This window comes from Onychostruthus taczanowskii, unplaced genomic scaffold (assembly GCF_017590055.1).
Source record: "Onychostruthus taczanowskii isolate IOZ18803 unplaced genomic scaffold, ASM1759005v1 scaffold27, whole genome shotgun sequence".
Taxonomy (NCBI): domain Eukaryota; kingdom Metazoa; phylum Chordata; class Aves; order Passeriformes; family Passeridae; genus Onychostruthus; species Onychostruthus taczanowskii.
The window spans coordinates 8033770-8322127 of NW_024500017.1; the positions used below are offsets into that span (position 1 = coordinate 8033770).

At 39.7% G+C, this 288358-nt stretch overlaps 1 protein-coding gene across 1 annotated transcript; it reads right to left on the minus strand.

The window, feature by feature from the left end:
- Positions 1 to 104816: 104816 nt before the first annotated feature.
- On the minus strand, positions 104817 to 221588 carry ADCY8 (adenylate cyclase 8). The gene is given in 18 exon segments (XM_041407573.1): positions 104817 to 105304; positions 106788 to 106902; positions 109057 to 109149; positions 114570 to 114716; positions 118321 to 118479; positions 122986 to 123067; positions 125880 to 126058; positions 127390 to 127479; positions 129899 to 130100; positions 134092 to 134192; positions 140365 to 140562; positions 146283 to 146553; positions 150540 to 150698; positions 159762 to 159889; positions 170699 to 170810; positions 173259 to 173389; positions 191193 to 191342; positions 220668 to 221588. Coding segments are annotated over 18 exon segments (3726 nt in total).
- Between the last annotated feature and the right edge of the window lie 66770 nt (positions 221589 to 288358).

Sequence of the window (288358 nt, forward strand, 5' to 3'; positions counted from 1 at the left end):
TTATATGAGATAAAAAACCAGTAAAGTGAAACCAAAGTTGTATGAAACTAAAGTAAAATAAATGAGACAAAAATGAGTGCCATTTGTTTACTGTTTTCATACCTACTGTGTTTTTGTGATGCTGTTATGTGAAATAATTCAATGAGTATCTTATAGCCAACTAAGTAGCATTTGATGGAAAAAAAAAATCTTTCTTAGCTGTAATGAACCAAATTCCTTTAATACCAAGACCACTCTTCTGTGTCTGAAAGCTTTTGGATATTTTGCTAGTTACAGAAAGACCTTCTGTCTCTTCAACAGCTGAGTTCTGAAGTCAGGCCCATAAAGTAAGTAGAACTGCATGGAGAGATGAAAAATGAAATTAAAGAGAAGTAAAACATGACTCTTGGACTATTGGACTCATGTGGATATTTACCCTTCATGTACACAGCTGTGTTCATACATAATTGGAGCTCAAGAGAAAGTTAAGATAAATGGTTCCTATGAGAGCAACATGTCCAGTAGTTTTTTTTCAATTTTGAAGCATCTCTCTCCTCCAAAGAAATTATTTTTATTTTCCCTTCAATTCTCTAGAGGTCTGTTTCCTTCAAGAATTCAGAATAAAATATGCCATTGCTAGTGACATAAATAGTGTTTTGTTTCTGCTAACTGTGCAGAACAGCACTTTAGGGAGAGAGAATCGAGATTCTGCCCTTCCTTTTGCCTCAAGGAGAGAATATCTGACTACCAAGATTTCACTTGGTATAACTATAAAAATGGTGGAATCACAGTTGTGTCTCAGATAATACTTTGAAGCTTTGCACAGCTCCAAGTCAGGCCATGCCCTCTGACAGCTCGAAGGGAGATGAGTAAGAGCTGGCACACACCTGAAAGTCTGAGGTGTCCTGCCCATGAAAACAACAGCAGAAGGTGAAAACAACTGAAAGAAGGCTGTGTGCTCATCAGTGAGTCTGCCTCCTCTTCACCCATTATTCTGATTGATTTAATAAAGAACATGCCTATGAAACTCTCAGTATCACTTGTCATTATGTTAGATACACACAGGTTAACCTTTTCTTCCTCATGAGGTATTACAATTTTACCATCTGACATATTGATAATTTTTTCTTGGTATGTTCTGTTGTTCCTTATTGATTGCAAGATTTGGGGCCTTTTAGTTGGAGGCTTGTTGGAGTTTTTTGCTATGTTCCTGTCTCAAAAGCAAGTGCAATGTTTGCCTGTTTGTCTTATGGTGCCCCAGTACTTCAGTTGTCACTGCTTGATGCTCACTGATAAATATATATATATCTATATATATATGCCTGACTCTGTGGGTGATACCTCTTTGTGCTAATTGCTTCTCCCCTGACTGAAAGGAGAGCATTAGGTAAAAATTGCTACCTCAGAGATGCAAACATCAGGAGCTGAGGTAATTAGATTTTTAAGATATCATTGCTCTGAATTTGTGCATTGAAATAGAGAAGTCTGAAGATGAAGCTCTGAGCGGACTGATGACAGTGGGAATTTTGACATGGGTGTTGAAGACTCCTTCTCTGAGAATTCAGGATAGTCCTTGCTGGATTTCAGGTATTTACCCAAAGAGGCCTTGTTTAAATACAGATCTTTTCCTCTAAGTACAATTTCTTACAGCCAGGCACACCTTACAGCACACACCTCCCTCCTGCCCTGCAGAAGCCCCCCGGGGTGGGCATATGGTGAGAGATTGCCTTCTCCAGTGGAGCTGATTCACCTAATTCTGCCCTGCAGAAGCCCCCCGGGGTCTGGGTGGGCATATGGTGAGAGATTGCCTTCTCCAGTGGAGCTGATTCACCTAATGCTTAAGTGAAATAACACCACACAGAGCAGGCTTGTTTAAGCTGCATATTTGTTTTTCACTTTGCAGCTTACAATTATAGTGGAGCATATGGCAATGCAGAGGAGCAGTCAAGGTCCAGACCCCTGGGATGAGTGTAGCTGCAGTCCTACATCAGTGAAACCAAATTACTTATGGCAGAGATGGCTCTGGTCCCAGGAGACATCTGCTGCCTTGCTGGGGAAAGCTGTGGTGACTGCACAGAGCTGGCTGATCAGAGCAGCAGAGCCCAGCTCAGACCTGTAGCCAAAAGTGTGCTTGGAAATGCAGAGTAGCATCAACAGGCACACCTTTTGAGTGACTGCAGTAGTGTCTAGGAGCAGCTGAACCCAGGATATGTATCAGTAGTTTTCTGCACTATCCTGGGGCAATGGAATAAAGGAAAGCAAGACTGTTGCCAGAATGGCCGGATTTCCTTGCACTTCTACTAAGAGATCTTTCCCTGTTACTCAATGTGTTGCCATCCTATTCAGTCCAGGAGTAACATGACGACAACAATAACAATATCAGTATCAACAACAATAATAAATAATAACAATAATAAATATTATCTCAGATATATGCTCTCTCTGGGGACATTTGCACAGAAAATTTGCATTTCATAAGGATACTTGCTCTAATACTTACCTTCCAGGTATCTGCCTTTGGAAAGATTAATACCATAAAACTCCCACCAGGTGAAAAAACCTGGCATGCTTTGTTGGCCTGTTTTTCTGCCTGAAAGAAGTGTCTGTTAGCTCATTTTCTAAGGACAACTCCCAAGACTGCCATGGTTTTGATCACCAGCGCCGTTTCTTTGTCCTCTGTTCACTCTTGCTACAAATATCACTGTCCTACCAATATTTAATTCTCCTGCTGTCCTTGGACCACATCTTGCCCCCAGTGTGTGTCAGGGGACACCAGCTGTGGTTTGTCTGTTGTCCAGGACAACTCCACACTCCTGGTCTGAGAGTCTGATTTTCCCCACCACACCTGAGGACCCTCAGGTGTTTCATTGCACTCTGAATGGTTTTACCACTGCTTTCCTTGGTGCAAGTGGATGGTGAGATGAACAACAGTTACAGCAGCTGCTTTGTGAAGGGCCACTGAAATGTGGAATTTATCCTGTGTCTATCTAAATGGCAGCAACTGCTCAATGTTACTAAAGGAACAGAGAGCAGCATTTTCAAAGGAGAAGGATGGTATGACTACAAATCCAATGGAATAATGGGATTTGTATGGGGGAAGTGTTCAATCCCTTTCATAATAAACAGGTTTATGAATGACAGATGTGGATAAATAATGAATGCTTCCAATTCACGATCAAGGATTGAGTGAGCAGAAGATAATGCATTTGCAGCTCTGACTGAATTTTAAACACCACTTGAAATCTCAGAGTTCAGTGTGAAGAAGGCCTGTTCAATCATTCACTTCTGTTTATGCTCTTTACTTCATTAGTTTTAAGTACTTATAATTCTGCAGACACAACTAAAAGCAGAGGTGGGCTGAGAACAAAGAAATGTAAACAACTAATAAGATTTCATGTTTTATCCAAAGTGTTCCTTGAAGCTGTTTCACTGTGAACACTCGAGCACAAACAGTGAGTGTTAATTGAGTGGAATTGGGTGTGAATGCACATTCAGTTTTGTCAGCAGCAGCAAGGCCAAAGAGACAACAGTGAGGAATACTATACCCAGAGAAAAATTAGTTTGAGAGGCACCCAGAGCTGGAGGAGTACTTCAAAGCATGTGATGTGCTTGGGATTTGAGCACATCTGGTCAAGCCTTAAAACAGAAATTAGAAAAGGGACTAAATTTTTCTTATTAGGTCATCTACTCAATCTCCTTGTCAGTGCAGCATCCTTCTCTGAGATATTCCCTTCAGGGTTAACTTTCCAGCATTTTATTAATTCTAATTTGGGCATTTTATCTGTACTGACACAGTGAATAATTAACTCAAGGAACTCCTTGCTGAAGGTTAGCCTTGGAGCAAAGCACTCAGCAGTGTTTTAAAAAGGCGTGGATGCATTTGTTAATAGCATCTGCACCTGCGCTGCTGGCAAATGGAACAGGGACTATCAATCTGGCACTACCTGGTCTCAAGACAATTATCCTAATGGTATGCTGTAGCTGGATTATGAGACATCTGTATCAGCATCTAGAGCATCTCTCAGTTCACTTAGAGGCAGGAAATCAGGTTTCTAACTGAGCTAATGTATGAGGGTATCCATCAGCAGAGTAGCTGAACTGTCTGTGTCAGTGCGGCAATAAATAAGAATACAATCATGTTAAAGGTTGCACAGTGTGATTAAACCTGCTGCACGCTCAGCACAAAGGATGTTCTCGGACCAGTGTCACTGTAGATGGGTCACAGCTGCCACATGCTGTGGCAGGGAAACACAGGGAATGATTCTGGCTGGGGTGAGCTGCTCCTGACCACATGCCTCACTGTGGCTGGGGCAAGGTGAAGGGCTGTGTTCATACCAGTAATTTAAATGGTGTCAGGAAACAGGAAATGGAACCTGATTATTTGTGCTGTGAAAATCCCAGACCCAGTCACCGTTATGGCCTGGCTTGAACGGTCTGTCTCTTAAACCTCCCCTGGGCATGGTCTGGGGAACAGCAGGGGACAAGGGCCCTTCCTCACAGGCGATTTGAATGTGGCCACCCTGCTTTACAGAGCAGACCCAGGTTGTTCTCCAAAAGCTGAGAAATCACTCTAGTGCATGAGATGTGCAGTTACAGGAGTGGTTTAGGGTGTCCTGCCTCCAAAGCCTTAAGTGGAGACCTCTGGGCTTGGATCCAACCCTTGCATGGTCACAGCACCCTTGAGCATCCATGAGCAGAGCGTGCGAGCAGCAAAGCTTTTGAGAGTCCATGGGAGGATTTTTGGATGTGCTTGCTGTCAGGACAATGTTGCCACCCTCCCACACAAGGTCCCATGTGGCCAGATCCTGCATCTTTGTCTTTTCACAAAGCTTTTCACACTCACTTGCCTGCCACAACCATCCTCATCACCCTTTTGAGTATCTGGGCTTGTACCCATGCAGATCCCTATACCAAGGAAAACTAAAGCTTTGTTCTTTTCCATGGCCATGCCTGAAATATGCAGTTTCCAAAAAGGCCTATGCAGCACAGTTCCTACACAGAAGAGGGTAACTCGATAGTCAATCACATGAAAATGACTAATTATAAAACATAAGGTATGTGTATTTATCTATGGATATGAATATATGTGTATGGACCTCCACTTCTCTCTCTCTCTCTCTCTCTTTGTAGATAGGGGGATAAATGTAAGTCAAAAGAGAAAAATTAACAAAATATTTGAGATACTTTTATGGTCTTCCTCTCTTGTAACCACTGAAGTCCTGAGAAATTTCTTTTCCTTATCCTAACGATACTTCTGTGGCAAAGGAAGAGGCAAAAATCAGGAAGAAATAAAAACTGGTGGAGGAATCAGAGTAAATCTAGATTGTTCACCAGAACACTGTAAGTAGTTATGCTTGACCAACATACTCCTGGACATTGCAACCAAATAAGCAATTATAATTAAAAAAAATAAAAAAGGCAAAAGCATGCATTCAGTAGATAATATTTTATAGTTCATTCCAGGAGATTATATTTGAGATATCTATTTGATAAAATCCCATCAAACATAATGTTATGCAGACTGATGTGTAGGACTAGCAGAAATAGTTGCCACTGAAGTGATTTAGGGTGAGTAACCCAGACCACCTACAATTATTGGACTCAAAAATGTACAAGTTCAGTTTTCAAAATGCTTCTCTAAGAGTAGCCTGCATGCCATGTGTCTGCAAATGTTGCCTTCTACAGTACATACAAGGAAATCCAACAGCCTTGGAAGGCTCATATTTCATTTGATGCTGCTGCTGTGTTTATAAGAAACAGAAGAAAAATAATGATCTGATGGCAGAATATGATTTATGGCTTTGTGCGTAGGAGTGGGATACAAGCCCTGCCTCCTGGCAGACAGTCCCTGGCCCTGCATCGTTCCAGTCGATTTCAACTCGGCGACAAACATCTAAAAGGAGTGGAGCTAGGGTTGACTGAGTTTTCCATTTAGGAAAGGCTGGGAAGTGGCCAGGTAACCTAAAAATGATTTTTGACTGAATAATCCAGGAGCAGACAGAAGCATTTCCTTTAGCCTTCTGCACAGCATTTCACTTTTAACTACATTCTGGGTTTGGTTTAGGATGCAACTGCTGACTTTCTACAGAGCTGACAGATCTGCAAAGGCAAACCAGCACCCTGGAGTGGATATTTTGCATTTGAGACAAACTTGAAAAGGAAAAAAAAAAGAAAAAAAAAAGAAGAAAAAAAAGTAATAATGGAGAATCAAGTCTCTAGAACTCACTGAGGTGTCCAGTCTGGGACCTCTGTCCAGTCTGAGACCAGCTCACATCAGCTATGATATGAACATGAAACTGCATAGAAGGTAGTCTAAGCATCTTCACTGTAAATAAAACAGTCAGAGGGGCTTTATTTTCAGTTTTCCAATGGAAAAAATATGAAACACATAATTTTATATCAAATATCCACTCTTGTTCACAGCAGGATGATGCCAGTTAAATGGTTTCAGACAGGACAAGTCACATACAAGCCAAATTTTTGACTTTGCATAAGATGTAAGATATAATGTCTTTGAAGTTCAGAGTTTTTAAATAGTTAAGACATTCAGAACCCAACTGCCTTCAAATTACTTCAGTGGGAGTTGCATACTTCCCTGCATTTGAAGATCAGGCTGAAGTGGTATACAAAAATGGGACTTCAGTACAGAAAATTCTTCAAATTTTTTAGACCTATTTCTTTTTCAGATTGTGAACTCTGTAAATGTGGTTTGGCAAAACTGTGTAATAAAATGAAATCCAAGGATAAATTTGGATTTTATTTTTTTTTTCATATTTTCCAGCATCAGTGGTAACTTGGTAAATGGATATGGTTTGGCCCTATTCCTAATTCTGACACAGACCAGAAGATACAAATCTGTGAACTATATTTAGACAGTATAAAAGAAACCAACTACACCAGTGTCTGCTGTGCAGCAGAGTGCACTGAAGGGTCTCTTACAAAAATATGTCAGGTCTGGATGAGAGAGCCATATTTTAGTGACTATAATCCTAGTTACTGCAAGGTGAGCATTTCCTTTACATTTCTTACTCAGGCCCTCAGTCAGTGGCTCTCACATGACTGAGGACATGAGCAACTATCAGCAGATGAGCAGGATGATTCCTCAGTATCAGCTGAACTGATTTTTCCGTAGGCTGTGGTGTAGTCACTGCTTCCTCAAAGTCCAAGCATGAGTAATTCCCTTCTGCAAGTAGTACCCCAAACTGATCCAGGGACACTAAAAGCCCTTCACAGTATTGTCAAAACACAAGATAAATTAACTGTTCAACCATACAAGATGCTGTTTTTCTTTGCTATTGGTGCTCCTGGTGCTTTGAGCCCCAGTTCAGCTGTGTGTAAGATGCAAAGCACAAGGCCCTGTCCTATGCTCACACAATGAAACTTATCAACGTTTCAAGGTCATCCCTAACTAGAAATCTCCATTCTCAACTAAATCACATCTGCCTCACAGCTGATATCATCATCAGCTGTCCAGTGACTTCTGGTGGCTGATCCCTGGTAAACCTCTCCCTAAACCACAGATGTACTTAAGCTCGGTGGTGTAAGCCACAAGACCAAAGATGTAAATGGCCTAAAGACAGAATTCCTATTTTCCTGTACTGTGGCATTTTCTGAAGGTCAGGTTGAGGGCATATCAACATGGACACCATGGATCAACCTCAAGCTCACTAAGAGGCAGTTTATGCTGGAACAAAACCCATTTACAAGGTTGACTGGTGCAGAGTATCCGGAGGCGTTTCCACAAAATGTTGAAAACCCTGTTCCCACCTATCCAAAATACTCCTACACAGAAGCCTTCAAAATGCAAGCAAGCAAAACAGGAGCAAAATAAAAGTAACAAATGAATGTTCAACATTTCATCTATTTTTTATTCTTTTGGAAATAAATATTGTGACAACACTGCAACAAACTTTCTGTGAATATTTTTCTTTGTATGCTTTTCATTTTGTTTTGAAGTGAACAATACATCCATTAATTAACAAGGGTGGGAAACATTCTTCTGAGGTCAGAGAAGTGATAAAAAGTGCACAGCTCTGTACTCTGTGATGAGACACAGGTCCTCCTCCATTTGCCAAAATCCTATGTGTGATACTTGGCAAATCACTTTGCAACTCCCTTGTATCTATGGTAATTTTTCTTCTTCACTTTTGTACAAATACTTGCATCAGAATGAATGAATTAAAAGTACAGTCTCATGTTTAAATAGTCACAAAATGATTAATTCCTGGTATTTGACCCATCATCAAAAGTCAGACAGGTCCAGATTTTCAGCATTTTATAGAGAACATTTGCAAAACAGAACATTATTTTTAAGAAGCAGATTTTCTGCAGATGAACTACAATTGATGTCTGCAGGCCTTGGGCTTGTTGAACTTCTGGAAGCGTCTTCAATAAATGCCAAAGGTAAAACACAAAAAACACAGCTGAGGAAACATTGTCACCATTAAAATGACAATATCTGATTATATGACTCAGTGGTTCAACTGACAGGTACTTTAAAGCAACTCAGATAAATGAGCAAGAATGGCCTGAAAATGAAATAAATAAATAATGATAAAAGCAAGGAAGAAAGAAAAATATTTCATTTTTTTTTAAATTTTGTCACATGATGTTTCATCTTTTTGCCTTAAAACAAGACCTCTCTGCCCCTGGCAGACTCCAACATCACCCGCTTGGATTGCTGAAGTGAAGGTCATGCCTGCCTTTCCATCAAAAACCCCTCTCTTCCTCCCTTCTCTGTTTCCCAGCCTTTTTCTGCCCAGAGTTTTATAACTCAGCTGTAAGAAATTGCTTCTGGGCTGAAACTTGGCAGCAAAAGTCTGACTTCAGGCCAGGAATGATCCCCCTCCCCTTCTGGTTTTCAAAACCCTTTTCTTTTGGTCAGATTTGAGGGGCAGAAGAGCAGAGGGGAGGGGGAAGGCAGCGTGGGATGTTCAGCACAGGAGCTGGCTGGCTCTGGCTGCTTTCATCATGCTCCAGTGGCTCTTTATTTTTCCAGCTGAAACAAGGGTGATTTCTGCATAATGTGGCAGGGATATTTTTGTGTATGTGTTTGGATTTAAGCAGAAAACGGCTGAGTCATTTCTTCTCAAAAGCAATTTTACTGTGTGAGCCACTTACTTCCTTTCTGCTTCTCCCTCATTTTAGTTTGTGTTCATGTTCAAAAGGGAGGTCCAAAATTACATACTCCTTTCTGGGTCAGCAAAAAACAGCTTCACAAATACTTGTATGTGCATCCAAAATTCTCCTTTAGTGCTGGATGATGCAGAAATATTGAAATGATTGTACTGATACCATTGTAAGAGCAGTGACACAGTAAAGACCCAGGAGTACTTTAGATGGTTTTCTTTAGATTATAAGAGTGAAATGAAAAGTGGTTGAAAAACCAGACTAAAATAATGTTTCATATTGTGAAAGGGCAGTGAGTATAAGTTCTGAATTGAAAGCCACCAGTATGAAAAGAAAGGGAGATGAAATACGAGGAGAGGAGGTGCAGGGGCTCAGGATAATGACCTCTGTAAGGTCACCCAGTGGCTCTTGGCTCTTTAGGTAAAGTGGCAGCAGCAGCATGGGGAGCAGTGTAATTAGCCTGCCCTGTATTTGGTGCTAAAGTTCTATTCATGATGAGTATTACAGGAATGTGGCCACGGCTGGGGTGCTCACACAAGGAAAGGAGATGTTGATGTTGAAGGCAGAAGTGAATCCTCTTCTCAGACATCTCTGTGTGCTGACTGTGTGCTGATCCCCAGCAGCTTTTATGTCTGCTCTGAGCAGTTTGTGACCTTGGTACTAAACATGCACATCCAGCTTTCATGTCACTTCAAGATACTTCTTTCCTCTGGTGCTTCTGTGAGGGTTTACTAGAAGGACATAATAGTCCAAAGCCTGCAGTGACACAGAAAAGGGTGCTTGACACCAGCCCCATGTGTCAGGTTGCTCCATGGAGAAGCACCCTCTGGTTTCATGTGTGAGTGTTCCTCTCTAGAGCTGTAAGTGCTAGTCATGGGATCATAGAATGCTTTGGATTGGCAGAAACATTAAAGATCCTCCTTCAAACCCTCCTGCCATGGGCAGGGATGCCACCCAATAGATCAGGATGCTCAGGACCCCAACCAAGCTGGCTTTGGACAATTTCAGTGAGCCACATATCCAAAGCAATCCCCAAATAATGACCTGCTGTGAAAATACAGGAATCAGTGATTTCCTACATGATATCAGAAGCAAGGGACCAGCCCTGCTGTGCTGGATCTGTGGCTGTGCTTCCTACTACTGTGAAAGCACCTTTGCTGCTGCTCACCCAGCTCTGTTCTGTTGTCCACCCTGATGATGGGTGGAACTGCTGGAGCATCAGTCTTTGTGCCCAGCACCACACCCAGTCCCAGCACTGGAAATGATCTTTAGGTCCTGGGGAAAAAAACCAGTTTGTGGTTATCTAATTAAAGCTTATACACAGTGGGGACAATTATGGTTGCCCTAGCAACTTTAATTCTGGTATTTCCAAACTTCAGGCTTTGGGAAGCCTTTTGCTTCTGTTCAGCATCTTGGGTTGTGTTTGTTTGCATCTCTGTATTTCCCTCTGCCTGTGATCACACCACCCTCCTCTTCCTAGTTATCCCCGTGGCTTCCGAAACCTCTTTTCCTCCCAACTCCCACACCTTCTCCTCCCTGACACTTGGGCATGGAGAGATGTGTGGGTCTTGTTTCCAGTCTTTGGAACCATAAATATCTGGGGTGAAACTGGAGATTATGGTTTGGTCAACCTCTGCATCTGCCGCCCAGGGCTCAGCCTTTGTGGAAGGACTCATTGCTAAACCCAGCTGACTCAGCAGCTCTCCTGTCTGAGAGGAGGGTGTGCAAAAGGAGAAATCTTAGAGATTTTCATGGAGAGCAGCAGAAAGTATATTCCTGCTATCTTAGTGCACCCTGAGTCAAAGACCCTGCTTCTTGCTGTGAGGGGTGCTTCTTATCCCTCAAACCACCAGCTCGTGGCTTGAAGTGCCCAAAAAAAGGGACTGTTTTTTAAAAGCACTTTTGTAACCCCTGTAAATGCATTTGTTAATGCACACCTGGAGAAATCTATTGACTATTTTTTTTCTTCATAACACCAAAATGTCCTGCAGGTGTAAGGCATGAATTTTAATCCATATGACATACTTTGAAAAATGAGATATGTATGAGTGACAGTGCATTATCTACACTCTCCTGTGAGTAGGCCCAGGTGGCCATTTAGAGCTTTCTCTTAGTTGCAGAATTACTTCATGATTGCAGTAAAAATCTCTCTTGGAAGAGGAAACTGTTGAAGACACAAGGATTTAGCCTGGTTTTATCCAGCTTGAGTTTAGACTCTTAATTAGTATGCCAAGATTAGGGTCATGGCCATCAGAAGGTTTCCTCTGCAGACAATGGAAATATCTCCAGACAGTCCCTGGATTTACATCCTGAAGAGAGCTCTGCCTTGACTTTAATGATTGTGTATCTTCAGCTCCTGACTTAGCTCCACATTTGTTAAATATTTACAGTCTTCCTGCCTAGCTCATGCAGTTGGACAATTAAGGGGAAGGCAGTCTGGAGCCTTGAGCAGACAGAGCCTGACAATTCGTTCCAAAGCATGGAGAGTCATCCCAGTGGACTGATGTTCTGCACAGCTCAGGGGTGATGCTTTGTTCATTTTGCCTCTCAGTCAGAGCTGTTGGGCTTCTCACTGGCAAACTTTCCTGTCTTGGGGAGCTGGGCTGCCAACCTTGGGCACTCAGAAATCATGAGTCAGGTATCAGAAGAATTTTAGAACAGCTTTAAAAGCAAGGGGGTGTTAAAAACAACAACAACAACAACAACAACCAAACAAAAAAAAAACCACAACAAAAAAACCCCCAAAACACCCCAAAAAAAAAAAAAAAGTAAAAATAGGCAGAGAGATGGTTGCATGCTTCTGAGTTTCCATCTGGTTTTTGAGGCTTTTATGTTTGACTTAAGATTCATGTTTTCCGAGCCTTGTCCTGCAGCAGTGCAGTCTGGAAACTTCATTTTCTTCAAGAGAAAGCTGACATTCTTGTGTAATGCATGTTTTCAGGAGCATGGTCTTTAAGAAAAAATGCAATAATGTGAGATGTAATAAAACATTGAGGTTGGCAGAGGAGAGATGTCAGGCTGTGGCTCTGAGAGAACAGAAATGATGAGCAAAGCGCAGAGTGTTGGCCTGAACTTGAACTCTTGTGCTTATACATGTGTATATGTGTGTGTGTCATGCCAGACTGGGTCCATAAGAGTGTTGAATTTCCTCTTTTTCTCTGAATTTAAACCCATGAGTTTTCCTTCACATCCCATCCAGAAATATCGACACTAATTTTGATTATTTAAAGAAGAAAAAAATTGTCACTAATCCAGTGCAGTCCTATGTGGACAACTAAAAACTATCCATTTGCCCTTATTAATTGGCACTGGCATTTTATTTATTGTATGTGGTTTCAATATTGTTTTCCTCTTTCTTTTTTCCAATAGAAGTGTCCAAATCAGCTACCCTTATTGAGCTCCTGTCTCACTTGTGGGTGGAAATTTACAACTTCTGAGGCTGAGAGAAAGAGAAGGAGTCAGGATGTCACTGGGAGATCACGTCCTTGTAAGAATTGCTCTGAGTCTCAGCACAAAACCAGAGCTGCCCCACATGTGAACCCTGTGTCATATTTTGGTCCAAGCCTGCTGCTGGAGAAATTCCTGGTGAAGGGGGAACAATAAGAAGAAAATGTGGCAGTTTAATGGGATTTAATCTTTCCATCAGCAGTGATAAGTGCAGTGCTCAGCCAGACAGGAGAGACAGTGATTCTGCACAGCCCCCATGAAGTTTGTGTCTGAATCCACCTCTACAGTGCAGAGAATATCTATAAACATCTCTTCCCATTGCTTCTCTCAAGCTGTAATTGGTAAAGAGCACTTTAAACATGCTCCAACTGGCAGTAAAATTCTACTTTTGAAACATTTGATTTGTATGTTTTGAACAATAGTGCACGAGCAACTGTAGATGCTTTTGAGAAAAATGACATTGTGAAAAAGCCCCAGAGAACCTCTTCATGACCATTAGTATTTAATTGTGGAAGGCAGAAGAGAAAAAAAAGCAAAAGGCAGCAAGTAATGGATTGTTATATTGTTATGACTCATATTGCCTCAGAGGTTTTGTTTTCAACTGGTGCTGTGTATATTGTTATTAAGTTATTTTATTATTAAATTTGGATTGAATTATTGTGTTAAATTTGGGCCTAAAAATTACTGTCCTGGTACCCATGAGATGTGTGTAAAACATGAAAAATATTGATAAAAGGATCCAGCAATGAGATTAGAAATGTTAAAGTAATGTAAATGTAGTTTTACACCTGCTCAGCCTAGAGACAGAGAAAATCTTGTGAATTTATTGCAAAAAAAATTTCATTACCTAAAAGGCAAAATATCCTCCCCAAAGAGAAGTAAAATTTAAAAAGGAACAGATCTGCAGCTTCTATGCAAAAAAGAGAACAAACCGAAACCACAAAGAACACTTACACAAAATCAAAATTACCCCACCCCAACAAAAAAAAAAACCTTCCAAAAAAAAAAAAAAAACCAAAAAAAAACCAAAAAAAAAAAGAAAACCAAAAAAAAAAAACCAAAATACACAAAATCAAAAATACCCCACCCCAACAAAAAAAAAAAAAACCTTCCAAAAAAAAACCCTAAAAAAAAGCAACAAACAAAAGCAAACCCAAGAAACTCCAAGAAAAAAATGTGCTCTGAAAATTAGGAATACTAAAATGTGAAGTCTTAAATCAGTCTACATCTATACTAAATGCTTTGCTTTCTTGCCACTGTTTACCCTCTCTGCCTCATTTTTAATCTTAAAGCAAAGTTTTCTCTCCATCAAATAAATTAATTTTTTGTCCTTCTTCATTATTTCCCAGCATGTATTTCCCATTCTTTGGTCTTCTCTCTGGAACTTTGCCTGTAAATTTTTTTTGAGGAAAGGGACTGTCTCTCATTATGTGCTATACAGACTTGAACGCCATCGATCAACAAAGGGCCTAATTCTGCCAAATTCTTTGCTGGTGGCCCACTTTTGATTAAATTTTTCAGCTTAGAACTTCATTCCTTGTTGCACATCCAAGTTTCTAAACTGTCCTCAGGCTCCCCAGGAGTTTTGCAAGCCCCTGAGATGGTGAGCAGTGGTCAGGCTACAGAAAAATTGGGTTGAGAGAAGGCAAAAAAACTGGAACAGAGCCATGAGAGAGGTTGGAAAAGCTGTACAAAGTGGATGGAAGGAATGAAAAATGGTAAATCTTCCTCCTGGGACATGATGTTCTTGTCCATCCTGCTCTCTGCTTAGTAGAAACTATCATCTGTAGCACGTCCCAGATCCTTCTTGAATGCAGCAAGCAATAACAGTAATAGTAGTAGCTGCAGTAACACCAGTAGTAGCAACAATAATAATTATTAATATAAACTATTTGTCTTATTTCCTCCTTGGGTGCACCCAAATGACTCTCACTGTGGTGCCTTCAAGGGACCTTCTATGCAGTGTCATCATAATAAGTCATTGTAGCCTATCTTGTCTGTCAGTCTGTCACACTGAGGCTGTATCAGTGGGAAGAACAAGGTTAAAAGTGAAGAGGGGAGCAATAGCTCAATTATCATTCCAGGCACGTGGTGTAATTGTGCTGCTGGCTGCCGGCCATGTGGCTCTTGTGGTAGCAAACAGTGCTTCCCCTCAGCAGCCCCAGCCACCCTGTTTTCATATGGGCTGGGAAGGTCAGAAAAATCAATTAGCAATGTGGGACATTAACGAAAGCCAAGTCCAAATACAACTTCAGAAACGCTTTGCTGAAAGATTAATGTATCTTTAAAAAACAAGTGGACATCTGTGTCATTTTTCAGAGCTGCTCGTGGTTGCTGCTCCTACTAGAAAAAGCCAATGTTCTCACTCTGTGCAGCAGCACTGTCTCTTAGCTGCCACAGAGTCATCTATCAGACAGGGACTGTTGAACTTGATGTTGTCCATGCAAAATCCACAAAAATTAGCTCATCTCCAGCTGAGATGGTGTTTAAGAAGCAAGAGACACACCAAACTGTCTGAAGCAGCAAAAAGGAGTGATGACCCCCATAGAAACCACTGCCAGCACTGCCAGACCCCCGGGTGAGGGACCAGGCTTACATAGTTCAGGGTTTATAATTACACCAGAGAATAAAACACAGAATTCTGAGCTTTATGAGTTACGAATTCAATGTAGTACTACCTTGGGCAAGCCACCTTCCTTGTAGTGGTCTCTAACAGCAATATCTGGCAGGGGCATTGTAAATTTTAATAAAATCCTTCACTATCCTACTGTTACAGATGCTGAAAACTATAAAGAGTTGTTAAATTCATTGTCATCTGGCATATCAGTTTTCAAATGCTTTAATCTAAATTACACCTGTACTTTCTAATATAAATGTTTTATTTCTCTCATGCAGGAATGTACAAAGCAAAATATGATCTTGCTGCCCACAAGCCTTATTTAAAGTAATATATATTTGTTAGATATTTATACTCTTTTCCTCACTATTTCCTTTTCTTATTTTAAGGGAAATTATTTAGAACTGCAGAAGCTACTCATTTGAGTAGCTGGGCTCATCCAATTTTACCCACTGAGTTGTATCATTCAGTTAGCTTTGCTCCTTAACTGGTGGTTTATATTTTAATGTCATAAACGCTGACAAAACCACACTGGGCAAGATGGCAAGTTGTGATGACTCTCTGAGAAAACAGCGCTACATTTCCTAGGCTGGGTCCATGGAGGGTGCATAAACCATATCCACTCCAATGGTATCTGCACCACTTGCAGATCACGTTATGTAATGAAGGCAAGAACAGTTACCACCCAGCTGATGTGCTTCTTTTTCCTGATCCCCCTGCAAAGACAAGGGAAAAAACCCCCAAAAATGCTTCAGTAATTTATGCAATTAATTGAATCAGGTGGGGATATGATTTCTAGGAAAAAGGAGAAGGGAAAGAACAAGTAGGTCAGTCATGGATCTTTGAGGACCCAACCACAAACCACAACTTTTTGGGTTCTATCAAGCTGAGCAATGATTGGAAGTGCCCATATGAAAAGGACCCTTTTTCTCAAATGTGGGGTCACCAACCACCCTGGAATTTTCTAGAAGAAAGTTGCTTAAGGGAGAGTTCATAGGAAAATCATTTACTGTTACCATTAAGTGGAAACTATGAGTGTCTTCTTGGAAATCTTCTTTTTGAAAAGCATTCTTTCCCCTCATATCTTTATCAGGGAAGTATGGGAAAAAAAAAAAAATGGTTTTCCACATCTTTGAACCACTTGATTACTGGTATTTAAATAGATCACTCAAAATACTCAAAAAGTGCAAAGCCATTTTCTATCTCAAAGGCTGGATGATCGTTAGGAGCACAGATAATTTCTGTAATGTAGGGCCAGCCATGAAAATTTGTTAAAAATGACATTACCCTGGCTGATGAATAAGTAAAACTGTATGTGACAGCTAATTATCTTAACAGAATTTGAAGTTAAATATTTTTTTTTCTTACCAGTCATGCACCTACAAGGAAAGAGCATCAGAGTAGGGAAGGAAATGGAGCAAAAACTAATGGAGGGAAAAAAAGAGAAAAATAATTATCCCATTTTTGCCCAGTAGAGTATAGATTGTCAGTATTCTTTGGCATCCCTGGTGTAATTTGGTTTTGGTCAGTCCAGTAAAACAATTGTTCCTTTAACTATAACAAAGACCAATTTACCGATTATCTGTTTCCTAAAAGCATTGAATGCTGAGTATCCTGTTCCATTTCCTGTCAGATATTCACATGCAATTAGATACAGGCAGTGGGAATGTAATGTAAAAAGAGTATTCTGTTCTGAAACATGGCACTGTGCCTGTGCTCTTCCCCATCTCCTTGAGCAAAGTTCAAGTGCCAAAATGAAAGGCATGTTTAATGCCAAAGGTGATTCAAGTTCAGGCCAAAAATAATTCCAGACAACTCAATTTTGAATTATTTTCCTTCTAAACTTTGTTTTGGGGGGAAATGGAAACATTGTCGTGTGTTTGAGGCTGAGATGCTAAAAGCAAAACCTCATGCAAGCTATTCAAATATCACCTGCTATTGTGTACAAAGTCCTCCTATCACTTTGGAATTTGTAAGAGGAAGCCAGATTTACATTATACTTGTAGAATTTTCCATAAGGTTTAGTTTTCTTTATATAAAAAATTAAACCACTGTGAGGATGTACTTTTCTTCTAATATTTTTGCCTGAATTCCAGGAAACAGGTTGTGCACATGAAATGTATTTACTGACATTTGATTTTGTATAATTGTACTTCAAGAGGACAGACTTGGTAGCTTAAACTTGAAGTTAAGAAATTGTAAGTTAAATACTTGTGTGAAATAATCAACATAGAAAAATCCATATTTATATATTGGAAGAGTCTTGCTTTTCTTGCATAAAAATTACATTTCATCGCAGAACATCCCTAGACCTTTTCTCTTTTCTTTTTTCTTGTTAGATAGCATCCAGCCATTTCAAATGTCTTCAGAGGCAGAGCACTTACTAAGATAATATTTTGAGTGCCACATCCAGTAGAAATGAAACATGAAGCCATTTAGTATCCCAACCAATTCAATATGGATTCTTGGATAAGTCCTTCTATTTGAATAGGCTCTAAAGACAGAATGGCTTTGGAGACAGGGATGTGATATGTGATATAAGCTAACCATGGTCCATGGAGGGCCCCAAAAATTAGATTTGATAGTACTTTGTTGGAGAAATGGAGTGACATACCAGTGTTTTTGGACTTAGCTGCTAAAGAAAGGTCCTGATGAAGGTGATACATTTGAAGTTTTCTGACCAATTTATTTCAGCTCTGTGCAATGGAATATTTCAGTTCAAAGTGGCAAGGCAAGAAGACAAAGAAAAGGCTTTTTTATGAGGTTCTTCTCTGGCAGCGAAAAGTGAAGTCTTTCTTTCATCCAAAAAGACTGATACCTATTTTGTCAGAAATATCCAGAATCCCAAAACTGTGCACCTTCTTGATTGCAGTCAAAAGGGAATTGAAATGTCACAGAATTGTAGTGGAGAAACGACTTCTCCCAAGGACTTTGAAAACAAATGCACTTGCAGGCTTCTTGGGAAAGGATAAACCAAGGAGACAGAGGTGCAAATGCAAAATACTGAATGAACAAAAACTAGGCCTGAATGGAAGGTATAAGCATGCACAGCATGTTCTTCTAACCACACCTGACAGGGGCAGAAAAGTGGACAAGGTTACAGTCTATGCAATGCTGCTTGGAAAAATGCTGCAGGAGGAATGGCTGGACAGCCATTCCCTAGAGGCAGCTGTCTTGGGGAGGAATGCCATGGGGTGGAGTAAATGATGGCACAGAAAAGCTCACTCTGGTTCTTCTGAGCCAGCTGCACCTGAGCTTCCTGCAGTAAGGAGCTGTGGAGCTCTGTTTCACGATGTGCTGGACCTGGGTGAAGATGCAGCTCCGAGCACCTGGGCTCCCTGCTAGCCCTGTGGAACCAGCTGAGCTGTGCACTGGATCCAGCTTGTCTCTGCCTGGCTGATGTGAGTCTTTCTATTTCTCTGAGACTTACTGTTAGAGAGTCTCAGCAGGGAGACCTGCGAGGAAGCTCTATAAAAAATTATACATGAAAGAAAGATAGAAATCTATTAAAAAAGAATGGAATAGTGAGCGTGAAACAAAAATTCATTAAAAATGTATGACCGGAGTAATAAGACTAGCTTTGTTTTGGCATTGGCAGCCTGCAGAAAAAAAGATGGGAGAGAGTCATATTGCAGAGATGAAAAGGAAGGAAGGCAGAAAACTGGATTAAATAGATAGCTATACATTTTAGTTTTAAGGATTATCGTTGAAAACCATATAAAGTTAAGACCACTAAAAATCAGGAATGCCAAAAGGGGCAGTTGGATGATGCAGAATTAATTAAGGAGAGAGAAAGACAAAGGCAGAAACCACTTCACAGGAAACAGAAAAATGACTGTGAAATCTGCAGACTTCTGTGAAATCAGCATCTGGATCTCCTTGCCAAGAGGACAGAGTGAAGAGATACAAGCAATTATATGGAGAGTCTACACAGAATATATTGCATTTTTATTTTCAAATTATTGCATAGTGGTGAGATCTGTTTTCCAGGCTTTTGAGACCTGAGGCTCCCTTCAGGAAGATGCTGCCACCCACATCCTTACCTTGTAGCTCTGCCAGGTGTTGAGACAGATGTTTTCCTGTTGACATCTGCCCTGCCCACCCTTTCCTTCCTGCTGCAGGGAGGGACAGTGAACTGGTGAAAGTATTTTCAGATTGTGACACTTGCTGTGATATATTTTGCATGAGTAAACAATTTTTTTTGGTTGTTGTTTGTTTGTTAGGAAATTGTAGAATAGTAATCCATATTTCCTAGATGGGAAGGTCTTTAAGATCATCTAACCTGACCTGGGGCCTGCTAAATACCATGAAACAGCATTTCCATACTAAGCACATCACTTGTCTCAGTGCTGACTAGCATTTCCCACTTGTTTTCTGTCTCCCATTGCTTCTCCCTATCAGTGCAGCAGAGCAGGCAGAATCATTTTACATGATGAAAAATCAGCTCAGAAGGAATTGGCCAGTAAACCTGGATTATAGCTACTGCTGAAAACTGCCAGCTGGTGGCTTCTGGAGAACTTCTTTAGCCACAGTCACTATCAGTTTGTCATGGTCCCTGGTCCTTTGAATACAGCAGAGGATTAGAGGATGGCATCTGTGAAGAGCTGGAGGCACCCAGTTACATTAATCCCTCAGAGTGTGGGACTGAGCAGCCTCCTCTCCCCGTGGGCTAACTCTGCTTTCCAAACTGAAAGCACCCCAAGGTGGGTTAAGCACTCAGCACCAAGGGCAGAAGTGATCAGACACTCTTGGTAAGAGGCACAGCCTCCACTCACTCAAGTAAACCCCTGACACATGAACCTGTCTGAAAAATAGTGTTCATCCTTCTGGTTTTTGCCTCAGCAGAATATAGCACCCTGTGTCCTTTGCTGTCCTCTCCTTCACACAGCTTCATTCACTTCTGAGTTTCGTAAGGATGGTAGATGATTATTTTTTAAGCCAAAGCCAAAACTTAACTTTGTTCCCATGGACAGAGAAGATTAAAACAGAACAATTGAGGTTAATAACACATTACCTCAGTGTGAACTTCAGAAATGAGTTAGCTTGATTCCAAAATACCTCAGTAATACTTTGAATGGATTACAGCTTCTTTTTAGGAGAGAAAACAAAACCAAATCCTCCTTGGCTGGGTTTAACTGTCTGTGTCACATTCTGCAAGTTCGTGTTGAGTCAAAACCCCCAGGTTTGCTATAGACAGATTATAGAAACTCATTAAATTTGGAGCTGGGAGCTGAAGTCACTAAAGTAGTGACTCCCCAGCTGAAGGCTGGGGAGTTGAAAGAAGGCAAGATTTAAAACTGCAGCAGATGTGAGTTGTGAATCCAAGAATAACAGCACCTGTCCCCAGATCCCCTCCTCCTATGTTTGCCCCGCTGCATGCAAGGCCAAAGTCAGTTATCTGCCAAAGCATTCTCAGTGAAAGATTTTCAGCCTGGCATGGACTGCTTGGAGGTTGATAAAAACACTGCATATGATTTTTCTGCAATAAAAGATCCCAGAGTCCATGTCTAGACAGAGAAAATCAGGAACAGGCTGGGGCTTAGGCATCTAAATACCTAGAGACTACCACGGTAATTCCAGCATAGCCAACACCCATCCTAATATTATAGGCTCAGAATGTTTTAAGAAGAGCAAATTCCTCAGGGTCAGCTCCAGTCTTCATCTCCATCCTTGAAAGAGACAAGTCACATCCTTAGTCTTTTCTTGCAGTGAGTCCTTGTGATGAAATGGCACCTGCAGCTTTCTCTGGCTGGGGGATGTTCCCAGTCCCTGCTCCAGGGTGACTCCCACAGCAACAGAGTCACTCAGTCTCTGCATTGAGCTCCTCATGCACAAAGTGTCCAGAGGGATGGCTGGCAGCAGCTAGAAATAAACAAAGAGGTGATTGTTTATAAAATAACACAGGTCAGAAACCCCCAAAGCTGGCTCCTCTTTTGTCCAAAATGCAAGGATAGACAAGATTTTTATTTTATAAAGCTCAATAATGAAATAAATAAGGCAGGAAAATGCTGGGGAAACAAGGTTTGGTTTTATCCTATAAGTTAAGAAGGACAGAACCTGCTGGTTACCACATTTATTCCAAACCATTACCCCAGATATAAGGCTTCAGAAAAAGACAGTGACTGCTTTTGTTCCACTTTTGCCCACATAAATGTTCCAAAGTCTGTCCAGAAAACAAATCAGCAGGCTTCCTTGCTAAGTTTACATTTTGATGAAATTACATTTTTCAACAATGAAAAAACAACAACAAAAAAAAAGCAGCATAACTCCTCATCACATCTGGCTGAAGTTCACTCTGCACTACAAGCTTGACTTAGAAATGTTTCCTTGAACTCCTCCATTCCTGCTCTGCTCTCTGGTGCATGGACTCCTGGGAAAAGCACGTTTGTTCTCTCTAAAATTTTAGGAAGTTTTAGCTAAATCAGAGTAAGCATTTTTGAGGCAGGAGTGGAAAATGAGAGGGTTTAATTGTCTTTGTCATTTTAGTGTCAGGAGGAAAAAAATATATCTGGACCTCAGGAATAGCACAAACTAGCAAAAATATTATTAATATTTATATACATACCTATGCATATATATGCATATATACATACACATACATATATATATAAGTATATATATAGGCGTGTGTATATATAGGGGTGTGTGTGTGTGTGTGTGTGTATATATATATATATATATATGTATATATATAATATTTTGTTAATTCCTGCCTAAAAACTGCTTATTTACCCAAAGGCTGATTGATTCATTTTGATGCAATCTGCACCAAATACTTGAACATCTGAGAACTTCTTAAAAACTTAGTGGTATTTCCAAATTTGTCATTGCTCAGTTCTTTTGGAGTTTGCAATTGCTGCTGGATTCTCTGGAGGAATTTTTGTGTTCAGGCAGATAAGCTGCTCTGAAGATCAAAGTTCCTCAAAGCTTAAACTTACATAGAATTTGACTATAATGTATATAAAATCCAGTGCTGATGCCACCACATATGTAAATTTTATAGCCATGTTTTAAACCAATGGAATTAATCCTGATTTATTTTCATACCTTTAAGATAATAGCCAGGCATTTAGCTGTACAATCTTTGCAACAATTATTTATTTCATCAGACCTTGCTATAATCAAGTAGGAAAAGGACCATATTTCATTTCTGTTATACTTGCAAACGCAGCCATTAGTAGAGACAGAGGCTTGTGAATAAATAAAAATTTACTGCTGACCTCTATATATATGGATATTTTAGACCCTTTTAGGATTTGAAGCAAGCAGTTGATTTAGACCTAAGTTAGAATTTGTGTTTTGACCATATCTGAAATATCTGCAATCAACCTTGAGTTCTACTCCAATGTGCAAAGTGAATAACCACAATTTAAATTCTGTATTGGCTTAATTCCAAAGACTTAGCTACATGTCAACAGGCGCATCTAAACAAACACTTTTTCCTTTTTTTTTTATGGCTTCTCAGAGAAAGAGAAGGAGAAAGACTCAATTTTCTGAAGAAAAGCTGTCTGTGGATGTTTGGAACTTCCTTTTGATGATAGTCTAGGCTGCTGCCCTTCCACTGAGCTGTCATATTCCCAGGTGGGATTCTGGTACTCCAGGTGTGACTGCAGCATGCTGGGGAGAGATGAAAATGCTTTTTGAGACCAGGCCAGATGGCAGAGGGACATATGGGTCAGGTGTGATGTGTCAGGTAATGGTGCCTTGCAGCACCTTAACCTGGCTCAGCTGCTGGGGTAGGGAGGGGCTTGAGGACATACTGAACTTTTTGCTGTTAAAAATGAAACTTAAGCTTGTCCTTAAGTGTTCTGTTAATCAGGATTGGATTTCATCACAAGTTTTGTTAAGCTATTGTCTTAGAACTTTTGTGGTTGTTAAGACATTGTCTGTAAGCTATGCAATGGAGGTCTGGTCCTTTGAAACTCTTGCCATATTCCCTTCAAAATGACTAAAGGAAGGAATAAATGTCCAGGCTTCTTTGGAAATGGGATTTTAAAAATCATTGTTTTAAACTTTATATGTGTATTTTATTAAATATATGCAAGTGTATGTAAATGTATTAAAACATGGGACTGTAAAATAATGATCAAATATAAATACTTAGGATGTTCATACTGTAGATGACAATCCTCATGGTGATGGAATTGCAGTCAAGTTTTATTTCAGTAAAGGTTGACTAGAAACTGATGGCAAATTGAGGATAGAGGTTCACCTCACACTCCATAGCTTGCCCCAAACCAATGCCTTAAAGTGAGCTGTTTGCTAGATAAATCTTCTTCATCATCTGTTTGTTTTGACAATGTTACTTCAATGCTCCATCTGTCTGTCCTCTACTACATTTACCGATGGGGAAAAAAATCGATAAACTATTGCTCTCCTGAAGACCCTGTTGTTGCATTAGGAGGAAAAGCATATTTGCTCGAGTACATAAGGGGTGAGGGTGTGAACTTGAGATTTCAAGACTGCCAAGTTTTGACTGCAGCTTGTGCCACGTGTGGAACCTTTAAGGAAAGATCAAAATACCAGTGGCACTGCGAAAAAGAGATGACAGTGGCAATAACCACTTGGTTTGTCTTCACCTGCAGGGCCATGATGAGTCTCTGGCAGGCAGAGACTTTCCCTTCAGTTGTTTTCTATCCTTTACTTTTATCAGTACCCTTTGTTCCCACAACATCCGCTCTGCCCAAGCAAACCCCAAGGCTGCAGTGGGGCAGGGGCAGCCACTGTTCAGCTTCTGTCTTGCTCTGTCATCTCGTGACTGGGAGCACGTCAAGTGGTGTAACTGGAATCAGACTGCCAAAACAACTGTTCCAGTCTTTGCACTTCCCCTTCCTGGCCTGCTAAAACTACTCTTTCTGACTCAGCAACAGCCAGAACCATCCTCATAACTGAATATATAAATATATTTTTCTGCCTCAGTTCAGCACATGAGGCAGTGAGAAATAAAATGAAAAGTTTCAGATGAAGTAAGCTTTCTATGTACCCTTTCCTACATAATCCACAGCACTGGGTCTGTAGATAAGAAAAAAGCTTGCTGGGATCACGATAAAAACCATTCTGTTTATGCTGCTGATCACTATGACACCTCAGAGAACCCTGACAGATGATGTACTTGCAAATAATGTTTATTCCATGGAGAAAACTTTAAAAAATTCTCACAGATTATTGACCACAGTGTGGTTCATTCAGGCACTCTGGGTATAATGAAATGGTTCGTAGTTAAAAAAAAAAAAAAAAAACAAAACCAAAAAAGATGTGCGGTCTTTGTCCGCTCAGATGACATTAAGAATGTAAAACTATGGAAATTTACCAGCAAAAAAAGTCAGAAGTTCTCTCAGCTGGAGATACCATAGACACGCCAAACTCAAAAGCTGACATCTAGCACCCCTCACTGAATTTAAAGAAATAAGACTATTCCTAATTTCTACTAATTCATTTAAGTAAGTGGATACACACAACCCTAGCAGCTGTCATCCACTGGGATCCATGTCTTTAACTCCTCTTGAGGTCACTGTCTGCATTTGCTGTATTTGCTGAGATTGCCCTCAGCCTGCATCTCAGACCAGACCCACGACTGGACCTTCACCAGGGTCCTCTACTGGATTTAGGTGGAGCTGGGATGTGCCCGACAGAACATGTGTAAACTTTTTGGCTCAGCACTTTTTAATCAACATGCAAGCTGCAGTGTGTCTAGCAGGCTGCTGTGTGGAGGGAAGGCAAACTAGACATGGCTGTAAATGTGGACACGTGCAAATTTTGGTGTTGCATAGCCACAGCTGTTGAGCTTTGGGTGCACACACTAAAGCTAAGTGAGGAATAGCTACTCCTTCCAATGACTACATTCCTAATGAATAAATAATATTTGGCCAGGAAAGGAGAAGGAGCTTGGCTGAGTCTGAAGCCTTGTTTGGATGAGGGTTCATATTCCTACACCAACAGTTATTTGGGGAATGCAGAGTAGCTCTTATAGAGGATGCTGAAGTCAGATGAGAACAGCAAATGGACTGCTCCGGTACCCAATCAGATAGCTGGGTAGTTCAAAGAAGTGGTCTGGGTATGGATTTGGGTCTGTCCTGACCTCACCAGGTGCCCTAACAATAACCTACTGGTTTTCCTAGAGGAGCAAAAACATATATCTCTCTCTCTCTCTGTCTCTGGCATTTCAACCAGAAATCCTATCCTACCATGGAAACATTTCTTAAGAAAATTTCATCAAAACTGGCATGTTCCCAAGAGAAATCTCCATTTCAACAAAGTGGCATTTCCCAATGATCAACTATGTTTCTGGAAAATGCCCAAATAACTCTATCGCTTGGCACCTGTTTAAGTTGCTAAATATTGGATCAAGTGATTCACATTACCATGGAGTACCAAAGATTTTTTCATTATATGATACTTGGAAAAAAGGCTCTCTTTTGCAGTGCCAAAAAGCACTCGGGGCAGGGTGGGAGCTCAGAGGTGATCAGGCCATTAAATATGTGAGACTCTCATGCATAATCAAAACCCTCATGCTTTACCCAAGGTGAAGCACTGGCACACAATGCCTCCCCAAGGTGTATCTGTCCATTTCTGCTCTCCCTCTGACATGTTTCTGCACACACAGGTTTAGGGAACTTAAACTGGTTTTTGAAAAGCAAGCCAATGTGTTTCTGTGGAAGTGGTCTTGATCCACCCCCCACCACGGATTCACAGCTGAGAAACTCCAGCAACAGCTCCAGGTCAAATGCAGGTGGGTAAAGGGGCAAAGAACTGTGGGGGTCTTGTTGCTGGTGGCAAACAGCCAGTCTGGGGAACAGAAGACCAAAGCTAAAAAGTGTGACATTGCTTCTATCTCAAGCAGGTATTTGATGTAAAGATGTGATTCTTTCAGGCTTGAGTCAAAACTTACCAAGGCTCACAGAAATCACTTTTACTGACTTCAGGAGTTCTGGTCTCCAAAGTTATTCTCTGTTCTAATTTATGTGCAAGAGCCAAACCAAATAATGTTTGCTTTTGGTAGGACAAAAATAGTAAATCCACGAGGATATTTTCTTTTCTTCAGAGATTATGAAGCTTTCTTACTCAGATGGAAACCTCAGTGGTAAAATTAACCCTAATTTTATGCATCTAATGTCTTTACATAACCAATGATCAGGAATGATTCATCCTACCTACCTGAGATGTCTGCTTTGGCATGGGATAAATGGGCCCCAGGCAACACTGATTCTCTTAAATACCTCCCATCTGACCATTACAGATGAATCCTCTTCCAATTGTTGGAAATAGAAAACAACATCTCTTCAGAGGCATGTTAACATTTGTGTCACAATGTTTGTACCAAGCTTCTTGATGACTCAGATGCCTCTGAAGGGCTGATGCACGGCCAGTCTGAAGCTCTTATTTTCTCTCTGTTTATGCACAAATATACACAAAGAGCTACTTTAAATACATAAATACTGAAAGCCCATTTTCTTCCATAATTGGTAGATTCTCAACTACAAACTCCTTGAGCCTGGTACCCTGTGGGGTCACGTACGTGACTGCAAAGTGGATGCTCACTCCTGTTGTGAGCTTTACATCTGCTTAGCACAGCTGTGAATGGCCAAATTTAGTACAGGATGGCAGAGAACTGAGTCCTTAGGAGTTTTATTCTCTTTGAATGCAGATTTTTTATCCCCTTGGTGCACAGTTTAAGCAAGGAGTTTCCAACAAACAATCAAAACATGCACTTAACCCAGTGAAACTCTGAGGAGAAAAACATTCTCTTTGACAGCAAAACTGATGACTAATTGACAGCAGCACTGAGAAAATAATCAGGAAATCATGAGATAAATAAATACAGGTGCATTTCCTTCCTCTCCTCTCCCATTTCAATAGACACAAATGAAATGTAAATGGTTATTAGAAAAAAGATTCCGTGTGGCATTTAGTGGCTTTAAAGGCCATTGGAGGCTAATTTTTTTTATATTTATTCCCACACCATATGGAAGATAAGTGACAGCACAGCAGGATATGGTGCTGTGGAAAGAAACCCTGCCATTTCCAGCTGGTACCCTGAATCAATGTAAATTCATTGATTTCTCTGCTATGGCCATGGATGTGACTCCTTGTGACATGAGCTCCTGTTCACTGGACCCTTCTTTTCAGGGTGGCATAGTCTGCAGTGTTAGGACATCCCAGGGAGCAAGAGATACATGAGTGACTCTTCCACAATTTTTTCTCAGCTTCCCTGTTGGTGGGATAATTATAGTTTTAAATTACTGTTATTAACTTAATGACCTGTTGCTCCTTGAGGAGAATTCTGTGAAGAGATTTATCCTAGGCCTGGTAAACAGTAATTGTCTGGTCTAGTTCAGATTCTGGAGGCTGCAGAGACTTGGCCTGGCCTTGTCAAAAGTCCTCATACTGGTGGACTTATTGGTGAGTGAGTTTACCATTCTCTCACTTTTCAGGACCATCCCAAAATGCAGAACTTGGGTACTTGTGGAGAATTTTAGGCCTTGTTAGGCCTTTAGGTTTTTCTGCTCAAACAGGATGAATACTGAACAACTCAGTTCCTATTTTGGAATGTTACCACAGAAACCAATATTTTTTGGGGTTGTTGGTAGGATGGAGACTCTAAAAGATTTTTTTTCAACACTTTGTCACTCTGTTTAAATTTAGGCCAATAAAGTGAGTCCGGAGCAGCGTGTCTGCAGAGAGCTGTGAGGCTGAGAAGAACCCTGGGCTCTTCTGTTCCAAGGAAACCTCATGAGAAGACAAAATGCATTGCAAAAGGTCGTTGAAGAGAAGGCAAGGTTCTATGTTATCAGAGTATGAATGTAGCACTTTACACCACCCAGAGGTCGACATCTGGGTTAGTTTTTGTGTCTTGACAGATTTGCTTTTCAGATTTGACACCTATTCCCAGATGGAATGAACTTCCCTGTGGAAATTCTTTTTTCTCTCCACTGACTACAGAGAGAATCTAGACAGTTCAGCTGCAGACATCTACGCTGAAGCCCTGACAGTAGCCGAGGCAACATTTAATGCACCAAGTGAACCAGCAGAAGCAGCAGCTTATGGAGATCAGAACAGGATCCAAATTAACAGTGTGAACACCAACCCCTTGACAAAACTGTGCTGCCACATCATTTTTCACTGCAAGAACTTGATGCAGAAAAATGCAGCACTCTAGGTGCTGAAATAGTGCAGCAGCTCCCTGCAATGATGTCTGGATCAATACATAAATGTAGGAAAGGCTGAACTCTGTTAGGGTCCCAGAGTCAAGTGCAGAGTTACTTTCTGTCCATCACTTTCTGCAAAGACTCCAAACTAGGTTAATTATTGGCTTGTTTCTAGTTAGGAATTAGTAGCTGTTGAGTCATCGCTGCTAGGGCTAAGTCTCAACCAGAGGAAAGTATTTCTGGGAAGAAAATCCTTGTTAGTAACTACTGGAAAACCTGTCTCATAAAAAATAAATCTAATTCCTGTGGGGAAAGTAAGGGTTAAACACATGTGTGGCCACTGTGGATATTCCTTTGCCAGACTGCTTTCTTTGGGGCTCTAGTTTGTTCTGCCCTCCCAAGGCTCTCCCAGGGAATGACTGGATGCCTTTTCCTTGGAAGTCAAGGCAGAAATATGAAAGTATGAGCATAAATAAAAAGCTCTTCTTGAACTAATCAAAGGATTAGTTCAAGAAGATAGTGAAAGGAGTGTGTTGTGATAAGACACGAAATGATGACACAGACACTGCTGCTCTCAAAAGAAACAAAAGAAAAAAAAACTTTATTTTCTAACTCCAACATTTATAGTTTTCTAAAAGTAACAGTGGATTGGAGGGTGACAGTGCCACCTCTCCAATGCCACTGGACAGACCAAAGGTCCATTAATTCTCTCCACTTCTATAAAAAAATACAAAACATAAGTTATTTACAAAACTGTGTGTGAGAAAATTTGTTAAAAAAATACAAACATCAAAAAGCTTAACAAAGTCTTACAAAATCAGGTCGACAGGAGTGTGTCTCAAACATATCAATATCAATGAGACCACTCTAATATGCCTTGATATACAGTTGTACAGACCTATCAAAGGTGTTAAAGAGACAGGTGAAGTGAGAAGAAGAATCCTAAAGTTCAGTAAAGTAAAAGTCACAGATCAAAACTTATTAACACCTGTCGTTTACAACACCCACGTCATAAAAAATTAGCACCTCTTGCCACAAATCCCACGTGTACACAAAGCAAGTAATGCACAAAAGGCAAAAAAAGGGATGAATAAAGCAATCACTCAAAGGAAGGATTCATCTCCTGATCCTAGCTGCACATGAAGTAAAAAATAAAATGTCTATAGAGAAATTTTATAGGCAGAAAAACAGCTGGGTACACCAGGGACCAGAGTCAAAGCGTGGAAGCTGTGAAGAGCAGATGAAGAACTCTGTTTGATCAAATGGGGATGAATAAACGTCAGTGAACTGAGAAATAATGAATACTTAGATGAGTAATGGGGCTAAACACTGATTAAAACTAAACACCTGTTTAGAGTGAAAACCAATCATTTTAAAGTACCAAAAAAAAGAAAGGTTGAAGTCAGAGCAGTGACAAATATTGCTGTGACAGAAAGCCCCTACAGTACTCTGGCTGAATAGAGATAACAGAGGTAAATAACTTAAAAGTCATGAATTCAAGGAATGCGTGTGTTTGATTTTCTCTCTCCTTCAGTACAGGTCAAAAGGACTGGAGTTTGCAATCATGGTGGTGGAAATGAAAAGACCAGAGGAGAGCTAGGGAAAAGGAGAATTGTTCTGTGTCTAATTTACCGTGAGATGAGGGAACACATAGTGATGAACCACACAGTCATCTTTCACTGTTTTGCTGCTCTGTACAATGCAGTGGCAATACTATGTCTGTCATCCATTAACTTTTGGTGTCTATAAATGTACAATTGCTCCTTGCTGGCAGCAGTGATCAAGTATCTGAAATTCTCCTAATCTCTAAAAAGACTACTGCCGGCACACCCCACCTCTGCTGATCACTCTGACTGGCTTTATGGCCCCCACTATAAGCACAAATCAAATATTTTCTATCGAGTTTGGGGACACAACAGCCTCTGGGAATCTGCCTTTCCAGCTTGTTGTGTCTTTTCTTTGCTGGCCATCCTCCTCATCAAACCCAACAGGTTTCATTTTCTCCTGGCCATGTGAGGCCGAGTATGAGACTGTGTGTGCATGTAGACATGTCTCTATAAAGGGAAGGCACTGCACTTTTTATAGAGGGAGGTACAGATGCTGCAGCCCACTTACTCTCTCTTCTCTCTTGGACTCCTACACTCAGCAGCTAGAAATACCCCAGAGACTGCACTAACCTAGCTGGCTGGGAATGATGCCAAAGTGGCTGTTGGCTGAGAGTTGCTGAAATCTGCTTTAGTGTGGCCTTTCATACCCTCTGTTCGACCCTCCTATACCCTGGGGGATTAGTAGCCCTCTGAGCCTCATTATACCATCCATCAAAGAGTCCCTACATGAGGGTAAATCTCAGCTGGCCAAGGAGAGCTGGAGGTTGGGCAACACAAAGACCTTCATTCACTCTCCAGCAGAGGCTCTTAATTTTTAGGCTTGCTAACTGCTTATATACAGTTTGAAATGCTCAAAGCGACTGCTTCCTGGGATAAGGAATTAGAACAAACAAGTAAACAGAGAAGCAATGTTAGCATGTTTCTGCCCTACTATTAAAAACAGTTTTATGACCTGAAAAGGATACGCCGACTGATTTTGGCAACGATCACTCATCTAATCGACTCTGCACATACATGCATCTGTCTTCCTACTTACAGCATTAGCTGACACCATGGGACTCTGTCTTTATTTTCTTCAACAGATTTGTAGTGGGTTCTCTAGAACTAAAAATAAACAAGCTCTCCTGGGGAATATGTTTTTCTCCTCAACCCCCATGTGCAGGTTGCAGCATGATTCCTGCTGGCTGTTTGGAGGTTTATATTCCAGAGCTCTGCACAGACCTGCCAAGTGGCAGGATGGGAGTGGAAACCAACAGATGAATTATAGAAGTTGCTGGGTGTTTGCAGCAAAAGGAACACTGACTTCCACAGAAACATGGGGGCTGATCTTGTTTATCCTTTGGCATTTGATACTGAAATTGTCATTGTGGACTACAAGAACTTCTACAATGGGATTCCCCTATTGGCCAGGCATCTCCACACCAGCTGTGCTGCAAAATATGGTGAACTATAAACTGATCTTAATTACTTTGTGCATAGCTATCTCAAATATGGAAACTCATTCCTTTTTGCATGCACCTTCAGGTCCCTCAGAATGAAAACCTTTGTGCTTACCCAACTTGGTCTTTAGAACAGAGGCTATGAGCTCTACTTCACTATTTGAGTCCATTTGATGTAGTTAGGGGATTTTATTTTTTAATTATTCCACTTGGAGGGTTGTTCTACATGAAGCACTCTGAATCACAGAATGATAAAAAAGTCTAGGCTGAAAGAGACCTCTAGAGATCACTTAGTCCAACCTTTTGCTGAAAGCAGACTTTAGATTGGGTTATCTGGGCCATGCCAAGTCAAGGCTTTAACATTTCCATTGAGGAAGACTCTTCTGCTTTTTTTGGCAACTGGTTCCAATGTTTAATTGTTTTCACAGTGAAGCATATAGTTTATATCCAGGTGGAATTTCTGTTAAATCCAGTTGTGCCCATTGCTTTCTGTCTTCTCAGTGTTCATCCTTGTGAAGAAAGTTCCTTCTTCCTTACAACTACCATTAAGTATTGGAAGATTATGGTTAGATTCCCACTAACCTCCTCTCCTCAAGGCTTAACAAACTCAGTTCCTTCAGCCTTTATTCATATCAAGTTCTTCAACTGTCTTGTCATGCTGAGATTTTCTCAGATTTTTAGCAGCTCCAGGTTTGATCTTGGCACTTATTGGTCATGATGAGTCAGGAACAAAACACAACTATGCAAAAAAAATGACCTGTCTCCTGCTTTATATAGCCCAAGGCAGCTTTGCAACAGTGGTGTGAGAATGTCTTGGGCTGTAGAGCTGGCTCTGAGTCCTGCACTCAGTTTTTGAGGCTGCCAGCCTGAGACAGCTCAGCTCTGCTAAGCACACACAGCACACACAAAGTCCCTCTCTTGGAAAGCTGGTTTAACTGATCTCTTTAGAATGCTTAGGCCATATGGTTCTGATTATTTATGAAGATAAAAGTGTGTATTTTTCTCTGTCTAAAAATAACCAGACTTAGGGAAGGAAGATGATTTTTTGTAAATTATTTAAAAATAGGAAAGCTGCTAATCTCTGGAGAAAACCCTAGCTAGTGTTGGATGTGGTTTCAGGAAGCCTCTGAGAGGACAGGACAAGGGGCCTACCTGCTCAACCATGCTTCAACAAGGTCCTTTTACACCCTCTGTGTGACCACCCTGACTGCTCCCTCTTGAGCTAGTGCACATTTCTGCAGAACAGCTGATGAAAGGCAGCTGCAGGGCAAATATAGCACATGGCATTCTCTGTGATGGCTTCTTTCCTCCCCCTGTGCTCTGAGATTTTAACAATGTCCCTTAAACACTCACAGAATGGGGCTCTAATGAGGATGGAAGGCTGAAGGGTGACCATCTGTGACTGCTCAAACTCTTTTTATTCATGGTTTTGGGGTCTAAGCTGTCATGGTGGAGGTTGCTCTAAGCTGCCCAGCAACTGTGGGCAAGATAGACAATTTGGATATACATGGTAAGGAAATTCAGATGGATGTGTCCATCTAAGGTCTACACTGGGTTGGATGAGGGGCCCCCTGGTATGGTTGAAGAACATGAACCATCCCTCTCTTCTGCTCCTCCTTTTCTTCTTTCATGACGTCATAAGCAGGGCAAAGTATGGCCTGTGGCTCCTTGCAGCCAGCATGTGTCCCCTCCATCTCTGCCACCCTTAGCTGGCTGTGCTGCACTTGGCACAAGCACAGAAGGCAGCCAGGCCATGGTTACCTTTCCATTGGTGGTGTTTGGCAGTTGGCTGTCCTCCCACTGTACCTACCCTGCCAAAGGATTTCAGAGGTTAAACACAGCAACACTTAGCAAGATCTCAGATACCAGTGTGAGCATAGTGGAAAATGTGACTGCTGTTCATTCTGGTTCAAATAAACAAAGAATTAAATTTTGAATTTCTTCTTTTGAATTTCTATGACACCTTTCCTTGTGACTTTCTCTGTCTTTTTTTGATGCTGAGCTAGAAAACCTACTTATAAGATTTATAGTTACATAGAGTTCTCTCTTACAAGGACTTTCTATGGCATGATTCATAGCCTTCCTCCACTCACTTTCATTCCCAGTCTCATGCTGTAGGAAAGTGCTTCTTCAGGGTGAAATTGTGAGGGGACCAGATATTTCTTTCTCCCTGACATTTCTCATTATAATCTTCTTCATTCCCCTAAATGGTTTGTTTCTGACTGTCAGCCTTGCACAAACTCTTTTATGACAGTGGAGGAGATCTGACATTTAGCTGAGCTTTGCATTGGTTATTTGGGTGCAACAGAGCCTTGAATGGCTTTTATTGATACTATTGTCATATTCTGAAATTGCCCTGGGAACGCAAGAAGCCATTATTCTGCATCTCAGTTTCTCTCCTATGGTAATTCCTGGCCTGGCAGTCCACTCGCTCATTCTGGCTTCCTCCAGTTTCACAGAAAACCCACACTTGTACCCCATTCGGATCCTATACGTTTCATGCACTATGGCAGCACCTCTCCATTTCACCCTCCCAGCATTTCCATGAAGTGAAAATACAATTGCACCCATGCTGTACATGGGCACCAGGAACATAAGTAGAGGCTATAATTTGTCTTTGCATGCTGGAAGTCTGTGGGAGGTCAGGAGCTTAGCTCAAATCACCCCCTTGGAAGCAAGCATTCTCACTGCTGGATGACCTCTTCATCTTTAAAAACACCTCCTTCCAGCCCTCTGGGACCTCATCTTTTGCTTCTGTTTCTCAATCGGTGCTTTCACAGCAGAGCTCAGGCTCAGAGCCTTGCTCTGGGCTGCAGGACAGAGCTCTGAACTGGCACAGGGTCAGGGAGAGGACTGCCAAGGAGTGTGGTGGATGACAGCCAACCCCAGCCACATGGCATCATCTTCCTGTGCTTTGGGAGCAGGGACAGGGGATTAGTCTTTCCCTCCTTGTCTTCAAGTGCCCAGCAATACAGAAATTATCTCAGTCATGTCTCATGGGAGATCCCTTCCCTTATGCATTCCTTCAGAACTCCCTGGATTCAGGTCCAGCTGAAGTCTGTACCATATCACGTGTAATAATGATTACTATGGAGCACAGAGTTTTTGAGATAAAATTCTTAGATTTTGACTTGACCTATGATAGAAGACATGAAAATCTCTTGAGTCAGGATTTCCTGCTCATTCAAAACAGGCCGATGAAGAAACTGCTCTATTTGCCACCTTTTCTTCCTCAGAAGGACCCTGTGATTACTTACTGACAGGTAGTCAGGAAAAGAGATTTCTTCTCTGCTGAACAACAGGTACATTCTGTTTTCAAGCTGGTGCTATTGTTTCAAATCCTCACAGGATGTGCATTAATTAGTAGCAAGAGTGAGTTCCACAGATCCAGTGCTTATCCCTGACTCATTTCTCCAACATAAAGTCTGCCAGAGGAATTTCTCCTTGGAGAGTTTAAAAAGCCCCAGACAAAGCAAGCCTTCAAAGCAACGTGTTGCAGAGATATGTTGCATGTCATAAGGGAGAAGCATTATTTCTGTGTGGGTCAGAGAGTCCTTTTGGGGCTGAAAGAGCGTCTCAAACATCATTAAAGATATTGCTAAGGTGACCTCCTGACTACTATTTTCCATCACAAGCAATTCCTAATTATCAGAAGACATCCTTTGTGTTGTTGTTGCAGTTGATTTCAATGAGTAAGAAGAGTAAGGAATTTTCCTCCAGGCAAAGAAAGGTAACTGGAGATTTACACACATTTTCAGCTGAAGTACACTAAATCCGAATGTCTACATTTGGAAGCACTCTCTGTTGGTTTTGGACATGGAAATAATGAAGTTGAGATTTCTGTTTTGCAAAAAAATAAATTCTAATGGATGGAAATCAGTCCACAGAACTAATTTTGGATTTTGTCCTACATTTTTTTTGGATTTAAAGGACTTTGAAAGGTAGGTTAATTCCAGCCCAGAGGAGATAAAAAACCTGAAAAATTCGTATTCTACTTCCAACTAACTAGCAGAAAAGAGGACTGCTTGTTTCAGGTTTGTTTCCAATACATTTCCCAAATTCTTGTTTGCTCATATATTTTGGGGTTTTTTTCTTGCTTGAATTTTTTTATTTGTAGAAGTTTTAAAGCCTATCACTAAGCTCAGAAATAACATGGGGTCCTGCTCTCATCAGATAAACCTCAGTCATTTTACTTAAAATTTTCCCTTTAAGTATTAGTCAACTTTAGGATCTGCATGCTGGGAAGAGAATATATGGATTTTTCAGAAATTGTACCAACACATCAGGTTAGAGCTGAATTTAAGTTCTGTGAAATGAAGATTCAAACCAATAGAAATATTTCCATATTTAAGCATTCCAATGAAAACAATTTTAATTGGAGCTATTCCCTTGCTGGGTTTATAAGCCAAACACTGCATCATTTTGTTAGAAAAGAAGAGCCAGATTTCTTAGCTTCCAGTAAATTTCACAGTCTATTTTCATTCTTTATGTGGAATGAAATACAAGTAAGTATGGAATGACAAAAATTGAAATGCAAATTAAGTTTTTAAAATTATTTGCTGTGAGAGATACAGAAATGCAAATGCACTGAAGAATACGATCTCAGGGTTGAACATTTCCCCTGCTTAACTTCAAATCAGAGAGGAATTTCTGTACTTTTGAAGTGCATCTTATGGCTGGTGTCTGCAATGCTATCCCTGGTGTGCAATACAAAGGGGTGTTAATTATTTAATGATGTGGACAGGCAGTCCATGGGAATGGAGAGAGTGGGAAATAACAAAGATGAGCAGAAGGAAACAAAGACAGCAATGGAATATAAACAATGAACTTTTAAAGCGCTGTCCTGAAAAAAAACTTCTGGATTACCATAGCAACAAAAGCCAGGAGCAGGCATGGGCAGCACCTCCATCACCCTCAAAGGCTGCAGCTGATGGAGGGAAGTGTCTGGGATGTGCTTTGCAGAGGGTTTTTTTGGGATCCTTTGCCTAGAAGTTTGGAATCTGTTTCCTTAGCTGCAGATGCCTTCCCCAAGATGCATAAATGTCCCTTCTGGCACCTACCTTTTTACTTTGGCAGAGCCTGGACCCTTCACAAACTGCTTCCCAGAAGAGTACTGCCTATGCCAGTCCTGAGGAATGATCTGACATACCTAACCCAGGCTTGAAGCCAAAACAGGCCTTCACAGCATGTTGTTTCTCCATTCAGACAATAAATACCATACCAGTGCCCTCTCTCAGACCCCAGACCATAGGCAAGACAGAGTTTGGGAGACCAAACCAGAGGACCACAGAAGGGGAGGTTCCAGTAATTCTGTAAGATCTTTCAGTGTCAGGAATTTATTTTAGGAGTTGAAACTGGATGTTATCTTTGTGTCTACATGAGTCTTGAAGCCAGCTTCATAGATAACACTGTAAATCACTTTGGTAATGAAGCAATTTTCATCTAAACAATTCTATAAGTTTGTAAGCTTCCAACAAAATTGCCAGGGGCTGGGTTTTTGTCTTTGGTAGAAGCATGTCTAGACCTACATTGTTTCATAGCATTTTTTCCTACATGTTAGAGCTTGGGAGAATAAAATAATTAATATACTAAGTTATAAATAATAACTCTGCTAAGTTATAATAAATTAGCAGAGAAGGGGGTTTAAAATTCACTGTACATAAGAAAAGATGGATCATTATAACTTATTATGAGGTTCACTTACTGCCAAGCTTTGAGGTTCAATGCCAGAACATAATAAAGCCAGTGAAGCTCAGTGATTAAACTCTGCTTCCCTCAAACCCTTTAAATTCAGATGGGAAAAATGCAGGGAGGGGATATGACTTAAATGGTGATGGGAGGGAATGGTAATAATGCAGAGTCAAAGGGAAGTCATTCTGAAACACCTTGGGGACAGCAGGTGTGGTAATAAATTAACTGTATGTACTCCAAGGCAGGGCCAGAAAGACACAGAGGAATTCCAGCAAAGAGTAACTTGCACATGGCAGAACCTGCCAAGCAATAACCTGCTGATTTTAGAATCCATTCTTGGAGAAGCTCCATGCTCAAAACACCCACAGACGATTGAACAAACAGGGCCAGACTTGTTCTTGCACTGCAGCCCCTTTGCAACACTGGTGCTTTTCCAGCATGGTACATTGATCTGTCAGTGAATGATGTGGTGCATCCTGGCTGGTGGAAGGCATTGAGACACAAAGTGCCCTTGGAGGAGTTTTGGGTCCATCTATCCTTCCATACCTATGCTGAAATAATCACAGTGCCACCTTACCTGTTTAGTGGCCCATGGCTGTGGATCTGACACCCACTGACAGAAAATGGTACCTGGGGAGCTGCAGCAGCCTGCCCTCCACAGCTAATCCAGGCAGGAGGGGATTTAATCCCTTTTCTTCCCTCATACAGTGGAGGGTAACTCAAGGAAGGAGTAAAGGTTTTCAAGTACAGTAAAGTTCATGCTGCCCCGCTGTGTGCCCTCATCCTGAGAACAAAACAGCATAAAAATCTGGTGGTGTAGCTACTTTAAAAGACCTCAGAATTCAGTATCCTGATGTTTTCACCCTCGGATTCAATGATGCACACAAATAGTCTCATTACTCCTCATTTCATGCTCCTCCAATGTTTTATAAACCAGGTACTGAAAATCAATGCAGGAATTTTGAAAATTGTGTCCAGAACCAATCAGGAAAAACCCAATCCAGCATCAACAATTGCTGGACAGTTTTATGGTTACATCTTTAGGGCTGTGGAACAACAACAAAAAAAGATTTTTGTAGCAGTTGCTGCAGTTGAATGTTAATCACCTCAGGCTATGAAGTTTTGTTGACATTTGTGGACCCTGAAATTACATGCATCTCCTTTTGCTCATTTCAGAAGTCCAGATTTAAGATGCAGATCTAAGTTTGTGGCATTTTAATGATCTGCAATTTACACAAAGAATGGGACACTCAACTGACAGCTTTCAATATTGCATTTTTTGGTAGGAAGTTTTACTGTGCAATCCCTCTTTTCATCCTGCATCCCTGTGCTGAAAGTGTAAGAAGTTCCATGTATTCAAGAGTGATAAGATTGAACCTTAAATGGAAATCAGAGTGCATTTCCATCTCTCCTTCCCTAGTATGCATTGTTTATAAAGGTGTCATGGTGTACTCAAATATAGCCTTCTACTTGTTAACACTTACAAAAAACATCTCAGCTCAATTGAGGAAAAGTGGGCAATTTGCCTGTCTAGAATTATGAAAATAAAGCATTTTAAAGTGAAAAAAACTCAGATGAACTTCCCAAAAAGCTACATTTTGCTTTAGGTCTGAAATATCAGTATATTTGTTTCAATTTTCTTTGTGAGAAACTGAATATGAAACATATTTTTCTAGTCTCTCTCAGCTGAAGGATGCAAGATCTCTTTAGTTATTGGATTTTACATGGGAATTAATGGGAGAAAGGTTGGTGGTCTTGCTTTCTAGGGGCATGTTTAATTCTAAATACTATCAAGTATTACAAAGAAATCAGTGGTCACGACACACATCAGAAAATCCTTCCTGAAGAGAGAGTCTTTTCTTATAAGGTATAGAAAAAAATTATGTTCTTAAGGAATAGCTGATCATATATGTCAGGAGCAGACATGACTTCCTTGACATCCAGATGCACAAAACAAACCAGCATGTTCTGTCTCAGAAATGGAGGCTCTATCACCAGGGCATGGAACAAGAAACAGCTTGGAAAAGGAGAGGAAAGGAAATGATATCTCCATGTGGTTAGGGAGAGGACAACAATATGAGAGAACTAACAGGTTCAAAAAATGGGAAAGAAAATAAGCTCTGTGCAACTCAAAACTGACAACTCAGAAAGCAGCTAGGATTGGCCAAAAGAGGTGACGCTCTTAGCAAAATTAGGCAGGTCACCTACAAAAAAAAGGAAAAAAAAAAAAATAAGGAGTAGAACAGTGCAGCACCTTTCTAGGAGAAGGGAGGAAGCTTTTAACTACAGACATGATCCTGAGGTATGGAGGGACAGTCCCCTGGTCCCCTGGCAGTGACCTGACCTGTAACTGGTGACATCATAAGAAGCTTCATTACACAGAACTGGGAGACATTGCAAATGGGACAAACATCCCTCTTGGTTGTAAAGAGGAAAGGTCCTGGGGAAGAGTGGGGAATCCTTTTGGCTCTATAAATTTGGGAGGGAATGGAAAAAGAGAAGACCCTCTTCATCTCAGCTCAAGAAACCATGATTTGTTCATATATGATTCCAGGTCAGAAAGACTGCTGGAATACACCTTTGGAATATTGAAGTGTAAAATGTTTAGCAGATACAACTTTTGCCTGTCTTTCACTGGACAAGACAACTGTCTTCTCCTTAAACCTCTGTTTGCAATGTGGGAACACAAGTGGCAAAGATTAATGAACTCTGTAAGTTCATTATCTGAATACTCCTGAAGGTCCATAAAATCATTATCTGCCAAACTCAAAACAAGAAAACTGGGTTGCTTGGTTGGTTGCTTTGTTGGTGGGTGGGTTGTTTTTTTAAAGACATCCTGTAGGGAAAAAACACCTATGAAAGAAGCATTTCCCTAATGTAAAGAACAGGAAAGAATTGGGAGATAAAATCTGCAAATGAAAGTTACAAGTTTTAAAATATAATAAGTAATTGATAGGAAAAGCTAAAGTCAATAGAATAGCAACAATTGCCAGGACTACAAACAATAAGAAGAAATATTTTAGAGCAGAAAAGAAAAGGTCAAGTATAAGATTAGTTGAGGTGTTAGGACATGGGTTGGATTTGATGATCTTGAAGGTCTCTTCCAACTTAGCCATTCTGTGAATTCTGTGAATAAGTTATCTACTGGATTCAGATATAAAATAATACAGTAAGTATTATAAGATCAAAAATTGTAAAGAAAAAATTATCTGCAGATATTTTTGTTCTATATGTGAAAGATACCAAACAAAAAGGTCTAAGCCCAAGTAATGTTGTGGATTAAAAAAGATAAAATTACTATCCATATAAAAGGAAGATATGAAGCACTATTTGATACCAGATTTCTTCAAATAAACAAATCAAGAAAATAATTTACATTTTACATTACAAGAAGGGATGAAGCAAGAATTTCCCAGATCTGCTGTGGTTAGTTGATAATTCATCCTGGTAAATAAGGCAGTCTGTATCTTCATATAATTTTATTTTTATTCCTGTATAAGAGAGAAGGAGAAACCAGAGACCATCAGTCAGTCTGATGTTTCTTATGGGCCAGGCAGTGGGGCAGAAAGTTCAGGACTCTGTCAGTGAAGAGTTAGACCTTAAGAAGGTAATTGATGCCAGGCAAAATGGTTTTAATGGAACGTACATCTTGTTAAACAAGTCTGTTATCTCTTTTTGATAAGATTATAGGTTTGGATGATTAAGACAGCTGTACTGAGGAGGTACCTTTGGATTTCTCCAAAGCGCTTCCCTTAATACTGCCTGACACACTGATTAAAATCTTGAATTAAAGGGAATCAACAGGGCAAAAAATAGATGGATGAAAAACTGTCTCACTGACACAACTGGAAATGGAGTTATTAACATAGCTACTGCTGGATGAGGCCATTAGTAGGGGACTTGTCTGGTCACCAGCTCTTGGTCAGATAACATATGATGCTTTCACTTCTGATACAGCAGGTGATATATATTTGCTTTTTAACACATGTTATGAGAGGAATGATTAGAAAGGTGTGGTTTTTTAATTTTCACCTAGAAAATTAAGGTTCATAATGTCCAATCAAGGTGCAAGGACACAAGAACAGGAAAGAAAGAGCACAAATGTCTCTGCAGGAGATATATATATATATTTAAAAAAAAAAAATTTTGTAGGAGAGTCATACTTTCTTCAGACACAACACTGGATGGTTCATGAACTAAATATTTCATCCAACTGAGCTGACATCCTTCCAAACAGATATGGAAATAAAGGAAGTCCAGAAGAGGACCAGACCCAAACACTAATTGAGAAATAATGAAATAAACCTTTCTTTAGAAGATATAAAGAACACAATCTATTCAGGTTATTCGTGAGAAAGTGGGAATGGGGGATTTGGTCTTATCTGTGTCCCTGCAGATTGCTAAGAATCAACATCATATACAATAGCATGTTAAGTAAAACTGATCCCTACCTGAAAAAAAAGTTTAATCAAGAGGCCTCTCAGGGTCTTTCCCAGCCTTGTATTCTCTTATATTGTGACATGATGTGTTTTAAGTTAAAAAAAAATGGCAATGTCCTAGCTGTGAGATTAATTTGATATTTAAGAAGCTACAAGTAAAGGTGCTGAATTCTCCCTTACTTGAAGTCCTTTCAAGGAGATTAGTTATCCTCATTAAACACAAGCTTAGTCCAGATTTTAGGGAAGATTGCAGTGGCTTGTGCCAACCTGCAGGATCCATCTTTTAATCCACAGAATGGGAGCATTTCTGTAAACATGTCTTTGCTATTTGCACCTCCATCCATCTTTTCTGATTCTTTGAGCAGTACCTGAGCATTTCTCTGTCCTCCATTTTTTTTTTTTGTTTTTGTGTGTGTATGTATATATATTTACATACACACACATATATATACATATGTGAACATACACACAAAATTACAAAATGACACTCCTGGGGTTAAATTTCTTGATTTCTTCCTAGTGCTTCTTTAAAATACAGCACTAGCATCACGAAGTTACCTCTGGAACTACAAATCTGGACTTTTCTGGGGGCTGAGTTATTTTAAAAAAGCCTGAGAAATGGGAAAAATCTTTCAGCCGTATCTTCAGGCTGCTCTGTAAGTCTCCTGAAGTCTCCTGGGACACGTTTACTTTGCCAGCCTTTGTGTCTGGCTTGGGTTTTCTCATAGGGAACTATTTCTGTTTTCTTCCAAAAAGCTTTTGTCAGGGAAATCTCATTGCAGCTTGATGATATGAAGCATTTTGGACCTTTACTAAGAGAAGCTGTGTTGGAATTGAGTCCTGTCATTTACCTGAGAGGTGAATTGGTGGGTGTTTTTGTGCAGACCTAGGGCTCAGTGCTCTGCTCTGCTCCTGCCCCTGCATGAGCTGCAGGGAAGCACCCAGAGGTGCTGGTTACCCCTTTCTTGCACCCATTTCTGCAACAATGGCTTATCTCTGATGAATGAAGAAATGCCAGTCATCCTGGGTAGATTTCCAAGAAAAAAATTGCCTTAGAAGAAAACTGACATGCCTTTGCTTCTAAGCTGTCATGTAATTATTATAATGCAATCTTTTCTCATATTTTACTACATCATTTCATGTTTATAAAGAAGGTTGGAAATGAAGCACACACACTTTGATTACTTTGCAGAACCCAGTGATTAGCAATATTCTTACAGTCTAGGTTTTCCAACAAATAATTGTCTGGTTTTGGCTTGTTTGGAGTTACACATTCTTAAATTATTGTGATTTTGCCATCAAAGACTTTTGTCTTCTTGTGTCCTATTTTTTCAAGCAATATCCCAAGCAGTACCATCCTGTAATAATTTAGCAATTTGGCAAGGCTAGACTGTAGCACTAAGAAAAACATATGGAAATTTTGGAAAATGTCAGAAATAGCAATGTGGAGAATTCAATAATCAAAGATCACTCTCTCTGAAGTCACTGTCTTTCAAGATTCACTCACAGGAGGTCTTGAAACTGAAAATTCCTGGGAGTACCAACAGTAATTTACGGGACCAGAAGGTTAGGAGGGACACTTTTCTTTTCAATGAAGCTCCACTTGGCCCTTCTGACTCAGGGATTAAAACTAGGATTGTTACATTATTATCATTATTAATAGTAGTTTGCCGTTTTTGACTTAGTATTAACAATTTTTCCCTTACCAAATAAAGCTTCTCAGTTAGTATAGTTCTTTTTTTCTTTTCTTTTTTTTTTTTTTTTTTTTTTTTTTTTAAAGAATGCATGCTTTCAAATCAATGTGCAGTTTTGTTTTCTGAATTTGTTACTAGGTCTTTAAAAGCACCTTCTGGTTTATTACTCTTGAAATAATTATTAGAAATTTGAAGGTTCATGGTGTCTGGTCTCCTGCTGATAATGTTTCTATTATGAGCATCTTAGAGAAAAGCTGATAACTTAGTCTACTCTATACTACAAAACCAAATTCCCACTGATTTCAGTGGGAGGAGGGTAGCATCAGTTGATTCCTACTGATTTCAGTGGGATGTTAGGAGCTGTCTAAATAGGAATTAGAAACCTAAACACTTTGTTGTAGCAGGGATTTAGGGAGTAATAAGATGGATTTCTGCAATAAGCTGGGAGCTCATCAGCAGGAGGCAACCAAGGAGAAGAAAGACATGTAATAGTCAGATAAAAGCTGAACATGAGCCACAGAAATGGTGCAGGTGTGAGGAAGGCAAAGGCACTCCTGGAGTGTCTCAGGGGAAGCATCTCCAGCAGGGAAATGTTAAGTTGTGCTGCAATACTGCATCCTTCTCCTCACCCTGGAAAAGAAAAATGAGTTTATACTGCAGCAGTCAGAGAGAGTGGCCATGGTGGTGACTTGGGAGAGTTCACCACTTGGAAAGGGTCTGAGCAAGTTGGGAGCTTGTCTCATCCTGCAGAAGGACACGTGAGAAGAGGTGAGGCTGTCAGCTACAAACACACCAGTGGGTCAGCACCAGGGAAATATCAGAATGAGTTAATTTGAGGAATACAGATATAAGGAAAATTAGGTACTAACTGCTTATGGTGCAATGTCTGAAAGTTAGAAAAATGCCCCAATTGTTGAGATTCTGGAAGAACCTCCAGTAGTGTTAATAAGGACAAAAATGTTTTTATTGATTTGGGGAGTTTTATTTGTTTTTTTTTGGTGGTTGTTTTGTTTTGTTTTTTTTTTGGTTTTTTTTTTTTTTTTTTTTTTTTTTTTTTTTTTTTTTTTTTTTTTTTTTTAGAAGCATGATCAGCTTTTAGGTTTTTAGATGGAACTTGATGACTTGATGATATGTGACAGCTGGAGATGAGATTTGTCCCAGAAGATCCTTCCAGTATCCTCTTCCTAGGGATTGTTAAGGATTGTTTAAACACAGGATTGTTCTCTGTCTCAAGCAGGCAGGGGTTTCCAGTGGAGACTAATTCCTGTCAACATTTTGTATGTGACAAGAAAAGCCTGGGTCACAACAAAGCCTGCCACTGTCTCCAGTGTGAGCAGTCCAGGGAGCCCTCCCATTTTTCTGGGGTAAAGAACCATTCCTGAGGAAAACTCAGAAGTGTAAATAATGATCTGTGCCATTTTTTAAAGTCTTAACAAAGATGCTGCTGCAAGAAGTAGGACAAAAGAACAAAGAACGAGTATGAAGCCAGTTCTTTTGCAAGAGATGGGAAAAAAAAGAATACTCTGTCCTGTATGTGCCCTTGGGACTATTTATCTTGTGAAAATCTGGTGGTTTCTCTCATTATTTATTACTCCTTTCTCCTGAAATAAGCAATACTGAATCTGGAGCCCAAGGTGAAATAAAACTTTTTTTGGTGAATTGAAACAGTCTAATGGCCATCATTCTGATCTGCTGGCTTTTGTTCTGTCATTCTGAGAGCATGTCACAGAGTGGCCAAGTCAACCCTGGCTCCGGGGCTAGCTTGCTCAGCTTGAGAGACCTGAGTGTGCCCAGAGGGTGTCTGCTTACATCTCAGCAAGCTGAATATAGCTTGTGAAATCTCATCATTTCCACTGAGCCTTACAGTGCTTAGACTGGAGCAACTTCAGTGCCTGTCAAATGAGGCTTCAGGCAGAATTGCTAATGACCTTGAGAGATGGACAGTACTGGAGCAGCACTAAATGAACAATATTTTCAATTTGAACATCTTCCACCTTGCAGAGCACTGCTCTGTCATGATCTCTTAGTTAAAGTGAGGGAAACTGAGGCAAAATGGCAGCTTACGAGAGCCTATTTTAATTAAAAATAAAGCACCTCTATGAATGTATTGTGCTGCTTGTTTTGTTGAACACATCTCCCCACTCCCTTCAGTCATTCTTCTCATCCTGAGAAGTAGCTCAGGCTGTTCAGCTTCTAGAAGCTGCAATTTGCTTTTAAAACTAACAGCAAACTAAAATCTGTGGTATTTATTGCAGAAAAGATATTTACAGAAGGTGTTAATGGTTGATCATATGATCCAAGTATCCACTAGCAGCAATGTGCCTGGCCACTTGAACTATATTTAGAGAAAACGAAAATCCTATTTTAGTCTAGTATTATTTCTCAAGTCACACCCAGGGGGTCCTTAGGCAAAATGGGCTTGTTGTGCAGGAGTCTGTACATATGTAATGTGGGAGTCAGGAGTCTGGCTCAAAGGCTCCCATGATCAAAGCTATAAAACTGTGAAAGTGGGACAGAGAGGCTGGTAATTAGCTTATTTTGAGAGCTGTGCTTAGGTGGGGTAGAAATTCCCTACTGTCTGTGCAGATCCTAGGAAATTAGTCCTGATCAAACTCACTTATCACCCCCCTCAGTTTCTGATGCCAAACTAGCTGCTATAGCTGAAATCAGGAACCTACTGCAGCTGTACATGTCTCGGGATGGGGCTGTAAATTAAGAGAAATAAAAGAGGATTCATCTCACCCTGAATTAGACACCTACAGAGCAGAGTCCTGCCCCACTTACTCAGTGAAGAGACACAGCATCTTTAAGGTGTGTCCTGCCAAGGTGAATGCCTAAAGCAGACCAGACAAAACCCTCCCTGAAAGTGCCTCTGTCTCTCTGTTCCCTCTGAAGAGTGCCCAGTCAACACCCATGTGTCAACACACCCTGGTTTGGGCTGAAATAGAGTTAACTTTCTTCTCAGTAGCTGGTGCAGTGCTTTATTTTTAATTTAGTCCAATGATAACTGCTAACACACTCCAGCTGGGGCTGAGCAGGGCTTTCCCTGAGTCAAGGACTTTTCAGTGTCCTGTGCTCTGCTCTCAGCAGGTACACAGGAGTTGTGAGGAAACATGGGCAGAACAGGTGACCTGAACTGGCCTAAGGGATCTTCCACACCATAAACCATCTTAATAAATAAACAGTCCCAAAAACCTGCCAAGGCAAGAACCATGTTCTTACAAAGGTGAAAAAAACCACTGGATGGCTGGAAACATAACCTGTGCCCTATGCCACCACTTGGAACACTGCACTAGGCCTTGAAAAGAAAATTTCAAATAAATAAATGACTCAGACAATGGTATTCATTTGGGAAACAGCCTCATAGACACTTGGCACTGAAGGGGTGTACCAAATCCCACATCATGCCCCAGCCTCTGGGAAGACTGAGTGATGCAAAAGATTGTTATAGACTACACTGAGAGCAGGGGGTGGTAGGACCTTCAAATATTAGACATACACATTTTGCAAAAGTCACCTGGTTGGCCAACACTTGAGGATCTGCCAATCAGGCAGTCCCTGCCCAATAAAAACTTTTATGTTCTGTAGAAGGGGAGAGAATTTCTGTAGTGCCCATCAAAAATATTCTGGGGTTAAATCACAAGAGAGATGTTGTCCTTCTTTTCTCCAGGCGAACTCTGTGCTGTCTCAGCATTGCATTCAGATTGTTTGTTCCTTTATGGCAGACATATTTTGCCTTAATTCCTTGTAACTGACAGATTTTTGTTACAAGGTGATCACCCATTGTGAGCAGATGAATACAGCTCTTAAATGGGCTAGAGCTTCTGTGCATGCTAATGAAATCACAGGAATAAGACACTGAGAAATAGGCTAGAAATACAGAACAAAAAGTAACACAATGTATGTCAGAAAAATACTAGTTGCTCTATATGGAAAATAGCTTGAGCACATTCATTACCATAATGGGGGTATATAATTTGTCATTTTGATATTATCAGCAAATAAAACAAAACATTTTGCAGTTAAAGACCAAAGAGATAACTGAAGTCCTTTTTAGCTCCTAGAGGCTTTGCTGTAACTGCACTGGGCATATTGAATTAAGCCCTAACTACTGGAAACTAGAATGCATTCAAGAGAACCATAAAAATGATTAGGGGCCTGAAATTACTGACCTAGGAAAAAGAAATGAAGTATGTCATAGCATACCCTTGGAAAGATGAAATGATGAGCTAATTGCTCCACAAAAGGCCCCACACGTGATTTTCCACACCACACAGAGCTTCAAAGAGCCACAGTGTAGGTGAATACCAATTTTCTGATATGTTAGTTAGCAATGTAAAAGTCCAGTTTAATCCAGAAACACAAGCTATATTCTGTGCTGAATCTTCAGACCCCAAAATGTTGTTTTTATAACCACAAACCAAAAGACTGGAAAATCCATTTGAATTTTTTCCTTCAGAAATTTATTTCTGAGCGCTTGGTGCCTTTTTCTTAGGACAGAAAGTCAGATTAGGTTGGTGAAACACAATGCTTTTAGAATCCTTATGCAATACCGGCAAAATGTTTCATCTTTCTTCAAGGGCCCTTGGGCAAATTTCCTGTACATGTCAATAGAAATTCAGTGAATAGATTGAAGTGAAAATATTGTCCTGAGCAAAGAAATTTTTTCACAACTCTGAATTTGTCACTGCTCTATTTTGAGTTTTAATTGCCACCTAGAGCATTTGGATGACATCGAAAGTCAAAGAATTCATCTGTAAATATTTCACCAATGCCAGTGGCAAGAGTCTCTAAAAATATACAGCAGAGGACAAAAGGCTCAAACTGAACATCAAAATTATGTCTGAAAATGTTGGCAATCCAGTGAATTAGTTTACTGATTGATGGCATTGTCCTGAGCTTTGCCCAGCCGGAATCAAACTGGAGGCATTGTCCCTGTGCGCACTCCCCCACGGGTGGCAGGGAAGTGCCCTGATGACCAGACTGCTCTTCTGGAGTGGGAGCAGCGTGGGGCCAAGAACTTGAAGCTGACTATGAACTCTTTGAAGCAGGAATTATTATTCACAAGGGCTTGCTGTTATAAATAAACTGAACCACATCAAAGCTGAGGAGTTATGTAAGCATCCAAACATTGTCTTTCCAGAACCCACAGGATCTGGACTGGACAGACCTGAGCCAAAGTTACAAGTGCAAACTTAGGCTGCTCTTAATGATCACATCATCTTTAAAGATGATGCAGGAAAAAGACATAAATTAGGAGCGCTTCTACTGGCATGGTGAATTCCAACTTTAATGTAAATCAAATTCAGATGAACTGTTTTGCATGTACTTGTGTCACTGAGGAGTTCGCAGGATTTAAGCAAGTCATTTTGCTGAGTGAGCATATGGCTAAATGCTCTCTGAAACAGAGATGTTTTCCTGGAATATGATTGAAATCAGAAAAAGAAAATATTAAGACTGAAAAACAACACTGAGATTAAATAATGCAATCTTCTCTCTACCAGATTCCATAAGAGGTTGCCAAATGGATCTTGCATTGCATAAATACTTCTAGGGAGCCCTGGATTTCTTCTTGATTTATAGATCTGCTGTGACAGCGCTCTGGCCTTGAGTTAGTTATGCCAGTGATTAATGCTGTCAGAGCACTAAAAAGCACCTTATTTCACCAGTTGTTCATCACTCTGATTATTAAAAAATGGAACTGTTGCAAAATCCCAATGCATTTTAGGGACAAAAATGTAGGTCAAGAGGAATTGCTCAAACAGAGCCCATTAACTCACCCTTCCTTCCTTCCTTCCTTCCTTCCTTCCTTCCTTCCTTCCTTCCTTCCTTCTTTGAAATCATTAACTCCTTAGACCTGGGCCTGTCCCTTTTGCCTTGGATCTAAATCACCCAATTTGCTCAGGCCATTATAGCAGTCATAGTTGATATCCAAGTGTAAGGCTCAGAGTCTTAGCTTAAAATTGGACAAGCACCCTAGGGAAAAATTATATCAAAGAAAATTAATTAATGGAACAGGCTGAGCTCCTACTTACCAGCTACCAAATATTTGAAAGCTTTACTCAAAATATGATCTGCATTGGACATGTTCTCTATGTCTGCTGTGAGGAAAGAATGTACTGCAAGGTTTCTCCGATGTACCTAAAATTCAATACTGTAGTACAACTTTGAAATGTCAAGTCAGTTTAAAGATCTGAAGCCATTCAAGGAGTGCTACCATGTGCATGCTTAGGTACCATCACATTTTCACTGCCTGGCAGCCAGACAGCTTTTACCTGTGCACACAAGTAAGACAGGGAACCCTTAAGGAGGCAGGTGGAAGGATAACTCTCTACCAGGTTATTCATCCATTCATTCCCCAGGGGTAACAAACTTGCTGGTAGTATCAGGTCTCCTCTGCAGTGTCCAGGGTCAGGCTACTGACAGTGGTCAAAAACCAGCATGTCACTGTTGTCCAGCATCTTTGAGGTGACACCTACTACACAGTACCAACACTATGGATAACAACTCATTCCCACGCAGGGGAAAAGACAGAGTCCTTTTATTAATGGCAGCCCTGAGCTGCCTCTCTGCACTGTGTGTGCTCAATGGACCTGCTCCTGTTCCTTCCTTGCAGGCAGCAGCAGAGAACCTGCTTCTTTTCCCTTTGGAAGAGGACATGGTGACAGCCTGGCACCGGTGAAGTCAGTGGTGTTGTTGCCAGGTTATCCTCCAAGGCTTCAGGACTGGGTGAAACAATGACCCAATTCCATCAGGTGTAGGTGATCTTTGTAGGTGATGATCTGAGAGAGACTGGCTTAGACAGGTGTGTTGGGTATCAGAAGGCCACTGCCAGCCCTCAAGTCTATTTGAAAAGTGACCTTTACTGCTACATCAGCTGAGTGAGCTGAAAATGGCCTGGGTGGCTTGTGGTGGTACTCTGGGAAAGCACAACTAATTTTTAAGATGACAGAATGATTCAGATTCGCAGATTTTCTCACCCTTCATGTGTCCCCAGAAATTCAAATGATTTAAAACACCACTATGGTTTCCCTAAATTAATATTTTTTATCTACACATGCAGAATAAATCTTTAAACTGAGTACAATAAAATATGACTGCATTTACAGAGAAGTTATTTTATTTAATTCTGTGTTCCAACTCTGTTCCTTTCCTGCCATGCTCTTGCTTTTTACTTCAGTTTCTCTTTGGATTTCTCCTTTGATTCTTTCCCTGTTCCTCTTTAAATCTTTCCCAAAGTAAAGACTGAACACAAAAGGTCCAAGTTCTAATCCAGCACTTAAAATCACCAAGCTGATAAGAAAATGTTCTGTGAATACATGAGAAATATAAAGAAGGAAAAGAGAGTGTGTAGCACCCCACCATTAATGGGAAGAACAAGAAAAAGGGGAGAAGACTGCAGAGAAGACTGAAAATAATTGTATCTTTGCTTCAGTCTTCTCCCCCAAAAATATTACTTATACCTAAATACATGACAAAATTAATTTTAACAAAGAGATTGAAATGCAAATGAGATCAGGGAGGGAACCCAAAGTGAATGATTATTTATATAAAATAGATGCTGTCAGCTCAGCAGGACCTGATAAAATTGAGCAGATTTAAGGACAGCTCTGAGTTATCCGTGATTATCTTTGGGAACTCAGCAAGGGCACTGTGGTCCCAGAGGACTGAAGGGAAGCGTACATTGGATCAGGGATTTCAAGATCAGCTACTTTAACTTTGTTACCTAGGTAGACACGAAAAAAGATTACTAAATAATCAGTTTCTTCAGGTTTGTAGAAAAATGAAATATTCTTAAAGGTGCTTCCTTCCACTTAAGGCTGAGCCATGAAAAGCCATGAGTGCAGCCATGTCAATAGCAAATTGGGTCAAACAAATTTAATTTTCTTTTGAAAGAGAATTGGAAAATTATGTAGACAAAGATGAGGTCTGTTTCGAAATAATAGATCCAGCTTTAGTGATGCTGTTGATGATCTCCCAGTTGACTCTAGCATGTATGCTAAGAGAATAGAATTTGGGTGCCTGAGAGCCAAAGTTCACTGGCTCAGGAGCTCAGCAGGACAAATGTTGGGTTGTGTCAGTCATTCCTCCTTTATTTCCACCTCTCTTAAGAAGGTCCTAGGTTAGACCTGGGGTCTAAATGAAGGCAGTGGATGTAAATATGTGCTGAAGACCCACAGGGAAAGAGGAAATTTTTACAGTGAAAGAGGGGGGTTCAGAGGGGCCGAGTCTGTCTGCTGAGCTGGACATTATTTTGTGAGTGATTTTAATGATGAAGAGGCAACATGCTCAGCACAACTGAAGAGACCCCTGGATAGAATTGGATTGTGAAGTCTTGGTAGGAGATCAGCTTTGAAACTAGATTTGAATTGCAGAGAATGTCTGAAAGTGGTCAGATGAGATTCCATGAAAGCCAAGTGCTATAATTTAGAAAGATGAACAAATACAAGGTGATTAATGTTTGCTCTAGTACAACTGCCAAAAAGAGAATGGTGAATATTGGGAATCACAAGCTGAAATTGCATTATAATGGGGTGTTGTTGCAGACATTTTCTTCTGAGAGGTATTGTGCAAGGGTTTGGATGTAAGAGCAGAGAAGTATAACTTTAAAAATGAGCAGAGTAATTTTAAAATAAAGATATAGGCAAAAAGAAATAATCCAAATGAAACAGACAGAAAAAAAAATTGACAAGGCTGTCAAAAGAGTGTTAATCTAAAGAACAGATTAAATCATATTTAGTCTACAAAATGGTGAGATGAGGGTAATGAGAATGTCACCATTTGTACTTCTTGTAAAATAGGAAAAAATCAGTTCACATTAATCAATCATCAAGAAAAATGTAAATTACACATTAGGAAAATATTTAAAAATATGAAAGATGCATAGCACAAATAGTATGCAGATTTTACAGGATCTTCTTCACTGACAAATTTTAAAAGGATTAGGACACAAATTTTTCACAGATGATGTAAGTATAAATACTGTTCATTAGGGTAAAAAGGTCCTTCTGGTCTTCTACTTCCATGAATGCCTGATCAAGTGATGAAATTAATTCATCCATCCATGCTGTCTGCATGAATGTAAAACATTATCAGGATGTCCTCTGAAAAGGGAGGAATGACTTGGGGCAACACCAAGGAAGGAACTGACTCTGGTCCATAGGGAAAAAAAACTGCAGAGCCCCATTTCTTGAGGCTTTTTTATCAATATGATTTTCATAATGCAACTTCTTCTGTCTCTGTAAACACCTTAGTGAAGCTGTTGGGTTGAAGCAAAGAAAAAGCAGCTATGGAAGAAGTCAAGCTGAAAGTTTAAGAGAACAGCAAAAACCTACAAATCCAAGTAATAATTTGCATAAACCTTGATAGAATGAAAGGAATGGGCTAGAAGAGATGATTAAAACTGTGGGTTTGTAACCATGAGCTGGCAATTAGGAAGGATCCAAAGGGGCCACATGTGATGTCAGGGTTTCCCCATGACAGTCAATCAGAGGTTAATAATCTTTGTCTAATGGTATAAAGTGCACCCACTCTTTCCTCAGAGACGCACTGTGTCCCCTGGTGCACAGCACTGCCCAGCACCCACACCTAACCTGAGTCCTTGATCCTCTCCACGTCTTGACTATCTGGAGCTCATTCGAGAGCAAGTCCAAAGTAACATTAGAAGAAGAAGTTCAAATACGTGTCTATGCTGAAACCAAACAGAAATTTGGTAGTCATTTTTTGAGTTCAGTAATACAGGCTAAACAGCTTCAGTGGTCACACTCTTCTGAGAGACAAGAACCCATTTAAACACCAACATTCACCTTCTCTGATATCATCCTAGATCTTGAGGTGAAGGGTCATAAGAAGCTATACAGAGATACGGTTTTAAGCAATTTGTCCCATTACAGTCTAGATCAGAATTTGGATCTTCTGACTCTGAGGTCTAGCTCTGGGTTTCAATTTTTATCTGTTGTAAAATTGAACACATCTAGATTTTTATAATGACTTTCCATGCCAGCACAGCATGAATGAAAATCCTTCATGACTGGGCACTATTTATATAAACTTGTTAAAATGTTATTTCCATTTTATGAACTCAGAAGACCCTTGTAAGCTTTTATTTCAAGAAAAGTTTTGAAAGCAATTTTTAATCCACTCTCTCCCATTCTTGCATATTTTTCCCTTTCTCTAACTATTGCTAATGCTGGAAAAATACACAAGGTTTGACCCAGAAATAAATTTATGTAAAACTAAGTTGTACACTCTTGCTTCTGTAAGGGGACAGTAGTCAAAGTCACACCACTTTTGTTCCCTCGATGCAGATTAATTAATTTGTGCTCACAAAGCACCCTTAAATTTTGGCTGGTGGTGCATAAGTTCATATTGTGAAGAATTTTATTCCTAGCTTGTTTCAATAGACAACAGTGTCAGAAAGGAAATCCAGTGATATTAGTGGCCATCTTGCTGGTATTCTGAGATAGATGATTATTACTGGAGAGGACAGAAAGTCAGATGAAGTTTTGCTGAAAACTTTCTTTCTTTTGTCATAGTTGACACCTGGCTGGCAGCCATAACAAAGATCTGAGAGGGAGTGGCATATTTAGGTGGCCTCTGCAGTACAATGTCTCACACAGGGAGTGTTTGGGGTAGAGGTATTGATCTTCACCTACCATTCTGAGGTGTGGTGAAATAATTCAGTTTTCTTATCATAACCATCTTTTCCTATCAATAAACATTTTGCAAAGGGTCAAGCAATGTTTTCATTAATCCCAGAACACTGGAATTCAGGTTAATTATGGATCAAAGCAGAAAGGATGTCCCAACAGGATGCCTTCCATAGGGAGAGAATGATGGAGCAGCTGAGTTGTTCCTAATGCCTCTCTTTACTTAAGGAAATCCCTGTATCTTTCTCTAAGCCACGAATCATTTCAATGGCTAATACAGTCTATGTCTAATTAGAGCTGTATTGGCTAGCAGTGGTGAGCTCCAAAGACCACCAAGTGGTGAAGAACAGATCTCCTTGGTCTCTCAGTACTGCAGCTCTGATTCCAGCAACTTTGGTAAAAATAAACCCCCAAAAGCTTCAATGTGCAACATAGCTGAGGACAACTAGAGATGCTTTATACACAGGCATAACACATTTATCATACCTCACAATTATCCAAATCTTATCCCAAAGTGCACCAGGTGTTGTGCACTGTACCATGGGACTTGGACTACGTGATGGGTTACATGATGCTTGGCCTGGGCCTTCCTCTAGTGGTGTGTGTTCTGCCAGCCTCCATGGTGTTCTTCAGCCAGGGGCTTTGACCCTTCTCACTGTGATTGTCTGTGCTGTTATGATGCCTCTGTTTTATTTATTCCATGTGACAAGCAATACAGAACTTGCATGCAGATGGTCAGAAACGACCCATAAGACAAGATGACAAAGCACAAAGGCTGTCAGCTCTTACCTCTCTTACTCATTGCCTACTTTGGTGTGTTGTGGTAGCAATTAGCTGATTGGTGTTATAGGTTGTTCTTATAATTAACCATGAAAATCACATTTCTCCTGTATGTCCACACATACAAGGGCCCTTACAGTTGTTTTAAAAGGACGTTGGAAGCTCAGTTAAATTACAGGTAATTTTTTTTGGCCCTAAATTTTGATTTTAGTCCAGGCAATGCTGGACATCTCAAAGTTTAATACTACACACAAGATCTGTGTAACCCACTCCCCTACTGAGGAGTTCTCCCAATGACTGATCATTGCCAGGTTTTCACAGCCAGGACTTCTCTAAACACAGCTTTCCATTTTCATGGCATGTCAGCAGCTGTGACAGATGCTTGTGCCCCTGTCCCACACTGGTGAAGCTGAGCATTCTGCATGGTCCTGTTCCCTGGGAGACATGGATGTGGAAAGTCTGATGAAGAGAGTGGCTGGGACATCCTGGCTGTGGTGGTACCTGTGTCCTACCTGGGGGGTAATGTGAGCCAGGAGCCAGTTGTGAGCCTTGTGTCAGCATGTAAATTCTGTTGGTTTGTTTCAAATATGAAGTTCTGCAGGTCTGTTTTCAGGCCTACCAAGGTCTGTGCCTTGGTAGTAGCAAATAATATTTGCCACCTGATCTAAGCAAGATGATGAAGCTCATCTCTTCTTGGACCTTATCAGCTGTTCTAAGATATAGCCTCTTCCCCAAACTTTGCTTCCCCCTTTATACTTATACAAACAGCTACTCTCCTATTTGTAAACCTAAGTGCTGCACTGCTAAAGAGCCTCACAGACAATTCTGGCTTATATTTTCCTTGGACGTAAGTGTGGTCTCCCTCATGTAGTGCCTCCAGGAAGCTCTTTCATGTGCAATATGGAACACAAAGAAAGATCACATTGCCATTACTATTTATAACCAAGATATTGACTTTAAAAAGGATTTAAAAGATCAGTTTTAAACTGGCCCAGCAATTATTGTATTGCTCTAAACTAGCAATGGGATACTAGGGTCAGAAAGGAAGGAAAACATTAGGAAAAATAATAGAATAACTCTGTAGTGCTTTATACAAAGAAAAATGGACTCAGGCTTGTCAGTGTGCCATTTATTAAACATTGTCTTACATTTGCTTTGCTATTTACTTCAAATGCCAGAGAACCTCTGAATTGGCGACGATGAATGGAAGTTTTCTGGCGTGCAGCACTACCGAGTTCAAAAGGAATAAATGTGATCAGACCCAGTCATGAATACTCCCTGTTTCATTCTATGCAGTCTTTCTTGTGTGTTTATTTAACTTCCCTTTTGCTGCACAAGGCAGAAATTATGAGATGAGAGGTTACCTGGTAGCCCTCTTGAAAAAACATGGCTATTTTGACCCATTCAGCAACAATATTGTCTTCAAAAGAGGTCCTTGGCTTAATATAATTCTACAAGGTAAACCAAGGTCATAGCAATGGTTGAGTATTGTATGGTGAATTGTCTCCAGACTTGAAAGCACTTTGAAAAATAAAGATTCTTAAAATTACTTAACCTGTTTTCAGATGGGGACAATGAAGAAAAGGTGAAATAGAGTTCTTTGATAAACAAGTCAGTGACAGATTCAAGAATAAAATTGATTAGCATTATAATGTAAGGATTCTTAAACAATATTAGACCATAAGTCTTCTGAAAGGGTGGTTGAAATATAATTTCAGTAGAGCTATGAGGTTTCACAGTAGCTGAAGAGTGCAGAGCTTCTGCAGAAGCATTACCTTGGACTATGCAATTGGGAACAGCTGGTTAAATGAGATTTTTGTTGCTCATGTATGTTGAGTCATTGCAGACTTGTTAAAGTTCACCTATGTTGTGGTGCAGGATTCATTTGGTGTGTTCTGTTACCCCCAGAGAAACTCGGACAGCAGCACGGCACACCTGTCCCTGAATCTCAGCAAACTAATTAAGAGATATCCTGGAGTAGCTTGGCCAAGATGTGCTGGGCATGGGCTGCCCTCAGGCAGAACAGACAGTCATAAAGCTCTTGGCTGCTGCTAGAAACAGCAAACAAGATGTTCTGTGTATTTATTTGTGGCTTAGTTGTGAAAGCAATGCTGTTAGAATAGCAGCGCTTGTCCAAGAGAGTCTTCTGGAAACGTGTGGGTATCATGTAATTACACCCCAAATGTATGTGCTCATACTGTGTTGGTGAGAAAGGACTGAAGATTTCACCTGAAAACACTGAAGTAGTGGCCTTTTTTATGGGATTGGCATCTGGGCAGTGTAGGCTACAGATAAATGAGAGCTTTTGCTGTAAAGGTAAGCATTTTCTAGACAAGGAGCTAGTACTGAGAGCCTTCAGCTCTGGGAATAGCTTATTCTTTCTTGCTGAACTGTCTGAAATGGAAAGCATTATGATCCTGACTGTTTAAAGCTACAATTACTTGACAACTGATTGATAGCACCCTTCTTGCCCCATACTTCCAGCCAAGAAATTAGGGGAAATACTGAGTGACTCGCTTAAGACTAGTCCCCATGAGCCTGTGGCATGGAGTGTGAAAAGAACCAGGTTGGGTTGTCCTCATGCAAAGCCAGTAAGTTTTGGGCTCCAGGCTAAACAAGCATTTACTGAAAGGGAGCAGAAATGGCTGTAAATGACTGTAGCAGGCAGGTGGGTGTGAGAGGAAGCCTGACTGTGATGGGGACTGACTGCCAGAGAAAAAGTCTTCCAGGGGCCTATCTTGATATGCCCTCTCCCACTTAATTTTTCCCATTCTTCCAAGTGGTGTGGCAGGAATATAGGGCGCAATTTCTTGATGGGTGTTGGAGATAAAAAAGAACTCTTATTTCTGAATGTTTGTCCTGGTAAAACAATGGGATAACTCCTGTAAATAGAGTGCAGGCACCAAGCTCCACCAATTTTTGTTTAAACCCTGCCACTGCTATGTCATCTGACACATATCCCAGGAGGAAAGTGGCTACACAGCAAGCCATAGGCCTGCACAATAGTCAAGGCTGAAGCTATGTCATCCAGCCTCTGTGTCAGTCCATGTTACATCCCATGAGGCTGCCACAATAGTTTGACAAATTGTATCAGAAGCTGGCAAATGTGGTTCAGTCCATTTAGTCGATCTTTCACAAAACTGCTTAAAATGCTAGCTGTTTCTTAAAAGGGCCATTTTGGATGTTTCAGAGGAATTTTTAGGTTCCAAGCAGTCACCTGATAATCCCTGTCCCTGGTAGCTCTGACAGAAAAATATTTTAAAATACTTTAACAGATGTTAATTGGCTCTTCCAAGTTCTTAAATCAGTTTAGGGCAACTTGGGCATCAAGACTCTGGCCAGCAATTGCTTGTGCACTTAACCTTAAGAACTAGCTGCATTGCAGGGAAATAGCTTTCCACATAGACCACACTGCATGTGGTCTATGAAAACCTTACTGCTTGAACTTTCAGTTTCCAGTTTTGATAAGTGCCTCCTTTTTCTTGAATGGGAACTGGAAGAACAAGCACCTGCAAACTTCTTTGGCTGGTGCATTATTTCTGCTTCTTGCCAGGGATGACCTTACTGAGGACACGGGGATTGAAGGGCATCCTGCTCCTTTTTTGACAGCGGCAGCTGCACTGTGGCCAGAGGCTGCTGATATCACTCCTAGTGTGGCCATACAGATTCCATCCCACCCCTCCTGGGTCCCTTCAGGTTATCAGTCCCCGATTCTTTAGCATCTCTTCAGACTAAGTTTTGACAAAAGCAGACTGCAGCTGAAGGTTGAAATGATCTTTGCTAGCAACAAAAGGAAGATATAGGAGAATTCATGGCTGCCTTTCATCACAGGGGGAGGGAAAAAATAATTATTTTTAGGATCCTCAGCTGGCTAACTATGTTCTAACTATGAAGTCTGTCTTTTGGGGTTTTTTTTCCATTCCTTAGGAAAACAGAATGACTGTCACCATAGATGTTCTAAAAATATCCAGGCAGATCACTGGACTGCTCCAGGGAGGCAGTAAGGTCACTGCAGGAGATGACAAACCAGGCTCATACCACAGCAGATCCGAGGTCAGGGCTGCCAAGAGCTGCCTCTCTCATTGCTTGCAGAATGCTCACAATTTACAGGTGCTAATCTAAACTTTCAGAAAGGAACTTGTTCTTCAACTACATAGGAGGAGATACAAGGAGTGAAAAAATGACCCAGTCTGTTGCTTTCATTTAGGTAACCTTCGATATTATGTTTATCTTCCAAAAAGGTCACCTGAAAAAAAGTCACTTGTGGTCATTATGGCTTTGTGTTGTGCTTTTTTCCCCTTTCTCTGCCCTTGTCATTCTTCCTTTCCTTGCATAAATTGGAAAAGCAGGCTTGTCCTCAAATGAACTCCAATGTCAGCTTGTAACTCTAGTTCTTGTCAACTACATCTTTGCATTGATTCATAGCAGCTGGTAAATTGAGATACTTTTATAATTCCTAGGTCTACATGCTATATATGAAACTGGTTTGTAATGACATTTTCATGTATTATTATCTCTGTTGGGAGAAGAGTTGCTTTCCATATTGTCAGTTCTACTTTTTAACAAAGATAGATTTATGCATGCAGAAAAACACTTGAAAATTATCCTAAAACCTGTGAAGGGAGAGATGAAGAAGACAAGAAGGACTTACAGCTTTTGTATTTGCCCAGAAAATGTTTTGGGTTTTGTTTTGTATGCAATGAGTGATGGGGAGGGTCCCCATTTATACATTTTGAGTGATGTGTCAAGTCATGGGCAGCCTGACCGATGTATTAAGTGGAGATGTTGCTCTGAGTGTGTCCAACATGAACAAACTGCCTCAACAGAATCAGAAGGAAGATGGTGCAATCCCACGTGGACTCCCAGTGATCCTATGTTCTATTTTGCTGCACTGGTGGGCAGCAAGGTTTGTATGTGGGACCGTCAACCCCCCGAAGGAGCTCCCATGGAGTTCTGCGTGGTGAGACATTTGCATTTGTTAACCAGGCTGGGAAGATCAGAGCTGTAGGATTCCATTGATGGCCTTTGGAGAGCTTGAAAATGTGAAACTCCCTCTGGAGGCAGTGGAGAAGAGCATGTCTGGGCAGGAATCATGGAAGAAAGTTTTCACTGTGATGCTTGGCTCCCCTTTCCCCGTAATTGAAGGGAACGTAATGGATGAAGATGGGAGTGGGAGCTGACTCTCACTTTTGTTATTCAGGTTGCAAGAATCTTTGTCTTCATGCTCTGACCCAGCCTTCTGCTTGGGAAGGCAAGTCCCCAGTGCTCCAGGGCTGACAGATCCTTAGTCAATGCGCTGAACCTTGCCTGTCCCCAGAAGCAGCTACACCTGCCCTCAACTGTTGGCATAAGCAAAGTTCAGCAACCATACATAACCCAAAAAAAGCACCACATTCTTCACCATGGATTCAGGCTCGCTTTGCTTTGTGGGGGTTACTTTGTCATGACCCTATCTTGTCACTCTGCAACCCCAGATTTCATGTAGCATCTTCAGACACTGAAAGGGCTGCAGTAAGGATTTCCTGGAGCTTTCTCTTTTACAGACTGAACATCAGCTTACCTTATTGTTGAAGGGAATAATAGTGCATGTATATTTAGAGGGATGGCACCTTGGCAGATTTCACCAAAGTGACTAATTGCTTCTGGTAGAAGACTGTGAGACATTGGCACCAGTGGTTTTTGAAACTCTGCTGGTACCTGGTGTTGACAGCTAATGAATGAGGATGGTGCTGAGCAGGGATGTAAACATGAAAAGATGGCTAGTTAAACTTCATCATGGTTTAAAACCAGGAGAGAAAACAGAGCAGTGCTTCAGAAATGTCAAAGGACAAAAATGTGCAGAGAAACATTACCGTCTAATGTCCAGGATTGCAATAAATCAAGTGATAAAATGCACAGATACCATGTCATTAATATGAGGCTCCAAGTGCTTTATATTATTTTAATTACTAGCTCAAATAATTGTTGTAAGACAGAAAAGTGACATCAGCCTTTCATAGTCCAAGTAGACTGGAGAATTTAAACTGCTTTTTGTCACTGTAAGGAGGAGAGAGAGATGATAGACATAGATTTTCGACTTACTTTTTTTAAAGAAGTTGTAGATTCCCCATCCCTGGAAGTGTCCAAGACCAGTTTGGATGGGACTCTGAACAATGTGGTCTAAGGAAAGATGTCCCTGTCCATGGAAGGGACTATTAAGTCCTTTCCAAGCCAAATAAGTCTATGATTATATGATTATACAAAATCCCATTTTCCTGAAAGCAGGAGAAATGAAATGAGCAAAAACATCCATACTTTCTGCCCAAGATTCACCCCAGTTCTTAACATGAACCTCCTAATACTGCCTCGAGGATGAGCTCTTGGGCTCATCAGCATGGTCCTTCACATTTTTATGCTCCTAGATTTTTTCCCTTGACCCCTTGTTTTGCCTCTTACTGGAACACTCATAGAGTCAAAGAATTGTAGAATGGTTTGGGTTGGAAGGGACCTTTAAAGGTCATCTAGTCCAATCCCCTTGCCATGAGCAGAGACATTTTCAAATAAGTCCAGTTGCTCAGAGCCCTGTCTGGCCTGACATTGAATGTTTCCAGGGATGGGCACCTAACACCTCTCTGGCAACCTGATAGAAAAACCTAGTTTTTCATTAACCTCTTGTAAAAACTTCTTCTTAATATCCAATTGAAACCCACCTTCTTTCAGTTTAAAGCAATGCCCCCCCACGACATATCACGACACACCCATGTAACACATTCTTCTCCAGCTTTCCTGTAGGCTGCTTTTGATGCTAAAAGGACACAATAAGAGCTCCCTAGAGATTTCTCTTGTGCAGACTGAATAGCCCCAACTCTCTCAGCCCATCCTCACAGGAAAGGTGCCCCAGCCCCCTGCTACTCTTTGTGGCCCTCCTTTGGACTAACTGGTATGAACAGCCTGTGATGAGAGTCACTCCAAAACCACTTCAATGTACCTTTCTTCTGTTTCATAAAATGATATATATAGGGTAGAACTGTTACTGCTTTATTTTATTTTTTTTTTATTTCTATAAGTAACTTAGCTGTTCCTACCAGTAACCTACAAATGGAAAGCTGACCAAGTCCCTAAATTTCTCATCTGGTCAGTTGGTTTACTAAATGTACAGATTACTTGAAAACTTCTTGGGTTTTGAGTGGCTTGGACAGGCACCTCAGAAGCCAGGATGTCAGTCCTTGGAAGACCCTTATTCCCCAGCAATCCATTTTTCCATTCTTCACATTTCAGCACACAGCTAGCTGCAGGGATTCCTGGATACTGCTGGAAGATTTCTGTCTCTCCACATCTCTTCCAGATCACTCCTTTTTTTTTTTTTTTCTTCCAGATGTGCTGTCAGATACAGCACTCCTAACTTCTTCCTGTGCTCTTTACCTCTAAAAAATGAGGTCAAGAGGCACTCCAAACACCACCCAACAGGTTCAGAAAGCCCAAAGTGCTCTTACACATTCCTGCAATCACTCAGAAGACCAGTACAAGACAGCTAAAATGGAGCCCAAGAAGATCCTGGTGCTGCAAAACCTTGGTGTAAAGGCTTTGACATCAGCAGGAGATTTACTTTCTACAGGCCTGAAGGGATATTGCTTTGCCCCCTTCTTTAAGGCAGTGTTGAGGTCCAGCTGACTTTATACTAGTGAATCATCGGTGTACTCCCAAAGCGCAATTTCAAGTAAATCAAATGTGATGAACAATTTTTAGTAATGACAAAAATCTGTATTTCCTCGGGACAATGTCCTTATCTGAATGACAGTCACAAGGGGGCCAAGTCTTAAGACAGGGATAAACTCTGTTAGGTTACTTTTCCACCAAACATCGTCAGACACTCACCTTGCGCAAGGGAAGGCACTTTAGGATTCAGTACAGGGGGATAAATCATGTATTAAATAATGTATTTTCCTTTCTGAAGCCCCTGCTATGCCCATTAAACCACAAAAGCTCCCAGCACATGGGTCTCAGTCTGGCCAGTTATTTGATTTAGCACAGCCTGTGGGCACACAATGGACAAGGTGGAATCTTTACCAAAATGCTGTTTTTGGGGTCTCCCATATCTCAGAGCTGCACATTTTTTAAGTGCAGCTGAGCAGCTGCATAATCAAATGCAAATGAGATGCTAATTAAGCAGGAATAGGAGAACTTGTCTGTTTTCTTTCTTCAAGTTTAGAAGCAGGTGATCTGCTTTACCTTGGTGATGCCCTGGCACTTTCTTAATTCTTTGTACCCTACCCTGTAACAAAATGACTGGGATTACAAGCTCAGCACCTGTGAAAATATGGACCAATTATTTTTAAAATCCATCAGCAAGTGCCTATCAAGGAGCTTTCTGACAGCAGCCGTGTTGTTTAGGAAAGGGTTTATGTGCCACAATAATTATGTCAAGTTGTCCCAGCTCTGTGGAGACACAGCATACAGAAATGGCTTTGAATGTGCTTCAGAAATGCAGCTTGTCATGTTTCCCTTCCCAGCAGCACTTTCCAAGGGTGCTGGAATGGGAGGGAGGTGACAGTGAAATACTGGTGCTGGTGTCAGAGCACAACCCACACTGAGTTGATGCCAGTGGTGGTGTCATCCACAGTGCCAGGAGAAGCCATATGATTAATTATGAAGTAATGACAGGGCATTTCACTGTTCAGAGGTGTTTGTTTGGATGTAACAGCATGGTGGTTTTTAAAAAAAAAAACAACTTTTCTCACTCTGTCAGGGCTTGCATGAGAATGAGACTTAGGAAGAAGATGTCACACCATTGTTTGCCTGCTGAGAGCTCATAAACAGGCAAGAACAGGGGCAGCACAACAAATGGAGGGCAGCAAGCAGCAGAAACCTGTGCAGGGTCTGAAGGATCCACTTCCACAGACACACCTGCAGAGCCTGGTTCTTTTGGGTAGCGGGGCATCCCTCTCTATTTTGTGGCCGGGGCTGTAAGACTCCCTGCTGTGCAGATTGCCCTCCCAAGATTTTCATCGATTCCTGGCAGCAGGCAGGCACAGGCAGCTGCATTATTACAGCCAGGCTTAGCAGAGGAGCAGCGGCTCCTGCAGCGAGCCAAGGCTGCTCCTGCAGCTCTCTTGCGAGCCCTAGTGATGGTAGGACCTGCCTGCAGACAGACGGGTCTGAAAACCAGTCCTGCTCTCACAGGCAGCCCTTGCTAGGAAAACCAGGTTTCATTCCTAAGCCAAGCAAGTTTCTCTTTCCATCCTTCCTTTCTGCTCCTCTTCCCTGAGAAGACTGAATCACAAGTGAACATTACCATCCTCCACGATGGTTTGCAGAGTGGAAGACTTGTGTGGTGTTTGTGCCTTAGAGATAAGAGGGGGCCAAGAGAGAAATAAAAAAGGGAAGGAAAAGCTAGTTGAAAGAAGAATGAATAGCTCTTCCTCTGACATCCAAAATCCCAAGACACTTGCATTCTGGAGTTGTGGTCCTTGTAGCAGAGCCCTTTCGTCCTCCTTCCACCAAGAGCCCTTGCTTTCATCCCACGGTGAATGGCTGTGTGGAGCAAGGACAGGCTCCCAGCTGCTGTCTGGAATGGGTCTGCAGCCCCCAGCTGGAAACCTGACTTTCTACTAGACCTCAGAGTGGAAGCAATGTGTTATGAGGTTGGTTTGTTCTGTACAGTTTTTTTCCTGCTTTTAATCACGTGTTCACTTTGGCTGTTTGAAATTGGATGCTGAATATTAATACACACACACAGGTAGCCCAGGTGACTTTTTTCTCAAGTAATGTTTTTATAAGTGAAATTTTGCTTTACAGAAAAGTCAGGTTTAATGGAAAAAACAAACAACTAGAGTTTCATATCCAAGTCCATATCTACAGGTAGATGGTGAGAGGGAAAGCAGAACATGTGACATGTTTCTTAACTCAGCAGCTATCTGAAGTATTGTATCTGGATTAGAACAGAATTATTTTTTGATGAGATCCACAGTGAATGACTGGCAGACAATGTTAAGGAGTACATCTGTCTGATTTGTGCTTTTAGTGAAGGTGCCTCTGTCCTAAACACTTCAAATCAAAAGACAGTTTGTTTAGCTTTACAAATCCAGCAGCTGTCTCTCATTAAGTGAATTGCTGAGAGCTGTCAGGATATTGTTTCTGGACTTTCTGAACAGCTGACATTTAATTCAGACTTTTTCTCTCCCATCTGATGAAACTAGAATGAGTATGACAGATGAGGAGCAGAAACCAGAATCAGACAAAGTTGTGAAAACATGTGTGTACATACAAACATATCCTGCTACTTTTTATATTCATCTTTGGGAATTATTTTACATTTTCCATATTTTGCTTGACATGAAACGGGTCCATTTAGAAACAAAATTTGCACCTGATGGTGAATTTTGGTCTTGTGTAGTATTGCCTTTTATATTTATGTTTATCATAGGATCATGGAATAATTTAAGTAGGAAAAGCCCTCCAAGACCATCAAATCCAAATGTCAACCCAGCACTGCTAAGTCTGCCACTAAACCATGTCCTTAAGCACCACACTCAGAAATCTTTTAAATACTCCATGGATGCTGAGTGAGTCACTTCCTTGGGCAGCTTGATCCAATGCTTGAGAGCCCTTAGGGGAAAAAAAATTGTCCTAATATCCAAATTAAGGCTATTTCCTCTTATCCTGTCACTTGTTACCTGGCAGAAGAGACTGACCCCCACCTGAGTAAAGCCTCCTTTCAGGCAGTTATAGAGAATTATAAGGTCCCTCATGAGCCTCCTTTTCTCCAGGGTGAACAGCCCCAGCTCCCTCAGCTGCTCCTCACACTTATGCTCCAATCCCTTCCCCAATTCCATTGTCCTTCTCTGGACACATTCCAGCCCCTCAATGCCTTTCCTGCATTAAGGAGCCCAAAACTGGACACAGGATTTGAGGTGTGGCCTCACCAGTGCCCAGTTCAGGGGGACAATCACTGCCCTGGCCCTGCTGGTCACACTACTGCACACAGGTGCCATTGACCTTCTCGGCTACCTTGGCACACACTGACTCATGTTCAGCTGCTCTCGACCAGCACCTCCAGGTCATTTTCTTCTGAGCAGCTTTCCAGCCTCCTTTCCCCAGCCTGGAGCACTGCATGGAGTTGTTGAAACCAAAGGACAGGACCTGGCACTTGGCTTGTAGAACCTCCTACAGTCGATCCTGCCCATTGATCCAGCCTGTCCAGATCCCTCTGCAGAGCCTTCCCACCCTCCAGCAGATCATCACTCCCACTCAGCTTGGTGTCATCTACAAACTGAATGAGAGTGCCCTTGATCCTCTCATCCAGATCATTGATAAAGACATGAAATAGAATTATCCACAATACTGAGCCCTGGGGAACACCACTGGTGACTGACCACCAGCTGGATTTAACTCACTCACCACCACTCTCTGAGGCTGACCATCCAGTAAGCAGGGCAGCAGTCCAGCCCATGGGAAGCCAGTTTCATCAGGAGAATACTGTGGAAAACCATGTCAAAGGCCTCACTAAAGCCAGGGTAGGCAACATTCACAACTTACCTACTTGGAGGGTCACTTTGAAACAGAGAAGCTTCAGTTAGCTATTATCACAATAAGACAAAACCCCTCAAACATTTCTATATATTTCTACAGTAATAAGTGAGATCAACATTTGAAAAAAAATAAAGTACTCTAAATATGATAAAGCAAACCTCTGAGTCTTTAAAGATATAAAAATTTTCCCTCTGGCTATTACTGAGTCTGAAAAGGCAGATTTTCGTGAGGAACTTTCAGAACTGATAAATCTGAAAGTTCAGAATTTCCACCTTGTTCTGAGCCAGCTTCTTTTTACATTGCCAGTGCTGGCCTAGCTGTAGAAATAGAGCAGCAAATCTGTTCTTCCTGGATTTTGAATTGCCACAGTCTTCTAAAAAGCTGTCTGGCAAGGGTGCTGGATTTATCTTCAGGAGTGAAATATGAGTAGTTTGGAGACAAAACAGTTGAACAAAGGCCTCATTTCTTATTTTAATACAGGCAGCAAGAGGTTTCCCACCTTTCTAAATAAAAAGAAGAAAAGCTGGATCTATATAAAGCTGTGGCTATGTTTCATCTAGGCTTAGACACAAGTGTCCAGACAGACAGTTTATCATTCCAGGAAAAATCACCCAGTTTACTTTAAAATGAATGTGAAAAGAGAATCAAAGAGGCAAAAATATCAACTTCACCATCTGTCAAGATGATCCATTTTGTTGCCATGACCATACTGTGCCTTACCCAATGAAAATCCAGCTCCTGGTTCAAATCACTCATTTGAGGTGCTCAAAATAATTTATAGACATTCATTTTGTCTTTCAAAACCTGTATGTGGAGAGCATAAGATGACAGAGAAAACAAGAGCAGAGAAATGCTAAGTTCTCAAAGGTGTTTGCCTTCTCATCCCTTAAATCCGTGGAGTGAATGCTTGGTCTTGGATCCCAGATGTGTTTTCCAGATGATCACCTTCTCCTTATAGGGGGATGCTCTCTTTCAGCTCATGTGAGTTGTGTTCAGCCCACAGTATCCCAGCTAAAAATCTCCTCAGGTTCTCAATCTTACCTCTTATAGTCAGAAATTAAAGGGCAGTTCAAACAGTCCAGGAGATTCTGGGTGAGGCACCCCTTTGTCGTGCCTGGTCCCACAGGGATGACAGACCATGCAACAGCTTAGGGACTGAGTTAGGCCTCTGTCAGCCCTTGGAGAACCAGCTGCAGGTTTATTTTAATAGAAGAAAAATAAATACAATGAAAATTTCCCCCCTCCCACCAAAAATTTTATCTTTGGGTAAAATATTTCCATGAAATGATACATAATATGAGTGAAACCACCCAACAGCCAGTGCTATTTAACGTCTACCAAAATCTTAAACATATAAATAATAATACAAATAATACTTAAGATCTAATGAGGCATTTTTGCTTTCCTGGTACTTTCATAAAATCAACTCAAAAGTCCTCATAACTGCCAAAAATTGTTTTAGAGATGAGAAAACTCATGAATTATATCAGTTTAAAAGCCCAGTTTAAGGAAATCTGGTGAATTTTAGCTTTTTCTGTAGATTATTGAATACTTGAGTTGTCATAGCAAAATCTGCAGTTATACCATAAATAAAAAACCTGTATATACAAATGCAAATGTTCGTTTGCATATCTGTAGAGAAGAGAGAGGATGAACACAACAACACTGACTGATTTGTAAATGTCCTACAGATATGTGCAGGGCGCTGCTACCTGCCTGGTGGCTGATTTGAAGGTGAGAGGCACAAGTCCTTGTTCTTTATTCCTTGCTGCAAACCAAACCTAGAAAATGCTGAAAAAGAGCAACAAAATGGATATTAGCAGGTAGCATGAAGGTCTGCTTGTAAAACCAGCCTACAGTTTAAAATAATTGTTGGCTCTGTTCCATGCTGGGATTTATCTTCTACTAAATTTAAGTCTGTCAGGAGCAGTTTGATATGCTAAATAACAGTTTATTGTAAAAATCCCAGAGTTTCTTTCAAAATATGAAGCCTTGTCTCAACTACTCCTGTTATCATCCATTATTTTGGCTATCCATTGGCACAAGGTTTTATATGTTCATAATAAGCTGTTTCATGAATTTCCAAGATGTTCTGCTATGCAGCATTAGGCCTGGATAAATTTTTAACTTTTTCAAATTTCACCCAGCAGTTTTGGGTGGGTTCTTAGATTGCTAACCCAGAACTCTTTTTTTCCCCCTCAAATGTGAACTATTCTGAAGTTCTGCATTTTTCCTACTTTCCCTCTGAGCCAGGTTTTCTCTAACAACCAGATGGCTGCTAAAAAACAGGGAGACCTTTAGGTGGTCTTTATGACTAATATTTTAGTAGAATGGTACAGTTTCTTATTAGATGATCAAATAGAGATTATGTCAGGATACAGAAAACATGCAATTAACTAATAAACAGTGACTGAAAATATAACCTTGCATTTTAAAAATTTGTTTTCATTTCAGTTGGCTGCTTATAGCTGGAACAAGAACAAAGGACTTTATAACACATGTTTTTAAATCTTTATCTTGTTCATAAAATATGGTCTTTTACAGTTTCACTCAACAAGTACATTGAACCAAGCTAGTCTTCTGAAGCCATATTTGTGAATTAATCAGAAATAACATGCAGTGATCCCATATAAGATATGAGAACTACTGTGTAAATCCAGTGACTGAAACAGCAAAATAATGCTTATTCTGCTAGTAGATATTCACAGCTTCATGTGAAGGCTGCAAATCAGTTTAATAACCCTCCCTGGCATAGGTACTCCCTCAGTGGAGCATCTAGCATCTGCCTAAATTGGATCTGTGGCCAGCTGGTCAGTCCTATAAGTGGGCAAAGTAATACAGAAAATACTAAAATGCTACAAGGATAGAAGTGTAAAATGAAACAGATGGGATATAGTCATTCCACCTCAGTGGAAGATTCAAGACAAAAACAAAACAGTAAACTAAACAAAATTGCTCTTTGGAGTTCTAAATTAATCATATTCTGCCAGATTGCTGAACATAAACACCATACTCCTGTAACATACCTGTTAAAAAAAAGAAAAAAAAAAACAAACAAACCAAAACAAACACGAACCAAAGGTAAGATTTTGAGAACTGGTAATTTTAATCTGCATGGTTAAGATTAATGGATATGTAATTTGTTCATATAACACCCCATATTTGTAGTTTAACATTCCAAATATTTTATTAGAATATTTACAAGGAAAAATAAAGTATAATTAACATTTGTGATTGTGGTGGGTGACATCAAGTGCCCACCAAAGTTGCTCTGTTGCTCCCCTCCTCAACTGGACAGGGGAGAGAAAAGAGAACAAAAGGCTCACCAGTTCCATCATGGACAAAGAGGCTTGACTTGGGGGAATTAGTTTAATTTATTACCAATCAAATCAGATCAGGATAATGAGAAATAAAACCAAATTTCAAAACACATTCCCCCCACTTATAGAGATGACTCACCACATGAAATTTTGGCATGGGTTTCCTGTTATTTTTTAGACACAAACACACACAAACACACACACTAACACACACACACACTAACACACACACACCTCCCTCTTTCCTGCTCTGAAAAAGTAAATTGTGGGGTAAGGTATTGCTCTGTTGTGCCATTGCACTTTCATATGATTCAAATCCACAACAAGGCTACTGACTGAATGCAGAACTGTAGGGAAATTTAGGTGTTCTTGGGATACCAAGGGCCAGCAAACAAGGATTTAGATATATCCTCAACAGTGCATGGAGAATGTCTCCAGTCATTCCCAAAGGATGGCAGCCCCAGCCCTTTCTGAGGCAGCCACATGGGAACAGAGCACTCCTTAGAGATATAAAAATACTGATCATAGGGTCATTAAGGTTGGAAAAGGCCTTTGAGGTGGTCAAGTCTGACATTTGACCAAACACCACCATACCAGCTAGACCATGTGCCACATCAAATCAAAGGGACAAAGGGACAATCACTTCCCTGATCCTGCTGACCAAATTATCCCTGATACATAGACCAGGGTGCCACTGACCTGCTGCTGACATGGGCACATGCTGACCTGTCTTCAGCTGCTGTCAACCAACATCCAAGTCCTTTTCAGCTTTCCAGCCACTCTGCCCCAGCCTGGAGCACTGCAGGGGTTGTTGTGACCCAAGGGCAGGACCTGGTACTTAGCCTTGTTGAATATCACACAGGTGACCTCAAATCATCAGTCTAGCCTGCCGAGATCCCACTGCAGAGCCTTCCTACTTTCCAGCAGATCAATACTCTCACCCAACTTGGGTCATCTGCCAGCTGACTGAGTGTACCCTTGACCCTCCCACCCAGATCATCAGACAAGATATTAAACAGAACTTTCCCCACTCAGAACTTTGCTGAGCCCTGGGGAACACCACTGGTTGCTGTCTGCCAGCTGGGTCTAACTCCATTCAGCACCCCTTTCTGGGCCTGGCCATCCAGCCAGTTTTCAACCCAAGCCAAGAGTGCAGCAGCCCAAGCCATGGGCTGTCAGCTTCTCCAGGAGAATGCCATGGGAAACAGTATAAAAGGATTTCCTGGAGTCCAGGTAGGTTAATCCACAGCTTTCCCCTCATCTATGTGGTCCCCTGATCATAGAAGGACATCAAGAAGGACCTGATTTTTGTTAAACTCATGTATTTTGGTCCTGATTCCCTGGCTATCCTCTATGACCTCACCCAAGATGATCTGCTCCATAAGCCTCCTGGGCACTAAGCTCAGGCTGACAGGACTGTAGTTCCCCAGATCCTCCTTCCAGCTGTTCTCATCACATCTGCTGACCTCCAGCCAATTGGAACCTCCCCAGTGAGCCAGGACTGCTGATAAATGATGGAAAGTGGCTTAGTCAGCTCTTCCACCAGCTCCCCCAGTACCCTTGGGTGGATTCCAGCCAGTCTCATAGACTTGTGAGTGTTTAAGTGGCTCAGCAGGTCACTAACTACTTCCTCCTGGAGTAAAGAGGGTCCAGCCTTCTCCCCTTCCCTGTCTACCAGCTCAGAGGACAGCTTGTCCTGAGGATATCAGTCTTACTGTTGAAGACTGAGGCAAAGAAGGCATTAAATACTTCAGCCTTGTCGTTCTGCTCAGTGACAATAAGGTATAGAGATAGTCCTTAGCCCTCCTGTTGTTGATGATGTATGTATAAAACACTATCTTTCACAGCAGTGCTTAGACTGAGTTCTAGCTGAGCTTTCACCTTTGTAATTTTCTCTCTACATGACCTAGCATCTTTGAAATCTTTCTGAGTTGCATGCCTCTTCTTCTGAAGGTCATAAACCCATAAGATCTCTTCCACATACTCTAGGAAGCTCCTAGACTGCCTCCTCTCTGCTCTGTTGATTTTCCAGCAGACATCTGACAAGCTAAAGTTTCCCACAAGAACAGGGACCAGAGATCATGAAATGTCAGCCTTGATTGCACCTTCACTGGGATCAAATCTGGGGAATAAACTTACCCACTGATACCCCACTTTCCCTGCACAGCTGGGTTATGGCAGAAAACTCAAGGAACCACTGAATCAGAGCCCTCCAAGTGGCTGCTCTATGAGCTGGAAGTAACAATTGTATATGACAACATGGATTTCACTCTGAAACCCATTTATTTTTTTAAGCAATGACTGCTTCAGTTCAAAGCAAACCATCAGCTTTCCTGGAGGAGTCCCTTTCTTGGATGCTTTTTATCTTATCATTTTTCATGACATGTGTTGTACTGTAATAGTACAAGTGTTATCTTGAGAAGAGTTTTCCAGTGTTCTGTGGGTGCTCTCCTGCAAACTGAATTTTCCTCATCCTCAGTTCTACTGTCACTTAGCAACCAAGAGGATTATCAGTGAATTTCTAAATATTATCTTGTCAAGGATGTCAAAACACAAAATACATAATTAAATTGCTGGGGAAAACACCACCTTTTCTTTTGGTTTTTATTTGTTTGTTTTGTTTGCCTTGCTACATCACGTAGAATTTGTGCAAAAAATTGCTTGTATGGTGAATTTATACTGCAGTCTGGAAGGTATCTCCAGAAATGGATGCATTTTTGACTCTTTTAAGTCAAAAATAGTCCAAAAAGGCAGGTGGATCTAATGGAGACAGATCTATGGCTTAGTGTAATATCACCAGTAATATCCTTCTGATATTGTGGTTTAATCAAATATTTTGTGCAGATGTCAGGGACACTTCACCTACTGGAAAAGTTATGTAGTTACTGAAAAGTTACTGAAAGATTAGGGCTGTGCAAGAATTTTAGAGGGCATAATAGCACACAAGGAGTTTGGACAAGGACTTGGAAGAATTGTGTGCTACTCTCTCAACCCATCATTATTGCCTTGTGATTTGACTTTCTGGATCACTCAGGCCACAGATTATCACTCAGCAATTCTGTGTAATGCCCTTAACTGAGTTAAAAAATATATTTTCAGAGAGGTAGTATCACAGAGGATGCATTTAAAGGGAGATAGCTATTTAATCAGGTTATAAATAAAGGTTTTCAGTGCTTGATTATCCATTAAATGTTGCTTTACTTCCAGTCAGAATTTGCCTAGTTTTAAAAAATACTGAATTCTGTCCTTTTCTGTTAAACATTTTTTATAGAGGTCATAATTTCCTCATGGATGTATTTATATTCTGTCATCAATTTGTCTTCTCAGTGTGATTTTTATTAAGCTTCTCTATCAATCTTCCTTAGTCTTTCTCCCTAGTGCTATCTCCAGCCTCTCCCTACACTGTTTTTGAACTTTTGTTTCTTGGAAACTAAAGAAAAGGAACAAGAAAAATCCCACAAACTTTGCAGTGGGTAGAAGCCATTTTTCTTCAAATGGAAACCTTAGCACTGAGCTCAGTATCCTAGCACTGAGTTCCTCAGGCAGAGGTAAATACTTTAGACTTTTTCCTAATTAGCATTTCCTTTCCACAATTAGGAATGGAGCTTGGTCTCTTCAGTGATTTATTGTAAAAAGAGTCAGTGTTCATCTGGTTACCCTCAGGGAACTCTGAGCTGCCTTTTTTAAACACACAGTTCTTTATTATGACAGTGCAGCTCAGACACTGCGATGAACCCTATTGTGCCTGCATTAAATAACATCTTGCAGGAGTTCAGCTTGCATATGTTCTAGATCACACTATATGACTAATGGTTGCTTTGAGAAACTTATCAGGTTTTGGGTCATTCTACAACTTTACTCCTTACCATTTTATCATTTCTCCTGGCTAATTTAATGATCATGGACTATAAATATAGAATGGACTTCAGTAGGTCATCTGAACCATCCTGCTGACCACAGGCAAAGAAAAGCCCAAGCAAGTGAGGTTCAGTGGGTGCTCTGTCTTCTGACTGAAGCCAGTCCAGCTTCTCAGTTAGCAGCACACAAGGGCAGGGGAAGCTGTGACCAGCACTTCCCTTTGTCCATCTTGAATTCTTGAAACAGGTACTTGCTTGCACTTGGAGATGGCTTCAGTGCCTGTCTCCAGCAAGGTCTCAGCTCCTGCTTTTGAAGCTGGAGACATTCAGTAATCTAATGGCAGCACAGTTGTCCCTGGGACTCTGTTGGGATGGAAGACAAAATTTAGGACAGACAAGCATCTCCCTCAAGATACAACTCCTGTATCTCAAAATCTAGCAGCTCAAGCAGACAAAGCTTTCCATGAGAGGAGGTAGTTGATATCACAGTTGTTGACATCACAGCAGAGAGCTGGGCAGGGGCACTGCAGCCCTACACCACACCACCAAAATTGATCCTAATGTTTCCTACAGAAATCCATGTGATGAAGGGTAATGGGTTCTGATAGAGTTGTTTCTTATTAAATAAGGAAAAATGAACAGTCAACATCATTTTGGAGCATATCTGTAGTTCAGGATAATATTAAATAAAGGAAAAAAGCAAAAGAATGCTTTTATCTCCATTTTCAATTACATTAATAGTAGTTAAGCTGCCTTCAGAGGCCCTGAGACCTCTGAGAAGAAAATGTTGCTGTCTCCTTTCTGCAGGCTGGGATCCAAAAGGCACAGAGATAAACTGACTTGGGGGTGTCGCACAGTTGTCATTAAGGGTGAGTTGTGAAAAACCCTCAGGTGTCTGATTTTCATTTCTCTGCTCTGCTCAGGTCTGACTTTCATTTTTCTGCATTGCTGAATAGATAATTCCTTAATTTACTCAGAAAATGCACAGAGTTGCTGTCACCAGCAAATGATTTATTTCATCTCCTATTCGTAGCCACATACATGATAAAATTACTCTGTATACAAGAACTCATGGGACAATGTCTACTCATGTGTACAATGATATCATAGTAGCAACAGGTTTCCAACATATTTTCGTGATTTCTTGCCACTAAAGGCTTGGCTGTCACCTATTTTCTCTACTTGCTTCCTTGTTTCCTGCTGCCTGACTCTGAGATTCTTGTCCCACTAATCAGGAAAGAAGACCATGCTGACAAATTTCCAGGATCTCTGGCTAAAATGTTGGTGGATTACCCTGAGCTAGATCATGTGTCAATCTGGATTCTTCTTGAGATGCAGTTGGTATAAAAGGGACATGCAGCATTAAGCAATATTTGAAGCTTACCAACTGCATACCTCTTTGCTTTCGTCTGATCTTCTCACTTTTGGGTTTTTGTGCCTTCAGAAGCCTAGGAGCTATTCTGAACTCTCTTCCTTCTGCTCTGGAGTTTTTTTAATGTGATGAATTATTCCTGGGTGGACAGCAGGTGCCCACCAAAGCAGTTCAGTCACTCCCCGCTCCGATGGACAAAATAGAGAAAAATACGGCAAAAATTCTCATGGCTGCAGATAAGGGCAGGAAGAGACAACTGCCAGTTGCTGTCATGGGCAAAACAGACCTGACTTGGGGCAATTAGTCTAAATTATTACCAGCCAAAGCAGGATAATGAAAAATAGAGCCAAATCTTAAAACACTTTCTCCCCAGCCCTTCCTTATTCCTCGGGGTCAGTTTCACTGTGATTTTCTCTACCTCCTCCCTGCCAGCAGCACTCAGGGACATGGAGTGGGGATTGAGGACAGTTCATCACATATTGTCTCTGCTGCTCCTTCCTTCTCTGGAGGACTCTTCGCACTCCTTCCCTGCTCCAGTGTGGGGTTTCTCCCAGGGGCCACTCCTGCAGTTCCTCACAAAGTGCTCCAGTGTGGATCCCTTCCATGGGGTGCAGTCCTTCAGGAACAGGCTGCTCCAGCCAGGGTCCCCCGCAGGGTCACAAGTCTCACCAGCAAACCTGCTTCAGCATGGGCTCCTCTCTCCACAGGGCCCCAGAAGAAGGATCAGTAGTGAAACACACCTGAGCATTACAAGCTAGCAACAGAGCTACATTAACCCTTTGTCCATTTACGTCTTTCCACTATTTGCTGATTCTGATGGGTTTATGTCCGTTGTGTGAAGTTGTATTTCCTCATCCTCTTAGTAACTTTTGGGAGCTCCTAAGATCTTCATAAGTCTGCAAGTCCAGGAAGACCATGATTAGCTGTCAGGTACTAAATACTTATCACATAAAAACCAACTCAAATAATGTTTGTGCCATCTTACTGATTGCCTAAATTAACTCCTGCAATGAAAAGAGAAGACAAAATTCTGCGACTGTTGTTCTTCCCACAGCATGACGAATACACAGTGAAATAGCAGCACAGGGGCAGATATCAATAATATTACAGACAAAGGGACACAGCAAATGGTGAGGGGTCCACATGCAGGGGTCATCCTTATTCCTGTTTATATGGCAGCTGCATTTTCCCCAGGATGGCCCATGCTGCCTCTAACCAAGACTTCCAAAACTTGGTGGGAGGTAAAAATTTTCTTCCTGGCATGACAATTTGGTACTTTTTTCTTCCTTTTCGATCCGTGTTCCTGTACTGTTTGTGATGTTGAAAGCCGGAGTGGGCATTTTAATGTTCTCTCTATATGTATTTATGAAACATGAAATAAATTAAACTTGTCCCTTCTGTGCCATTGGGTGAGGCCCACAAATTGACTGAATGTTGCCCTCATTTTCAGCAGCATCAGTCAAAGGAGGTAACATGACAGTTCATAAACTGTTTCCATCCCTTTTTGGTAGTGGTTGAACAACAGAGAAAGAGCAACTGCTGTTCTCACATTAAACATTTTGTTCAGTATTTAAACAACAAGGCCTAAATTTTTAACATGGTGCAGAAATTTTCAGCTGTGTTCCTCCTGTGAAAAGTAATAGGAGGCATGGAGCTAAATCCCACCACGCCACATTTAATATTTATCCCTAAAGGGTCCTTGTGCTGCTGAAGAGATTTGAGCACACAGCACTTGCTCAGGCTTTTGAATACACTTCAATATCACCTAGCTGATTATGCAGTTTGCAAAGCACTGTGCCTTGCAGTACATATGGAGGGGAGGGGGAAGAAAAATAGTTGTGCCAGGCTGCAGGCAACAAAAGACGTTTGTAGGATTTAAAAGATAATCAGAGTTAATCAATCCAGCCTAAATAATTTAATACACTAATCTGCCAGGGCTAGATAAAAGATCAAGGAAATAACTGAGCCCATTTATTTACCATCCTGTATTTTTGTGTCTTGGCCACAAAACATGTTTCTATTTATGTTATCTTTAATTTAAGTTCCTCTTTGTGCCTATGCTACCTCTGTCCTCAGGTTTTCATCAAATCTCTGAAGAGGCGATGGCACACACTTGTTCCATGCTAAAATGTTTGAGTCAGTTGCAAAATGGTCCCTGAGTCGCTCTTTTATCTGGGGAAAGCTGTTTTTTTGTGTTCCACAGTGTACTTTCTCCTCTGCACTTCCTGAGCAGTGCAAATCTCCTGGGGGAGGAAAACCTACAGCCATTTCTGTCCCCCAGACTGCTGGGATGAAGAGACAGAAGGCTGATGCCTTCAGGGTGACTCTGCACCCTGTGCTGCAGTGTTGGGACTGCAGCAGTGGATTGAGGACACAGGAGTGCCCGTGGCCAGGGCCAGGATTGCCCCAGAGGCATTGGGGCTCAGGGGGAGGTCAGGTGAGGCCGTTTGCTGCTGTCCCACCATGCAGGCTGTGGGTTCTCCCACTCGTTCCTTTGTCCTACAGATAAACGGTGTGAGAAGGGTTTCCACCACATATTTCCTATCCTGGAAAGGCCTCAATACTATAATAGAAGCCAGTGAACATCCTGTGCTTTCTTTCCCCAAACTGCTGGGTGAAAAACCCTCATGGTGATGGGATGCTCCCCTGGGCACACCTCAGGAGTATGGATTATTTACAAGTCTGGTCTTAAAGCTGTATTCAGCAGGGCAGGCACTGCCCACTGCCTCCTGTTGTGAAAGATCCCATGGGAAGCTTTGCCCAGCTTTCTCTCCTTGGAAGGAATCTTGTTTTCAAACTATTATTGGACTGTGCTATCAAGCCCCAACCCAGAAGGAATCAGATGACACTTGCAGACTTGTGAAATAAGTTTTACAGGGCTACAGCTGATTAATGAGATAAAATAATTAAGACAGTATAAGGACTATGCCTAGTAACTAGCTGAGCTAGTGATTTATCAGTTAAGAAATTCAAGAATTAAAAATTTCCGTAATCTTATTAGGATTATCTGTGGATTGTTAAGTGATATTTAATGGAAACTCTGAGACAGACTTTATAATTATGATTAATTTTCAGTAAAAAAATATAAAAGTAACAAACATTGAGGCATATGGCAAAGTGGGAGGGGGCATTTAGTGGCTCCACTTACCACAGACTATCTAACCAGAATATTTCAGGGTGTGGATACTTCATAATTATGTCTATAATATTTTAAGACATATGACATAGTGAAGATATTATTCCTATGTGGCCCTCAAAATAAACAATTTTAAAAAATTTTTCATGAATAAATATACAAGTTAGTTGTCTCATGGAGGTGTCCAATCCAAAATGCCAAGAAAGTACTACACTTGTAATGTCAGATACTGGATGATTTTCCCCTACAAGGGAGCCTTTTGGGCTTGTCCCTCAGTGCAGGGTACTGCACATGAGGATAAGGTGGCAAGGGGAGCGCTGATCCCACATTGAGGGTCTAGAAGACTTTCTTCCTTCCTCCTGACTTATCTCCATAGGCTGGCTATGCCTGCAAGCCAGGTCAGCCTCTCCATCTTGAGGTGGAGCCAAGAGAGTTCCAAGACATATCACTAATCTTTCAGTCTGACTCTACTACAGAGCTGATAAAAATCTGATAAAATAATATTATCATTATTTTCAGTGGCAATGCTTGCAGCAATTAATAAAAAGGAATATGAGCTGTAGCCTGCTGCTATGGTAGAGGCCTGATATGGAATCTGTCAAATAATGAATAAAAAGCAGTGGGAATCAGATTTAATCTCTGCAGCTGCAATTTTTTAATTAGTGCTCATAACTGTGTAACATGCTTTATTTCATTTTGCATATGGTGTTCCTTATATGCTCCCCTTAGCAACAGGCAGTAGGAATGGTCCTGTATATCCAATTGTGTTAGAGCTTTACTGAGCATTTGGGGGTACATTTGTGATTTGTGAGGACACCACTTTGCTTTGGGGCAGCACAAGGGAATAGGGCATGGTCCTGTATATCCAACTGTGTTAGAGCTTTACTGAGCATTTGGGGGTACATTTGTGATTTGTGAGTGCTGCGGTGCGTTTAGAGGTGGGGCACCCCGGGGATGTCCCTGGAGGGCCCCCTAAGCACAATGAGCAGCACCCCTGCAAAACTCTACAGGAACGTGCATGAAGGCAACAAAGGCTGGGCTGCTGTGGAGGATGGGCTGGCTAAAGCTGGAATCCTTTTATGGAGGATATTGCCAAACTTTCATTGTTCTACAGTCACCTCTCTGCAATGACGAAAGGCTAAGGAAAAATAACGGAGTGAAAGAAAAAATAAACAATGCAAAACTACCTCTGGGGGAAAAAAAGCGTGTGTGAAACTGGAGAGCAAAATCCTCCATTAAGTTAACTTCTGAATTATTTATTTGAATTTTCATTGCTGTGGTTGAATTGAGTCTTTTGGCTCAGCCATATGCACTGAAAGTTGCTTGCTGAATGCCCTCAAAAGTGCTCTGAAGAAGTGATCATGATACATTGCAAATCCTCCTTTGCTCCTGTCTCTCCTGTCTGATTCTGCACAGGAAATAAGCTGCTGCATTGTTTCTGGCATGTGGCATTTTACAGGGGTGGGTGGAAAATAAGTCAGAATGAAAAGTAATTTTAAAAGATCTTATATAGTGGTATGTAGCTAAAAAGTTATGTTTTACATTAATTACCACTTGTTACTTTTAGCTAAAATCAACCACATAATCAATCTGTTGAGAATAATATTGTGATTTCCTCTGCAAGTCGAAAAAGTGTGACCTGAGGAAGTTCTCTGAAAGTCACCAGAAACTGAAAACACAGCAGAAATTTAGATAGGTGGTCACTCTCAAGCCAACTTTTAATTTGTAAGGTGGTGTTTTCTGCAAAGGAGATGTGAATGTTGTGCCAGACAGGTAGGCCATTAAACACAAGGGAGGAAGCAGCCCTGACATGTGATGAAGGTTTGTTGACCAAAAGTAGAACATCAGTCAGAGCTGGCAGCAAAAATTAGGAAAACTTCTACTTGCAATATCTTCTCTTAGGATTGCTGGTTGGAGATGTGTAAAATTGTTAGGGACACAATGAAAAATTCAACCCTTAAGGGAATAAGGAAACTGCAAATTTAAAAGCTATTTTGGTCAAAGCTCTAGTGAAATCATGTTTCTTGGGCTCTGTAACTATCTAACAAAATTTAATGCCCATTTTAAACCAAATTAATTTATTTTTGTTTTACGTGAGTTTTTAACAATAAATCATCATAACTTTCATCCAAAACAGTGAAAGTTTTACTCCTGCAGTCACCTGCTAGAATTGCCATCCAGTTTTAATTTCTTATTTTGTTAAAGGTGTTTACATCGATTGTAAAAACTTGTTATTGACACAAGTGTAAATACTTTAGGATACTTGTCTGCTTCGATGTCACTGGAGAAAAATCACAAAAGTATTTAGCTGGAAGACCTCAATACTAAAATAGAGGCAAGTGAGCACAGACTCTGCCTGGCAAGCACTAGCATAGGAGCAAACACAGAACGTGATCAAATTGTGATGGATGTAATGACAGATGATAAGATGTTGCTCTGATGAGGGGTTAAACTTTGACCATCTCATGTGAAACACATTTTTATCTCTATATAGCTGGAAAAAGTGTAAGTTCTTTGCTAACTCCAGCACTTATCCCCCTCCAGTCAATCACAATGAACACCTGGCAGGTTCATATCTTATGAAAATGCAAAAATTTTTCTTGAAATGTTTTATTTCTCATTGTTTCCCAGCTTGTACAAAATGATTTTGCTCAGTAGTTATATTTGCATGTGTTTTTATTGCATTTGAGGCATCATTAACCAAGTTGAGGTAGTGAGTTAAAGGGCTTGTTACGAAAATTTAATATCCTGAATTTCACTTTGCATAAAACATGAATTTACATGAAGTTTTCAAGGTGCAAGTCTTCTGGATAAAACTACCATTCCTTCCCAAGAAAATACATCAGTGTACTACCTGTGTGTGGTGTGTGAGGAGAGTTTCTGCGATGTTGCATAAGGCATTGCCTTCATAAAATAATGAGAGGAAAACTGACCCTGTTTCTTCTAAAGATGCAGGAAAGTCAATCACAGCTATCTTGATTAGATGGCAAGAAGTATAATTACTGTTGGAATGTAACATCTTCACTGATTGCTGACTATGTAAATGTGAGGGGTTGATAAAACATCCTGGCAGCATAGTGATCCTTAACTCTGCAGCTTTTCTGGAATTTTAAAGAAAATATATGGATGTGATTGGTAAATAAAGATATTGAAGCAAATTATTAAGTTGTCATGATGCTCTTCTAACACTTTGAACAAGCTAACCAAAACATTATTAAAAGACAGATTTGTGAATCCCACCCTGTGCAGGCTGAGGGAGCAGCCCACACTCATTGATTTGTAAGGATTGGACCCTGGATCTTTCTTCTCTGGCTGGGTCAAAACTGACATTGCAAAAGGTCAGAGAGAGCTGTCCAAGGCACAGAGCTGTAGAATGAATGCACATTAGAGGCTGGTCCTGTGAGCAAGGCAGCAAACACATCAGGTCACTTGTGACTTTCAACAAATCCCCTGTGATCTTTCTCAAATGAAGCTTTTGGTACTTTAGCACTCCTAAAGTGATACAGCCGTACCACTAGTCTTCTGTTTTCAGTAGCACTGATGCTTGGCCTCAGAAGGACGAAAGTTAAAGGTGATTAAATTTCATCTGAGGGTTCATATCTTGTTGATGAAGAACTGCCCTGCTTGGTTTTGCAGGCTGAAGTCTCAAGTCTCCCTTCAACACACCTGTACAGATTATTTTCCTTTGTTGATTGTTTGACAGATGTCACAAACTAAAAATCTTCCCATCCCCGGGCATGACTTGATTAACTTTAGTCTGAGGTTATTTTTAAACCTCATTTTACACTGCTTCTTGTCAGTGGTGACAATTCATTATGATAATGAAGGTTAATAGAGAGGAACTTTTTTTCCATCGGCCATGAGATATGATCTTTAATTTTCTGTATAGAACCCTCATAAAATTTTTCATTTTCCTTGAATGGCAGACATCATATTAATAACTATTATAGAAAGGGAGTTTCTGAAGACAAGTACATTAATATCAACATCAATATTATCCAGAAGATTAAACAAAAAATTTAGTCAGTGAAAAGCAAAGCAGGAAGATAATGAATGGTTATGCCTTGAAAAATAAAAATGTAGTACAATTATATCAGTCCTTTTATAGAGGCCATTAAAGAATAAGAGAAGGTAGAATGAATTTTAAATATCTTGTGTATGAACACTAATGCCCAGCTCTCTGCAAAGGATGGAGCTAGAGATTCCGCCTTGCAGTTGTCCTTGCACAGAGCTGATCTCCCATTCAGGATTCAAGTTCTGATTTGCATTTACATTTCCAACAACTTCATATGACACCTACTGCCCCCAAAATCCAAGAAGGGATTCCTGTGGTGGAACTTACCTCCCTGAGATCTGGGTGTTTGTAATACAGACCCCTGCATGGGACCATGGGATCCCTTTGAATTCAGCAGAGATCCGTTTGGTAGAGTTAAAGGAGTGTGGGATGTGATTGTCTGACTGCAGGGCAGGTGCCCACATTTCACCAGCTGGGTCACAACCCAGACTCCACTGACTCACCACTGGCTACAAAAGCGCTTCAGCTGGTCAAGACAATTCTTCACTGTGCTCTCCCCTCTCTCAGCTTTCTGCACCCACTTATCTCATGATTCTGGGGTTTGGTGTTTGGACAGAGCAGACCTGCATCATGACAAGCAAGACTGACATAAAATCCAGAAGTCCTCAAGTAGAATTGATTTTAACTGGTTGCTTGTGGGATTAAAAGCTCTCAGAGTCAATTACTACCAATACTGGCATTTGTATTAAATTTACCAATGTTAAACATTAATCACAATTGCTTTGTATCTTGTTGGGGCCTATTCAAGAGACAGAAAGGCTCAAGCTGGTTTTAATGAGATAGGACAGAAGCCTAAGATAGGCATTAAATGTGGGATTCTTTGCTGTGTTCTGATGGGAGAATCGTGGTTTATATGTCTGCCATGGGAAGTCTTCTGTTGAAATAAAATTGGGTCCTCTTCAGTGACAGTCAGTTACTGATGTATCTCTCCAGAAAATGTCTGTTGTACCAGTCCTGTGAAACACAGATCCTTGGTGGGCTAGTTCAGATCTTATTAGAAAGTATTCTTAAACCTGAGGTGCACAAATGGGCATTTGTGTGTTCTAAAGATGCCTAAGGAAGTATATCCAAATTTATGCAGAAACCCCCTCACCATAAAGAGGAGACCTATAGACTTTGTGCAGGGCTGGATGAGCTCCCTGTGAATGTCTGCTGAGGGCTGGTCCTGAGCTGATGACAATGGGATGACTTCTAGGAAAGCATTATTTTTGCTTATGTTTCCTGTGCAACAACATAAGAATAAAATGTAATTAGTCAAGAGTTTGGGAAGTTACTGGTTAGTAGTTTGGAAGCACCTCCTGGATGTAAAATGGACATTTAGATATCCTTACCTTTTTAATTTGACCAGTGGTTCATTCTTGCAGTAAACCTATGTCTCAAGACAGTGATTTCAATGTTAATTACATTTTTCCTAATTAAAACAGGTGGCTGAATTACAGGTCTATTACACATATAATTTCCTGTTCTAAGAGTAGTAGATGTATAACTGTGCTGGTGTTCTTCAAGCACCTAACCACAGGTTTTGGATATTTTTCCCCTCTCACAGAGTTGGGCAAAGATTTCTGCAGACTCCTATTCCTGTGAATAAATAGTTTCTCTGCTATCTGAAAATCTAAATATCCAACAGCCATATCTAAGTCTGTCACATCCTAAATTTTTTTAAGCATAAAGTCAATTAAAAGCATAGAAGAATATCTCCCAAAACTAATTATGCCTTCTTAGCTGAGCTTTTAAACCCTCCAGATTGGAGCAGACCTTGAGGCAGAGGCATCTGCCAGGTCTGTGCAGCTGTTGGTGTGCAGCCCTGTGGCCCAGGTGATGCAGACATAGCTGGGAAGCAATAGCCTGGAATCTGTACTCACTTTTTCATGATGGGCTGACACTGAGGTGTCGTGGCACGATGCAACAGTGAGTGAAGGTCTCTGGAGAACCACATCCCAGAGGCACCCCAGGGAATGCTGAGAGGCTCAGGTCCTCAGGTGTGCCACACTTCTGAGATCTACAGATCACCACCAAAATGTTAAGGAGTCTTCTAGAGCATCTCAGCATCAGAAAAGGAGCCATTGTGCTATTTTGCTGAACGCTGTATGAGAGCCATGTGCAGGGTCCAGCTGCCTCATCAGGTATTGTCAAAAATGCTATATTTTTTCCTCACTTCCCTTGAGCTCAGACAAGTCCAAATGACAAAGAAATACATTCATTTAGGTGAATAACACTCTAATTTGGAAAGCATCAGACAACTGATAGCTCTGAAAAATCCAAAGAATAGTGACCAGAAGATGAAAAGAAAATGACTCTGGAAATTGTTGTCCCTTAAACTGCAAATAAAGTGACAAGGGTGTTCTTGAATAAGAAAATACTGTGTGCAGAAAAGCATAGGACATGTTTTGAAAATCTGATTTTTGACAGAATTACACTGCAAAGGCTTGTCCCCTGCAGCTCTCCTTAAAGCCAAAACAGCTTTTGATTTAAAAGAGATATTGAGAATTGTGTGTGAATGGATTTCTACTCAAAACACAAATTCAAAATGTCTTTGCAGGTAAGTGGGCTAAAAATGACTGAAATTGCATCATTTTTGAAGTCATAACTAATGGTTACAGTTAGAATCAATCTTTTTCAACACCCATGTTAGTGGTTTAAGAGGGGTGAGTAGGTTGATTGTTAATGGGGTTCTTAGACCTTTGAATTAAAGAGAAATGTGAACACCAGTAACAACCAGATAAAAGCACAAAAGCTACTAGCAAATAAAATAGTAAGTTTGGTTTAGAGGAAAGTAAACAAAAAAGAGTGGTGCTAGCTAAAATGTAGATACAGAAATATATTTGGAAATGTTATGGATAGAGGTGACAGGGTTTGGCCCAGATGCTATCTTTCTTTCTATCCAGGTTTCTAGGACTCTGCAACTTTCCAACAAACTACTACTGTAACCTTTGGCCACCAGAAACAAACTGGGCAAAGCAAAGTAACTTACCTGAAGAATGTCAGTATCTGCATTCTGAGCATCACTGTACACAGGATAGTGCAGTCAACACAATGAAAATTCAAAGAAAGAAAATTGAGATATTTAGGAAAATGGAGGAATTATAAATAAATAAATAAATAAATAAATAAATGTATGTTAGAAATTAGATAGAGATAGATATAAGAGGAAAATATTAGATGCCAGATTGATAAAGCTAAATAAGGTGTTGCAAGAAGGACTGGGCAGAGTTCCAGAGCAGAGGGAAAGTGGCTCAGCTGTGGCATTTCTGACATGGCAGTTCACTGCTGTGGCAGGTCTCCCAAACAGGGTGAGCAGCAGAGAGGGTGGGAGGGGGACCCTGCACCTTTCCTGAACAGCAGCTGATACCTAGAAGACCAACACCATCCTGGCTCCTGTCAGTGAGGAGTGACCAGCAGGACTGTACTCGGCACTGGTGAGGCCACACCTGGAATTCTGGTTCAGTTTTGGGTCTCTTGTGAAAATATAGTTCTGGATAAAGATAAAAGTTCTGGAGCATGTCCAGAGAAGTGCAAAGGAGCTGGTGAAGGGTCTGGAGCACAAGTCTGAGGAGCAGCTGAGGGAGCTGGGGATGCTCAGCCTGGAGAAAAAGGAGCACAAGGGAGATGTTATCACTCTCTACAACTACCTGAAAGGAGGTTGTAGCCAGGTTGGGGTTTGTCTCTCAGAAAAAATAATGTGCCAAATTCACAGTGTGAATAAGCAGGGTTGTCACTACAGTTTGGGAGTCGGAAATTGCTGCAGAACTGAATGTGGTGCTCATTGCTGAAAATCAATAGGTGAGATACTAATTGACATCACTTCCTTCTCTCATAATTTATCTTGTGTTTTCTGGGTGTAAAATATTATTGTGGGTCCAGTGAGTGGAAAACTGTGATTTGACATTGTGTTTGCTCATTTTGCCACATTCTGTATGAGGACATAAGAAAAATGATTGCAGAAAATTAGGACCTGAAGGTGTTGGTTTGCTTTTAATACTCTGCGCACAAGATTGGTTAAGCTGTTCCTTAAATTGAACAGAAGGAAAATGATACCTTATGGGCTACAATTTCTGCAGGTGGTAATTAATGTAGCATCAGTCAATGCAACAGAGCTACACCCATTTGCACTGAGCAGTGATTTACAGAAATTTGCATTGGCTTGGAGCAGTGTCTTGATTTCCATTTCACACCTTCCTCACATCTCAAAGCAATATATATTTTTGCTCTTTATGTTTGGGCTGTTTGTTAATGAGGTACGTGACAGGCAGTGCATGAGTTTACAAGAGTCAGTGATTTAAACAAAACAGTGGTTACTGTAGCAAATTACTGATGATAACACTCGCCTGGTTCCATCACAAGGTAGTGCTGTCTCCAGCTGTGTGGTCAGAGGAGATAAAAAAAAGCTTGGGATTGACATGAGTGGAGAGCATTAGTGAATTGCCAGACTATTTTACACACTGGATAGCATTCATCAGCCATAGAAAGGCACTCACAGTTATGTCAGGCATTACATGAACAAATAGAGCATTTTTGGCCTGAGAGAATGCAAACATTATGCAGTTTGGTCAAGTGGGCAGAGTGAGGGTGTCCAATTCAAAGAATAGAATATGCTTGTTTGCTGTGTGACCTTGAATAAATTGATTTGCCTCTTAGTTTTTTAGTTATCTCATGTGTAGAATTGTGGCTGTGTTACAGATCTCCACTGAAAAATATTTTGGGATACTTTGCTAGAAAAAAATCCCAGCGATGCCTACTTCATTATCTCTAGCAGAGCCCAGTGAGAGCACTTTAAATTTCAGTGCCAAGCTCATAGTAGATGAATCCCTTCCATTACAGTGATTCACCCTCTTGAACCGAGGTTCTGGCTCACAACACTTACCACTTTTCACAAGATATGTTCTATTGCTTCCTGAAAAATTAATGGGGATGTAGCTGTTCTGCACTGTTCCAACGTCATGAATTAATTGCTTGCTGACGAACTTTCCCACTCCAAATAGCAGATGTCCTCTTCTAGGATTTGTGGTCTCCCCCTTTAAACACTTTTAAAGTAATTCACCAAATTGACACAAAGAATTTCCTTTGTTTCTCCAAATGATCACAGAACCATTAACACAGAACATTTGTAGTTGTTCTGGATTTGGGAAGTCACATACATCAAAAACTGAGATATAGCACAGTCCAACAGGAAGACCTGCTTCTCTGAAAATAGGAAGGGTCTGATGGGAATCATTGAAAACATCCCCTCAGGTGAACTCATTATGTTTCAGAATAGCAGGATTTTACATAAAACCTGATGTTTGGTCTTACTTTGGAAGTAGCTGTGAAGTACTGCAAAGAATGCACTGGTTTAATGAATTAATTGTTTTTTGGGGAGGGCGAAGTGACATAATCTCTCAAATCCATTTCTTTTAGGGCTGACATTTTGTTCCCTAAGCACCCTCAAACAGCTAACTTGGCCAATTTGTACAAGCTAGCAACACCCAAAGTGGCATCTGAAAGGGGTTTGTGGTGGATTTCTGTAGGTTTGCTCTTTTATCTACTTCAGTTAATGGTGACTCCAAAGTCTTTTGCATGCCCAAGGAAAGAGAGACTTGGGGCATCTTCTTGAAAACCCATGGGAAGGCTTTGTGGTGGTATAAACTGCCAGGGTTTGGAAATGTCAGCCACTTCTTAAAGATGTGAATATCTGCCTGCTGATTATGGAATTCAGCCTGTGCCATCCAAAAGAGATAATTTTTAACTGGAGAAGAAAAAAGAGGCAGAAATAATCTCAAGGTAACATATTTAAAGTGTCTGATGCTGTTTTCAGTGCCCTAGTGAGAGACCAGGTTTAGTTGCAATGCAGCACTTACAGAGCCCTGCAGGCCCCCAGGCTTTTACAGCACTGTCTCACTGGGATGGCAGAAAGACCTTCAGGCCTCTCAGGTTTATGTCACACATTCTGTGGATATTTTCTTTGACAGTGGAGCAAGCTGGAGGCAGCCTTTGCTGCAGCTCATCTAGAGATTATTACATTATCTGCTCTGGGCCACCCTGTATTGGATAATAACATTTGGCTACTCATAAATAAACATCACGTGGAACCATTAGTCAGAAATTAAAGATGTTAATAAACTGGTTCTGTGAAAGGGAACCTGCCAGGGCTATAAAATACTCAGGTAAATTGTTATGATTTACCACCGTAAAGTTACACTCTGTGTTCATGATGCCACAGGACATCCTTAAATTGCTGTTGGGTTTTGTAATTTCTCTCTTCCCTATTTTGTATAAAATGACTGTCTGCATGGAGAAGTGTACATTTTATTGTCATAATAACAAATAAAAAAGTATTTACCTGATAATAAACAAGGACTTGCATGATCTTCATCATTCATCATCTCAAGCAGTTCCACAAACATAAAAACCTCAAAATTACCTTTCTTCACCTTCATTTTAGAGATAAAACTGTATTACCCTGAAGAATAGATATCTTCTTGGAAATTATTGGATAACAATATACTTGCAAAAGTGAAAATCATCTGTAATGTGAGACGAATGTGGAGTGCAAGGGAGTCTGAGAACCTCAGAACTGAGGTCAAAAGTCCAGGTTTCTTATAGACCCTTGTAGGTACTGGAAGGAGATATCAGTTTTTCCTGTAGCTTTCTCTTCTCCACACTGAACAACTCCTCTGATAGGAGAGGTGCTTCATCCCTGTGGTCAGCTTCATGGGTGTCCTCTGGACTGGCTCCCACAGGTCCCTCCCGGGCTGGAGACCCCAGAGCTGGATGCAGCACTCAAGGTGGAGTCTCAGCAGAGCAGGGTGGAGGGGCAGAATCATCGCACACAACCAGCTGTCCACGTTTATTTTGATGCAATCCAGGGCACATTTGGCTTTCTGGGCTGTAAGTGCACATTGCTGAATCACAATAAGCTTTTTGTCCACAAAGTGAATTTCTCTCCTGTGCTAATCTTGACTCATTCCCCATCCAGCCTATACTTGTGCTTAAATGTATATTTACATAATACCTGTGCATGCAGTAGAGATAGATATATATTATATGTATAGCTGTAGATATATATATATATATATATGTCTATTTTGCCCCTGTTCATTAAAGAAAAAACTGTTCCAGGCTGGCTTCACCTGTCCTGGGTGATGCCGTGTTACACACAGATATTTGACATTGAGCTGCTGTGCCATACAGAGACTGGCACCAACAGAAAACCTCCTCTTGTGAAAAAACTGTATGAAATAAAAAAGGCTCCTTTCACAAAGAACTATCTCCAGTCTAGGTGAATTTAGGTCAGGATATATTTTGGTGAATGAAAGCTTTTATTTTCGCTCTGAATGGGATTGTTTCTGCTCTTCTCACACAAGAGGGCAGCAAAGGAAAATGGTTGCTAAAAGCCAAGACAAAAACATTCAAGGACGTTTAAGCATTTAAGTTTCCCACTGTGTTTAACAAGATTCTGAAAATATCATTGTGTGGGAACTAGGAGAGCTTGTGGAAGCCACCTGGTGAGAGAAAGTGATTTTTATTTTTTTTTTCAAAAGCTCTCCAAGCTTCTCAATCTATTGATAGCTTAATGAAGTTATTTGCTATTACCTTCAAATGTACTCCCCGATCATGTGATAACAGCACAGCAGCTGAGCAAGGTCTCCTGGGCTTCAGCATCCTCATCTCTGGTGTTAATTGCTCTATTAACTCAGAATTTAAGTGCTTTATCTCAAATCCCTCCTTCCCTTTCTAAACACTCTTCGCCTGCAGAAGCGCTGACACAAACGGAAAGAGCTACACTTGAAGGGTGACCTGGTGGCAACAAAACTATCTCACTCTGGAATATTTGATCCCAAAATCCAGCCTAAGTAATAAAGGAATTCCAGTTGGGTATGTGGGGGTGGGTGGGGTGGAGGTTTGGGGGGTGATGTTTGGCAGCTTTACCCAGAGTTATTCAAGCAGGAGTCAGGGTGCTGTGGCTGGTTCGAGTTGCTGGGGGAGTGTCTGTGAGGCACAGTGGCTGTGCTGAATGCAAATACAGCTTTAATCAAAGTGGTTCTGTGCACTAAGCTGCGTTTTCATTCGTGTGTTCTGTAGTCCTTGCAGGCAACATGTTAATTACCTATAAAATATACTGGATAATTTTGCCCATTTTAAATGTTTCAGCTACTAGATAAATGACAGAAAATAGAGGGGAAAAAAGAAAAACCAACAAAAAATAGCATAGGAAACTGAAGGCATCTTTCCAAGGGGTGTGTCAGAGCTTGGATTTGGACCCAAATCTCAGTTGTTTTGTAGCCTCAGGATAGTGGTGTTTTCTGCTACCCCTGCTGCCATATTGTACCTAACAGAAAGTGTGCACTGGGTGGTACTGGAGCCACAAATGAGAGCGACAGGGACAAAGAACAGGTTTGTTCATTCCAAGCAGGATCTCCTTCCATGCTGGTGTGTTCCAGTAAATGCAGTAGAATGAGAGGTGAATTACTGCAAGCCACAAGTGCAGCCAAAAGCATGACAGTTTACCTGAGGCTGAGGATGCAGAGGATGCAGAGAAACCACCCCTTTTAAAACGATGTCCTAGGGCTACTGAGGCTGGGTGCAAGACCTGGTCATCCCCCACCATCTGCCTGGCTGTCTGAAAACAAGCCCTGAGCATCTGCTCCAAGGGAGGCACCAAGATACTCCAACCTGCTGCTCAGGTCCTCACTGCCATCTGGGGTGGATGTGGCCACACAGAGCTGCTGAATTAACTGAGACAAACCTGGCTGCCTGGATCATTTCTCTTAAAAAAGGTTGTTATCTCTGTGTGCCTCTGCCCCTGCCTTTTACTTTTTTACTGCAAACTGACCTATTCCTTTTCTCCTAGTGGAGATGTCACTTCAGATTCAAACTAAAAGTGATAACTGAGCAGTGTACATTGTCTGCTGCTGCTCATAGACTGAGACAGCCCAGCGCTCACTGCAGAGCATCCCACGTTGTGCAGCTCTGTGGAGCAGCAGGCTGGGTCTTGTCTGGGACCTGCCTGCAGCTGTGCAAGCTTCCCCAGCTCATCTGCCTGACACCAGGGCACCACGTGTCTCTGTGGTCTTTGGGTTGTGCTTCTGCTGGGCCTTTTTATGGTGAGGAACATGGTCCATCCCTTCAGGGTTGGAAGAATCAACCCTAGATCTGTTCCAGGGAAGGTTCTGGCTCAGCCCTGGTTAAGACCAAAACTGAAACCCATGTGGGATACAATTATGAACACAGTGTAACACTTTAAAGCAAGGGGAGATGAAATCTTTTTTGTGTTAGACTGAACATCTGAAATTGTAAGTATCATTCAGCTCTCCAGAACTCTAGCAGATGGATGAACTGGGAGTGTTTTTTTAAGCCAATGCACATCTCTCCAAGTAAAATGCCACTCTCCATTATTTTGAGTTGGAAGAATAATGAAAGAATCAATCAAATCCTCTAACACTGACAGAAAACAGACAAAAATCCATGAGTCCCTTTGAGACTCTAAGAGGATTAAACTCCTCAGGCAGGAACTCTTCTATAAGGGTTTGTTTATGGTAAGAAAAAAAGTTTGATAGATGTTCAAAAGGTCAGTTCAAAACAGCAGCCTGAAAAACCTTGTATGTTATCTGACATGAAACAATCCCATTCTTTAGATCTGTGTTAGGATCAACAACCTGAAATGCAATTTTGACTCTGTTACAAGCAAACCAAGAAGCATCAGTCAAATCCCTTTGGTGCTTAGATTTCTTCACTTCCTTCCATATTCAACCCATTTGTCTCTTTGGTAGGAAACTCCTCAAGGCTGGCGTTGTAGGCACACTTACAGAAGCAGCTAATAAGTGATTAATGCAACCTGAGTCCACTCAGGGAGCCTTGTGTGGTCCCACTGTGCTGGGTCTGTGTGCAGTGATGGAGTTGAGGAGAACCAGGAAGATCCCCTTCCATCAGCAATGCCTTCTGAGGTGCCAGCACCCCACAGGAGTCTGTACCAGTGCAAAAGCGCTGCTGAATTCTGCCCTTCATCTGCAGCACAACTGCACTGGACCAGCATCTGATAACATTCCAGGAGCACTGAAGAGATAACTAACTCCTTTTACACAGTGTGGAGTGGGTTCCAAGTTTGGCTAGAGAGGATAACATTGAGGAGCATCTGGTGTAATATAAAAGTGAGTGTAGCATGAATGAGTCATTTCCTTGTATTTTGCTCAGGTGAGCAAATGTTTTGGAGAATATAAGGCAGAGTTTTCAGGATTTTCAGGGCTGGGTCTCAGGTTATGTTCTCCTGATCAGGCACAAAAGAAGTCCCAGAACTTCGTGGGTTGCAATGTATTGTTAAGGTTGTTTTAAGCATTGTGGAGAGCAAAGATTTGTCTGTGCAGCTGGAACATGGTGGTGTTAGCTACTGCAGCATCTGTGTGACATTGACAGGGAATTTCACACTGGATACCCATAATGCTCTAAAGCCCAGAGCTTATGGACATCCATCAGGGAGATGTCCTGGCTGTTATTCTCAGCATTAATTCCATTTAGGTCTTCCTAGCACATCTGGCTGCTGTACAGGACAAAGATTAAAAAAAAAAGAAAAAAAAAAAAAAAAAATTGGTCTGGTTTGAAGGAAAACACAGGAAGTGCTGGGGATTGCCAGAAGAAATCAGGTTCGAAAAGTTCACCTGTTTTCTGCTACCCTGCTTCTCATTTTAATTGCTTTCCCATTCACAGCATTGAGTCACAGACTGGTTTTGGTTGGAAGGGACCCTTAAAGATCATCTCATCCAGCCTCACTGCCAAACCTCAAGGTTAGTTTGGGTCTTACAGCTGGCCTGAATACCTCAGATGTTATGTGTCCTTCTTGGAAACTGATGTGATCTTTGAGTAAGGTCAGATGATTTCCATGCACTTTAATTTGCATTCTAATTTTTTTTTCTCTGCTGTAAATACAATAGCATTATATTTTTGGATATATCTGCATTCCTTGTTCAAGGCAGAGGGTACTGAGCATGAGCAGAGCATCTGATAGCTGTTTATTAGAGGCCCACATGATCTCCTTTTAAAAATGATGCACTGTAGAGGAATGAAAACGGCAGATCTTCCTGCACATTAGCATTCTGTGCTGCTAAAAGACTGAGTACTATTTAAGGGTGTCACAGCAAAGCAAGAAAGAGAGAAAGTGTTCATAGCTACCTAAACAATGATTACACAGTAAATGGATCCCTCAGAAAATACTGGAATGATTTCTAATGCTTGTGGTTTTCCTCTGTGTGCAGCATGACAGATTTGCAGATGAATTGGACTGCAACAGTCAGCAGATGTGATTGTTTTCCAGAGCCATTTTTTAAGAAAACCCTACTGAATTCCTCTGATTTTTTTCAAGCACCCCAACTCCAGAAGGAGTGTATTTTGTTTCTTTTTTCCTCCACCACCCACAACATGTTACAGATTTTGGTGTTTATTACCTTATAAATGAAGTGAGATTTAAGAGCACGTTGATTTCATGACAGCTTGTTTCAGATAAGCAGGACTGAGCCTGTGTTTGCCCATGGGTATGTTCTGCATGCAGTTTTGCATCCTGTTCCTGTACTTGTGACTCTTTATATCTTCCATCATTTTCATAATAGAATTATAGAATATAGTGAGTTGGAAGGGACCCATCAGGATCATCAAGTCCTGGCCCTGCCCAGGATACCCCAGGAGTCACCCCATGTGCCTGGGAGCTTTGTCCAAACCCTTTTCAAGCTCTGTAAGACTTGGTGCTGTGACCACTGCCCTGGGAAGCCTGTGCCCAACCACCCCCTGGGTGAAGAACCTTTTCCTGGTATCCAGGCTAAACCTCCCCTGGCACAGTTTGAGGCCATTCTCTTGGGTCCTGTCCCTGGTCACCAGAGAGAAGAGGTCAGTGTCTGCTCCTCCTTTTCCCCTCACAAGGAAGGTGTAACTGCAATGAGGTCTCCCCTCAGTGTCCTGTCCTCCAGGCTGAACAATCCCAGTGACCTCAGCTGCTCCTCATGGTACCAGCTGTCTTACAAAAAAAAAAAAAAAAAAAAAATTGCACCTGACTCTAACAAGGGTTCAGGTAATGCCAAGTGTGGGAAGATTCACATGTTAAAATAATTTCATATAAGTGTGCATATGAGTGTTTCAGCACCAAACTTGGTATGATCCAGCCAATGCTATAGCATAACTCAGGAGAGGTATCTGTTATGATCTGCTCTGGAAACAGAGCTCACAGTCCCTAATGTGCTTTGGCAACCACAGCTCGGGGGCTACAGTCCAGCAGAGTACAAGATTCAACATGAAGAATGCCAAGATTAGTCCCTGGAATGGCCTGTCCATACTGGCAGGATGATGATCATGAGGGAAAGTCAACAGCAAAGATCAGATTAGAAGGAGAATTCACAGGGGTGTCTGAGACACCAGTAGCCACTTTATGCTGTTTGTTTTGGAAAACAAAGTCTTAGTAGAGCTGGTTGGTGCTCCAATAAAACTTTGGGCTCGTTCATTCCCCCACTTCACATGTCTGTGTCTGAGATTTTCATCAGGAGAGTGGAGACCTGAAGTGATTAAGGAGTCTTCAGACACAGCTGGAAGGAGATGAGTTTCCATTAATGCTTGAAGAAATGCAATATATGTACTCCTGAGGAAAGGATTAGCTGTCCCCAAGATGGGAGAGAAATTTCAGGACTTGATAGAGTGACAGGGTTCAAGTCATAGATTAAAATCAAGTGAGGTCAGAAATTAATGCTAATTTTTGGTTGGGTCATAAAATTAATTTGTTTTAATTATCCAGTCTTAGATGTTTTCCGTGTAAGACAATAAAAATGGGGGCATAACATGCAGAAGAACTGTGCCCACAGACAATGCCCACAGCTCTGAACACATGATCCCTGCCTTTCCTTGTGGTGGCATTGTGAAAAGGCTATATACAACAGCAACTTTTGTCTGGATTTATCCTGAGCCTGGTTACTTGCTGCTGTGGGAATCAAAATTAGTAACTCGGTCAGTTGTGTCTGCTTCATCTTTTCCGTCTCTCTGGCCAATAATTCATCCCGCCTGCAGGTGAAAAAACCAGGAATTGCTGTGTCATTTATACTTTTTCATATTTTCAGTGTTTCTGCAAAGGAAGAAAAAGTGAGCTTCTGCAGCAGAAATACAATCTTATGTTTTCTAGGTAAATTAATCTAAAAAAAAGAGGCTCATGGTTCACCTTGAATTTTTTCAATTATCCAAGATGGAGGAGATAGAAAAAGTTAAAAATAAAAGTTAAAAATAAAAAAGTTAAAAATAAAAGATGTTTCTGAAGAAAGGACTTTTTACATAGTTCAAAAACAATCATAGAAGGGCACAATGGACACAACTTACTCTACCATGCTGCAGCTTAAACTTCAAGCTTTTTAGAAAGTAATGTCATTATATTCCAGAACATTTATGTGGACACAGCAAAAACATGACTGAAAAACCCCTGAGTTGTGCTTGCTGGCATTTCCCATGAGTCATAATGATTTCAGGACACCTATGACAGGCATCCAGCAAAGTGCTTTCCTGTTGTCTTGAAGAAGCTGCTTCTCTGCCTCAAAAGAACCAATTAAAATGGTGTAAGATATATTAGGAAAATACTGAACATCAGAATCTATGGGGCAAACTACATAAAGGCAACCAATACAAAGGAATCAAGGCAGGTGACATTTCAGATGCAATTGTTTGCCTACATAATTTTAAAAAATACTTTTTTTTAACAGCATCTATGGGGCATGATGACACTAAACTGTTCTCCCTCCACTTAGATGCAATTGAAAATGTCTTCCCAAAATCAAACCTTGTGAAATTCTCATTTCATGCCCGTGAGCAGATGTTAAGTCTTTAAGAAGTCTGCCCTGCCTTGACACTACCCCTGGTGTGAAAGACCTGTGTAGGCTCCAAGCACTGTTCAAAGGCACTGAACCTGTGCCCCCTTCTCCTGAGACCCCCACAAGAGAGCAGGGTGACTGGGCTGTGCTCTGAGGTGAGGCACTACTCATAATTCAGAGCAGCAGAGACTTATTCTGCCTTGCCATTGTGACTTTTCAGTACAAATCTCTCATCTCTGTCACTTGTTGGGAGCTGCTAATCCAAGTGAAATATTAGGAGTTATTCTCATCTTGGTGTCAGAATTAGGTAACTGCATTTTGTGTGGGGAAAGGGAGAAATTCTTCTTGTCAGCCTTTGTGAGAATTTGAAAAATACATCATGCACTGCAGGTTGTAAGTAGGTAATTGGGTTATTTGTAAGGTATTTTACGAGCATTTAATGTGTCTCTTTTTCTTCTTTCCAGACAAGTTCAGAGGTAGCTTTTGCTTTCATTCTTCTTTTAGTGCATCCTGTGTTTTCTGTTCCCAAGAGGCTTTTCTGCATGTAGAATAAAAATGTACAGAAGCCTTGTCAAACTGAGTATCTTACATATGTAATATCATATGTTTATACAAAAATGATAGGGACACATCATTATAATAATCTACTCTTGCAGAAAATCCTCATTTATTGAAGCCAGGGCCACGTTTCTCGTTATAAGGGAAAGTACGAACACCCTCAGCTGGACAAGGTCACACAACACCATAAACACTTCCTGACACCTTACTGAACCCTGTGGGAAAAAACTCTTGTTAAGAAACAAATGCTCATCCCCAGTGGGTCTCACAGCCTTGCTTAGAACAACTGCAATGGGGAATGATTGCTCTGAGCACTGGGGTAAGGAAGGAAACATGGCAGAGTGAGCAGAAAAGGGGTGGGAATGGTGGAATGCAATTGTGGGAGTAATTCAGTTTCTTTCTTGATGCTTGACCACAGAGTTTTTTGGTAAAATCAATGAAGCAGTTATATAAGTGATTGGGAAGCTAAATAGCTTGGTGGAGTGTCTGCCAGTGAGCTGAGCCACTGGTTTGCAATGCCTCCAGTGCATTCACAAAGGGAGACATATAACAAATTATGTTTTTTCCAGCCTCTGAATCAATGCATGAAATTGTAAAGGTTTTCCGTCCTCATCTTCAGTCAGTTCTTCATCTTCAGTACCAGCAAGAGCTGTGAAACATTCTCAGGACTGAAGATTTTGCCTCATTCTCTTTTGATTGTTTATCTCAGTGGTGAAGAGATAATGCCAAATTCATTGATATAGAAAACTGAAAGCTTGAAATATCCAGCCTGTCTGTTGGAATTTCACAGATTGTAAAAAACACATTGTTTCCCATCAGTGGACGCAGGCACTTGTATTTGAATAAAGCATAATTTTCACAAAGGTCTCCATGATCTCATTTTGAACTCTTCAGGAGATAACAGATCCTTTGTTTTTCATTGTGTCCTGTTCCAGTGGTTAGGCATATTTGCTGTCAGATGTATGTGCTTTATTTCTTATTTGACCTTGTGTAGCATCCTATCATAATTTTTGTTCTGCTTTTCTTCACTAGATTAAAGAGGTCTCCAAAAACTACTATTTTTGGCCCATTAATGCATTCATACATTGGATTTGAATCAATTAGCTCCAGTGAAGCCTTCATTTACATAAGATACACAACTTGACTTAGTTTTGTCGCTGACCTACAACAGAATTTTTACGAACACATTTTTGACTGTCTTAGGTATCACATGATCATAGAATCATAGGATCATTTAGGTTGGAAAAGACTGTTGCAGTGCAGGATTCATTTGGTGTGTTCTGTTACCCCCTAAAGCTATAATGGTTCGGTCCTGGGATCCCCCTCTCCCCCTCCCCTGGAACCTCTCTCTCTGAGAGTGTCAATTCTTTCTCTCCTCCCTTGTTTCCCTGGTTACCTTCTGTCAATCCCTCCCCAAGTTCTGTCCCCTGGAGTAATAAAAGGCTCTGGATTTTACCCCCGGGAAGGGTCCCTCTCTTCTTTCTTCTACTTCGCCTGCCTGCTGCTCCCTGCTGCCCCTTGCTGAGGCGCTCCCGGGACGCCCCGGCGCATCTAGGGAGTGCCCCCCCCGGCTGTCGGCTGCCGTGCCTTCAGCTCAGCCGGCGAGACCTCCTCCCTGCCCGAGGGAGTAGAGAAACTCGGACAGCAGCACAGCAAAAGACCTCTAAGATCAACAAGTCCAACCATTTACCCACCACTGCCAACTCCACCATTAAATAATACCCTAAGTTCCACACCTACACCTCTTTTAAATGCCCCCAGGGAAGGTCATTCTACCACTTCCCTGGACAGCTTGTTCTAATGCCTGGCTATGCTTTAGGAGAACAATTTTTTTTCCCAGTATCTAATCTAAACCTCTCCTGGAGCACGTTGAGGCCATTTCCTCTTGTTCTGTCTCTTGTTACCCACCCCCACCTGGCTGCAGCCTCCTGTCAGGGAGTTGTAGAGAGTGATAAGGTCTGAACCTCATTTTCTCCTGGCTCAGCCAGATCTCCTGGAACAGCCCCAGCTCCTTCAGCTGCTCCTCATCAGACTTGTGCTCCAGACTTTTCACCAGCTCCATTGTCCTTCTCTGGACTCTGTCCAAGACCTCAAAGTCTTTCTTTTTATGAGGGACTCAGGGCTCATAAAATGGACTTGTGCAGAAGACAGGTGCCGAAATTTGAAGCTATGGCCTTGAGCAAAGGCAATGATGGCTGTTGTTTAGATATAGTGGCTTCTACCTTAAAGAAGAAACTCTGGTTGGATACCAGTCTCAGCTTCAAAGACAGATTAAGAAAGATTTTTGCTATTGTTTTGCTGGCAATTTCTTAACCTTTGGAACAAGGAGTAAAAACAACTTCTTCCTAGTGTATTGATCCTAAGATGAAATACCTTCTGACATCTACAAGATATATTCCAACATGGGTTTAAAAAAAGAGATGAATAATTATTTGGAGATATAAGGATGGTTTTTGAACTCTTAATGAAAGAACCCATATAAGGATGTGGCAAAATGTCTGAAAGGGGAAGTCCCCATTGCAGCAGTTACTACCAGAGTTTTATTTTTTGGGTGTTTGACAGGAGATGCTCCAAAGAGACAATCCAAAGTCTTGAGTTGCTGTGCCTAGCTGAGACTGGTCAATGTCAGTATGCTCTGCATGGGAATACAGACTAGATATGAAGACAGCATCAAACATGAAAATGAAACCTGTGAAACAGTGTTCTAGGGACAGTGGGTGATACTGGTGTTCTCTGTGCTCACCATGACCTTAAAGCTGAAAATAAAATATTGACTTTTGTCCATAAAGCTTGAAATAGCCTGGAACTTTTTTCATGGAGTTTCTTTTTTTCTTTTTTTTTTTTTTTTTTTTAATATAATTCTCAGGTTCATAGAGGCCCTTCTGCTCTAGTCCTCTAGCTCTGAAATTGATGTGAGCAGAAAGATGGGGTGAATTGGTGTCTGACATTGCCTTGCAAACATGCTGTATAGGAAACTTTCAGTCCACAGAGGTGAGGACAGCATAACTCTGGGAGGGAGATATGGTGTAGATCCACAAGCTGCAATGGGCAGGTGACCTACCTTGTCTGAGAGAGTAAGAGGAGGAAATGTTTTGCTTAAATTAGGTTTTAAGTATTGGTGAGTTTTTTGTTTCTGAATAAACTTGGAATGGATAAACAAAATGGAAATGATGAGTACTTGGATTTCTCTTTGTTTTGCAGGAAGCAATAAAAAAACCCCAAATGAAACCAGGAATAGAAAAGGATGCTGCTGGAGATGGTTCCATGAAAATTTGCCTGCTAACATCCTTATGGTGGTTTCTGAGAGGTAATGGGTCTTGCCAAGTTAATTGCCAGGAAAAGGGGAGTCCCATGGGGGAGCAGGTGACTGCACACTGCAGTGTCAGCTGTGGCATGTGGGATGTATTCCCTGTGCCCTGATTATCCTGTGAACAGGTCTGGGACTACCAAGCAGCCAAGCATAACAACTTACAGATTATTAGACTGTTAATGAAAAACGAGCTGTAAAGGCAGAGTGTTTATTCACCTTGTGCTATAGACCCTGTAGGTTCTTCTTCCCAGCATCATTCAGATGGGAAAAGCACTGAAGAACACCTCCTAGCTTGTTCAAGCTTCTGGTCTTGCCTTTCTTGGGAACAGGGACACAGGGAATGAATTGGTTCCACTGCAAAACTTGGTCTTATCCATACAGAATCAGCTGACTGAGACAGGGCTGTAACTCCTGACTCCTGGATGGAGCTTTAGAGCATCGATCTGGGCACATCCAAAAGAGGCAATCACTCATCTGAAGCAAATTACTTAGTGATTTATAGAAACTTACAGAACTAAGAGCCTGTCAAAATAGTCTCTGTGTTCAATGATGAATAGGATGAGGCTATTATTTTTTTTTATTATTTTTTTTATTATTTTAAGTAACTGATGAGTTAATAAAAAATATACTTAATGTCCTATAGCTGTAATAATATCCTTTGGAGTAACCTATGTCACTACTGTTGGGAGTGGGTCTTGCAAGCAAAAGTCATTTCACACATATTTGTTTTAGAACCTTAGATTTTCAGCAAACCAGCTGAGATTGCTTCTTCTTTGTCTCTATGTGGCAACAGTGGTGCATTTTTGTTTTCAGTTAATATTGCAAAGCTGAAGGAGGCACTGATTTCAGGAACCTCAAAAAGTACATGGACTGTGAAAGAGATGTTCAGCATATAAATATTAACATAATATTCTGTGATTCTGTGATCTGGAAATATTTCACAACCAGAAAAAACAGAACACCTTTGAGGTGAGGGAGATCTGGGTCAGGAGAAGTAGCATGAGATGGCATTTTACAGGAGATTAACCAGCCCTGCATATAGCTGTTGTTTTCACATGAAAGAGCTGAATGAATCAGTCTCTGGTTGGCTCAGTAACTCTGACAGCTATCACACATAGAACAGCTTAGGGGTAAATAGACAGAAAAGAAGATAATTTTCAGAAAAAAATTGGGTCTTATCTACTAAAGTTATGCAAACAACGGTAATTTTTTGTTCTTCTGGAAGAGCTAATGAGAGCATTCCTTAAAAACTGCTGTAAGCCTCAAGTGCCTGGAGATATGCATATTGAGTTTTTACCCCTTCCCTCCCATCTGCCAGCTGCTCTGCCGTCATTTTTTTTCCCCTCCTCCAGTAAAGCACAGAGCTGGGGAAACCACAAACCCTGAATGTGTCACTGCACAGAAGAAGAATGATGGGGAGGTTAATAAGTTGACTGTGCAATTATAACACTCACCATGTACCACTGATAATGGTTAATGTGGTTATTTCCCACTCCTCTGATTATTTTTCTGCCTGTTTTTCAAGTCAGCTGGGGAGCCAGGCTGCTCCCTGCCTTGCTGCTCCACTGTGAGCAGCCCCAGGACACTTGGCTATCAGGCACTTTGCTGTGCTGGGTGTTTGTATAAACTCCTTGACTCCCAGTGCACTCAGAAAAGGCAACTGAAGTTCTGCTAATGAGAAAAGGATTAGATTAGATTTTTTTTTTTAATTGCTGTGCTTTTTCAAATGTGAAAACAACTGTGAAATTATCAGGAACTGATTAAAGCTGAGGACAGTGAATGATTTTTCCCTTTGTGTTTTAAAGCTATTTTTTGGAATTTTTTTTTTTTTTTTTAGCACACAGTTCTAAATGATACACACCTGTCACATTGTTCTCAGTAGAGTTAAACTCAGTGGTTTGAATCTTAATGTGAGCCTAGAGTAGATACCTTGACTGGTATCGGTACCTAACTGTGAATTTTTAAATATACATGATAAAAATTGGTGAATGGCATAAATTAATTAGCACAAAATCTCCTTCACTGCCCTTCAAACAAACTCTTGCTACAGGTATAACTTTTTTTCTAGAAAATAGGCGTGATGTTTACAAAAATACACTTGTAGCACTACAAAGTAATGATTTTGGTACAGAACTGTTGTCCATTGTCAATATTCCATCTACTTTAATGATTGAGTACTTCAAAGCTGCCCTTGATGCAGTTGATTGTATGTTGCTTTTCAGAGAACAAAGCTGTGGTTTTCAGACTGTTTGTTTAGAAATCATTTAAGAGCTCCTGACATGGAGCTTGTGAAAGGAACTGAGGTACAAATTGCTGAGGAATCAGCCTGCTACTCTTTCTGTGTAGATCACATTTGTAGAAAGGAATAAGGTGACATCAAAGAGTATAGTCAAAGTTTGCCAAGGCCTTCTTCTCCTAATAGGGAAAATCTATGAAAGCCCTCAATATTTGCTAGCCTCTTTGGCTGAAGAGTTATGATATCAAGGCAATTTGCTTTTATTAACCCAGGCATCCCTGTTTCAAGGGGTAATTACTTGATGTTTGGTTTATAGGTCCTTGTATGACCAATTCTATCCTTTATGAACAAGAAACCCTGAAGATGGTTGTGAGGGAAAGCTGAATGCACTAACAGTACCATAAAGTCTTGGAGTACAACAAGCTGACTGAGACCATAAATAATAGGTGTGCTCCAGAGAAAACAGATGCTACAATGAGAAATAACATTGCTGAACCTATAAGGTCACCACATTTGAAAAGGAACAAACAGTGCAATTGCTGGGGTGACAAATAGCCAGCAAGTGTAGAAAAATAGTCTCATGAAGAGATCCACCTGCTACAGTAACAAGTGAAATTCCTCACTAAATAATTGCTCATGGCAATGAGCTGATTTAACAGCAATGAGCTGATTTAGCAAACTTTTTATCTGGTCAACATGGACTCGGGCTTCAGTAGCCAGTGATTTTTCTTGGGAATGCAGTTATGCTAATGGGGATTTTGAGGGGGATTACAGAGAAAGACATCCATGTCTCTGATAAGAAGCAGGAAATTTGGGACTGTGCTACGAAGCAGTGAAGTTGCCCTCATAACTCCAGTCTACAACCCTGTTATCCAGTTAGCATCTTCCACTCACTGTGAATTGTCATTATAGAGGTGGTGAGAATTAGAAATCAGTTCAGCTGAGCTATTAGCATGAATTAAGTATTTAGAGGACCAGGAGAAGTGAACCCATCCAGCACAGAAAAAAAAAAAAAAACCCAATAAAACCCCCAAAAAAACCTGTTAAGAAGAGGGCAGCTGTTAATGAACTATTTAAAACAGCCAAAGCTTCCTTATTTTATGCCTGAAATACTACTGTAGATAGATGTCATAAATTCCATGTCTTCATCTCCTACAGTATCAGCACTTGCCTAGGTGAGCTGAAGGGTTTGACATTCCATGCATGGCATAAAAGTGATATTTGTGAGGACTAAAAGGAGAAATACATTTGGAATAAGAGCTCAGTTACTGGTAGAAATATTACTGGGTATAACATTTCAGACCACTCATTGCTTTCTCTCTTCAGACCCACTATTCAGTGTACAACTTTCTGTGGAATTTACTTGTCTATCTTTCTTATTTTCTAGTTCAGAATATGGCACTTCATTGATAAAACATTGCCCTAAAACCCATTAATTGGGTCACTTTATAATGAAATGTATTGATTTTTATCTCGTTACAATGAAGCACTTTCATGTTTTGGTATTTTTTGCTAGTAAACATCTTTTAAAATGTGTTAGTCAGGATGTTCTAGCCAAATTAGCCATCTTCTAAAAATGAGGCTAATCCAGCAGCAGCAGTCCTAAGAATCCCCAGTTTTTATTAAGGGCCAGGTAACAGCAGCCTGCAAAAAGCAAGACTGTGTTTACAAAGAATCTGTATGTTGCACTGAACTATTTGACTGTGATTCATCTGGGGATTGCTGTGTGATTATAGGTTCTGCTCTTCCATCTGAGATTTACTTTAAAGATAGTATTTACTGAAACAAACCCAGCTCCTTTGAGAACAAACTTGATGAGTGGTTTCACGCACTTTACAGCCTGGTGTGAATCATGGCATGGGTGCATAAACCTGGGCAATATATTTACTCTTTCCAAATTGAAGTTGATTAGCCAGTTCCCAAAAAGTTAACCTCCTTTTGATGCAGGGCTTGTAGCACTGAGATGTGCTCTTGTAGGACTGTCTGTGCGGGCACACAAATAATTTAGAGTATTCTCAGTCTTGGCTTCCCCTCATCTTGGGGAAGCTGAGTGGGAGCTTAGCAGTGAGTTTTGTCTCCTGCTGTACTTCAACATGCACTCATTTTACAGCCTCAGAAAACCCTTGTTTTGGTGACAGCTCAGACTAGTGACAGGGTTAAGAGAAAGGCTCTGGAAAACAACATCAGAGAATCTGATTCGTTTCTTGGCTGTACAATTGATTCAGCAGCAGGCTCCAGACATGTCACTCAAGGTGTATCTCTGTTGTCTGTCTGTGTCACAGTCAAGACACCACAGTGTGTTTGAGCCCTCCAAACAGGACTGATGGCTGTGACATATTGCCCACAGGAGAGCCTTGATCCCCTGCCTTGGGTGCAAGAGGTCGGGTGGACACCAATACACAGTTTATCTACAGTGCAGTCACCCAACTGTCAGGAGGATGCCTTAGTCCATTTTAAGAGTGAAATTAATGGAATCACTGAGTTTAGGACAAGATTCATCCCTTCTGCCTTCCAGATCCTCATACCTGGGAGGATGACACACCTTGAAATCCTTCAGCTGTATTGTCAATATTTTTCCTGTAGTTATGGGAATGAAGGAATGACCTTAGATTGTATAAATCTACTTGAAGGCAAGTAAAGGTGAGAAGAACCTACTCACTTTTGTTTTGCTTTCATCTGAAAAATGTGGACAGTATTTCCTCCTTTTGCCATTGTTAACTCCCTGCACAATTCATGTTCTAAATCCCTCCAGTCAGGGGTTTATTTTTTGCCCCTTTCTGCAGGTAGATAATACAGTTGAGTGGTGGTCTACACCTACTGTGTCTGGATGTTCAGAGGTTAACCACAGCTGGTTGGGGAGAGATGCTGGCACTATTTGTTAAAATATAGGAATTTGAATCTCATCAAAATGCCACACCAGTAAAAAAAAGAAAATCACACTCCTTCTAAAAAAAATTAAACCCTTTTTATTTGTATATTTATTTTTATATATAAAAGAAATACAAAAACAACCCCACAAACAATGCTGATTATGGCAATTCAGTTTTGTCAGCCCCCTCTGCTTGGGCTGCTGCCTCAGATCCACCGGGAGTGAGCAAAGTCCTCCGGTTGTAATGTCCTTTTATGATTCCAGAGTTATTGTTCTCATTAAGAATTTGTTTCTGTTTTTGCCTGTTAAGAGACTGTACAAGTCCTAATACAACAGCTGCTAATGAATACTGTCCAGTCAGTTTTCTTGGTTGTAAGATTAGAGGATTTGGTTGAACTCTTCCTAGAAGAAAATATGTTTTGATTTTTCCTTCCTGTTCACTGATACCTTTGACATAAATTTCTCCGCGGTAGTCGAAGGCAAATCCCCGGTCCTTCAGGATCAGATACGTTTCTTCAGGCACTTGTATTCTGTCACTAACACCTGTGCTGTCCATTCGACTTGCCAAATTCACTGTTTTGCCCCAGATATCGTACTGGGGTTTCTTAGCACCGATAACTCCTGCCACGACAGAGCCATGGCTAATCCCTAATTTAAAAAAAAAAAAAAAAAAAGAAAGAAAAAAAAGAGAAGATAAACTGTATACAATAATGACTAAAACCCATATTTGCACTTAAGAACCAGATGAAGCCTGGTTGAGATACAGTTATGTCCAGGCTTAAGAAAGAGGTGCATATTTAAAGAAATTAAACAAAAAAAAAAAAATCCAGAAAAGCTAGAAAACTTGAAAACGGATATCAAAAATTTTATTTTATGGAAGACCCTTGTCAGCAGAATCACAATACTTTTGTGTCATCTGTATTCTGCACATTGTTGCCAAAGCTCCTGAAAACTTATTCTCAGACAATAGGAAAGATTTTTGGAACTACGCTTGTTGAGGGTGACCTTGTTAGTGCTATAGTCAAGAAATTGCATTCTTATGTTCTGTGAAGTGAAAATATTAAAGCAATCTGTGAAGCTATTGAAAGACTGAATTTTGTAAGATTGTTGCATAAAAAGACAAGCAATATTTGTTGTTTTGGTTTTTTTTAGAATAGTGATTTAAGAATAATTTTAGTAGCGTGCAAAATATCTTTTGGAAAAAGATTTTAGTTTCTTAGCGGTTTTTAAAAAATATTTTTAAAATGGTGATAGAAATATTATCAAACAGTCTTGCATTCAGGCTCTATGAAATCTTTACATGTGATCCACACTTACTGAATGTGGATGCCTGTTCCTTGAGAAATCTTGGGAACTATGAGTTTTGCATTCAAAACTGTTAGGAAGTGCAGGTCAGATAGAGATGCTCTGACCTTCTGTGCTGTGATTAATGAATATTCCTCAGTTTTTCTATGGAAGGGTTATCTATAAAGACACGTCCCTTCCAGGTGATTTTTTTTTTTTTTGGCCAGTGATCAGGTCAGCAGGAGAAGTCATTAAATTTACTCCTGCTATGTGCCATATATTCAGGCCTCTTTTTTATGTCCTATCCCACTAGCCAAGTGGGGATGTTCCATCCAGAGCAATTGCTTACTCATCCCAGAAATTCAGAACTGCTGCCACTGGGCAGGTCAGAGACGGAATTAAATTTTTATGCAAAACAGAAGTACTTCTCCCAGGCTTTAGGAGAAACTTCTTTTTTTACTGAAGAAGAATATTATGCAGGGAGATTAATTAGAGACTGTGTGAATATCAGTCTTGCGGCTGGATCTAGGTTGTCCTGTTCACTTCCTGTGTTATATCTATGGATTCTTAGTACCAGGCTTACTAAAGACTGTAAATTTACTGTGTTCCCCATTCACAATTCACTGAAATGTTGAACTCCTGCAATCCCTAAATCAGGGCCTATATTCTGCAAATGGAGTATTTTATATTTCTGACTTTGCCTGGGATGAAGTCAATTTGAAAACAGAGGATACAGTATTTGGACTCTTCTAAGTTGTGCATGTCCTTGCAATGTTACTGCACTCAGTGGAGTCACATCCTTGCAGACAAAACCCCATTTTAACTCTGGTGTTTGAACCACGCTTACCAATCCGGAGTTCAAAGTTGTTGAAGGAATGTTTGTTGATCTCCTGTATGCTTTCATTCAGAGCTATGGAGAAGTCAGCCAGGGCACACAAGTGTCCCCATTTGTCTTCACATTGCTGAGGAAAAAGTTATACACCAATGTGTTAGTGAAGTTTTTCATTTGCCCAGAGGCTACCCATCCCTACAAGTACCAAGGGTTTGCATTTGGAATCTAGCCTCAATATTCTAGATGAAAGAGAAGTACACTGCTGTTAATGGTAGCGCTTCCCGTTATGTTGTACTTGTACAACTGGATAAAGAGCAGCTTAAAGGGCCAGAGAAAGTAACTTTCTGTCAGCAATCTGACAGGCAATGATCAGAATTAACAAGGCATGTGAAACATGTCTAAGGCTGAGAAAGAAAGTATAGAGAGGATTGAGTTTGCTCAGACTCAAGGGTCGAAATTTAGTGAGAACAAGGGATGACCCACATAAGCGCGAAGTAGCATGAAAGAAGTGAAGGATGTGTAATTCTCCTTTGCTGAAACTGTCACCCAGGAAAAGTGTCAATTCAAGTGTTCTCAGAGGTGTAATGACGACAGGAACAACAGGGCAAACCAAGCAATCTGGGGTTGGTTAAGGGAGAGAGAAAAGACTCTTCTGTAGCTCATTAATTGCCTTTGCTTAGGGCAGGCAAGTCACTCCCTGCTCCTTCCCTTCCATTTCTATGCCTACAAAGCTGTCAATATAGAGATGGGGAGCAGCAGTAGGTTTTAGTCTTCCCAGAACACCAACAGAACAGGTGACTGTGGCTTTGGCCCAATGATTGTATGATGTCTTCTCATCTGTTCTGAAGCAAGGCAATTCCTTCTTCAAATTTCCAGTTCAGAGTACTAAGTCTCTCCCTGGGTGATGCAGTCCAGCCCTTTGCAGTTTTCATCATCCTATGTGTTTAATACTGAACATGAATATCTCCTTGGCATCACTCTGCTCTGTTCACACCATGCTTGGTCCTTATCCTTAACTGGCTCTGTTCTCAGCATGCCAACCTCCCTCAGCAGCCTGCACCTCTTAGGTGCTGACAAGGTGGCAGACATGTATGTATGACAAGTATATTTAAAACATCCATTAAAATTCCATTAAGCTATTATAGTTCAAGAAAAGAGATGAGTTAATTAGTCTTGGAAAGGCAATGAAGCTTTTCTCCCTTTGAATTTTTACTCCCATCAAGAGTTAAAGGAAGTGATTAGGAGCTGTGTAGCTATAACCAACTATCTCCCTGGTGTTCTATCCTTCTTTGCTCATGTCTACACAGAAGCATTTTGACAATCAAAAATCCCATGCCTATCTAGTTTTATGGATTTCCAGCTGTCAGCATCACTTCTTACCCTGTAGGCGGGAGATGCTCAGCTAGTTACACTCCACGAGTTTTATAATGTATTCTTGACAAGGAGTGGAAATTTTATGGTTTATAAAGTTTATGATAATCTGGCTGCTGCTTTTCAGAAGTTGTGGTCAATGTGGGCAAATCTGATTCCGAACCTGTGACCAACTAGGAGCATTGCACCCCTTTTTGTGCTCTTCCGGGGGACTGGCACCAGTTGCCAAAAAAAACAGATTTCAGCAACAGATGACTTCTCACTGGATGTATTTTAGAGCCTTAACTAATTTGTTTCCAGGCAAATTCTTAGGTGGAATTATGAATGGATTTCTCTCATCTGACTTATGGGAGGTTTATGGCTGTGACTGTGCGTGTCCTCTGTGACTATTCCCTCAGCTTGGTTTGGTTCTTCAGCTGAACCAATGACCTGCTTTCTTTTTGTTGGGTAGTTATCATGCTGTCTGTAGACATTCTGTATCAAAAAAAGTATAAATGCAGCATGAGTACGCTTACACTTGCATAAGTGTGCTGTCAGTTAATAGATCCTCTCTCTTCATCAGTTATTGGAGGTTGTCAGTCAGGTTTCTCTCTGAGTTACTGAGGTGTCTTTACAGCATGCCTGAAGATATAGATAGACCTGATCTAGATTCACATTGGTGTGATGAAAAGAATTTTTTTTTCTCCTATAAACCTAAATTTGAGGAAAGAATCCATATGGTTCTTGTTCCAAGCACAAGATGGCATTTCAATTCATCAAGAAGTGCAACTGCTGTCTGCCAGAATCCCCAAATGTCTATTTTATTTTAGCAAAACAAGTTTTATGAACAACATAAAGATAACACTTATATTTTTGAATATGAATGGTCAGAATAATCACAAGCTTTTCTTCTTAAAGAAAATTATCCTCTTACCTGTTTTTCAGGTGACAGTCCTGACACGGCCATATATGTGCTGCCAATTGTTTTAATTTTTTCAATATCTTGAAATCTCTCTTCACCTAGTAACTAATACATATGTAAAAAGAAAAATACTGTTACTTCTGTAATTCCTAACACAAAATGCTTCTAAAGATGTGAGAATGTATCTTTACACTTTACAGTCCATCATGGCACACAATTTATTCTGGGTCTTGGGGAACTGATCTGGAACTCTGGAACATCATATTCTCACTGAGTGCATGCAAGATAATTGGGCTGTTTGGTAAGTTCCACAATGGGTAATATAAGACATGCATACTCCAGCCTAAGAGAAATGCATCCAAGTCCTGCATTTCCTGAGGTATGATCACTGAATATTAGTGAAGAAAAGCTCTCTGTGTATGTATGCATGAGTAGAAGACTTGATCACTTAAAAGTGTTCCTAAAACTCTACTGGAGGAACTGTTTGCAACGTAAGTGCTGCTACAGCAACAATTATGGTGATGAGAGCAATATTCAAGACCAGGCTGGTTGGGGCTCTGAGCAACCTGGCCCAGTGGAAGGTGTCCCTGACCATGGCAGGGGGTTTGGAATGAGGCGATCTTCCAACCCAAACCATTCTATACACAGAATGGATGATTACAGGATTTTCCAAAGAAATCCTGTAAGACACCAAGTCCTCTTATATCCCCTGCTTCCCCCTACTTAGAGTCAGACTGGACACCAGCATGTCCATAGGTTCACTCAATATATACATTTATGTATTTTCCCCTTCTAACAAAAAATTCCAAGAACCAATGGGGAATGGTAAATCCCTGTATGTATTTGGGATTTGCTATAGCTATGGGTGTTAAAAACCTTGTCAGATTGAGAATCTGGAAGAGGAAGAAAAAATTTAGTTGAGTGACTAAAGCACTGAATGAAGTGGGAGTGAAAGTGTTTGGTCCCTATTTCAAGTCCATATTTATGGTTTAACTTAAGACTTTCCATGAAATAGAAGCCAGAGCTTAACATTCCTTGAAAGACCTTAACAGAGTTTAGGATGTGGATTTTATCAGTGACAACAGAGTGTGGGATATGGGCATTAATCACCTTATCACAGGAAAATGTTTGCTGCTGGTGTTAATGCCAAATACCCTGTGAAAATTTGTGATAAGCTGTATGGTATCTAATAAATTTAGGGATCAATATAGTTACAAAGTAATGGGAGGAAAAAACGTTTGAGATTCCTTTTCATCAGGGAAAGGAATCTCAAACTTTCTATTCTAAAGGCTCAATTTTGTTAGGGTTTAAGTGGAAAAAATTAGTTTTGTGGTCAAGCAAAAATGTAACAAAATATTCTCCTCTTTCTTTTTCTACATTGTGCATTCTATTTTCTGTCTTGTGGGTTGGAATTTCCTGTCCACTACAGGGATTATTTCATTCAGAGGGAGAAACATACCAAAGGCATAACATGAAATATCCCCTGCCACTGAAGCAAGCCCAGCGCCGGGGCCTCGGGAGCGTTGCTGTTGGTGTGCAGATACGGCACCATCTGTCCCTAATGGGAGGCTGCACAGCATTCCACACAGGGAATACAAAGCCATATGGTTAATGGCTCCTGTCCAAGCCAGGAAAGTCCAAAGACTTGACCTGCTTCTCATTTTTCTTCAAACTGCCAGAACAGCCCATTGTGTACCTTTCCTTCTTACAAGGGCAGCTCTTCCAACTGCTCTCTTAAAGAAAAAGATTGTTCATTGTAGCTCTGCCTCTGTGAGCAGTCTGAGAGCACCATGTGTTTGAGCAAGGGGAGAAAATGGTCTTGCTTCAAAACAGTCCATATTTTTGTTTCCAGATGGTTGCTGGAAGCAACAGCAAATAGCACTAATTTAAAACATATAATAAATATCTAAAATTACCCTTTTTTAGGAAAGAAAAAAAACATTGGCTATGATGCAATTTAGAAAAAATTATTCCAAGTTATGGGTTTTTTCCTCATTCATTATTGTTTTCAAATCTCCTGTTTGCTTCTTTTTTCCCCTGCTTTATATGGTCTGTTCAATAGATTCTTTCCTTCTTCAAATAATGGTCTATTTACTAATTACTTTCTTCACAGTATGACAGGATGATGGATTTTGATATTGGAGAAAAATATTCCAACTCAGTCCTAAATCAGCTGCCATTTGTAAAAACATTTTAAATAGACTGCTAATTTAACATGATAGTCCAGGGACACATTTTCAAACACTAGAGTGTGTATCTAAAAAGAAACTAGTGGCTTGATGCTGCAGTTCATGTTGTGAGGTTGTGTGGAGGTCAGACCATGGGATCACATGTACAAAACTACAAAAAAAGAATATTGCAGGACATAGCACACAACTGTAAAGTAATCAAAGAATCTGAAAGCAGGATCCAGTGTTCTGTTGAAACCTCTGCTACATAATATATTAATATCTGTTTTGATATACACTATGTAAATCACTGCAGGATAAATAAAAAGCAAGAAAAGAAAAGAATCTGTGAACAAGAAAGCTCTTCTGAAAACACAAAGCCCAGCTGTAACATTAACATACATAAATGACAGATTAAATAGCCTAGAAAGAATATTACATTTAAAAAAATTCCTTCAAGACTCATCATAGCTGCAGAAATGTTATAATGTTAATTTTTTTGTCTAACGTCTCTAAGAAAGGGAGTTTAGCCCTGTATGTGTCTTAGAACTACAGTCATATAAAAAGCAAGTAATTATAAAAGGTAGGTTTTCAATGTTCGTATATGTTTCTTTCTGCCAGTCCAGGAACTAGCACCCCTGTGCTGCTGGCAGGAAGACTGGATAATTTGGAAGTCAAAAAATTTGTGAACCATGAGGGAAAAAGAAAACTGAGTGAAGGCTGTATTTTGACAATAGTCAACCACCTATTCTGCAAAACTCACTTTTGGACCACATTCTCCCACTCCCCCAGTCTGACTCCTCTGTGGGTACCTACCCCCTGCAGTTGTCAGTGACAGGTTCTGTTCCAACACTCACTATTTATTTGCTATTTTTTGTAACTGGCTTTGTCTCCCTAACATAGTCCTATTACATGGAGAGCAAAGTAACAGATCCAGATTGTAACCTTGCTGTGTTGCATTAACAAGGAAAACCCTCGAAAAAGAAGAAATAAACCAGATTTCTTTCTCATGTACCTATCACATTTTCCAAAGCAGGTAAATTTGTATTTTTACCATGGCTTTCACTCAGAAGCATAATTTTGGCCCTATAGATGTAGCATCTCTAATATTATCTCTGTAAGGAAAAGAGGCAATTCACAGTGTAGGATGTGATCTGAGTTTAGGAACTCCATTCAGTTGTCTAAACATATATATCCAGTGTGATCTAGAATACTCTTGCCTTGAACACCTCCAGTGGCCTGCTCCAGAACATGAGTTTTCTGGCAATGCAGTGTGGGAGCTGAAAATCCCAGGAGGGTGTTCCAAATAATCTAGGATGTATCGAATGCCTATGTCTTACACTCCTTGCTAAGATTTCTCCATCAGGGTACCTCTGCAGAGGTGCTCACTTTTAGGGTTTCCCCAGGGATATCAGAGCTGTTCTGCTCTCAAGCTGCACATCTGCATTTTCCTCCCAGGGCTCTATTGGAACAGCAGGCAATCTTGGCAAGGAGCACGGGGAGAAAAAGAAGGAATAATGACATTGTATAGTGTCAATCAACAGTTACACGGAAATGTTGCTGGCCCTGTAACATTGCACCTGGAATGATTTAAGGTTCCTTTTCCATGGATAGGGTTACTCCTTTCAGTTGTTCTGTCTGGCATATCACCTTTCAGATTGTTTAGACAGGGTAAACTAATGACATGGCCATGCTGCAAGTAGGTTAGCAGTCAGCAGGGGATCCCATAATTTCATTTGCTACCTGTACCAAGAACATATCTATTCTTCAACTAAACATGTCTGGGACATAAAACAGTCTCTAATTAGGTCCTTTATTAATTACAGAGCAGGTGTTAGGGGCCTGAAAGTAATATTGTGTTAAGGTTTTGATTAAAACCTTGTCTTCAGTAATTGCTACAGCAGCAAAGGAATTTTGTTGTGAAGATTACATGAATGTGCATGACAAAATATCTTAATGCAAAGACTATTGCTGTGAATTAATTTGAGTGGTAATCATTTTAATCAGATCTGGAAATAAAAACAAAACTATTAATCAAGAAGCATGCTGACAGCTGTGCTAGATCCTGGAGGTAAGAAGCAGGCATTCATGCCCATGGGGAATGCAGTGCAGGAGCTTAGCAGGTGACAGAGTTCTTCTCGTGAGGGAGAGATTTTGTCCTCAGTTAAAATGCACAGGGAAGTGTTCCCAGTGAACTCTTCTATTTCCCACTCATAGTTTTAGTATCTCACCAGTTATATGGATAAACTCTCAATTTCAGTGTCAGTAATCTTAGCCTTGGTACAATCTTTATGGGCAACCACTCATTCCCCATGCAGGTGCCAGGATGGAAGTCACAGACCAATGATACCATATTTTCTCCTTCCCTTTTCTCTCTGGACCATTGCAGTCTGGAGCACAGGTCCAATCTTGTTGCTAGGTAAAGGTGGTTCCAATTCTATTTTTACCAGGGATCTCAGGAGGGCTACACACTCCCGAAAACTGCCTGCAGTATAGAGGCTAAAATTCTCTCTGCTAGGTAATTTTGGCAGTATTTTTTCATCCTTCCTGGCTTTGAATTTTTTTAAGCACTTCACTGGCCTATGCTTTGTCTCCTTTCTTAATTCCTCTTGGGCTCATTGCAGGACATGATACCAGCTGTCTAAGCTTCCTTACAAACTACTTTGCAGAGTATGGAAATTTATCCTGACTTCCTCTTCAGTTACCAGGTTTTCTTTGCTTTCACCTAGCAATAGCTATAGTGGGGATTTAATTTCTCCTTTTTATCTTGTCCCCTCCTCAGCTCCTTTTCTGAAATTAACTGGACAAAATACCTAAATAAATTATTTCTCCTTTCTTTGTCCTTTACATTAAAAAAACAAACAAACAAAAGAAATCTCTTCACCTCTGAATTCCTCATTGAAACAAGCAGCTGAACTTCATTTATCTCTCTATAAAAACCATAACAGGAAAGTCTTCTCAGCTAATATGTCACCACCATCTTTTATTCTCTACCTAACATTTTCTTCTGAGCTGTGTGCTTCACATTTAACTGGACACTGTTTTACCCTTTGATATTCATTGAGTCCATTCAACCAACACCTTTAAGGCAACAAATTTACCTGTTTGTATTCAGACCACTATTTTTCAGAACAGTTGCAGATATGTTCATACTTCTTTCTTCCTCAGAACTGAAGTATTTTCTACTTTCAGATACTCTGGTGCAGATTTGTGCTTTTATGGATGTTTATACTTAATTATTGTTTCCAATCTCGATCTCATTACATCATTCAGAACAAAGTTTGGCAGAATGAAGGGCAAAAAAGCATAAATTCATAGTTTAAACACTACCAGGTTTCCTCTACTAGCTGGCATTACCTCATCAAAGTCTGCAATGATTTCATTCAGTAAGCGAAGACATTCTACTCCTTGGTTATTCATCTCAGTCTGGGAATAAAAGTCAGCAAATCCAGGAATAGAAGCAAACATCACACCAACAGCATCATAGGACTGAGAGTATAATTCCTGAAAAACAATGAGGAAAAATGGTGTTAACATAATGGAGAAAATGTAATTGGCAGCAATTAAAATAGTTTTCTTAATTTTTCCATGCATAATACCTTAACATCTGATGTTTACATGGGTATTTTAAGGGTTAGCCAGGTTCAACAGGAGGAGGCTGACAGCTCTTGATGTTTTTGTTGCAGATTATATGCAGGGTTTTCCCTTTCTTTGAATGCCTGATCTTTCTGCTTCTTAGGTCAAGGAGATACACCAGCAAAAGTGAAATAGAAATTTTGCTTTTGATTTATATGAGGAGTGACTTGAATACATGAAGGATTCATTGTCAAGTAAAAATACCAGTTATCACATTTTCTGGTGGATAATTTGTACTTCACACTACCGCAGCTCTTTACAAGTTTGTTTATTCACAAGTTTTCAGAAAACCCTTACTCTCTGTTAAACTCTGGTTCTCCTAAGGCTGTGAAGCTCTTTGGTTGCCTGGCTCTGGGAGATGTTCCTGCTCTTAGGGTTCAAAAGGAGTGAGAAACAGAAGGCTACTAGGATAAAGTATGCCCTGGAATAAGCTTCCACTTACATTATTCATATAATTCACTCTGGTACTGAATGACAGATTTATTTATGAAGGGGCTTGTGTCATTACATATGTGAAAATGCAGTTTTTGTCTGAACTAAAGATAATTTTTAGGAAAAAAATTAATTTCAACTTTAAAGATTCCAGGGGTTGCTACCACAACTCCTGGTATGCTTTTCTTGCAGCTAATATACCGCCATCACATGTATTCTCCTTTGATTGTTTTTTTTCCTGGCTTCAACTTCTGTAGTTTTAGGTAATGGTGGACACTTCCATTTCTGTTTATGAACCTTTCTTATGTCATTATGACTTGAAGTACTTTTTCTCAAAGTTCTTGTTAGTGGCTTTAAGAAATGTTAATGCTTTGGTTTCATGATAAAAAGATTTACTGCTGATTGCCATACACTTGACATGAACATTTTAGGCCCTTCTTCCTTCATCCTGCTTCTCCCTAGAAAAGCATCCTGAACCTCTGCTCTGCTCTTTGATATGTGGCTAATGCTTCTACTTATCCAGGCTCTTTTACAAAGTGTCTTAGAGTAAACGTGGGGAAATTCTTCTCATTTCCAAAGCCACGGCAAAGCTTTGATTGAGAAAACATGATTAATTCCCTTCCTGCCCTTACCCTTTCTTTCACTGAAGAACATCTTCAGGGTCATGGAAACCATACTCTAAGAACACTCTTATTCCCTTTTGTGGGTATAAAAAGAGGTAATACACATTAATTGGTGGATGCTTATGAAAGATCTGACAATGTGTGCTAGGAGAAGCATGAATACACTTGTGCCTTGGATCATGAAGGTAGAAAACAACTGCCTGAGCCTTCAGTTGCTCCATTTTTCTATTTTTGGCAAGAAGCATAAGGACAGAAATAAAACATCCATAAGAAATCGCTACAGTACATATTTAGGAATTCATTTTTTTGAGAGCAGAGAAATTAACTTAATGGCCAGACATGAACTGCAGGATTGATTGCATTGAAATCTGGTATATTTTTCTGTCTGCCAGCTCATGCATAAATCATTCCCAAGTATAGTTACTCTGGAAATTGCCTCACAAAAAGCAGGGGTGGTGGAATTAAATTCAGTGGCAAATTATTGCATCAGCAGTGATCCATGGGGCATCTGCTTGCTTCTGAAGATTATTATGCACGTGACTGCACGTGAATGAAAGTGTAAGATGGGAAAGTTATTCCCTGAAAACCCATAATGCAGATATGCCAGAACACACTGCTGGCTAGTATCGAGGTCTGCTCCATTTGCAATGAAACATTTGAACCTGGTTGCTTTCACACTCACATTTTCTCATGTGCATAGCAGGGTTTCTATGGCACTTTCATACCAACAGAGTTTAAAATTTCTCAAGAGTGAATTCTAAAGTGCCTTTTCTTGTAGCTTCTTACTGTGTCATCCTTCCCTGGCTGATACTTGAAATCAGAATACAATGGTTCCTCATTGTGTAGTCTAATTAGTCTGCCTACATCCATTTCTAAAATGTACAACAGAAAATGGTAGCCTTAATTCCTTTTTGCTGCATGATCAGTAGATATGTCAGTGCTGGCAAGGTAAATCTTGCAACATTCCTTCCCATTATAAAAGATAATTCCAACATTGCATGAAAAAAATCCAATTTCATCATACAGTACCTTAATATATATGTAATATTATAATATGCATTTACTTTGTTTCAAAAGAGGAATAGGTGACTTATTGCTGCATTCAGAAACAAATTCTGGAATTTCCTTTATCCATCTTCAAACTTCAGGTTAAGAATATTCAGAGACTCCATTATCTTGCTTTTCTTTCTGTACTGCAAACAATTTTTAGGAACACAGCCACAAACTCTGTTGCTGAAATGGGTGTTTTGTTATCTGCCACAAACAGGCAATTTAGGGGCAATATGAAATGGCAAAAATGGTCAGTTGTGTCTGCAGATATGAGAGCCTCAAGTCTGTTGCAGCTTGTTCCTTCCATAGTCACTGTCAGGGCTCTAATAATACTTCTGCAACACTGGGCTGTCATAAACTTGCACAGACATTCTGTTAAATTCACACATCTTTTTTATGAATAGTAGATTTTCATAGACTCAAATGCTAGATTTTCATAGACTCATAGGTTGGAACGGACTTCTGAATCTCATTTAGTACAATTTGCTTTCAAAGCAGGACCAATTAGATCAAGTCTTTCACAGCCCTTTTGATTTAAGGGCTGAGCCCTGCTCTGCCTTCACAGGCTCACAAAACCACAGAATCACAGAACTGCAGAGGCTGGAAGGGACCTCTGGAGGTCATCCAGGCCAACCCCCTGCACAGTCAGGGTCACCTAGAGCAGGTTACACAGGAATGGATCCAGGTGGGTTTGGAATGTCTCCAGAGAGGGAGACTCCATGACCTCTGTGAGCAGCCTCTTCCAGGGGCCTGCCACCCTCTATGTAAAGCAGTTATTCCTCACGTTGAGGTGGAACATCTTGTGTTTTAATTTATTGCCGTTGATCCTTGTCCTGTCCCTGGGCACCTCTGAAAAGAGCCTGGCACCATCCTCTTGGTCCCTGCCTTGGAGATATTAAAATGCATTAATGAGATCCCTTCTCAGTCTTCTCTTCCCAGGTCTCTCCTCATAAGAGAGATGTTCCAGGCCCCTAATAATATCTTCTTTATAAGCATTCATTAAGTATTTGAAGACAACAATGAGATGCTCTTTCAGTCTTTTCTTCTTAAAGTTGTGTGATCTCAGGTGTCTCAGCCTCTCGTCACGTTCCCCAATCCCATAACCATCTTGGTGAATTATTGCCAGAATTTCTCTGTGTGTGGCCCATATGTTTCCTACTGGTGGCTTCAAAACATGGAAACATAACTCCAGGTGTGGTCCTAGAACCTTTACTTCAAAACATGATTATTTTTCAATGTTGATCAGATACCAAATACTGGCAGTGTTTGTGCAATGAATCCTATCAAGAAATAAGTTTCAACAATTTTCTACCAGACCTACTTTTCTTCTACTAATTAGATATAAATATCAGAAAATTGACACATACTTCATTATCCCGATCCTTCTCCAGGAAGTGACGGGCAACGTGACTGGGCAAAATATTCCGTAGCATGTTTTCATTGTGCTCCCTCAGCTCCTTCATTTCATTGATTTCTTCTTTTGCTTGAACACGCCACAGAAAATCCAGCCTTGCTGTGTATTCAAGCTGTAGTTTCAGAAAGAAAAAGAGGCAAAAATAAAACCTGACAAGATAAGAGCAGAGATTGTATTGCCATCCTGGCAGGCTACTCCTGCCATGTAACCACCTTCAGTGCTGCTGAAGATCTCTGAAACAATTTGATTTTCTTGCCAGAAAAAGAGATTATTTCTTTGCCTTATGTACAGGCAGACTCTCAGAGTAATCTTGGGCAAAATAATATTTGGCATATTACTGCTATGGTCAGTGGATGTAAACTGTCACCAAATTATTTTCCCTTTAAACATATCTTTATTATTTAGATAATGTAGTCTGACAGGAGATAAGGTATTGGCAGGTATTGATATGAAATAAATATGTTTCCCTTTTCAAAAGTGTTTTCAATTTAAATGAGACAATTAGCACAAGGCTAACTCTAAACTCTTGGCAAGGATGTCCTTCTCAAGAATGAACATCTTTCAGCAAAACTCTGTATAACAGCCCAAAGTGCTCCCAAAGAGAACATCCACATCTGTGGCACAAAAATGATACAGCTATACTGTTGGGCCATGCAGTTATTTACAATTTTAATCTTATTAAAAATAACAGAAAATAGTCAATTTTTCATCTCCTCCAATACTCTGTGCCTGTATTGTGGGATCAGAGTCTACAATCACAATTTGTGCATGCAAAGTCTCACTGCCTGATACCCACAGCCAAAAACAAGTGAAATGATTTCCAGTGTCGTGTGTGTGCAGAAAAAAAGCTGTGCACTGCAGAGCTTACACATGCATAAATATATATTGATATATATATAAATTCTTATTCATTTAAGTATGAATGGCAGCTGTCTGCTAGCTGAAGCAGGGAGCAGGTTGAAGAATTGTGTCACTTGCCTGAGAGGGACATGTGTGTCAGCACATGGACGAGCCCAACACTGCCAGAGATTTTGTGTGCATCACACTGAAGCAGAGTTTTATGCAGATTTCAAGGCAGCTGATACTGTAGCTTGCACAAGGGGTGACTTATTAAGTTACAGCATTACTGAAAATGATGGAATTATATATATATATATATATACATGTATATTATTACAGTTAAATCTATCAAGCTTTTTTGTGAAGTCTGAGATGCTCCAACCAGAGATAATAACACCCAGCAAAGAAGACCCATCTATTTGCTGGTATTGTGCCAGCAAATAGATGAATTTTACAATTTTGAAAGACATCAGAAGGTGCTGGGATGGAGGAATTTTTTGAAATATAATTCATATACCAAACTAAAATAAAGGAGCAGCCTGCAGTGGGTGGGAATGACTAAGAGGGGGTTCAGGCATTGTTTAGTGACTCATCTTGGTCACAGTTTTAGTCAGCAGCAGTCATGAATGGAAAACTCTCCAGGAGAAAAAAAGCAAAGTACTTTGAAAGGGACCTTATATGTTGGCTGTGCTCTAGGGAGCTTTCCTTCCCAAAAGCTAAAAGTGACTGTGGCTTGATATAAACTTCCAAAGCCTGAATGTAACTTGGCAGTGATTTACTTGCCCTCTGGGTGCTGTGTACAGCTTTATAAACAAACTTTTTTCTACTGTTATGTTGATCTTCTGTCTTGTGACCATTAATCCCCTGAATTAATGGCAACAAAAAAGACTGTCAGGAAAGAGTATTTTAAACACACTTTTCAACCTTTTTCAGTTTCCTTTGCCTTTCTTTTATGTTAGAAGACAGAGCCCATACCAGATAACTGACTTTTATCTCTATCAACTAACTGAGAAGAAAAAATTATCTGTAAGTTTTCAAAGAGTTCTGAAGGTATTTCAAATATTGACTTCAAATAGGAGCTGCTGCTGGATTTTGGCTTCTTTGATGCTTCAAGGTAGTTAATGCTACTACAATAAGAGCTTGGCAAAAAACTGTGGTAGTTTTTCAGAGCTGATTTTTTATGCTGCTCTACAGGGAAATGTCACATCTCTAAGCCTAGCTCAGAATAGCAGCAGCTAATCTTTACATTTCAGATAACATCATTTTGGTTATTTGTGATCACATTTAAACATGAAATATTTTTCTTTCATCATCAGTGGGCTACCAAGATGACACTATCAGCTCAGAAAGAAGGGAGTGATATGTATGAGATTTGAAAATGGAAATAAGATGTTTTGCTAAGTTCTTATATTTGATAAAACTAAAAGTATTGTAGGGTTGAGTTTGAGGTTTGTAGCTTGATTTTCTGAAGTATTCCTGGATTCCAAAGTGTCCATATTTTCCTGACCAGATATGTAGCTTTAAGAAACACCTCTAATTACAATAGTTAGTGAAGAAAAGAGAGAGGTATTGCACAGAAAGCCTAACTTTATGTCCTCTGCATGCTGCACAACCCAGCTACTCTGCAGACAATTGTAACATGCAATTAAACTAAATCTAATGAGATGGTACTGCACATCTTTTTCTCAAATTTAATTTTAAATTTTGGGTGCTAAATATGACATTAACTTTAAATCACAATGGATTTAAAAAAATACTTGATTATTCAAAAATTGATCATCCATAAATATTATCTTACAAAAATAATCTTTTTTTCAGTAAATTTACCTAGAATAAAACAAGTTTTAAGCTATTCTACATCAGATAACTTTTCCAGCTTGTGAGATGGGAAGACATGCTGGAGGAGAACTTTATTGGACTTCATGTGCTCCCCAATTCACACTTCAGAAGAGCTTTGGTTTTTTGGTTTTTCGTTTTTTGGGGTTTTTTTGTTTTTCTGTTTTTTAATGTGGTTTGAATGGAACTTTTATATATATTAAGTTGACAACTATACTGAAATCTTTAGGTTAACTCTGTAATAAAAAATGAAACAATTCAATGAAATGTTCCTGGAGTCTGCCTTTGGATGCTGTTAAATTGATAGACTGGCCTCATGAACCATTTGGGAGAACATGCAGAACTTAGCACATCTCAGAGACAATTTCCAAGGGCAGTTTTGGTGCAGCCATCCTGTTTTATGGAACCAGAAAGATTAATAAAATGGAAAATAACTTGTGCTCTGCTTGCAGACCTCTGGGCTGGAAAAGACTCTTAAACACGGCAGATCAGGCTTTTGTAGAATACAGACATTTACACTCAGGATTGGGATCTTGAGGAGCATTGCCTGGCTTCAGCCTAATTCTTACTTCACCTAAACTTGTCTAGTGTTGTTTTTCTTATTACCTTGGGTGATTTCCAAGGCTGAGATTTTTTTATCTTGACATATGTTAATAATCATTGGGAATACTCTAAGGCTTATCCCAAATTTGAGTTGATCAGTTCTTATTTGTTCCATATTATTCCATATCATATTAAATTATTCCATATTAAATTCCATATAAGTGGACTTTTGTCGTGATAAAGCCATGTCACAGTTCACTGATTTCCATCAGATTTAAATCTGTGCACTGTGCAAAATGCATTTCATCCCTTGCTTCCCCTACTCACTCATTCCTCATTCCCCCAAAAAGAAGATAAACAGTAGGAAAATTAATAGAATATTTAGGTGTTGGCTTCTTTTTGCTCTCATGTGGAAGGAATGGAGGCTCTGACTTCTGGGACAGCTCAGAAAGTTATTGTAATAAAGTGTATAATATTGTCTTATTCATCACTGCATCATTCCTCTCTTACTAACTCATTCCAGGAGGATTGAGAAAAGCTGGAGTTTATCAGCCTGATGGTCTTGAGGGGAAAATCTTTAGGCAAGTCAACAATGTCTAAAGGCAACTGTGCTTGGTGCTTTCTTTAGAACAGTGTGTCCCTTGCTTTTTGTGATTAGAAACTGCCTCAAGTCAGCATGTTTGACATCCGGAGCTTGAGGGCCAGAAACACTGTGGAGAAAGCACTCTGCTTTAGCTGGTTTTTATTCAGTGCATTTGTTTTTTTAAATCTAAATTTGCCATAGTTCTCTCTGCCTGTGCATTGTGTATATATTCCTGAAATACCCCGTTTCTCAATTCCTCCTCAAGGATGTCAGTCCTAAAGCTCTGAGGCCCCTAAATCCTGTTTAAGACCTAGGTCCATGTGAAAGGACTCTTGTAAATGGTCCATGACACAGATGAGTAAGTACTGGTTCTTAACCCAAATTTTCCTTATTTCCTTGAGTCTGCTGTTTTTTCTCCATAAACAGAATAAGCTATTTCACAGTAGTTTCATTATTTATTGGTTTTTATTCCCTTTCTATATTTTGGATTTATGCCTACTCAAGTGCACTGAAGCTGTCAGGTGTCTCCAGAACTGCACACATGTCTAAAATAATGGTGTTCTGTTTGTTCCTTCAAATTGGAAATGCAATATAATTTGAGTATTGCTGAATAGAATATTGCACATGTTCTTTAAGAATACTAGACAGTGTCAGATGTGAGCTTTCTTTAATCAGATTCTGCATATGATTTATTAAATTGTGAAAGGTCATATGCTCAAGAAGGTTAAAAGGCAGGTGGTATTTTAAAAGTAATTGTTGTCACATCTTGTAATTGCAAGGGACAAAGGAAAAGGTTGAAGAAAATGTTTGCATTACCTGTTGACCATGATAAAATACAGCTAAAAGGAACATTGCCATCAGTAGTAAAGATGCTTCCTTTGTACCCAGGAAGTCTGTGCTGGAAATAAACAAACAAACAACAAAGTAAAATACAGTTATTTGTTTTCCAGTCTTGTAATTGTTCAGAAGTTTCATTTCATAAGTGGTAATTTTTGTTGTTCATTAAAAAAAATCCACTGTATTTGAAAATTTAATTTAGCAGTAATTAGTTCAAGAGAACAGGAGTGTAATTGGAGAGCTCCCTGTTTGGAGACGCATCTTAAATAACTAAATTGTAGCCTACAGGAGGTACACAGGAGGTGATGAGCTTTCACTTTCAAATGTGATATGCAAGCTGTGTGTCAGTCAGTCTCTTCCTGGCAGCTTGGTGACAGCCCCTGTGGGGTGCAGGAGGTGACATCGTAGGGGGGAAAGGTTGAGGTGGAGCTGACAAAGGGAAACTTCCAGCTGTGAAGTAAATCCCAGGGAATAAGGCTAAAGGACGAACTCCAGGGCAGGAGCTGAAATGAAACATCCCCATATTGTTAGAAGGGTTTGGAGATGACAGGGATACAGCACGGATCAAAAGAGGATCAAAATAATGGCAAACAGTAGCTAGGACTGGTTTTCCTGAGCCACAAAGAGACCAGAGAAACCTGTGACAGGGGAGGTAAAGGAAACCCTTGCAGACCACAGGGAAGCAGAGAAGCTGAGCCAAGCAGGTGCTGGCTGTATGAAATCTGCTGTATGAAATCACTGAGCTGCTGTGTATGGACTACAAAGAAAGTTTAAAGGGGTTAAAAACAGTAACAGGGAGTCTCAAATATTGAGAGAAATTACAGTTATGTGGAAAGATGAATAAAAGCTGAAGAAAGCATCTCTGTATGTCAGGGTTTTTTTTTTTTTAAAAAAGCATGCTTCCCAGGGAACAGACAAAAGAATTTGGGGAAATGATAGAGCCAAACTTATAGTAAAGCAAATGAGAGAAAAAAAAAAAAATTTGTTGTTGAATTGAACAAGGATAGTTGTCAATTATTTTGTTGAAGAGAGATGAGAAAAGGAAGTTATGTGGTGATAAATCCTTTAAATTTTGAAAAAAATAATAAATGAGTAAATGAGGACCAGAAATTGGAAGAGATTTTGGGACAATCTTTAGTCTGCCTTGAGATCTAAGAACAAAGCAAAGTCTAGATACTGGATCTGTTTTCCATAGTAATTTTAAAAGAAATATGTGATGCTATTTGTCAGAGGACATCTGTGACAGAGAAATTAGAGAAAGAAAGAACAGAACTTGAGACTAAACCAAAAAGAAACTTTCTAGTGAGAGAGATAACTAAACTGCCTTTGTGGTCCTAATGAATTTACTGTGCTGGAAATGTGCTGCTGTGGGATGAGTCATCAATACAGAGCAAGAGCAAGCAGGAAATAACCTTGTCATCTGCAAATATGCTGGAATTCAAATGTTTCCTATTTTGAAGTTGCCCAAAATACAACCTCCAAATGAACACATTCCAAAAGAACCCCTGGCTAAAGGCAAGAGCCTTAAAGGTCTTAGTTATAAACTCACCTGTTATTGCATATTGTGGTGTTGTAGCTAAACACAGCTATACCACAGCTGGATGAGTTTTGTAAGGAGGTGCAAACCCTTTTATTCAAATGATTAAAAAAAAAAAAAAATAAATTTCAGGGCACATAATCTTGAAATTCATTGTCCCTAATATCAGAGCATAAGTTCATATCCTTGTTGTGAGAGTGGAGAATCTCAACTGATTGCCCTATGTCTTGGGCTGTTGGCTACTCCAGGGAATATTCCTGCCTCTTTCTCACTCTTCTGTGATAACAATCACTAGAGAGTTTTATTGACAGGGAATAGTGGCTACTCTGAATTCTTCAAGATTTTCAAACAAAAGGGATTCTTTGCCATGCCTGGTTAGTGACAATTATCATGATTTCTACTTCTAGTTACCTAGCCAAGGTATTGCTTACAACCATTTGTCAGATGTCACATTTCCTGGGGTCTGTTGTGGATATATGATATGTTCTGCAGTGATAACTAGCATTAGAAAAAAGAATTTCAGCCAAATCTCTGGTACCTTGGTACAGTTGTAAGCAAATAAGGAAAGCTATGCATGCAGAGTCTTGCTATGTGTAAGGACGTGGCTGTTGTGAGAATTAATTGTACTGAAATCTCTGCTTTTCTCTCAATCTGAGCATCTTCATCGGCACTTGCAAGCACAAACAACTGCAATACTTCCCTGGTCAAGTATCAAAGACTGAAGAAGTGTTTTTCTGAATGATTTAAATTACTGCTGCTCTAGATTCAGTTATTGCAACACTAATTGCATATCTGACTCTGCAAATCATTGTGGTTCTTCTGCTCTCTTCAGTTCCTCTTCCTGGAAAAGAAACCTGGGAGGAGGAAAAGGAGGAGGAGCATGTCCTTCAAGCACTCTCCTACAAAACAGGATCATGCCTGTGTTCCTTATATCTTTCACAGGTGCACATTATTTGTTTGGCTTTTATTCTAAAAAATCAGTCCTTCAATCCTGTTTTCTTGAACTGAGGGGAATTTTTCAATTGGTATTTCTGGAGCTTTCAAGAATAGAAGTGACCAAGGTATGTGCATTGCAATGCATATTTTTAGTTGGCATTGATAGTCTATAGGAGACATAAAAGACAAGTCCTGGTCAATATTTAAATGCCATTATGAAATGAACATTTTAATAAAAAGGCTTGAGAAAAAAAAAAGGTTATGAATCATTTTGAATTAGTCATTGCCTGTTGCAACCATCACTCCACATTTAACTAAGGTGCTATCCAACACACTCATACTCTGGCAAGACTTGAACCATCACCTTAAGAAAAAGCAGTTCCTGGAGGGGGCTGTGAACACTTACTCTCCATTGTGGTGAAAGTTGTCATATTGCAGAAAAAGGGAAGCATAAATGGTCTCAGTCAGCAGAGAGTAGATGGCAATCATGATGAGAAGTACTGCCAACTTCAGGACAGAGTTGAGACGAAGAAAGACTGCACAAGTCACCATTGCCAGCACACCAGTGAAGACAAAATACTGAACAGAAAACAGCACTGGTTAATTTTGGCGAGCAGAGATAAGCATCTATGTAAACAATTGACTAACCAGAAGTCTGGAAAGGTTATTTTGGATTTCAGTGCTCAGCTAAGTCCTTTCAGGGCCCAGGGCATTTTGAAAGTAAGTATTTTGCTAAAATAGAATTGAAATTACAAATTCTATATTTTTCATAGTACCTCCATGTCAGTAGAGATAATTTTCTGTGCCTTTATAGCATTTTCATTGCATTATAAGTGAAACAACATCCTCTATAATTAAAAGAGGAAAGGGAGAGATGCTGCAAACAGTAGTTTGCTACTGAATAGTCTACTGGGAGAAAACATTTTATATTCCTGTGGAGTCTAAATTTCCACAAGACCCACAAAATACTCAGGATGAGAGAATCATATTTCTTCTCTAATTCTTCCCATGCTACTGGAGAGAGGATAAAGCCACAGATTTGGACTTTTTTTTCTTAATTTTTAGAAAAATTTTTAATATTATAGGTCTAGCTTGGTTACATTACTCTCTTAAAATGTGATGCCTGGAAGTTTTATTCATATCTTATTTTCTAATCTTTTCATTGTCTCATTTTTCTCAATGATTAGTCATCTGCCAAATGCAATCCATGCAGCTGATACCAGATAGAGAGAGACAATCATGGTCATGAGCTGCTCAGGCTCAAAATAGCAACATCAACACCCACAGCCCAAATGTAGTTTAAATTAACTCCAATCACACAGCTTTAGGAGCGATCGTATTCATTTTTCTGGATGCAGCTTTTCTTTAGCACAGTTTCTCTGTAGGAAAGTCTGCATCCCTGCTGTTTAGAGCATACTGCTGGCAGTATCATGACACTGCCATATGACTTTCTAAGCAACATACTTCTCTTATCTACACATGACCAACACATTGATTTTGTTGCCTGCTTGCTCATCTTAGAGAGGGTTTCTTTATTTTTTTTTCTCCAAAACTAATCTTAAAATAACCATAATAGTCTAACTACTCTCTTTGTCATGTAAAAAGTTTGCTCTCCACTACATTAATGTGAATTAGCTTGTGTGTTCTGTTACACTAGGTTCATTAAATCATTGCTGGGTGTGTTCCCAGCATAAAGGTTCTGTATAATGTTCAAAGGTTAAATTTTATTTGTAACGCCCCATTAGATCTTAAGGTTAATTCCTTCTGTAACCAGCCTCTACTTCTTCTATCAACATATGGAAATGTTCCCTTCTTCACAGTGTTGAGCCCCTTACTCCACCACAAGGTAGTGGTTGCCATATAACCTTTGTGGATCCACACCTCAGATTCAAAAGTACCCTCAGAAATACCTCAGGACAGGAACAGATGTCCGTAAAAGAGGCAGAGGAATTGAAAGTCTGGTTCTTCAGGGCAATTGGTTTGTCAAAATCACACCACAGCTGTGAAGAAATAAACCAAAATCAGGGCTATATTGTGCACTGGTGTTTAATTGCTTGTTTGGCTCTCTGCGTTCAGGGCTGGGACTGGCTGACCTGCTGCTCCCCATGCCAGCTCCCCAGCTGGCACCAAGGGCTGAATAAATGGACAGTAAGAAGACATACTGTGCAGATGAAATGGAAAAGGGGGAGCTATTTGTGCTGCAGGTATTCAGCATCTGAATAGCCTCCCTATGCTCTCTTTCCAGAGCAGAAAGGTGAGCTCCTCTGGGACTTCCAGAGGACTCATGCCGGACTCTTAAGAATGACCTCTCAAAGTGCTTAGACTTTGCTATAAACTATAAAGAAAATGATTTAATTGGGAGCATAAAATCGGATTGAATATGTGCCCTTTCTTCAAGTTGTTTTCATCTGCTATGGATAGTGTTATCCTTTTGGATACGGGACGTCCAGCCTTTATTTTCATGATATCACACAGACCTGGTTGTACCAAAATGTGATGTGGTCCCAGAACAGCAACTGTGATGCTTAGAACAGAAGGGAATAAAAATTCACTCATGAAACTATGGCTATGATAATATAATATTGCTTTTTTTGTTATGACCTGCCTTGATTTTAATGGTATTTCCAACCAAGAGCATTAGATACCAAAAGAAACCAGCATTGTCAACTTGTATTACATTATGGTCTTAAAATGAAGGAAAAATCATTAATTGCTCCATATTTTGACACTTAAAAGAGATGGAGTCTCCTGTCATGTATATTTATTTACTCTGGATGATTATAATAGATCATGTCATTAACCTGGTGTGTACAAGCTAGTTAGAGGTCTTTTTACCCTATTGTTAAAGAATTCATTTAATGAGGCCCAATTTCTTATCATTAAATTCCAATTAATTTTGAGCTTGGGACTCTTTTGTTTGTTCTTTTAGCCACTCAGCCGTTTCTGCAGTGCAGGAGCATTACCTGGCTGGCTGTGCACTCTTCTGTGACTCCAGACAATTAATTCTGAAAATTTATGAGGTATAGAACACTTCTCTGCAGGGCAGAATGTCACAAGAACAAGTACAGGTGTTTTTTAAAAAAAACTTTCAGGATTAGAAACTTAACTTTATAACAGTAAGAATGCACTTAAAACTCACAAGGCTCATTTGCCCCCCTGGTGAAACCAAATCTTTATGGCCCAGAAAGCATCTGAGTCTTAGACCCCTCCAGTTGGCTGCATTGGAACTCAGTGAACACACAAAGCTGCAAGGCTGAGATGCATTACCTGTTCTTAAATGCATGCAGGTCCCTCCTGAACAAACTATTATTATGGAAGAACTTGGACATATAAAACAATGAGAGTATATTGTTGTCATTTCCTATAAAGATCAGGACTCAGTGACTCAAGTCATTGTCCAGCTAAATATAAGACAATACTTATGACTGTTTCCTGCTTTATAGGAAACCAGTGGTGAGACAGTAAAATGTAATTTTATTTTGACTGTCTTTGGATTAGCTAACCCAAAAAATTGCAGGGGACAAATCTTGAAAAATAATGCACAAGAAATCAGAGGAAGTAACAAATTTGGCATAGATAGTGTGTTAGAGATCTTTTTTTTTAAGATCAAGACTAGTTGTACCAAAATCTTTCCTGAAAGGTGTTTCTTATACATGATTTTAAAACTTTTAAATTCTAAAACACCGTGTAGTGATTTATATTGTAATACACCACTGTCCTTTTCTTCAGGAAGTGTTCAGCCCAATTGATCTTCCTGACATTTACTGTATTTATATTTATTTCTGTAATGATAGAAATGCATTTTTCTTTCTCTGACTTTATCTCCTATCAGTGATACTTTTAATCTATCTGTGGGACATTTACCACATTCTTGGCTCAGACTCCAGCACCTGTCAGATTGTCTGACATTATAATCTGCCTAAATTATGCAAAGCTCTCTCATGTTGCTGAATACATCAGGATAATCAGGCCTCTATTGGAATGTTTAAAATTATTATTCTAGCAATTGTTTTATTTTTCTTAATAATCTGAATAATAGTAGAACTGCAAGATGAGCTGAGAATTTATGAGAGGAAGAATTTAATATCCATAAGCATTTTTTGGATTGACAGTCTCTAATAAAGTATTTCAGCATGTCAGAAAATTACAAATGGTCCTCAAAGAGTTGATATGTTGGACAGAAACTAGACAAAAGGTTTTAAAAATAGATGATTCTCATGAGGGAGAAATAATTAGATATTTCAGAAATACATAGATCAAGCAATGTATTGAATTTCCTGAAGCTGTGATGCTTTGCCTTTTTTATGTTATCTGAATCACAGACAGCTTATAGATGTAGTTAGCAAGTCCTGTAGCAAGTTTAATAATTCATAAATCATCTTTTACTGAATAATATTCCTTGGTTCCCTATAAGCTTACAATATTGATGATGGCTCCAAGAAAATTAATCAGAATGGATGCAAAGATAATGACATTCCTTGCCAAGTAGGTCTCATTAATCCAGCAGCAAGTTTTCCGGAGCATTAAGGGCAAACATTTGTAATCCTCTGCCGTAGTTATCAGCACGAGAGCGGAGTGCAGCATAATCAGGATAGAAAACTGAATGACCATTGGGATCACTCTGGGAGAAAAAAAAAAAAAAAAAAAAAAAAGAATCCAGCATTAAATCTCAACACAGTCAATAAATCAAGGGAAAAGCTGGACTACATGTCCATGTAGAACTAGTTAAGGGAGTCAGGAGGGCTCATCACCTGTGTGGTTTTGGATACAATTCGTCTCACTGCATAGTACTCTCAGGCTTATGCAGATAGAAGCCAATTTGAGATTCACATTAACTCATTCTCCAGTTGCTATACTTTGATCCCAGGTTATGGACACTGACAGAGGATCATGCAAGATTAAATCCTTGTTTCCCACAGTACAGCAGTATTCTGCAACAACCTTCTTGCTTTGCAAAGCCAAGTGTCTGTGATCCGATTTGGAACTGATAGTTTCTAACTATACCTCAGATATATATAGACAGTCTATATTTGCTGGTGTAGCCTACCAGTTCTGCTAACCTAGCCTGATCCAGCTCTGAACAAAACCAGATTCAGGCCTTCAGAAAGATTAGGATCAAGCCTCAAGAGGTCCAGCCTGAGGACACTAAACATTAGTTCTGATTTTGAACTGCCAAACTCTACATGTAAGACCCATGTTACTGAATTAAGGTACTATAAAGGGAGCATCTGCACACCTAAGTCTGGGATATAAATCCAAAAATGCAGAATAACCTGCTTATGTGCCTGAGAACTGAGACCTTGTGTTTGTTCACAATAAATTTGTAGGCAACAATTTTTTTTCCTCTGTAGCTGTTCAGTTGAAGACTGATGTGCTTGTCTCTTGCCTAAGTCTGCTTGATTTAAAAACAAAACTGAAGGTGGCATAGTATGACCTCTGAGAAGAACAATCCAGTATCTGTACTGAGATTTTGATGGGAGTATGCTGATAGGCTCAACTACAATAAAATGCATTGACAAGGTTAGAGGAACCCAAACAAAAAACCATAATAATTTTTTGTCCATTAACTTCTCCCAGAACTAGGACACCAGCCTTGGATCATCCCTTCATTCAAGATGATGCTCAAGACCAATAGATTTTCTTTTCCAGGATTCTCTTACTGCCAGATCAAGTGAAGTTTAAAAAGAGCTTTTGCCTTCCCTCTTTCTGATGTACAGTCCCAAATCAACTGATTTGAGCCAAAAGAAAAACTTATGTAAAACAGAAGATGCAAGTTTTTAAATTGATAACAATTTGAAATAAGCTTTTCTTTCCTTCACAAGAATAACCCAGTGAAAAATGGGCAGAAATAAGAGTATTTCAGCAGTCTACTCTAGTGAGACCTATTGTCCATGTGAGCATATAAATAGTTCATTGCAGGAAATTGTTGAAACTCCCAGGCTTCTTACATGGAGAAGATGAATCACTGTAAAGCTGGCAACGTAATATAATAGTTTCATAAAGGACAATTATGGTAAAAAATATGACATTAATTTATCTCTTAATTTCCCCAACTCCATTTTTCAAAGAATGAAAACTATTGCAGAGACTTTTAAATTCACATGCATCTGCCCTGTCAGGTAAAAATGCATGAATGGATCAAATATTTATCCTTAGGGAGACAGATATAAACAGAGATTAAATTCTGAAACTTCCATATCTATTAAATTTGAGATATGATTCCCTTCTTTGACACACAGACTAAGGTAACCTCTCTGGGAAACTCCCTAAAGAACCTTACTAATAAAGGTTCTATGATAATTTAAATAACATTTTCACCAAATTTTCAGAAACCAAAAGACTCAGCTCAAAAAATATTCACACATCTACTTAATCAAATACAAAATTTCATCCTTGTTCAACAGAAATCTAAAGCATTCACTGAAAAACTGCTATATGTGTTTTTAGGAAATGGGTAAGTTACCATGAGGACTGAATGATAGTTTGTTAGTGGTTTCATGGAAACTATTTCCATGGTTTTCCACCCTATTATTTTACTTCTCTGATATTTACCAGAAGCATAACAAATGAATATGCAGTTATTTCAGGAATTCTCTGAATCCAAATCCTGTCTAACTTTGAGATAGTTTGTTCAATTGCTCATGCTTTGAACTGCTTTTAGAACTGGAACTTAGGAAATTTGAACTTCCAGATTCTCATCCAATATGTTTAAGCATATTGAAACCTTCTCACTCAAAACCCCTATCCTGTTATTTTAGGGTTGCTCATCTGTTGACAGGCATGCTTTTTAAAAAACTGAAACACACTTTTTGAAGCAAAGTATCAGAACATTAAAAAAAACAAGATCAAAATTTGTCTCCTTAAGCCTTGACAGTGATCTTCAGCTCCTGATAGACTATAGGAACTGCCAATAAACACACATGTCTCCAAAGCTTCTCTCACAAAAGGGGTAGTGGTGAATATCCTTTGCCTAAATATCTTCTCAGGTTCTAGCAATCAACCTTCCAGGGCATTCTTGAAGACAAGGTCACCTTTTTTTAAAAACTTCTGCTGATCTTTTCTTGTAGGAATTTATCCAACCTTAATTTTGAATACAAATATTTGTATTTGCAGCCTCTTTAACATTCAGTGACAAAAAGGTCCTCAAGGAAAAACACAAGACTACTGGCAAGATGAGAAAAGAGGAGGTGAGACAGCTGCAGGCAATGTGTTTGAGTGACTCCTTCCCCCTCACTCCAATGGCACTAGACACTCTCACAGGAGTTAACAGAGATGAATCTGTGCAGGTGGAAAAAAGTATTTTATTATTTTTTTTTAATCTGATATGGCAGTGATTGATATAGCAGCAGAAATCTTTTTGGAAAACAGGTTCTGTTAATAAGAGCCATAAATCTTCTTGTACATACTGAGGAAAAAAATAACAAACAAAAAAACCCAATCAAACAAAAACATCTGCCAGAAGTGAAGAACTTCAAATGTGTACTGGGAGAAGAGCTTTTAAAAAGCCAGCAAACTTACTAGGGGCAATATAGCACGTAAGGAACACAGAAGGTCACATGCTACTCCAGGTACTTTGTCAGCTGAGAATTACAAAACATGTGAGACAACACTGCTACAGAATGTATTTGCCTGCCTGCACCTAACCCCACTTTGGTGTTCTCAGACATCAACCTGGTAACTCACATCTTTCAGAAATTATCCAAGAAATCTTGCTGCACTACTCTAACACAATCAATGTCTTCTTTCTTGTACAAATAATGTATTTTCAAAATTACTTTGCTGTCAGCCACAGGTTAAGGTTCATCTGAGTGCTAGAAGCTACCTAAGAAATATGTTATTTTGGGAATTCTCTTTTAACACTTGCTCTGTCAAAGACCAAACGGGACCGGAGGGTTGTTACAGAGGCAGTCCTGTTCTAGAAAACTGACCTCAGTCCTTGCACATACTCTTGTGATCTCATTATTAAATTGTAGACAAAAATGCCAAATGATATGTTTGAGTCTGTGAAATGTGGACACTGAGGTCTCATCTGTGTCAGATTTTCATCACCTTGATAGGAATATATTGCTTGGCCAGCCCCAAAGGAGAGCAAAGTGAAAACAGATCTACCAGATCACCTCCATGCTTATTAATGGCCTGAGACTGCTTTTCCCAGCTGGGCAAATCACGTTGTCAGCAGCAAAGCAAGCAGTACAATTCTCTTACAAAGCACTTATTAAACAAAACCGAGAGAGCCACTGATACCCAAGGGGATTATCAATCACTTAGCAAAGAGGCACAGCTATTGTTCTGGATCATGTTTCACCAGGACGCACTGGAGCAAATTTTTGTAATCCAAAATTTCCACTTAACTTGGTGGTAGTTCTACTTGAAAACATAACAATATAACAATATAACATCAGTACCTGCTGCTGTCTCACTTGAAAACATTTAGTGGTAGATATTGTGGTAAAAAAGTAGTTAGTATGGCAAAAAAAGTGAACAAATATTTCCAAACACTTCTGGGGAACAAGCAGATTTTATTGGTTCATTGCACATCAATCCTAAAAATGTTATTCCAACGTGTCCCTAAGAGTGCCTTCAGATATATAGAGATATATTTCTGTATTTACCTGGAAGAAGGGAGCAAGCTTTGGATAGTGGTGATAAATACAAGAACAATAAATGCACACACCAAGTTTGACTTGAATACTTCATCTCGCATTTGAGAATACTAGAATAAAAAAAAAAACACACACAGAAAAGTAAATTACTTGTTAACACATGAAGTAGTTTCATTAAACCTGATGTATATAGGAGACATGGGGAAAATTAGCACAATGCACCAATAAATCAATAAACATGAATTTTGCTTGAAAATAAAACCTATCAAATAAATTGTTAATAATCTGGTAAAATATTTTAACCAAGAGAGCAAAAATCTGTAATTTCCAATACAAAATTGTTCTGCTTTGGTCATTATTTGCCTTAAAAATCCTGAGGTAAATACCAGGAGCTTGTGCTGCTGTGTAGAATACTAAACATTTAATTGCTTAATAAAATACTTAACAACCAGAGAAACCATGAATTTCCTCACATGAAGACAAGCACTGGAATCATTTGATACTCTGCATGCATGATGGTACAGAGGTGTTTCCATAATGGCCAAATTGAGTCTGCTCTGCTATTTTTTCTAATTTTCTTTTTAAAGAAAATGATGCAGTTAGAATATTCTGGGACTATTTGGGATGCTGGGATGCTGAAACTCTGTATCCTAACAAAGCCAGAGGCTGTGTGGAAACTTGGCAATATGGCATTCTCCAAATGTAAAAGACTATTTGAGGTGCATTATTATAAAGATTTATTGAAAACATATTTTTCTCCAGCATATCAAACAACTGAGAATGCTATCAGGTTCCTTTTTTAATGGAAATCACCAAGAAATGGAGTAACAGACACATCCACAGACCACAGTGGAGCAGTCAAAGTGGAAATATTAACCATGTCCTCAGCTGTTATTTATCATTGCTAATTCAATTAAACTGCAGCTGTTTACTGTAGATGAAGATTAGTCCATAGGAATATGTTTTGTAATTCTCCATATCCTTTATGGATGACACCAAACTTTCTGTGTTTATAAGAAATCCTGCAAAGGCTTGCCCCAGTAATTTTTCTTCCTCTGAACAATAACTTCATTTTGTTTAAACCTTTACTGTTTTAAAGGGGCTGAAAAAAAGGTTATAAGAGTCAAAGCGATATCAGACACCAGAATCTCTCTCCAGAAATTTGGAAATAGGGAAAACTGCTGTAAATGCCTAGAAACTTTTATAACATTAAAAAATTATTAAGAAATGTGTCAAGAACATACATACACTGAAAGAGTCCAGCTTTGAACTGGATTTCATAGCTAATTTGCTCTTGAAGTGAGATCCTATCTTAGACTTAGACTTTCCCTACATGGACCTTTGGTTGGGACACCATCTCAGCATAAACATCTGATCAAAACAGTCTCAAGTTCCCAGATGAAAAAAGGTTTCACTTCCCTGCTCCCATTTGTCATGAGTAAAAGAGGGGGTTCAGGTGTTGTTGTCCCTCATTTTGACTCCTCCTCTCCTGTGATTATACCTTGTGTCTGCTGCTGGCAGTATCACTTTGGCATGATTTTTGATAGTGGCCACAGGTAATTCCACTTCATTTTGCTGCTGGAACCCCAGAAGCACTGACCCTGATTTCATGTGCAAGGAAACAGAACTGCATCAGTCTGCATAAATAATGGACCAGGGCTTCTTTCAAACAGGGAAAAAGAAAGGTATGTTCCTTAAAATATAGCATGAAATCCCAACTGCTCCATAGGGAAATTAAGGCAAACTAGATGAATGAAACACAAACATAGAATGGCCTGCTGTGTTGAGCATTATGTCAAAAGGATGGATGCTGTGTTCTAATCAGTAGCAGCATTGTGATGAGGAATTGTTGGCATCCCTAGGCATCACTGACATAAATGATAAATGTAGCAGCTCTGTAGAAGTCTACCCATTAATGACTTGGAGAAGTAATTGAAGGATTCACTAAGCCTCAAAGCCCTTCAAAAATCGTGGGGAGGCGTGTAGCCAACCAGAGCTGTGTAGAGTGGTAGGAAGAATGGTGATGTGACCTTGTCTGCAGTGAAAACCTTCCCTGCAGCCCCCACAGAGCCACCTGTGCTGGTGCGACTTGCTCCTGGCCCAGTGAAGGCTCCCAAGGGGTTTGGGTCATTTACCTGCACTGTTGGGAGGGAACTGTTTATCCATGCCAGCTGGCTGAAACTAGGAAAGGCCAGGATTCTCCTGTTGAGTAATGCTGCTTATTCCTCACCTCCCTCTTCCAAAGCCTGTTTGAAATGGGAGCATCAGTAATATGACAGGCTCACATATTCCCCTAAAGAAAATGTTTGTGCACTGGGGAGGAAGGTGTTTGGTCTTATCCTCTCTGCCGCTCTTTGACTCAGAGAGGACCTTATGGATGAAAAGGGAGACCAGGCTTGCTCTTCATCAGAGCAATGTTGGAAAAGTTTCTGCAACACAGGAGAGGAATGGAAGAATGTGATTCAAGAAGCCTAGGACATGAGAAGAAAAGAACTCCTGAAAAGACCAAAGAGGAGACAGAGATCCAGTTGCTGATCAGCAATAGAAAAGTTGTTGACCAGGCACAGAGTTTGCCCAGCATCTCTTGTAGAACTCCTTTCAACTGGAAGTTTCTGAGTTGAAGGAAGGAGGTGATGCCTGTGGCTGCTGAGATACAGCAAGCAGGAGAAGCAAAATTGTTTTCCTACTCATGTAATTTCTATTTATCTTACAAGTCAGAAATTGTGAAACAGAGAAACTCAGATATTTAGGTCTAATATTTGAACTAAGAAAATGTGTACTTTGAAATTCAAAGCTCTTTTGATATTTCCAGTGTGCTCACCTCACAGAAAATACATAAATGTTTCATGTCTAAGCCCAGCCTGTTTTCTAATCCAAGTACAAATATGCAGGAAGACTTTGAATATCTTTATACAAACCTTTACATTGGAAACTTTCTTTAAAAAATCCCTACAGCATGTAAAATTCCCTGTTCTGCGCCTCTGCTTTACCCAGCATGAAAGTACCTGGTATGGATATTTTAAAGTTGCTGATATTTAGGGAGATCATCATGATGATATCTTTTACTTATTGGAATAATCTGAAGTAGGATCAGATTTTCCTATGAGCCATTATATAATTGGAAATTTTAGTATCTTTTCATGCTACAATCAGAAGCACCTTTGTGTGATGATCTACCTACATGCTATATCCTAAAAAATCCTCTAGCAAAATTGAGGGTGAATTGTCTCTAATTGAAATGCCATATCAAGCATTAATGAGTGAAATACAGGTTAGTAATGACTAGTCAATTTCAGTAAAGAATCTAGAAAATATACCAGGTGGGGTCCTGCACCTATAAAAATGCAGAATCATTTTCATCAGAAATGAATGAATCAGGAATTCAAATCCTATGAAAAATGAAGTATTGCAGAAGTCATATTGAAATACACAACATTAGTTCTCTAATGTAACTGCTACTGCCTGCTGCGGAACACACACTTATCCTATCATCATAGAAGGACAAAGAGAGAGGACTGGCAAAGTACTCCAGTGGCTGAAACTGCAGTGACATAGCAGTTATCGCAACCAGTGTAAACCAGGTAGTTTAGCTAGCTCCATGGTAGTTTTGTGCATGATGATTCCAGAATTATTTCGGGGTTTTTTCCTAATCTTTTGAAATCTTAAATGAAGAAATCTGTAAATTTCATGACTAGCATAAACCTGATATCTGGAATTGTTTTATAATGAAAAATATTCAAACCAACCCAGACTGTTTGAACAGAGGTCCAGTATAACATTTTAGATCCATTCATGTCACCCCATGATCCCACATCATGGTAGTCCTGTTACTAATGCAGGAGGAAGGAATATAGTTTATTTTTCATGTGGTTACTCACTTTTCTGTCATTTGAGGAACAGAACATTAACACAATTCTCACTGAACAAGGTAAAGGTAAGACTTCTTGGCCAGGATCTCATCTATTTAAACCTGAATTTGCTGTGTTTCCTAAATGGACTGGAAGAAGGGAGAAAGTGGTAGTAACAAGATGGGATGGAGAAAATAGCTACTTTCTGCAGTAAAATAATTCAAATATTACTTTTCCCATGACTTCCTGAAACCTATGGTTAAACACTATGGTTATAAAGACAAACCTGTAATTACTGCACAGGCATGCAGGAGGGAAGGGACATTTCCCATGCTGTTTGCATGCATTTGCTCCTGTCTACAACAAAGAGGACACTATGATTCATCTTCCCTTAATCCACATAATTTCTTTGTATCCTGGTACATTCCTCATCACTATCTGAGCACTCTGAGCAGAAGCAATGAGGTTTCTGACCAGAGGCTGTCCAGCTGTTGGTGGTGGATATGCCAGAACAAATAAAGCAGTGGTGACATTTTTTAAAACTTTACTCCCTCCTAATATGAGAAAACAGATTAATTTATGGAACAGAAAGAATACTCAGTCAACCTTGCTGAACAGATTTTATATTTCTATTGCCTGTGCTACTGGTTGAGACTAACACTAAAGAAATGTTGAATGAAAGTAAAAATCTCCAAACACTGCATCCCAATCCTCCATTGGAAATACCTTACTGGGAAGAAAGTTTACCAAATCTGCTAAAACTTTAAGTTTTAAATAGACTTTTTTTTCATTCAGATGCAATTAAAAACTTTACTAATATTTTTAATCTGACCACGTAATGTGATGGATCAGGGCACGGATCTTTTTTAGTTTCTTAAATTGCATTGAAATTTAATTCCAGACTAACTTTATAGGTTTGTTTTTTTTTTTTTTTTTTTGTGGCTGACAATTGTGAAATATAGAATAATAAGATAGTTTATTTTCTGGATATGGGATCTGATTCTGGGCAGTGCCCTTTTGCACCAGCCCACGCTCAAGCCTTCTGTGATTAAATAGCACGGTAAGGCAAGGTGAGCCACTGGCAAGTTTGCTCATTCATCAAGTTGTTTGTGATCAGGCTGTTTCCTCCTTTAGCCAAAACATTTCAGATTCTTTCACCATATTTTTTTATCTTGTGTCTTGAAAAGATTAAAGATTATTCAGGACTCCTGGGACTTTATGTAGGAGTTCATTTGATATTGGAGATCTTGAATTTTGCTTGCTCTGGGTCCGTGTCATCTTTGCATGATGACTGCACTGAAAGAAGTATCTTCATATTTTCCTTTTCAGTAGATAATTATTTGTGGATAATTTGGTTTTGGGGGTTCTACCTTGTGTCTCAGTGTAAATATCCTCATGAGGAAATGCAATCTTGTAATTCTGTTTCAGCAAACATTTGTTGTTTCTTCTACAAGATTACTAGCACAATAAGGGCTTAGATATGCTTCAAACAGAATTTTTCTTTTCCAGTTGTCGTGATAAGACTCTCACTTATTAGCCTTCCTGAGGACTAGTCTCTCATAAATCAAGTAAAAATGTCTGTTTTCCAGTGGAAGTTAGAGTGGTGATGGAGAAGTGAGCCTCCATGCTTTCAATTCCCCGCTATTTATATTTTCTTTAAGTCAAGTGCACATAGTATTGCAGACCTGCTGTTGCTGCACTGTCATAGCATATGAGATTACCAAAGAAAGTAAATGAAATTATTTCAGACCTGTGCAACTTCACCCCATGCTATCAGCTTTCAAGGAGTGTTCTTCCATTACCTTATCTTTTAAAACTTATAACTTACATCTGGATGTAGATTAAGAGAAGTTAATGAGATCATATTGCTGTTGAGAAGCAGCAAAGACATGAACCATATTTACCTCTTAGAAACAGTTTTTTTAAGAAGGATATTTAAAACAGAGTTGAAAAATTACTCTTGACTTCAAAAAAATATTGCAGCTGCATAGAGGACATCAGAGGGATTCTATGACTAAATGGAAGGAACGTATCTATGCAAATATAGATATATATATTTCTGAATAAAAATGAAAGTTTATTAATATGCTCAATCAATGTTAGTGCCAAAGTAACCTGCCATCTGACAGAAAACTGCTTGTACTCAATACCAAGTTCAACCCAGACAGTGGCTGTTGTTTTCAAAAACTGAGTTTGTTCAGTGTAGATATTTTCCAACAAGGAAATGCAATCATTTCAGCATTATAGCACCTGCATCATGTCACTGTGTATTATGAACTCTAGCTCAGCCCCGCCTTCTGATAACTGAAACAAAATAAAAAAGAAAAACAAAGCAAGAAAAAACAACACAAGCCAGAACCTACAGCTTTTCTACTTCAGTGAACATTTATTACAATTTGAGTTGTGAATATTGCAGCTACCAAGCCCCAGCTACCTTATGCTCCAGGCTGGAGTCTTTAAACATCAGTGAAAAAGGCTTGATATGCTCTCTTCTCAATTTATCGCCACTCCGTAAGTCGATGGTGTGCTCTATTCGCTTGTTAATTTCCTCAGGCCCAGACTGGACATGCAAAGCTTGTGCAAGATGGTTTGGAAGCAGATTTATTGAATTTCTTGTTAGGGCAGCCAGAGTCTAGGGGAAAGCACATGCAAACAGAATAAACCTGCTGGTCCCCTTGGGTTAAAAATGCAATGTTTTAGTTCATGTTGCATTGCAAACCGTTACAGCATTCCATGCAATTCATTCAATGAAATCTATAGAAGTGTAAAATAATAAGTCTGTTCCACTAGACACATACAGTACATTAAGGGGAGCATTTAATGCCTTCTTTTTTACAGGCTAGGAGGTTTGTTGCTGCACTGAGCATTAGGACTATATTCCACTTTCCAAATCTGATATTTAATTATTAAAGCATGCATGAGGTGAGTACACACCAAAATAACAGTAAGATATCTGACTCAATGGTGTGTTTTAATAAGTAAGAATGGAAGCTATATAAAACAAAGCCCACAACACAGAAGTAATGAAGTTTTTCTTATATCAAAGTTACTGGATGTGTGTAGTTAAGGAACAGATCACTTAGTCAGGAGTGAAGAAGGTGACATTCTGATTAGTTCAGCATGGGTTTTCAGATAATATGTTCTTCTTCACTACTGGTCTATTTCAGCCAGTCTACATTACAGTTAGGCTATATGATTTAATTTAACTGTAATTCATGTTTGTATTTAAAATATCATCTCAAATACATTATTCCTTTGGTATTTCAATGACTTATCAAAGGAAAAAATGAAAATATTTTGCTTCACAAAGGAATTCTAGCAGATATAGTATGAAGGGTGTTTCAACTTCAGCAAAGAGTTAGAGTTTTCTTTCATAAAGAGAATAACTCATTCCCATTTTATGGTGCCATTTCATGACACGAACCACAGCGAAGCAGCTCTTTCCCACTTGAATGGGAAAAGAAACTCTACTACTGTAATATTCCCAAGGGTTAAGAATTATTAATGAATGGAAAGGATGTGAAACTTCATACATCATAGCATAAGACATTTCAGCATTATTATGGGTGGGAAATAAAATTCTGCCTGAGAAAAGTTATTCCATAGGTCCTGCCTGAAAAGACCTTCAGCTCTCTCTCCTACTGGGCATTGTTGAAACAGGAGCTTAGAATGTTTTGCCACCAGATACCCCTGGAAGGCAAATTCTTTTTTATCACAGGATTACATTGGGCAAATGCTATAGGGAGGTTTCCCTTGTTGATATTCAAATTATAGTAAACAAACATATTCTAATGACTCTTGGGCAGCACATTAAAGCACAGGAAGGGACTCAAGTACCCACTGCCAAAGCCCAGGTGACAACTTTCCTTACAATCCTAAAAATCAAGTCCATGGATCTGTAGTTACAGATATCCATCTTATTAACAGTAATTTAAGATCCCAAAATACAGGTAGAAAATCTTCTCTCTGTTTCAAAGTGAAAAGTAGTTTTCCTGTTTGTTTAGTAGAACAAGGGCTTCAGTAGAGAAGGTTTGGGATGACACTCTGCTTGAACCCTCTCTTCTTCTGTCTAGCAAATCACTATTATCAACATTAGGAGAAAAAAACAGTATCAAAGAAACTTTTCTCATACTTAGGTTCAGATATGTCTGAATTCATATATTGGCCTTGGGAGAAACAATCAAGGCAAGTGGATAAATGCTATATTATTACACACTGTGACACTACTTTAGTTTAAGTACTCCTATCTCTTTTAAACTGAACTAGAAAGAAAAGCTTTTATCAATTTGTGATGGCTGAAAGGGCATGAGTGTGTCTGAAGTCCCTGTTAAAGGATAAGATCACATCAGATGGTGGTGTGTAAATTGATTCCTCAAAATTACATTGTATTTCTTCTTCTGCACTGGAAATGAGGGTGGAGAGCATCATGAATGTTTTTGACAAGCATTTTGTTTTATTTATACAAGGAAAATAATCTCAGTTCATCCTGTTAAGCAACTATATTTTGGTTAAAATTCTATTTTAAGCTGTGATTGATATGAAGGCTTGTCTCCTTGCTGAATGTATGAAGTGTTTTACATCTCATGGTAGATGAACATGACATACCATCACCACTGTGGCCATGGGGCCTGTAGTACTTTGCAAAAATAGACTCTGAATTTGCATTTATATTCACAATATAACAAGGAAATTCATATTTTTGTTCCATCATTTCCTCTCCCTCATATACATGCACATACTTTAAAAAACTGCTTCCCTGTGTTTAGATATAAAAGCAATGAAAAAACATCATGCAAATTATTGTCTCAAGAATAAGTTCTAACAACATTTTGTCACTTATTCCCCTCTTTGCTCTGCATCTTTTAAGACTTCTTTATTCAAACACAAAGAAATATTCATTCTTCCTATTCTTCCTTCTCTCCTACACTTTTGTGAGCAGCTCTATGGAAGACACAGTTATGAATTCTACAATGAGCTTTTGAAGTTTTCTGATGCTGACAATAACCATTCACACAGGAACAAACACAAAGTTCTGTTAAAAAAAAAAAAGAGCCTAGTCAAACTTGCATCTGAAACTGAAAGATGAATTAAAACAAACACATAATAAAACTCCAACTTCAGACCCATTTTATACAGACTTTAAAAGGTAGCTAGATTAGATTTTACTTCTTTCCTGGAAGTTTTCCTGCAAAAAGTCCAATCATCCTGCTCTCAACAAGAAGGGAAATTTTTAATCTGTGACATTTAGAATACCTTAGGAAGGCTTCAAATTTTTTTTTTCATACTGGGAGCATCAGGTTTTGGAAGCAAATAGGAAAATAAAAGGTAACATGCTTAAGAAGACCAGTTGCAGATAGGATTTAGCTCAAGATGAAGACACTTAAATGAGTGTGTGTACAAGTTTGGTGTCTACATGCTCAGTGTCTAAAGTTCAATTTCTTTCAATATACACTCCAGGAACTTTCAGTTTCCCAATCCTATGTAGCTGGGGTCAGCAGAGATGCTTTGGGGACTGGACAATAGTCAGGAGGCAGGAGATGTGGCACGAGACACAGGGACATCGTGTACCACTGGTCAGTGGCGAGAACAGCTGGGGAGTGCTGGGGAATCACAGCCCAGAAATAACAACAATTACAGTGGGGTAACTGTAACATGTGGGAACCTTGGTTTTGAACTAATTTCCACCCTTTTGTTTACACCTGTCTGTCATCTTGGCAGTCTTTTAGTATAATTCCTGTGCTCACTGCTAAGCTTCACTGCAACCACTACTAAGGTACACCTGTAGAAGACAGACATTTTAATATGCTGTTTTTCCTAATTCACATACTGACAGGCCCATCAGGTGCCTCCAGCAGCACATCCAGTGACCATGTTATGCTTTCAGCTACTCCTTTTCTAAGGTACATGGAAGAATTCCAACTTAAACAGCCATTAATTCATTCTAGAGGAGGAGGCCTTTACTTTCTTGAAATAAAATAAATTCTGTCCAATTTTCTTTGCTTTAAGAAAGAAGCCCAGACACTTATTTCAATAACAGAAACCTCTATTTATACTGGAAGTTTCTCTTATTGAAACCAAATTTCAATAAGAAATTTGGTTTCAATATAACTACAACTGGGCATATTTGAATTTCAGACAAGAACTTGCACCCTTGGCTTGCCTCACGATCAGAGCAAGGGCACATAGTGATATTTGGGCTGTAGGTGTACTTTTTGCTAATATCTGTGACTGCCTACATAAAAAGTGGTTATTTGTTTCTTACTCACATAAAAACATCTGCAATTCACTGATTCAGAACACAAGTTGAAGGTAATGAGTGTGGATTCGGATAAATTTGAGTTTGGCTTAAGAGCACCCCAGAGATTTCACGTGCTTCCTAACATAGCTAGAGTTAAAATTAAAATACATGTGATCAATTGCTCAAATTTTATTGTAATTTATATTGGGTAAAGAAATAATTTAAATTCTGTTGGCAAATATTCAAATATACAGAGTGATTCACTGCTGGGTTGCTGCTTCTATGATTCTCAAAGCCTGCTGCTGACAGTGACCTTTAAGCTGCTTAATTAGTGTTATTAAATGCTTATTCTATCCAAGACTGACACATCTCTGGAAAACGCTACTACATCCTAGTATAATTTAAATCTATCATCCGAATTTTTTAGCTAAAATACATTATTTATGAGCAATACTGCCTATTGTCTCTACTGTAAATAAAGAATTATATAATAATTGAATCATACATAGAACAGCAGATTTTCAAAATCTTGTCTCCACCGAAAGGCTTATTGTTAAACTGTGTTATATAAAATTACAGCTTTTCCCAACACCACTTCAAATTCTTTAAAAAAAACTGTGAGAAACTGTTCTAAAAGTAGATTGTTTATTGCCATAAGGAAAAAAAAAAGTTTTAAAAAACCTGTTAAGCTATGCCTATTTCAATTACTTTCAAAGCCTTTTTGCTAGTACTAGGAGTTGATCAATAATTGAATAAACCCACTAATCCTTTATTTTGTTCTTTGCCTTTATTAGCATCAAGGTCAGGTTTAGCTGAGAAAATGACCAAAAAAATAAGAGCCTACCCTGCAGAGATTATTTTTTACTACAAGACTGGAATATCTTAAAGGGAAAGAAACAGGGAGAGATCACAAGATATTCACAGTAGCATGCACCCATATCTCTACTCCTAATGAAATGACAATATAGAGACAGGTCAACAAATTACAGAGAATACTGTAAGGCAGTGTAGAGGCAAATACACAGATGTACAGCACATATATAAAACAGGTGTTTTATATAACAGCAAACTGTGCCATGCTCAAATTAAGTTTGGAGAGATGAAGGCACTGCTGTGGGCTGACTGTTTGTGAAATTTTATCACTTCTGAGCACATTTGTAAGAAGCAGAAGACAGTTGACAAAAGCAAGACCTCCACACAACAATGCTTAAAGTTCAACAGACAGTTCAGACAAGTAGGAATAAGGATGTGCAGCAGAAGATCATCTGTCATTACAGATCCCTCAAAGAAAATGGAAGAAAACTTCAGCTGACCTTGCGTCATACAGACTCATCAATCTTCCAAGTGCAGTGAGAAAAGTGGAGTCTGAGGGCATTTTAACCTTTCAATCTTTAATTCCTCTAAACAACAAGACTTCACAAAATGATTTTTTTTTTACTGTACAACAATTGTTGGTTCCCAGGTTGCTGGCAATCAGCCATGCAGTGCTTTTGGAAGATATCTGACCAGGAGAAGTTGCTATTATCTCATATTTCTGTTGAGCTACAGATGTCCTTACAATCTAACTCATCTGCTAGTGTACCTTGATTATATCTTAGAGTATGAATTTTTAAATTTTTTTTTGTTACAAAAGTGAGAAATAAAGAACCTGATTTCACATGCTTTTTTTTTCCTTTCCTCAGATATCAATAAACTACTTTATGCTTTTTCCTCTGGGAAAATGCCCTTTCCCACATCCCTTTAATTTGATGGACCTACAGTGAAACTATGCAATGGGATATACTCTCTGACTAGAATGTTCCAACTAGTTTAGTAACATTAGATTTATTTTTAATTACTTCGTGGAGTGGTTCAATTAAAACTAAGCCGTGCAGCATTTAATTTCAGTTGGGAAAAAGAAAAAAAACAATGCACCCAAAATCTCTGCTTCACTGGCATTTTCCCAGTTCAGATACATGATTTTTCTGCCTTGAAACAATTTGTTCAATCCTCTGCTGTTACAGTACATGTTAGAATAAAGGTTAAAGATGAAGTTGCCTCCTCTGAGGCCTCCATTGTTGAAGTGCACTCAATCATGCATTCATCTCAATGACATTAAAGGAAGTTTGACTTACGTTTTGTTTTCCCACTATGTTATCAAATGGAAGTTCAGGGCTCCAGGATCCCTCGGTAAACGTGGCTCCGCTGCTTCTCCTGTCAGAGGAGCTGACAGCCTCTTTCACAATATCTTCAGGTAAAGTCAACAGACTCTCCTCAGGTTGTTTAATTAAATAAGTTTCAATGTTATGTTTCCTCAGGAATTCATTGCGCTCTTTGCCATGCCCTTCTTCAACTTTATAATCCCCATTCAGGCAGTCCAGAGTGGCTTTGGAGATGTGAATCCTCCTGTATAAGTGAAATAAGTAGTAGCAAATACTGATTGTGCTCTACTATACATAGGTTAGAAGGAGGTTTTGAACTCTACATTGTTTGTCATCATGGATAAATACAAGGCTTTCTATTGCAAACAATGAAAATTAAGTAGTGCATTTAAAAACATGAGCTGTATTTGTGGTCAAATAATCTCAAAATATGTTTACATCATTAAGATATCATTAATGCACAAAGTCCTGTCACAGGAAAAACACTGACATTCACACCTGATACCTCTGCTCAGAGTTAATAGTTTAATGGGAGACTTACCCAAGTAAAATGCTATTCTGAGTGAAAGAAAATTGTACTTCAGGGAACTATGTTGAGAGAAAAATAAATAGTAGGCATTGGAGCAGTTTACATGAAGGTCTTTAATTTCCTTCAGTTTCCTGAGGTAGCTTAAACATTTGAAATTAGTGGTCTGATTGCACCTGAAGTGAATTAGGGAAATAGGAGAACTATGCAAAGGCAAGAATTATAACGATTTTTATTAAGACAGGCAATGAGTTCAATAAGCTTTGACCAAAGAGAAGCTGAATTTAAGAGATTACATGCAAAAGAACTCAAATTTTGCAATGGTATGATAGGAATTTCGATGCCTTCCAGCCAAACTGTTTTTAAGGAATCTTCAAGTTCCTGCATGTAGGAGAATTGCAGACACCTCCAGAGCCCATCAACATGGTCAGTTATCCTATACTGTACAATACAGCATCATGAATGCAGCAAGAATTGTTCATTAGGCATTTATTTAGCCCAAAGAAAATAGTTGTAGTGACCCTAAACCAGCTGATTTTTTAAACTTTGGATGTATGTCACTTTCTGAAAGACAGACTTGCATACAAATTCCTAATATTCAGAGTGAGTTGAAATTCTTGATCCTTTCTTGATGACACATGCTACATTGCTTTTCTCAGGCACCACAATTTGGCTTCCTCCTGTGAAGGAAATGGTCCTAGCATGTCCCTTGGGAACTTCCTTCTGTGACTCAAAGATGCCAATAGAGAATTGAATTGCATAATATTTTGATGGAATAAAAGACTAAAAGGCATATATTATGTGTATACATTGCTAGAAAATAAAGTTCTGGTTGTATTTAAGCAGTGTGAAGTGCCCAGAAGTATCAGAACTTGGCACAAACTGTCCATGTGGACTACTAAATATAAAAATCTAATTAAAAGATTGAAAATTTGTATCCCAGCCATTTTTTAAAATGTCTCAACTTCCCTGCTTATTTACCAGGTTTTGTACAACTTTCTCTTTCTAAAGGCATGCTGTTATAATGACCACAGGGATTAGTAGTATTTTGTAGTGAAAAATTAGTAAAACTCATGATAAAACCCAGTAAAAATGTCACTCAAATATAAGCAACTTTTGGCCTGGACTTAAACAGCAAAGCATGTGACCTCTCAGAAAGATGATGAGTTTCCTAGCCCTAAGACATCCAAATAGGTTAAATTGATTAAGTAAAGACTAACCTAAAACTAAAGAAAAAAAAGAAAAAAGAAAAAGACAGTGATACGCTAGTTGCCAAGGTGACTATCTATCTCTTTAGATTCAACTAATATAATTTAGGAAATAAAGCCTTGAAATATGGATTTTATGATGGATATGATAACAGCTTTACCAGAGTATGGAGATAGCTATTAATGTGATATTCTTAAATGGGCCAAATATTAATAAATAGTTGGCAGATTATAAGTATTTTCTGGCTTCACGTTTTGTACTCCTTGCTTAAAAATCTTAAAATGTGGAGAGATATCTTTTAATTTTCTACAAATACAGTACATTGGGAACCTGAGTATTGAAGTCAAAAATATTGCCTGACCTTCTCTTGAAAGTGTATCAGGTCCACAGTCAGATGATACCTGTCATTGAGACATCACTGAAAATGAATTATTACCTAGGATTTATGCAATTCAGTACTGCAGAATAATACCTACATACACTAGGTGAAATCTATTCAATAATGGAATCCTGGCAGAAGAATGTCACTGATTACCAGATCACAAGATTTCCTTCTTAGGTGTTGTGGACACACTTTTTACTCTCAGAAAACCAGAAATTATAATTTTTTTCTCAGTGCTCCTGAGTGCCTTCCCCTCAGCAGCTGGTCTGCTGGTTTCTGCTCCTTCTGTCAGGTGCAATCTCTCCCTGCATCACCTGAGGTGGATGGGGGCTCAGGGGGACGTGCAGGCATTGAGGGGAAGAGCTGAGCCCCTTCCTTCCTGCTCTTAGACTGGTTAAAAGGATGTTCCCCATCCTCAGCTGCCTCTCTCCACTATGCCCTCAGGAAAATGCAATTCATCTTGGCTCTTGTTTTACACTGTAAGAACAGGACTGCTCATGACCCCAGGGCAGCTTTCCTGGTGAAGCTGCTCTAGGAAAGGGAATGACCTCAGTATTACAGCAAGTGGGGGGATTTGGATGCTGGTGGCAGGGAGAAGTAAGGAGAGGCTGAAATGAATTTAACTGATCTATTAAATCTGCTCTGCACACTAGGAAACTCTGATGTAAATCACTATTCTGAGAGACTTGATTCATTGCTGTCGCATCCAGGCTTTGTTCTGCTGGCACACTGATATCCAGGAAATCACTCTGCTCTGACAGACTGAAAACCTGCCAGGCATTTTATCTACAGCATTTTATCTGCACCTTTTCTGGGTTATTCATTAATAGCCATACAGCTTGCACACACTGACAGCAATAGACTCTGCTTTTTGCAGGTGTGAATGGTGAAACTTAGATGACCAATTTGCTCATGTGAACAAAGCATCCTCTTAGTCATCTGGTGCTATCATGTGGGATAAACAGCAGAAAAGGATTTTTTTTTTCTGAAATTTTACACACGGGTGACATATGCAGAGTACAGAAGTTGTTCTCAAAGCATGCACAATTTCATTTTCTGCTAATTCAAAGAATATATGTTAGAATAAAGGTTTACTATGTAGAACTGTGGAAGGGGCCTGCATTTACAACATATGAAGCAAATTTCCTTCCCATTTCCTGGGAACATGACAGCTCTGACAGATCCTGATGTGTGTGTAGGGAGGACAGCACATGACTCAGTTTTGACGACTTAAAATCTCTGTCATTCAAGGTGACAGCACCATTTAGATTTTTTTCCACATAAAGATGTCTGCTGCTATTGCTTCCAAATTCCATGGCTAAAATTGGAATTGTCTAGGTGATCTTTTCTACATCTTTCATCATCAATGGCAGGTGGAACTGAAAGTGAACAGAAGATTCCTGCAATCACTACTGCTCAAATCTAGGATTTGTAGCTTGCACACTAGCAGGATATAAAGGCCATATCCAGCAGAAATAACATTCAACTTTCAGGTGAATCAGCCACATCAGACACTCAGATACAGAAAGAAACTAGGCTTTTTAAGTGGTAAACCATGCATTTTCACGTATAGACAGGTTAAGATAAATATCTCAAAACATCTACTAAAGCATCAAATTATTTAAAAGACTTCCCAGAGATCCTGCTGTTCATACCAACTTTTTATTAGACTAATGACCCAAGAACACATAATTCTTCCCAGTTTGTGCATTATGAAATAAAACAAATTATAGCTTTGTGCCCCATAGTATTATTTGAATGAAAAAGGTGAGAGAATGAAGCCTGGAAAATCTCATGAATGGTCAACATCTAACTGGGAAATTTGAGCTACTTCTGAGGACTATGAAGGCTGAAAACAAAAAATTGATCTTTTTGGGAAAATCAGGGGTAACAAAGAAAAATAAATATTTTTGTTTTGTCTTTTCAAATGGCTCTACAAGCAGACCATTTCTTCCTTTTTTGGCTATAGTCTCCCTAATCCTTGCCAACTGCAAAATAGCAAAAAAAAGGTCATAGTTGATGAAATGATGTAAAACAGTTAATCTCTTGGCACGGTTACCAGTGTAATGTGCTGGCAGTGTTTTCTGACTGTGGGAAGTACACTTTGCCTTACCCAGGAATTCCACCTGACTCGAGTTTGTTTGCAATATCCACATCCCATGACCAGACATCAAACTGCCACTTTCTCAGGCCCAGCACTCCGCACAGAACCGATCCAGAATGAATCCCTATTCTCATGTCAATGTCATGCTTTGTTCTGGATCTGACGTATCTGTTAAACAAAACACACAAGGAAAGAAAAAAGGCCAGACTTATGAAAATATATGCCAAAATTTTCCATATCATTTTGAAAAGGGTATGATGTAAAATATGATGTCAATTAACTGCAAAGTGCAGTCTAGCCTGTAAAATGAAGAGAGAACTTTCTAAATAGCAAAGGTAGAAGTAGTGATAAATTATTCTAAAAGCCAGGTTATCATTAAGCACTTAATTACATGCATGGCTCAGTGGTATACTTTTTATTTCAATCAGAGAGAAAGATAGAGAAAAAGATGTCTGAGTGAAAATATTTTGTTGGACTTACTGAGTGCTTTAGCTTGGAATTATAAAAGGTTCAGGAACAGTACAGAACTGTTGGAACAGTATGGAACAGTCAGGAACAATATGGACAGTTCAGAAACAGGAACTATTTTCATCAAACCTATCCATTCTTTTATATTCTTGTGTATTTTTAACTTATTTTCAATTAAAAAAATATTTTATTGATTGGGATTTTCCAGAGTTACGTTTTGTCAAATGATTATTTTCATTAGATTTGGCCAGAACACCCTTTGCTCTGTCATGACAACCATGTGAGTTTAAAATCAGTTTTGCCCATTCTGTGGTATTGTGAAGACAATTTCCCCTCTCAAAAATAAACACAAATGAGCATATTTGTTAAGAGACTGTTTTTCCAGTTCTGTTTGTATGGCAATAACTGTTTGCACCAGAAATAGTATTAGAGCTTGTGTTCATTAATCTTTAAATTGTGTGCTGAGGATAAGAAAACTGTATTGCTACTGCTGGTCTACAAACCTGCTGTGTCTCTGTAAAGGGCCCCATCTCTACAGTCACTGAAGTCAATAGCAGCACAGCAAGATCACACTACAGAGCAGGGAAAGAATAAACAGCTCTATTTCACTGCTCTGGAGTTAACTACCGTTGCCTCAGATGCATCAGTAACGACCTCAGCAGATCCTCTGTAGAGGAGAAAAGGGTAAATTGCTTTCTGCATTCAATACCTGAGATTTCATTGTTGCAATGGAACACCAGCTCAGTTTGTAAGGAAAAAAAAAATCAAACCTAAACGCAAGAGTTCTAAAATGGAAACTGGTTGCACAAAAATGCAAAAAATTGAAAATAAGGAATTCATCATTCCCCTTCCCTCCATATTATGAAAACTTGGAGAAAGGCAGGCATATGATAAGTCTCAGTGCAGTAGTTTGCCTACAAGACCTGTTAATCACATCAGTATGCCAATATATTTCAGCTATCTAAAAGAAAAAGATTTTAAATACTTAATCATAAAATAATAAAAAAAAAGAAACTTTGCAAAGGAATTTATCTGTGTCCTTAGAGTATGTAGTTTTCATTTATTACTTTCTTCATTGCATGCAAGCAAGAGGGCTTGAAACACCAAAATTATACAAACAATTACCCATCCCTGGAAGATAGGATATGTAACAACTCCTCCACATTGAAGCATTTCGTGTTGTGAGAGAAGCTAATAGAAGTGAGACCGTTGAGATTTTAATCTATTTTGAATAATTTTTATATGCTATAAACATATCTAAACTGACATTCATAACTGTTAGAGGAATTATCACATAATTCCTCACATGATTGTTTCTCCAGTCTGCCTTTTCCTTTTGTTCAGACTAAGATAATTATTTTTCCTTTTACATTTGATTTCCTTATCTTGAAATAAATGGTAATTGCATTTAGAGGAATAATTGAGCAAAAAGCTTTTCATTGAAAAATGCAATCAATAAGAAGGTTTAAGTTTAATAAAATGTTATAATAGCCTGTATTTATGTAACCTTTCTCTATACACATATAGACACAAATGCTATTTTACGACTTTAATTTCTATTTTACCAACTGTCATGTTCTGCGACAAGCAGCTGAATGCTCTAGGTTTGTCTAGTTTATAGAAGAGGAGTCTGAGGTGTGACCTTGTTGCTCTCTCACAGCCTGCTGAAGAGGGGAAGGGGAGAAGGAGATCCTGGGCTCTTCTCCCTGGGATCCAGTGACTGAAAGTTTGGGAATAACTCACAGCTCCCTCAGTGAATGCTCAGCTTGGACATTAGGGAACATTTCTTCACCATGACTGTGGCCAAACAGTGAAATGGGCTCTCTGCTGAGGTGATTGCTGCCCCAAGCCCACAATCAAGAGGCATTTGAACAATGCCCTCAGCAAGCTTTAACTTTGGTGACCTTTGAATTGACAGGCAGCAGGACAAGATGGTCACTGTAGTCTCCTTCCAAATAAATAGCTTATTATTCTATTCTATTCTATTCTATTCTATTCTATTCTATTCTATTCTATTCTATTCTATTCATTTTAAATACTGTAAATTGTGGTCAGGTATTTGTATATCTCATATGAGAACTAACACACTCGGGTATCACTGGAGAGACCAGGTACAAACGATGGTGCAACTGAGCAGTGTGCCCCTCTATTTCCAGAGTGTTCACTAAGGATTTCTGGATTAAACTTTTCCTGTGTTATAAAAATGTGGGGATGGCCTGAGGAGGCTTTGGCACCCTCCACCAGCCACACAGGACTTCAGCATTTGTCCTAAACCTCACACAGCTGTGCTGTCCACACCACCTCCTGCAGTGCACTGCAGACACTTATCAAGGTCCTCTCCTCCTTGCCTTATCTGTCTTTCACAGTCTCCCAGCAACTCTTTATGTGCTGCTCAGGTGATATTTGATCTCAGCTCTTCATCAGCAGTCAGAGTGGATTTGGCCTCCTGCCTGCACCCCTTGGCTGAGGACATTCTGTCTCTCTCTCTGCTGCAGTGCTGGTGCACATGCAGGGCTCTGTCCTTGCATCTCCTCTTGTCATGCACAGCAATGTGCTCCTGGGTTGATAGGTGGGAAAATAAGTGCAGGAGGGGATCTGATTGCATGAAGTAACAGGCAGTTTGAAGTATATTTAAATAGCCCTGTCCAGGACATGAATCAAAGCACAAGACTGATTTACTCTCTCTCAAATTACTTTATTATTTGCAACACAAGACTGAAAGGAGAGCTGTTGATAAGCTGTTGTGGAAATGATAGTCTTAGTAAAATTTTTGTTGTAAGATATTAAATTGAACAAAGAATAAATGGTTAACTTTGTTTAAAAATTTCTCTGCAAAGAGTACAAAGTTTAAAAGTGAGGCGATTTGTAAGTATGAAAGAAGTAATGGAGTTATTATTTTTACTTAAAATTGGGAGTAATGTGGGTTGAAAAAGATTTCTGAATTATGTAAAGAAGGGGACTTAATCATGGTCAAATCTAACTCTCCATCAGCCAGACTACCACATACTTTAGGAGGTCTTGTTTACATACAGGTATAGGAAAGACAAAGACTGAAATAACAAAGCCTGGATCACCCTTATCAATAGTGGTAGTTCTAACGTATTCAGAAAAAAATTCTCAGAAATAATAGCATGTACTAGATAAAAAATGTAGAGGAAAAAAAAAAAGAGAGTCCATTTTGCAACAGCTCAGGTATTCCACATCTAGTTCTTCTGTCTCTTAAATTTACTCAACTGTCAGTGAAGCTTCTAATTAAAAAATGTATTTTCTTCAACTATTTTACAGGCCTTCTGCAGAAACATTGACAAAGTGCATGCACGAATATGCATTATTGATGATCTCTAAAGCAGTCCTCTTTGCCTCACAAGTGCTTTGATATCTTATCCAGGATGAGGTAAATGTGACTGGTGTTATTTTTGCCATTCATCTGATGTCAGTCTAGCCAGGGATAAAAAAATTCAATTATTTTAATTGGATCTTGGCATTTCCTCCTGGTCAGCATTCTTTGATTGGTATTTGATTTTTGTGGTGTTAATTGAAAACTTTCTTATTTGCATGGAGAAGGTGAGGCAAAGTCAGATTTTTTTTTCAGCCTTTTCTGTAGCTGTGAAAAATCTGAATGCCCTCGAATTCGGGCCCTGAAGATTGAGAGTGCCACACAGGCTGCCTCTGTGCTGACCAGTTCAATTGTGCAAGGTTATGAATCTGCTTTGAGATGCTGAAAACAATCCAGAATGCTTTTTGGTTCTCAACAAGCCCTTTCACATTCTGTTCCAGACCATTTCTAGTAGGTAATTTGAATGCAGCTGCCTGGATTTGGAAGCAAAAGGACTTCAGAAGAGTGGAGTTGGCCAGTCTGTTCCACTTTTTCTTAGTGATGGCTAGAATTCTCTGGGGTTGCTCAATTTACCTATCAAGACATGGTCATTATCATCCTCATGCAGGTGAAATATGAACGTCTATGTATTCTGGTTTAAGTAAATAAAGAATTTAGCTGACTCTGCTGAGAGCAGAAGGATGTACAGGTGATCTCCTGTATCTCCTGTTAACTGAAATGTCCTTTGATCATAACATTCAGTTATATAGGGAACAATTTGGTTGGACTCAACAGAACTATGGAATTTTCCTAAAGGAATTCAAATGATTTTGGTGCTGACATGACAGGATAGTAGATGAAGCAAGGCAAGTGATCTTTTCAGTGTGACTCTGGAAACTGGTTCATGCATGTGAAGGAGAGATCCATTATTTTAGAAAATCTTGGTAACAAGATACACTAAAGTACTGAAATCTTTGAATGGTACAGTGCAGTCAGTCTGATTTGTGGGATGTAACATTTTGTAGATGAACTTTACACAAGTTGAATTTACAATTTAATGTAGATATTTTCCCAAGGAGCCAATTTAAAATAACACCAGGATGAGTTTACCTTACCTAGATTTAGAGCTGTAATCTAATGTAGGCAGAAACTCTTACCTGGAGAAGTTTCATATTGTCAGACCCATCACTAATATAACTGACTTGCTCTGAGTTCAGACAGAAACTGTAGCTACATGGGCAGAATTAATACTGCTGCATTCCTCCTCATGTAAATATGCTCTGAGGAGCAGGAAAATAATACAGTACAAGGGACCACAAATAATATTATTAGAAGTTAGCTTTTTGATTTGAGAAATGTGTTACAAAAATCGATATAAACATATAGGTATACATATACATACATATATATACATATATATGTGTAAATATATATATACACACACACATATGTATATACATACATACATACATATGTATATATATATATACACATATGCACACAGTGTCCTATGCCATTTTCCCAATGTGGTCTTGACTGTGTTTCATGGTGCATTCAAAGGAAAGAGGTCACAGAAATGCATGAACTCATTCATCTCTACCTGATTTAGTTCATATCATCATCCAACAGCAAAAACAGAGAAAGAAAATCTATTCTGATGTCCTCTCCATTCAGTGTCAGTGGCTGGAATGGACATGTGGAGGTGACAATATGATCAAGTCTTGGTGAGAAACCTATATTCAGTCTTAGAACTGTCTAAAAAGTGCTGGCTTGACTTGTGAATATGCCACAAAATCCCTTTCCACCACCACACAGAAATGAAGTTAAGCCTTAGTTTTTGAGTTTGTGAATACATCCTCTCTTCTGTGAATCAGAGCTCATTGCATCGTGGGAAGAGCCTTGTAGATCATAGGAGAAATAATCTATGGAAGGAATCCAGAACTGGATGAATAATATTAATATGTAATTACTTAATTCAATAATTTATAAATAATGGAATATGAAAACAATTCCTGTCTCTTTTACTGCCTGAGTAACTTCTTTAACAAGAATTGAACACTTCATGTTTTTTGTTAATACTCAACACATGATGATAAAAGCAGTTTTTTCATGCTAAAAGCAGGAAACCTGCCAGGGCAGTCAGTTATCTAAAACAGTTGAGGTATTTTTGATCGTGGATTTGTTTGGGTTTTTTTTAGTTGTCCTTTTTTTCCCCCTCTCTCATGAATTTGCCTTAATATTAGTACTTAATTACAGACTTTTAATGAAGACAAGCTGTTATCTAATTTCTGGAGTTTAGACTATATTGCATGCTGGGAGCATTTATTCTGTCATAATAGTTACTCTTTCAGATGGTTTTTAGTGGGAAATGATCCAACAAATGAAACTACTCAGGACTCCTTGATTCACCAAACAAATGTACCAGCACAAAGGTTTGTTTGAACTTCCACTGTTATATATATTGTGCCATTTCCACCATTACACTATGAAAATGAGTCCTTGAGGAGCTGAATCTCACACCATCTCCCTTCCTCTCTACTCCCAGTAACAGAGATTTTAGGAATAAGGACATTTGAGAAGGTGGTGTTATTCCTGACAGCCACTTTTCTTGGCTGATAATTGTTAAAATGAATTATCATGAAACAATAACTGTTAAAATGAATTATCATCTCCTGAATAAACATTCCATTGGAATCCTGTTTCCATCAACAGTCAGTCCAGACAGGCATTGATACAATAAAATTAAACAAAATGAGAGTTATTACTGCATGTGAAAAAATATGAAAGCCAGCTGAATAAAGGAGCTCCTTGTGAAGAGCTTTTCCTTTTTACTTTAATTCACATTTCCTGTGAATTTAGCTGCAGATAAACACAATTTACAGGTCTTTGGGTTTTGCAGCACAGATGGAGTATGGATTTTTTCTCATGCCTAAATGTGGTGGAGCATTTACTTTGGAGTAAATATCAGATTCCATGGCATCTTCCTGTGGTTAAAAGTCACCATCAATTGTTCTCAGCAGTTAAGACAGCAAAGAACAAGAAGACAGATTTGAATAACAATAATAATGCTTCTTTTATGGGATGTTTAACAAAGCATGGTAATGCAAAAAAAAAAAAAAAAACATTACAGAGAAAAAAATTATCTTGAATTATTTTGTTGTGTTTTAACCAGTTCCTTTCACCTACAAAAAGAGTAGTGGAGCTGCAAGACTCAAGCTTAAAATCAAATTGTAGAGTCTCAATTAACAATAAATTAACAATTTAGCTGTATGGCTTTGAGCTGTATGAAAACACTCAGAAGTGCCTGGTGCGACAGTCTGCCCATGTAGATTTATTTTACATGTTGTGTAATGAATGGACCTGACATTCTTCTTCTATTCCCTTTGAGCATGGAGTCATCATCGAGGACAATACAAGGAGTATTCAGTAATGGCATCCTGAGATCACAGGGGATTTTTCTGATGGGGCTCTGCCTCTCCAGAAGGGTTTGCTCACTGGTACAACATTACCAATGTCAATGGAGAGAAATGTTTGTCTGTATAACTTTAGTGCAGCTCTCCAATCTGAATGATGGTTTCTCATATCTTGGATCATCTCCTTGTTATTTTAGACTTAAAAAAATATTTTCTGAAATCTTCTGATGAAATTGAAAAATTTTCTAATCACCAAATGTAATTTATGTTACATTTTAAATTTTTAAATATGGTAAAATTCTGTGGGGATCAATGTGATAAAAACCTCACTTTTATAAAAAGGTTTTTTTTTTTAATCTTAACTGTGAGACATATATCTACTTCTTTAATTTTAATAGACTGTAGATAACTCCAAAATCTCTCAGAAATGTGGGCAGAAGTATTTCTAATATTCCAGGGCAGGATTGGTCCTCCCTGTGAACTGTGTGAATGCACATTAAGATAAGCAACATAAGGCTCCTTTACTCTGAACAGAAAAGCCTGGGGGAAGAACCATGCTCATTGCATAGACAGAAAATCAGATACTGGGATTATCAAATAAATTGGGGTCAATCTGAACTGAATTAGTCTGTGATGGATGACCCCAGTCCTGATGGACTTTGGTGTCATGGCTCCAACTGACTGTAGCTGTCATTTAAGATACTAAAAATAGAACAATATCTCTACTGGATAGCTGCCTTCAAGACCCTGTTCATTGAAGGGCACAGGATGTTACAGACTTCCACATGTGTAAGGAGATGGAGAGAAATTTACTGTCTTAGAAGAAAAAGTGCTTACAATGGTTTGGCTGCAGGTAGTTTTACCAAGGAAATGCAAAGATTTGATGTGTGTATCCAAAAATTTTAACAATGCTGGTAGATTTTTTTCGTCTCTGTGTTCTCTAATTCATGTTTCACTTTCACTGTAGGGATTCCAGAAGCAAAGTATTGATTACTTTATTCAACATTTAGCCTGTGATAATTGAATCCAGCCTTCTTAGATATCACTGTTGCATAATCATTATTCAGTTACATTTTCCATTAATTAATTTTAGTCAAATTCTTTCTCTATTAAGAGCCCAGTAATGCAGCTGCAGTGTGCATTAACTGTCTGATATATGTCATGAGACAGACCCAGATAAAAGGGGCAAAAATATCTGGACAAGAAGCAGACAAAGAGATTGGACAACAAAATATCCAGGGAAAGGGGATAACATGTTAGGCAACAGTATTTTAGGGAAGACAACAGAAAAGGTGTTGGAATATAAGCTCAGTAATTTTTAATTGATACATTGTATCAGTAAAACCCCATACATTTCTAAAAGATGGACAAAACCTCTCTTGGAGTACTAGATGTCAGCCAATGTCATGGTAACTCCTTGGACAAGCTCTATCCACAGGCTACTGAAACATGATCATTATTAATTGTAATTGCATCAAAATACAATAATCGAACAGCAACATAATTATATTTACATGATGGGAGCACATTCCTTCATTAAAATACTTCCAGTGCTTGTGAATTTAAGCAAGAACCTAATTTAGCAGGTAAAATTTGTTCATCTGGAAAATCTCAGTACTTATGGGTTTGTCTATGAGCTAGTTTTCTAGTTAAAGGATAGCCAAAGCTGTCCATTTTGTGTTTATATTGTGGTTTAATTTTGTTAAAGGGATTTTAGGAAGCAATTCAGACTCCTCCTCTTCAGTCTCCTCTTGAAATTGACAACAGTACGAAGTGAGAGCTGCCAAGAACTGTGAAGCCTCTCAGCTGCACACACAGCTATTGTGTTACATCTCTGAAGCAGCACAGGTTAATAAAATCATTTTAGCAACTGTTCCCATGCGTTACATGGATCAAAAAAGTCCTGTCCTTTTCACAGTGATAATGCTGAGGTTTTTGAACCAACAGAATGATTACTTGTCTAGTGATAGCGTTCTCAGGTAGGAAGTTCAGAACACTGCCAGAAAAAATGAATCAGGGAGAAAAAGGCATTACCTGATAGTTTTGATCATGCTGAGCCCCATTTCAACACAGCAGTGTGCATGGTCCTGGCGAGGTTCTGGGAGCCCCGAGACGCAGTAGTAACAGTCCCCCAGGATCTTTATCCTGAGACAATGGTGTTCCTACATACAAATGTATCAAAGAGAAAGAAAACATTTGCATGTTTTTTCATAATTTTAAACTGAAAATAGAAGTGGTTGAAAAATTACTGTTAAAAAAAATCAGCACCCCACCTTGTTTCTGGATGTTTCCTGCTTGTCATTATATAATTGTGATTTATATCACTTTTGAAATAAACTGCCTTTACATTTGCAGAAAAGAAGACTATAGTGATTTTTCTTTTATGCTAATCTGAGATGTTCTTGCTGATGGGGAGAAAGGTTTTATCAGAGCTAGGTGGAACATAGGCCAAGGATTCAGAAATGCCAGCTGAGATAATGAATAACCCAATTTTGGATATGTTCCTCCAGGGCATGTTTTCCTGCCCACTTTTTACACTGGAAATAAATGAAAAACCTCTTTCCTCCCACTGAAATCCCTTCCCACCCAAAATTTATGCAGTGACACTCAAGTATTCCCAACAGCTGTAGGAACTGATCAAGTATCTGCGTGGCAAGGATCTCAAAGAAGCTGTCCTGCATCAAACTCATGCTGTGGAGAAATTATGTTTGGCACCCAGCTAGAGATATCCTATACCCTAGGAGCAAATAGTGAAATAATTTCTAAAATAGGTATTAACAGTATCATTACATACTGAAACAGAATATTATTGTGTGATTTGATCATTATTTTAGAAGATCCTTTTCTAGTGAGCAGAAATATCTGAGTTGCTGCCATTTTGCAGTTCCCAGACCAGCATATAAGACCAAGATTACCTGCTAATTTGCCCAATGTATTCTGCTGATTGGGCCATCACAGGAGGCAATCAATGCACAGGAACAGAGAACATTACAAGTTGTGGCAAGGAAGTGTTTTTGTGGTGGAGAGTTGCTGAAATACTGAGTGTAGTATTAATAATCAACCAGTAAAGGCTGGAGTAACAGACTTTTAAAAAGAAAAATGTAAGCTCTAGAAGCAAGTGTCAATGGTGGTTCTCCCAGGAATCAAGTATGGGTTCCCTTCAAAGTTTTGCTTAGGAGGAATGAAGGTTTGTAGTCAACCTCAGACAAGCCTTGCACAATCCTGGAGTGACACACAGCATCTACACACTTGTACTCAAAGCTTTTTGAGAAGTCAGCTGAAGCCTTAAGCATGCCAGCAAGGGTAAAACCTGTTCGGGGCACATGGCCAAAGTAAGCTGATTCACCCTAAAATCTCCTTAAACCATCAGTAGGAACTGACCGTGTTTGAAGCTTTGGTTAAGTCTCCAGCTAAAACCAGTGCTTGCCTTTCGAGTGCAATGCCTTGGTACCTATTTCACACAAAATTCCAGACTGAACTCCAGGCTTCCAAAATGTCAAAATTCATATGTAACTCCTCTTTCCTCAACCCCTTCTTTTCAGCCCTTCTGCAGACCCACACAAGAACACTGGGAATTTTTCATATTGCTTCAAATGAAATTGCACATCCTAAACCCCTCCAAAACAACATTTTTTTTATAACAGTTCCGCCTCAATGGAAAGAATTAGAGAGCTGATATTGCCACATTTTCCACCTATTTTTTTAACTGTAGAGTGAAACGATGAAAAATAAAAGTTAATTGACAAGTAGGTAGGACTCAATGGCATAAATCAGTGCATGTCAAACAGGAAGAGGACTCTCTTAAGCTTCTCTGTGTTCCGCGTTTAGACAAAATGCAAAGAGATGAAGATATAAAGCACGAATTCTAACTTTTTTTGGCTTTTCTAAAGGCCCCATTCAATTGATTCTTACTATAAGTGATGCTTGCTTTTACATCTACAAAATAAAAGGATCATGTATAATGTCATATTGGTTTGACTTAGGTGGAATAAATCAAAACAGCACTTTATTCAGAGCCACTGCAAATACTTTACAAATAATAACCTTATAGTAGAATAGAGGGGAAAATGAGAAAAACTGTCAATGCTTAGGAAAGAAAGAAAGAAAGACTGGAATAAAAGAAAAAAGAAAGATATATCTCAAGTATTATTACATTTTAATTTTTAAATTACATTTTTAATTTCAACATTTATTATACCTATCTGATGACATGGGAAAACCCCTATTAAGTGAGAATTTATTTCAGCACAGTTAAAGACTGCAGTCTTCAATAGGATAAGCCTGTTGTTTGATTCCTAATTCCTCACTTAAACTGACTGAAGTGCTGGTTCCAGTAAATTCAGATGAGGCTTATATCACACTCCTGCATGTCTGAAATTCAGAATAGAGCAGACAAGTTCAGAGGGATGTGCTTTTTTGTAAGAATAAGAATCTTGATGCATGGCAAGATCTGCTAACGAGGGTCTGAAATGTGCAAACGTGAGTGCGTGTGTGTGACACAGGAAATCCATTCAGCTCCTCATGAATGTTTTCTTTCCCTTGTCATGTGATGTTACCTGGCTCATTTGCCAAAGCTCAGGAAGTCATCCACGGAGTGCAGTATTCCAGCGGAGATGACTGTGTCAGGTGTCCCCATGCCAGCGAGCAGTGGAGCCCGAGGAGAGCCAGGCAAGGCAGCCGGGGAAGCCTGGGGACAAATTCAGCTCACAGCTAAAGCTGCTGGCCGGGCTTCACTTCAGCTGTCTGCTCCTAAACTCACCATGTATCTGTGAGACCCTGGGTGAGTGAAACACCCACACAGGACTAACAAATATCACATAAGATTTATGTCCTGTGGAACATTGCAGGAGTCGGGAAAGGTGTCTCTGCTGGCACAAAAAATCACAGGGAGCTTTTAAATGACTCCTTGTTTCCTAATTTTTTTTTCCTGTTAATCAAATTATTATGACTGGTAAATGTGATCTGTGTTACAGCCTGACTACATTACTTTTTCATTTTTTATGCTTCCCTAATTATTCCCATTATACACATTTCAAAAGTAAACTATGGGCTTTTTATAACTGGACATATTTCATCTAGAGGAAGGTAATTCAACGACTCTCAAGAAGGACAAGGGGCTAATGGTATCCGCCTTTGGCAGAGGCAAACTGCCTGGTCCCATGAGATTCCCTCAAATGACTCGCTAGCTTTATCACATCTACAGTTTAGACTCAAAGCTTTGTCAGACTGGTTGTACGAGAGCATTAAGGTTAGATTCATGAATAATACGGGCAGGCATGCTCTTGTTTTAAATCAGAGACTGAGTTTTTTCAAGGCCTGCCCACTTTTCAGTGGTATAAAATTATATTAGTATCAATCAAGATTTTCCTCACACTGTAGAGGAAAATCAAGCCCACTTCCGGAAATCTTCTCACTGCAATGGTATCTAAGAGTGTCAAGTTGATATTAAATGAAAATGAATGAAAAGTCTAAATATGTATGAAGAAACTGTAAAATGAGTAAATTATTTAAGTAAGAGAAAATTTTCATACAGGAACTTTGGTACAGGAAATATTTTTCAGAACTGTGTTAAATTCTTACACCATTGTGAGGTTATTATCATCTCCTCTTTAATTTATTTTATTCCCCTTCCCTTTTTCATATGCAATTCCACAAGTTGTCCTTGGGCATGTAAATTACAGCTGATATTATACAGACATTCACATCAGTATCCATCAGTCTCACACCCCTTCAAATACTCATTCATTAATAGCATTTATTGAAGGGATCAATTAAAATCTCTGCATGTCACAAATAGGGGCTCTTTTCTCCCCTTATTTGCAGCTTTTATTTGCTGCAAGTGGAAGATTGAGGGGCCTGATTCTGCCAAGATAAATTTAAATGAGAATTTTTCCCTGGGGATATTGAACAGACTCAAATACCCAATTATTTTAATAATAATTCTAGGTTAATTTAGTGGCAATTGATAAAAAAAAACCTTTTTCCAATTCACCTAAATCCAGAGAAAAAGAAAATATGCAGATTTTTCATAAATAATTACCTTGTATGTGGTGAATGATTTATGTTTAAGCTTATTAAATATACCCCTAGTGACTGGAAAGGAAGCAAAGCAAATTGGCATAAGGTGGAGCTGCAGAAATGAGTTGCTCAAATATCAAGTTACTGAAAGACACAGTCAGAGACTTCATTAATATTTCTTGTTTCCTTGGGCTAAATTCCTGACAAGGGAAAAAAAAGTGATTTTGTTTTATAAGCTATGCCACTTTTTCAATTCTGCCAGTGCTGAATTAATCATTTCACCTAGTTTTGAAGGGAACACCTTAGGTTAGACCACAGAAAATTCAAAATTTTTTGCTATTTTTATAATTTCAACCTCAAAGTTTAGAACATTGGGGATGAAAAATTACTGCAACTGAACCACAGAACAAAAAGAAGTTATACACATAAGTCTTCTTTTAAAAGGCAGCCAGAGTGGGAGAAGGAAGGGACTTGGCCTTTGTGTACAATAGCTCAGTTCCTGAAACCTGTGCCAAAGGCAGAGGAAACCTGGATAAACCTCATTTCTCTGCATGAAGGGGGGCCAGGCCAAAGCTCTTAATCAGCAGTCTGTTTTAGGGCGGCTTGGTGAGAGAGCTCCATCCAAATTCCTTCTATTGCCGCTCTGTCACTTTGGAAAACGGGACTAGGACCTTGAGAGAGCCAGATGGAGGGGGGTTCACAAGCCTGGTCATGCAGGCACGAAAGAGGACCAGATATGACACAGAGTTACCAAGATTTTTTCAAATTTTTATACACATAAAGGGAAAAATGTGGCAGTCTTTCATTTGCCTGAACTAGGGAATACATAAGTATGGCCCTATATTAAACAGTTTGTACATATTTTAACATACTGTATAAGAAATGTGGTTTTTTTCTTTAGGGAAAAAAACCCAAAAAAACAAAAACAACAACAACAACAAAAAACACCAAAAACAAAACAAAAACAAAAAAACCACCAAAAAACAGCTATAATGAAGCAGTTAGAATTTCTCTGTGCTGCTAGAAAAAAATAGGTTTAAGGTCTCTCATGCTGCAGAAGGAATTGAGGTGCATTGGTGAATGAGTTTTATAATGTATTATATCAACAGCTTTGTTCCTTGACACATTGTAGAAGAAAACTGCTGTGACTGTTGTGTCTGGTGAGCAATTTATCTTGGCAGCTTGCGTTAATTAGAAGACTATGCTTTAAGTGATTTCAGGGACAGAAATCCCCATGAGAAGGATTCAAGGTGTTTCTTTCTAGCTAAGCCAGGAACAATTCTGCATAGAAATTTTTTCCCTTAGGAGTTTCTAGAACTTAATTTCTTCAGGTACGTGGGACACTGGTCAACAACATTAGAACATGAGCCAGGGTGTGCCCAGGTGGCCAGGAAAGGGGTGGCAGCCAGGTGAGCCTCAGTCACTTCTCCCAAGTTATAAGAGACAGGAAAAGAAGAAATGGCCTCCAGTTGCACCAGTGGGGATTTGGATTGGATATTAGGTAAAATTTCTTCATCTAAAGGGTTGCCAAGCATTGGAACAGGCTGCTTGGGAAGGAGGTTGAGTTGATATTTAAAAGATACATGGATGTGCTGCTTAGGGACATGGTTTAGTAGTGGCCCTGGAAGTGTTAGGTAAATGGCTAATCTTAGAGGTCTTTTCCAGCCTTAACTATTCTATGATTCTGTTAAGGATGAGTTGGAGAATTCCCAAGAATATACTAGTGAAGTGTAATTTAATTCAAATCCCAATTTAGTCACAAAGTTCTTTTTGGGGGAGGTTGAATTTGAGTAATTCTCAGTTTATCAATCACTGGAAAATTTGAAACAAATTTTATTTAATCTGTCATTTTCATCTGATTTTTTTCATAAAAACCTCTATACTATCACTTCTAAAAGTGTTTTGTGGGCTGGGGCTTACATGACTGTTTACGTCTTTAGATGGGCTCTTTACCATCTGAAAAACTGTAAATGTAGGGAGAACATGGTAAACAAAATTGTTTATTCATTAGTATGAGCCAATTAATTATTGACACTGGCTGGGAGGAAAAACACTTCAGAATTAAGCGAAAAGAGAATTCACTCCATCTCTTTACTAAAAAGTCATACAATGCCTTTATAATGAGCTAAGTAAATATATTTATACTAGTAATCCAGAAACTCTGCTTCTTTCTACATCACCCCAAACATATACACATGAAAAAATTCACACCTGGCATATTTGTTTATACAAGGTTTTTTAGGAAGTCTCTGGGATCCTGTAGGTTACATGCTGGAAGACAACTTCACCATGGAACAAAACACTGCCAGCTCAGAGTTGGGACAGTAAAGAACTGCAATAGAAGTGTCTTTATCAAAGAAAGAGAAAAGCCCCCAAAACCCTCCAGTCTTCCCTTCCTGATAACAACAGGTACAGGTACTTTACTGGGGCTATGGGGTGATGTGTTCTTGTGGAGCCTGGTAGTCAAGTTGGTTTCCACCCCTGGAAAGAGCAGTCACAGGATTGGTAATACACTGTTGAAGAAATTTTTGACAGCTTGTCTACAGCACCGCAGGAGACAATTTAACCAAGGTTACAGAAGAAGATTGCCTTCTTAGAAAAAATAATAAACAAAACCTCTATCAGTCCTTTAATAAGCTCCTTTTCCTCTTTGTTGTATCTGAAACTGAATCTACAAAGAGTGCAGATGAATTTAGAAATATGATAATTTAAATCATGGCGTTGGCTGACATCTAGAACTGTGGAGAAGGCAGAGGAAAAACAAACATCAAAAATAACTATTACTTCACCAAGGCAGGACTTTTTTTAGGCTTAAGTGTCTTGCTGAATGTCATCTCATTTCCCTTCTCAAAATTTCTGCCTAAGGAAAGTATTAATATTAATTGAGTTTCTGTTTAGGCCTTTTAGTAGATGAAGTATATATAAGGGAATGTTTCCTTCAGTTCTGTTTTATGCCAACTTATTTTTCTTCTTTTGTAAACGTCACTTTTCTCTTTAATAACTATAAATCTTTTACAAATATCACAGAGTGATTAGAAATGGGAAGTAGCTGTACAAAATATATTATTATATTTTTTCTTGGAAAAAATATTGAACTGCGTTCTAATTTTTGTTCAGAGTGTTCTGTGGTAATGATACAGATATTATGGATTTTTTTTTGTTGTTAATTATATGCATTAATGTATGCCATAAAACTTGATGTAACTTAGGGAAGATTAAAAAATCAGAGACATATTGTTACTTCTGTATTGCTTAATAAAACTTAATAAGAGAAAAAAGAAACCTAGCCAAATTACATTTTTCAGTATGCTGTGAAAATGTCTTCTTTAATATTATATGATTATATAAGATGTTCAAGCAGATCCAACAATCTTTATATGAGATTATAATTTAATACTTTTATTTAGAGGTAAATAAGGATTTATACATTTTTTCCTTAAAACCTAAAGAAACTGCCTCAAGCTTTCTGCAACTGACCTCTTTGCTTTGACGGTAATTCCTAACAAACTCCAAGAGTCTGAGTAACAGTGACTATTTTAAAGGGTTATGATAACTCTAGCTAAGCTGATTAAGAACCAGTTAAGTGATGGATCTGAAATCTAGATGTGATTGTGTAATCCTCCTTAACAGAAGATCCTTCTAGTGAGGCCTTGAAAGGACCACTTCCCAAAAATCCTGTCAAGAATTTAGAGGCAAGTAGAAACCTATTGCTAATAACATTTAGAAAAGGAATAAGACCAGGAAAATAAACAATTACCATGCAGACATGTGGTCACAATGTGACAGTAAGACCAGAAAACCCAAAAATAATATTTTTCAGTACAATAGAGTTATCACTGTATTTTCAGAAACATGGTCTTTGGACAGTGATCAAGGGAACAGAGATTAGGAGGAATGGTGGTGATCTGCCTTCTTCACACTCATGGAGGTTAGCCCAGGAACACTGTTTTCAGTGCTTTAAAAGGGATTCTCAAAAACAGGAGGTGTTCTAGAAAAGTGGTCCCCAAAACTATTTGAAGGAATAAATCTTATAGAGTAAAAACCTTGCCATGAGCTTGGTCTATTTCTTTTATCAAAAGGAAACCTGAGAAGCCCCTTGATCAAAGTATCCAGATGCACTCCCAGAGGAAGTCAGTGGCTACAAGATGGTCCCTTTTTCTGGGGATCATTTGATATAGCAAGAATCAAAGGATGCAATTCAAAGTCAGAAAAAATCAAATGAGAAAAAACCCCATACTGAATAAACAGTGAGAGTGTTAAGGCACTGGAATATACTACCAAGATGGACCAGCATTAAAAGAAGATCATCTCTTGGTGCATTCAGACAAAGACCAGGATTTTTTCCAAAAGATACACCTTTACCAGGTGTGAAGCTTTATTCAATATCAGATGGGTAGGTTGATAGATCCATGTAATTCACAAGTCCTTACAATTCAGGCTCACTCAATGTTCACTTCCAAAATTTTCCAAAGGAAAAGATGAAGTTCAATATAAGATTTAGACCCTTTTATTTTATGCAGCTGGTCCCCTCCATAAGAGTCCAGTGTGGAGTCTTGGTTTCCTGTAAGTGCAGAGGGAGAATTTGTCTCCTTGAATTGGGCAGAAACACCAAACCCTTTCTAGGGAAGCAAGAGAGGTTTCTCTGTGTTAGGCATCTCTACTGTCAGGCCATCACACAGGTATCATGACATCCACAAATAAAGAACCCACAAATAAGGAACGCAATCAAAATGTCTTTTTACTGAATTTTAATTTTCCATGATCATATAACTAATCTTTGCAGGCTAAAAATGTTCAGTTTCTACACTGCTTCTTCCCTGTCTCTTCCACCTTTCAGAGGATTGTTCTAGGCCAGTGGATTAGTCTAATCAATTATGTGTTTAAAAAAGTAGTAAATTCCCAGACTAGGAAAGGAAATGCATGAAGGATCCTAGGGTCTTGAATCTAGTGACTGGGACATTCACTTGAGAGATGATCAAACTGATAACAACGTTTTGCAGACAAAAATATTCTTTCATCCCAAATCAGAGATTTCTGGATAAGAAATTCTTGGCTATGTAAACGGACTGATATATTTATTACCACTTCTTTAAAATAAACTCCCCTACATTTTTGGAATGCCTATTATTGTATGGCACATTCAATGTCCTCCATTAGGATTTATGAATTTAGAAATGCAACACAAAGATTTCTAGAAGGTTTAAGTGTGTGACAAGCCACAGAGAAGGGGAAAATGTCTAAGCATTTAAAGAAGCAAAATTTCCAGTTCCTATTAAAAAACAAACAAAAAAACCCCCAACAAACAAACAAACAAAAAAAAAACCCAAAAACCCCACCAAAAAACAAAACCAAAACCAAACCAAAACAAAACAAAAAAAAAAACCAAAACCAAAACAAAACAAAAAAAGAAACAAACAGGATGTTGACTTTAGGGTTAAGCGGCAAGTGAGGGAGTATTCTCTGGATTAGACTTTTAAATGTAAATGCTTCCTTGTACTCCTTTACTGGATATAGTAATTTTACACAAAATCACTATTGGTTAAATACAGTTTATGGAATGGTTACAAAATATGGTTAATTATCATGAATGCTAGTCAAAATTGAAATGTGAAGCAAAGCAATAAAGAATTTTTTATACATAGTCTTCCTAAAATATTTCTGTGACATGCATACATTCTATTTGGTGTAAAATATGCTTCTTCAGTTAGAAAAGCTATTTTTGCCAAGACATACAAAAGCAGACATTACTCCTCTACTCTTTCTAAAAGACAGGACTGAGGTAATTCTTTCACCTGGCTTGGTTTACAGTGTAGACCAGAGCTGATGAGGGGTTTTTGTTTGCAAAGCAGATATTGTAGGTTGCATTTACTAATTTGCCACTGTCCAGGCAATGGGTTATGGCATCACTCTGTACAAGAGGAGACACATTGCTATTTGAGATAAAAATAGCTGAATCAAAAGAAATTTCAATAATTATGGAAGAATTGCTTTTCTTGACCTTAATGTGTAAGATGAGAGAAAACCACAAGGATCTTACTCTGACACTGTGTAATATGTGTACAAATACCCCATCACCCTAATCCAGAAATGTATGAAAGCCAGTGAGGGAGGCAAGTCTCTACATCAGGCCAAGCCACTTTAGGTTTCCTTTATAGTAAATAGCATGGTCTGTGATATTCAGTGCAATTAGCATTTTCCCATAGTATGTACCTACATTTGGCTGGATAAATGATAAGATAAACTCCCTGAAATGTACTTCATTGCCTCCACTTAGAAGTCTTATTAGTCAGCTCAGATATTGATACGTAAAGATAGCCATATTAAATTACATTTTGACCAAAGAAATATGAAAACAAATAAAATATATAAGCCTAGCAAAACTGAGCATGTTCCGCTTGTATTTTTGTGCTTCACCCTTTTTTCTGCTCAGTGCTAATTAAGGAGCAAGTAATTTTCCTGATGTAATAATTTCCTCTGCTGTGTTTAATTCATTTCATTGTTGAGTTAGATAGAATCCAGCCTAAAGACTGTAAACCCTGCTATTAACTAACCACTGCAATGACTGTGAGAACTAATTAGATGACCTTAAATGAATATGTCTTTTAATCTTTTTCACTTTGCAGAAGAAAAGACAAATAAAGCTAGGGTCTTAAAAAAAAATTTCCAGCAAAAATCCAAAATATGAAGCTTCCTTAGAAACTGTGGCAGGTGATCTACTCTCATACTGTTCTCTGTCCAGCACTACAGAAACCAAATATTCTGATGACAACCCCTGCTTTCCCTTGCTATCAGAACTCATCATTTTTCATATAACTTTGTCAGTGTCTTCCAAATTCAATTGCTATATAAAATCCCTGTGGGGAGAATATGGATATATATTGTTCAAATTGATCCAAACCTCCCAAACATGGAATTGATTTTGTCTTTTTGGAAATAAATTGCGCTTAACTCACATGTGCTAGTCGATCAAATCTGGCAAAGAGTTCATTCAGCATTCGGACCAGCTCCTGGGCTGACAGAGTTGTGGAAAGGTTGGTGAAGCCTTTAACATCTGCAAAAAGAATGCTAATAAAAAAAATTAATATTTCAGTCTATGTCCTTTAATTACTGAATGTTTTAAGTTATCTTCTAGCATTTTACTAGTGGAAGGGTCATTTTATTACCCTTGAAGTAACACTACCTCTGTCCTATACTTTTGTTCATACTGGAGTACTGAATGTAAACACTGAAGGGACTAAAAAAAAAATACTACTAAGAGTGAGCAATTTTTTTTGCCAAAAATAGGAGTAATGCAATTCTAGATTTTCAAATCATACAAGTCTCAAATCCTAAGAGTACAGACAAATCTGTGACAGTCTTGATATATACCAGGCTAAGACCTGTTTTATTTAGTCTCATTTTAGGCATGTGACAGAGGTACCTGAGTTAGAGCTATAGTGCACTCTTTATAAGGTATGAGTCTTTAATTGGATAATTCTTTTTTCATTCTAGTGACTTTACAGGGAGCCTAGTGTGATCATACTTTGAATTTAGGTGAATCAACTTGTGTGCCTGAAATTGTCATAGGATCTCCATTAACAAAATACTTGCAAACAGATTTCTAGCCTGTGTTTGAACATCTGGTTATTTTTCTTGCCTTTTGGCTGCTCACTGTGCCTAGAATGACCACATGTGAATATAGAGAAACATAAACACACACAAAGTCTGTTGTGTGCAAGATACCACCCAGAACAAAGCATGTAATAGCTCAGTAATTATTATACAAAGAAAGTATTGGCTACCTTATAAAGCAGTGATGCTCAAAAAGACACTCATCATTCTGGCACAAACCTCGTTAGCAATTGAAAGTTGACCAATTACTGGTGTTACAATCTGAGTACCAGAAGATTTTGTTTCACTTTAGCTGGTGACTTGTGGTGAACAAGATCACAATTTGACAGTGTCTGGGAATTACTAATGTAATCAATAAGAAATACAGTAATGATCAGGTTGACTGATAACACATCTTCAAATGTATGGACTGGTGAAGGTTTGGGTGAGGTTTAAACAAGATGCTTACAAACTTGGTAAGATTTTTACCAGTGAGAAGTAATAAAATTAAAAGGTAAAGTACCAAGCTATTCAAAGAGTAATGAATAGTAATAATAGACTAAATTTATGATAATAAGATTTTCAAACTACTATTTTCTACCCTTTTAATTTTCAAACAAAAAAAAATTTCTAACTGGATAATACTTTTAAGGATTCATATAGCATTGATTTAGGTAGTATTCAGTACTGAACATTCAGGAAACAAAATAAGGTGAATGAAATCTTGTTTTGAAATTACCTAGTTTCTGGCAGCATGTATAGAAGCCAACCAGTATCTGTATTTTAAAGCATGCAGAATTTTAATTTCAAATCACTTTCAAGCATAAAATATGTTTTGACTTCTCACCCTGTCTACAACCCTTTTCCATTAAAGCAAAAGGGCCATCTTCTCCATATTTTGATCCTTCTACAGCAACATTTACTCTGAGTATGAAAAAGGTTAATGGAAGACATTTTAATTTAGTGCAACTCAAACCTTTATGAGGGTCCTTGATACTTTCAATCAGTTTTAATAAAATAACATATCTGAGCAACTGCATGGCCACAGAAGCAGCAGATAATCAATTTATTCTCCTGCAGAAGTGCAAATTATTTTTATTGAACTTGTCCAGACAAAGTTATACTTTGGTTTCATTGAAAGGCAAAGTACTTGCTTTCCAAGCAATTTATCCATGCTTATTTTGCACTTCTTTTAATGATGACTTCAAAGGTGATCACTCAGTGATTTACCCTTGTATTTTGGGAAAGGCTTATGGAAAATGCTATTGACTTGACAAAATATTCTGATTTTCAGGAAATACAATAATACCAAGATTATGTAATATCATTTAGTAGAAGTTGATCATTCTGGTGTCATGTACAATTAGGACTAATTACCTTGAGTAGCAGCTTAGAGGATAATTATCACCCTTCTGATAACTTTAATGAAAGAAAAAAAATTAGAGAGGAGTAAAGATTAAGAAAATAATAATAAGACTGATTATATGAAAATGGCTGTAGAGCAGAGGAACCACATAACCTTCTCTGAGAACATCTTACAAGTCTTCATCTCATTTTTCAGTGTGTGGGGTGAACCATCAGGTTGGGGCAGAATATGTGTCCACATGTAGGAAGGGCTCCCCTTCCAGTGCAATCCTGACAACTTAAGTGAACTGAGTGTGAAAAAAAGTGAAAAAAAAAGTGAGAAAAAGACAAAAATGGTCCAGACTCAGTGTTTAGTTCAAATGGATTTTGCCGTTACCATGGCATCCAACCATCTTGATGAGTAGAAGAAGGCATCAACATGCTTCTCTGCTCAAATACTAAACAAAGGTAAACTATTTTTTTTTATTTATGAATGAATAAAGCAACAGAAAGTAAACCCTCAGACAAGAGTAATTTAGCAACTCTGAGACCTTAAACATTACAGAAACATTCACCCACCTGACATTCTCATAACGATGAATGTAGATCTTATGGAACTGGTGCTGCAAATGTTCGTCTTCTACATTGGTCATATCATTTATCATTTCCAGGACTACAAACCGAGGTAACACAGAGAGCACCAGCCGTTCCTGAAACAAAGAGGAAACCAGTATCAGTCTGAACTGGTATTTCACAATGCCCTGTTTAAGAGTCTGGATAACTGGTTAAGACACCACCCTCCTCTCTAAAAATTCCAGCTCAGGCCATTTGTGATAAATCACTTTATCAGCCTGAGTCCAGAGTCCAGGATACCTCTGGTTTAGGTAAGGAAGAATAAAATGAGCTCACATGCTCATTCAAACCAGTTCTCTTGACTAGGAAGACTGGATAACATATCCAACATTTCTAATTAAGTTTGTCTGTGTTTCAAGAACACTCAGGAAGAGTAAACATTTGAGACATATGTTTATATATATACACATGCTTATTTACAACGCATATTAGTAGAGTATCCATGTGTATTAGTTTATTATTAGTGTGCAAACACAGTGTATCAGTGCATACTAGTGCACATATACTTCTAGCATTAGTGTATAAATATATATACATATCCACACAAGTGCTGTTTCCAGCCCTGTCATAATATACTTAACCCTAGAATTTTCACAGAATTTCACCAAATTTTCTCATTTGGAAAGAACCCGCAAGGATCTTAAGTGACTGGGCTATATGGGGATTGGACCTGGAATCATGGTTATTAGCACTGTGCTCTAACTAACCACATCTTAGTACAGCCAGGCAAGCCTTCAAAAAGTAATCAAGTTCTTTCATGGAAGCCCTAGATCATGCCCTGAGAGATTTTAGACTGGCTTCAGTGGCTCATCAGTTTAACAGCTTTGACAGATTTTTGCAAGTATCCAACCCAAATCTGTTTCTCTGCAAATTAAACCTTCTTTTTATCCTTGCAGTTTGGGCATGGATAATTATTGATTGCTGCTTTCTCTGTAATAATCTTTCTGTACCAAAATACTGTTATTGTGTCCTCTTGCCCTCAGTCTCCCTTTTTTTTTCAGATCAGAAACCTTCGTCCAGTATTGGAATTTATCACTCCCAATCACTCTGAAGTAAAGGTACAATTTTTTACTTTTCTTTTTCTTTACAGGATTGCAAATACTGAAATCTTATTAAACTAAAGAAGAGAATGTTACTAGCATGTATGTAAGCTATATATAACCAAATTTAAAACAACATTTTGGGAAATAGGATATGTCTAGGGAAAACCAGATATTAACTTCCAAATCAGCCACATATGTAGACTACAGAACACAGAGATGAATAAAGTCCTCTCCTCTCCTCTCCTCTCCTCTCCTCCAGCCTTTTCTGTCAAAGAAACTGATGTTGACTTTATTTTGAGGCAACTTGATATCAGGAGGATGTAAAATAATCACTTAGTATACAGGCTGTGTGCTGTGTCTCTTCTCAAGAGTGAAAATTTGTTCCGAGAAAACAAGAAAAAACAAAAAGGAATGATGGGTGGAATGAGATAGACAAGCAAACCAATCATGAAAATAATTATTTTATGCCAGCAGGATTCAATGTCATGTGGGTGAAATGTTGCCATAGATGAAACATCTGAATAAATGAAGGAATCCCTTCGTAGGTTTCACAGGAAGTGATATCACTACTAACTTACAACTTTCACAGTGTAGATCATGAAGAATTCTCACTCTGAGCAGTGTTTGTCAGCAGTTAGTAAACAATCTTCAGCTCTGATGGGAACATGTTGTGGATAAACACCTCCATTTGTCTGGATGGCAGCACCAGCTGAGGTGAACTGTTTGTTTGTTTAACAGGGGGGAACAAAATCTGCCAAAAGCTGCACTGGAGCACTGGAGTGTTACACCCCTCTCCAAAAAGGCACTCCTTCTGCAAAACATGCTGACAGAATATGAGAGAACTGAGAATCTCCTAATATTTAATTTATCCACCTATTCTACAAACCTTTGCTAAATCAAGACCTGTCGTTGTGAGGAAGAGACAAAAAATTATGTGAGTGATGGCTGATACAGAGCAGGCTGTGAACTATAATGCAGCGAGATCTGCTTTATTTTGGGAAATAGCCAAGCTCAGACTTTCTGTTTTCCCATACAGGATGGTTCTAATTTTAGCACATCTGCTTTGTTTTGGCTTTCTTCCACCCTTTCCACCTGGGAATTCTGCTATCCTTCATTCTTCTGATGTGTAAACACTGGATATGATGCTTGTGATAGCAAGAAGCAAACCAGTCCCTTAGGAGGTCCTTCATACTCCTGCAAACCCAGGTTTCACAGGAATATTTAGCCCTCAGCTAAATATTCCACAAGCAAATATCTCATGGTTTCTTAAGATGTCATGCTAGCAAAGAGCTGCTGATTGATAGTCTAGGCATCAGAGATATTTTTAAAATTGTGTGTCCTTGAGCTTCCTGTGATAGAATGCATTTAGATTTTCTTATTCCTTCACTATTAAGATACATAGCTCAATATGAACAAAAAATAGAACCACCTTCTGAACAAATTAGATCAGTATTTCAGGGAGTTGTAAGAATAAAGTGTCCAATGACTTCTTGTGAAGATACATTCAGAATAACACTAAATTTTTTCACTGTTAAAAGAAATATGTTATTTCCTAGCTTGCCCTTGAAGGATGACAAATTGGCATAATTTTTTTTTTTTAAAAAAAAGAATAGAAAAAAGAAATCAAACAGAAATCCTGGTTGTAATTGAACTATTTATGAAATCTATGAAAAGTGATCATTAAAAAAAAAAAATTCCTTCATACATATATGACTTAAATAGAGAATGTACTTTTTTTTTTTTTCCCAAAAGGAAAATCTTACATTCCTTATTTGTATTTACCTAAGACCGTATTGAGCAATGCCTCTAGAAAGTTTATTTAAAATAAAACATAGTTGTCTTGGCACATGTTCACTAAGCCAAGAAAAATGTGCCTAGAACATTTGATATCTTAACCTTCATGCTACTCATTAAGGTGAGTTAAATGTTCTTGTCTGCACGTAAGATCTCAATGACCCATAAAACTGAGGTTAATTACTTTGCCTCTGTAGCAGCCCTCCTCCATTAATAGTGAAGTGTTTGATGAGCCTTTGTCAGAATCACAACTGAAGGTTCATGAACAGCTCGTGTCACTACTCTGCATGATGTATGTTGTGCTAAGGAAGAGCACTGCAAGAAAAAACAGCATTTAATTGTGTATGTGTGTATCTACAGATACTTTTTGAGGAACTTTTGTTACCATCAATTCTCTGGTACTGAAACATTCAAATGACAGAAAACTTTTTACTCTGTGGGCGTCAGCAGTCCCTTGCTATGCCCAGCTACTCTTACATCACACCACACTGACAGGATGGTGGGGATGCTGAACCAGGCTTCTTCTCCAAACTGGGAACTAAGGTGGGCTCTAGTGTGGATCATTTCCATTCTTTCTTTTCCTACAGCTGATTCTAGCATTCTCTGGACCAAGATATGTCCTTTTTCAGAGGTCTTTCAAGTAATTTTTCTTCAGTCCAACAGTTAAGAAAGATTTTCAGTTATTCAAGAATGAGTGTCATATCACTCTTCCCTTGATATAAAGATCCTTGCCACATAACTCCCCTTCAAGATACTTAAACACTATTGCTCCTATTTCACAGATTTAGATACTGTGGCAGAGAAGAACAGCACAAAGGTGTGGAGGTCATGTACAAGAAAGCAGTAGCTAATCCCAGGCAAAAGAAAAATGTCATTTTTTTATTGTCCTCTGTACCTTACTATTTACATGATCAAAGGCTCCTCACATTTCTAGTCAATCTCTTTGGAAGGCATTTTCAGATCTGGAGGGTAACACATGAGAAAAATTTCCTTCTCTTACAGAGAAAGCCCTAATAAAATGTTGTGAACTCTAGGGTGAAGGAAACTCCATCACCCAAATCTTTGAAAGGTTACTAGTTGAGCAGTGGGCTAAGTGGAAGCAATTCAAAGCAGCAGTGGTAAGTGGTTTGAAAAGGAGTAGAGATATATTTGCTCAAGAGTAAATACATACAAGAAAGAAAATAGCAACAAAGGAATGCTAGAAAAGAGCTGGTGAACTATTCTTCTAATAACACTTCATGACATGAATCAACCCCAGTCTTTAAGATGGAACAGTCAGAGTTAAGAGTAAATAAATTTGAAAAGTACCTTTAACCTGAAGAATAACTATGGTAAAGAAAAAAGACCAATAAAAATCATTAAATGTAACAAATTGATCATAGAATTCAGGTCTGCATTCAGACACCTGATTTTTGACTCCAAGGTATTTATGCCCAAACTTCCATATAATCCAATTAATCTGGAGAGATACTCATGACGTCTTTGGTGTCACTGTAGGTCTCTTTGGGTTCTGTTGCCTGTTTTGACTAGATCTCAGTCCACAGTAGTAGAAGCTCATAGATGTAAAGAGTGTGTAGTCACTTAGTTTAGGAGGTGTCAAATATGGAGCTGACTCCTACCCAATCTACTCCTTCAGGAAAAGTTAGCAACAGTGAAACAAATCCTGCAATGATAAGGAAATTAACTTCATGAGTCACCCACATCTACTTAAAGTCCCTAGACTGCAATTTAACATTGACTGCCTCTAAGGCCCATTTACTGTCTTAATGATCTGCAATAATCATTCTTTATTGTACAGCTTTGCTGTGGTCTGCATGCACTGATCCCTTGGGTCGCTTGTACTGAAATCAGAGGGTACCAGTGCTTGCAACTGCACAAACACAGGAAGGCACATTCATGGAGAAGTGGGACATGTCCCTGATGAATAAATAATGACTTTTGCTGCCGTTTTTGAGAGCAGTCAGCTAACCAGTGCATAAGGCCTCAGTCTTGTGAATAGAAATGAGAGACCTTTCCACTTGGGCTGATCAAAGAGACCAAAACTTCAACAAGCACAAAACATCTACAAGCAATTTGGGATCTGGAGGAAATTGCTAAGAGAAAGGTCAAACTCCTTGAGGTTTCTCTGCAGGTCATGCAAGGGAATCACCGCTGCAGGGTCTGCTGTCTGCAAAGGCTCCATGCACCAGCTCCACTTAAATGGTTCAGACTTTTTTTGTTCCTCATAATTTTTATTGGGGATGGCTTTGCCAAGGCAAGAAAAACCCCTCTTGACTGACAGGTGAGTTCAGGAAGAAGTTCTTCTTCTGCATGTATCATTAAAAGGGGGAGCCTACAGAGAAGTGGGAGTAAGTCTGGGCTTGGAATCATGCTGGTTATGGCTATTCCCAAGACACTTGTGAAAAATTGGAGTGGGTGTACTCCAGAAGTGTTTAACCATAGATGCTCTCGAGAAACTGTTTAACATTTTTCATCTTGATTTTTAAGAATCATTTTTCCAGAACCATCAAGCTTATCTTTAACAACATTTACAATTAATATCAGAGGTGCTTTATTGTCTTAAACACTGAACTTAATAGGATGTGAAAAGGGCCATTCAGAGCAGGAGTAGTTTTAATCTTTCTGGAGTACATGAGCTTTTATTATATTTAAGAAATGTCAATAAAAATTGTATTGTTTTGTACTGAAAATCTGACCATGTTCAGAATAGATGTAATTATTGTAGGTGCCATTCTAGAAAACAGAAATTAGCACCTCTCATTATGATGAACTGCTCTGAAGAGAAATTCCTTTGTGCTTACTAAGAGTACAATGGACAGTCTATTTGTGGCTGTTCTTTCTTGTGTCTCATCAAGACAATGGGAGTTAATTAAAAATTACTGAAATAACAGCAGTACCCAATTCATTCAGACTTGTGGGGTTATGAGGCTGCCTTTAGCTTTTACTACTTATTTCTGCAATGTTTGCTATGAGCAATATCAACTTTGTTTTATTTTAATTCCAACAAATATTATCCCAAATTATCCCATTCTTGGCCACATGCTCCATTTAGGAATCTGCTGCTTTCAAAGAGAAACAAGGCCAGATCATGCAGAAGGTCTTGGAGTCTCCTTTTGTTTAGCTTTTGTCTATGAAACATATCTAGAATCTCAATCAAACTGATAACCCAGTATTTATGAGAGTGAATGAAAGTGAACCCTTCATGAAAGTGTCTAATGAGACGTTGCAAAGTTTGTGGCAATGAAAGTAGGAAAAAGCTATTTCCACATAATTGTAGGAAGGACATGCTATTCAATTGTTTCCTCTGTGCTGTTTTCCAAACCAGCATAAAACAATATACATAGCACAGGCTGAAGGGAGGAACTGCAAAGTACTGCTGGCCCTTTGTTTTAGCTGGATAGGGAATGGTTTGATGATTCAATACCTGAAGCCACATTACAAAATCTTGGCAGGGTGTGATGACTAATAGTCTACTGCCAGATATAAAAGGAGGTGTCTTTTTTATTGCCCTGTTGGCCGTGTAAGGAGATCACAATCTTAGTGCCTCCTTACCCTTCAGTTCCTGAGATGTAGAAGGATGATTCCAGGGCTGCCAGTTTGGGTTTTTATGCCTTCCCAGTATAATTTTGGCTTCATAAATATGTAGCTCATCCTGTAACATGCTGGGAATTGGTAGAACAACACTCCCTGTCTTTCTTTTTTCTTTTTTTTTTTGGATGATACTTGTTATTGCTGATGCAGATTTATTTAATAAAAAAAAAATATTCCTCTTCAAAATATTTACAAAAATACTTCAAAAAAATTTTTAGAAGTAACACAGTTGATCATGAAGCTAAATGCTAACTGCAGGCAGTAATTACACTATGGCACAGGTACAATGAACCATCTTATCTTAAGGCCACATGAGCACCAATAACTTGCGCGGAAGTGGGTGGGAGTGCATCATGAAACAATCTCCTAATAGCGCTTTGTTTGTTTGAGTTGTGTTTTAACTTAGGCAGTAGGATCTACAGGTCTCAGATTAAGTTCTCTCAAATTAAGTGTCTGTATTGAATACACGCAATTGTTAATAATTCCAGGTCCTCTGAACCCTTATATCTGATTTTTATCTCCTGAATGAAGAACATGTTAGATTTACATTTTATTGTGAAACCCAACCATGTTAGAAAGATGAGTGGTGAAAAGCGTGAGTTACAAAACAATTTGTATTACTGACTTACCTTGTAGACATGAACATTTATCACAAAATCATGCAATAATTTGAATTGTAACATATGTTCAAGATCAGTCAGTTACCATCTCCTGGCCATGGGCAGGAGAACCTTCCTCTGGACCAAGTTGCTGAAAGTCTCATCCAACTTCCAGTCAAAGGGCAGCCACGACTTCCCTGTGCAACCTGTTCCTGTGCCTCACCACCCTCACAGTCAGGAATTTCTTCCTAATAACAATCTCAACCTACTCTCTTTCAGTTTGAAACCATTGCCCCTTGTCCTACCACTGTATGCCCTTGTCAAAAGTCCTTCTCCATCCCTCTTGTAGCCCTTTTAGTCACTGGGAGATTGTATAAGGTTTCCCTGTGGGCTTCTTTTCCCCAGACTGAAAAATTTAAAATTTCTCCACCTTTCTTAATAGGAGAAGTGTCCCAGCTCTCTGATCATCTTCCTGACTGTCTAGATTTCCTCCAAGAGGTCAATGTCCTACTTATTGTTGGGGATCCCTGAGCTGAGCAAGTGATACTCTCCAGCTCCGAGTAACCCATTAGACTCATCTAATAATGGAAAGGCATATTTTCTATTTTTAATTTTGTTTTTTTCCAAATAGCATGATGATTTTTTAAATTTATTCTTTATTAAACAATAGTGCAGAAGACAAATATTCAGAAGAAAAATATTTATATGGAAATAAGACCCATATTTTGACAAAAAGCTTTGTACTATCTTCTGGTACATTCCATAAATTTCAGTTAGTTTGCAAGGAAGGCCAGAGTCAGAGTTAAAGAATAGGAGAGATAGACACAACACTGATTTCATAAAAGCATAATGTTAAGTTTTCTTAATTTTACTGGGACAGAAAATGATTATAAAACAGCTCCTACAATTCAAATTTGTTCTAAAATATCAGAATGGCACCATCTGACTTTAATGCTTATTGTGCTGTGTTTCTCTGGAGCAGCTTTGACTTATCTGCTGTTAAGTCTTCATTTAATTCTTCTGTACTTATTCTTTTTTCTATTGATTTACATGTCTCTTTTTCCATTTTGTTATGTTTTTTGAGCTGTTTTGAAAATTTCTAGACAACTTTAGCAAAATACACATCTGTCAGGAGTACTCATGGCAGCTAATGACATAGAAAATATCATAAAGAAAGATTTTGTGCCTTTTATTGTTCAGCTTTTCATGACTAAATCACTGCAGACACCAAGATGAATAAGAGCCAAAAGGTCATATTTTCTGGTCAAAACAAGGGATGCACCTTGTCAGAGAATTACAAGATTCCAGTACTAAACAGAACAAGCAGGCTAAAACTTCCTTTCAGTAGTCAGGAGAAGTAGCCACCTCCTGAAAATCAACCCCCTTTGAATAGGCTTGTAGATGGGAAGTTGAATACTGTTGATATTGTTGCCTTTTTCCTAATCTGGAAATGAAACTCGACATAATTTTAGTAAGGAGGTAATATAAAAGGAGATCTTTAATGAAGGCTTTCAGGGGCAGTTGTGGAAAGGTGTCCACAAAAGCCCACTCCTACAGGGATGAGTACACATTCATAGGTTTTAGGAAATTAGCATAATTGATAAAAAGCACCAATCAGGAGGACAAGGGATGATGCCATTTCCCCACAGGTCAAACCCCTTCTCTGGAGCCCCTCCTTCAGCACTAGCTGTACTTTGTCCATGAGAATGGATCTCAATGAGTTGTTCTCAGCCTTGATTCCCAGGAAGAACGAAGATGGCACAGAACCTTCTACCTCCTGGGCCTTGGAGCTCTGGAGTTTTGTCTTTCTGCTCAGGGAAAGGCCATGGGAAAGTACTGGGAAAACTAGCTACTAATACAACAGGTGACAGAGTTACAAATATATATGTGAATAATACATATTGAGAACATATAAGAGAATATCCAAAAGGCATCCATATGAAGGACCATTAGCCTATTTATAAATGTTTATCCAAATATTCTGTCTTACCTTAAATTATCTCAGTAATGGCATCAGTAACTTGACTCTGTTTATCTTGGAATTGGTATTGCTTATGGTTATATGATTTCAAACCATTACCTGGACTACAGAGTCCCTCTATTAATTAAGTGTCTTGTAAGGACATTAATTTTAGAGTCTTCCTACAGTCCTTTTAGGGCACTAAAGGAAGTTTCTTAGAACGCTAACAGTTCTGATCCTGAATGAGAAATTCAGAGCAGAGGCACTAACTTCATTAATTTGGAGCTTGGAGTTCTTTATTAAGCCAAGAGGAATGTGTGACAGCCGAGCTGGTAGAAGTCTCATCACTGTAGGTGGCTGAAACTATTTCATTCTCCTTACTAATTTCATTTCTTGCCCCTTCCCTGATGCATCAGTAAGGGTCACTAGTTGGTGGCAGCTCTGAAAAAAGTTTGTTTGTTTTTTCTTTTTTTTTTTAGACACCTCTCTCTTTAGCAAAGAGCTGAGAGCACAGGAGACACAAGCCACCAAAATCCTGTCAGTTTCATTCTCTGTTGACCATTTGAACAACCTGGTTTGGAGATCAGAGTACCACCCACGAGTTTTGTCCTCAGTGAATCCAAAATCCATCTACTAGGAAGGAGGTTTTCTTCGCACTAATTTTTTCTAGGGAAAGCTACTATGCATGAAGATTTGACACTGGGATTTTTCCCTTATATGAATTCAGCATCTGACCACTCTCTCTCTGTCACTGACTATAAATCTCATTATTCTGCTTGAGCCCATATGACAACTCTGGATTTGCAAGGAATGGAAGAGAAGGCAGCAGATAGTTTTTGTACTGATTTTACCTTAGATTTTTACTTGACAGAAAAATGTGGAAGTTATGCTTTGATGACAAGAAACAAACACCAGCAGTGGATGTGAGGGTACTACGTATAAAATCTTACTTTGCAGTCTCTGGATTTCTACTGCAAATGGGTTCAGTAATGGGGGGGTTTGAGGGAAGGTGTAGTAAATATATATACTGGTATCTACAGAATCATAAGTGCATGTAAATATTTCTTCCTGCCAACAATAAGGAAGAAAAGTCTGTTATTTGATTTAGAAAACAGGTCACCCAGTAAATCAGAATATGGAAATGGATTATAAAAAACAATATAAATTTTTCACGTTCCTTTTTTTGTTGGATTAACTAGTATGTTATACTTAGAGCTTGATCATCTAAGTGCTGATGGATCAGCATGAAGAAAAAAATTCTGTGGGGACTATGGTTCTTTAGAGAAAAGTGCTAAGATGAAAGAAAGTCTGGACAAATGTGAAGCTTTACTTAGAACATCATAGTTAACAAATTGGCTTCTGTCAAGTGGAAATAAAAGCCCAAAATGTAATATCTAACTAGAGGTTTATATAGGTTTTCTTTTTAAATTGTGAGTTTATTGTCTGGCCTTTAAAAATAAAGGCTCAGTTATTGTGATCATAATTTTAAAATATGAAGCACTATTTTTATAAAGACCGTGTGCTCTCTAAAATTAAGATTATTCTTTTATTTTTTAAACTAAATCTGAACTTTACCCTCATACCAATTTAGAGAGATTTTAATATTCTTATCACCACTATATATACACGCATGCACACACACACATATATATATATACATATATGTACATACATATGTATGTATATATATATATATACAGATTCATGGTGCTTAACCCTCTTAAAATGTCTGTTCCAATCCCAGTCCAATCTGCTTTTATTTTAGAGGTTGTGAAGTACTGACAGTTGATTAAATTCTAGCTTTGTGAGAGCTTGATGAAACCTACATAACATGTAAGCTGCTTAAAAAAGTTAAAAAAATAAAAACAAAAAACAAACTAGAGTTCATCAATCTGCAGAGAGCTTCTTAAAGCCATGGGAAACAGAGATTGTTGCAAGGGAAAGTGTGAAAAAAAAATCCTCTGGAAGTAGCGGTAGAAGGAAACAAATGGTCAAACAGAGGAGGTTTTTTAATGCAAAAAGAGATTAAGGCAGGATTATAGCTTTTCCAAAGATCTCAGGCAGAAGAGACTAAATATGCCAACAGCAGATTATTCTGAAGACTAAGGGCTACCTTCTCATTTTCTAGCCCTGATACCCATACTAGAAAGATAGAATGTGTGATAATACCTAGAAAACAAAACTATCCTCTTCTCACCTGGACAAATGGTCCTTTCAGGTGGTGAGCTCTAATACTTTATGCAAATCAAATGAAACAATATCCAAACTGTTTTGACTTTCAAAATGAGCTTTAATTGGATTTGTGGAATCCCCTATGAGAAAGAGATTACCTGGAATGTAGGTGCTCAGTAAGCCACTGGCAGGACTTGCAGGGAGGAATTGTCTGGGGGGTATTCTCTTAGGGGACTCTTCTCATTACACCATTTCATGTAGAAAAGGTTTTCTTCTTTCTCCTCACTGGTCTGACTCAATCCATAATTAAAACTTGCAGACACCCATCTTTGTCCTACCTTGATGGGAAGCATCCCTAGGAGCCCAGTGGATCAGGTTTGATACCAGCCTGGACCTTCTGGCCTGAATGCTCCTTGCAAGATTGGAAGCAGGCAGTGCTTGCTCCCCACCTACCTTCCTGCCTCCAGCCTTCAGCTCCAATTCCCCTGCCAGTGTGTGAGATGCCCAAGAACACTTCCATATGAATTAAGGAAGATGTTAAGAAGGGCCCTTATTTTCACATAAGAGGACCTTCTCTCGATGGAATTGGAAATTATTTCTGCAGAGAAATCAGCCTGCTTGCTGAGGACTGTCTTGCAGAGGGATTTAAACTGTACAACTAAAAAGACTAATGTGGTGTGGCTTTAGCAACTTCTAGAACTAGGTATCTGCCCTGAAACTACACAAATGTAGTGCTAAAATTAGAATAATTTTCTCCATTTGGTTTGTCAAGACTTAGAACCTGGAGGATTTGTTTCTGCTTTGAGTTCACTCCCTCCCAATTGTTTGCCACAGCAAGAGCTGAGCAGCCTTGCTGGCGAGAGGCTGAGGTAGAGTTTTCTCTTCATGAATGATGCATAACCTGCTACACTGAGAGCACGAATGAACACCTCTCCAGAGGATGAATGTAAAAGTCTAACAGACATGGACTGTTTTCCCCTCTGATCTCAAACAACTTTCATATAAAATGATATTAGGTGCTCTGCTAGAAATAATGCAAACAAAATGTTTCAGAGAGGATATGTATTGGGTTTTCTAAACATTAGTCCGGACCCCAGGTTATTCATGTTAGTAAGATACAGTTTAACAGCTTTGCTCAGTTTGAAAGCAGCCTCCCATCCATGTTTTCCTACTGCTTTGTCCAGGCTTCATTAGTGTCTCTGGTCTAGAGCAGTTTTGGAGTGTGGTCATGACACCAGGGAAGTTTCTAATTATGACTAAACACGTTTTCTGTGAATTTCTGTCCTGCAATGTTGTGATCTTATTACAAGAGAAGGGGTAAGGGCTGGACTGTTTTTTATAGTCTTGTAGCTGTAATAACTTTAGCTATTTAACTTTTATGATTTTCCCTGTCTAGTCCATTTAAGGCTTCATTTGCAGCTTCAGTTAGTCAAATATTCCTGCATAATTTTTATTTCACAACAATATTCCTGACTGCACTACACAATAATTGTTTTCAGATATGTATATCTTGACATATGTATGTGGGGTGCAGGAAAAGGCAGCATGACAAAGTTATCTGAGAGACTCTTTATAACTAAATAGTAGTATTTCGGGGTTTAAAATGTTATGCAAATTTCAAGTAAAGACTGGAGAAAGAGCAGGTGAGAACACCTGATATATATTGAAAGCAATTCTACATAAAGCCATCGTGTCAATATGTGTCTGGATTTAATAGTTCATTCATTTAAAGCTTAGGGATTTTGTATCCCGAGAAATAGAAATGAAAAAGAAATTTAGTGCAGGTTTCTGCTCTTCATTAAGGATATTTCACAGCATTTTCACAATGAGGGAAATTACATACTCATTGGTTTTGAAGGGTTTTCAGTAGCTAATTAAGAAAGTGAGTTAGACTATCTATTTTCATTGCCCAGATATGATGAAAGCAGAATTACCTGCTGTGTCCTTACAACAAAATCAAGCTAAAAACAAAGACAGTGTCTTTGAAGTGTTCATTAACAAAGTATAGTACTGGTTGTCAACATTTTTGATATCAAATGAAAGTATTAAATCAAAATCTCAAACAGGTGGTAGCAAGCTATGATATTGTTGAAATAAAATGGATTTATAAAAACTGAGAGACTCATGTTTGTTTTTTATTCATAATTGCAATGTTTTGAAAACAAAATCAGAGGACATTTTTGGCAGCCATATTTGGCTGCTTGATATAAATACATTTCTTAAGAACATGCCACTAACTACAGTTCATTAGAAAATATTTAAATTCATTATTTTATCAATAACTGCTACACAGAGGCTGGTTTTACAACACATTTGTCTGTGCTGCGTCCTGCAGCTTGTTTCTATGATATTTTAATCTTTTGATGATAAAGTCTTTCAGGTTCTCATCAACTCCTTTAACTATGTCAAGCTCTGAAATGTTTTAGATTTTCACAAAAATTTCCATTTTTCAATGAAAATTGGGAAATAAGTAGGCACAGATGTTCCCTCAGTTTCACAGGGTGCTGGGATTTCCAAATGGGGTCACACAGACAATGCCATACAGGTAAGTGCATAAACATCATTAGCAATGACTGCTGGAGTAATTCTCCTTTGTAGCCACACTGCTACTCATTTTCATAATAGAGTAATTAGAATTAGGAAATTCATTGCAATTGAAAATGCTAATATATACTTTTAACTATACCAGGTGCTAAAAAATAAACGGATAACAATAGAAAATCAGATCCTTGATGATGTGAAAATACACCTGAAAGTCCTCACTTTCTGAAACAGTTCAGAAAATTTTGTCTACAAGTCTTGTGCAGAGTAAATGGAGATGGGGGAGGCAGAATGAAAAAAGATGTAGGAGCTTCATTGTATGTAGACTTTTGGAAACAGACACTTCAAAACTGGAGTCATGGTGCCCTGGATCAGGCAGGCTCCACAAAGCCTTTTGCATTGTCCAGGTCTGTACTGCATTCTCCTCCTTCCTGTACAGTCACTGAATGGATTGCAATTGGTGTAAAAGCTGAACTTGCACCTGAAGATATTTTCAGTGGAAAATGAGCCTATGGAGCTAATTCAGATTTACAGAGACCATAGGCCCAGACATTTCTGAACAACACAAGGGCTTTGACTGTCAAACTGGAAAACTTCACAGCAAAAATGAAATAGTTTGAGGAATTCTTGAACCCTGAAAATCTACAAAGGGAGACACTGCTGGAAGCTAATGGCATCTGGAAAACACATGACATCCAAATTTCAGGTTAGAGTAACATGAACAACAACAAAAATGTTTATTCGTCCCTAGTGGGATTTTGGTGATTTCACCTCCTATTTTCATCACTCGTTATGCAATGGTTGCAAGTGAATAAATTAAGCTGCTTCCACTGGAAAAAAAAAAAAAAAAGATCATATACACTAAATGTATCTGGAAATACAGAAAAATCTCTTGTTTTTCACCAGTAGCAGAAGCTGACACAGTAGAAAGTTTATATTTGTATTCCAGAAAATCTACATATACTCATTAGAGGATCCTTAAAAACCTCTGACAATGAGATCCTTCCTTGTCACCATCATTGTTTCCTTGTACACCTCCACATTTCTAATGGCACCTCTTGCCTTTCTCCAAAACACAGATTATAAAATGTTTGTCTCACAATTGGGTGACTTTCTATGACTGGCTCTTTTAGGCATTACACAATACTGCATAATGAGAGCAGTAGCATTTATCATTGTTAAAATGACAGAAGATTAGAGATTATGAATCCAAGAGATATTGAGAAATTGGAAGGGTCATTTTGGGAGAGCAGAAACTTAATTTCTTGGTTTTAACAATACACAATAATGAATAGAAGTATATCTGAATCATTTATATAACTTCCATGATTACATAAAATTGGAGCCTCGTTTTGTAATTGTTTATGGACAACCACACCACTCCTTGTTGCAGTTTAAAACTTATATTGTTTTGTTCTTACTTTAATTTTACTGGTCTTCTGATTTAAATAAAGAAAAAAATGGACCTTACAGGATCTTTTTGGTGAGCTGTCACACTTCATGTCACATACCATACATACAACATGTCAATAAATATTAATTTTCTATTACTTTCAGTTGAAGAAGCAGAAGATGTGTGGTGATGAAAGAAGCCTCAAGAGATTTAAATTAAGTCATCCACTACTATAAAAAGTAGCAATACCACCACTGAAAGTAACAAAAACCTTGCCCTTGCTGTAAGTACCCTTTAGTTTAAACAGTTTATGGCAAGTGAAAGGAAAATAAAATGAAGTGGAATAAATTTGGAATCCCTGGAATTATTGTCTGCAAGAATTACACAAATAATAATTCCTCTATTTTCCTTGCAAATTTTAGTTCATCAACAATATTTCTAGAAATTTTTAGAAGCCATATCACAGCTATCATTCTGCACACTTTTTTACCACCTTTTTCCCCCTTCATAGGAAATTAAAGTAATGGAATTAATTTAGTAAACTTTAATCCTTACTTTTTAAAATTTGATTAACAGGAAATAAGTTTTTTTTACATTAATCTGAACTATAGATACCATTTATCATGCAATATTTTTCCTCAAGATAGAAAAATGCTAGCAGTCACTGAATTAATGCCTGTGTATTCATTAAGTGAGCATGAACAAGCTGCTAAAAAAGTGGTCACCTAAAATGTGACCTTGTCAGTCTTTTTAAAGTAGATAGGTTTAAAAATTGCTTAAATGAGATGCTACCCCAGAAATAAATAGAAAAACTAGAATGGTGAGGGAAACAGTCTCACCATTCCTCAAGATGTTCCAGTATTGGAATATTTTTTTAATGTTGCTGCTCCAAATACAAATGAAAAGCTGAAATGTTTATTAAATATTTCCATATGTAGTGGTGCACATAATAACAAAATTACAAAGTTCCAAGCAAATTAATCAGAAATATTTAAAAATGTTTTGGTTTTATATACTAAAATCATATTTCAAAATTTGAGCTAGTTTATTATGAATTAAGTTTAAGAGATCTTTCATTTGCTGTCCTTTTGTCTGTATTATTCTCCTGTGGGGATTTTCCTTGGCCCAAGCACAGTTCCCCTTATGCATTTCCAGTCATATGATGCCTGTGACACTCTTCTTTGTTTGGTTATAGGTGAATCTCAGCTGCAGTGAGGTAACTGAGATTACTTCAGTTACCTGAAGTTCTGCCCTCAGGGAATAACACAGCCCTGAAACCTTGCAAAACACAGGGCCAAGATAAAATTCGCAGCTGAACTGTGAACCTGACTTAATAAAAACAAATATTTCTGATCCAACCACTACTTCCGCCCTTTCCAAAAAGTTAAAAAAAAAAAAAAATCTGACTGCCCAAATGGAAACTATCTGTTTTCATTTTCCTGTTAGATAATACAAGTTCAGCAAAATTTGATTTCCCAAATATTTTTCTTTGTACTACCTTCATTTTACATGAGAGGATAAAATAATTCTAATGGGAAAACCTCAGAATATTATGGAACAAGGAAACATTTTGTTAGTGATATAAAGTTTTTTACAATGAACTCTAGAAAACTATGGTCAAAGTAAAGCTTACAAAATCATGGTTTCTGAAAAATAAGGCAAGAAGGAAAAGGAAAAAACCCAAATACCCCAAAATCCTCAAAAGACATGAAAATATGAACCTGCAGTTAAAAAAAACAAAACCAGAGCATCCTAGATGATATCCCTCAAAGTCTTTTCAGTCACCAATGGCTGCAGAGATGTTCTGGCAGAGATACCTGGCATTACTCAACACAGCCATATGTACTGAGTCAGTAAAGTCCAAAGTAAGACGTCTTCCTAGAACTCTGCATGACTTTCAGGGGGAAAATGAAATAAATTTAAGAAGCCATATACATATTTATACAGCAAGGCAAAATGAAAGGCTAAATTCGTCTTAGAATGATACAGCAATGTAACATATGTGATATGGCTGCTGCTCCCTTGGTGCAAAATAATAAGCAGCAAACTTCTTTTTATTCAGTACTTATTTTGGATCACAAGAGATGATTACCTAAGATTAACCATATCTGTTCAGATCAAAAGTACACCTAACCCAGTGTGCTATTGCACACAGTGGCTGCAGGTTTATTTTTCAAGAGTTTAAGAACAGAGAAACAGAACAGTGATACTTTGCTGCATCTGCAAAAAAACATTTTTGAGTCTGAAGGGATACTTTACTATTTTCTCTACCTAGATAGACTTCAGTTCCATGAACTTGTTTAGTTTTGAAAGACTCACAGAAGCAGTCAGATTGGAAGAGACCACAGAGTGTCACCTGGTCCAGCCTCTCTGCTCAGGAAGAGCCATTCCAGAGCACATGGCACAGGATGGCATCCAGATGGTTCTGGAGTATCTTTCACTTGAGTAATGCATATTTTAATATCTACAGCACTCTGAAACGTGACGCTTAACCCCTCTTGTGTAAAGTAGCATTTTTAAACACCTGCCAGGTGCTGTTTCATTTGATGGCCTCTTCTGTGGGAAAGGATGATGAGCAGCCATTCTTTTCATCCTGTTTCCTAGGGGAAATCTTTCAGATGCCACATCAACTCAATACACACCAGCACAGCAGCAGCATAAAACTCACCTAACCTGCACAAATCAGGCAGTATCACACTGGAGCCAGCAAGGCTGCAAAAGCCTGGTCTTGTCCAACTATCAATAGCAGTTAATACAAAACCAGGAATGTTTTTCCTGGGACCATACCTGTCGCTGGTTTTCTGTCTCTAGTCTCAGCCTGGCCTCCACACATCTCCTGGTCTCCAGGAAGGCTTGGCGTTGTGCTCTGTCTGATAGGTAGCTAATGAAGATTCCTGCAGTGTTCATACACATAAATAACACTGCCTGAGCTGCAATCTGCAATGAACAACAAACAGGATTTGATTAGACAGGAGAAGCAAAAATATCTGTTTAAAGAAATGAAAGAGATGAAGACAGCTTTGTAGGCTGCAAAAATAGCAGTTAGGAAAGTTTGCATAAAAGAATGTCTTGGATCTTAAGTAGAGACATCAACTTTGTAAGTTGTCTCTGCCTTGAGGATGAGATATGCAATATTTGGGGGCATTAAACTCTGGTTGAACCACAAATTATGTTTCCAAAAATTGACTCACAGAGCTCTAGCCAGGAATGATTACATATGTAATTAACAATTTGTTTTTGCACTGCCTCTTCTGCAAGAGAAACTTTGTGATTTGCTCCATGGCTTTAGTTTGGGAAGCAAGCCATATTAAGGAAAACAAAGAATATCAGTTAGCTATCAATTAATATCAGTGATAATAGTTATCAGTGATAATAGTTATTTAATTATTAATATCAGAGACAATAGTTATTATAGCAACCAAATAAAATACATTCATTTTCAGCTGATGCCAAAGCACAGATTTACACAATCTGAATTCTGAACCATTCAACAGGGGAAGCTGAAAGGATAAGCAAATTCTTGCACAGCCAGTGCCTGTGTACACAGACATTTTCTTTGCTGAAGTCTACGCAAGAGCTGAACTGCTTTTCCTTGTAGAAGCTGTGTCACAGCTTCTTCCTTTTCCATATGAACTCAGGAAAGCCAAATGGGAGTGGATCCTTGGGCAGTGTAAATTTCAGTGGATTATTTATCTGTCATTGACCTTTCTTTGTGCTCTGCATGTTTTTAAGGCAGGGCACATCAACACCATTGAAGCGAGGATTGATTGGGAAAGTAAGAAAGAAACTGGTAACATTTGACTGCACTAGAGACAGGAAAAATTTCTGCAGCCTCAGTACCTTTATCCAATATCTTGTCCTTGTTATTAGTTGAGATTTCAAAGGCTTTGATAGCTATGGGTGATACCTACAGGATCATAACAACATCAGAACAACCACAGCAAGGGAGACCAAGTGTTCATCATTCAGGATATTTTTTCTGGTGGTGGAAAACAGAGAGTGCTCAGGCAGGAGTAGAAGGATAAAACAGTAGATAATGTATATAAAAGTACAGCAAGCATTCAGTGATGTTTTGTCAAAACAGTCTTGAACACTCCAGCAATCTGTGATGGCAGAACATTTTGGGACAGACATTGTATTTTTTTTACTATCCTCTAATAATCAGTTTTCCAAAAATCCAAGTGTTGTTTGTCCTATTAGAGGACTCCCTGATCTCATTGTGATGCTTTGACTCAGATCTGAAGGTCCCACTTCCCACAGTCATGTGGGTTTGAAAGTGAGATCTGATATCAGACCAAAAGCATCTGGCAGAAACTTCGGCTTTATATATTCCCATATTTCTGAATCTGGAATATTGTTCTGGTATGGTACAGGGAATTAATTTGCAATTTATGTCCATGATTAAATAATAATGCATATCCTGGCTCCAGATGAAGTTTTGTTTAACCTTTTCCAGAAGTAGATGTCTACACAAGGCTTGTGAGAAGTAGCGCATGATTAGTATGATCCTTGCATTTCCCTGTCTTCCAGGATCCTCTAAGCTGGAGGTGGTATACTCAGTGCACCTGCACAAGTTTTCCTGATCCCTTTATCAAGTTAATAGTCCATTTGGCTCCTATGTCACTCAATAATAAAGATTTTTAACAATTTAATTAGGTCCTTTATGATAGAAATGCTTCTTTTTGTTTCCTTTAATTCAATTTTATCATTTCTTTGAGTGCTGCATCATGTTTATAAACAGTGAGTAACCATTTCCTATTAATTAGCTCATCACTGTTCCTGATTTTACTGACTTAAAACATAACCCCTTACTTTTACTTTTTAAAAGGGAGGAATTTGAGGCTCTTTAGTCACTCTGCATGTATCACTGTTCTCTCTTTTCACTTTCTGCTTTTTTCCTGTTGTCTACCATACCCTATTTTACTGGAGACATGCTGCCCTAGACCAGCTTCCCCCAGACACTCTCTGCCTTTGCTCCAAGATAAATTAGAGAAGGCAGTAATTTTTCTATGAAATAACTCCTTTCTGGTGCAAGCTACTAAGAGGTGTATGATGAACTGACATGAGATTAAGACTCTCAATCAGAACTAGTTCAGAACTGAATTGTTCAGCAGGACAACTGAAATCACCTGTGGGAAGTTGGAGGAGTCAACTTTTCAAACCTTTTTGACTGACTTTTAACTTTGACCTGGACTGTATTTTCACACATACTAGGAAGGTTAGAGTAGAGGGTGAAAAAAAAAAATTCCTCCAGAACATCTGAAAAATGCATTTCAACAGTGAAAGCAGTGACAAGGTGGCCTCCTTTGCTTGCAAAGTCATTTGCAATTTCCTCATGAGCCCAGTTCAGTCACCCATCTCTGCTAATGCTCAGGACTTGTTCCACTCACTTCAGCAGATCTCCTTAGAGCAAATGCACTGGAATTTGACTTTCAATTAAATTTCATGGGTACATAATTTGATTTGGACAAAGGGAATAATGGAAAACATGTTACAGGTAAAACAACAGCTTATGCAGGGGCAGAATCAGCTTTCCTGACACATGGTAGCCTGATTGAAACCATTCCAAAGAGTGAAGCATTATGACTTGCAAGGCATACTAATCTGGGGCTCTTGTTAATAAAAGAACAAAAAAGACATGTAAGACTTGAGTCTTTCATTGCTGCTCCTTTTTTTCTAGAGCTTACTGGGGCCAATTTCAGAAGTCTTGGAGGATTTTCTACAACCATCAAGGCTGCAATCCAGGACAGACTCTATTTTCAAAGATGTACAATGTTTCATATCTTTTTGACTGACCTGAAAATAATCATTGCTCACACAGTAGGGAAGCAGAGGCATAATGTGGAAAAAAAATACTTTCACAACATTTATGTCAATTTGTACTTTGCACAGCACTTAAATAACGAACAGTAGTAGCACAGCAAGTGATCTTAAAAAGCCATGAGTGATATATTTTGATTTTAAATGGGGCTTTGAGGAGGACTGCTTCTTGAATATTTAAAAAAATGCAATGAAGGTACCCTTTACCACACTGCTTGGGAATATCTCTGCAACAGGATCATCACTGTCCCTGCTGAACCTGCAGTTACACCTAATCACATAATAGGATGAACAGAGCTAAAGGAAGTTACTTGACAAGATCACTGAGGCAGAAGAATCACAGAATCACAGAGTCATCAAGGTTGGAGGAGATCTTCAAGAGAAGCCATTCCAAGCACCAAACTCAGCAGCACCATAATCACCGTTAAATAACATCCAAGGTTCCACATCTAGATGCCTCTTGATTAATTCCAGACTCTACTGCCTCCCTGGTCAACTTATTCCAGCTCTCTCAAAGAGAATTTTGTTTCTAATACCTAATCCTGGCACAATCTAATTTAAGACCATTTCTTTTTGTCTTTTCACTTGAGACATGGCAGAAAAGACTGACACCCACCTCACCAAAACCTCCTCTAATGTAGTTGTAGAAATCAGTGAGGTCCCCCTGAGTGTCCTCTTCTGCAAATGAAACAAGCCCTGCTCTCTCAGCCACTCCTCACAGGACACATTTTCCAGACCCTTCACCAGTTTCATTGCCCTCCTTTGGACATGCTCCAGCACCTCAATGTCCCTTTGGAAGTGAGGTGCTCAAGAAGAAGCAGCCATTAAAATTCTTACTACAAAACTCTGCTCTTCATTTCTCATAGGACATGATTAAGAACTTAGTCCACATAAAAATCACTTGTCAAATAAATGGTCACTTATGAAGTGTCGCCCATAAAGGCACCTCAAAACCTTTTGCAAAATCATTATGAAAACTAGCAAAAACCAAAAGATATCAAAGGAGAGGGTGCAAGTCAGACAAGTAAGCTTAGTTTAAATTTGACAGAACACATTAATTGAATAACATCACTTTTATCTGCTACTCATATAAAAAAGGCTTTTCCAAGACAGCTGAAACCAAGGAAACATTTTGAGTTGATTTGGGAAACACCAGGTTTCAAAGAAACAACTAAAAGGCACCAGACGTGGCTCATCAGGAAGAAGTGATAATCAAAGCAGGTACAATATAGTAATGCAAGAGAACAGGAAAATGAAAATTCATTGAAAAGATGGCAAAGTAACTCCCGTGTCTGTTGTGAAGTGGTAGGCAATCAGCTACAGACAGTTTTCAAGGCAGAGTTGAATCTAGGTCAGGAAGCAGGAAGTTCAGAAGGGCCCAGGTGAGATACCGGGCTAAGCACAGCAACAATTCTTAGGCATTTCTGCTATTAAGACCACCTAATTGAGTTGGCCTTCCTTAGGAGTTTACACAGAATCCTGTGAGCTTATGAATAACTGGAAGCAAGTTAAAGAAGGTTTGGCAAATGTCAGAAGTTTCAAGACTTCAAAAATCATAACTGAACTGTGTTTTAGTTTTACCATGATTTCTCTTTTTGAAATATGGAGTTGCCCATCAGGGAATTTAGGGCCATAAGACCAGCCATTAACAGATGTTTATGTAGTGTATAGTGATTGACTGAGTTTAGCACTTCCAAAAAACACATAACCTGAGGAAAAGTGAATATTTATGAACATTCAACAAACCAAATGGATTGGAAATATGTTGATTATAGATGGTCCTAAAAGATTGTAGCTGGTGCATGCAATCTCCATCAAGAAGTTGAGACAACAACAGCATATATCTACATGGAAAGAACAGTGGAGGCAGAGGAGAGAAAGCTGAAATTACTCTGAAATCCAGGAGGACAGTGAACTTGTGTGTTGCTACCTCAAGTGCAGAAATACACTCTAGATTGTTTAGCAGAAATAAACCTACTATTAACCTCTTCAGCAGACAATTTTTTTTTCTGCTGCATAGAAACAGAGCAGTGCCAACACTGATGTCACCCAAACACATAAGAGAAGTAAAGAAATGGTTTTCAATGTAATCTCCAGCTAGACATCCTCAGGGCTTTAGAAACAGATTAGAGTATTTCTTGACTGTTTCAGAAAAACAGGGAAAGTAAACTTAGAGAGTGTTTTCAGCATGTGCCACATAAAGAACTGGTTGCTATGGTAATTATTATTGGATAATTAAGTTTGGAGAAGCATTTTGATTCTTCATTAGTTGTTTAACTAAAAATAGAAGTTCACCACAAGGTTGTTTTTTAGTAATTAAAATGTCTCAGAAAATGCTCTCTCCTTTCTTGATCACTGTGTTTCTTGGGTTATTTGAGGGAAAATAAATGCTTTTATAAGAACTTATCACCAGGAATGGACTGAGAGTTGCACAAGAAGACCAAAATGCTCTACTTTCTCTAAAATAGGAACATCTGGCAGCTCAGACTCTATAGCTCTCTCACTGCTGAGCTGCAGCAAGCCTTTCTCTCCCACTGAGAGTATGATTTTATGAATCAAAGCTCTTGGCAGAGAAACTAGTAAGTACCTGTTTCTCTGTACTGCCTTATGCTCACCTTGATCCCTCAGTACAGCTTCCCCTTTGCCGTGCCAGATCAATTATTTGTGGGACCATACTGTGAACTATATCAGGGAACTTAGCCAACTTAAAAAACAAACATTTGGTGTTGGCCGTATCTAGAGCAATCGTCTGATTAAGTTCACAGCACAGCCTCCACAGAAAGAGGAAGCATGTGAACATTCATAGCTGGCACTGCTGCCAACTCATTAAATGGAAATCATTGCTGCCTTATTGTTAAATCACCTTGTAAAGAGTGTTTTTATTCCTAAGGTTCACTCATTCTGACTTCTCCTGGGTCTAACTGCTAAATTCCCCTAGCTGTGTTAAGAGCCAGTTTTGTTTGTTTTAGTTTGTGGCTGCCTTTTCACTAACGTTTATTGGAAACCAATCTGACACACAAAGGTGCCCAAACTGATTCCTCGACTTTCTGGAAAACTCAGCTGTCCCTGATCCTCTCTATTTTCCAATGCATAAGTACAACAGATGTTTAACTCCTACTCACAGCTGGAGTGAGTGCTACTCTTATCTATCTACATACATGTACTTTACTGAAAGACAGAAATATACCACACCCCTGGGAAGACAGGGATGGAGAATAGCGTAATGTTTATTTATGGTAAAGTTAGACAAGCACAGACTATGATGGTTAAGAACAGCTTTACCCCACCCACAATTGATTTGCTACATGGGAAAGAAGCCATTTGTACCAGTGTCACCATCTAATTTCATGTTTAGAACTGAATTTTGTGGTTCAGCTGTGCACAGCTCCCATGGGAACATTGGCTGATTCCTCAAAAATTCCAGTCTTATTTATACCTCTAGGAGAGCTGAGACCTTTTAAGATGCCTTATCTTGTTGCTAGCAGAGCTGTCATTAGAGGACTTCACAGAGCGCTTAGGAAGAGACTGGCCTTTAAGGTGCAAAATATGTGCAGCCTCCAAGCAGGTTGGCCCTATCAAATCATAAAGGGTACTGCAAGAAATTATTATATTACCTTCAATGAAAACAACTGGTTTCAGACAATGTTTTCCCCACCCTGTTGCAGAATATTCTAACATGAATTTTTGTCCTGTTAGTGATATAGAAAACAAAAACTGTTTTCCCTTTGAACAATGACAAGTTTGCATATAATCAATTGTTCCAGTTCAAGATAGTATTTGAAAACATGTATCTTTAGTATTCAGGAGTGTGATTTGTTATTAGAAAAAATAGCTGTATCCTTTTTTGTTCTTCCTCCCATTGAATTCATTAGAAATGTAGAAAATTGATTGCCTGATTAAGTTGCTTATGAATAGCTAAAGCCACACAAATTTTGTAAGTCAGCTACCAACTATGGCAAAACTTTTGCAACATGGTGTGGTACAAGAGATCTTCCAAGAAAATAATATCAATCATAAAATACAATAATTGTATCTTAAATCATTTCAGACACATAAGGACTGACAAAACTGAGGGATGCAGAGGCAGTCAAGAAAATACATAACCCTGCTAGTGCCATCGAGCAGCCCCAAAGTTTCAACCTATCTCCTCCTAGTCCCCTTGAGTTTGTCTAAAATTTAGGGTTCAGGAATAATTTTAATAATAAAACAAATCTATTCTGGGACTTTGGATCCTTTTTTGGTACTTTTCTTTTTATAGATGTTAAAGTGACTAGACATGACTGGGACAATGTCAGTGGCAGGGTCATAGCCCATGCATACAGGGGAATGAATAAAGATGGGAAAATTACTTTCACTTTTTAGAAACTCTTTTTTATGGCTGTAAGGTATTTACTGAACTCTCTGACACTTAGCTAGGAACTGATCCTGAACTATGCAATGAAATCTGGTGGTCACATCTCCAGTTCACTGAGCAGCACAGCACCCTTTTGTCATCATTTTGTAATCAGAATGCTATCACCTCTAGATATCTAAAATGTTCCCATTTAGGAAAAAAAGTCTTCTCTTTTTGACATGTTAGTTAGGTACCTTTTTCCTCTGCTTTGAGACAGCTGTATTGCAGGGCAATGACAAAGAGAAATCTAAAGACAAATCTTCCAGACATAATTATTTCATTGCCAAAAAGCATCTCCTTGTTTGGTGTCTTTATAAGTTATAAAGGACTCAGACAGGAATCTCTTCTTCAAATATATGTGACCCTGAAACCACAGCACATGTACTACAGAAATATTTTAAATTACCTGTGCTGTCTAACCAGGAGTAGATCTTGCAAAAACACACACACAAAAAAACCCAGCAAAAAAACAAGGCACAGCACAACATCCTGTGCTGTAGAGAACACTGGAAGCAGCCTGTGGCAGTCAGTGAAAATTAGGAAACAAAGAGATAGTATTTCCCAGGTCATTGCTCAGAGGGGAGTGCAAAGCAGCTGTTTCTCTTCCTGCACTTCCATATTTCAGACTCATGAAGCTCTGTCTGACTCTGAAATTTTCCCTATACTTTTCTATTGCCAGTGACAATAAATTGGGTGGAGCTGTTGATCCCCTGAAGGCAGAGAGACCCTTCAGATCGACCTGGACATATTAAACACCTGGGCAATCATCAACTGTATGAAGTTTAACAAAAACAAGTACTGGATTCTGCACCTGGGACAGGGCTGTGGAAAGGGATCTGGGGGTCGTGGTTGATGGAAAGTTGAACATGAATCAGAGGTGCCCTGGCAGCCAGGAGGGTCAAGAGTGTCCTGAGGGGCATCAGGCAGAGCATTGTCAGCTGGCAAGGGAGGGGATTGTCCCGCTCTGCTCTGCACTGGGGCAACCTCACCTCAAGACCTGTGTTTTGGGCACCAGAGATCTTAGAATGATATAAAGCTATTAAAAAATGTTCAAAGGGAAGTTATGAAGATGGTGAAGGACCTGGAGAGGATGACATATGAGGAACAGCTGAAATTACTTGATGATAGATGTCATCACAGTCTGCAGTTTCCTCATGAGGGGAGGTGGAGTGTCGGGCACTGGTCTCCTCACTCTCCTGACCAGTGACAACACTCAAGGGAATGGCCTGAAGTTGTGTCAAGGGAGGTTCAGGTTGGATATTAGGAAAAGGTTCTTCACCTAGAAGGTGTTTGGGCCCTGGAACAGGCTCTCCAGAGAAGTGGTCAGAGCCTCAAGCCTGACAGAGCTGAATGAGGATTTGGACAATGTTCTCAGGCACATGGTGATTGCTGGAGTTGTCGGGTGCAGGGCAAGGAGTTGAACTTCAATGGTCCTTGAGGATCCTTTTCAACTCAGGATATTCTATGATTCTATGCAGCTGTCCACCCTTAAAAACTGCATATTTACTGTTCAAAACAAATATCAAAGTAATTATGTTCAAAAGGAGCACATTCCATTTAAAACTGCTTGAGAAATAAATTACTCCAACTGAAATTTACAACATCTAAACAAAGATTTACAAGAAATTAATCTGAAATGGGGAAATACATCCATGACTTCCTGGATATTGAGAATTAAAAATAATGCCTCTGGGGTTTTTTTGAAGCAACCCTTACAAAATATTAAATTTTCTCCTTGCATTACATTAATAGATATCTGAGTTTTAAATAACTGTCTCCCAGTAATGTACCAGCGTTTGAGGACCAAGCACTAAACATCATCTCACTGACAAAAAATTCCAGATGACACTTTCTCTGGGAAAGTCTGAGAGTATCACTGTGTTTAGAATAAGCCTGGACAATCTAAAAGTAGGATGTGAAAGTCAGTTCTGGAAATTTTCTTCAAATTGTTACAATAGTTTTACCTAAGTCAATGTCAGATACCCAAAGCAGAAGAAATCCTAGTAGATCCCCTATTAGATTATGCAACTAATGAAGAGTAATGGTAGAAAAAGAAAAAAAAAAAAACCCCATGTATCAAAGTTGCTTTACAGCATTGGAAAGAGTTTCATTACATTTTAAGGAGAAGCAAATTATGTAGTGTGAGTTTCTGCTAAGTATTTTTGGGGTGTTGTTCTGCACAGCTCTTTTTGTTGCTCTGGATAATGGCTCTTATCCAAAGTAAGATGTGAAAAGAGGGTGACCAATAATTATATTTTTAGGGCTGACAGCTGTTCCTCTTTTCTGGCAGACATCATTGCCCTTTCCATCTGATGAATTGTATTCATGTCCCATAAATTACCTGCAGGACATACTCCATGGCTCTTCCCACTGGAACTGGCAATTGTCATAATTTGTGTGCAGGTGACCCTGCCTTGGTGCATTCCACAGAGCTCTAACAACAAGAGAAGCTTTTCATTATTCTTCCTAGTATGTTAGGCCAGGTTGCATGTATTTTCCTCTGAATTACCAAGCTATGTCCATAGAACAAAGGAAGATGCAAGATTCTGCAAACTATTTTTCCCTTTTGATATTACAATGGAAAAAAAAATAGAGTGATAGCAAAATGTAATGATCTGAAATTACTCTTGAACTCTTTATCAAGAAATAGACAACCTTACGAAATCCACTCTAGTCTGTGTCAGAGTGAGACTAATACCTATTAAAAAGAGAATTGGTTTAACAGAAATAATACTGAGAACACTGCTAATGAAAAATACATGAGGGATATCACAGTGTTGAGTGTACTTTTCCAAAACCTGCTTGTATTCTGATGGGAAGCTCTAATAATTACCTGTGTGTGTTAATCAGTGATACCTGCTGGCAAACAAGCTATCCCTTACAGCTGTTCTTTTTTTAAACTATTCACCCAAAAAAAAAAAAAAGAAAAAAAAAAGCCAAAACAGTGATGGAAACAAATGCTCTTATTTTTTACAGCAGGCCAATCTCAAGGCTACGTTTTTTCTCCACAGTTTGACCTGTAAGTGGCTGCCATTCTGCACGGGTGTCACTGGTGAAGGAGTTTGCCCATTGAATTTACAGCTGATTGATGTGTGAGACAGCAAAAATCAACTTAGAGTCTCCAGATCAGGTTTTAGCTTTGATAGACCAGAAATAACATGGAAAATATCTTCTCCCTTCAAATTTCTCATCATGGCTGCTCTGCTTCCACTTAAAATTATTTTTTGAAAAGTGACCTGAAAGCTCCAATAAAAGAAATTGATATTCCTGTCTTCATTTTTTCCCTCAGTATCTCCTTTTGTTGCTGACAGTGAAGATCTGAAAACCAGGAAAAGACAGAACTCAACAATTCCATTTTTAGAGTCCTTTCCTAGCAAAACCTTAAAAAACCCAAAAAAAACCCCAAAAAAACCAACCAAAAAAAACCCCCAAAAAACAAAAAACAAAACAAACAAACAAACAAAAAAACCCACAACACCAAAAAAAAAAAACAAAACCCAAGCCAAACACCTATTTTCTTAGCTGTCCCTGTTGAGCTGTAAACATGAGATATGCACTTCAGAGAAATCTTGGGCATACTAAAAGAAGTAGTTGTAGTCTTCAGTGTACACAGAATTTCAGGCATCCTTAGCCACACTGAGAACCAGTGCTGAGACCTTGGGAGACTTCAGTCAATGGAGAGCCCATGAAGATTTGGATGAACTTGCAAGGAAAGTTTTAGGATGGCTGGGAATTTATAGTAGGGCCCAGGAGACTGTCCTCCCGGGCTGAAATGAACATGTCTTAGGCACAGCAGATGACATGAGTCACTCAAGGTTAAACAGGGATTTTATTGATATCTAATGTTATTTGATATTTCCTTTAAAGTCTGCTTTATCTCAAGTTTTTTAAGCTATCATTTAGGAATATCCTGGACAGAAAATAGGGAAAGGACATAGGAGCAAATGGAAATGTACCAGACAAAAGCCATGAGAGGTTACAACATTCCAGACCTGCTGGATTAAAACTTTATCTCAGAGAGTTAGGCGAGGACAAACATTTTCCTTTGTGAAACCTGTGGGTGTTGTTCTGCTATTAGTCATGGTGAACGCTTCAGTGTGGTGAGCTAGAAGAAGTCAAACTGACATCAAAAGTACAGAGAGTGCTGTGGGAAAGAGTTTATTCAGTCCTTGGCTGACAGAATATACCAGAGACAAATAATGAAGGATTAGGCTTCTCCTGACACTTTGCTAGCAGAGGAGACATATAGTGCAGGATTCATTTTGCACTGACAGTTGTGTGATTTAGGACTAATTCCTTTGAAGGCAGTGGCTTATTCTGGTTTAAAACAAGGATGGGATTAACTTCAAACCCTGATATTTACCGCGAGCCAAATTCTCCTTGCCTGACAATACAAGCCATGCCTTTGTTCTCCCTGCTTGTATAAGCACAAGAAACAGAAACTGGACTGTTCATGGAATATTAAATAAATGACCAAAGCAAAACAACCTGTCTCTGATGTTGAATAGCGAATCCTGCTGATACAAGGAATGCTGCTGGAGACTGTTAAAACTTGATGGACATAAACTAACAAGAGAAGCCCCTCAGATTATTTACATAAGAATGGCTGGGTACAGGATTTGATACAATGAACAGCCATGAATGATGTGGATATTTTTGCAGTTCGGGTTGTGTAAAGGAACCCACTCAGGAGCAAGGTCAGTCTTTACCTATTCACACAGAAGCTGATTGTCTTCAAAAGGAAATTTTCTGGAGAAAAACAGTGTTTGGTCTTAGTGAGAATTTAGTTCACAGATTTAATATTTAAGTCAATATCACTGTAGTCAGGATACGTAAATATTGTGCTTCTAGGAGCACTCAAGCAGACCAGTGCTTGAAAAGAAACTGAGTGTGGTTTTTGGACATGCTGGCATATGAATATCAAGGCTGATGACACTGTGTTTTGTGGCACAAAAACCATCCTATCATTTCAGCCAGGAATTAGCTGATAAAGTTGATTTCTTGCTGGAATTTCAGGCAGGGGAGAGAACATTACTTCTGAGCTTTAAAAAAGAAAACCAAAGACAATTAGTTTTATAAACTGGTCTTCCAATTAGTTAATATTTTTTGAAAGACAGGCAGTTCTAGTAGTTAAATTATGAAAGGGTTGGAGGAAAAAGGTCACAGGTAATGACAGGGTGAGGCATTTCATTGAGTTTAATGCTTGATCCAGATTCCATCTCTTTGATGAAGATATTCATCCTGACCCTTTTAAACAATCTCTTCCAACAATCTTGATCTGTTAGGTATCAGAACATGAGTGAAACAAATCATTTCAGATATCCTAAGGAATCGCTTATGGCTCCTTCCTGATAACAATTTGAATATTTTGGTATCCCTACAAGGATTAAATCAGTTCTTACTGCACAAGTTGTGCCACTCAGCCAGTTAACATTGATCAGATTGTTTCAAAAAAACAAAAAAAAAACAAAAAAAAAAAAAAAAAAAAAAAAAAAAAGAAAGAGAAATTTTCTGTTCTTAAAAGTAAAATAAGGCACCAGCCAAGCTCCATTGTTCAAGTCATTTTCTTCTTGCTTAGATAGCGTGGTGCTGAAAGCAATTAAAGCCGTGTCTGTAGACAGAACTATGAACTCACTAGTTGTTGATATAAAGTGATATCTCACTGCTGACACTGTACAGTAACTACGTGTGTAACCTATATTAAATTCTAGGTGAAAACAAGAACAAGTTCAAATGACTTCTCCATTTTGTCATCCTCATGAATGTTTACATCCATTTGTCAGCATGATTAATCATTATATGAGTACAAGTCTTACATATTTTTTCCAATAAATACACCATGTAGTAGTATAATAAATTAATTTTTCCAGGCCTTTTTGTCTTCTTTCTTACTTTCTTATATAGTATTTTACACAGAGTTTACAAAAAAAGACAAGGACCCTAAATCATGCCAGTTATTGCTTTTAAGGAGAAAAATATTGATTATAAAAGTAGAATATGTGACAAAATACTGCACAAGATGATATTAAAAATACAAATATTGTGGAACAATACCTGGAGACAAGCAAGATAAATATGGAGAACCAGAACAGTTTTATGAAGTGCTAATATTTTTCAAAAAGTGTGTGTGTTTCTATGATAAAATTTTCAGTTCTTTGCAGAATTTGGAAAAACCCCAAAATCCACTCTCACATCTTTTATATTTCCCTAGTAAGTAGTAAAGCAGTGGAACTGCTGCATTTCTTACAACCTCAGACTTTTAGGTGTGGAAATTCCTTTCTTAGGCTGATAAATGTCTGGTGGCCCCCAGAAGGGAAAATGTGGTGACATAGAAATATTTAAGTTTCAGAACACACCTGCAGCATGTGGGAAGCATGTGGCACTCCCCAGCTCCCAGTTCAACTGGAAAACTGAAATGGAAGAATCATTGCCACTCAGACCTGTAAAATCCCTCCTCTGGGATGTGCCAGCTCCTGCTGACCTCAGTATTCAATAAAAACTCTTTGCTGGGTGACAACGCATCTGGAAAAATGCATCCTAATCCATACTGTCAATGTATGTATCATATTCAAAATTATTATTATGATGAAAAACCCAGGATGTCCTATCTTTACCTACCACCTGACTTCCATTAAGAACAAGAGTAACTGTATTTTGCCTGTGTGTTTAATACCATCCTCCCCCTTGAACAAAAAATCCAGCATAATTTGCAAAGTACTCATTTTTTAAAGAGAGTCTTGTGTCTAGCAGGAGTAGAAATGGTTGTCTGAAAATAATTCATTAAAATTGTCTGTATAATTACTCTGAATGACTACTACTGATTTTGTAGTCTGTAAATGAAAGCATTTTGCTGAAAGACTGAATTGCCCTTCACAACATGAAAAACAGTATTAAAATATCCTGCCAAGGTCAGAGTTTGTTGCCCTTGAAGAGAACATTAGCCTACAGGTTCCCTGAGTTACAGTTGTCTGCTACTAAGGGCTTTCTTGTTATAGAAGAAGGAAGGAAATATTTTGTGTCTGTTCCACAGTAAAAGCCCAATTCCCTTTTGGTGTCAGAGTGGGATGCCCAGCCCTATGGAAGGAGCTCTGTTACTGCAGTGACAGAGAGCATCCTCAGGTCGAATGAACCTGTTGGGGATGTCACACATGGAGAAACTTGGCAAGAGACAAGATATTCCATGAGCATTCCCAGAATTTAGGATGGACTTTTAGATGCAAAATTAGAAACAGGACTCTTCCACCTCTTAAGAATGCTCCAGCTACTCAGCAAGCATTAATTAGTCTCTATATTTACTTATGTATTCCTATATTGTTTCCATTATTTTCATGTGCACCACATATCTAGGGATGGTCCTAAAGTCAGCTGCAGTCCCAAAGATTTCTGAGACATTTTTTTAGTGTACCCAATTGCTGAAATATTTGCTTAGAGCAGGAACAACCAGGAAAATTCTTATTCTTTATAATTAAGTGGTATATGCGCATTTATACAATAGAAATAATCTAAAATAACACTGCTCCTTTGAATATATTTATGTGTATATATCCATGAAATTAAATAAATTACACCAGGTTCATGACATAAGATGAAGAAGATTAAAGGTGAACTAAAATGAGCCGATGATGACATAAAAATTACTTTTCAATGGGCAAAAATAGCCCCTATTCAATCAAGAGATTTACTCTTCTCTGTTTTTTTTTGTCTTCAACATGACGCTATTGGCAACACAGTCTCTCTACCAGTTGTTACTCTCTTGGAAGAGACAATCATATTCTGTCATTTTCTTGCACCATCAACAATATTACTGGCTAATATTTGAACCAACATTTCTGTAGCAAACCACAAATATAAATACCTGAAGCTGTGGCATTTCAGGCTACATAAATGAAAATAATTAAGACTAATCCATCAGCCTCAGGGCAGCAATCATTGTATATATGAAATGGTTTACTTCTTTTGAAACTGGGGGTGAGAACACTTTGCATCACAGTCAAAATTAGGAGCAAGTATCATTTAATTATAGAAAGTAGGGCATGAGAGGACCTTGATAAGTCACTTAACACATGCTCCAGGGTCCTGAATATTACCTAAATCACTCCTAAAAATTACCTCTCTAAACTGTTTAATTATACCTCAAGGTAAAACCTTGCAAATAAAATGAGGTTATTTAAGATATGGTTATTAGGTTGTTTTTTCAAGATTTCTCCTACTATCTAATGTAACCATTCCATAGAGTAACTTAACCCATCATGTCACAATCACTCATAGATGAAACAAAGAGCAATTGATTTCTTCCTTTCTGTAGCAACCCCTTTCATATTTGAAAGTTGTCACAGCTGTCACTTCATTTTCCTTTAGAGTAATCCTCTATCCTGAGAAGCAGTGAAAATAAACAGGATCCACTGCGACTGAAAAGAGTATGTTTAAAGATCATCAGTGCTTTCTTGACAGAAATTTTAATTTCAAATTTTAATTTTGTTTAAAGGATAGTTGCTGGATAGATGGATCTGTTGCTCAAAACATTGTTCTAACTTTGGTAGACCAACTGCTTGAGGGTAAACCTGCCTCCAGCTATTTTTGGCACTTAAGACTGCTGAGAAAGCCTCAGAAACACCACAGTACACACATACAAACACACACACACTTCTATCACATCTCTGAACATTAATGCAGCAATCTGACCATGTGAAACTGAATGGTTGGTACTGGTACAGGAATTTTTTTTTTTTGCTGGTAGAAAGAAAGACATGTATTACTATTTTTCAAACTCTTCCACCTATAATATTGCAGAGATCTAGAAAGTGGAGAGAGAATTGTTCTCCAAAAGAAGCATGGAGTGAGCACGTGCCTGATGTTTGCTGTAAGCTTGTTCTCTGGCAGTGCTGGATGTCCGTAGATGGCGATGGGGAAGACAAGGTTGCTGCTTTGAGCTTTGAACCATACAACAGTGATGAGCCCACAGAACAGCTCCCATGGAGAAATGAGAGCTGGTGACATGTGGTAGACTCTGTAGCTTTAGGTTTATGGTTAGACTTGATGACCAAAGTGTCTTAGTCAGCCTAAATGATTGCATGATTCTATCGTACAGACCTGCAGGCAAGTCCCTCCCATGACTGGGCACTAGGATGGACTGGAGTCTGTGCAGAAGGCACAGCATGAAAACCAGACCTCACCCTGTGATCACAGGAGATGTGCCTTGCACATGACCATGTAACCATGTTCAGTCTGGATTCCCATATTAGTTCTGCCCTCCAGATCCTCAGTAGATCTTTGTATCTGCATTCTTGAAACAATAACTCTACTGCTATCACAGAATCAATGAGTTTGGAAAGGACTTCTGGAGATCATTTTGTCAAAACTTCCTCAAAGCAGGACTACCTGCAAGCTGCTTAAGGTCTTGACCAGTCAGATTTTGAATATTTCCAAGAATGAAGACTTCACAACACCTCTAGGCAACCTGTCACAGTGCTCATTCACATTTAGAGTAAAAAAATATTTTTTTAATATGTACAAGTAGAATCTACTGCATTTCAGTTCATGTGCATTGACTATCATCCTGTCTCTGGGCACTGCTGAGAAAAGTTTGTCTCCTTACTCTTTTAGAGTAACCTAGTCATACATAATTTTCAGGTTACCAACCCTCACACACCCGTGTTCCTTCTCTTTCCAGCCTGAACAGTCACAGATCTCTCCGCCTTTCCTCATTTGGCAGCTCCTCATAGCTCTTCTCTGGACCAACTCAGGATAGCTAATTATCTACCCTTCCATGTTTTGGAGGCCACAAGTTTTGTACAAAGTCTGCAAGAAAATCTGGGGGTTTTCTGTGGATTTATGTGTTTAGTATTTGGATTTTTAATTATTTCTTTATTTGTAGGATACTCTAGCATTTTCTTTTTTCCTTGTCTGAGATTCCTTGAATTGTCATTCTGTAGTAAAGTGCACTAAGCTTTGACTAAACACCTTTCAGGTTGTCTTAAAATCTGCAGCTGCTGAATCCATATTGCTGCTAGCCAGAATATGACAGTTTTATTTCTGAATTATAGTTTAATGATAGTAATTAGAAAAAACATCTCTTAATTAATGGTGTGCATATTTTCCATTTTTAAATTGCACCTATAAACCATCTTTAGATATACACAAACTTTAGGGACATAGTAAATATTATTTTGACTTGCAAATGTAATTACTGAGCCTGAAAGCAGGTTACAAAAAAAGGAATATAGCATGAAATTTCACAGCATTACTCTTACTGAGTATTTGCATCATAGATTAAAAAATATGTAAATCTATGAAGTGGTCTGAACCTTTAGAAATTTAAATATGAAATCTTACTAGATATATACATTGCCTTTAGATTAACAAAAAAATCAACTTGGTCAAGTCAACTTACAGAAGGTTTACATTGCAGAAAAAAAACCAGTAGTGATCTCAAATCCTCTTTTTTCTTGTACATCATCAAAAGTGTTCTTTAGTAAATTAACTTGGATAGACCATTTTTAAACTCACTGTGGAAGTTAGCATGTTCTGGTGTCATGGAAAGCAATCTGGCCAGCAAAATTCTGTTAACTTCTTGAAGAGGAATAGAGCAACTACCTTAACAATCTTTGTACAAAGTCACTGGGACATTGAACATCTTAAACTTATACCAATCTTTATGTATATGAGAGTTTTTCTTGAGTTTAAAATAATTGACCTGTTAAGGTTCATTCTTTTACACTCGTTCTCCAAATTCACATTGCCTTGGAGAATTCTGTACTTAAAGCTTTTAGGTTTTATTGCTTTGATTGCTGATGAGATTTGAAGTAACTGAATGCTTGTGTTACATAATCTACCATGCAGTGTTAGCAAAGAAGATCAGAAGAGTTAGCAAAGAGTCATCAGAAAATATACCTTAAGAATAAACAGACACAAGTATTTTTACAGGGAAGAAAGTAATAAGTCATTGAAAAAAATAATTTCTAAGCAAGAAGAGCCACTGAGATGATAAGAAGATTAATGGGGGTCTACCATCCTGTACCATGACACAGAAAATGGGAACACTTCACATGTACTTCTGGCATTTCTTACAGCCTCTCAGGTGGCTAATGGAACACAGTAGACAAAAGCCATTCCATTAGCACAAATTAAATAAATGTAATAAATTCTTCTCTTCCTATTGTTGTCAGCAAACTGCTATTATGCTCAGGATTGCAGAGAACGTGTAAATTGTCCTAGGATCAGTCAGAGTGGCATTTGGCTACATTTTGGAATGTCAAAAAAATCTTACAACAATGTGTTGGACTTGCACAGCCCTTTAGGCAAGTTTCATGACTTAAGTTCTGCTTAAGTCTCCTGCTTAAGTCTCAAAAAAGAATTTTCACTAGCTTCTCTCAAGGACCTTCAGATCCTGGAGAAATCTTCTGTAAATCTCTCTGACCATTTTAAGGTATGCTACACCCTTAATATTTCAAGAATAGGTTACTGTAAAGAATCATAGAATCAGTTTGGTTGGAAAAGACCTCTAAGACCATCAAGTCCATCTGTTAACCCAGCACTGCTAAGTCCATCACTAAACCATGTCCCTAAGTGTCACACCTACATGACTTTTAAATCCCTCCAGGGATAGTGACACCACCACTCCCATGCACAGCCTGTTCCAGTGCTTGACATGCTTGACAATCCTTTTGATGAAGAAATTTTCCCCATTATCTCATCTAAACCTCACCTGGAGAAATTTGAGGTCACATCCTCTCATCCTGTCTCTTTTTACTTGGGAAAAGAGATCAACCCCCACCTGGCTACACCCTCCAGTCAGGGAGTTGTAGAGAGTGATAAGGGTTCCCCTGATTTTCCTTTCCCCCAGGCTGAACACCCCAGCTCCCTCAGCTGCTCCTCAGACTTGTGCTCCAGACCCTTCACCAGCTCCGTTTTTCTTCTCTGGACACAGTCCAGCCCCTCAATGTCCTTCTTGCAGTGAGAGGTCCAAAACTGGACACAGGGTTTGAGGTGTGGCCTCACCAGTGCCGAGTACAGGGGGACAATCTGTGCCCTGGCCCTGCTGACCACACTATTGCTGATACAGGCCAGGTGCCACTGGCCTTCTTGGCCACCTGGGCACACTCTGGCTCATGTTCAGGCAGCTGTTTACCAGCACCCCCAGGTCCTATTCCACCTATATGACACCTACTTTTACATCTTCTCAGTACAGGTGGATGTTAGAGTCACTGATGATCAGGCTAGAATAGAATAGAATAGAATAGAATAGAATAGAATAGAATAGAATAGAATATTTCAGTTTTATGGGACCTATAACAGCCTTCTAGTCCAACTGTCTGACCACTTCTGGGGCCATCAAATGTTAAAGCACATTATTAAGGATATTGTCCACATGCCTCTTAGTTACTGACAAACTTGGGGCATTGATCACCTCTCTAGGGAGCCTGTTCCAATATTTGAACACCTTTGGGTAGAGAAATGCATCCTAATGTCTATTCTCTGACTTCCCTGGTCCAGCTTTGGACCATTCCCACATGTCCTGTCAATGGATCCCAGGAAGAAGAGCTCAGCATCTCTCTCTCCCCCTCCCTTCCTCAGGAAGTTGTTAGAGAGCAATGAGGTCACATCTCAGCCTCCTCTTCTCCAAACTAGACAAAACCAGAGTTCCTAACTTCTCCTTATAGGACATACCTTCCACCTCTGAAGAGAATGATGCAAAACCAGGTCTTTAAAGAAAGAATAAAGTTAAATGCATGCATTACCACTATATTCAATGGATTCACATTTCAACAAAAATGTGCGTGTCTGAAAGAAGCCAATGCAGTATTCCTCTTTTGATGCATCATAGAAGATGCTGGGATGTTTTACACAAAACTCACAAAACAATTGAACATATTAGTCACTTTTTACAGCAGCTGAGGAAGGCAAATTTTCAAATCAAATGCAGCTCTGAAATGCATAAAGATGTGTGTGGGTCACCACAGACCAATGATTAATTTAGTGATGGAATGGGTATGATCCTCATTCCCAATGCCTAGCTGAAATCTGTGGTGAATATTACTCCTTCCTCTAAAAGAACATGCATATCTGCATATTAAATTATACTCAGCACATGTGGGATGATTTCTATGTCAATTATAACCCTGTCTAGTATGCTTATGAAGCTTATTAATATTAATAAGCATTGGAGATACTTTCCCATATGACAAGAGGATCATAGGATGAAAGAATGTGTATATCTAGGGATCATAGGATGAAAGAATGTGTATATCTAGATCTTCTCCCATTATTTGAACAACTTTCTTGAGATCTAAGTAATTTATTTACCTAAAATCCTAGCTTCAGAATTGTATAACCTCTGCTATTTGTAATATCATGTAATATGATTTAGTTTTTCTGTGCTGAATAATTTTCCAGTTTTTTTACTATTTCTTCTTTGCACTGTGGTGATAGTTATGGATTTATGAATGAACCTTCTACTATGGCAGACCTAATGCAAAGAACACAGAATAGATAGCTCCCTCCCTGAATAGTTCTAAGGTAAATGAAGCAGGAGAGTTTGAACAAAGGAGAAATAGTATAGTGCCCAAAGATTAGATCCACCAAAAGACAAAAACTTACTTTCAAAATTAAGATTAAAATTAAGGTACTATTGAATGCTTCCATTAATTTAATTAAAGAAGAATTTCTGTATTTTTTAAGGGAAAGGAAAGCAAAGATAGAGGAAAATACAAAACTGCAAAGTAATTGAAAAATAAAATTGAAGTAAAAAATTATATTATTGAACCCAGACATGGGGGTACTGTTATCTAGATTTAAACTAATGCATCATATAAAATTATAACACCAACATCAGACTATTTGGAACAAGTACAATTATTTGTTTTGCTTGTGGGAAAAAAAATTGGCTTGTGTTAGTTTTGATTTTTTGTTACACTGATATACTTCAGCTGCTTCACAGACTGCAGCAATGGTTAATGAATGAACTTCATAGCCTTCTTCTGTCCTCTAGAGCTAACTGTATGAAGCCTTGCAGCAGGAGAAGCTGGCAAATGAAATAGAAGCATTTCTTAAAATAGTTGCTAATAAATACAACTCGTATGACAAGACATTCCTCTGTCAGCCAATGGCTGCCTGCCTTGCACTTCATCCTGTGTACAGTTCCTGATATTTCTGTTCTAGGTTAGGCAGCACCACACTGGTATCTCTGTCAGCAGACCTGGCTGTTTGGAGAGATAAGCATGACAGAGCTCGTTCAGAGAGATTCCGGAGGAGCTGGATGTCTACGTTTGTGTTCTCTTCCAGAAGAACTGTGGATTCACAGCAAAACTTTCCCTAAAGAGAGTCCTGAGAAATAATCTTCATGGTTCACCTAAAAATCCTAATATCTATGTGATTCCTTATATTACATTCTGTGGGCTTTAAATCAAGGATCTAAATGAAGCTGTTGGAAGCCTGTAAGTAAGTCAGGTCTTAATAATATCACTTAGAAAAATCTTTCATTTCAAGAAATGCCAGATCCTCAGGATTTTTTGTGCTTGATCACTTTTGATGATCCAGGTCTCCTCCATCCTTGGTTTGAATGACTGAGACTGCTAACAAAATGCTCAAGATTCACTGCAGCACTAACCCAGTGATTTGCATTCATCTCCCTCCTTGGGTCAGACTCTACAGTCCTTTCTGCACTCATGATAGGTACAAGCTGCACTGCACCAAGAACAGAGCAAGTAACAGAACTTGTCTTTGCAAGAAAGGCAAGATGAAGAAAAAATGGCTCATAAGCCACAAAGCAAGGTCCTTGAGCCACTCATTTGCAGACACACAACTACTAGAGATTAATTCAGAAGCCTGTGTTGAATGCCACCATACTCTTACAGATCCTTACACAGTATGCAAAAAGACTCTGCAACTATGAAAGGCAAGGAGTATGTCTAAAACCTCAGTTTTCCCTAATTTCTCTTGGTTTCTCTGATTTAGAGGATCACTGTGATGTTTCCCGTATATACTTGGGCTTTTCAGCACTCTGAAAAAGAAGATTCATCATGTCAGAAAAGAGATCAGACTGTACAGTCTGTACAGACCTGTGTTCAAGGGAATGATTTAACAACATTATATAGAACACTAAAATGTTGAGCAAAGACACCTCCAGTGATGAATTCCATAATCAGTTGGTTACAGAGCCAGGATTATTATTTTTTAGTTTCTTTTCTTTTTTCACATTGAATCTTAAACTTTTATCTTCACAGAAGAACAGTTGTGCTAGGAATGGGTTTGCTTTGGAAATTCTCTGGTGAGGTAAGAGAGACCAATTTCAATCCCCTCCAGGGAAAAGGGATTCAAACATTGGTCTACCACATCCCAGGAATATTTTTATTACCACATTTGTTACACAGAAGAAGAGCACCATAACCTTCTCTATTGACTTTGACATTGGATAGGTGCTGTGTGTGTAATACAACTGCAAAGTGTGTTCCAAATAGAACAGTGTTTGGACACTGGGTAGGGTAGACTGTCTGGTAACTTAAACAGAAAGTTATTGAGGCACTTCATGGGATGCACAGAAACAGAAGCACAGTTAAGGGCAAGAAGGCTATACTTAAAGATGTGTGATCATATAGTCACAGACACACTGAATGCACGTTTGGAATGGACCTCCAGGATCATCTGGTCCAGCCTTTCTTGTCAAAAGCACAGTCTAGACAAGATGGCCCAGCATCCCGTCCAGACGAATCCTAAAGATGTCCAATGTCAGTCAATCAGACACTTCCCTGGAGAGACTATTCTCACTGCAAATATTTTTCATCTTGTGTCCAATCATAATCTCCCCAAGAGATACTTTTACACATTACCCCTCACCTTTTCTATAAGAATCCTTGTAAGAAAGGCATCTGATCTTTGTTGCCATCCTTTAAATACTAGAGGGTGAAAATGTCTCCCCTAAGCCTCCTTTTTCCAAGGCTGAAAAAGCCCAGTTCTCTCAGCCTTTCCCCATACATCAGGTTCCCCCCTTCTTTGCTCATCTTTGCGGCCTCCTTTTGGAGACTGTCCTACCAGTTCACATATTTTTTGTATAGCTGAACACAGTATTCCAGGCCAGGCAAATGTTGAATAAAGTGGGATCATGACTTCTTGATCTCTGATGGAGATGCTCTGGTCGATGCAGCCCAACCTCCTGCTGGCCTTGTCTGCCCCAGCTGCACACTGGTCACTCATTCAGAATTTATTGTCCATCAGGACCCCAAGGTCCCTTTCCATAAAGCTGCTTCCCAGCCAGGCAGAGTTCAGCCTGTTCTGCAATCCTAGATTATATTTTTTAGATGCAACACCTTACACTTGTGCTTGTTGAGCTTCATAGGGTTCCTGCTAGCCCAATCTTCCAGACAATCCAGATATTCCTGCAGGGAGGCTTCTCCTTTCCTTACTCAGTTTGGGACCATAGACAAACTTTACAAGGGTACTCTTGATCCCATCTTCCAGATCACTTATAAAGATATTAAGCAACATTAAGCCCAATATCAATCCCTTGGGGACCCCACTTGTGACAGGCTACCACTTTGAAAAGGAGCCACTTGCCACCACCCCATGGGTGCTGCCTTTCAGCCCATTCCCCACCCTTAGCACTGACCACTTGCCTGGACCATTATACATTGCGTGACTACAGGAATGGAGTGCCAGGCAAGAGCTGAGTAAGGATTTTCAGATTTGGAGTTTCCATCAACCCAAGTATTAATTTAAAAACATAATTTATTTTCTGTTTACTAAATTTTACCTTTTATGTGAAACACTCTAGTTTATCTCATGCATAGCCAGATATTCTGGAAATAATGAAAAGGAAAGAAGTTGCTCTACCCTCAACCTTCCCTGCCTTCTGGAAGAAGACTAATCCCTTGAACAGCTCTAGTTTTGCCTTCTTCTCTTTTCTATTCCCATGACATCATTGAAGTGTCGAGAAGTGCAGTAAGAAGCTGAACTGGAGATGTTTATCCCCTTCAGACTTCTGTACAGGCTAATAAGGATCATTCAAACATGATCTGCTGTTAACTGTGAGCTGTAAGTGCAGTGCTCTGGTATGTGATTATTTTGCATTAGATGTTGCTGTTTTGGAGCACATGCCTCTTTCTAGGCCACGAAAAACAACAAACAAGCAATAAACAAACCCTTGAAAGTAATTCAGAAGAGTCTTGACAGCAGAAAAAAATGTCATATCAAATCTAGCAAGGTAAGTTTTAGTGAGAACAAGCACACTGACTGTTGTAAGCTGAAATTCACTGATGAAAACAGGTTTCATTCATAGTTTTGCCTGAGTTCCTACATATTGGAGGCAATTAATAATCAAATTGTAAATATACTTAGTGCATTTGCCCTACTTAGCACAACAATGATGCAGCTGCTTCAGAGAAAAGTGTATCCAATGTTAATCTAATTAAGCTGTGACCCACTGATACTGGTCAGGTGATATTACAGGATATAAAAGGAAAGCACTTTGTAATCCAGTCTAAAATCACACACTCAGTTTATAAGGCACCACAAAAGACTATGGCAGAAAAATGCATAGCAAATAATGCTACAAAAGCAAATATTCTGCTTCTCAAATGGTAGCTAACTTTGAAATGTCCTTATATTTTACAGATTGAATAGATTTTCCACAAGCATTTAGAAGAAATTTTGAAGAGATGAGTGCGTTTTTGCATATACTCATATACTGATATCTCTGATCAGATTTTGGAAAACATGCAACTGAAATACGCATGCAAAAGCTGTCAGTTTCCATTGTACAGTTACACAGATTTATCTCTGTAAGGCTCCTTGAGACTTCATTAATTCTGCCTTTCCCTCTATTAATAACACAGAGAGAGGATCTGGGGAAAAAATAAGTGAGGAAAAAACTTAATTCACAGAACTGCCTAGGCTTGGAAATATAAAGGGAAAATAATGAGTTTACCCAGTCTTAATATTACCCACTTTAAGTTTATTTCTAAATGTATTTTTAGAGTTTTATTTAATACGCATAATTTAGGACTTGGTTCTTTAAGGTATCCCTTATATATGTGATTTATAACGAGAGTAGTCTTACTGACTCTGGTGGAATTTGCTCATGTGAATGAAGAGTACAAGGCCAGAGGACTAAAATCCAGAGTATGTGTGTAGCTTACATAATTTCAAGCTTGTCAAAACTCATGTCTATATTATCATCTGCCTATGTTACATAACATGAAGGAGCTCTCAGTTGTTTGTTCTTCCCCATATGACTGAAACACATGTGGTCTTCAAAATTTCTGATTGCGTACATTGTCACCCAGGAAAAAGTAAAAATAAATGCAATACAAATAAACTGTTCATTTTGGGGAAGGTCAGAGACAGACACTACCCCAGCATGGTATATGGCCAGGAACTCAAATCCACGACTGCACTTGTTTACCAGTAAGATCTTTCATTCTCATTTGCCTCCTGACCCAATCTTTAATCAGTATCAGTGCAGCCTTTACCTAAGTCATGGTATCAGTCTCTTTTTCATGGTTCCCCTCAAGCTGAGCAGCAGCACATTCCTCTGCATTTCAGGCTGGAGTCAGTTTGGTTTAAGAGGGATCATATCCCCCCAGAAATACTCAGGACTTAGAAGGATTGAAATTAGCAAGTCTGTGTTTGTGGGTTTGTTCTTATTACTTTATGAAAATCTAGTTTCAAACCTTTCTCCTTCACCTTTTTCTAGGATGCTAGGGAAGAAAAATCAGGTGATATCTTAAGTGTTACTACAAGCATAGAAGGTAAACAGAGAGAATTATTTGTATTAATTATAATGCATGAAAACTAGAACAAATAGTGGACCAGGCAGCAGTACTGCATGCTTGTATGCAGCATAAGTAATAGTTTGACCTGCTTGTAAACAAACTCATCGGTGAAAACGAAACTTAATTAAGAGGTTAAGGGAAAACACATTGAAGCACTTGATTTTCCTTTTGTGTAAACTGTTGCAACTTTATAAGTTTAGATAGATGTATGGCTGACTTAGATCTGTGTGGCTGAGAAGAGGATCACAACCATTTTGCCCACAGATGTTACTGGGTACAGTACTAAATTGACTCAAGACAATTTTTTTTTTTTTTTTGTTCAGAACTGAATTCAGTATTTTCACCTGTATGAAATCCAGATTTAAAAAAAAAAAAAAAAAAATCAGTAGAAAACCCATTATTTGTAGCATGATCAGAGTCTTACCACCTATTTTTTCTTTCATTGCATACTTTAATTCCTAGGTTTTGTCCGGTGTAAGCGTCTGTCTGCATCCTGAGGCAGAGCAAGATGCTCACAGATATTGCTACATAATCAAATAGTTCATTTAGTCTTGTAAAGCTTCTTTGAAGGGAAGATGCTGTCTTTTACCTGAGGAAATAAGCCTTGTGATAAAAGAGAATATTTTGTCTGCAGGAGGAAGAAATATTTAGATTTCTACATAACCTTGATGACACAGTCATTTAAATTATCTGTCTTCACCTGTGTAGCAATAGACCTATATCCTTCATCAGCCGCAAAAGCCTTCATCCACTAACCCTCGAGAGGGCTCTGCCAAAAGCAAGAAAATGGTGCAACGCTAGAAAGTGCCAAAGTAGGGCTGTGCCTCACTCCAGCGGCTCCCCGGGGCCCCGGTCCGAGCCCTCGCCAGCCCTGCGAGGGGTGGCCCGGGAGGGTGGGGGCCGCGGGGTCGAGGCTGCGGAGGGGTGCAGGGCCGCGGGAGGGCTCGGTCCCCGCGGGCCGCTGGAGGGAGCCCCTAATTCCCGAGGGGCCTCTGGAGGGAGCCCCTAATCCCCGAGGGGCCTCTGGAGGAGCCCCCGGTCGCCGCGGGGCATCTGGAGGGAGCCCCTAATGCCCGAGGGGCCTCTGGAGGGAGCCCCTAATCCCCGAGGGGCCTCTGGAGGGAGCCCCTAATCCCCGAGGGGCCTCTGGAGGAGCCCCCGGTCCCCGCGGGGCATCTGGAGGGAGCCCCTAATGCCCGAGGGGCCTCTGGAGGGAGCCCCGGTCCCCGCGGGGCCTCTGGAGGGAGCCCCGGTCCCCGCGGGCCGCTGGAGGGAGCCCCGGTCCCCGCGGGCCGCTGGAGGGAGCCCCGGGGCCGCGCCGCCTTCAGCACCGCGGGGCGGACAGCGCAGCCCCGCGCAGCCCCGCGCTGCCCTCCGCGCCCGAACCAGCGCCTCCCCGACCCCTCCAAGCTCCTCTGGCCTCCGGTGGGAGCCAGTCCCGGGGCGGGGAAGGGTCCGGCCCCTCTCGCAGGGGCTGGAGGCAAAGGGCCGAAGCGGTGAGCTGTGTAAAGTGTTCCCTGGGCAGCCGATGTAAATCAGCACCGACGTGTGAGAAGCTGCGCGGCGGATCCTGTTAAGGAGGTTTATATATGTAGTTCATGAAGGCAATCATCTGGCTGGTAATCTCTCATTGTGCACTGCTCAAAGGCAGTTTGTTCACACAACTGGCTGCAAAACAAAGATACTAGTATCTCTCCTGGGAAATGTCTGTGGGAAATGTGCATGTTGTGTGTGTGTGTGCAGCAGCTAAACAGCTGTGATACTGGTGCATAATGAGATAGCAGCACATTACTCATAGCTCCAGGAGAGGACATGGAAGTAAATTAAGAAATCAGCATAACTCACACAGCGTTTGACCCGCCACTAGCAGCACCAGCAGTGCACAGGAGTAGGACATGGCATGCGGCTGCAGTTCATTCATCAGCACATCACCAAGGGCTGGGCAACAACTCTGCCACAGCCTAATCGTCTCACGTCCACAGGGCTCAGCCAGGCACAACACACCAGGGCAGCTTTTCCCTAAACAGGGTGAGCCCAATCCCTGGGACATGAGGTCAGGCAGCCCACAGCTAACCAGTGCATGTAGTAAGGGCATGGGCAGGGGTGGGCAGGGGTTTCAGGAGAGCCAAGGAAGGTAGATGTGTCCCAATAATCATGGACATCAAACTTCCAGGTGGAAGATCAGTCACTTCCCAGGTGTACATCCCAACACTCATATAAATAACACACCATTAGCAACAAATTGCTCTGTACCCTCCCACCTTTCAGGATTATCTGGCAGTATTTCCACTCTTTTCTCCCTGATTCCATGGAACAAGCCAAACGGAGACGATAATCTGTTATGAAATATTGATGGCACTGAGATGTGACAATCAGGAAAGGGAGGGAAAAGGGAGCAGCAAGAATCTCTAGGATTAAGTTGTCCTAGTACACACTATTTTCTTGCCTTGCAGGGATATGGGAAGTTTGATGTATTCTCACTTTACTGTGGAAGAAATCATCTGTGTGTGAAGTCAGGTGAGACCCGGTTTTAAGCCCTCAGTGGTTTTAACCCCTGACCAGTGCCTCTCAGCAGTCTGCACCACACAGTAACCAGCACTCTGTCCTAGACATCACTTGTAAGGATTCGGCACAACAGTTTGCCCTTTGACCACCAGAAGAAAAGGCTTCTTAGTGTCCTCTAACACAGCCCAGGATCTCACACCAAATCTTCCAGGGAAGCTTTGCTCTGGCTTCACTGAGGTTTCACCGGTTTCTCCTTGCAAAAGAGCAGCACGCTTCACTCCTATTTTCCCATAGCTCAGATCAAGCTACCCTTCACCTATAAAAGTACCAATTGCCCCAGCAGATTCAGAGTTTAAAGGCATGAGCAGTAAAATGGGAGCACTGGGAGAGTTTGGCCAAGGCAGAGTCATCACAAACCCCAAACCACTTCTGGAAGTCAGGGAGGGGAATAATAAATTACCCATCCTCCCCACTTGCCTCAGGAGTTTCTCTCCTCAGTACTATTTCAAGAGACAGCACTGTAGTGAATAAAAGCAAAGGGGACAGGGTGGTTAGAAAGTCCCAACCCCCAGCTTAAGGTGAAACACTGGGATGGGCAATGGGAGACTGAAGAAAAGGAGACAAGAAGGTTGATTTTTGCCTATGAGCTCCGCTCCAGGTAATGAACTTCTGAGCACTTGATTAAAAGGGAAGGGATCTTTTGGGACATCCCCCCACAACTCCTCTCACTCAGGGTGATGGAGAAAGAGGACTGTTCCCACCCTCTCCTCACCACAGTACCTGGTTGAGGGAAGTCACGGCAAACCTGGGGATAACCAGCTGCATGACGAGCTGCAGGACAGAGGTGACCAGTCCAGCCAGGATGGCCCAGGTGAGTGGCAGCGGGAGCATGCTGTAGGTCGCAAAAAGCGTGAAAAGCACATAGCCAATGCCGTCCCCAAGGAGGCCACAGCCCAGTCCTGCTGCCAGAATTTGTGTGGCCATGGCCACCCAAGTGACAACACCACTGTACTGCAGGTAGGTGTATGAGGTCGTGTCCTTCCTGACCACCACTAAGGCACAGATCACCACCTCAATGCCAGTGAAGAAGCCCAAGAGGATGCCCTTAATGGGGTCCATGGGAGCAGAGGCCAGGGTCAAGTGAAGGAACAGTAGGGTCAGCTTGGTCAGCACGTCCAGGATGTTCATGACCACCTCAGATTTGCGCCGTTGACCCAAGAAGTAGCGCTGGTAAAGGCGCTCTAAGTCCCGAGACTTAAAGGAGTTGCGGAGAGTGGGGAAGATCACCCCGCGATATGTATAGCCCCAGTTGAGGAAGAAGTCGGAGTTGCTGGGGGCACAGTCCAGGGGCAGAAAGCCCAAGTCTCCGCTGCTGCTTGTGCCCTCTGGGAAGACTTTGGTGCCTCCGTTGTTGTGGCGGTCGCTGCTCAAACTCCGTCCGGCCGACTGCCGCCGGAGGTGGTGCGGCGGGTGCGGGTGGTGGTTGGGGCAGCAGGTCTCGTCGGAGCTGAAGCCCTTGCCCCCGCCGCTGCTGCTGCCGCCGCTGCTGCTGCTGTGCTCCTGGATGAAGCGCTGCTCGGTGATGTGCCGCACGGCCGTCTGCCACAGCAGGCGCTGGGGTCTGCCGCTGCCGGGGGGAGTCCTGTTGATGGTGTAAAGTTCATCGCTGTCGCTCAAGCACCGCACCTCCGAGAGCTCCATGGCGGTGACTGGCGGGGGGCAGAGCACCGGCTGGCGGGGGTCACATTTATAGGCAGGTCCCTAGGTCTGGCGGTGCGGCTGGCGGCGGGGCTGGTTGGCCGCCGGGGTCCGGGGGGCGGCTGCGCCGCTTAGCGCAGGCGGCCCGAGCCCCGTGCCCACTCCCGCGGCGCCCCGCGGAGCCGCATCCCGCGGAGCTCGGCTGCGGCGCAGCCCCGGCGCCCCGGCGGGATCGGTGCGCGCCCTCCTCGGAGCGGTGCGCGGGGGTGAAACCGAGCCGCGGGTTCGGAGAGGAGGTGGAGGAGGGAGGAGCGGAGCATCTACGGGCGCAGCCCCGCTGCCCGGTGGGCGATTCTCGGCCCCATCTCGAGGTCGGAGGCACGGAGGGGTGGGAGCAGCCGCTTTGCAGAGCCGGTCACAGCGGGCAGCTCCTCTCGCCGGGGATCCCGGGGCTCCGCTCCGAGGTCTGGTGCCCGGGAGCTGCTGTAATTCCCGCGGCTGCGGTCAGCGGCAGCGCTGCGAGCTCGGGCAGGAGGGGAGAGGAGGCCAGGTCTCGGGCATCCTCGGTCACGGCGCCAGAGCCGCCGGCCGGGGGCTGCCCGCCCGCTTTCCCCCGGCGGCGGGGCATACCCCTGGCTCACGGGGCGCCTCTGCCCGGGGGGGACTCGGGGCTCCCATCCATCGCAGACACTCGGCTTGCTTGGCAACGGGGGAAAAAAAAGGAGGGAAAAAAAAGAATAAAAAAGGAGGAGAAAAAAAAAATCACATCAAACGCCAAATCTAAAAAAATCGAAAGAGCGAGCGGGGAATGAAAATCCCGCCCTAAACTCAGAGCTCTGGGCAGCCAAATGGGAGTATCCCAACTTCTCCGCGGGCCGGGTCAGGGAGTGCTCCGGCTCAGGATCTTCCCCGGCGGCAGGGATGAGGAGGAGGAGGAGCAGCAGGAAGGGATGAGGGTAAAGCGCAGGGAGCGCGGTGCCTGCGGGGCTGTGGAGAGCGGGAGGCGGATGCTGTCCCGGGAGCCGCGGGACGAGCACGGCGGAGCCGCCGCCGCCGCCGGAGTGGAGCTGCGGGCGGGCGGCCCGGGAGGAGGCAGAGCCCGGCGCGGTCAGCTGATGCTCGCCACGTCGGCGGGGCTGCCAGCACCCCCCCGGCCCGGTTAAAGCAGCCGCAGCCGCGGCTCTGGGAGGCGGACAGCGGGCGGGGGCTGCCGCAGAGCTGGTGCCCTGGCCCCAGGATGTTCCTTCAAGCGTCACTTAGGTTTCTCCGAGGTGCCCTTCTGTAGGTGCCCCGGACGGTCCCGCCTTGCCTGACAGGTGCATCCCTCCACAGCGCTCAGTGAGAGCTGATGCTGCAGCCGGGCATCCCTCTGCCCCACCACAAGGAAGATCCTCAGGCCTTGCTTGGAGAGACCACGCCTGCCCCGGGTGAGGGAGCCCTACGAACCCCTTCACCTCTGCCTGAGCAAGTTCAAACCTTCTCAGAAAGGTGATGTCACTACCAGTACTGTGTGTCTGACCACCCTGTGTTAAGTGAATGTTTGATGAAGCTATCCTGACAGCTTTTACATTAAAGACGCTGGAGAAATAACAGAATCTGTCCCATGCACAGAGCCTGAATATAAATCCACTCCTCACTCCCCATGCTGGCAGATTAAATTGTTCCTGCTCCTCTGCTTGTGGAGTCACTCTGTGCCAGCAAACCTGAATGCGTTGTGCATGGTGGCACAGCCTGGAGAGGAAGAGGTATCTATCTTTATCTCTCCCATTCCTTCCTTGCCCAAAGTAAACCTTGCTAAAGTGTCTGAACCCTGTCCTGGGGGAAAGGCTGAAACCTCCAGTTTTAGAGCTGAAGCCATGCTGCTGGAAGCAGCTGAAGCAGATATAGTCTTTGCATTGAACTATGGCAATTTAAGGGAAAGGTGTTTTCTTTGTGTTTCAAAAGACAAGAGTGATGCTTGCTGAACTCTTTGAGATAAATATGCAGATGCCTTCTAACAGCAGCAGTGTGGACAAAGGCCCTGCCTGGAAGGGAGCTGTGCTACCCCACTAGGAGCTCTGGTTGTTGGGAGCCGGGGTGCTTAAAAATGGCATGCGATGCTTGACTTCCAGTGGGTCTAAGCCTCCATGGACAGCCCTCCAGCTGTCATTGCTTAATTCACCTTATATTATTATTATTATTATTATTATTATTATTATTATTATTATTATTATTATTATTATTATTTTATTTTTATTTTTATTTTTATTTTTATTTTTATTTTTCATCATCATCATCAACATCATCATCATCATCATCATCATCATCATCATCATCATCATCACCATCAGGAAAACATTGAGATTTAGGAAGGATTTCACTGATTGTTTCTGTATTTACACAATAGATTCAGGAACTCCAGCCAAGTCTGTGTCCCATGTGTGAGGCAGTTTTTGTACAGATATAAGTAGAGGAAATTCTTGTTCTCCAGAGCCCAGATAAGGAAAGAGTGGTATTTTTATTTTTGTGAACAGAGATGTCTTTCCTGTGGTTCAGCATGATTCTGTTAACGTGGAAAGGGTTAGTCTCAGTTTCACAGTAGTAATAAAGACACATATCCTTGCTCCTGGATAAAGCCCATGGAAATTGTAGCATTACTTCAAGATGTAAATGATACTATAAGAGGAGAAATCTTACGCAAAAACCTATATATTTCTTTAATGAAAGAAATCATAATTATTAATGCTCTTACCCAGAGCACAAAAATAAAGCATCTTTCTCATTTGGATTGCTCAACACAAATCATGATAAATAAAAGGAAAAGGAAACAAATATATAATGCAGTTTCAGGAGACACCCATTCAAAAGAGATAAGATGAAACCAAGATAGGGACCTCCCAGTTCTCTAATGTTACTGTATGCACTGAATCACAGTGCTGGCAGTTTCCTTTGCCTCATGGCAGAGTGAACTCTACTCTCATCATTTTTCCTCTGATAAAGGCTCTATGCCTCCCCAGGCAGTCTATTTTTATGCTTCTCCATCCTTATCATTTTCATATTTAGCCTGAACATTCCTTGCAGCATTCACTAAGCACATCACTTCTTGTCCTGTCCACCATGAACAGGGAGAACAGATTATCCTGGCAGTAGTCTATACATATTTAATGAATGTCTTTTCTATCCACTCCCTCTCCCCCTTCTCATTGCTTAGGAAAAATAACATAATTTCTGTAATTTTTCCCCCCCATGGGTCACATTTTCTAGATCTCTGATATTTTTTGTTTGGTTTTGATTAAATACTCTTGTTTCATGTTTTTAATACTTTTCTTTCTTCCCTCTCTGTGAAATTCAAGCAGCTCAACTTGGTTCTACACTGGAAAATTGTCTTATATCTAGGACTAGGTTTTATGATCTGCACTCCTATTTATACATCCTGGGACATTCACAGGCTTATCCAGAACTGATGACCTACTGAAACTTTGCTGTCCTCAAGGCTTGGGCAGGTGTCACTTGCTCCATATGTGCATAACAGCCTACATGAAGTATCTTGCCTTTGCCCTCACTGGAATGCATTGTTTTTTCCACCCTGCATGCCAAATTTGAAATAGAACATGTTGAAAACTAAACCTGTCCTCCTCCATGCCAGCAGCCCTCCCCAGCTCTGTGCCATCTGTGTGTTTGGTGAGCCTACTCTGCTCAGTGGTGATGGCAAAGCAGTGCAGAGCCTTTTGGTAGCAGTCGGTGTGCTCATTTCCTGCGCATAGGTCTGAGTCAGCCACAGAAGTACTGGGCACCTTTGGGGAGGGTTACCAAGAAGGGGACAAGATCTGAGCACTGGCACCCAGTGCAGCAATGCTCTTGGCTCTGCAGAGCAAGGAAGAAGCCTGACCATTCTGGGGAGCAGGAGAGGGGTGATCCTGCCAAAGCCCTGTTTGCCGGCAAAGGCTGGATGGGCTGGGGGTCCAACAAGGTAATTTCACACACAGGCATGAAGACCTCTAAGTCCCAAACTTAGCTGGCACTAGATTAATACTGTATATGATTCCATTTTTGCTGCTGTTGGTTTTCTTCCTTTTTTTTTTTTTTTTTTTAAATTTTTATTTTAATAGAGCTAAGTGACTTGGCAGTGTCACAAAATCACTAAAAGCCATTTAAAAATAATACTGTCACTAGAAGGCTTTTGAAGGATGAAAAATCAGGCAGAATTCATTCCTCTTCTGTCACCTGAAAGTTTATGTCACACTCCTCTCCTCCTTCCCCCTCTCTACCCACAGCAGTAGCATTTATGTACAGTTTAATGTTACGATATTTAATCATGCAAATAATGATCTCATTCATTTTAGTGGGACTATTTATGTCCTCAGGATTGCTAACCTGGCACCATGCTCTGCAAAGCTCTCTAGGGTTCTCCAATAAAGATGCCTTCGTATCAAGCACATTTTGAAGGAACACTTGTGTTATTATACATCTTTTTTTACTTAAATAAATTTTGGACAAAACAATTTAAGAAAGAAAAAACAAACAATTGACAGAAAGCCGCTGTATCTGTAATATGAAACTTGAGTAATGATAGAAATTACAGAATGTGAGCAAATTAGCTTGGAATTGTCTCCTTACCTGTTTGGTAGTTTGGGTTTTTGTTCCTGTAACTCCCTCATTCTCTTTTTTTTTTTTTTTTTTTTTTTTTCTTTTCCCCATGGCAACAATTCAACAATTTAGATGTTCTAATACTAAAAAAAAAAAAAAATTCTGGCACTGATTGAATCTTCTTTTAAAAACCCTGTCTATCACTTTCCTCAGATGAATGAGTATCTCAATATGATGTCTGTACAAAAGCAAGCACAGGGCATAAGATAATGGATTGAAAATTGTAACACTGGTTAGTAAAAGAATTCAGACTAATTAATGAAAGCCATGGTTTAAGAAATGCAAGACTTCATGGACTGAAACATCAGAGAGAAAGAGGATGAGAACACATAGCTTAGCATATGATGGAAATAATCAACATTTGCTGTGCTTCAGAGTTAATTTCTTTTTCAGTATGGTAAAAATATCAATAAAATATTTTTAAGTTTGTTAGCAATGAAGCTAAATTATTGTATACCTCAGTGATACCAAAAAGCAGGGAAAAATAAATAAAAGGACAAAAAAAAAAAAAAAAAAAAAAAAAAAAAAAAAAAAAAAAAAAAAAGTCAGAGTATAAAGAGGCAGCAAGATGTGCTAATTTTTTTGCTTCTCCATGTTGTGAAGCAACAGTTCCCTCACATGTAAACATATTTCTTATCTCTCCCTCCATTCACAGATACACATATCCACATAAAAATGTCAGAAGATTGTCTATTCATGGGGATTTTATGAGAGAAATAAGGGATTTCAGATCAATAATGTGCCTTTTAACCAATGCTTGGAGCTGTGTTTTCCTCCTCTCTCTTCCAGGTCCACTCCTTCCTCACCCACCCAGGCTATTGCTCTGGTTTTGAAAATGGATTAGCAGCTGTGACCATTGCAAATCTTTTACTGAAGACTTTTTGGGCACTGCTGCTGACCAGGAATAGCTGTTTTGTACTAAAAAAAAAGGAGTCTGTATATACAGGCAATTGTAAAAGCAATGGAAATTTTAGGTCTTTGAAGAAATCCACATTTTTAAGACAGTGAATTTAAGTTTCTTATTTTCAAATGATTCTTTCAATTTTTTCCTGTGGATGACAGTATGGCTGGCTGTTTCTGTTTTTTGGTTGGTTGAGTTTTGGTTTGCTTTTCTTTTAGAGCCAGAGAAGAAACATTGTGGAGAAAAGGAAAAAGGTAAAAACTAGAAAGTACTGTTCTTCCGTGTTAGGAAAGGACGGCCTTTATCCTAAGTCAGAATCAAGTGCAGCTTCAAGAATTTGAAAAAAAAAACCCCTTCCCAAAACAAAACTTTTGTTCTTCACATTGCCCTCTGGACTGCCCAGAAGTATCCCTCATTTCTGTCACCTTTTCCCAACCAGGTTTTAGAGAACAGCTGTTTCTTGGCCCATGTCTCTCTCCTGTGCACACCATCACTCTCCTGTAATGCTGTTAAATCCCTGAAGCACCTGCACTGCTGAATTAATTATATTTTTACTATAGCACTAGATGGTTCTTGATACTTCATGGGCTTCCTTTGAAGGAGGGATTTTTTTTTTTTTTTTAGTTTTAATACAAAAGACCTTTGACTTACATGTTAACTGCAACAGAAGTTAAAAGGAAATGAATATTAAATTCACCTCTAAAGTGAAATCTTTATAATCCACAGAAGACGATCCATTTACAAATATTATATTCTTTATTTTCTTGAAGCAGCAAGTGCTAGGAATGATAGCCTGATTAGTGAAACTATAACTGGAATTAATGCTAGAAATGAGACTTTGAGACATTTGAAAGAAACTAAAACCATAAAAAAGCACACAAATGGCTATTCTGTATAACTTTTTCAATTGAAAAAAAATAATTCTTATCTTGTTTTAGAGGGTTTAACATTTAGGTCTCAAAGTGTTTTTCTTGTTACAGAATGAAGATGTTTCCTGTGGATGTATACAATAAATCTAATTAGGCTTCAAATAGGGAAATGATATATTGTATGAGAATTTAAATCCATCCAGATCAGTAGCCTGCAGTTACTGCAGTATAAGACATATCCTAAGAGGAAATCCCCCTGTCAGCCACTTCAAAGAGGGGAAAGTCTGTTAGGGTTGTGTATGAATGTGCTAATGTGCATGTATTAAATCTTGGAACAGGAACAAAACCTAGAAACCTTCATATATTCAAGGGAAAGGAAATTCCTTTTGTTTCTTCTCCTCCTTCTTCTGTCTGGGGGAAAAGATTCTGTTCAGTTTAAAAAAAGAATACAATTATTAGGCTCTTGAGAACTCCTTTCTTTGCATCCCTGTTTCACAAACCAGGGAAAGTGGAAGCCCTGGGACTGTCACTTGGGTTTCCAGGTGTATTGGCATTCAAGGATGGTAAAACTACAAAAATGCTGGGAGTCTGGGCCAAAAAAGGCTTTTACTGTGTCATCTTAGACTCAGACTCCTGAGCTGAGTGCTCAAGCAGCTCTTTGATGAGTTGACAGGGTGCCAGGCAGGTTTTTGAAAGACGTTTTTGAAACATTGCTTCATCAGATACTTTGCATATATGAATGTGTAGGACTCTAGTTTGCTGGCCTGTAGATGAACACAGGGTTTAATTCAACTGTGTTCCTAGGCAGCTCTTTTCCCTACACAACTCCTGCCCCTCACTCTCTTATCTTCCTTTTGAAGTAGGAAATAGAGACTATGCAAAATAAGACTTTAAGTGACTGGTATGGCAAAGAGCACTGATGCCTGGTGTGCCGCTGTTAATAGTGATTTATTTCAAACTGAGCTGCCATCATAACATCATCATGTTAATCTGCTCGTTTCCAGTCAAACTGGGGTGGTAGGTGTGCTTAGACAAAATGTTTAGGAGGAATCGTTGACTCATGGCAATCTTTAGTCATTCTTTGAAATGATACAATTAATGTGTATGGGCTCAGCAGAGTACTTGTTTCTCCATTCCATTATCTTGTTTTTACATTCACTAACATCTTCCTTGGCGTAGGGGAGGATAATAGATTCATGATTGAGCTATCTATTTGATATTGAATTTCTCTAAATCACCAAAACCTGTCATTTTCTAGTGTTGCAGGATTTGCTGTAGAAGATTAAATCTTATTTCCTTTTGATAACAATAGAAGGTTTTTGGTGAAGATGAAGATTTAAAAATGGTCTGTAGGTGGTCTACCCTACACGTGAGATTAATTTCATCTTCTCTTACATGACAAGAAAAGGCAATAGCAATCTTAAAACCTGCATCTACTTTGCATTCAACATTGTGAGGCTACTTAGAGCCAAGGAGAACATAATCTCATTGCCAGGTAATACAGGGACCTACAAAACATCCAAATATATTTTCAAGGAAACAAGCACAGAGAATGCCTATGACAACTACAGGGCTCTAAATCCAAGTTAAACAGTTCCATATGAGAATCAAGTTACAGGTGATTAATATTATTTACAATGGCACCATCAATAACTTATACAGTGGATGGTTGTGGCTGCTTTCAGCTATATGAGGAAGTATGCAAAATTATTTCTTCTGTAATCATAATGAGAGACAAAATATCTTAAATTCCAGTGCTTTGTAAGAAGGAAATTCCCCACTGCACTACATTCTGCTGTAAGTTTTTTTGGCATCTCTTTAACCAAGACCTTTCCAGTGGGTGTTTTCAGTGTACAGCAGCTCAGACATTTTGTTTTAGCAGTAAAGCAGCACTAGGGTACTGCTGCCTGTTGATCCCAAGTGTGATTCTAGTATGGCTCACATCATAAAGTGAGAGATGCCTCTGAAATGAAAGCCCAGTGTGTTTGATTGCTCTGAGCTTTTGCATATGATTTTTTCTTTGAATTCAGCTTGTGAATACAACCTCATTGTATAACTCTCCTGATAAATGTGTATTAACAAAAAGTTTCATTTCCACTGGTTTTGCAGCCCAGGGTGGGATGTACCACTTAAACATAGTGAAGAACCAGTGACCACTGTGTTAAGCAATGGTCTTTATGTAGCATCTGACCTCTTCTGAGATCTCTTCAGGAATTATGGTGAGGAAATATTTAAGTATTTAGGGGAATGACAGTATCTTTCATTGCTTTTACAGAAGCAGGAGGCTGTCAAAGTGATGAAGCTTAAGTGCCACAAATTCAAGATAGAGAACAGAGGCCTTTTTCCAGATTTGAACTGGGAGTTATCCAATACCACTCCAACAGCAAATGTACTCCTGGTCATTCAGCTTCCATGGTTTAGACAGCTATATTCAGAAACCCTTAACAAACATCCTGGTGGACCGTTTTGTTTGTGTTCATAGATCATTGACTCTTTTAAACTTCAGTGGTACTGCATTATTTATGCTTTAAAATGTCTACCAGATTTAAAAGCCTGTGTGATGGAATACATGCTTTACTTAGAACCAGGACAAACAGTAGCACCTGTAGTTCAAGGGCATAACCAGATTTAAAAATAATATTGGCTAATTCAAGATATAGGCAAGAAAAACACGGAAAAGAGCAGAAGATGCAATTCACTAGGGGCAAGTGGAAGGCACTGCATATAAGCAGAAATAATCGGTTACACTGGCACATGATGGGGAACAGCTGCTTAAATAGCAGTTCTGCAAGAAATTATCTGGGGGTTACTGGAATTGAGCCAACAATGTCATGTTGTTGCAGGGAAAACAAACATTGTGGTGCATAAGCAGAAAGGTATTCTTGCAGAATAATCTTTTCCACTCTGTTCAATACCAGTAAGGTCGTACTGAGTACTGCAAGGGACAGAGACTCTCTGGGGGATGGGTACAGGGGAGACTCCCCTGGTGGAGCTGTGCAGCTCCATCCCAGGTAACCAGGCACTTCCGTGGGGACAGAGATGTGCTGAGGCTGGGACATCAGCCTGTGGACCTGAGGACTGGCATCTTGTGACCTTGTTGGGGAAGAGACTGATGTTCCTTAATGGGCTGGGATAGGATCCTGAGTCATGGACAGAGGTTAGAGAGGCCCTGGAAGAAGTGCATCAAAGCCAATGAAGAGCTGATGACCTTTGGTGGATGACCACCAGTTTTGGGACTCACATGTCAAGAAATACTAGATCCTCCAGAAACAGTTATGAGAGACGTTGATCTGAGATGCAGGAAAAGTAACCAGAAGGGAAACTTGAAAGAAACACTTGGTTGGCTGTTTTAAGGTGCTGCCTTCAAATGTCATCTCCTAAAAAAAATATTAAAGAACACTATTATAAGAATAGTAAAGAAGCAAAGAAACACAAAGGAAGTATTAATGTTTTATAACGGTAGAGGATATTGCTATTTAGGTATTTCTATCTGACTGATGCATACTTCACTAAAGAAAGAAGGCATTCAAACTGCATTAGTGATTTTCTGAAGAGTGTGGTGGATGTTACTTAGATGTGATGACACTTGTCATCACCGTATGTAAACTTTATTTATAATGTATTCTTGACTCATTTTCACATTTGCATTTCAAAACTTCATTTATTCTGTGTTAATTTAAATTGTACATATAGCGCGTGGGGGGGACAAGTTAATTTCCTTTTAAAGAAACATCAGCTTCTAGAAGCTCAATTTCAACTATTTCTGAAGAACAGGGAGGAATTATTTTTTATCCTTGATGGGCTCTCAACAGCTGAAATGCAGCTATTCACCTTTTTTTATTTCAATAGCTCAGAGTCATAGGTGGTGTACATTTGCTCTCAATGCTTTGTATTTTTGCAAACTTCAGTATTTTGTATGAAGTGAACATACAAGGCCATGTTATCATCTCATTGAGAATCTCTTGACTCAGCAAAGAGAGAAGCTGGCAGAAGTTCAACCACTTCTCTCCAGTTCTGCTTGGCATAAGGCCAGACCCAACATAGTCACCCATCCTTGTCTGGAAGGAATTTAATACCCAGCAAGAAAAATTCAGCCCTCAGTGTGCAGTGTGAGTCTCAATGTATTTTTTTTGCTGAACCTTAGGGCAGAAAACATGACCATTGAGCTGGACCTCTTTTCATTGCCTTTTATTTGCTGCAGTGGCTTCTTGAGAATGGCAGAACAAAGGCTGCTGAATGGCAGTATTGTATCCTTTTGCTCTTGTGAACTCGCTTGTTCCCAGGTGAGCTCCACTGACACCTGTTCTGGTTTTCTCAGTAAAGAAAAGCTTGCAAGCATCTTACTTTGCTGTACTCTCCTGGGAAGCACTATTTTTACCCAATGAGCTAATATATTCTACCTTATTGCACTGTCCCTCAATTTGTTTTTGTACAGCCATGGCATATCATTGATGTGCCGAACTCCAGGTGCCTGAAATTATCAAGACCTGACATTGATATCCTTGAATGATTAACACCATTACTGTCACTCTGAAACACATTTGGTTGGACACTGTGGAATAAGTTTCCCATACAGGCAGTGCCCATAACCAATGAAAAGGGCACTTCAAAGATAGAAGAGTTTTACTACCTCTTTACAAAGTAAGAAGCAAAGTCAATTTTCCCTCATATTCTAAAGTCTGACATCAGAGAATGCCTGTGACTTTTGGTCTGGCTCCTCACTGTACACTGGCAGAGAACACCCAGGGAATGACCCACTGGGATAAATCTTAATCTAGGAGAGAACTTCTATTTTGCCTCCTGCTTTTATATTGGAATGGCATTTCACAGAAGTGTACTAAGGAGGAGCATTCTCTGTTAACTTCTAATTCACCCCAGGATCATGTAGTAGGTGTTGCCCTCTTTTCACATCTTTTTCAGTAGCTGATGATGTGGTGGGACCAAGCACACAGGGAAATTCTCACTCCAAGGGGATCCTGAGTCATGCATTGATCCTTGTTTGAGTCCAGAAAAGGAGAGAAAGAAAATAGCAGTGATAGCACCTAGGAAGATGGAGGCGCTGTCAGGTTGGGAACATCTCTGTCCCTTGGGAAAAGCCAGTGTTAAGAACTTCCCAAGAGAAGGATATCATTTGTGGAGAGACAGGGATGACTGAGCTGGAGCAGAAGCCAATTTTGTTGAGAATACAAAGGGTTTATATAGGGTATACTTGTATGACACATATATAGGATTCTATTTTTGGTTAAAATTTCCCATTGGTTACACATTCTACATGACATCAATTACCTGGTAATCATTACAACGTTCTCAACATGCTTCTTGGTCACTTCTACCACAGAGATCAGTTATCTGTCTCTCCCATGGTTTCTGCTCAATCAGGCCTAAGACATCAGGCTGCTTCATCAGTTCCATTGTACTCCCTGTCTTATCTCCCATAGAAGGAAGCCAGCCATGGCTTGTTCTTGTAGTGTACTTCAAAAGAAGTGAAGAAAAAAGCCCAAAGGAAAAACTCCAGACTCAACTGTCCTTTTTCTAGGAGAGGAATTTGAGGAAGGTGTGGTTCAAACCACTGAAAGAGGTAGATCATAGGTGAGGAAGTATCAGAAAAGTATGACATGTATTGCCCAAGACAGGAACTGGAAATAACACAAAAGAACAGTGCCAGTCACATTTGGCAAAAGATTATTTTTTCCATAAAACTCTCCAAGAAAAGGTTTATTGACATTTTTTGTAAAATGAGAAATCATTTCAAAGATATTCCTAGCAGGGATTTAGTGGTTCAGTTACTCCTCTGAAATAAGGGAAATAAGGGAAATTCATCTTCTACTCTGTATTCGATATGATAGAGTGGGATTTGAAACAACATCAGAAGTGCTGTGGGCCCTTCATCACACAGGTGCTGGAAAAATCTTTGTCTGATCCACTAAGCGTGGAACCATTTAAACAAACCATTTATACAAATATCTGCTGTAAAAAGAGCATGAAACAGACCCAGACAGAGTGATCCACCCTTTCCCAGCTACTGGTGACTGTGTCACACTGAAGTAGTGAGTACCAGGACACTGCATCAGTGTCATTCACCCTGGCCCTTAGAATGCAGGCTTCATTCACCTATGCTCTTGATTCACATCATACAGATAGCAAGGGCTACCAAGGTGATTTTGATAATGTCATATTGGAAACCACTTCTCTCTCTGAGTCCTTTGGATGTAGGAAACCTGCTGTGCACCCTCACAAATTTTCCATTTATATTAGAGAAGCTGCCTCAGAGAAACAGAATGACCTTTATGGTTTTTTCCTCCTAAAAGTAGAGTGCAGACAGAGGAATGCTGGATGGACCGGAGATAGAAGAATTTATATGGTTCATGCATTAAGCTTGGTAAAAACAACAGGGATTATATACGCCTGCAGGATCTTTCCTAAAATATAGCTTTGACATCAGAGGTGTTTGCTGTCCCCACAACAATTGCAAAGGCTGGAGCTGTATTGTATTAGGCCCTTGATTTCACTGCAATGACAAGGGTGAGATGTAAATGCATTTTTCTAATGCAGAGTAATAATAACTTTAGTTGGATGAGCAGTAAATATGTAGAATGATCTAGTAGGTGGATTCATCAGAGCTGTGGAATCCTAAAAACACCAGAGGCAGATTTTCAAGAGAGCAGATTAGAAAGAGAAAATATCATTACCCATGTCACAGTTATAGTCTCCCATTTTTTTGACGAGGGCTGGTTCTTAGAATCTGAACTGCCAAGGCAGAGGAAACACTCAAAAGACTTTTTGGCTAAATGAGACCTGAACATACCTAGTTCCTCCCTAGCTGGATGGGTTGCAGGTAAAAGCTACACTTAAGTACTGGGAAGTGGGCTGTGAGGATTAACTAAATGTCCAAGGAGAATGAAGTAAATTTCTTGCATTTCTGCCTCATACTTTTAAGGAAGAAAATGGTGATGTTTCTCTTTTCAGAGAAATGAGACTGCCAACAGGGAGAGAGACCCCTTTGCATTAAGAGGAGTGATTGTAGACGGAAGGTTATTGGCTCTCATAAAGGTCTGGGAGTACAGAAGAAAGGAGGCAAGTTTTGGGTGAAGGAGTGCTGCACAGAGAAGGCAGGAGCAAGAAGATATTCTTATTTGAATGTTTCATGACATATAGCTCGGATAAATTTGTTCTCAGGAATTATTTTTTCTCTCCTGGATTCTGTCAGAGCTACTTGGAGCTGTGTTGGGGAATGGGTTGTTTGGTCAGAAACATCCTTTGCTTGACCCTGTCTCTTTCCAGGAGTCTTGCTGATGGCAGCTAATGTGTGGTGACATGCTGGCATGTCACCGACCATGGTGGAGACATCATCAGGAATTCCCGGTGCACAGCTTCCAACTCGCTTGGCAGGGCTGCAGCTAACAAAGGAATTAGACTCTATGATGCTTGTAGGTTCCTTCTAAATCAGGATATTCTGTGAGTCTCTGATCTCTGCCATCTACCCCAATCAGGCCATTCAGTGGGCAGAGAAGTCTGACAAAACAAGGACCAGTTTAGCTACCAAAAATTTCACTACTGCACAGGATTAAGGATACCATGATTAAGCATACCATGCATTTTAAATGATAGGAACACTGGCTTAGCCCAAACTATCAAAATATTTCTCTGCAGCTGCTTATTGAAAGTTTTTTCTTTATTCCATGATGAAGTGCAACCTGAGCTCACAGGGATAAGCCCTGCTATCAGTCTCCTTGCCTAAACTGGGAAACACAGTCCTACAAGAACATCTAAGGCTGAATCTCAGACTGGCAGAGAGATGGGATGAATATGTCTCCAAGCTTATGGCACTCCACTTTGGCATGAGCTCTTGCAGTGTCTTTAAGAGGTCTGTTTTGACTAAAATCTAGAAACTTTTCTGACTCAGCTGCAACCAAAAAATCATCCATTATGTTTATTTCCTCTCTTTGAATGAAAGAGTTTCTGTTTCCAGTTGTCAAATACAAACCCAATCCCACACACATCCTCCTGAAGACAATGAAACTTAGGAGATATTGTTCTACATGTCAGATTTTCAAGTCAGAGACAAGTCTGAAGGGAAAGTTTTGTTATTGAATAACCTCCTCTTCTCTCTGCCTATACATAAGTGACTTCTTGTTCCATTTTGCGCTGTTTTCAATGACTAAAATGCAGCACTGCCTCCACGGTCATGTTTCTCTCTAGCTGACAGATATTATCATGAATCTATTTCTTAGAGATCAATCTACAGGTATTTTCGCTCTCTGTCAGTCTATACCTTCTGTTTCTCTTCCCCCATATAAAATAAATCTTATTCTATCTCCAGAACAGAAGGAAAAAAAACATATTCCAATATGTGTGTGTCAATAACTGCTTAACTTTCCATTTGCTCTCCTTCCAGGTAGTCTTCTAAAGCCTTTCCTTTTTTTTTCCATACTGGAATATTTAAGTTAACCTCGACATGCTGTTGTGTTATGGAAAATTTTTTCTCCTCTCATGTCATGCAAACAGCAGAACAGTCAGCACTGAGTAGTTGTACAGATATGCTGGCTCACAGGTGCTAAACCATTTTTTTTCTTCATTTCGTTGTTCCTGGGTTTCTGTGGTTTTAGACAGATTGAGTATTTTCTGTTGAAGGTCTTGGCTGTCATCCTTATGCAGACAGTGCCACCTGTAATAGGGCAGAATCCCACAGGATCTTGACAAGATAGACAGATTTGGGCACTGCCAATAGGCTCTGCTTGCAGTACAAGACATGGCAAATGATGAACCATGGTCCAGGTCCCTGGAGGGGTTTTAGTTGTGGGGAGAAGATGATGGAGCAAGGAATGGGACTGGAGATTGGGCTAAAAAAGATTGGGCTACACAAATATTGGGCCACAACAAGATTGGGCCCCCAAATTAATCCACTAAATTCATCCAATAGAGAGCCCTAAAGCCAGGGCTAGGGACAAGTTCAGAATACATCTGAGGAGTTGGATCCATCCAGGATAGAAGTTACCTGCAGTGTAGGTTAAAGGTCCATCCAGGAGTCAGACCCAGAGACTGGTGCTCCTATGACAGAGCACAAGCAGGGACTGAAGCTTCAAGACTGCGCTGAAAACCTGGACCCACAGGCAGAGAGCACAGGTGGAGTCCCCTGACTGATTCTGATCAGTGACATTTGTACCTAACAGTGCTCCCAGGGCTCTGACACTCAGCCACTCAGGGCGAAAACTGATTGAAGGTTACAGCACCTAAACCTTCTTTTCCATGTTCACATGTGATAGCTGAGCTCCATTAAAGCTCCATTAAATACCAAAAGCTTAAAAAGCTACCTGAACACAGGCTATGGGTTATTGGCCATGCGCAGACATATAGGAGCTGAAGCTGAAGCATACACAGCTCAAACTGCCTGGAGACCATGTGCACATCCCTGAAGCACTGGGGGCCAGGTGAGAGTCCCTGGGATCACTAAACTGGCCCCTGGCATCCCTGTCAGACAGTCATGTTGTCAATGGCTGTTGCAGATATACAGATATGGACAGTGCATAGCATCCAACTCAGGGTCATATTGCCACCATCCAGGTTCATTTTACATACAGTGGAGAACCTGTCTTAATATTAAGATGAGAACTTTCCAGGATGATATGATAATAATTTATCTTTTTTTATTCTTTTTCACTGCATGGAATAATCAACCACTGAACTCAGGGAAGGACAGTGATTTTATAGCAAAATGGAGAGCAGGTGGGAAAGAAAACAATGTTTTTCTTGAAAAATCTTTGATCCAGCCTTCTTCATTCCTAGACAGTTATGTGTTTCAGCCTCATGCTTGTTTAGGTGCTATAATCCTAATCCTCATTTTCAGAAACAGCTGACACTGGCAATACCTTCTTGACTGTGGGAATCAGAATGCAGATAAACTTATCCAGAAAGGAGAGCAGTGCACTTAAACTATAATCATCATGAGTCACTACAGCAGCTCTTTAGAACCAAGGGAAGTGCTTTGACTGGTCCTTCATTTTCCATAAAAACCAGAATGTTCTCCAGAAGTCAGACAATATACAAAAATAATTACCTAAGTAGCCTAAATTTTCTTCTACTAAGTTGTTTTGACTTAAATTTCTCATCTAGCACTTGGAGTGATCTTGCTAAAATAGGATTCTTTGAAAATTTTAATATCAGGAAAGGTAAAATGGAATTAATAATCCAGTCTAATCCATGGTAGCACAACTATGCCAAAGTCAAATGCTTCAAAAAAAATGCAAAGCTCTCAACTGGTCTTCCCTTGATGAAAGTTTTTGTAGACCATGACTAGTTTTGGGTTCTCTTTGTTAAAGCTCATTTGAGACAGAGGGAGAAAGAACAAAGTCTTGTTAAGAACTATAAAGAATGCCATAAGAGGTTCTGTTGAGGAGACAACTGTATTAATGTAGCCTGCAATTTTAAAATCTCTTCATGACAAACCTTGAAAGATGACCATTGTGGGACTTGCTTTTGATTTAGTTCTTCCACCAGATCCTCATGTCTGATGCCACATGCTCAATGCATATAGGCACATAGAAGAAATTACATTTGCAATGGACAATTGTAGTGGGATGCCAGGCACCCACCAAAGCCTCTCTCTCACTCCTCTCTACAGGTCGACAGGGGAGAGAAAATATAACAAAAGGTTAATGAGTTCAGATGAGGACCGGGAGGGATCACTCACCAAATAATGTCATTGGCAAAAAATGCTTGAAATTAGAGATATTAATTGATCTTACTGCTAAGAAAATCAGAACAGGATAATGAGAAGTAAAATAAAATCTTCAAAACATCTTTCCCTCCTTCCCAGCTCTGCCTCCTTCCCCAACAGTGCAAGGAGAGAGGGAATGGGGGTTATGGTCTGTTCATCACAAGTTGTTTCTCCCACTGCTTAGGGAGAGGAGTCATTCCCCTGCTGCCCTGTGGGGTCTCTCCCACGGGAGACAGTTCTCCATGAACTTCTCCAGCATGGCTCCATCTCACAAGCAACATCTCCCTGTGACCTGCTGCAACATGAGTCCACCCCAGGGCCACTTAAACTCCTGCAGCATGGCTCACTCTTGCATGGGGTGCAGTCCTTCAAGGACAGGCTGCTCCAGCCTGGGCTCCTCTCTCCACGAGCCTCCCATGGGGTTACAGCCTCCCCTCAGGCACCCACCTGCTTTGGTGTGGGTCTTCTCCATGAGCAGTAGGTGGATCCCTGCATCCCCATGGATCTCCATGGGCTGCACACAGGGCTACAGAGGAATCCCAGCTCCGGCATCTGGAGCACCTCCACCCCCTCCTTCCTCACTGACCGTGGTGTTTGCAGAGTTGTTCCTCTCACTTGTTCTCATTCCACTCTTCTCTGGCCATTATTACAACTGTGCAGTAACTTTTTGTTTATCTTTCTTCTTTAATATGTTATCACAGAAGTGTTAAGAACCCTTTCTAATTGTCCCAGCCTTGACCAACTGCATCCATCTTTGGAGATTGGCTCTGCCAGACATGAAGGAAGCTTCTGGCAGCTCTCACAGGAGCTGCCCCAGTGACTTCTCATTACCAAAGCTTGGCCATACAGACCCCATACAGCTGTAAGCTGTACATTGGCATAGTCAACAAGGTTTTACCCAAAAGGGCAGGGAAAACCCTGCAAAAGGGCAGGGAAAACCCTTTGTAACTTCTGCACTGAGCATCTAATAAGATATAGAAGCAGCTGTAGTCCATATTTTAGATCATTAGTTTTAATGGTCTGTTCAGCTCAGATCCTAAAAGATAAAAATAAGTCTAGAAGAACTTCAGACACTTACCTAGGAAATGCAAGGCACAGCAGACTAATTGGACTGAAACAGGTGCATGGCAGGACAGAGCTGCTTGGATGTGAGATAACTCCTTCCCATCATGGACCATTTCCTAACATTCACAGTTGCCCCCCCAAACCCCTTACGCCAAACCTGGCTGCTCGGACCCTCCTGCACAGCCCATATCTGCAGCAGAGCATGAAACTTGGGAGCTATTAGCATGGAAATGAGCTAATTTGGGTGTGGGGAGTTAGTGCTTTTTCATTATTTCTCCTTCCCTCACTCTTACCTGTTTGTGGCAGAATTGGTGGATTTTTCCTCTTAGAAAAGGACTGTAAAACTTATTAGGTTTGTACATGTCAGTTTATCTTTTTTTCAGGATTTCTATTCTTAACCTCTTCAATTGTAGAATGACAAAATTGTCAGGCTCCTACTCACCTTTTACCAGTCTGAAGCATATGTCAGGTTGTTTTGTATCATTAGTGTCTTAAGGCAGTCTGGAAGTTTGGAACATTGAAATAGAAGTTGTGACTTTTCTCTCAGAGGAGCTCAAAGGGAGTGCTAATATATTTGAACCAGATTTAATTCCTCCCAGTTGCACTGCTACCTGAGGCTGTAAAAGCCAGTGAACAGATGAATCACAGAATCCTATGCTTTTCTGAGCTGGAAGGACCCACAAAGATAATCAAGTCCAGCTCCTGACTCTGCCCAGAATCATTTCAAGTATCACACCATGTATGTTCCTGAGAACATTGTCCAAATTCTTGAGCTCTGACAGGCTTGGTGCTGTGACCACTCCCTTGGAGAGTCTGTTGTAGTCCCCAAACACTCTCTGGCTGAAGACCCTTTTTCTAGTATCCAACCTAAACCTCCCTTGACACAGCTTCAGGCATTCCCTTGGGTCCTGTCACTGGTCACCACAGAGAAGAGATCTCTGTCTGCCCATCCTCTTCCTCTCACAAGGAAATTGTGTCCGCAATGAGGCCTCCCCTCTGTCTCTTCTCCAGGCTAAACTATCTAAGTGACCTCAGCTGCAACTCCTATGGCTTTCCTTCCAGTCCCTTCACCATCTTTGCAGCCTTTCTTTGAATGTTCTCTAATAGGTTTATATCTTTCTTATATTGTGAGTTAGGCTTGTCCCTGAGTAAACTTCCTCCTGCCTCCATACGGGAATGAAGCTGCCTCTTTGCAATCCTTCAGATGTCTTCTAGCTGTTTTGAAGACCAAAACTCTTCCATATGGCACTCAAATTGCCCAACAAAAGTGATTTAATTTGAAATAATTACTTTATTTTCAAAGTATCATAATTATTTCAGGCCAGAGACAGCTTTCTGAAGAGTGTTTTTTGTAAAAGAGTTCACAGATGATGAAGCTGCCTGGTTAATTTTTAACTATTGTCTATATCCTTCAATTTACCTACTTGCTATTGTTTATATAGCTGCAAGGAACAAAGACAAAGGGTTGTTGGTAAAAGCAGTCAGAAATGAAACGAGGGCAGATAAAAAATATCTTCAAAGAAAATATCAGAAGGCCTTGAAAGAACAAAGGCTTAGGGGAAGTGCCTATTTATCTGTCTGCAGCCAAGTACACAGACATGTTGGGTTTTTGAGCAGTTCGCGGGTCTAAGATCAAAAACTAAAAGAACACTTTACAAACCATTTCTATAGACAGTTTTGGGGAAAGCCAGAGCTGGCATAAGGGAGTAAATGAGGCAGGAAAAGAGCTATTTAAGGGAGATATTTCAGGAGTCAACCCAAGGGAAGCAAAGGAAGATGAGGAAGCTTCAGGCAATGAACCTGGTTCTTAGAGTCAACAAGGTGCATTTAAAACTTGGGAGGAGATTGTGAACTTCAATTAGACTTGATGATCACTCTTGGGCTAACTCTCTCCTCTAGCAGATGTTTGAGTAAATAAGCAATCCTTCATTTTGACAAAGGTCCTTTTTCCTCAGCAGCTGGTCAAAAGCTTCCCAGAAGAATCTCTCGGAGGTGGAAATGTGGCTGAGAGAGTGAGACCAAGCTACAAAGCAGCTGGACCTTGATAGAAGTAAGAAAAAGAGTGCTGATTTCCTGACAGAGGTGTTTAAAAGGGACTTAAAGGGTGTCATACAGAGTATGGTTTACTTCACGATGGAGATTTTTATTTTGGGATAGCTTTGGCGTAAGAGCTGTTCCAAAAATACTCCTTTTAGAGCCAGTCATAAGATAGTCTAAAAGCAAGCAATTCTGCTGCTGAAATGCATACTCACACTGACTTGGGGATTACTTTAATGATCCAGGTGGGACTCCACATTAGCAGCTGTACTGATGCAACTTCCACCTGTATATCAGTTTCAGGTGATGTCTCTACATTTCTGCTGTCACTCAGTACATCCAAGCTGTGCTTTAATACTCCTTCAGAGGCATGATATCATGGAATCAATTATCCTGCTGTGATGTAAATTGCTAAGGTCATTCTGTTGTTAATTAATTTGTCGTGCCATATTAAAATAATCTCCCTAAAATTCTCTGCATTACAAATTAAGGTGAGCTTCTCCATAAATCTAGCAGTGTGAAGTGTCTCACCAGTAATCTAAATGACACTGATGTGCTGGGTTGGTAGTTATTGTCTGTATTGCAGGAAGGAAAGATTTCAATAACATTTCAGCTGTGTTTGGATGTCTGTTGGAAATGGTCTCCCTGAAATACCAAATGAAATCCATGTGCCATAAAGAGATAAAGCAGAAAAGTAAAGATCATTTGACAATGTTTGAAGAGATCATGTGAGCCCACAGCATTAGACAAATTATGAGAAGCAATGAAATTATTGCTTTTTAAAAACTTTGATGATGAGATTCAGGAAAGACACCTGTAGGGAACCTCTAACTGCTTGACCCCACTAAGAAATGACCATATTGTTTTTAATAATATTCAAATGTAAACTTGGGGAAGTTTATTCACAAACATCACTGCAATTTCCATGGGCAACTAATCATTGCTATTATAATCATGCCCAGCTGCAGCTGCCTGCAGCTAAAAATGGAATGCTGAATATTTTTTCCCCTGTAGTTTGTTTTGGTAATTAAGATTCTGATAATTGGAGCATTATTGTGAGAATGAGAAGTAAGAAACCTTTGCAAAGCTCACCTTGTGATCAAGCTTTTCATCTGAAGAAATTGGCTCAGAGGCTACTGAGAGGTAGGATTATTCCCTGAAATCTCCATGCTCTCATTCTTGTTTTGATGTTTCTCCTAGGATCCCAGAGTGCTGATACAAATGGTTGTTTCCATTATCAAGCAGTGCTTCAAGCCTTTTGTCAATTTATTTAATTTCTCTAATCAGCCCCTTCTCATGAACACCACTTGTCCTCCTGATCTTTGGAAACTCTTTGTTCTTCATTTAGGATATTAGGAGCATAGGAACATAAAAAAAAACCTAAAAATCACCATAAGTTAAACACTGGAAGAAAGGTTCACAGAGATGGTGGAAGCCCAAGCCTTGGGGATATTCAGATCTTGACTGAACCCTAAATCAGGGTCTGAGCTGCCTTACCCGAACTGGAAGCTAGGTTTGACTTGAGCAGAGGAGTGGCACTAGATACTTCCAGGAGTCCTTTCTGACCTAAGGTTTTCTATGACAGTGTTCTTATCCCAGAGTACTTTTCCCATTTGGTACTGAAATGCAAAAAGGGCCATTCAATCATTTAATCTGAACCCTTGTAGAGTTTTGGTTATGGAAGATACAAAGTCCTGAACTGAGTCCAAGAAGAAATTCAGGCCTCAAACAGCTCTTGCACATTTAGATGTTATCTTTTGAAATCTACATCCTTGTACATATATACAATTTTTTTTTCTAAAACAAGTGGAAAATACTGCCAAATTAGATGGGGATGTGTCTTAAACCCATGTTGCCAAGAGTAGGTGGCTCCTGAGCATGGACTAAGCTGGTGTTGCCTCAGCACAGCAAAACTTTGACTGAATGTCTCTGGGAAAGGGAAAGAAGTTTCCTTTCCTCAGGAGACACCAAAGGCCAGTGTTGTGTGAGGTTTTGTACACATGCCTTTGCAGCAACAGTGAGGCACTCAGGTGAACCACACAAAACTGACAGATAAATGAAAGGATGTTTCTGTCTAAAAGTGCATGGTCCCAGGCACAGAAGCTGTTCTGTTCTGCAGCACCTTTGGAAATGCCTAAGAGTGTTTTACAAGACAGTGAAATATTGAAGGAATTTAAGGTTATGAAGTCCCTAGGCCCACAGAACAAAGCCTGCAGGTTCCTGAACTCCACAGACCCCTTTCCAAGCAGCAAAACCTCAACCCAGCTGGGGCTCTCAGAAGAAGTTTCCTCAGTTTTGTTTCCTAGTGAACTGACTGTGGTGCCCATCATAGTCCTCTTTGTCTCCCTTTACGTACCAGTTGAATGATTAGAGAGTTTGGTACACAGCCAAGAAGGTTCAGATTCCGTTTTCTAAATGTTTTGATATTTCCAGTCAGCCTTGCATTCTGTCCATCCTTCCAAAGAGGGACCTCTGGTCCTAGAAAAAGCAAAATGGAGAGGACGTAATTTTGGTGTCGCAGGTCCAACACAGAAGTGGGGTGGAGAAAAAATGTTGTTCTGCTCCTTATTCTCAGAAACTACTTCTATGTTATATAACTTTTCTGTTGTAGCAATCGTTAGGAAAAATACAGGAACATCTTACTACAGTAGTAAGAATACTATGTAATTCAGAATGCAAATCAAACATGTGATTATATTTTGCCTGGTTTGTAGGCTGCTTGGAAGACATAAATCAAAAGCTATGTGAAGCCTAGAGATGAGACATTAAGATTCAGTTTCAGTTCTTCACAAGATTTTTATTAAAAAATTACTTGGAATAAATGAAGATCAGACAAATTAATTTACATATGAAATGAGGTCTACTTGGAATGCTCTGATATTTGAGCTTTTGCTGAGACAGTTCTTTACAAAACCAACAAAAAAGAAATATTTACAGAAAAGAGTAGCATATTTTTATTATTTCAATTGATACTCTGGAAAAAAATAAACTAGTTCTAAAGAAAACAAAGCCTTCTGCAGAACTGTAGACAGTTATGGCTACAAGAACATCATTCAAAATAAAACAATAATGATGAAGTTTTAATTGTAATTGCCTGAAAAGGTCAACTGATAATTTTGGGGAAAAATAAATGAAAGAAATACAAAACTGGCTGCATTTGTCAATATAAAAAAAAAAATTTTAATTATATTTTTATTTTAAATGTTAGAGAAACTTGTGTTGTTTCAGAAATTAGAGGAGGCTGCCTATGTTTAAGTGATGATGCTAGTGAATGTTACTGAATAATTTGAGACAAAGCAGAAAAAAATCCAGCAATCTGAGTATGAGATAAAACTACTAAAGGCAATGTGGGCAAAGATATGGGGTCTACATATCTGAGTAACAGAGCAGGAAGCTGCTAACTTTCATCCTTATTTTACATGGGATAATTGAGCAAGGTAAAGCCATTATTTTCCAAAATAATCTGTAACTTTGGATGCATATGTTTCAAATTATTCTTAATCAAGATACAATTTTCAGAGATAAAGATCTACGATGTGAGGGTTTGAGTGGTCTTGGAATTTGATCTTCCATTTCTAAACTGTAGACCACCCACATTGTGGCATCAGATATAATTTTCAGAAAATCAAGTTTTTAATGCTTGACCCATGACCTTTCCTAGAGTTCTTAAACATCCCAAACATTCATAGCTACATTTCCACTGAGCTCATTAGCGGTAGTAATTTTGACTTCATTCATTGACTGACCTTCATCTGGCATGGAGGCATGGTAGAATTTCTTTTGTATTATTAGAGTAATTCAGAAAAAAATACTTTTTTTCTCTAAATATGTTCACTCGTGATGGATTGGTAATCCTGTTCCTTGAAGAATAGTCTGGGGCATTCTTTATTATTTTTCTTTCTAATTTAGACATTGCATTAAGCATCAAGATCTGCTTTCTAGTGCAGACTTCAAAACAATCAAACAATTCTCTAAGTCAGGTTTGTCTGTTTGAGAGTAATTTCCTATGGCCATGCAAGCTGATCTGTCAAACTGTGACCCTTCCTCTTCCCTGGCATGTTTACTTTGGCAAGGTCACAAAGAGAGACATAAATTGTTTGGTTTAAATAAAAACAATCAGAACACTGAAGTCACAAGCAGATCATAACCCGGCGACATGGCAATGGAAATCTCTCAAAGTGCTGCCCACATTTTTAAAATGAGATGCTGTTACTGCATTGATTTATCCACAGCTAGATTTCAACAAAAGAGAAACTTGAAAATATCTGCATCTGGCATTGGTTAGGGGACATCTGGGGGCATCTGGGGCTAATCCAAGCCCCAGTTACATCAATTCTAGTAAAACACCTGTGTCTGAAATTGTCCTTTAGTACTCTGGCTGACTGGCACAGAACAACCCATGTCCTTACTGTTAACTTTGCTTTCTCTCTACAGGATACTGTACACAGGTTACTTACTGAGAGTTTCTGCCCTCTGCTAAGTTCTAAGGGAAGTTCTAGATGTTCCAAACCAAAATTATGCTGGTCTGAAGAATACAGCAGTACATAGAGTCATGATCTGGTGGCCATTGATGTTCCCTCATCTTTACTAGGAAAGTAGCTATAGCCTATGGATGTTTCTTGTTGTGTCTAACAAATTCCACTTTCCTTGGCCCAGATCCATTACATCCAGTAGGAACTTAGCTGAATGATTTAATGTAAGGCAGGAGATGAGAGGACTCTATTTTTCCTCAAGGTCTCGGGTGGAATTCATTGTGTATAAGGTGGATAGACAACGCTGCTTTCATGGAGATAACTGTTTCTTTCCAGAATACATGGGAGATTTAGGCTGACAGCTCCCTGGAGTGGGCACCTCTTGCTTACCCTTCCAGTAAGCCAGGATGAATCTGGGGCTTTTTGTTTCCATTCTTTCTCAAGGGAGCTGGGAAATGTATGTTAGTGAAGTTTTGAAGCTCAGGAAATTGTGGTCCAGTATATTTTAAGTGCTCAAAAATAGTTCACGTTCTTCTATCAGAGTAAACTTTAAGCTATACATTTTTAGTCTAATAATAAGACAAAACCCTGAAATCATCCAGGATGGAAGGAAGATCTACAGTCTCATGCAGACTAATAAAATTGAGAGTTCATAAAAATTGATAATTAATATCTGGTGTTTACCATCAACATTGCATGAAATACATAAAAAGAAAGACAAGAAGATTTACATGACTGTGTAGGACACACTTTCTAGCAAGTCTCCAGATTTGTATTATTATGCCCCACTTTAAGGTGGATAATGCCGTGGTTTAATGCAATTATAAATAGTTAGCTGTTTCTCTGTGTGTCATCAGCAAGAGACAAAGGTTGAATACACTCACTGACCCATGATGTTCAGGAATATCTTAATGCCACAGGACATGTTTGGGCAATTAAATTTTCTTCTGTATTTCTAATGAACAAAAAGGATCAGGAGTGTAATATCACAAAGCTGAATCAAAGCCAGCAGGAACCCCTTGATTTTTTATTTACTTTCCCTTGTTTTAGCAATCATTTTGGTTCTTCTAATTTAAGTGGGCTATGTGTTTCAGGACCAAAAATAATGGGAGAAGAGACATCTGCCTGATAGTCTGACAGTAAAATACTATTAATAGCAATACCAATACAATCATTGCTCACACTGGAGTCCACTGATTTATCTTCTAGATGGGTAAAGAGTCACAGTGCAAGGCTAAGTGCCTTTTCCAATGAGGAAACTGTCTGGACTGTCAGAGCTCACAGTTAGCTGCAGGGAGGGAAGAAGATTAAATCTCTTCAACCCTCTACAGTGAGAGTGCCTTTGGTTTCGAGAAGAGGGTTTGTGGAAGCAGAAATAAGTGATCCCTGACATTTGCATGGGAGGAAAGAAATGGAGAGTAGGAGTGGGGCAAGCACAGGACTGACCTACTCCTGCTTTAGTGCTCTGTGTCTTCCCTGCATGATGGATCCTACTTTTCCTATCCTACCTGGTCTTCAGGAGTCAGGAGACTGACAGTGGGAAAATAAAAGACTAATTTAAGCAGCAAAGTATTTTAAAACTGAAGGGAAAATAATGGCATTGAAACTTTAATTCTTCTTCTAATCTTAGAAATATACAGTTCCTTTCTATGTTAAGAAGGTCCCATTTATTGCAAAAAAAAAAAAAAATAAAAATCCTGGGTATTAGGACTTCAGGAAATACAAGCTACTTTGAAACTTGGAGTCAAAGACTGCAGTTGCTAATCTTGCACCCACATTGCACATGTGTTACCTACCCTGTACGAGGAGAAAGACAGAGCCCATGCACCTGTATCTCTCTCTGATTTATGGAGGTTAAGACCCTGATGCTTCTGCAGTGAAATCTGAGGATGGAGCCTCTGTACCCATTAATCCTACCACTGAATTTAAAGTCTTCTTGGATTTAAGGCCTCAGATTTCTGCAGTGAGCAATCAAACAGAATATCCCTTTGCAAAGCCCTGCTGACATGGCTCGGGATCTTTTGAACCCTCCCAACTGAGATTCACCACTTACAGTGTCCTTTTGCAATTTTCTGCGAGGCTTTTGGCAAATCTCATCCTCTAATAATAAGACCAGATGAAAACTCCAAGCAGCAAGTCTGGTTATTGGGAAATTATTGGTACAAAGACAAGTTTTTATTCTTATACCACTGGCTACAACTGGAGGGGATCCAGCACTACCTGTACTTTCCAAACACATTGTGAATAGAGATAATTTCCATTTCATATCAATAACAAATCCAGAATTGTCCTTGCTTTGTCTCTTTAGAGGGTTTAGAAAAAATAATTTCTTAGTCTCAAAGCCTTCTTTTCTCTCTCTTCCACTCGGGATTTTCTTTGTGCAAGAACTTTTCTCATGCTTGAAAAAATTCTTCATTTCTCTGGCTGACACATTGCCTAAACCTCCCTGACAATTGTTTTGCATCTTGGTTTTTTATGCTATTTGCTTTCAGTACATGATTTGCTGCCAAGAGGACCAGGGTTCTCAGCCATCCACTACAATAACAATACAATACAGAAGAAAACAAAGTGAAAACAAACTCACAATTTACAAATAGCTGAACTTTCTTTCCGCTTTCATTCTGTGTCCCCATCTGTTAATTTAAGAAGAGAGACCTCTGAGACATCAAAGAACCCTGTAGGGACAGCTGCTTCCACAGCCCTGACAACCTCAGCAGGTCACTAAAGGACACATCCCAAAATATGAATTTTCTGTTGCAAAGAACTGATGAAACATCTCATTTCTGAGCTCTTTACTCCTCCTGGGCCTGATCCCTTACTGCTGGCTGAAATAAGGGTCAGATTGGGTGGCATTTGCCCAGAGGACAATTTGCCACACTCAAAGCACACAAAGGACTGAGGCAGCTGGGAGCTTTAAACCAAGTGTGTTTCCTTCCCTGGAGTCGCACGTCATGATAAAAAACTGACCCACCAACCAACTAACCAAAAAACACTAGAGAGGGAAAGAGTGAAAACTATAATAATGTGCAAGAGATTCCATCCTTGATTCTCTCATCAAGGCAACATAATCATCATCATCATTGAAAAAATTACCTGGATTTTTTTTTTATTTTACCCCAGAAAAAGGTAGGTTTGCTGTGTGTTGAAATTCCACTGTTAACTGCAAAATATCAAATGCTATGAAAAATACCCAGACCCAGAAAGAACAACAGTTTAATACTTGTTTTCACTGATTTTCCCAGTTAATGTAAGTTGGCAGAATTTAGGTTAAATTTAAAAATAATTAAATCATTTACACTCAGGCCTGCTGTTTGTTTAGTTGTTTGTTTTTTTTTTTTTTTTTTTTTTTGTTGGGGGGGGGGGGGTTTGGGGGGGTATTTTATTTTCTGTGGGATTTTTTTTTTGTTTTCGTTTTTCAAATAAGCCCTTTTGCCTGTCTCTGAGAAGTAGAAATATGATTTTCACTTTCATCACACAGCCAAGCTGTTGATAGATGGGTTGTTCTGACACAGCCAAGGAAAACTGAAAAGCTGGACCTCATATCTTCACAAATGTGCCAAATGAAGCTTATTTAGATACAGGCACCAGGTCACTTTTCAAGCAGAAGTGGGAGCTGGACAGACACCACAGCTTTAACTCAGCTTTTCAGCTGTGCTGGACCCAAGTTGAGCTGGCTCCCCTCTTGATGTTCCTGGGAATCTTCTGTTTTTTAAAACCTTTAAAACCTTCATGAGCAACTTTACTCTTTTAGTAAATTACTGACATTTCTAGACAGAGCCTCTGGGCAGAGATGACACCTTTCTACGTGCCAGCAAAGGCCACCTTCATCTGTCTTGAGCTGTTCTACTCGAGGACAAATGTTCTGGTTTCAGAATATTTCGTTGTTCGATTTCATTCTTGATTGCAAAACATACTTACAAGAGGCCAGATCTTAGTGTTTGGAGTGTTTATCCACTCTCCTGAAGGCCTAATTGCTTGTTAGTCACCTCCTAATTGATTGCTATGGAATAGTGATTAGGAAGACTCAGACAGAGGACAATGGCTTCAGGTGGGATGTGCCCTGGGAAGCCTGAGTAACGTCAGGCATTAATGTAAATCTCTCTCTTAATAAACAGGAGTTAAGTCAGGGCCAGCCTGGGGAAGGTGTGGTGTGCTGAAGGACCTTTCACTCATCATTTGGCCTTGTCAGCTGAGTGACAGGTCCAGGAGCAATTGGACTCTCAGTGACATTTGTCTTTGGGGACAGCTGCTTCCAACCTCTCTTTCTAACATTTTTTGGGTTTTTTAAACCACTGTCTGAACCACTGTCTCCATCTGCTTGTGGCCCTTCTCCAAGGCACTAAACCAAAGGAATATATCTTGCTCCCATGGAAATCTGTGTTGAATTGCCAAGCCAAGAGGGGCAGAAAACTGCTTCTGGCACCAGGTCAGGCAGAGGTGTCATTTCAGACACTGAGAAAGCTCAAGCTGTGTCCTCTGCAAACAGAGGAACTCTAGGCAGGAGTGAAGAGCCATGTGGATATGGCAGGCATTGATGCTCTACGGGAGCTCTGCTCTGGTAAGCTGCTCACCTTTCCTGCTGAATCTCCATGGATGGGCTGGGGGCAGCGGGCAGTGTCCTGAGGAGCAGAACAAGTGTCAGCATCCCCAGTCCTGCACCCTTTGGGACAGAAAAATCAGGGGTGGAAGGAGGAAGGAAGGTCTGGGAACAAGGACTGGGGCACAGTGTTTTAGTTTTACTTTTTTTCTCACTAGTTGAATCTATTGAAAGTGACAACAAATTAAATTACTTTTCTCCAAGTAAAGTCTGTTCTGCCCATGATGGTAATCAGCAAAGGAATCTCCCCCAATGTATCTCAAACCATGAGCCTTTCCAGTTCATTTTGTCACCTGTCCTGCTGAGGAAGGATGGTGGAGCAGCTGGGTGGGTATCCCAGATCAACCCACCACAGTCACAACCCCTGTCTTGCAACCTGAAGCTCACTGTAACTTGACACAAAAGACCTTGTTTAGCTCTTAGCCTGCTATTATAAATAAATAGTCCATATAGTGATAACCATGAGGTAAATAACAATTTACTAAAATAACTGCTAAAACAGGAAAAACAAACCAAAAAAAAATAACCTTGACAATGTGTGGCCTTTCTTTAGCTAGAGCATCTGTGTCGATAAGCATGGTCTCTTTTTGTAAAAGAATCTAACGCCTGAATAAAAGGCAATCAAGATCTAAAAAGCCTGACTCACTGCCTGAGATCATTATCTTGTGTCCCCTTACTCGTTGGAGACAAGTAACTATCTCTGGTGGGTGACCCAGGCCACCTAGAGTGAAGTATTATAGCAGGGATAAATTGCTTTTCTGAATTATATACTTTTTTTTTCTATCACTTCAGAGGAAAGTTATACAAACTTTAAAAGGTATTAAGCTTTAAGTAGGCTGAAGTTAGGTGTGATGTATCCTACCCTTAGCTCCTGCCCTAACCAAGAAGGATAACAAGGTAGACATTTTGGCTGGGATAGAGGGCAATCACACCATCTGGCTATTTTAGATACATTGCAGTATGAGATGCTGCGTGTACCACTGGTACCTACAAGGAGCAATTTGAAATCCCCCAGTTACCTGCCAGCTATATACAGGGATCCACAGAAATGTGCCCATGGGTGTCAGCACTCCTGAAAGAAGTGACCTGCTGCAGTACATAGGCCTGGACACGGCAGCTGGTTTTAAAATGGGACCTCCCTGCAGGACTCTGGAGTCTTAAAGATGTCTGGAAGACTTGCAAAAAATTATCCATTCAGGTAAAACACTAAATCTTACAGAGGGTAGAGGAGAAACTCACTCGGATGCTTTAATAGCTCTCCTTTGACACCTCTTATTTTTAGAGGTCTAGATACCACGTAAATCTTGTCTGATAGACTTACAGCCACACAGGGAATTAGGTGTGATAGTGCTTCATCAGCAGCTCAAATTAGAGTGCATCTTTGTTCTTTCAGCTGTCTCTGAATTGCTGTTTGTCTATCCATTTAAATTTGAAGAGCAAGCTGCCATTTGCCTCCTCCTTGCACTGGTTTAGCGGTGCTAAAGGTCGGCACCTCCATAGCAAATGGCAGCCTGGGCCTTGATGGCCAGGGAGTCCAAGCAGACTGAAAGTGTGTCCCTTTTCTGCATGGAGGAGAGAACAGTGATAGCAGCCTCCCAGGCTGAATGAGCAGATGCCCATTTACAGATGAGAAGATTCAGGATAAATGAGCACATATGCTGTGGCCAATAGCCATTGCTTTGTTCCCAGCCTGTGAATGTGCCAAGCCTATCAACAACACCATGGAGAAGTTAATTCACAGCTACAGACAGCAGATGCTGAGGCATCCTCCACTCCCTGAAGCCTGTTTATTTCTCACCAAAGGTAAAGCCTGTGCTGTGCAAAACCCAAGATTCTTGAGACAGAAGGGCTCAGCAGGTATGGCTTAAGCAAAAGCTCCTGATTCAGAGAGAGAGCACTTGGCTCCTGAGAATGCAGCACAGCTTCTTTTTTTTTTTTTTTTTTTTTTTTTTTCCCAAACACCTACCTGCTCAGAATCAGGAGGTATTTTGGTAGAATAATGAATATGGCCTCATGATAATCCATCAAGATAAGCAGCAGTTCCTGTTTCAGAGGCAGAGGTCAAGATTTGGAGTGAAAGCACAAGGAAAGACACAGGATGAGCACTTGCAGTCCATACAGCAACCATGGGAGGCACAGGAGAAAGACACACATCCTAGCAGTGACCAGTTTAACTTAGTCTCTGTTTCTGAGTCTTGTGGGTGGGGAGAATGACCTTTTCATCTGGGCAAGATTGTTCTAGGTCATTTGTGGCAGAGCAAAACTGAAACCTGCACTTCTTCCCTTACCCACAGAGATTTGTACTTTCCTGCCTCCACGTTCCTCCTCCATGACAATAGTGCTGTGCTGTGGGATGCAGGTCAGTGCAGCACAAAGCAGGATCCCTGAGAGGAGCCTGTCCTCTGCCCACGCTGCCAAAAGCACATCCTGGCTGCCCTGGATGAAGGCGTGTGGCTGGGTGTGCTGCCACCTCACCCTTGACAGCTTGTAGGCATTTCTATTTTTGGCCATGTGTTACAGCTGTTCCCCTTCCAGCTCCACTGCACCTTTAACCCAGCACTGAGCTAAAGGATAGCAAAGGATTATCAAGATCTGCCTGTCATAAAAGCTGCACTCTGATACCTGCAGTTGCTTTTAAAAAGGAATATGTAAGTGCTCAGTGACACTGCCTGTGCATCTTTTTTAACAGCAATTTTTTTCCACTTGTTTCTCCTCAGTTTAGATAGCTTGGATTGGATATTTTTTCCCCCTTTGGTCTTTCCCTTCTGTGTGCCATGAGTTTACAGCTTCTGTTTGTGTCACCATGGTCTTTTACAGTAGGAAAGTGGGACCTGAATGTGGGCCTTTGCTCACATATATATGTATCTGACCATTGTTTAATGAAATTCACCCACATTTGTTCTCTAAAAAATGTCAATCAATACCAATACTAACCAATTTTTAAGCCATAGAATGGCTTGGGTTGGAAAGGACCTTGAAGATCATCTAGTTCCAGCCACCTCTGCTGCGGGCAGGGACACCTTTCACCAGACCTGGCTGCTCTGAGCTCCTCCCAACCTGACCTTGAACACTGCCAGGGATGGGGCATCCACCACTTCTCTGGGCAATCTGTGCCAGTGCCTCACCACCCTCACAGGGAAGAATTTGTTCCCAATGTCTGATTAAAATTTGCTTTCAGTTTGAGCCCATTCCCCCCATCCTGTCACCACACCCTCTTGTAAATAGTCTCTGTCTATCTTTCTTCTGGAATCGCTCCAGGTACTGAAAAGCTTCAATTAGGTCACCCTGAAGCCTTTTCTTCCCCAGGTTGAACAACCCCAATTCTTTCAGGCTGTCCTCACAGTAGGGGTGCTCCATCTCTAATCATCTGGGGGCCTCCTCTGAATTCACTCCTCATCCTCAGGTGGTATCTTCCTAGCATCTGGTCACTGGTCCTGTGTGAATTTTCTCAGATCCAGAGGCGTGGGTTTAATTTGTTGTACAGATATTAATTTATTTATGAATCAAAGAAGAGCAGATGAGGACCATGTCCTACTCCCAGCTGGCAGAAGGCAGTTGAGTGCAGCTGAAATCAGCTCAGTTAATTGATAAAATAACAGCTGAGGACCAAGCTGGATAAAGCTCTGTGAGTTCTAACAGGAAAAACGTTCCCAAATTTCTACTTCAGTTTTATATTAAAGCAGCCAAACTTTTCTGAAGCAGTGGAGATGAAGTGAGATGTTAAGATATTAACCATTACAGTGTTTTTCAGAACCACTGTGCTTCTGCACATCATCTGGGCTTCTCCCTGACCTGAATTTGGAACTAATTGAAAACTAGTCAGAAACAGATATTGTGGCTGGCTTTACTTTGAGTACTTGTATCCTCAGGGCTACAGAGCTCTGCTACAGTTTGTAGAAGTCAGGAGCCAGATAAGGGGAGAACTATTGTCTGAAAATCAGGTAAAGCTGTAGCCTCTGATGTTTGGCCTATGATGCAAGGAAAGGCTGGTTGTTCATTTTCCTCTGGTAGAAGAGGAAAGTAGGACTTGTAATGTCAAGGCTGATTAGGCTGCTGTGAGTAATCAAAGGAAACACTATTGTGTTTAAGACCCTGGGAATGTAAATATGAAAAAAAGGGTGGACAAAATCATCCTCAGCTTAAGGAAGACATGTTATGCATGTTGGAGCTCAGCAATGTGCTAAGATAAGTGACAGGGAGGGTTCAGCTGCTCTTTTCACTGCATCCTGGCAGGAAGGCTGGGAAGGGGCGTGTGGTCAGTGGGGCTGTGTACAAGAGAGGGTCTCTCCTTTCCTCTCCTCTCCTCCATGACACAGGAGGAGCCTGCATAGATGGATTCACACAAACACACACAGACATAGACACCTACACTCTTTAACCCATACCTGGCATCAGATCCCGATCTCCTCACAAACGTACACTAAGGTTCCTTGCCTGCTCTTTATTAATCCTTGGTTTTGGAGGACCAGTTTCATTCCTCTCTTACTAAATACCATTTTGTCCTACAGGGAGTCTTTCTATTCACAAATTCAGGAGTCTCCTTCATTTGTAGCTCATAGCTCAGAAAATCAGTTAATTGTATATACCTCAACACTTGAATGCTTTTTCAGGAGCCATGGTGGACTGAATCTTTCGTCAAACTCTTTTGCAAGAATCACCACCCTTGAGCTCTGGTCTATGGGGAGGAAAAGACAGTGAAATGAAATCATATGTCCCATGTGAGCAACAACTTTTTGGTACATTAGCAGTTCTGGGATGTGCAGCAAGGGATTTTAGAAACTGCAAAACTTTCTCATGAGACTTCTTTCACAGTAGCTGTTGGAGTGATAGCATAGAATTCCTAGGAGAGGGCATACTTTTCATTATTAGCAAAGTAAAAGCAGTATGGCCTCACTAATTTCTGGAGAGATCAGCTTGATTATTACATTTGAAGGAGAAAGGTGAATAAAACCCAGGAAGAAGCAAATATAAAATAGCAAAGATAAAGCTAAAGATCAAAATTCTGTAAGTTTATTGTCTGACAACTCCCATAGAGTTAGAGAGGACAAAAATGCATAAGTGCTTGCTGGGCTTTTAATGGTTATTTTACAATTAACCAGTCAGACGGGACAGTTAAATTCCAAACTGAACATTCATTATTATGAAAATCAGAAAGCGGGTTAAGAAAAGAGATAAAATATAGCAATTATCCTTTATTTTTATGCAACAAGGCTTTAAACAGAATCCTACCAGAGAGATAATTTTTCAGCAGAAAGATAAGATTTTATTGTTTCCAGGCATTTATTCCAACCCTGAGTACTCTCTTGCTCACACTGTTTTAAATCTACCCCAGTAGAGACCAGCGCAGTAGAATGGTTCTCAGCTCTGGAGTTCAACTACCTCTCTGCAGCCTTAAACTCCTCTTTCTGGAGGCTACACCACAGCAGGAGCTCAGATGATCTCAGACCCATGTGGAAATCTCATGAAGATTTATTTCCTAGTCCTGATGCAAGAGTATCAGTCTGCACATCTGAAGACCAGCTTGGCCTTGGTCTGCTGTCCAGTGGTCGTTCATACGAGCAGAGCCAAAGGGTAGAACTCAATTGTTAGAGTACAGAAAAAAGTTGTTGTGGAAGGAGAAGGGATCCACACAAGCATTCTTGCTGCTCTGATGAGGGTCTTCTGCAGATCAGAGTTTATCTCAGATTCCCAGACCCCAGACACCTCTGCTGTGCTCTGGTCAGGTGTTTATAGCTCAAAGGGACTGGCATAGCAAGCAGCCAGCCCCAGTGCTGGTGTTGGAGATACTCTTGACTCATCTGTCTTCTGTCATTCCAAGGGAGACATTAATGCCTCCCTCATCTGAGATTTTTAGATTATTTTATTTGTTTCTCTGTTAAATTGATTTTAGTAGCAGCTGTGAGCACTCAGCATTTGAGTAAATTAGACCCTGGGATCTGGTGTTTGACTCCTTCCCAGCAAAAAGAGGAGCTCAGAGAACAATGCCTTCTGAAGTGGTTTTGTCCAGGATTACATGAAATCTATAACACAGGGAAGTGGAAAATCCAGTTCTTTAGTTCTGCATGTCATCCTGCTGAAACTGCCTTTCTGTTGCAGGAAGCAAAGGAGGTTCTCACAAAAAGCCCAACAAATTATTCTCCTGTATGAGTTTGGCTCAATTCAAGGACACAGAAGCAAAATAATTAATGACCAGGTATTTAAATGTGGTGTTGTAATGCTTATACACAAATCACCATCCCCAGCCATATTGACTGTGATGTTTCCTTATTTCTAAGTGCTTTACTTTGTACCCTCAAGCATTCATCACTCTGCATTAAAGTTATTTCTGTGCAGACCAGGAAGGGAGAAAGTTATTCTGGTTTAATTGCTTCTACGGTAAGGACTGATAGGTATAAACCATATCAAGGGAAAATTTGTGTCTACCAGAAATCTGTAAGTGGTTCTGGTCATAAACTTTTTGGGCTTAGGACTCCAATGGTCCACATTATTAGACATTAATGCTCAAGCAAAATAAACATCAGCTCTGCAGAAGATTATATTGATATATACAAAATTATTAATTTTCACTCTTATTTAGAGACATAAATTGCTAAGGTTCTTTGGGCCTGGTTTCCAGTTTTTCTTTTTCTGTCTGCTTGTCCCACCATGAGTTTCTGTTAATAACAACATTATAAAACTTTGAGAGGATTCTACTTTATAAAAATAGATGTATAAAAATGTACATAGGGATGCAACTCAATATAGAAACGAGAAAAAGCACAGTTCCACCCTATTGTGAGGCTAAATTTCAGGATATGTAAGAGAGATTATTTAGCTGCACTGCTTTCTATAGAAAATGCCAACAATACTGCAACAGTTCTGTGAAATCAACCCTTTACCCTGGCTTGAAGATAGACACAATTAATGATGCCTTCCTGGCCTCATGTGTGTGGTGCCAAAGAAGACACTGAACAGCTTTTAGAGCCAGCCACATGCCTTATGTCAGTACTTTTGGTGAGGCTGTCTCAGGTGTAACCTCTCAGTGCAGGAGCACATTGCAGACTCTTGGGTCAGCATGAGCTGAATGCCCCTGCCCAAATTGCTGAATATCCTGAAAGAGGGAGAGGTGGAACACTCACAGCCCTGCTGTATTCATGGCCAGTGATATGAATGAGAAATTAACAGGCCATGGCAGGTATATTTACCATGCTGAACTAAATACATCCTTTGTGAGAACAACCTCCTTACAGGACATTAGGTTTCTTCTTCTCACATGGTCTTCATTCTTTTCCACTTTTTTTTTTTCTTTCTTTCTTTTTTTTTTTTCCTTGTATTTTTTTTTTTTTTTAATTTTTTTTTTTTGGAAGAGAAATTATGAAAGTAAAGATTTTTCAGGGAACCATTTACAGCAACAGAAAAGAGAAATGCCATTTGCTGGCATATGGCAAGGACCATATCTCCAGCCTCCTGACCATCCTGATGGCCTTCTGCTCTTTGTCAGTGTTTGGGGAGCACAAAGGGTTTCTCCCCTTTAGTGTCATCTATCAGCTTACAATGAATACATTCCCTATCCCCACCTGGGCTCTTTCAGAAGAGACAAAACCACATCAGCATCAGCATCACACCCTGGAAACACTATTTGTGACCAGAAGTTTGCATAAACATCACCCTTTTTACTGAGCTGATCAACTCCAGTGAATTTCCATGCCTTGTCTGGCATGGAAATTGATGTCTTGTCTGGCAGTACTGATCTTCCAAGTTCCCTTTTCAGGGAAAGAATCACACTCCCCAAAGTGAAATTTCCAAAGTCACAATCACCCCCTGGAGTGAGTCACAGCTCACTCCAGTGAGCTGATCATCTGAATCCTTCACATTTTCATTACTGCATATTCCTTAATGAAAACTTTAATAAAATCTCTGAAATCTAATAGCAGTGTACAAAAAGGATGAAATTTCCAATTTGGGAGAAAGCAGCCTCATTTTAATCCTGGCAGCAAATATTAAAAATGGAATTAAATGCAAAAGAAAGAAAAACTAAGAAAATGTGATTATATGTACCCAACAGACCTAGAATCCATGTAATATTTCCAGCTACTTTTTCTTATAGCTCTCTGGTGAAGGCACACTAGACTGTCAGTGTACTTTGTAAGCAGTTTGGCCAAAGGGCATCTGTTATTTATTTCTGTTAAGACGCTACTTGCAGCGTAAGAATTTAAGTAATGACAAACACAGTAATAAAAAAAAAAATTGTAAATCAATGTATGTAGTGACTTATTGCAGACAAGCTCTATCTTTTGAGAGAAAAAATATTTTCGGTATACCATTGACCTATGTCAGAGCCTTTAGAAAATAAAACTGTCCAGAGATTATTTATTTTGCTTTATTCAAAACTTGTTATTTGATATCAAATGAGATCTCAGACTTAAACCATACTCATTCATTCCCTGAACCTTCTCACATATATACCTACTCTTACATCTTTACTGCAGAGAGGAGCTCTCCACTCCAATGCTCTAAATGAATTTTTCAGCATAGGCAATACCACACAACATTCAAATTTGTGTTCCAATGATTTAAGGACGTGAGCAATGGCCAGTGGCAGTGGGTGACCTAAGCAGATGAAATTGTCAGAACAAAATAAATTAGATTTGTGGCAGTTTGTTTGGGTTTTTTTATTTTTTTAAATGACTATTTTTCTACTGCAGGTAAGAAAATTGTAAGACAGGAGATGTACTTTGGAAAACAATTGCAGCTGCAGGCAAGAAACTTTCAGTGCAACAAGCATGTACTGCAGATTTTTTTCCCAAAGTCCTGTTCCTGTTTCCAGTGCTAGTTTCACCAAAGTACACATTAGAAAAGAGAGTGAAAAAGTTTTTAAAAATGGTACAACCACAGAAACAACATTACTTAAATAAAACTCTATTCATATATTATTGTAACTTCTAGTTTACAATTTCATAATACCCGAACTCAAATAGGTTGAAATACTTATAAAATATTTGGATCAAATATCCCTGGAAAACTTCATCTAGTAATTAAAAAAAACTAAGGGGACACCTATGGGGGTAAAAACAAGGAAGAAATGATCCTTGCTTTGAAATTTCCACCTCTGGAAGGAGTCCCATCATCTGACTGCAGGCACCTGTACCTGGGTGCCTGAGGTAGAACATCTTTCTCTGGAGGTGAAAAGGTCTATGAAGATGGTCAGACTCTTGGTACTGGACAATACAGACATTTTGGGCATCTGCATTGCCTGTGGGAATAGATGACTCCTCTCTTTGTGTACGGAGCCTGAAGGCAGGAGGATTTCCTAGAGTGAACAACTGAGTTTGATGCCCAGTGTGAAGAGGTTTGAATGCACTTATTTGTCTGGATGAGGCTCAGCTGACCTACTGTAAACTTTTACACATGACCTGGTTATCTCCAGTGCTTGCACAGGCAGTGAGAGAAACACAGTATCACACACCTCACACAAAAAGGAGGAGTCTGAAAGTGAACACAGAAATTTTGCTTCAAAAATACTATGTCTCAACACTGACTGAATCAGGAATTTTAGTTATTTTTAAATCAAATTTTTACATGTTTTATGGTCTGCATAAGTTCAGCATAAGCTGAAGTTAAGTGGTGTACACAGCTGAAGTCCATCCTACATATCCAGAATTAAACTACCCCCCTAATTTTACCAAACTTTTATTAGCTGGTTTTCAGGCAGGTCCCAATGTTATCAGAAGCATAATTTTACAAAGTGTTATTTATTAACTGGGATCTTTTCACTGTTGAACAAAATCTTTATTAAACAACATGAGTTAACATTTTCTACTTCCATTACGAGAAAAAGACTTGGAAACTGCAAGTCTGATAGTCTGAACAATAAATATTAGCCTTGTTCTAAATAATTATATATAAGATCCAAAAATATTCCAGGCTAATTTTGAAAAAAACTCTGTGAGAACTCTTTTGATCTGCCCAAACAGAAACTGAATAATGACTGATATATTCCACAGATTCTGTTAAAGTAAAAATTTCAAATTTGGATACCTAAAGGGAGGTCTAAGGTCCACTTTCTGATAACTAAATGATTTATTGATGTACTTACCAAATTCAGTTTATTAAACACGACCCATCTGCCTATTCACAGGGATAGACACTGCCATTTGAGACACGTTCTCAAGGTCTCTGAGGAACTCTAACTCCTATGCCACAAGGTGTGTGAGGAAGCCTGCTGTCCCAGCTGGACACTGGAAATCAAACATCACCGTCCCAGGTTGGGGAAGTGACCCTGGTCTGTAGAGGCAACACAGAGCAGAGGAGGGTTTTCCCCTGGAAATCATGTCCCTCTCTGTTGGTGCCATTCTGTAAGCAAACAAATCAGAGAAGTTTAACCTCAGCTATTGAAATATTGCCCTTAATGGAGTAATGCCTTAATGTAAGGCACTTTGGAACTCTGTGCGGTCTCTTATACTAATGGAGATTGCTGGTCACATTTAATGTCTTTAGTAAAACATCCAGTCTCCGTGGGATTGCAATTATGCATAAAGAGGCCAGAGAATGAACAAACAGATCTCACTGCAGGCAAGTGAGATTAACTGGAGTTTGTTAGAGGTAATGGGTAAAGGGGCTGCAGGTACAGCAACCTGCTGTGCTTTGCTGCCAGGAATATCTCATTGAGCTGTGTTATCCCCCAGCACACAGGGTGCCCAGACCCCACAGACCCCAACATCTATCAGTCAGAACATTGTCTTTGCTGGTCTCTGCAAGGATATTTGGATTCTTGAAGGAAAATGCTGAACAAGCCCAGAGATTGCAATGTGTTCTGGACAGAGCTGGCAATGTCCCTGCAGCAGTGCTAGTGCAGATGTGACATTCATGTGTACAAAACATGTGCAGCCCCACCTGCCCTCAGTGTCTCAGGCCCAGTGGGCACAAACTGCAGCAGATTTCACCAACAGAAAGGAGGGAATCTTGAGTCTCACCCTGACCTTAGTCAGTCAAAGCCTGACTGAGTAGCACTCAGGCCTGTTCTTCCCCTATAGACTCTGCTTATCCCTGCTCTTAAAATATTTATCAAAGACCTTTCAAAATGCTAAGTGATGAGTCTTAACATATATGTTGTTAGTGGTATTTCCTATATCCACTACACTAATGACATACAAAAAAATTCCAAGGGAGTAGGGTGATGTAACTTTCTCCTGCAAAGGTCAGGCTGGATGGTCCCTCTCTTAAGATACCCTCCAGACATTTTTTATTCTGGCTGCAGTTTTTTACATATGACATTTCCTACCTTCTGTTTTTGAAGAATGGGTATTTAGAAGACAAAATGCATATTTAGTCTTCAAAATACCAATTTTCCCCTCCCTTACCGTCACTTATAATTTTCAGGTGTATTTTATTTGGGTCTGATGAAATTTATTACTCAATAAGTTATTATTTAGCTTACTGGCATTTCAATATCTAAAAATGTTTCCCTCTCCATGCTGGGAAATAACAAGTTCAAGGTAAATATTCACCCAGAAGTCTCCTTCATGAAACTTCTAAAAAAAACCTGCTAAGCCTCTCATTCATATATTTACATTCCTTCATAGAACTTCAACCCTTGATAATTCAGTGCGATTACTGATCTCTTTCCGACACCCTGATTTTCATTTGTTTTCACACCATTAGCTATTTATACTTTGAAATTCATCTTGGCCTTTCTAATTTTCTTGTTACTTAACAGCTCTTTACTTATCTTTCTGTTTATTGGCTTCATTAGAGTCATATAATAAAAGATTTTTGTTTGACTCATTTTGCTGTTTGGAAGTTACCATTTAATCATGTCAGATAACTTCTGGCCTCCCTTCTGTTCCTTCTTTCCCCTTTTGTTTGTGCCTCCTAATTCCTCTCCAAACTTGTTTTGTAGAATGGCTTTTTTTTTCATAAATGACATTGTCAGCTGCTTTATTTTTAACTACGGAATAATTTGACTCATTTAACAGGTTTTTCTTAATCTTCTTTATAAAGTTTTGGGTCCGTGTTGCTCCTTTTGTGATTCCTCCTGTATCTTTGACTGGAAAGGAACTAAGATGTGTTATTTTAGTTATTTTAGAGGGTATTTATTATTATTATTTTAGAGGCTAGCAGTTATTTTAGAGGTTCAGGACTCTGATTTGTTCTGTCTAAGAAGGGGATCTCCAGAAGAGACTCCCCTCAGCCCCAGAGTCTGCTCTTCTGAGGAAGGAAACCATCCAAGTGCAAAATCAGAGCAGTTGAGGGAATGCCTAAGTTCCAGCCACTGCAGTTCACTCTCTGAGGCCTCAGTAAAATTTTACCTTCTTTGGTGTTTTAAGCTGCATCTTTTGACTACTGGAATGTGAACTGAAATGATTTAGTAAACATTATCCTCCTACAAAGATAAGAAAGGAAGATAAGAGGTAACAAATAAATTACTGGAGGTCATCTCTCAAAGTCTTTTCATACTGGCAGTTCTTGAATTATTTTCAATATGCTGTCTCAGATGAAGACAAAAACATGGAAGAATGGGGATGCCACTAGCAGGTCTGCATATTCCACATCCCCTTCTGTAACCCACATTTTAAAGAGACTATCTACCTGTGCCTGAACAGTCTGTGATGTGGACAAGATACACACCAAGAGCGCTTGGATGCAGTTTGTGCATTTCACTGACCAAGTCAGTCTGTCCATTTCTGGCCACAGACAGGTTTGGTGGAAACTAGAAAGGTGCTATTTCCAGTGACAAACTAAAAAAATAAGCTCTGACCTCATGGGTCACTAAGGCAATACACAACTGTATCTCACACAGTGTAAATATGACAATGTTGCTGTTTCAATCCAGTGAATTCTTAAAACTGCAATTCTCCTTTCTTGTACTTGAAAAAGTTAATGGTCTTTTCCCTTTCTTTTTTGAAATGGGAAAATATGTGATGACAGAGTCTCCTAATGGTCATTCATAATTACATGTTTGCTTACAGTAATTTGTGCAAATTGGAAATCCACTTTTCTCCTCAGGAAACGAAATCATTCCCAGCTTTGACACCTGTTCCCAGACAGCTGAAACAAATGGACAGTTCACGTTTCTTGGAACCATGCTGCAGGCTGCCTGCAAACTTATCTGTTATTTCTTACAGGTAGTCAATCAGTTGTGAACCAGTGTCACACAAGGTGAATGAGTGGCTGTGTATCTGCTGGTGCCCTTAGAAAGCTGGCATGAACCACTGCAGAGAAGGCTGGGTGTGAGGTAGTGAAGAAATCCTCTTCCACGCAGACAGAGAGGGAGCACTTGTCTAGGCTCACCTACATCACTGTGTATCTGCCTTATGCAGTAATTTTTCCTGGTTTATGCACAACATTGTTTCATATCACCATTACAAATTTCCTGACTCATCTGCTCCTCCCTTTCAGTTTAATTTTATTTTTCAGTCTCATATAATTTATCTCCAAAGGTATGCTTCATTATCATAACTGGAAAATATTGGTTGATTATGTCATATGTAAAACAGAAGACAAAAGCTAGTCATGCATGGAATCTTATTATTACAAACCCACCATGTGTCTGGCAAGTTGCTCATTTTCCATCCTAGATTTCTTATTATTTTTGCAGAGACCATGTAGAGAATTTCAAATGCAAGTGGCTAATGTAATTTGCCAGGTAACTCAAAAAGTGAGGGATTTTTATTTTAGAAAAACATTAGTTCTATTTCATACAGTTTTATCTACATATAGCCAATGCATCATGAATTTAGTTTTTTCTTAATATATTTTAAAATCACTTTTTTTCTGAATAGGAATAATGAAATGGAGAAGCTGTGGAATCTTTAAAGTTTACGTATTTTCAGTGACATGTACATAATAATTTTTTTTTTATATTATTAGCTTTTTAGTCTTCAATGACAATCCCCCTGAATGTCCAAAAAAACCCTCCAACCCAGGAGGAATTTTGTTGCAAGCTATTTCTATTAATGAAATATGAGCATGATTATAATTTATGCTTTCCATGAGGGAGTAACAATAGTTCTGGCTGAATATCTTCAGTATATTAGAAAAGCTATTATAAATTATGCATAGTATAAATATAATTAAACACTACCCAAAGGCTTGTTATTACTTTAAGACTCATCTCTCTCCTCACATTCTCTTCCCTTCCCATTTGATTTCATATCTCCGCACACAACAGGTTATTGCTATATTTGGACTTTGCTTGGGTCACAGCAGCCAACGAGCACTGCCTCCACCCTCAAGACTTTTAACCAAATACCATGGGTGATTTGGCCTTGGTGTGTAGGTAACTAAAACAAGAATATTTTGTTTTGATTTGTGTTTTTAAATAAGGCAGCAAAGATAGCATGTTTTAAAAGGTAAGGGATAGCTCAGCCATTCTGAACAGGGATTCCTAGGCCACAAGGACAGGGAGTTTCCATCCATGGAGGTGTGAGCACAGCACAGTGGGCTCCTCTGTGGCCTACAAAAGCCAGTGAGTATTCTGGAAGCAGTGGGGAAATGTGGATATGTTTGGTTCCCCCTGCTTTGCTCATATAGAAGCACAAGGCTCAATGCAGAAGCCTCTGGGTGAAACTCCATGGCCTGTACCATGCAGATGTTTAGTGTAGCTCACTGAACGGTCTTTTAAATGAGCAGAGAGACCACCGATATTTCTATTCCTCAATATATAGAAAGATAAAAGGCATTTCACAGAGTCACAGAATCACCAGGTTAGAAGAGACCTTCAAGATCATCGGCTGCAGCCCTGACACCGCAACTAAACCATGGCACCAAGTGCCACATCCAGTCTTTTTTTAAACACATCCAGGGATGGTGACTCCACCATCTCCCTGGGCAGGCCATTCCAGTGCTTTATTACTCTTTCCATAAATAAACTTTTTCCTAATATCCAACCTCTATTTCCCTTGGCACAACTTTCTGCTGTGTCCTCTGGTTCTATCAGTTGCTGCCTGGTGTAAGAGCCTGACCCCCACCTGACTACAGCCACCTTTCAGGGAGCTGTAGAGAGTGATAAGGTCACCTCTGAGTCTCCTTTTTTCCAGGCTGAACACCCCCCTGAGCTCCCTCAGTCGTTCCTCACAGGGTTTGTGTTCCCAGCCCCTCATCAGCCTCGTTGCCTCCCCTGGAAGTGCTCAAGTGTCTTAACATCCTTCCCAAACTGAGGGGCCAGAACTGGACACAGCACTCGAGGTGTGGCCTCACCAGTGCCAAGTACAGAGGGAGAAAGACCTCTCTGGTCTTCTCCTGCTGGCCACACTGTTCCTGATCCAGGCCAGGATGCCCTTGGCCTTCTTGGCCACCAGGGCACACTGCTGGCTCATGTTCAGCCAGCTGCTGACTGGAACCCCCAGATCCCTTTCTGCCTGGGCACTGTCCAGCCACACTGTCCCCAGCCTGTAACGCTGCAGGAGGTTATTGTGGCCAAAATAGAGGACTCTGGCACTTGAATTTATTAAACTTCTTCTTATTGGACTCTGCCCATCCATCCAACCATTCCAGGTCTCTCTGCAGAGCCCTCCTATACCTTCCAACAGATCGACACACTAAGCTCCCAGCTTAGTGTTGTCTACAAATTTACTAAGACTGAATCCCCTCATCCATGTCATCAATAAAGATATTGAACAGAGCTGGCCCCAGCACAGAGCCCTGAGGACACCCCTGGTGCCTGGCCCCAGCTGGATGTGACACCGTTCACCGTCACACTCCGGTCCTGGCCATGCAGCCAGTTCTGAACCCAGCACAGAGTGCTCCTGTCCCAGCCCTGGGCTGCATCTTTTCCAGGAGTGAGCTGTGGGATACAGTGTCAAAGGCCTTGCTGGAGTCCAGGTACACAACACCCACAGTCTTTCCTGCACCCACCAAGTGGGTCACCTGGTCATAAAAGGAGATCAGGTTGGTGAAGCATGACCTACCCCTCCTAAACCCCTGCTGGCTGGGTCTGACACCCTGGCCATCCTGTAGACACTGCATGATACCACTCAGTATAAACTGTTCCATAACCTTACCAGGTACTGAGGTCAGGCTGATTGGTCTATAATTACCAGAATCCTCCTTCCCACCATTTTTGTGAATGGGAGGCACATTGGGCAGCTTCTAGCCCTCTGGAATCTCACCAGTGAGCCAGGACTGCTGGTAAATGACGGAGAGAGGGTTCACAAGCTCATCTGTCAGCTCCCTCATCACCCTGGGATGGATCCAATCTGGGCCCATAGATTTATGAACATCCAAGCAGCTCAGCAGTTCTCTGCCTGCCTCCTCCTGGATAACAGGGTGACCATTCTGCTCCCTGGCACCATCTACTAATCCAGGAGGACACCTGTCCTGAGGACAAGCTGTCTTCCCACTAAAGACTGGAGCAAAGAAGGTGTTAAGCATGTCCACATTCTCCTCATCTGCAGTTATTAAGTTTCTTCCTGCATCCAGTAGACAACAAAGGGTGGTCTCACCCTTCCTTTTACTGTTAATGTAATTGTGAAAACATGTTTTATTATACTTTACAAAAGTTGCCAAATTAGGTTCAAACTAAGCTTTGACCTCTCTAAATTTTTTTTTCCTACATGCCCTAGCAACACTCTTAAATACTTCCGGAGAGACCTGACGCTCCTCCCAAAGATGATACATCCTCTTTATATTCCTAAATTCTGTCAAAACCTTGTTACCCATCCAGCCTGGATATTTGTTTAATCAACTCATCTTTCAACACATGGGAACAGTCTGTTCCTGTGACCTCAAGGTCTCTGTTTTGAAGCATGCCCACCTTTCCTGGGCTCCTTCCTTTTTAAGGGCTGCTTCCCAAGGAACTCTCTGAATAAGTCTCCTAAATAGGCCAAAGTCTGGAAGTCTAATGGAAAAGTCTTATTTGTTGGAGTCAAGAGGGAGCTTCCTCTGTGTCTGACCCAACAAGAATTTCCCTTTTTACCTGCTGTAGTGCAAGGTGCGCTGTGGTGTGCTGAGTAGGATCACAGAAAGGACAGGCAATGTCAGGAAGATGTCCCTCTGCACACAACTCTGTCCACAGCCAACCAGATTCAAAAGGGAAATTTGCTGCATCTTTAAAAGAGACTTGCAGTACTCTTTTATGCCCATAAAGAAACCCAAATCAGGATCTGTCACAAAGAGACAAATGTCCCTCCCAGGGCTGCTTTTAGAGGGGGTCAAGACCTTCCATTTTTTGCCTGGAGACTTGGATTAGTGCTAAGAAAATACTAATGCTACTAAAAAATATTTTGAAAATGTGTTGGTTTTTCCCACATTTTATTCTCACTTAGTTTAATTGAATGGGATTTAAAAAAAGTACATAACGAAAATCTTTATACTCTAGATTGAACTGAAAAAATTAAATTGTTACACAGGGAAAGATATTCTACATTTGCTGGTATTCTACTTTTGCTGGTAGTCCACTTTTGCCAGAATTTTTGATAAATTTTGGAATCAGTGTCATGCATAGATTGTAGGAGTTTTTTTGTAAAAAAAGTTTCTTCCTTATAACTAATCCAAATTGACCTCCCTTCTCTTTAAAATCATTATCCCTTATCCTATTGCAACAGCTCCTGCAGAAAAGCTTGTCCCCATCTTTCTCTATGCCCTGTTCAGGATCTGGAAAGCTGCTCTCATCCCTCCTTTCTGTGAGCCTTCTCTTCTTCAGGCTGAACACCCCCAATTCCCTCAGCCTGCCTTCACAGCAGAGATCCTGCAGCCCTCTGATCATCTTCATGGGCTTCCTCTGGACTCACTCTGGCAGGCCCATGTCCTTTTTCTGCTGGGGACACCAGAGCTGGATCAGTACTGCAGATGGAATCTCCCCCAGCTATTTTCCCAACATTTTTTTTATTATGCCTTTTAAAATGTTTATTAGCCTCTGTGTCTATCTGAAGTTATTTCGTTCCACCCAAAAAGTCTTATTTGCATAGGGAGATTTGATAGCAGGAGGGAACACTCTTGAGAAGAGCAGCAGGGCTGACATGCCGGCGTGTCCTTTGCTGCGATTGGTGCGGCACCGCCGAGTAGAAGAGTATTTGTGATGCAACCTTTCCTTTTAGCAACTGACCTTTCTTCTTGATCAGTCTCCATGATTTTTGGCTTTTCTACAAAGTGTTGAAAAGAAAAGAAGAATTTTCAAATGTCTTTTCTAGCAGAGAATCAGCAACTAGCAATGGACTCTGCAACAAGGAGAAAAATCTAAAAATGTTTAACAGCAAAGAAAGCCGGCATAATATAAGGCAGATTTCAGTAGAAAATACAGTGTGGGAAGAATAGAAAAATGATGAAGAAGCACACAGGCACACACATACACACACACAAAGAAGTTTTAAGTAAAAAAATTAAAAGTTTGGGGAACAAAACAAAGAGGAGGGAAAACCCCTGTTGTGAAAAAATGGCACATATAGATAAAATATGTAAATTAATTAAATTAAGATTTACAATAAATAATTTTTCTCTGCCCAGAAAACTGCTCACAGTTTATTGCAAAGGTACCCAGTGCAAGTGCTATCTATTCTTTATCATGTCTCACATGTCTTTGAAAGTCTGTTCCAGCCAGAAAAAGGATGCTGCAATTAAAGATTTGAGTGAAATATTCCACTTTGTTTTCAGTCAAGAAATCTGCCTTATAAACCAGAACATGCCCACACTCTGCTTAACCAAGATTAATTGGAATTCAGGATTCTGTCCTTTGAGGAAAAAAAAAAGAGTTCAAGAAGCTTGGTATAACAGAAGAGGTGTGATGTAGCAATATTTTATAGCACAGCCTCTTTGCAGTGATTTGTGTGTATAAAGTCTAATCCAGCAGACTGTCTCAAAACTTGCCAGCTGCCCTGGTTATGGAACATAAGATTTACCACAATGTCAGAAATAACATTTCTCAACTCATTTATCCACTTATGGACTAGGGCCAGAGTCAAATACTTCAGAATAAGATGAAATAGCTCTCACAGGAGACAGCTATATGATAATCTGCCTGCCTAAAGCTCTTATCCTAGATCTTAACAGTTACTGTTTGTCTTGAGCTTTGTATCATGAGGATTCATCTGTCTTTCCTCAGCTGTTTTCTTTACCTTAGTGATGTGTGTTATATTATTTATAGGTACATACACTTCCTCCTTTCCTCTCTCTAGGTTCCCAAACACTTGCAGTGGAAATATGTTGCATGTTGAAATGGTGCTCTGTAGGGGGAAAAAGTAAACCATTGTGTTGGCTTTTGTCCCTTCACAATGAGAATTTTGAGAATTTCTGTTGATGTCCAGAATATCATCTTTTCTCACAGTCTAAAAGATGCTGCTGTGGTTTTTTGTCTTTTGGGCTGTCCTGTGCCCATGGCTGGCCCCTGTAAAGGTGAGTGGGAGCACGACTCCATGTTGTATTTACCCTAAGCAGCTATTTTTCATAAAGACTACTGAAATTTAATGTACCAGCTAAACTTTGTAGCTTAGCAACTCCATTCATGCAGAAACCTCCATCTGTGGCTCCAAGCCAAATCTAGGTTTCAATGCAAACATAGAAGAGACACTGTTTTACAGGGGTTACATTATCTGACTGGACAAAATAGAAGCAGAACTGATAATGCAACAGGTAAGCATTATGATCTGAGGCAAGTTTGGCAAAACACCTTGTTTGCATCACAGATGACCTTTTATTTCACCATTTGACTGTCATTTTTTACCATTTTATGGCAGAGTTGTGCTGGAGCAGCAGTAAGCAGACAAAAACATAAAAATGCGAAAGTGGAAAAAGGCTGAGTGAAGGGAAAAGGTGTGAGGTATACATCTGATCATTACTGTCAGCTGGGATAAAAGTCAGATGACAGAAAGCAGTGTCCTCAGCTGAGGTGAGGGTGACACTCCTGAGACACTGAGTCCTTCACTCCTTGTTGCCCCTGCCTTATCCCATTGATCACTACATTCACCAGCTTACCCAGCTGGAGCAATAAGAGATCAATCTCTTCCTTGAAAATTCTTGTGGTCTTCATCCTGGAAACAGGTGAGGGTACACACAAGGAGAAAGAGGAAGATATAACAGGGCTGGATCATGATTCCTCTTTATCTCCTATGGCTGATATTTTTTCTTAGCCAGCTCTGCTGTGTATGTGATGCTACAAGAGCTACTTTTATCAATATAAACTTTACACCTATTCCCCAAGGAGCATAATGACCTGCTAATTTTAATATTAATCTCTCTCCAGTGGTGTGAACAAAACATGTCATGATGGAGGTTTTATTTAACCTCCTCATTATGGCTTGCTGCCACAAACTTCTCTGACTTTCTCTGCAACGACAGCTGATCTTTGCTTCTCTCTTCCAAATAACTGCAGGCTTATAGAAGAAATCACAGTTCATTATTCTCCCCAGGCAAAATGCAAAGGTTGACCCATGTGTTTAAATGTAGAGACTTGCCAATTACAAGCTGGTTTGTTTTTTGTTTTAATGATAAAATTTGGTTTAATTTTTATTCTATAACACCTTAACACAATTCCTTCATTCCAAAGCTTTCATGAAATTATTGAGCAGAGCTGAAAATAAGACCTAGTATCTAACTTGGTGGAGCTGCACACATGGGAATTATTTAAGCATGGGACTGATGATGTGACTAATATTCTATCCTGACAGCCTGCCTTGGTGCCTCTCTCTACTTTGTTTCTAGTCTTAGAGCTTTTGATGCACAACAGCATTCTAAGCAATAAAGAGTTCTTGAAAATAAACTCAATCTCTGAGCCACATTCCTCCATCTTCTTGTATCTCTGCTTTCTCTCCCTTTGCCTGTTACAACATCAGCAGTTAATTTTGCAGTTTCTTCAGTTGTTTGGTTATTTGCATATTTTTGTTTTGTTTGGTCTAGTTCGATTTTTAACTATAAGAACTAACATAATTGTAGAGAACAGAAATATTTCAGTTTGGAAATATTTCCAGGGTAGTTAACTGTTAGAAATTTCACAGCATTGATACATGCATATATCCTTGCTGTACATTAGCAGGCTGGTTTACGTCTTGACTGATGGATCATGTGGATTTTATCAGTGTATTCTGGACCTTCCCAGCTTCAGTGAACCCCGGGAAATGCAGTTTTTCAGAGAAAAGTGGAACAATGTAGTTGGATCACAGTTACTGTAAGGTACTCTCACAAAATTCTAAAATGCAGAAGTTTCAGTTTTTACATTTTTGGGAAAAAATTGTGCTTCAATCTTAAAGTTGCATTGAAAAATAAACATTACTTTCCCCCTGCCAAAAACCTTTTGAAAATCCAATTTCTCATCAGCCCTTACAACCAAAAAACTTAAATACAACATTTTCAGCTGCCACTGCTTGCTACGGCTTTTCACTGTGAGTGGATCACCAGTCTCAGCCACTGCTCTATAAATAACCAGACAGCCCTAAGAAGAAAGACAGGCCCACAGAATTGCACAGCAAAATCTGGAGGCAGCCAGGCTTACCAGAGATTCTCTGTGGATACAGGGATCCAGCTGCCCAATCTGTGCACAAGCCCCAACCAGGAGACAGTGAAGTCACAAATTCAGTTGTGCTCAACCCTAGATGTGCAGGTTTTACAGAAAAGGCTGGAACTTTAAAGCACGTTTCCACATAGGTTGTTGGATTACTTTTTTTCAGAAATCAGCAGGGGTCAGGCATTTATGTAAACCTTTGGAATGCTTGTTTGGCATATTGAATCATTTTAGATGCCAAAAGAGACTGTCCATCTGGTGAACCATATTCTCTGAAGTTAAGCAGCAAATCATGTGCACAGGTTTCACTAGGGCTCTTCTGATCACATCTGCTTCTCAGAGCTTCTCAGGTAAAGGCACAAATCACGTGCCCATTTAGCCTCCATCACATTTTCCTCCCACCTCCCTTTTGTGTTTGTGTTCCATCACCATTTCTCAGCACTTTTAGCCCTTTCTACAAATCATGCTAATATGCCAAAATAATAAAATGAAACCTTCAGGCAAGGTGCAGGAAGCTTTCCCTTCTCACACAGAGACTACAACTCCTATTCATAGGAATAAGAGACTTTAGTAAGTGTATCTCTAAGACTGTTACTCATATTAATCCTCAAGAATAGAAAAATAACAGTAAAATATATTTTTTCATCAGTCATCTAAATGTCATGATCAAGTGCTTTAATAAAGAAAAGAAGAACAGAAAAGGCTTTATATTTAGAACAGTGTCAAAACAAGAACTTTCTTCTGCTCATTGAAATTAAGTGTGTTTTTTTTATTCTTTGAATGAACAGCCATTGCGTTTCTCTGTCATGCTGTCATTTGCATGAATGACTCTGAACCTAGGAAACTGAAATGTCTGTAAGTTAAGGATCAGCTCCTATGACAAGATTAATGATTTCATTAACAGTACAAGTTCTGCAAGGTCATGCCTGTGGCTCTGAAACCATGGAAAGATTTCAAAGGAAGACGGACATTACTGTCTGAAGCCACAGGCAGTCAGTGCACACATTGAGGCTAGTGGATAATCTGCTTGGATAAGTCCTATAGACAATTCCAGAGCTGATTATCTGCCCTGAGATGAGATTTATTGTGCAGATGGAGGGACAGGCACCTCTCTCAGGAAAGTGTCTGTTTGGCAGTATTGCTCAAAAGGTGAGGTGCCATTGCAGGAATTTAGATATATGTAAAGTTGCACCATGATTTTGCATTTCCAGTAAAACTTCTTATTACTGGTTGCTTGGTTTCCTTTGTTCAGCTTTCTAGTTGACAAATGTAATAAGGTGGATTGTTAAAAAGATCTCACTGGGGTTTTTGTCACCAAACAGGAATTCTGTTTTCTCTGCACCATTATCTTCTCACTTTTCAGCTCTGTACTCCTGGGCTGTTTTGCCAGGCCATTCATTTAAAAAACCCACAACAAACAATCTAAACCATAAGCTGAATATCAGTTTGCCTTAAAAATCCTCATATTTGGGATACACAAGAACACTGAGGTGTTTGTGTTATTGCCAAATATGGTATTGCCAAATGTGTAGCCAAACCATAGTTCTATTTTCTTTCTTCACAATTTTAGAGGCACACATCAAATATCATATCGTTTACAATGAAAACCAAAGGTGCACTTAGTATTAGGTTAAAAGGCATGAGTAGGGTAATCAGTTTTTCTTCAGTCATAATTTTTCATTTGGCTATCTCTGCACTGAATCTGGTGCATCTGGCAAAAAAAATGCTTCTTTGAAAAAGTCATCCAAACTTGATTTGAAGATACCAAACCATGATATCATTGCTGGATCTGTACCACAAATGAAGAAGGTCTGATGGTGAAGAAAGATAAAAACAACATTCATGGACATCTGTTCTGGCTTCTCTGTTATGCAATACATTTTTATGACCAACATGAAAGTACAGCTGAGGACAGAAAGAAGATTGCTTTTATTAGCTGGTATCTGGTAATCTTTAACTCTCTGCTGTGCCAGTTAGGGGCATTGAGAGGATAACTCTACAGAATTTCACAGATTTTAGTCTTAGCCTAGACTTTCTCTGGGTGGCAAACACACAAAAAGTCAAAACAGGCTTTGCTGCTTGTGGATTCCCACCATGCAGTTGGCAGGATTCTCTGCCCATCCTTCCAAGCTGAGCTCCTTCTCCACTGGAAGGCTTCAGCACATTGCACTGCAAGGATCACAGGACAGGAGAGTGGTCTGCACAGCTGACACCAGCTGGGCTGGCTGAGTTCATGGAGCAGTGCCTTCCACAGCTGCTTTCAGCTCACGCCGTGCCAAGGTGCCTGGATGCGCCTGACGCTTGGTGACCAGCGGAGCTAGTGCCACCTCCAATACTTGGCACTTCCTCCTGCCACAGCCTGCTGTCTTGGCTTATGCTGCTGTGCCTTGTTCAGAGGGCCTCATGCCTCATTAGGCCCTCTTAAGGTCTTGACTCAGCAGGTGTGGCTTGGAGGTAGGGATGGAGTCATTACTGCCAATCCCACCCCGGCTTTTCTGCACTGCCATTTGTTTGCTGCTGTTTGCACAGTAATTGCAAAATGAAAGGGGAGCAGATCACAACAGGAGGATAGGAAAATCCCCTGTAAATGCCTGCACCTTCTCACCAGCTGCAGTTCATTAACTTACCCACAGGAACTGTGTGAATACTAGTGAAGTAATCCCTAGATATAATTTTCTTTCTGGGAGATCTTCAGAGCTCTGGTTTGTAACTTGAAATGCTACATGTGCAGGATTCAAGAAATAAAGCTTATTTTTTATTTTACATAATTCAATGGTTTCTTCTAGCCTGGACCTGCAGGTGCTGGCATCTTAGCTCTTTGAAATTTCATCTGAAGAAATCATGATACTTCTGGTGACACCTTTATAATTTCATAGGTGAGTCTACTTGTTGGTGACTTCACAACACTGTCAACCATTTTCTGTCCTGGATTTTGTTTTATCAAGAGGATATATAGTAAATATGCACTGTCACAGTTACAGGAAATCCATGCATTTATAAGAAATGCTGAATTCTTGGACATAAAAACATCTGAAGAATAATCAACATAAAATCTCAGCATTTTCACAGAGTTACAGAATAATTCAGGTTGGAAAGGACTACAGTGGGTCATCTGGTCCAACCTCCATGCTCAGGCAGGATCATCCTACAGCACACGGCACAGGATTGTATCCAGATTTTTCTTGAATATCTCCAGAAAGGGACACCTCACAGACTTTTTGAGCAATCTGTTTTGGAATCTGACTGGCAATGAAGCATCGCTATCTGATACCTTATTCAATTTTATTACCCTTGCCATACCAGTCAAGGATGACAAAGCACATAGGATGTGTCTGAGTTACAAAAAATGTGTAAGAGATCAAAAATGGTTGAAAAAAAACCCCATCAAAAGTGAAAAATCTCAGGTATCATTCATTTTAATCATGTCTATCATCCATCCTAATCATGCCACTCTGGTCCTCACTGCTGATAAATCATGTAATTTTTTGGCAGCCATCTTTTCCATGAAGATCCAGTTGATACTAATTTCTTGTAAAAAATAAGTGGCCTCAGAAAAAGTATGGGGAGGCTCAGCTTCAATATCCTTCTTTGCATTTGGGATGTAGTAACAATCTGCCGTGGTTTAACACCAGACAGAAACCAAGTGCTGCAAGCTGCTTGATATTGCTCGCCCATGCTGCTGGGATGGTAGGACTCAGAAAATGGTAAAGATTCAGAAAAATGGTAAAAGCCCTGAATTTAGATAAGTTTAATAATTTAAATAAGGCAACATAATAATAATAATAATCATGATTATGGTTGGCTTTGTTGATATGGTGACTGATACTGTTATTATTATTATTATAAACAAGAAAAGGACAGAGAAGAATAAAACCCAAGAGAATCAAGTGAAGCACAGTAAAACTGCTGACTACCCACTGACCAACACCCAGCTCATCACTGAGCAGTGATCAGCAGCTCCTGGCCAACTTCCTCCAGTGCCACTGACCATGACATTCTGTGGTGTGGAACATCCCTCTGGCCAGTTTGGGTCTCCTGTCCTGGCCATCCTCCCTTCTGCTGGAACCCTGGATACTGAGAATTTTAAACTTTCTGTACTGAAAGTGTGTGTTCTGTGTTGACTGTGTGTTCTCAATTGCAAGAGAACACGACAATTGACCTGAGGCTGTGCAGAAGGCTTCCAAAATTGATTGACAGCACTGGGATTAGGGGTGTGGAGTTGGTTAGAAGTGTGTAATATCACAGGGTGGAAAGGTTAGAGCTTGAGATTTTAGATTATAGAAATAAATATGAAGCCAGATGGAGGTTTTAGGGCAAAGACAGGTTGTTCTTCTTTACATTCTTCTTCCTTCTTCTTCATGGGTTTGGGTGGTATTTTGTAACTGGACAGAAAAGTCCACACTGCAGGCTTCGAGGGATCAGTTATTGGGTTAAAAGGAAAAATAATCTAGGTGTCATTTCTTAATTGGATAGTTTAGTCTTAAAAGACCTTGTAACAAGAGATAGTTAGCCACTTTGTGCCTTGCTAATGAAAGACTGCAGAACTCACAGCGATGAGGCTGTTTCACTGATAAATACTGAGTCTGAACACGAACTATCGTTTCAAGTTCCTTCAATCCTGACCCCGACAGAGGCAGTAAAAACAAGGAGAGGACCCACATTCTGGCTTCCTGTGCACCTGCTCACTGGTAGAACATGAGACTGTCCTTGACTCAGGGTAGGAACTGCTCAGCACCAACCAACGGATCATGATTTTGTCAACATTATTCTCTTACTCAATCTGAAACACAGCACTGCTCCAGCTGTTAGGAAGAAGATTAACTCTATCCCAGCTAAAGGCAGAACACATACTCTGTCATTAACAAACCTCCCTTTCTTGCAGACTCTCTTTTCAGCAGCAGTTGTAGGTATGATCTCTTCCTTGTCCTTTTGGTGTTCACCACATCACAGATGGTTTTGCATATGCTGTTTAAATGTGTCCACTCTGTGGAATAACATTCGACCACCAGATCAAGTACTGCAGAACAGTTGCAACTCACAGCTGGAGGCTGCCTCTCTACAGTGAAAATGCTCTATGTTCATCCCATAATTCCTGGAACAATCCTATAGGCCCCCGTGGTTCTAAGACACTATTTTCAGCTTTTTGTCCTTGAGACAAGAACATAATATGAGAACATATAATGATGCCAAAGGATGGAAATCTTCTGGGATAGTGTTAGAGGACCACAAGTTCAGTACTGCAAGTCCCAGTCTCATCCTTAGAAGAGGTTTCTTTGGAACAATCTGGACCACACACATGTGTTTTGTTTCAGAGTGATTTTGTTGGTTCACTCTAAAGGTGAACCTAACAGCAGTTGATGCTCAAGGAAGCAGGACTTGGCATTTAAACTGGTTATGCAACAGTGAAATTCAAAATCCCTGGCATAGCAGAGCCCATCACTGATCACAACAACAGTGGAAAGCTTGCATAGCAACTCTCCTCAGTGCCTGAACCTAACTATTTCACTCTTTCTCTTGTTTGGATGTCAGTGGGTATAAAAAGAATTCAGGTAACAATGGAAGTGTGCAAGGCACTGGCCTGCAGGTTGACAGGGCTGATTATCCCAAGCTATGGCCTTGCTGTCACATCTAGTCCAAAGTTTGAAATAAAGGTTTAATACAAATAGAAAATCCCATAAAACATGGTCACATAAACTGCAAGATGAAGAAGGACAAAAGTTAAAAAAAAATCTTGACTGAAGTCCTTTTTTTGAAGAGAAACCTCAAATATGGACTTCCAGATCTGTACTTCAAACAGTCTTAATGACATCCAAGGACGAGGACTCTGGGGGGAAATGAGCAGATTGAGAAAGCAGTGGACAGCAGTGGACAAAGCAGTGGTGTAGTGGGCACTACCACAGACACAAAACAAGGAGAATTGTGTCCTGGCGGGAGCATGCACATGGTGTGACACAGGTGTTGATTCTGTGATTCAATGACCTGCAACTTGTAGCCTTCCAGACAGTTTTAACTCATCACTCAACAGTAACCAAAGTGTGCAGCTTCTCCTTTAGGAGTTTTGAACTACTAGCTAATCAACTTCATTCTTCAAAATATGTGCCAAATTTCCTATTTCCATTTGTGTGGCTGATGCTCGCAGTCATTAATTCTTGTTAGGCTTTTCTCCACTAGACGAAAGAGTTCTATTTTCTCCTCATTAACACAAACACTTTGTATTCAGTTAATCTCTCAGTCATCTTTTGGAAAACAGGGCAGATTCAGTTCTTCAGGTCTTTCACAGGAAGGCATGTACTTCAGTCCTATAATTATTCTTGTAACAACTTTTTGTATCTGTTCCAGTTTTCCCCAGTCTAATAACCACACTGGGATGCAGTGCTGCTCTCTTGCTATACAGAAGTAAAAAATAAATTTAGTAAATAAATTTTAAAAGGGTGTTTCTGCTCTTCTTCTATCACTACCCAGTACCAATCCCTACCAACGTATATTACCTATGGCTTGCAATTTGAAGTCTCCACTAGCCAACTTCTGCATGAAAATGTCAGAATCTGTGACTTTTCAGGACACAATTCTACCTTCCTGTGCTCTGGCTTTCATTCCTCTTCCTAGACTGGCATTTGGATGTAGTGAGATTTCTTTTTGTCTGTTTGGATGGGTGTAGGTAAGCCAGAGACAAAAATTGTTCCATGTGACAGCTTCAGCCTCACAGTTCTGTATCATTCAGGCAAGCTTTAGGGCACCTGGAAACTATACTGTCATTTTAAAGAAACACTTAACTGCAAGTGGAATTATGCTGGAGTGAGTGGGAAGGGCAAGGAAACATCTTTCCCCCTTTCTGCTTCATTAGAGTGTGAGTATCTATGCATGACTGAGAGCTAGGAAGGATTGAAACATGGTCAATTTCAGAAAATCTCATCGTTGTCCTTATTTAATACTGATCTCCCTTCAGGAGCATTCTGCCTCTCTCCCCCTCTCCAAACTTTCACCATGTCTTGCAAATAGCCAATTATTTGCAAGGAAATAAGGCACTGTGTAGGCCACAGACAATAAACTCTATATTTCACAGGGAAAGAAAAAAAATCTGTGCATGAAACCAGGATTTTTAATATAGAATAGCAATAAAAAATACTTGACAGATTCAGGTCTTGTAGTGACAGAAAAAGGGGTTCATTAGAAAGGTTATAAGGCACCACTGGGATGCATCTCTATGAGTATAAGTGAATTAAAACAATGGTTTTCTTTGATTTCATGCAAAATCTATAACCAAATAAATAAGAAAAATGGAAAGATTATTTATTTAATTCTCATGTCTTTATTTTGTTCATGGAAACATCCTGAAGTATGGTGCTTTCTTCTGCTGTCACACATATATTCTAATGGCATTTTAGTTTTACTGCAGTGCAGCATGAATTCTTCTGCCTACATGTGTTCAGTAACAAATACAAAACAGATCAGATCCGCAATAAAACCAGTCTCCCAACCATATTTGACTTTTGTATTTACAGCAGAATTTCATTCAAAGCAAGCAGGCTCAGAAGACTGAATCTAATTTTCTCATATCACTTGGAGAGTATAACGCTCCAGTGCCCACATTTTGAAGAAAGCAAATTCAAAGATTTTCTAGCACAGATCAACCCACATATTTAAATGGTACAATTGAATAATGGAATAGTTAACAATTCAGATGCAAACGAGTTTGCAATAAACTTTGCAGAGGGTAGGCTCACACAAGTACATTCACAAATAAAAATTATTTTCTGCGTTGACCAAACTTTGCTTCCGTAGATTTATGGTAAATCTTGAATGTTTTTCTAGGGCTGTTTGATTTCAAGACAGAGGAAATAAATAGAGAAATAAAACAGGAGAGCAGTCCTGTTTCCTCTCAGCATGCAGCTCCAAATCTTTAGTTTGTTTGCTTTATGACAGTAGTTACTTGCCACTGACATAAACTGGACATAGAGCACCAAGAACAGAATAATTTTGCCTGTGAGACCTCCTAGCCTCACCAGTTTGAAGCTGTCAGTACAGTGCCAATAATTAACCTTGGTTATGTAATATCTTTAGGAAGTTGGGTCATAATGACATTGCCATGATGATGTGGATGTTAACAACATAACACCAAGAGCTGACATGAAAAAGGGCTGACAGATTAATAATTTAGCCCATTTTCCACCTTCAGTGGTGGCATAATGAAAGACATAACATCTTTCTGCTAGCCTTGTCTAATTTATATGCACTCTAGATGAACAAACAGCACAATCAATAAATACATTCCAGTGAATTTGCTCCATTATTTGAAAATCTCTTACTGTCAGGTTTCTATCCTTATTTCACATTGGAGAACTGGTCTTTCTTACAACTATTACACAAAAGCTATAGGATGCTTTTACGAGGTTTAACTGACTGAAGGTGAGAGTATTAGTTGTTCAAAAGTTGCTTACAATTGTGGGTGGGACAACTTGTCCATAATTTCATAATCTGGCTAACAATCTCCTTGGAAGCACATCTGGTAATGTTTAATGATGACTGTTAATATTGTCTTTCATTTCCTCCAAAGTTTTCTACTCACAGCAAATGTTTTGCTGTTATTATAAAGCAGTAGTTGGATTTATTTTTTTTTTTTCATCTAGAAGACAAAGAAAGGGAAAAAATGGAAGTAGTAGGAATGGTAATTTAATTTCCAATTCTCATTTCCTATTGTATTCATTGTATATGTGAAAGAACTCAAGCTGTTGACTTGCACTTTTAAAATAGGTCAAGAAGAGAAATGTTTGTTTTCTGGTTTGGAGCTTGAAACAGAGCTCATCAAATCCTTTAATTTCATTTAATGAAACAGATTCATTAAATCCTTGGTTTTACTCCACGCCTCCTGTGTGACCCTGGAAAGCTGCTGTAGGGTGCAGGAGGTGAATGAGCAAGGAAAAACCTGACCTGTATCAGTGTCAGAGAGGCTGACCTCCATCTCCATGGAGAGTGTGCCACAAGGTCCTTGACCTCTGCAGAGCTTAGTGGGTGAGTGGTCATGATCTTGCAAAGGAGCCGTAAAGAAAAATAGTCTGTACCTAAAGAAAAGTGCTCATTTCCCAGATCAGGACAACTAAATTAGGAATATCCACTTAGCTCTGCCAGGAAATATTGCTCACTTTCTCTGTGAGTGAAACACAGGATGCTTTCTTGTGCTAAATAAATCAGACCATGGTCAAGGCACAAGTTTTCCAGAAATAATATCATCCTCCAGCAGGGAACAACTAGTGCTGAAGAATAAATGTCACAGGTAAATTTGTGCTACAGTTTTCAGGTGTTGCAGGGTACTTAAAAGACTCAGAAGTGGCTAATTACTGATTCTAATACCAATACTCCCACATCTAGACTGAGTTCTTGTCGGTGGACACTGTTCTTATCATCAGTGGTAGCTGAGAAATCTCTACCTGATTCCAGCTCGCTCATCTGTCTATTTCTTTTCTAAGCTCTGTATCATAATATTTGAGCATGATGTCAACAGAAGATTGGAGGGCTGATTCAAATAATTCATGTATTACTTGAGCCACAATGATCATAACACATTAGCAGCCTTTAAATTCAAGATGTCTTGATTTTGGACAGCATCAAAAAATGCAAGAAAAATAATCATATCTCTTGTAGAGAGTTGTTTGTGTCTAAAGGAATGTAAGGGCTTGTGGATATACTATGACATTTCAAAAAGAAATTTTTTGTTTTTGAGAGAATACATTCTGCTGCACAGAAAAAGATATCATGCCCTTTCTTTTCATCATACAGAAAGTCTATTTAAGTTTAATTCACCCATTCAAATATTTAAGTGAGGTTTGAAAGCAATTATTTTGGGGTATTTATTCATAGTCCATTTTTCCTTATAAACTTTGTGGAATTGTTCTGAATAAAAGAATGTCTGCAGGAAGCACTTATTCACAGGGAGTCTGAAGGAAAGAATAACAGGTGAGAAAAATTTCAGTGGAAACCATCCAAATGATGATTGCTTTCAGTGGAAAGCATCTGAAATGCTTGTGTGCGTGATTATTTCTTGCTTAGCACCTACCTTCATGGTTAGTCTTCTCTTTTTAGAAAAGAATGGAGAAGAATTTCCTAGAAAGGAAAAAGCATAGAAGATAGTTTCCTCAAAAAATAGAAACATGTGTTTCCTTCTCTAATTTCTGACTGTCATAGTGAGAGATTTGTTATAAAACAGCAATAGCTTTTCTGAAAAGTTGGAAAGGAAAAAAAAAGGCAGTAAAAAGCACAGGTAGAGTCTTAATATTTTGATTAGATTAGATACTTTTCTCTATGCATGAATAATGAATCAAAAAGGAAAGCAAGAAGTAGGAAAGGTGATAACAGCAGCAGCTGGCTCACAGCACTGTGGGCGAGTCATGGAGCACAACTTTCTCTGAGGGACTATGTTTGTGAAAGGAAAGCTTCTTCTGAGCTGAGCAAAAGAGGAAGAGACTTCTGAAATTAACTGGAGCTTTAAAGACAGAGGGTGATAATCAAGCTTTAAAACACACAGGCATCAAGAGAAAAACATAACCTGGGCAATACTTTTATCTGTAGTGCAATCATCCTCCTACCCTCCCCCAGACCACTGGTGTTGGTCTGATGGGATCCTCTTGTATTTGTGGGATTCCCAGATGATGTGAGGAAATTATGAATCTGACTCCAAGTCCTTAGAAGACTAATTTATTATTCTATGATCTATATCATATTAAAGAATACTATACTAAGCTATACTAAAGAATACAGAAGGGATACAGATAGAAGACTAGAAGATACTAATGAAAAACTCATGACTCTCTCTTCAGAGTCCGACGCAGCTTGGCCCCTGATTGGCCAATAAGTTAAAACAATTCCTATGTTGGATAAACACTCTCCAAACAGCATTCCAAAGCAGGAAAACACAGGAGAAGCAAATGAGATAACATTGTTTTCCTTTTTCTCTGAGGCTTCCAGCTTCCCACGAGGGAAATCCTGGGCGAGGGATTTTTCCAGAAAATATGATGGTGACAGGATCCCTCACTGCTGGTTACAGCCTAGGCTGGGGCAGGAGCCTGGACACCCCCAGCAGTGAGGATCACCCACAGTAATCACAGGCAAAGAGGGAACAGATGCTCTGCATGGAACAGCCTGAATGATTTAATGTGTTCACTCATGCAGCCTACAAGCCACACCACACTACTCATCCCTTTCAAGCAAATATAAGACTGAAAGGAAAAAAGTCCTAGGACTTTCCAGATGTACCAGGGTGAAGAAGAGAGCTGTCAGAGGCCCTGACTACACATTCACAAATGTGATTTTGCTATAAGAGTTCTTCATTTTTCTGTACCACTACTTAATTGCTTTTACCTCCTACTGTTATCTCCCTCTTTCAGACCACAAAAGCATAAGATCAGAACTATTAAGAATCTTGCAGTCTGAAACTATTTTCATCTGAGGGAATCTCCCGAGACTGCCATGGTTTTCCATTTAGGAATACCTTAGATACATCTCTAACAGCATTTGGAAAATTCTTTTTGCTTATTTTCTACCTGAACTCTTTTAATTTAGATTGACATTAAATTAGAGAAGATTTAAATATTTTTTTTTCTCTTGGTTGAACCATTCAAAAGATACTCTCCATTCTGCTACACTGATTTTCTAATGCAAACTTCACAGTTCAACTTTCAGAAGTTCTTGGTTGACTTCAGAACCTGAAACAACTTGTTTTGCTTGAATAACACAGCTCCTTACATGTGTACTGGAAGTGGGACTGCAAACAGTCTTTCCCAAGGCTACTTTTCTCTCTAAATATGCTGCTCTTTTCATCTGTCTGCTTAGTCTAAAGCCAGACTCTGCATACATTTTGTTCTGGAGAAGGGTCATATATAGAAAGATTCTTCTTTTTGGAACTGAAAAACAAGCAAAAATTTTAGTTAATAAATGGGGTAACATGCTGGAAAGTGCTTATGGAAATCCAAAATGAAAAGCTTCTTTCTGTCACAGCCAGTGAGAAAACCAACAGTACAGTGGGACAGCCATTTTCCACAACTTCATAGTTATTTGTTCTGATACAGAGCAGCTTCAAGAAAGATAACTTTATCTGATACACAGCTCTTTGAAGATTGCTTCATCTAAATATTATTTAAATTGATTGTTCCTCAAACCCAAGAAAACAGACCTGTCCAAGTTGGAAAGGAGGGTGAAATTTTTGCCTATCATATTCAGATTCCTTAAAGTCATCAAAGAATTGCTCAGTTTAGCCTGTTGTTATCTTTCTGAGTGTAAAACTCTGAAGGGATGGTTATAGAGTCTTAAAAATTAAAAAATGCTAAGAAGAAAGCAGAACAGAACTCCTGCAAGATCTCCCCTAGGACTTCATAGCAAAACTTGTCTGCTCCCATGATGAAAGCTGGCTAGGTTTTCCACCAGCATCACTGTTTTCTCATCAGATTTACAGAGAAAGGTTGATTTTTGGGAATCTTCTAAAAGTCTTGCAACATTTCAAGGTTAGAAGTGAATGACAGCTGACAAAAATTGATCACTAAGACAAATCAAAGTCAATGAAGAATCAAAAGTGGAAATAAGGAAATTCCAAAGTGACAGGGCTTCCTCAAAGTCATAGAGACCACTATTGGCAGCACTGGTCTCCTAATCCTTCTTAATACTTTCTCCACTTTGAATGAATCAACTTTGCATTTGCTTTCAATTCTTGCCTACTGGCTGTATTATTAATTTATTAACATTTATCTATTATTTATATATATATATATTAATTATTGACAATAACTAATTTATTAATAGTGTTTTCTCTATGTAAAATTGCAGTAGATAAACATTCAACTTAAACACATGACAAAAAACCATTTGTGAATGGAATAGTAAGCGCAAAGAAATTAATATTAGGAAGCAACTATTAAAAGGTATTTAGTATTTAATAATTAACTGCATGAATTGTTTATTTGCAACAGAATTCACTCAGAAAGCAATTCCTTTGATTAAACTTTTACTTTGGTGGGGTCCACACAGCAGTCCCAATGCTTTTCATGTAGTAATCTAATGCAGCTCAAAGGTCCAATACTGCAGTGAGCTGCTCATTAACAATTTATTAATCACTTACTTTGCAAGATCATACACACTCTATTGAGAAAAATACATATATGTTTCTTAGTTTATAGGTTATAAATTATTCTCCCACTGGTATTTCAGATGCTTTACATCACCAGGAATACCGATAATTACATGTTTTTCAGAATTCCTTTTTTGCTTATATACAACCTTCAGATTCATTCCTTAAATTCTTGAGTCCTGCTGCTATTTCCCCTGTACCAGCCCCAGGCACCTACAGAGTGGTTTAATGGTAATTTAGTGCTCCCTGAGAGGTTTTTCCCTGACATCCTGAAAAAAAAAACCCTCCTCTTTTATTCATATGGCTAAGTGCAGCATGGAAGGAATGCTACAATCTTCTTGAACAGTCCAGCAAGAGATGAAGGGATAATTACTTAATTTTCAATGTCTTTTCCTAAATATTTTTGATGAGACATCCAGAGTCCAGTATCTGATGTGAAAGTGGTTTGTGTTGTGGTCACTGAGGGGAGAGTCAACTTTAGCAGTTATTTCAGTCCTAAATGGTTTTCATTCTCCACCAGTATGGACTGATCAATGGAACTCATTTTGGTTCTTGCACTGAGGGTAAATGTTGTTGGTAAAGTAGATAAGGTGGGATACTCTCAGGGTTTCCTTCTGTGAGAGGCAAATCAAATTAGCCCATTTTGGCAATTTATTTAAGCACCAGAATATTTTGTATGCTTGTGTATTTAGAAGCTGGCAGAACTGAAGTCCACATACCAATAACATTCTATTTATTCCCTTCTGCAGGCAACCCTTTAAACAAGATAAAATGTTCAATTCAATCTCAGGGCATGTGCACAGGTATCCTCTACCCCTTCCCTCTTCTTCCCCAGTGACTTAATTTACTTTTCAAACCAGAACAAACTGCAAATCAGAAAGGGCCGTCGATACTTGGAAAAGGAGGTGAACAAAGGAAGGAGACTCCTCGAGGCAGCCTCAAGCAACCTGTGATGGGAGATCTGAACAACAGAAAGGACATGGCTAGATGAGACTTCAGTCTTTGAAACTGTGAAATGACATGAACCCCATGACACCCCTGTGCCTCTCAACCATGTGTATTTCCTCTTCAATCCTGGCATGTATTCCTTTTACATCTCTTACACTTTTCCCTAAAACAAAACCCTACAACTGATTTTTTATTACCACCCCAAGCGCAATCAACAGTGCCTGAAATTTAATGCAGCTTTTTGTTAAGCTTGCAAATGGAATAGTGATTATGTGAGCCAAATGCTGCAGCCAGGTCTGGTTTGCCCCTTTCAGATATGAGTAGAGAACGTTTTTCTCACATGCTAATGTGTTGTGTTGCAACTTCAGGCTTGATCTTGATTAGTACTTAAAGGCATATTAATGGAAAGTATTAGCAGAGGCTTAAACAACTGCTGGATTCTGCACCTGGGGCAGGGCAACCCTGGATATGTGGACAGACTGGGGAACGAGATGCTGGAGGGCAATGCCACAGAAAGGTTCTGGTTGAGGGCAAGTTAAACATGAGCCAGCAGTGCCCTGGCAGCCAGGAGGGACATCCCTGTCCTGGGGGGCATCAGGCACAGCACCACCAGCTGGGCAAGGGAGGAGATTTTCCTGCTCTGCTGCAATGTGGTGGCTTCACATTGAGTCCTGGGGGCAGTTTTGGGCACCACAAAATAAAAAAGATATAAAGCTATTATAGAACATCCAAAGGAGGGCAACAAAGTGCCATGAGGAGAAGCCATATGAGGAGTGGCTGAGGTCACTTGGTCTGTTCAGGCTGGAGAAGAGGAGACTGAGGGGAGACCTCATTGCAGTTACAGCTTCCTTGTGAGGGGAAGAGGAGGGGCAGGCACTCATCTCTTCTCTCTGATGACAACTGACCCTAGGGAGTGGCCTGAAGTTGAGTCAGGGGAAATTTAGTTTGCATATTAGAAAAAAGTTCTGTACCCAGAGGGTGTTTGGGCATTGAAACAGGTTCCCCAGGGAAGTGGTCACAGCTCCAAGCCTGACAAAGTTCAAGAAGCACTTGGACAGTGCTCTCAGACACATGGTGTGACTGCTAGCGTGTCCTGTGCAAGGCCAGGAGTATTCTATTTTCTGTATTCCATGATTCTTCTCTCTTGAGAAGCCCTGCTCAAAAGGCAGCACACAGCAAAGCACAGTCTCCACTCTGCCAGGTGCTGCAGGGCCAGCCACAGTTCTGTGAATCCTGGCACTGGGGAAGAGGTGGGCTGACAGGTAGCTGGAGGAGAGAGGCGCTGGCAAGCCCAAGCATGGTGCAGAGGTTGAAGCAGAGACTGAATCAGAAAAGTCAAAGTGGCAGATCTTAATTGAACTTGCTCATGATTTATACTGAAGTTTTCCCATGGTGAAACATCCAGCCCCTCTCCATGCACATGCTGCGCTCCCTCCTTGCATGCTCTGTTTAGCAATGAAGTCACTGACCTTTTCATTGTCCTCATGATGCTTCCAAGTATTGAATGTAGGCTGTTTTCATCTCCCAAATGCTGGCAGTCTTCTTCTTGTTATTAACTACTTTGGGTTCATAGAAATTTTGTAAGTCCGCTTCTGGAGGCAAGGAATCAGTGAAAGAGGATAAAAGGTATTAGAATAAACTATTAGGAGATTACTGTGAAAAAAATATTAAGTGGGAACCTAGATTTTGGCACGGGAAAGAATCACATGGGAAGCATCCTTCCTCAGGGCAGGTGCAGGCTCATCCCTGCTACTGAATAATGATTTCCTGACATAAAATGATTCATTCTCCAAGATTTACACCATCTTAGGATTCCTTGTGGTCTCATGCTTTATCTCCTGAAGACATTGCACTCAAGAACAGCTTCAGAAGTTCTCAGATCCTATTGGGTTTTTCCCGATTTCTAGCTTTGGATTTGTCTATTGAGAGGCATAAAAGTCAGAGTGTATTTTTCATCTATTTTAAAGGAGACATTAAGGAGAAAAGCAGTAATTAGAGTATAATATCCCTGTGATGTGAGAGAAAAA